We start from the raw sequence: 246,459 nt of genomic DNA, 5'->3' as shown, positions 1-246,459 counted from the left end.
CCTCACACACCCAAAGACTTTCACTTATTTAAATGGGAGCTTAAAAAGATATAGCCAACATCGACCACATTTAAATGATATGTAAATAGTTCTACTTAAATTGTAAATGTCTTGTAAATAATGCAGATTAAATTCACACGCTTAAAACACTAATGGAAACAGTACTGGCATGGATGCAGCAGGAAAGCCATCGAATAGCTATTACAGTAGAGAACACAATAGATTCACAGATAGTTAAACAAAGGCAGTGTTCACATTTAAATAAACAATGTTTTTAAATGACATTATGTGACCACTGTGTAGTAACGTAATGAACTGTGAGGTGTAAATACAACTCACAAGGGAAGCTTTCCGAGGCACAAGCAGAGGAAGTGGAGGATGAGCTGCTCCTCCACATGTGAAGCTACCATAGACTGTATAATTTAAAGAATGCTACTAATATCTGAACTATGACCTGTCTGAGTCACATGACCAAAGCATCCAATTAAAACACCCGCAGGAAGTAAACGAGAGAACAATGATTTTGAATGAGTTGTTCAAATTTAGGGTGAACGTATAAAGTAACTCCGGTCTTTTTAAAAACCTGTTTATAGGTTATTTATCTGCCTGGTCTTTAGATGGGATTCAAAAGTTCTTATTTTTTTATTTGATTGAACAACACTTTCCAAGACGTCACAAAAAGGCACATCACACTGATGTTAACATGAACCTGAAATCAAACTGAGAGAATGAGGAACAGAAAATAATAAAATATGGCCCATCAGGAAATAAGGTTCATGGAAATTTGTGAAATTGTAGAGTTAGGGTTGGGGTCAATTGAGAAAACCAATAAATACTGGAATGATCCAATTATGATTCACAAACAAATTCAACACCTTTGCTTCCCCGCCGGTTTCTCCCAATGGTAGAGCCGATCACATGTGGGGCATGCCTCTCTCCATTAAACCTTGAAGCAAAGAAGTTTTGTCCATGAAGTCTAAATGTAAGACTTTATATCTGAGCTTTGAGTTTTGTTTACAGTGACAAATCATTCTGTTTCTTATTATTTTCAGCTCATGTTTATTGGGATTAGTGCGGTTACACTGCCATGCTAATTTAATTCAAACTCTATTAAAATGAATGGAAACCAACAGTTTTCTGTGGTAGCAAATATACCAAAAAGCCCTAAAATATATTAAAAGTATTAGAACAATTGTAAAGTGCACGTCACAGTTTTAGTCTTGGTTATGTTTAATACACTTTCAAGGGCAACAGCAGGAATAGCCTAGCACTGGCGATCCATTTAAAAATTAGGGCGTTGAGGAAAAAGGAGCCGAGACAGAGGAGAAACGCTCTCACTGTGCAGCTGTTTTTGGGTTGAAACTCGGGACCTTCCTTCTGTGCGGCGACAGTAATCACAACTGAGCCAGTGGGCCGCCCCAGGAGACTCTTCAGCGGCCTAATATCCCAGCACCGTCCTCATAATATGTAAAGATAAGCAGTTATGTTAATGTGGTTATTAATTAAGTACAATCAGTGCACTCATTTGCAGATAATCCTGTGTCAACATACAGTACTTGTCTTCACCTAGTGCAAGGGATGTGGTAATATGAACTCAGGCATGAACTCTGAATCGTGAAGGTAAATTAGATTTTCTCATTAATATGATAATATTTGCAGCAAAAAACAGGCTCAGTCTTATCAGATCACACACTTCAGTTTCTAATGTTGTTGCTGTTCTTGTGTTTTCCAAAGAATTTGATCCACACAGGCATGTAACCTAAATAATATTTACATAAGGAGTCGACTAAAGACACATCATCTGGTCAAACAGCTAAATATGTGAACCCATATGCTATCATGATGCGATGAGGACTATAAGAACAGTGCATATGGACAAAGTTAATCAATAAAAGTTCTCCGGGGAATGTGTTCTACACCAACAGACACTAAAGCAGCTCAACCGTGAAATGTTATAGTGGTGTAATGAAGGAGTCCGAAGGCATCATAAGGCTTAAGAGACAGCTGGACAGGTTTTGGGGAGAATGCTTTGCTATAGTTCTGTCTATAAGGTAAAAACCCTCCCAGATGGTAACAGTGCGAAGCTTTTATAATGTCCTTTAGGTATTTTAGGGTTTTTACTGATTTTATAATGTTGTCTTTGGGACTACAGAATGGTGCAGTGATGTCCTTTAAGTGTCGGTCTTTTTCTTATTAAAAAAAAAAAGCTTTGGACGTTCACGATTTGGGTGTTTACTGACATTTTGTGTCATAGAGCAAGATGTACAAATGTTCTTATCACAGACCTTATGTCAGGGGTATAACCACTGACTTTGAGACCAGACGTAATAAAATACTGAGTCATTTCTGGGTTTTAGGGCTCATTCCTGCAACACTGTCCTTTATTTTATGATCATTCTGGCTTCTCTGACTCCCCTATTTCTCCAAGCACAGGCACCTGGTAATGCAGGTCCTTTCTTTGTGCTCAGTCTTCAACCACAGCTGTGTCTTAGATCGGAACATCAAACAACCTCTTCTCCTGACTATAACAGGACATCTTGACCCTACCAGGGACAGCACTTTCCAGCATCTTTATGATGTTGATTATGCTCTTAGGAGGGTTAAGTGTCAGGGACAGACAGAGTTGATTTGGGCAGAGGCTGTGTCTCTATGGTGTCTCAGCAAATGTCTTTGTCAATTCTCCAGCGGTAACTTCCAATACATCTTCAGTGTCTGACATCAATTGGAAAGTCTCCAGTGTACTCTTTGTGTTTCCAGTTGGTTGCTCCTAAAATGTCACCGCATAGGGGTGGTTAACAGATCATGTATTTAGTACACACGTTATGCAGGGGATTTTTCTGTTAAACAGGACCTTCCAGTTTCCTAACCAGTGCTGTGAGAGCTTAAAAACAACAGGACAAAGATCATAGGAGGTGAATGGGTTTAGAGATAAAGCAAACGCGACAGCAATTGTTGTTCAAGTCTTTCTCTTTTAGATGTGAGAGTCTTACAAACATTCAGATTTAATGCTGCTTTCCAGCCTGCAGCCAAAAAGGGGAGCAACAACTCTTTAGTGTGAAGGACAACAATCATCTTCAAGACATCAATGGAATAAGAAAATGTCTCTCAGCTTCCTGACAGTGCAGAAGGACAACATTTAGACATGGTCTTTAAAGAGAATGATAGGAAAACAGTGTGACCTGGTCAGGTGTCCGCAGACTTTCATCATACAACACAGCACTGGATTATTTCACTGATAGCACACCTCGATCCAGAAGGGCTACACTATTCAGGCGTATGTGTAATACTGGCTCTGTTCTTAAAAGACTCATTGAAGCTCTAGTTTTTCTGAAAATGGACTTGAGGCTTTTGGTATGCAGAGATGCTTTCTGAAGGCTTTGCTTTTAAATTGATCTGCATGTGGTGATAGTGGTCTGAGGTCAACAGCTGAATGTGGTTTTCTTTTTCGCAGATTTTTTGATTATTCAAAGTAACTGTTTTACATTTTGGAGATATGCTCTTTTGCTTTCTTCTCAGAGATAGATGTTAAAATGGATGCGACTATATGTGCTTGCTGCATTTGAAAGGCCAACAGACGGTGGTATTTAAGAGGATATATTCTGCTTATTTTCAGGTTTATATTTGGATTTTGTGCCTCTACTGGACATGTCTCCATGCTTTAATGTTCAAAAAGCTCTTTATTTTTCTCATTCTGCCTGTGCTGTAGCACCTCTTTTCACCCTCAGTCTGAAACCAGAGCCCAGTCTGCTCTGATTGGTTAGCTGGCCGACTCTGTTGTGATTGGTCAGCTAACCAATCAGAGCAGAGTGGGCTAAGAGATGTCCCGGCCCTTTGTTCAATGTGTTTGAGCTCTAGCCAATAGTTAATGTTACATAATGATGTCACTATGTTACATGAAGTAAGCAAAGGATGAAGGTGTTTCAGGCGGGGGGGGGGGGGAGAGGGAACTTTGGGATTTTAGCCTTTGCAGACCATTTACATACACAAAAACCTCTAAAACACACTACAGGAAAGGGAGAACCCCAAAGAGCATAATAGGGCCTCTTTAAACTTGTGTTATGGTTAATGAATAAGCAAGCGATACAAGATGTGGATTTGACTGATTATTCACGGTTGCATTATCCAATACTCAATTTTCATTTTAGTAAAATGACAAAACTCAGACAGAAAGAGTTCAATAACGTTGTGTGGCCTCAAAACTGTCTGCAGAATTGACAACCAGCATGAGTCCCTGTAAAGCCGTTATCTCTCAGAAAAATATAGAAGAGTGATACGCCATTATTTCCAATCATTATTTCCCCCGTTGTTTTGTTGTAGATGTTGATTGTAATGTGCTCTGACATGTTGAAAAGAAAATAAACCTCCTTACATTTATGACGATTGCATGTGAGGAAAGAGGAGAGGTCCTCTTGATGTGAACCTGGAACGGGAGCCTGTAGGTTTTGAGCTGTTATTATTATTATTATGTATTTAGTTCTATAAGCAGACTGTACAATCTCACAGAAAAAGAACATCTTAAAACAGATAATAAATGAGAGATATGGTTTAATCAACTGCACCTTTTATTGTTCTCCTCCAAAGGATGTGCACAGCCATGGTTCTGATGCCCCATTATTTAGAAATGACATTGTTCAATTCCTTTTTTACAATTGCATTACAAAGAAAGAATGTAGATGTGACAACGAAAAAACAAAGAGAACGAGAATGCATTATTACAATTTTGTGAAAAGTCATTATTTTGCTACTTTCTGCAGGTCCAGATTTACTTTAACCTCAGATGTACAAAAAGGTCCGTAGTTATTGTTCTACCAGTCTGGCTCCACACAGTCCCTCTTTTCCATTAGGTTTTTCACATCTCTGTCAACAGAATGTGTTCATCTCCTCTCTTCTTTTCATTATCCAAGCGTCTGCGAGGTCTCTCTGACCGAGTTACAGAGCATTTTATCTCATTACACCAGTGAATGAAGCCTCAGCGCTGGAAGAACTATCATGGCGGCCATGTAATGTCCAAATCGTCAATCTATGGCTTTTTTTATGGGGTGATTTCAGGCTGATGAGCTCAATTTGATACTGTTTATTGTCAAGCATTGACACACCGATCCTCCATTTTTAGTGTGTCTTCATATAATAAACTCAGTCGCTTCTGTCTCAATATTTCCCTTGTGGATTGTGTGTGAGTTTCTGCATGTGTTACAACTATTCTTTTAGGGCCCAGTTATAAGTTACAACAGTGATGGGGTTAAAGGTTAAAGGGTAACACTTAGCATTGTGAGAATGATGGTAGGTCAATATAATCTCAACATGTGTGTGTCATGGAGTTAGTTTCACATCTGTCATTGACATTTGATCCCACCTCCACTAATTGTCAAAATGAATGAATGGCATTAACCAAACAGCACCTTGTTTTGGGAAACAATTTGGTGTTTGGTGTTTTTTCGTTGTTGATTTCTTTCTTATTTCTTTGATGCACATCTTTGGACATCTTCCAATTCTCTGACACAAAGAAGCATGACTTTCAGTTCAACTTCCAGAGAGATTGGTTCATTTCACATTGGTGTTTACTTGATCGTTTTTAGATTTGTTTACAGTACTGTTTTAAATTTCAAGATTCAAAGGTGTATTGTCATAACAGATACACAACTACGGTGTAATTATGTAATATATAAACAAACTTATATGGCAGGTTTCTTAACAGTGCAATTACGAGACGTAAAAAAATATATAAAAAACATCAAGATTTTAGATTTAGATTTATTGTCCCCAGGGGGAAATTCATTTTCACAGCACTGTACACAGTATACATACAAAAACAACAAACCATAACACAAAAAACAACAGATGGTGACACACATGACAACCACACTTAGCGAGGTCTGCTATTGAAGGCAGAAATGACTGCTGCAACCAAGCTTTTCGCAGTGAGCCCAACAATGCAAATAAAATAGAGCAAGCTCAGGTGTTAAATTGTCGTTTGGCCTGTGGGAAGAAACTGTCTCTGGTGGTTTTTGTCCTGATGCTGCGGTATACCGCCTGCCACACGGCATCAGACTGTACATTAAAGCAATAGTCAAACACTTGCAGAGAATAAAGTGAGAATATCCAAGAAATACAACAACTTTCCAATTTGTTTCCCTCTGCGACCGAAACATATGTGAATGCTCACAATCACTGAAAGCATCTCTTCTGCAGTTTGCAAACATTTGAAAAAGTGAACATCCACAGATTTCCTCTGTACGGACAGTAGTAACCTCGGCATGTAAACCCTACAGGGCTAAATATCCATTATGACGATGCTGCAGCTCAAGCCTTCAAGGCTGTAAAACACCTAGTTCAACACTTTTTATGAAATGGGTGTTCCTGAGAAATGCAGATTTTGTTTGTGGACACAAAATGATGTGAACATTGTGTTCATCTACCATGGAAGGATGATGTGACGATGTAAAATCATAAATCTGACTTTGTGATAATTGTACGTTTATCAGCTGAGGGCCAATTCCAATTTTATTGACCATACAGGCTATGGCTGCAATAACATGGGTCATTGAATCTGTGCTGTACTGGATAGTTTTCAGTGATGTCAGCATGAGGCTGGCTGCAGCGTGAGGAAGGCTTTGGCAAATGATCCAGGATCCTTTGATATCTCTCTATGGGGAGCAGCAGAGTGACTATTAAAGTCTTGAGAAGATTTAAAGAGGGAAGCTGATGGTGAGCAGATGAGTTGAATAAAGTACATTGAGTGCTTTCATGGGAAGACTTCGTAGTGTTTTTAATACCGAAAGACTCACATTTCACCCTCTGACCCTGCTTTGCCTAAGAGTTTCCTGTGACAAGCCTCACTGCCTCCTCCCGTGTTTGTTCTGTATCCATTTCTTTTCCCCGATGGCCCCGTGGCCCATGTTGCACCTGCCCTGCTATATCCCATGATGTCTGAGCTCTGACTGTTCCTGTTGGCTCCGTCTCCTCCGTTTAATTTGCATCCTGCTCAAACTGTCCTGCAGCTCCGGTTATTAAATCTTTAGACTCTAATTCTGTCAGTTTCATTCTACGGTTTACCTTCACACACTTAAACTTTTCAATTAGTTTGGATTTGTTTATCTCCCCTGCCAATACAAAGCCACACTAGGATGGCTTTAACTTCTGATTCTGCTGTTTGGCGCTTTTTAATGTCCCTTAACTCTTGCTGGGCTTCTGCAAACAGTGGCGATCAAAATCCATCGAGGCTTTCTATCGGTTAATTGTTGTAATTTATATACTTAGTGAGCATGCAGTAAATTTAACATTTGGTTGTATTCATTGATTTTGATTTTACAATTAGTTCCTCTGTGCTGAGTGTGCTCTACCAAACACACACATAAATATTTTACTGTGGAATTATTGAAGCTTTCTTGTTTATTTAAAGTAGATTTTCTTCTCAAAATCTGAGCTTAGTGGACAATCCTTTGTTTGTCTTTGAGGTCAGCAGGTCCTTTTATGTTCCTCCACTTGTTCAGCATTATATTTGTATGAATTACAGACTTTAAAGACTACAAACTCATCGCAAATGTGAAAAAAGCTGTCAATCTATCTAACCTGATATCTTAGGTGGCTTTCAGAAACCATATCTCTGATTTTAATAAGGGTTGAAGGGTTTTTATGTTCTGCAGTGACTAGGACAGCTATAATTAAGGGAAGTGGCCTTCATTTCATATCGTTTACTTTGATATTTAAAAATAAAGCATTTCATTTAGCTGACACTAATTTTAAGCATCTCTATCCCGATGGCCATGCATTCAGGAGCAATTTGCGGTTCCCTATTTTGCACAAGGACACTTTGATAAAGCACACTCCAACTGATGGATGTTAATTCAACCTCCGAACCACAGTTAGAAGCCAGGTTGTTTTACCTATGATCTAATTGAGGCACTGCTGGGATTTAAACCCTGCGTTGCCTGTTTACAGCACATGTTCTTCAACCAACTAATATCCAATACTTTTTAAAGAGAGCTGCATGAACTAAACAATGAACTATCAGTCTAATTAAAGGCTCTCAAATGCAGATACTTGCTAAATATTAAAACAGCACAATCCTGCACACTATAATGTCAAACACTAATTTACAACCTACATAAAACATATTAAAATACTTGAAAATCAGATAAAGACAACATACTTTAACAAGAGCGCGCATACTTTGAGTGAGTTGCTAAGGGAATGTGGGACGCTTTGCACATAAACACATTTCAGATTACTTAACTTGTAGTAATTATTTTTCCTGTTTGTTAAATTGTGTTTAAGAGCAGTTTTTATTGATTATTATCTATGACTTTGTATTCTCTACTTCTCGACTTAAAGAAGTCAAATTGTTCTGCGACATGTTCTCTTAAAGTCGAGGGAGTCATCACATTTTATGACAAACAGCTTCTGCAGCTCATATAGTAGCTTCATTTACGTTAGGTACATTTGCAAGAGTGCTGCAGATAAGTTGGTCCAAGACTCAGAAAAGTATTGAATATTGATCGTCTGCACCGACCACATGAACATGTTCAGATGCAGACATGAAAGATAAGAGTATAAGAAAGCCCAGGATATAACGCAGGCAGGGGGAGGAATGAGCCTCGGCCAAAACACAGCTGCTGGCTGAATAACTAAAGCCAGCTAGAGAAGAAACACAGTGATGAGAGGAAGCAATTCCCACAGACTAACACACACAAAGAGTGAAAAACAGTCACATGGGAGAAAGTGTGATTGCTGAAGACAATTTAACTTTTTTTGCAAAGTGAAAAGCAAAACCTACTGTATAGGCAACTGTGTGTGAAGAGGAGGAGAGAGGAGAAAGGAGAGTTAGAAAACTAATGCGTGCCGTTTTTTTCCAACAAAGGAGATCTGCAATTTTGCCGATTTTGTAATAGGCAAAAAGCAGGAAGGAAATGGATTTCAGAGTGTGTCTGTCGGGGGGGGGGGGGATGAAATGTTTCCTTGAGAGATCGCATAGTGAGAGACACGAGACAACAGATGGAGAGAAGAGGCCCAGGGAGGCTGGCAGCAGTGATCCTCCAGAGACAGAAGGTGCTGGGGGGGTGGAGCCCTGCGTCCACTGAATAATTATCATAACCTTATTAATAAGAAAAGCAATAACGTGCTTTAAAATTAGCCCTCAGACAATGTGTTGATGTGTATTGTCTGTTAAGCTAGAGGTGGTGATTTGGATTTCATCTTCCAAAAGTAATGGTTATTCTTCCCCTAAGATTGTATATGTATTTGGTGCTGGGTAACGGTGTGTCATTATGCCTCATCATCCACCAATTTGCACACTCCACAACAAGCATAATGTGTCCGCTTCAAGTGAGGGGAGATAGAAAGAGCGAGGGACGAGGAGGAGGAGGAGGAGGAGGAGGAGGACGAGGAGAGGGAGGGGAATAAAGATGAAGCGTTTGATGTATGTCTTGCGAACAAGAATGGCCTTAATGATAAAACACTACCAATGAATTAGCCTGCCAGTGAACAGTGCTGGCCTGTCAGCGTACAAGGCGATGAGTGAGAGCTTTGCACTGTTAAACCTCCGGGATGCAGAGAGTGGAATCCACAGTGGAGGCCTGGAAATATGAAATACAGCCATATTGTAATTAAGTGCTGATATTAGAGCAGGACCCACTCTGTTTAGCCAGTAAGAAGTCTTCTCCAGATTCACAAAACTTCATTACAGTAAATTGTTTTCAACATGTGACCAGAATCACAGCCTCGTTTACAATTCACCTTATGCAACTTGTGGGTTTTATTTTCTGTTCAACATGTAAGTGAGTGACTTAACCTCATGAAAATACTCTAGATTATTCCTGATGTGTTCTTTATGGGGACAACGTTTACTCTGCCGCATTGTGGGGATCAAACTGCTGTCAGAGCGTAATGGTTAAAGGCGAAGTGGATCCATTTACACATCAATCTGTTTACAAGTCCTAAGAGAGAACTACTGCATGTGTAAAAAGTGGTATAAAGTATCTTATTGCTCCACAGGGAGCTGCCGGGAGTCTGATAAATTGCCTCAAGTGAAATCATTTGACTCAGCATAATTGGAGACTACAATTTTAAGTGGAAAAATATCCACCTGTTGGTATTAGCCCATCAGGTGGCTGTTATCGGTTGATTCACACTATAATGCTTCACACGGTCCACCTGCCAGCATGCAAGAAAGGGCTTGAACATCTTGTGAAAGTGTTTGCATTTCTTTAGGTCTCACGCTCAGTAATGAAGAAGTACATTATTTAGCTTACACAGGCTATGTCATAAAGAAATCTGCACGTGTGGAGGTAGACCGTAGCTACCAGACCTTTTCCAGACCTCACCTCAGGGGCAGGAGTGTGGGTAGCAGTGCTCAGTCTGCAGGGACTTGGCCGGAGAACCGTCCGGAGGGTATAAAGTCCAGAGCCCAAGTATGGAGAGTGGCTTGTATCGGAATCAGAATGTCTTTATTCTCATCATACTTAGGTTCAACAAAATTCCATAGGCTTCTCTCAATGCAGAAAAGAAAAAAGCACATATAAATAAAAGCAGAGATAAAAGCAGAAGCAGCAACGTCAATGTACTGTGAGAGGTGTAAGATAACCTACTGGGTTCAGGACATACACCGAGCTTTCATTGAACAAGGCACCGGACCCCCTCACTGCTTCCCGGGCGGTGTACACTGTAAACAACACATACGATGCGTTGAATGCAGAGACTACATTTCCCCTTGTGTGCAGTGCTGTGGACATTCACATGTGTGTGACGATTAAAGAAACATGTATATAAATACCCCATTTCCATATTCCATATGTAATGCAGGCTTTAACAATGAAGAAGAATGGATGGTATACAAAAAGACAATACCTCTGGTGGAGTCTAACAATGTTAAGAGATGTAATGAATTGTTTGCATGTAAGGCAAGTAGGAACTGCTTTTTAGGTTAGCATAATCATTCAGGAAATGAATAAAAGTAAATGTCATCTCCTGAAGGTTTGGCTGGAATTAAATATTTAGTTGTGTACGATTAACAGTTTTCATTTATATTCTAAACTACTCCAATTTTCATATTCCTTTCACTAGCAAAGTCCAATCATCATGCGCAATTCTGAACATTGCTTGGAGCCGTAATGTCATAAACAGTTAAAATCAGAAGCTGATGATGAAATGGAGCTTCAGCCAGTGATCATGTAGGCCAAACAGGATCCAAAACTAAAACGATTATTATTCTGGACCTCTGTCGTCATATCTGCAAGTTCTAAAAACAAGTTGTCCTTTCAGCCAACAGCCCCTTTCATCACAATCCTGATCTGTTGTGAAGTCTGTACTCTTATTTGTTTGAAGGTTTCACTGCCTTTTAGGCACTTGTTGCCTAAGAAACTCCACAATTATTAAGTAAGTTAAGTTTTTACCATCAGCACTTTCAAATACATTTATAAATCAATGAAACCATCTCAGTGTGTCCCTTTTTATTTTGGCCTGTTGAGGCAGCTCATGGGGTTAGTGCTCGGATCAAGGCAGTTCGTTCCACCTACTGAAAACATGTGGGAGTGTCATTGGGGAGAGAACCTTGGGATTTTAATCTTTGCAGACCCTTTACATGCACAGAAATCTATATAACACAATACAGGAAAGGGAACAATCAAAAGATTAGAAGGGCCCTTTGGTTGGTCTGCCACTTCGGAATGTCTCCACAACAACAATCGCAGCGCTGTCACTGAGTTCAGCCTCACGGAGCCTATAGCCCAATCTTTAAAAGCAGACGCTTCTGTCTCTGTTGTATTTCACCTTGAGGTTGAAATCCACCTTGAATTTAAAGTGCTCTTATTTAAACGACACAAACACTCAGACACATTAATGGAAATGCAAACAAAGTAGGTATGTTATGAGTTATAAATGCCACGCAGAGTGTCTCTGATGATGTCATTGCACTTACCTATGTAGGGCTGACATGACAAGCCTTTGTTCTTCCAATGATATGGTCACATACAAATACACAATATTATACACTGGTGTAACCGAGAGGCTTTCACTGTCATGAAGTTAGTTTTAGGTTGGGCATGGAACAGGTTCCCTCAGTTCTTCTTAGTGTCAGACAGAAAACAAACATACTCAATTCTAATAGAAAGAGGTGTGTCCCTCTTCTCCGTGTAGTAATACAGTACAATGCTGCATTGATTTTGAGTCACTGTGAATATTTAATGATGAAGAGATTCATTTAAATGAGAAGGAGCGCTCAAATACAATAACAAAGAGGTGTGTCTTTTTAGTCCGGTGTAGTAATCAGATCTGGCATTGATAGAGAGACAATATGGAACATCAATTATCATACTCATGTTATTTGATATAAGATGTGTCGTATTTATCCAGTATATTAATACTATCTTTTATAGATTGAGGGTCACTGGTTAATATGGCATTAATGCTATTGAAAAAAACCAGGCAGTAAAAAAGGTGTGCTGCATACGACACATTTATTATGATTTGTTTCACTGACATTGGCATGTTTAATTTATTGATAGTCCCTGGGATTAAGAGCAGGTGTCTGACAAATATCCAACCTAAAACTAACTTCACTACGCTGTGATTTACCAACAAACCCTTGAGATAATCTTACAAGAGAGAAACATTTTGAAGCCTGAACATAATGTAATGTAATTCCATACGTTGTTTGGGATTTTTTCTTTGGAGTAAAAGTCGTCTCAGGGAAGATGTCAGCTGATTCCCAACTGGCATTTCAGCCCTTTGAGGTCCAGTGGTCAGACCTAAAAAGCCTACAGTCTGCTCGGGTGAGGTTTACACAAAAGCACTTCCTCTCCATTGAAACACGCACAATGGCGGGGGTTTTTTGCTTTGCGGGTAAATTATGCAACTTAATGGATTCATCTCTGCTGAAATAGATAGGCTGGAGTGAACACAGCGAAAAGGTCTGGGAATGTGGAGCATTACTGGGGGATGAAGGGATATAAGAATGGTAGTGGAGAGAAGGGAAGATGGGATATCTCAGAGGTAAAGATACTGCCAAGGGCTTTAAAGCTGTAAATCCTCCTTTCTTCAAGAAATGTGGGTTTTTCCTCCCTCTTACTCTAATTCCTCTCCACCCAGCCGGTCATAAATACAGACAAATACTCACATAAATGCACAAACGCACTCCAACAGAACTTTCCATGACGTCCAGATGTCTATATGGCGTAGCCTGAAGTATTAGAAGGTAGTAACTGTTATTTCATGTTGAAGAACACAGTGGGGAATTCACACTTTAAAGGATGGACAATATATTTTGAATTACCTGTGGACTAAAGCATCACCACGTTATAGAGCTCCTAATGTATTAATTAACGGGACTAAGCTCATTTTCATATCCTCCAACTTGATTAAATGTGTCACAGTGTGTTGTGCATGAACACCCATGTCTCTTCTCACACACACTTCTTTATCTCAAATTTTAGCTCACTGGATGCTCACACTTTGACTGCTGAAACAACCGCAGGCTGTCAAGATCTCAGTGTGAGGAGTTGTATTTTCTCATCTTCAACTTGGATATTTCCGCTTGCTAATGAAGACTTTTCTGTTACCTGCCTATCAGTTTTTACTGACTTTGAATTTTGACATATGTAAATATGTTGGTACTGAATGTAGGAGCAAGTAGTCAGGAGAACCTTGCACAAACTTTGGGTTTACAAGGAAAGGAAGATGCCGTTGCTAAATCAGGAAACATGCCTTTAATAGGAAACGTGTGCCCTGTATATCTTACATTAAGTTCAGAGAACTCTTACTTTTTCTGCACATATGGGATGATGTCTTTTATATGAAAATCACAACATGATGTCTGGTTTGAGCCGCAGCAAATCGCTTATTTCCTTGTCTCGACAGTAGAGACAGCCAAACAAATGTTGGCAGAAATCAATACTTAGTTAAAGGGGCCATTGTATGATTTTGGGGGTTTTTGTGGATGTAAATGGCCTCCCAAAGCTAAAATCCCAGGGTTCCTTTAAGGGGGAGTGACCATAATATGTCTTTAATTATTAAAATCCAATGGCAGATTCACTAAAGCTATAAAACTGCTTAATCTGCAAGTAGATGACATGACATCGTGACTGTGTAGTTTGGTTCATGTGTATATAAGAACCTTTCTCATGAAAAGGATACAACAATACTTTAAAAATGTATTGTCAGTGTTAGGGGCTATGAGATTTAATAGTGTAGTAGCAAAATATAAACCTTTATCGTTCTTTGAAGGTTGAACATAGCAAGCAAGTGACAGCAAAAGTGTGATTTAAATCAAATGTGTTGCTGGATAACGATTTCAGAATATGCTTGAGAGACTTAAGGACATGTTTTGTAATCTTTACGGGAAATGTGGAAAACAAAAATTAAGTTCAGGACACTCAAACATCTGGGGTCGTGAAATTGAAACGCCCGCAGAGCAAAGGTTGAAGAAAGTCGATGTCCGTGCACGTGTGATGACAGAGACAAGCTACAGAAAAGAAGTGAGCGAAGAGTGAGGGCTCCATCTATTTTCTGTTTATTAAATTATACCGGCGTTAAATCAGGACACATAAGATGGTAGGTGAGAGAATATAGAGGGAGTTGGAGAGGAGTGTGTACAGATTAAGAGTGGTATTAATTCTGACCCGTAATCTTTCTGCCTCTGTAATTGAGGTCGCACACCAGGGGAGGCTGAGTTTGGAGAGAGACTGGCTTTCTGCTTTTTTAAGCCCTGAGGGGGGAGCAAACAGACACAGAAATGAAGTGAGGGGATGCACTCCTCCCCAGACCTCCTGATTGTAGAGTTTATGTTTAGAGACAAACTGAAGGACGACCTGACTTAATTCTAAGACAAGGCTGAAAAGAAATTGGGAAGATTGAATTCAGCAGTGTTTTCCAAATAATCTACAGAAAGATCAATAGAAAATCTGCTCTTCTGTGTTGGAGCAGACCATAAATCAACAGATGGAATATAACATTCAAATATACATAAAATATCAGCTAAGCTTTTGGAGTAAAACCCAAACACATTTCTGGACTGAAAGCAAGTTGTTGTGAGATCCAGAGGATGCAACAAACTTCTCTCGAAACCCATTAGTGTGTGTCACCTACTATAATAAAGTCTTCAAAAACACATCTCCGGACTCATGAGCTGTCTAACTCCCCTGCAGCAACACCAAACCCAGCTTAATGTGCTCATCTGTCCCAAAGCATTGATCCTCCTCACTGCTCTTAGTTACTCAGCCTGAAACTTCACTCCTCTATTCGCTCCGTTCTTCTGCGCGTGTCTGAGATCAATATTGTAATAACTGGAGAGGAGAAAGCCTCATCATAATCAATAAGATCAACGTATAGCCGGGCAGAGGTAGACAGAGAGAAATCATTCTGCCCAACAGCGGAGCTGAATGAAGCCTCATTCATTACACTATTGAATAATCCATCGGCTTCGTCACAGAAGAGCAGAATAAGCTCCAGAGTGAGCTCACGAGGCGATCACAGCAGGAGGAAGACCTACAGAGAGCTTTATATTTCCTTTGATTGCACAGAAGATTCACAGAGGTTTCAGAACAGCCATTAATAGGAGCCTGGAGCAAGTCAAGTCCCAGCACTGTCAGTGCAAAGTCCTAAAGCGGGCCCTATAATGCTTTATAAGGTTGACCCTTTCCTGTGGTGTGATACGTTTTGGTCTACAAACACTGAAATCCCAAAGTAGCCTCCAGAGGAAGTTCCTTTCTTGCCTCTACTCTACTTTATTTATTTCTATAACATAAGGACATCACTATGTAAAACATGCGCTTCTATTGGCTAGCCCTTCAACTCATTGTACGTGATAGGCTAAGGGGTGGGACATCTCTAAGCAATTGACCAATCGCAACAGAGCCAGAGCAAGCTAACAAATCAGAGCAGACTGGGCTCTGGTTTCAGACCGAGGGTGAACAGAGGTGCTGCAGCACAGGCAGGATGAGAAAAATAAAGAGCTTTTTGAACATTAAAGTATGGAGACATGTCCCAGTAGAGGCACTAAATACAAATATGAGCCTGAAAATGTGATTAAGGGCTGCTTCAAGTCAAGTCACAAGTTCAAACCGTTTGTCAGATGGCCATGCATGTTGGAAATTAAAAGCAGTCACAAATGTTAATGAACATTATCGAAAACATGTTACACTGCATTACAAGTTTGGGGATTTAGTTTCCAAATAGTTTTTCATTCTGTACGAGTTTATCCACTGACATCAGTTCAACACACACTGGTAGGAAAATGTATTCACCTTTGTAGCTGCTCACTCCAAAAACTGAAATCCTGTTCTAGTTTCTGGGGACAAGTAGGACAGTACTGATGATGGGATGGTATTCAAGTGACTCTGGGAACAATCTGTGCTTAATCTTCATTTCCCATCAAGTTTGATCCCTACTTGGGTCGAAATTATTCCAGCAACTACTCATGCTGAACTCCAACCGCCACTGAAATCATTACACCCTGAACACAGATGCCATGGTGGGAGGAGAAGCGTCCGACATAAGATGCAAAGTCATCAGCCCAGATCCACATGTGTCTGACAGACGGAGAGAAACACTTCTTAAGAATTGCTCTTGCTGGGTCTGAAGGACCTGTCAGTTGACTTCGGTGCGCTTTAGACTCGGGGCTAATAAGGATGTGCTGCTGGGAATTTGTGTGCATGACAGCTAAGCAGAAGGAGAGGCTTTGATTAGCTCTCGGGCCCATGCAAAAGGAGTCATTGCACAGAGAGGGAGACTTAAACCTGAACTGAAAAAGGTTCAAATACTGCAGAGGTTCAAGACGACTTAAGGAAATCAAAGCATACATAAGGCGCCTTCTTCTCTGACGTGACGCAGCATGTCTTAGGGTAGGCAAACAATCTCAAGCTCATGTAAAAACAACAGAACAATTTTAGGTTACTATGAATCATTCTGAGATCATGCAGACATTACTCACTGCTAACATGTCCCTGACATCTGCAGCAAACACAATCATGTCAAACAATGCATTGGACATTTGTGGCACAACATGTGAAAAAACAAACCATTTTTTTTGCATAGGGTCAGCTTGTTGTTCTGTAAACAAGCTTTGAGCACATCTCCGCTTACAAACAACCTTAATGTTTCATAGATTGTCACAAAAAATGATTGGAGAACATCAGGAGATTACGTACCATGAGTGCCCGAGTCTAGTCCCGGGGATTTTGTTTTCAGTCTATTTAACACTAAGAGGAACTCATTAAGATGTTCAGACTCAATTTGATGGAGGGTTTTGGAAAATGATACCGTGACGACTTTATGAAATAACAAGACTGTGTTATCAAAAGTACCAGCAATCCATGCAGACCTGCACACCATTACTTATAGACAGTTCATTTACACGAACACAATATACACTACATATTGTCTAACAGCTGAAGAGGAAACGCGTGTTAGTCAAGCATTATTAATTCCAGAGCTAATGGGTAATTGTTTCTTGCAAAAGCAGTTTAGTAGGGATTGATTAGAAAGTCTGAACTTATTGAATACAGTTAATGTTACCTGTAGACACGTTTGCAATAAAGTGATGTGAACTAAATAGATGTTTAAAGGTGAATACTCTAACAATGACTATGTGTGTGCAAGTTGGAGAAAACACAGGAATCAGAGTCTCTTTGTCATCCAGCTGAACTCTTTCTTTAGCAGGATCAACTGGATTGAATCCTGGGGGAACTGGAGCTCCAATCACAGCAGAGAAGAGGAGGATGGTCTTCATCGTGTCACACTCACTAGCTGGGAGCTTAAGGAATGGCGGGGGGGGGGGGAGGGCGTTGACCCAGCCACTCCAGCTGCTTTTAGACCATATTTCATACCTACAGGCAGCAGGACATCATCTTAAAGATCTTGAAAACACTTTCTTTTGAAAACATTTCTGCTTAAGGGAGGTTTACTTTTTACGTGACAACATTCAGCTTATAATGAAGACAAAGAAAAGAAGTACAACATTAGACATCAACACCAACATTATTTATTTATTTTGTAGTTTGGTCTTGATCCGTCTAGCTTTTCGACCTTAAACTGTAGGCCTTTATGCATTTTTCTATACACAGGTCTCCATTGAAAAGGAGTTCAGAATTTCAATGAGACTACTTGTTTAATATATGAGGAAATAAACATATTAATGAAGGGCTATAATTCATACAACAACAACTTTCCCTCTCACCCATTCATGTTTATGTACATATGAGTACGTCAATGCTAACCTAGCTGCCTGAAGCTTTTCAAAACTAAAACAAGAAGTCATACACATCCCTTCAATTTTCCTCCCAGAATGATTTACATTAAATACTGCGGCAAAATGAGATGAGGCTCCAATATGAAGGTTCAGCTTTTAGATAGAGTAGGGAGGCGAGAGTGAGGGATTGTGGGAGATAATTAGGGAGGATGTGTTAAAAAGGTCATGTTTTCGATAGTTTGCACCTGGCTGATTTCTACCTCTTTTTTTTTGCCTTCTTCTTCCGCATATCTGTGTCGATTAATGTTACTAAAGGTAATTTATTTGTATTTTTCATGCTTCCATGCTAGTGTGACTTACGAGCTTCTGACAGAGTAAGTGACAAAATGACTGGCTGTGAAAGGAGTGGGAAGGCAGCGAGAGATGCTTGTGGACAGCTTCATATTACTTATTCCTCTAATGCATAATTATTCTGAAGCTGTTTACTCCCTGAACTTTAATTGGCACAGCTCATGTAGATGTGCAATGATTTACAATAAGCATCAAGAATGCAAATAAAGTAAAATGGGGACATGTTTCAAAAGCCGGTCTGTTCCCCTGACTCCCCTTCAGAGCAAGGCGCTGAAATTTCATTACTACAAAAAGCACAGCATGCAATTTTTGAGTTTTATAACTGCTTTTCTCACATAACTGTAATGCATAACTGCCTCCATTTGACATAGAAATTAAAATATTTTCAAGCAGCAGTCAATCAAAAATTCTTTCAGGTATCGAGAGACGCCCTGCTATTCCCTTAAACATTTTTGAAAACCTCAGTGTGCAACAGAGACCAAACAAGTCAGAGGAAGGAGAAAATTACAGAGAGAGCAGCTGTGATTTGGCCCAGCAATATTTTGAAGAAGATGTACAAATAATACAAGAGCAAGTGCAAAGTGCAGACAGATGGCAACATCTGAAGGAAAAGCAAAATGAGAGGAGAAAATATGAGTTCACAAAGAAAAGATGATGCAATAAAGCTCTGGTACTACGGAGAACGATGGGAGTAGAAGGTGGGGACAGATGGACAGAGGGTGAAATAAACTAGAAATCACTGGGAAAATGTTTTGAAAAATATGGCGAGCAGCCGTTTCACATTTACTAAAGATAGAGACAGCAAAAGAAGGTTGGATCGGAGAAGTAGGCGGGTGGCCATCAGTGCACAGGCCTGAAGCGATAAAACATTACGGCGGGATAATGAAGATGGTTCTGCTCGGTCACACTTCACATTAGCCCAGAGTCAGGCCGACCCCAAAGTGTCAACAAGTTAATAGACTGGGTATCGGTGACTCTTTCACACTGCCGCTCTCCACCGCAAACAACAATTATTTAGTGGGATTCTGTGGATAAATAAACACAGATACCTCTACATGGATATTAATAACTCGGCCACAGCCTGAGGTAGAGTCAAGGAGCATTAACGAGCAGCGTGCACAATTGTTTATTGCCATGAAGAGTGTGTGGCCACTGGTGTGATGACCATATTGGTGGTTAATGGTATTTCTGTGTAGGCGAAAGACAGATGAGAAGCTGTGAATCTTTAGGGTCTTTGTCGGAGCTCTATTCTCTTCTATGGAGAGCAAATTGAATCAGTAATTATGAGTTGAAAGCCACAGTATGAAGCACAAAATGATAAAGGAGGAGCATGGTGTGATCTCGTTCCCTATTTCTATGAAATTCTTTGAGTGATTGTTTAAGAATCAATACCAGTGGGGTGTCATGGAGTGGGAGAAATGCAATTTTTAGTTGATTGGAGATTCAAAAGTATTGAAATAGTCAGAAATCTGTCTGGAATTTTTGTCAGGCGGCTGCAGCGGGTGGTCCAATCTGAAAGACACTCTCAATACTGAGAAACAATTCAAAGAAATATAAAAAATATCAGGTTTTTAATTGATTTTATGCTACTATAGTCCTTTACTCCACTACATTTCCAAAGCTAATATTGTACGTATTAATGTGCTGTGACAATTTAAGTTACTTTACAGATTGAGATTATGAGCTAAAACACAATATAAATCAACTGAGGAATGAACACTGACAGAGAATTAATGGTCAACAATAAAGCAGTTTATAAATGTATTTAAAAAATTGGCTCCAGTTCAGTGAAAAGACACATTTATGCGTCACTAATCAGGATCCAGAAATTTCATTCAAGTGATTCTTAGTTGGATCATCACGCATAAAAAGTACGCTTATTTAAAGGTGCCATAGAACGGAAAACTGTATTTACCTTGGCATAGTTGAATTGAACTGACATACCGTGAACCTCAAACACCATTGTTTCCTCCTTAATGTGCAAATCATGAATATGCATATCACAGCGGTAAAACGGGCGAATTACAACAATCCCTGTGTGTGACGTCACACACGGTAGTCCAGCCCCAACATTTGCATACACCAGCTGCTGGAAACACTAACGCTAACACTTACCACTCCGTAACGTTGCTCTCCAATCTCCGACCAACCGGCTGTTCTTCAAGTTCCTCGGTTTCCTCCTCCGATAAAGGCTCAAACATGTAAGGTTGGATGCTAATAGCCTCCATGGTTCATCGCTAACAGTTTCGCGAACTTCACTTACTTCTGTGGGCTCTGAGGCAGCCATGGATTGCTCCTTGTAAACCAGCCAATCAGAGCAGAGCTCGTCATAATTATTTAAATGAGCCCCCAAATAAGGCCATTCAGCTTGTTTCATTCAAGGACCAAATCATAGGGTTATAAGTGGGCCTGTAAAACCGCATCTGGACATTTTTTTGGATCAACCAAAGTTATACACCTTCTTCGTAGACATCAGAGAACAATTTAAAATACCAGATAGAGGATAGATGAATTCTATGGCACCTTTAAGTAAGATTTTGAATGCAGGACTTTTACTTGTAACAACATATTTCCACAATTTGGTATTTCTACTTGTACTTAAGCAAATAGCTGAGCTCTTCTTCCATCACTGGATTTATACTTTGAAAACAAAAAGTGGTGGACCGGACAACAGACTTCTATAAATATCTAAAAGTTCTCACGTTTGGGAAATATGTGGCTCAAGAAAGGGGATATTTTGGTAACCTAAGCTGTCACGTCAAAGTATTCAAACCATCTTCATCAAACCATAACTGCAAGATGAATCATCTCCATTTATTTTGATTATACTGCGGTAAACAGGAGGCAGGAATAAACAAACAGAGCATCTTCAACTTTTTTTGTTTGAGCAATATTAAGTAGAATAGGGAGCTCTTTTAGACAATTTGCAACCATCTATCTCGAGCAATTAGGTGAAGATGGGATTGACGGCAGCAGGGAGCAGATGCAGAGATGTGACAGGCAGCCAGACGCTCTCCTGAGTGCTACACCCGCTGCTCTCAATGCTCCGGCTTGTAGAAAACTTTACCGATCAGCTATGATTATGTTGCTTATTAATTCAATCAGTCAGCTCCGGTTGGCTGCTTTTTTATTAGAGCAGTCTTTTACTAATTCACTCCACAAAGGCAGATGTGACTGATGGAAGCAAAGGGAAAGCAAAAGGAGCACTAGAGAGATAGAGCATGGAAAAAGAAAGAGAGATGAGACCTTTAGCAAACTCTGCAGTAATTGCCTCGAGTCATTTAAAAAAGGGTTTTTGTGGATGAAAAATTGATCCATAGATCTATTTAATCAAGAGCTGACTCAAGAGGTGTCCTTTAGAGTGTCCTTTAGAAGAGAAGACGGTAATAAAAAATGGGATACTATATTTTAGTTGTTACTTTTTGACATCCAGAGTGGTGCCACGTTAATTGACCATAGAGGGATCGGACTCTCTCGACAGGTTTCTGAGGATTCAGCGCGCTGTGTCATGAAAAGACAAACACGTCCTCTGACAATCATCAGAGACTTAGCTCAGAATTCCTTTCCTTCGGTATCAAGAGTAAGAATTAGCTGGAATCATAAGCAACAGATTCTTTGTGATCCTAAAGCTTACAAACATAATGAAATAATAATTACATCACATGCAGTTTTATGAGGAAGTTAGTGAGTTTGGTTCAAGGCTTTTAAGAAGATTAACTGTACGGGGGGGGGGGTGTATATTCTTTTACACATCAGAAAGAGGCTGTGATCACATCCCAGTTTCATCATGCTTCAGCTGCAATATCTAGATTTGTGTGAGTGTGTAAGGCACAGCTGGTGGTATTCATGCTATATTGTAAAACTGAAACGTGAATTGTCAGGAGTACAGTAAAAAGCATGTTTACTTTCCAGTGTTGACACGTACAAATGTATAGTCCCTTTCTCTCAGCCTGGCTCTGTAATATCAGATTTTTCATAAACATTTTATAGACATATTGAAGATTTAGAAATGTTAAACAGGAGAAATTGAGTTGTGTTCTCGTTAGTGATGAGAGATTTTATTTGATCATATTTATTTTGAAGCAGAAATTGAGCAATTTTTTCACAAATTAGCTCTTTATTTGAAGTGTTTGGTCAGAAAAAATGGTCTCTCTTTGTGTGTGTGTGTGTGTGTGTGTGTGTGTGTGTGTGTGTGTGTGTGTGTGTGTGTGTATGTGTGTGTGTGTGTGTGTGTGTGTGTGTGTGTGTGTGTGTGTGAGAGTGTCTGTGTCTGTGTGTGTGTGAGTGAGTGAGTGTGTGTGTCTGTGTGTGTTACAGACACACACACTCACTCACTCACACACACACAGACACAGACACTCTCACACACACACACACACACACACACACACACACACACACACACACAATTTTGTGTGTGAGAGTGTGTGTGTGTCTGTGTGCGTGTGTGCGTGCGTGCGTGCGTGTGTGTGTGTGTTTGTTTAACTAAAGCATAATGGCTCACGATGTTCTGATGCAACAGTCAGGACACACAATGCACTCACAGTTAAATAATAGATGTGTCTAAATGACTCATCCCTGCATTTGGACATTTTCTCACACACAGAAGTTTGGATCAGGAGTTCAATCAAATGCTGAGGACTCAGTTGGGGACACACTCTTCTTATTTTTCTAGTAAATCCATTTTTAATGACTTCTGGACATTGTGATGGTGTGACAGCAGGACATTCAGACATGCTGCTTCATCCTCGTGGAATAATTTACAACAGAGGCTGAAGCTCAACATTCTGGTGCTCCAAATACTCACAGACCTCAGTCAGGGCATTATTCATCTCAGCTGCATGTATGCCTATATATATTTATTTATTTGTGTTTGAATTAGTGGTATGATGTACCCAGGGTTGGGGGGTAGCAAAAATGATATGTGTAACTGTTAATTAGTTGCCTGTAAAAAAAAAAAGAATCAGTAGCCTAATCTGAGTATCACAATATAATTATAATAATGTAACCAGATTACTTTGTGTTGCTTTTGGATTACCTGGCTATCAAACGCAATGCAAATGAAATAGAAAAATTAATATTTTTAATTAAGTGTTTTATGTAAGACAACAGAACAATGTGTACAATCAGAAATGTGTCATCTTAAATTAAGAAGAAGAAGATGAACCTTTATTTATCCCCTAGAGGGAAATTCAGTTCACACACACAGTTATACAGAATACAGTTGCATCTGGGGAGGGAATAGGCTGCCAGTCTTGCGGCGCCACGGAGCTGTTAGGGGTTCTGTGCCTTGCTCAAGGGCACCTCAGCAGTGCCCAGTAGGTGAACTGGCATCTCTCCAGCTACCAGTCCACACTCTGTATTGTATGTGGTCCGATCGGGACTCGAACCGGCGACCTTTCGGTCCCAAGGCCAAGTCCCTACAACGTGAGACACTGCCCATTTTAAAGGCTATAGTAGTAGTAGTACAGTTTATGAATGCGCTTTTAGCTAAACACATGAATTCAAAACACACACAGTATTTTTTGTATAGTAAATCATAATCCCCATTTTTAAGAAATGTATCTGATCACATATTTTTTATGTAAGCGAGGGATCCCTGCTTTTTTAAAATCCCGATTTTGTAATACTGGTACCTGTAATCCATTTCTCCCAACGCCTGGATGTTCCACTGCAGAACACAATAACGGGCTATGGGTTTTGTTGCTTTCCTTTTTTCTTTTGTCTCATCTTCTTTTGAGCACACAATTTGAATGACAGCTGCTTTATAAGTAATGTTACAATTAAATGTGGTACCATCGGAGCCTGTAAGTCACTAATGTACAATAATTAAATCAGAGTGCAAAACAAAAGCTAAGTCACATGCTGTCGATTGTGCTTGATTAACAAAAACACATCGCAACCTCAGAAAGAAGATAAGAGGAGAGGAAAACTATCTTGGCTTGTAGCCTTTAAAATATGTAAAACCGCATAGTTATGAGGAATGTAGCTAGTGTTTGGATTGTCTAATATATGTACAAAATGTCACTCAAAACTTAATTTTACCTGAAATGCAAACGATCAAACTCTTTCTGAAAATAAAAAGAAAACACAAATTAGCAAGTGTTTTATTTAAATCAGCTGTCAATTCATCTGAATACTTCTTTTTCCCTTTATCACATCAGTTTTTAATTATTCTGCGCAGCTTTTAATTAATTTAGTTTGAAGTCCAATGCATGTATTTAAGAGTGAGAAACAAAGGGTTTGGCAGAAAGACAGGCAGAGAGGAAGGATCGTCTTTTTTGGTTTCCAAATTGATATAGCTTCCTTAGCTTTTAAAAGCTCAAAGTGTTCGTCATGTACGAGCATGATTAACACGGTCTGAATCGGAGGGATAAAATAGTGGCATAATGGGAACTCAGTGAAGTTCCGACTCTCTTGGAGCCTTGATGAGATCTTCAACATGCAGCTTTCTTCTGGGCCTTGATCTCAAAAAAGAGCAGTTCCCTGTCAGCAGATGCAGTGCCTCACTATCTTCACACAGAGTGATGTACTTGTCTGATGTCCTCATGTCATCAAAAGTGTCCGACGCTGCAGTAAACATAACCCAGTTTGTAGGCTTACATCAGTCCCTGAGAGGACTCACATGACATGGTCAGTGAGTCCCAGCAGGGGCAGGAGGGAAGCATCAAACTCTGCTCCAGTGCTGGGTTTTGTCCACAGGGGCTTGTCTTCTGTTTGTCATCATGGAGCTCAAAAGGCAGATTGGTGTGGTTAATGTTACCAAACAGTGCTAAGCGTGGGAACCTTGCACTGAGGAAAGGAGCACACAAAAGAAGGCAGTGGTTTCCAGCAGGATGTAAAGCTCAGCACCAACAATGGGAACTCACTGTGGACGGAGGGCGAATGGACACATGTTTCCAGTGAGGTGAACAAATCTGTTAATGTTCGCTGCAGTACTGTATGTGGAAATGTGGCACCAGCAGTGCATAACCATGGCTCAAATAACCTCACCTTTTAAGTTGTAAAGGGTATTTCTGTTCGTCTGTCACCATGAAAAATAATGTGGCCCAGAAGGGTCATTTCAAGCTCTGGTACAGATTAGTGTTTTGGATTTAAATAGTTTGAAAGAGTTCATTTTATACTTGAATAGTTGACATTTAAAAACCCCTTTGATATGAATACCCCCCACCCCCACCCATTTGTAATTGTCTTAAGCAATAAAGCAAGCTTCTTTCATATTTTACAAAAACAATGTATCAAATGACAACCTGAAAACAATGTGAAAGAAGCCTTTGATAAACGTAGTGATGAATCTTAAGGATTTAGGTTCATTTTTGTGTTGTTTTTTTAAATGACAGTGACATGTCTCCATGCTTTAATGTTCAAAAATCTCTTTATTGTTCTCATTCTGCCTGTGCTGCAATGGAGGTTTCATCCAACTATCTATCTATCTATCTATCTATCTATCTATCTATCTATCTATCTATCTATCTATCTATCTATCTATCTATCTATCTATCTATCTATCTATCTATCTATCTATCTATCTATCTATCTATCTATCTATCTATCTATCTATCTATCTATCTATCTATCTATCTATCTATCTATCTATCTATCTATCTATCTATCTATCTATCTATCTATCTATCCATCCATCCATCCATCCATCCATCCATCCATCCATCCATCCATCCATCCATCCATCCATCCATCCATCCATCCATCCATCCATCCATCCATCCATCCATCCATCCATCCATCCATCCATCCATCCATCCATCCATCCATCCATCCATCCATCCATCCATCCATCCATCCATCCATCCATCCATCCATCCATCCATCCATCCATCCATCCATCCATCCATCCATCCATCCATCCATCCATCCATCCATCCATCCATCCATCCATCCATCCATCCATCCATCCATCCATCCATCCATCCATCCATCCATCCATCCATCCATCCATCCATCCATCCATCCATCCATCCATCCATCCATCCATCCATCCATCCATCCATCCATCCATCCATCCATCCATCCATCCATCCATCCATCCATCCATCCATCCATCCATCCATCCATCCATCCATCCATCCATCCATCCATCCATCTATCTATCTATCTATCTATCTATCTATCTATCTATCTATCTATCTATCTATCTATCTATCTATCTAGGATTTTCCAGCACTTCATTGAATCTCTTTGATGTTGATGCTGAATAAAAAATGCAAACCCAAGACTCCACATTCTTTGTGGCTGCACAGTCAGTTACATCGAAATATTCAACATGTCTGGGGCATCATTTCATATACACCTTTGGGATCTCCATCCGAATGTTAAGCAGAGTCTTCTAGGTTTGAAAAATGTGTGCCTGCACAGAGTGAGTTTGTAATGACCGTCCCGCTGGGAGGTCAGTGAGCTTTCAGAGGTCAGAGTTGCTGTGGGGCGCCAGTTGCTGAAACAACAAAGGTCAAATCTTTAACCTCAGTGTTGATTTTTAAAGATCTCCGCATCCACTTAGGAGGAAAACCTTCTAAATATTGCATGTGCACTTTGTTACAGATGTTTAGGACTTCCAAATAACCTGTTTTGACATGTTGGTTGGTAAATCATATTCACATTGATCTTGGGTGCCATCATCATTAGTCTCTGCAGGAATGGCCAAGAAACATTTTGTTTTGTAATATTAATAAAACATTTGGGACCATCCAGTGAAGAATGACCTCACTTACTGAAGTAGACAATCTGGAAAAGGTGTCATTGCAATATACATTTCTTAATTACCTAAGAGCATTGTACCGTGTACTGGAGAGAACATTTAGTCCTCATATACATTTGTGATATCTTTTCTAGGTTTTATGGAGGAAAGAGAATAGATATCAGAATTCATGTATACAGTCATGAATCATAAAATATTAAATACTGTATTTACATAGACTTGGGTGCAGCAACAGCATCATGCACGTTCTGACCTAAATTAGAGCTGCTGATAATGAGGTTTGAGTGTCTTAAATGCATTTGTGGACAATGACTCTTGTACTGGACCAGGGACCCTGATAATAATTATTAGTTTCATGTTTTTCAGCTTCAAATAGGATGTAATGTCTGATTTCAATCAAGGGCGTTTGAGACTGACTTGTTATCACCAGCTGGCTACATGAGTGCGACCAGCCAAGAGTAATAGTAAAAACGGTATAGCATTACAGGAAATAATATTGGAGTAAAAGCATGGCGCTGACAGAGGTTTTCCACATGAATCAGGCAGTTACTCTTTCCCAGTGTGCTGTGAAGTTGGGTGAGGGGGTGTAACATTAGATTTATTGTGTCTGCTCCCGCTCCTCTCAGCACCTGTCCCAAAAGGCAAATTAATCCTACACCCAGAAGATATCCCTCTCCCCCTCAATAGCACATCTGTCTCAGCCATTATCCACATCCTGACATGTTTCTGGGACACATCACATACTACTTCACTACAATGTGAAGGTTTTGGATCCCTTTTGAAGGATCTGCCTCCCCTTATTCCCCCATTTCATGATGGTACAAAAAAATTCCAACTAAAGCCCTGCATAAGATCCAGTGCAGACCAGTGAGTGTGTATCTGTGAAGGCAGTGTGGTGCAGGCAGAGTGCTCAGGTGGTGGCTGCCCTGATGACACATGACTGCTGGCTGTTCTCAATCCAACTCAACAACATCAACAGCCAATCACAGGATCACGCGCTGGGCCCTGAAGATCAAAACCACAGGGACAGGGCTAGCCTGCGAGCCACTTTTTCACGCTTACTTACACAAATATGACAGATGTACAGAAATGTTTTGCTTGAAGGGGGAGTTATTACGTTGTGGTTCTTTTGCTCCGAAATATGTTTCTCGTTTGCCTCAGACCTTTGGCTGAAATTATTTGCAAGTATTTTCCTCCCCTAGCCGTACCAGTGTTGACACATGTATTCCTCCAACTAGATCTTTGGCAGAAAGCTGCAAAGAGAAACATGAGATGGGAAAAAAAAGAAAGTATCCAGGCCTGGGCTTGTATTTTTCTTGTATCAATTTGAACTCATCTGAACCGTCTCTGCATTATGTTTAAAGTTCATTTGTAAAGAAAACCTACTTATACTAAGTTAAAGAAAAATGCATCGTATGGATTTTTGCACAGGTTAAAGTCCCAAGCTGAAAGTGTACTAACACGCTAGCATACACACAGATACTCACAACAACAAAAAAAACACAATCAAGCACTTTGTTGGTATATTTTCCCTTTCAATTACATAGCTGTCTCAAAATCCAGTCTCAGCAGCTCCATCATGCACTCCAATGCCCCATACCTGCAGGATGTGTGTGTGTGTTTAGGTGAAGTAGGAGGAAAAAGACATTAGGAATTGGTTGTGTGTGCTTGACTGTGTATGTGTGAAGGATAAGAGAGAGAGAGAGAGAGAGAGAGAGAGAGAGAGAGAGAGAGAGAGAGAGAGAGAGAGAGAGAGAGAGAGAGAGAGAGAGAGAGATGAAAACAAGGAAGTGAGGAAGAGCTGAGTGAAGGATATGGACTTTATATCTGCTCCTCTTTCAACCTGCTCACTGAGCCATGTGCCCGGCCGTGTAAACTGCGGATCTACTTGATTACTTTGTCAGTCTTCTAAAGTGGCTTTTTGCTCAGTGGAGAAACTTGGAAGACATCAGACAGAGGATGTCCAACAGAGGGAAAAGGTTCATGGTCCTGAAAGGAGGAGCTGAATCCAAATTAAAGTCAATTATATTTTGCTTTCTTTTGAGTGACCCAGGACCTCTGTGTCATTTCTGTGGAGGTCGTTCTCACTCGCCTGTGTACAACAAAAACTACTCCGCATGAGACACATTTCATTTCTCACTCCTAATTCCCATTTCAGTTATTTGGATGCAATTCAAGTAATTAAGAAGACATTTTAAACATATCTCCAGAGCCACATTTCAAAGAGAGAGAACCAAGGATGCGGGTGGTCAACTTCTCTGTCAGGTTTGAATGATTTATGAGGATACTGGCAGATCATTTTAACCGAGTTTCAAGGAAAACACATTACCAAATAAGAAGAACGTTTTGCTCGGATGCCATCGTTAAGAAAACGTTTTAAAAATCTGCTATCCAGCAAGCCATTGGGGTTTCCATCCAATTTAGTCAGACAGTGCCACCCTTTGGCAAACCGAGCTACTCACATCTGCTTACTGCACATATTCTGCTCACTGAAATGTTAAAGTATATATTTAATACACGCATAAGATTTAAATGCAAAATAAATAATTGACTTGCATCTGTTAGGGAAAAGTTTATTGAATTGACAACCTGTGTTATATTTGTAAAGAACTACCCGAGCATTACATAGAGCTGGTGCACAACAGGGAGTAGGTTTTAATGATTTTAAGGAATTGGACAGTTATATACCAATGTTTTCAATTCTGTATTCAAAACTTTTTTATGTTTTGTTGGAGGACTTCTTGTTCAATAACATTCAGATCGTATACATACACCTACAGTACCAAAACTACATTTTTTAATTAACCTTCCGACAGTTTCCACTGAAGCACACCATATGCTTTCTCTTCTCTACTTGTACCAAGCTCTTGTGTCTAGGATTTCTGCTGCTTTGACTGAATATTCACTCATATAAAGATCAAACTCAAATAGTTTTCAAGTCTTTCAGGCTCAATATAATAGATGAACGATTATTGATCCTGCATCACACATTTGAATTCCTCTTGTTTTTTCTCTATTGACGATAAAGACATCAACCTCCATGAAGCCTGTTATGAAAGAACCCTTTGTGCTTTTCATTCAGGTTTGACATGAGAAACGTCTTGTCCAAACAATAAAAGTACAAGCCTTCTCACGATCAAAGCCGTTAGCAGTTGTCATGTGGCTCTTGGTGGCAGCTCAATGTGTGACACCTGTTGGTCGGCTGCTTCAAGGGCGCATGCTATGCCCACAATTTCTCTCACTTACAGCTTTTGAGCTATGTGCATCAGCTGAAAACGTTAATGGTCTTTCTATGGAATGTCAGAATGTCTTCATTATTAAGTAAGATTGAAAGCTTTTAAGTGAACCTCACTCTATTTTCATTTGATGAAGGTCAAGGTACTAAACTGTACATTTTATTCAAGCAGAAAAGTGAGAATTTAAATATCATATGTTTTAAAAAATGTTGCTAGTTCTTCTACTCAGTGTGGTACAAATACCGGAGCCAGCTAGGCTGCTGATTTATACGAACAAGAACATGATGAGCCATGTCAGCTCGGCATAAGTGAAGCATGGCAGAGCACAGAGGCCAGCTATGGGGGCTGGGCAGGCAATCAAATAAGACCCATTATTGGCAAAAGAAAGTCATAATAATGCTGTTCTTTCAAAAGTCACAACCTAGAATTAGATATTGATTTAATAAGTTAACTGATGTTTCCATGAAGGCAAATACAGATGATACTGACATAGTACAAGTTGGGGTAAGCAGAGCATAAAATAGCCTTTCTAAAGACTTAAATAAAGATTGAACTGGTGATGTATAGTGCATTGCAAGCTAACATTATCAGCAATGTTTTGGTTAATTATACACATTGATAATGTTTAAAAGGGATTGTATGATTGAACCAGAGTGGTGTTTTCTGTTCTAAGAAATGCACTTTTTTGAAACACACTGATGAAATGCTACGGCAATGCTTTAGTCTTCTTTGTAACTTTTAATGCTTAAAATGTGGTGAATTGAAAAGTCAGTAGATCAAAGTCAGATCAGGCCCCTCCTGTCCTTCAAAGAGCCTTGCAGGAAGGTTTGTGGTCTAACTATATAACAGCACAAGATCACAGAGAGAGGTCTGAAAATAGACTACAGGTTAGGATTTGTATTACTGTAAATAGTAACACAGACAGTATAGGGTTCATCTGCAAGCATTGGAAAAGGGGAAGTTGTTATGTGTCTTGTGTGAATTTTAAAAAATACATAAAGCCTAGAGGTAAGTAAGCCCCAGATTATTGAAAATCAGGGTCCAGGGTCCAAATCTTCAGACTACTTAACGCTCACAAGTTGGTTCCACAGTATAATCATTTTATTGGATATGAACATCCTACTGCGTGGCTTTAACCTCAGTTCACATGAGTTATTTTAAGCCTGATCTTTTGGGTAAAACCACAGAAAGTCAGTGATAACCCTGCTCTGAAGGAGGGTTAAGCCCTGGGCTCAGGGTGAGGTTATCCTACACAATTGAAGTTTGAGTGTGAAATTACTTGAAACTCAAGGCTAACAGAACCTTAAGCCCTGAGCTAACACATGTCGAGGCCTTAGCTAAATATAGTGTGAAAAGTCCTTATGATGTCTTCATGCAGTATATGATTACTGATGAAGAAAACAAAGCAGTACTGATAATGGGAGACACCACAAATCTCCCCTCAGGCAAAGTTTGGAAACATCGCTGGTTATGGGATAAACGTTGGGTTATTTTGTTCCCACAAAAAACACATCGCATACTATAAGAACACACCAAAAAATGTATAGTCATTGTAGAAATGAATATGTATACTATGATATGCCATGAAAATAGAGAGGTCGCAGTTTAGCATTAAAAAAAAAAACATTCTTCAAACTGTAGTTGGTCATAAAACAGTCATGCAAAAAGTAATAATAGTATAATTTGCCATAAAATAATTAAGAAGTAAAAGTATATATGCCATAAAAATGTCATTAGGAAAAGTCTTGTTTTAAAAGGGTCATAAAAAGGTCATATTACAGTCTGCGATAAAATAATCATGAAACTAGTTATAGTATAATATCTCATAAACAATGGCATAAAAAGGCAATGGTGGTTATCAAAGCCTGACACTGTGGGTCTGCTCTCAAACAAAGCATGGAAAAATCCCCCCACCACATCCATAAAAAAGGACCCACTTCCTACTTCGGCTCTCAGGCTAATGTTGGCAAGGTGACATTTGAGAACCTTGGCATGCATTTAATTTTTGAGGTGACTCCAAAGAGAGATGTTCTGTACAGTACATGCATGCCATTAATAAGCACAACATAATAAATATTATGGAAATACAACTTTTGTTGTTTCTGTGTGTCATTGCTTATTAAAATGATTGCATTACTAGTTAGGAAGAAGTCCTTTACCTAAGTCAAATAAAAATATTCCATCAAAAGAAAATTTCCTGAAATCAAAATGTCATTTAAATGAGTTTATTAGTTTTATCAAAAAAAAAGTAGTGATTGTGTGAACAATTAAATGACTTCTTATTCACACTTCTCTTATTTATCATAGAATGTGTTATTATTCTGCTTTAACACTTGTGACTAAATGTTGGTTTGACAGTAGTTATTTAATTTGCCATAAAGTTTAGACAGTTTGTATACTAATAGATCTATGCTATAGGACTACATCAGGTCATGAGAACATGTGATATGATTTCTTTGTTAAATTAAGTATACTAAACAGTGCAGTATTTCCCTCTGAGAAGTAGAAGACAAGAAGTATATAGAAACAAAATAATAAACGGAAATACTAACAGTAAGTTAAGTTTATAGGTATTCAGAAGTGTTCAGTTCAGTACGTTGCACAAAGTATTGCACTAAAGAACTACTTGCACTACCGTCAAACTGTGTTGATTGTGTCTAACATATGTATATATTACTTAGTTTTTGTTTTGTATACCCCTTTTTACACACCCTTTTTTTTCTAAGCTCTTGTCTTTTTATGTTATATGTTCTTTTATATTTGCACTGTGGAACAGCCAGAAACGGTATTTCAATTGTCTGTATAACACATGTAGAAACTTTGACAATAAAGTGGACTTGGACTTTTGACTTTTTTTTCATTTATTTTGTGAGTGTACTTTCCAGAGGTTTGCTGATATCTGGGGTTTGTCGAAAAGGTGAATATCATGGTTTTAGTGTTTACTTTATTCTGGAAACACAGAGGAAGCAGAAATGATGTCACGCTGTCCGGGCGGGACTACCGCTTTGTAACTTCCACCAATAGCGTAGTTGCTTTGTAAAATATGAAAATGGCGGCTCTCTGTAGTGAGTATGGGGACCTGGTACAGATCAAGAAACAGCTAATGTCGGTGATATCGCTTTGCAAAGAAAGAGGACTCCTCCACAGCTCCAAGTGGTGAGACTCACTGTGTTCCAATGTCCCGTTAATGCCTGTCGTTCTGCTCTGTTACCTTGGTAACTAGGCGTTAACGTCCGTTAGTCTGCTAGCTACGTTAGCTCTCCTGTTGACAAGTCTCAAGAAAAAAATAAGATAAAGCCTACATGCATTAAATATACAACTATATCAATGTTACATTTCAATTAAGAGAGTCGTAACACATTCAAAACACATGTTATTTATGTATTAACGATACATGGTGTAATTCCTTTACCATTTCTTGGCTCCATTTGTAGTTGTTGATGATTGCTATCGATCAGCAAAATAAAAGTTACTGGACAAATATGCACACATAAATAAATAAACGTTATGGTGTGTTTTCTTGCTGTAAAAATGAATGTGGTTCAAATTAAGGAATGTATTGAATGACACCATGCTTCCTCTGTTTACATTTCAGGGCTTCTGAATTGGCCTCTGCTTTGGACCGTCTTCCCAAAGATGAATTACCTCCGTCCCCTCCTTTCACTGAGGTCTGTACTCTGCCAGGACAGAGGACTTTCTGGGTTAATTTAGTTTCACAATATTACATTCAACTACATACCACTGAGTTTCCAATTTATTCAAAAATCACATTTGACTTACTTTTAAGTAATGTTGGACAGAAGCTAGCTCAGGATCTGGCCAAAAAGACAATATTTTGTTAGTAGGATCCTCCATTGTTAATTTTGGTAAAGTGACACATGGAAGAAATAAACAATATGAGATACAAAGCTGCAGCTCTTTTGTAGTTGTAATTCATTGTGTCCTGTTCTCTTGAATGGAACCGTTGTACTGCCCCCTGGTGACAATATTTTCTATAAAGTAAACATGTGTAAATAGGTTCAGAAAGGTCCCTTAGAGTTACTACTTTATGAAGTGCTTTTGCGTTGTTCATTTATCTTTTTTAGTAAAAGAGTGACATTGATAAAGATCTTTTCTGATACATTTCCTTTTTCCCCACATACAGGAAGATGCACAGGACCTGGATGCACTTACGCTGGCCAAATCCTACTTTGACCTGAAAGAGTATGACCGTGCTGCTTACTTTCTGAAAGGCTGCTGCAGCCAGAAGGCTTATTTCCTCTATATGTATTCTCGCTATCTGGTAAGATTCTGTAGATATCTGGCATGCCCACTTTCTTCGAGCCTTGATTTTATTTCATGACTTGACTGCGTTCAAGTTGCTTGTAATGATTGTGGACCATTTTAAAAGTTCCCCTTTCATCTCTTCAGTCAGGTGAGAAAAAGAAGGACGATGAGACTGTGGACAGCCTGGGTAAGGATCCGTCTGTTTGGACATTTAAAGAGAACTTAAAGTGCTTTAGTTACTCTTTACCACTGAACTTCTTTGTGTTTTAGGTCCACTGGAGAAGGGTCAGGTGCGCAATGAGGCCCTGCGAGAGCTGAGGGTTGAGCTCAGTAAGAAACACAACGCAGGAGAGTTGGACGGGTTCACCCTGTACCTGTAAGAACCTTTCATGCATACTTTCCTCATAATAAGCAGAATAACAGAGTGGATAGCTCACATACTGTATATGTGTGATTGTGGGACCACAGGTATGGGGTGGTGCTGCGAAAGCTGGACCTGCTGAAGGAGGCGGTGGAGGTGTTTGTTGAGGCTATTCACGCGCTTCCTCTTCACTGGGGAGCCTGGCTGGAGCTCAGTAACCTCGTCACCAACATTGAAATGGTAACTGCAACACATATCGTAATTAGCCTTGTGTCATTAACCTTATGAGCCCAGGTCCACAGTTACCATATGAAACCAAAGTCAATGCTCACAACACAGACTCATGACTCTTAAACTGCCTTAAAACATGTAGAAAAAAACCGTCTGTCATTTTGAATCAATGCTAATAAACTTTTAAAAAAGGACTGAATTGATTAAATCTGCATTTGTCTCTTATATTTTCTCCACAGCTGAAGTCTCTGTCTCTGCCAGACTGTTGGATTAAAGACTTCTTCCTGGCGCACATGTACACAGAGCTGCAGATGATCAAAGAAGCGCTGCAGAAATACCAGAACCTCATCGAGGCCGGCTTTTCTAAGAGCACGTACATCATCTCACAGATTGCCGTCGCTTACCACAACATCAGAGGTTTATTTCTACCTTTTTAAATAAGAGGTTAGCCTGTCAGCAGGGTGTGATGGGGACAGGGTCAGCCTGACTGTCTCTGTGTGTTTCAGATATTGACCAAGCTTTGGCTCTCTTCAATGAGCTAAGGGAGCAGGATCCTTATCGCATCGACAACATGGACACATTCTCCAACCTGCTCTATGTCAAAGTGAGTTCACCACCTGTATTGTGATGCCTTATTGATTAGCATAACAAATATTTCACAGTGAGGTGAGAGGTCTAGTATCAGCTAGTGAGAATTTTACAATAAGATTTACTGGCAGAGGCATTTTCTATATTCCCTGGATATTTTTTTCATGTTTGCAGAGTAGGATCAAAGAGCCATTAATTATTCCAAAATCTAATTTAGTTTTTTTCGTGTCGCTTCCACAGAGCATGAAGCCAGAGTTGAGCTACCTGGCTCACAACCTGGTGGAGATCGATAAGTACCGGGTGGAGACGTGCTGTGTTATCGGTAAGTGGAGAGCCAATCTGATCACCACTAACGCCTCTGTTTAGTTCTTCGGCACCATTTCTTTCAGTGATAAAACCCTTAGTTGTTGAAAATGTAAAAAGCCTCTTGAATCAATAATTATTTGGCTGGTTAAATCTTCACTCCTTCAATCCTGGTGACATTTTTTAAAAGTCCTTTTAGAATTACGGTCTGTGTATTAAGTTATACGTCTCATCCACAGGTAACTATTATAGCTTACGCTCTCAGCATGAGAAGGCAGCTCTGTACTTCCAGCGGGCCCTCAAACTGAACCCTCGATGCCTCGGGGCCTGGACCCTCATGGGCCATGAGTACATGGAAATGAAAAACACTTCGGCTGCCATCCAGGCCTACAGGTCAGACTGAAGATGTAGTAGAGCATGAAGGCACTCAATTCGACAGAGATTTCGGTATCTTTATGTGTTTCGGGTTGTTTCTGTGTTTTAACTTGTGTTTTTTTTGTCTGTCAGGCATGCCATTGAAGTGAACAAGCGGGACTACCGTGCCTGGTATGGTCTGGGTCAGACGTACGAGATCCTCAAGATGCCTTTTTACTGTTTGTACTATTATCGAAAAGCTCACCAGCTCAGGTAAGGGTTTTGACATCACGCTTTATATAGGTTTAACTAAGAATGCTAAAAGTGTAAGGAAATGCTCTGACACCAGTTGCTTGCTCTGATAGGCCCAACGACTCGCGTATGTTGGTCGCACTGGGGGAAAGCTACGAAAAACTGTCGCAGCATTCGGAAGCCAAGAAGGTACGTATGTTACAACAGTCAGAAAATCCTGAGTTGTAATGAAATCGCTAAAGCTTTCTGGCTTGTTTTTGATGTTTTTGTATTTTGTCTAGTGCTACTGGAGGGCCTACTCAGTTGGAGATGTAGAGAAAATGGCTCTACTCAAGTTGGCAAAGTAAGTGTGTAGCCTGAGGATATACAACTGAAGAATCATCCTCTGGACTAAAAACAGTAGTTTACGTCACAAAATACCGATCTGATCTACAGCACTTTTTTTTCCTCATAATGAATATATCGCCTATAAACACGAGTTAAATGGGATTTCTACATTTCCTTTTCTCAGGCTCCATGAACAGCTGAATGAGTCTGATGATGCCGCACAGTGTTACATGCTTTACATCCAAGACATTTTCTCCTGTGGGGTAAGCATTTTTAAAATATCTGAATACAGTGGTTCTCAACTGGTGGGTCGTGGACCCATTTTGAGTGGGTCGCAGATACGCAAGTGAGAAAAAAAATATCACGGGAATCACTTTTATTTTTGAAGGCTGGAATTTCTAATGCTGCTCGTGCAGTAGCTGTTTGACTGGAAATGTCAGGGGAGCAGAAACGGTTTTGAAAACTGCTGTCACGTAGTGGTCATATTCTCAATAAAACATCTTTGCTGATGCTTCTCGAGTCTTCTGGCCAATCAGAATCAAGCTTACGGCATGTTGCTGCAAGTCCCCACGGAGAATAACTTTGCGGTAGAACTAGTCTTTATACATCCATGTAATTTACCGGTTTTTTTTTTATAATAACGAAAATATGTGTAGGCTTTAATTTTGACCCACAGAACAGTGGGGGCCATCTACCGTTATCCACAATTGAAAGTAATTCACAGCTTCTCCTCTTTCCTCTTCTCTCTGTGAGGAGCAGCAGCTTCAGCTGTCAGAACAAAGCAACAAAAGATAAATGGCATTAAACATGATTAAATATGCTGGGTAATAATAGATGGATTTATGTTCTTCTCAGAGTGTACCAGAATGCGTAGTTTACATGTTAGTATTTCAAAAAATCTCGGGGGTTGGGTTTTCAACTTTTCACATTTTCAACGTGTAATGACTTTCCAGGATTGGCTCCAAGTCTTTCTTTTTATTTAAAGCAAAAATGTGCCATTTTTATTTCATAAAGTTCAATTCTGATTCTCCTAAACATGATGACCATCACCAGTTTATACTTTTTATTAAAGTATACTTTAGTTCTGCGAAGGGAGTAACAGAACTGCAGTAATAAATAAGGTTTGAACTTTAACCCCATCCAAGACCTTCAGGGATTTGTATCCATTCTAATAAAATCCTGTCATCACAGGAACAACTGGAGCATGCTGAGGTGAGCACAGCCCTGCGGTACCTGGGTCAGTACTATTTCAAGAACAAGCTCTATGACGAGGCGTCCCTCTGCGCTCAGCGCTGCTGCGACTACAATGATGTGAGTGTGCCTGCACAGAGCGAGCAGTGTTGCTGTGCTGGACTGTATGTCGTATAAACACTAACTGTGGTGCTCTGCTCGTAGGCTCGCGAAGAAGGGAAGGCTCTGCTGAGGCAGATTTCACAGGTCAGAGATCAGATCGAGACGCCATCAGCGGATCTGTTTGCTCCGCTCTCAAACAACAACACTCCCGTCAGGAGGGTGTCTCCTCTGAACCTCATCTCCTTCACACCCTGAAACCCCCCCTATATTCACTGGCTTCCAAATGGACAATTTGTATTTCCACCTGCTTTGGGGTTTTACGTTACCAAAAGACATTGTTGGAAGGATTATCTTGTTAACGCATAGATTTGTTTATGACATTAAAATATTGTTTGTACCTTTTGCGATCCTGATCATTTTGTTCAGGGTAACCAGTGCTGTGTGTCAAATGTAAAAACAAAGCTCTTAAAATAAATGCAGTGTACTTTCAACCTGGTACATACCTCAGTGGACACACAAGGGTTTTCTTTAAATAGATGTTTACACACAATGCCCTTCTATAACTCAAGGCTATTCCAACTGTAAAAAAGAAGCACAGATAAGACCCCTCATTTTAGAGAAGGGTCACCTTGAACTACTTACATACACACACACGTACGTAGAACGGATACAGCACACAAACATGTCTTGTTGTGACTTGCAGTCATGCCCATCAACAATGCTGTATATATGTAAATAGTACAAATAAAGCACACATGCTTGGACTTTTTTTTTGTAATTTTTATTTCAGTTTGTGCACTACACACTTCTGAAATAGCTCAGACTTCTCAAAAGTATTTTTATGGTAGAATCACAGAAAAATTCTCGCGGCAGAAAAACCTGAATACACACACACATGCACTATTATCATACAGACCATAACCATCAGCCACTGAGCGGTGGCACTGCTTACAATCACCTCAAACTCCTTAGTAGTGTACTGCTACTCTATTTGAAGAATAACGCATGTACATAAAGACTGTATTTGGCATAAAAACAGTGAATTAACAACACTGCAAAAAGTGAATATATACAAATACTATAAAAGGTGGAAGCAGTTAAATCTTTTTTTGCATAATATCAAAGATGACAGGCTGCAAGAATCTCAGTAGTTTCCCCTGAGGCTGCGAGGGGTGGGGGTCGGGGTGCGAGTGGGGGACTGCTGACGGGACCGCAAGATCCTAGAGTAAGGGGTGACGTTTGCGTCTTCTACAGGACGAGCGCTGTAGTTACGCGTTGGGGTGCGCGTCGGGAAAATGGACTGGAAAAAGGGACGCTTCTGTGGGGGCCGGTTCTCAGTGTCAATAGGGGCAGGGGCCCAACAGCCCCTTTTCTTGCAGGATCCTGGTGTGGTGGAGGCAGCAGAAACAGGGGTGGGCAGCTGCACCTGGGCAAGGGTCTCTGCTTTCCGCCTCAGATCAGCCTTTACAAGCATCAGGCCGTTCTGGAGGTCTAATAGGGTCTGGTCCTAAGAAGAAGACAAGACCACAGAGGGGGGGAAAGTGAGGGTGAGGGATGAGGTGGGAGGTGAAGGGAGAAAAAGTGAGCCAAAACCAAACTCTGGAACATGCTTTTGCACTAATCACCTGCTGCAGAGGTTAGAAACCTAGATTTAGTTTAAGAGCTAGCTGTGCAGCAGGATTGTTAGAGAAGAGAGCAGAGGGAGAGAAAAATAACGGTTTTTGAAATTCAGAAATACAATTAAAAACAGATCCAGCTTTAGGATGCAAATCATCACTGCTTTCTTTTAAGAGCTTCGATAATCAGCCTAAAGTGAGAAGAGATACAAAAGTGAGTACAGCCCTCACATTTTTGTAAATATTGTACTATATCTTTTCATGGGACAACACTGAAGATATGACACTTTGATACAATGTGAACTAGTCAGTTTACAGCTTGTATAACAGTGTACATTTGCTGTGCCCTCAAAATCACTCAACACAGCCATTAATATCTAAACCGCTGGCAACAAAGGTACACCCCTAAGTGAAAATGGTCAAATTGTGCCCAATTAGCCATTTTCCCTCCCCGGTGTCATGTGACTCGTTAGTGTAACGAGGTCTCAGGTGTGAAGGGGGAGTAGGTGTGTTCAATTTGGTGTTATCGCTCTCACACTCTCTCATACTGGTCACTGGAAGTTCAACATGGCACCTCATGGCAAAGAACTCTCTGAGGATCTGAAAAAAAGAACTGTTGCTCTACATAAAGATGGCCTAGGCTATAAGAAGAGAGAACACCCTGAAACTGAGCTGCAGCACGGGGGCCAAGACAATACAGCGGTCCTGGAAAGGAGCCTCTTCTAAAGATGATGCACAAGAAAGCACCCAAACAGTTTGCTGAAGACAAGCAGACTAAGGACATGGATTGCTGTCTGTCTGATGAGACCAAGTCTCGCCTACAGTCAAGCATGGTGGTGAGAGTGTCCTGGTTTGAGGCTGCATGAGTGCTGCCGGCTGTGGGGAGCTACAGTTCCTTGAGGGAACCATGAATGCCAACACGTACTGTGACATACTGAAGCAGAGCATGATCCCCTCCCTTCGGAAAATGGGCCGCAGGGCAGTATTCCGACATGATAACAACCCCAAACACACCTCCAAGATGACCTCTGCCCTGCTAAAGAAACTGAGGGTAAAGGTGATGGACTTGCCAAGCATGTCTCCAGACCTAAACCCTATTGAGCATCTGTGGGGCATCCTCAAACGGAAGGAGGAGGAGAGCAAGGTCTCTAACATCCACCAGCTCTGTGATGTCGTCATGGAGGAGTGGAAGAGGATTCCAGTGGCAACCTGTGAAGCTGTAATGAACTCTATGCCCAAGAGAGTTAAGGCAGTTCTGGAAAATAATGGTGGCCACACAAAATATTGACACTTTGGGATGTACTCATTTTGTTGCCAGCGGTTTAGACATTAAAGGCTGTGTGTTGAGTTATTTTGAGGGCACAGAAAATGTACACTGTTATACAAGCTGTACACTGACTACTTTACATTGTATCAAAGTGTCATATCTTCAGTGTTGTCCATGAAAAGATATAGTACAATATTTACAAAAATGTAAGGGCTGTCCTCACTTTACTGTACAATAACTGTCAGACTCTGCACTAACTAAAAATCTACATACAGGGAAAACATTACATTGGTTTAAGTGTTATAAAACTAAAGCCCTTTTTTCTGAATTTATTTAATTAAAACAAAACAATTTGATTAATTCCTTAAGGTTGGGAGTAACACAATTTGAAGCGTATACAGAAGGCCACACTCCATTTTAAATGATGAACATGAGAGTGAATCAAATAAAATGATTTAAATGACATCATACTAAACATATCTGTGCTTGTACCTGTTTGGCCAGAGTCTCGTCGGCAGCGGCCAGCGCCTGCCGCAGCCTCTCCCCCCCCGTGTTGCGGCAGCAGGCTCGTTCACCAGACTGCAGGTCGGTCCCGAGTCTCTGCAGATCCAGGCGCAGCTGCCGCAGGTTCTGTGAGGAAAAACAGTTTTGTCTTTGAGGGTGAAGAGACTCGCATGCAGCAAAATAAATAACGCATTTCATTTTAAAGGAGTTAACTAACCCTCTGCCCATCTTCCAGCTTGCGGTCAGCGCTGAGGGTCCCCATTGAGACGGGGACTTCCAGCTGCGTCTTCAGCTTTGTGAGCTCTGCACAGGCGGGCAGAACGAGAGAGTTGAACACCACACAGTCCCAAACACTAACAGCAGCACACCACAGGGCAGTCTTTCACTCACCTTGTGTTTTGGCGAGCAGCTCAGCGCGACACTGGTCGAGCTCAACTTGCAGCCGACCAGTTTCCGTTTCTCTGATGCGCAGAGAACGCCGAGGTAGGCCATCGCCGCCACCGATTGAGTCCAAATGAGGCAGCGGCGGGGGGTGGGCTTCACCTGCCTTGCTTTTTTCCAGAGCAGTAGACAAAGCTTCGATCTCCTGATCACGCTCCTAAATCCAATGACAGGGAAATATTTTACAGAGGAAAGCAACATGATAGACAATACATTGTGGATACTAAATGCATTCAGGGAAGATTTACAGATCATGTGTGTATTGAAACCATGCTACAGGGACAGACACTGCCTGAAGTAATGCAAACTTGAGACGGAGGATTTAGCTCTCACCTGCATCTCCTCGCTGTAGAATAGCTTCAGATGTTTTTGCAAGTTGGATATCTTGTCTTCGCATCTCTCTTCGATTAGAGTCGTTTCTGCCTCCAAGGTCTCGCTGTAGGGCAAGAAATCCCAACTTATTGTCTACCATGATTAAACTCCCATGCTTTTTAATATTTCAGCAAAATGCATTAGATCCTATTAAATTATACATTCCTCCAACACCTAATGGATATACAATATCCTACTTTATAGTACTGCTTAGATCTGCGTTTATTTCATTTTGTATGTATATTTTATACAATTGTTTTTATTGAGCTGCTGCAATGTCAATAAAGTACTTATCTATCTATCACTAATCACATGTCCTAAATACAACAGGGTTAGTATTAAAAAAGTCTCTAAAAAAAACACAGAAGGCAGACACATACCTGAAGTCATCTTGCATCCTAGAGATGACCTCCATCATCTCAGAGACCACCTGCCCTCTCACATTTGCCTCAAGAGCCTCTTTCTCTTCCCGCTGGCGCTGCACCTCCCTCTTCAGGACGTCAATGGCGTGCAGCAAGGACTTAATAAAGCACAGTCAGCTGTTAGAAACGCTGTTGTGGAGACTTTTTAAATGCTGGTTTAAAAAGGTTTCAGATGATCTCAAAGCATTCTTCTCTCTTTTTGCACTATTTTATTTATCTTATTTGCACCATGTATGTTGAGTTGTTGGAGGAGCACGCGACATAAGATTTTCATTGCCAACATATACGTTGTATATGCTGTGCATATGACCAATAAAGCCTTGAAACCTTGAAATCATCTAGGTGTTCATCTCAATATGCAAAAAGTGTTGGTTATAGAGGTTTTAGATGTCAGAAATGAGTGCGTAGGCTATTACCTCGGTATTGAACATGGTGATATCTCCATCTTCAACAACGCTATCCTCGTCCTCCATCACCGTGCTCTCGTTTCCATGTGCATCTGGCTCACGCAGTAAGGACAGGATGTAGGCCACTCTGGTCTTTGTGGACGGCCCATGCACCAGCTGAAATGATATGATGTTTTGTTTCATCTTATTGTGACATGCAAGACTAAATGGGTCTCTAAAATTCACAGTAATGTTTTTTACTTGAGTGGCTAGAGCGGAGAATTTGAGGGCCTGGAGGGTCTCGTCATAGATGGAGGCACAGGGGTTGATGTTGACCACCATACTGGAGGTTCCTCGGCCGCAGAAGAAACCCTGCAGGACCCGGGTCAGTTTACTGTCCCTGAAGGGCACCAGTTGAGCGGGTCGCGATCTGTGGATACGCAGGTACGTTTTTAAATAAAGCTCTTTCTCAAACAGCTTATTTCAAAACCTTATGATGAGAAAACTTCAATACAGTTTTTGGTTTTTTGACTTTCTTTCCGAGATAAGGTTAACCACTTACTTGATGTTCTGGTTGTGCCTCAGAGCAGCAATGCAGCGTCCCAGTGTTAGGAGGGAGGTGTTGATGTTGCTGGCCTCCTTCATCCTCTCGCCGTTTCGCTGCTCTTTACAGCGCTCTGACCCAGCCAGATCACACACAGTCAGTCTGAAACGGAGACAAAGCAAGACCGTGTTATTGCATTTCCGAAACAATAATAACAAAATCAACCAAAGCTGAAACTAAGAGGGAGCATCTAAACTTACTCGCTGATGTGCATGGACTTGGCTGAATCTGCTTCTGGGTTGACGTGCAGGACTCGGATGGAGAAGATGCTGTGGCTGCGTGATCAATGTGTTATTATGAAGCGTGTAAAAGTGTGACTCAAACACGCACGTCAAATTTAAGCAAAAATGATGCAAACGTTTGATCTGCCCCTACCTACGACTGGAGTTTTGGTTGAGGTGAGTGCTGGCGAAGCTCTGGTTACGGCGTCCAGCCTTCAGAATCCTCCAAGCTTCCTCAGCGCTGCGGACCTGGACCCAGGCGAGGTCTGATACAACAAGAAGAAGCAAACCACCATAATGCAACAGCAGAAGCAGCAGCACTGTCAACATGTTTTAAGTGCTTGTGTAGACATCTCAGAGTATCCATGAAAGCAAGCACACATACAGAGTAGCAAAGAGTTTCACGTCCTATTAACAGCGTTACCTTTCACATAGGGGTTGCCCTGCTTGTCCTCACTAAGCCGCAGAGTGACTCTTTTCCTGGGCTGCAGGGAGGGCGAGGCATCGAGTAAATCATACAGGAACTCATTGTAGATCTCGAAGAAGGACACCCAGATAGAAAACTGCACCCCCTTCTCCAGATCATCTCCTCCGCTGAGTGAAAGGCTGTCAGGCTCCAGACACACACTGTCAGTGTCTGCAGAGAGAGACAGGATTATCAATAAATGGCTTTTACAATGGCAGTTATGATTTCAATATCAATGAGAGTCAGGGTTTAAATTAGTGATGATCACCTTAACTGGATGCATGCTACAATGTAATGTTGTATGCAGTTGTAAAATAGTAAATGTGTGGATTTTTTAGGATGGTCTAATAAGCTCTGATGTGCTTTTTCCAAATGTTTCCAGTCAAAGTATATGGACTAGAATTTGCTCTGAAGCATATTTCGCCTAACCTTCAAGCTGAGTGGCGATGTTACTTGTAGAGGACAGTCCTCCAATGCCGCTGTCCCAGACTGTAGTGTTTCCACCTCGACGACAAGGCAGGTGATCATCCTGTCGCAAACAAGAGAGGGACTTCAGCTCAAGATTCAAATTCGTTATTGTCACATGCACAGATGCTACTGTGTAGATATGGCAATGAGAATCTTAAGTCCTCCAGCTCAATGTGCAACAACACATTATTACTAGCGGTGGGGTCACTCACAACAGCCAGAATAATCTGTTTTTTAAGTTAATGATCAATACCGCTAATAATAAATTAATAACATTTCTTCCACTTGCACAAAACTTCTTTGGTTGTCGGGCACAGACTAACATTTTGAAATTCTTATACTCCGTTTACCTCTTTGAGCAGAGAGTTTCTGCGGAGTTCCTCCATCCTGATCTCTCCAGAGTTCAGCTGCCTCACATCCTGATACATGATAGGCTTCATGTCCATGGCACCGTACAGACGGCCCTGCAGTTTGCTGAACAGGGACGATAAAGCCCGTGGCAGGAGGCCCGCCTCTTGACCGCTGCCTGCAACAAAGTTAGAGACTTAAATGACCAGAAAAGTGTTGAATTATACATCAGCAACATCACAATCAAACCTTGGCTTCATAAAGATGTGTTTAAGAAAGAAATCTTACCTTGAATGGTGTACGTTTTTCCAGAATTGGTGACACCATAAGTGTAGAGGAGTCGGTTTTCGCCATGAAGCACGTCTTTCACCATCTTCTTCATCGAGCACTCGTAAAACTGTTGCTGTGTGGTCTCCGGCCCCAAAATCTATAAAAGATGGGTGATAGGAAAACCTCAGTCTTTTTGTTCCGGATCCCTCTTTTGCTGGCAATGGTTGCTCAGGATGTGCACTCATTAGCCCATATGACTCACCAAAAAAATGATAGGCTTTGTGATAAACAACCTGTTTATTTGACACTTTGCACAGGTATAACCCCCCTACCTTTGAGAAATTGAACTTGTGTATGCTCTGGGTGATGCCCCTCTCTGCAGCCCTCATGTTGTGAGATTCTTTGGGAGCTTTAAGCAGCACATTCTCTTCATCTTGGACAGCCACACAACCCTAAAAGAAGAGCAAAGCATGAGCACAGGAGTAGTAAAATAAAAATAAATGTGAATATCTACCCACACAATCATACCTGTTCTTCTCCCCGTTCCCTCTCCGCCTTAGTAAGTGGCCGGATACGGAGAAAAACCTGAACCCTCTCTGCGTTAACGCCATCAGAGCCGCCTTGTCTCGCCGCGGCAGGTTTTACTGCTAGTTTCTAGAGACAAAAATCAAAAACATCTGTAATGTTTTACTGCAGACGTAGAACAATTTTAATCATTAAGGAAAGACAATTCAATACAAATGAGTGGCTTTGCAAATGTTTTCTTACACATTGGTGAAAAATGCTGTAGGTTAACTTCCTTTACTTACATTAAAACAACAAAGATATTAAACTCCTACCAACTCTCACCTGTTCTATGATGGATGGCCGGGGGTCCAGGCCGGGGGAAATGACAGATATCTCAGGTAGACGTGGCCTGGATAGTCCTCCATGCTCTGCTGCGGTAGACTCGAACACAGCCATGTCCTCGTCCTCATCGGAGGGGAATCCACACGGGGAGGACAAAGTGTGCGCCATGGTACCTGTTACAAAAGGATCAATCTTAATGAGTATGTGGTTATTCTAAGTATGAAGTAATCAAACCTGGCTGTGTACCAGAAGCTCATGTTAAAGCCACTTTTCAGTGTCCTTTTGCATATATTATTGGGATATATCAGGATACAATGTAAAGAGACAAATGACAAACTGATTTTAGAGCTCAATAACAACTTTCATAACTATTCTCACACAAATGTGAATTCCATCCAAAAATTAGCTTATAATTAGTCCATCAAAGAAGAATAAGCAGAAACTCCCTGAGAGATGAGAGAATGGGTGTGTCATGTCAAGGTGATTAAAACACAAAGAAACTGCTTCAAGCCTACTTTCCCCTTCAATAGTCCAATTTGGAGTAGTCAGACAGGAAAATTATGTCATGCTATTGCCTGTCCAGACAGGTATTGATGCAAAACAGAGACTGTATTTGTGCAAAAAGAATGACATCATTACAATCATTTCTTAACGGTTTTGACTTCACTGAGCTCCTCTGCTGTTTAACCAGGACTTCTTATAGCGAAAGCATACATTAGGCGACCATTTTTAAACTAAACAAGACGTTAAAATAATGGCAATGATAGTTTTTACAAATTATGTAAGACATGGCAACTTCTAAGTATAAAAATAAGCATTAAAACTAGGCTTTAGGCTCACTTTCCCCCAACGAAAACAATATGCTAAATATAGATAACTTCCTTATTCGGACAGTTGGTTTGAGTAAACATGTTTCAGGTGTTTGGATGACTATAAAGACAGCTCGGTTAACGTTTGTTATCACCGCTGTATCGAGTAAACTAACAGGGGTAAAACACTTTTATTAATCCCCGTGAGGAAGTTCGAGAATTCTGCAAGGCACTGTTCCCTACACTGCTCCCCGCATAATGGCAGCCCACTGCTCCTAACACTAGGATGGGTCAAATGCAGAGACCGTTGTTAGTAGCACCACGGGATTCGATTCACTTACCTCGAAAGTGCGATGAGCGCCTGGATTCCTTAAGTAGATATTCTGAGTATATCAACACAACTCAAGTACTAGGGGGAAAAGCGGAGATCCTGTGTTTGATGGGTATCAAAGTTCCTTAAAACTAACACTACAACATTGCTTCTTCCCTATCTGAGAGCACTCTGAAGCTCAGCTGAGTTATATTACCCGGCTACGTTTGGTTTTTGAACAATGCACTTCCCCCTCAGAGCGTGTCACCGATTGGCCAAAGCCAGTGACGTAAAACTCGAGGTCTGCCTTCTGATTGGCTAACAAGCATTCACTTGGTGGGCTTTGTAAACTGTACCTCCTCAAACAAACCACGCCTTTTATGGGTTCCTATCACGTGTTGAAATAAGTGTGTCATTTTATCAAAACATTTAACCATTGGCAGGTTTCTTGTAAAGTCTTCAAATTCACAGGTATAGCTTTAAGGAAAGAGAAGAAATACAAGGGAAAAAAGAAATAAAGATAAACATAATGTTTTTCATGGACTTAATTATCCCAAAGTTAAAATGTCATGTTTATTTCACAAAAAATTAAACATTTTACATGATTACAAATAAATGTACCACTGGATTAATAACACGATTAGGCTACATCAGAGTTTGGTGAAGCTGATAAACAATTAAGGAGCTCAAAAGAAGAAAAATCCTGCCTATAGTAATGTAATGTGTATTATTCATTAAAAAAACATGTAAAAAAGAACATGAGCAAAATGTGAGGTAATTGTGAGTTTTGACCAAATGAGGAAATGCAGAAAACTCAAAAATGATAATTTCTTTGACCAAATGTTGTACATTGATTGCAAAAATAATGAAACTACACAGGGGTTTACCTCTTTATCAATTGTTGTTAATCAATGTTTATACGTAAATCAGTAAACCAAAAGAAGAAGAGCTTCATGCAGAGATAATGTCAGTGCTATTTATGTATACTAGTTTGTACCTGGACCTGGATTAATACTGAGAAAAACCAAGAGGTATCGCCCTCAGTGAGGGATGAATAATCCCTGCTTAATGTCTATTAAAATTGTATTAATTTTGCGGTTTGTGGTTGATTGCATTTCTTATTGTATTAAAATTCAATCTAAATGCACCCAAAAACTTTCCTAGACATTCAAAATTACAAAAAAACAAGATAAAAACAATAGGTCAGAGGTTGTGACTGAAATGCTCCATTTTTTTAACTCTCAGAATTCATAAAACAAACACGTTATGGTCATTTATGCACACTGGCCAAGTTCTTTTTCAAAAGAAAATGTTTAGTTCGATGCTCGATGATACTCCAACTTGTGCTTATATCAGAAAATCAAAAGGTGTCCTATGGTTTAGTCATTAAAGTCTTGTCCCGGATCAAAGCGTTGGTCCATAGTGGTGTTGATGCTGTGAATACTGACGTGGTTCTGTGAGTTTTGGAGCCTTTGTTTCTGCACACTGTGCTGAACACCATAACAGAAGTAAATGATTAAACCTGTAGGGAAAAAAGTTACATCTTAGATGGTTTTGCTTTTTTAAAATGTTTTTACAGATTTTCTTTCAATAAAATGTTTAATTTAAAGCTTATATTCTTCACATACCTACTGCCATCCACACTGCATAGCGAATCCATGTGTCTGATCCAAGTTGAACCATAAGATAGACATTGACTAAGGTGCTGAAAATAGGAAGCAGCGGAACAAAAGGAACCTGTGCACATGAGAGAGAAAAATCATTACAAAATTATGCCAAAGCAATGAAAAAGTATTCCATTTTCCCCCGCGCTGCACTGGGCCCCTAATACCAAAGCCAATTCCTCATATGTGTAAACCTGCTTGGTAATAAAACCGATTCTGATTCTGTTTTCAAAATGCATGTACCAAATTGGTCCAATAGGTGTCACAGTTGTACATTGGAAGTAGGTAAGAACTATAACGCAGGTGTTGCTGGAAGGAGGGACACAAATAGTTAGTTGTAATGGTTATAGATTGATACTATAACAGTTTATTTGTCAGGTTATAATATGAGATATGTTTTGAAATGCAGATACCATATAACTATTTTAGATATACTATGTCAAACATTTTTAAAGGCTATAGTAGGATATTTTTCTAAATGAATGAACATTTTTTCCACAGACGTCACATACGATATGTTTGGTTTTGGTTACATTCTATACTAGCCATTGATTATTTTAATGGCTATTATGACATATTATTCTACGATGTTTTATGGATGTTTGTGTGCTCTTAAGGTAGAGGTAGTATACCATGAAAGCAGCTTTGGTCGAGTTCTGTGGATGCCTCCAGATGACCAGTGTGATGAAGACGAATACCAGTGCGATGATAAAGACACAAAGTAAACTCCACCACTCCAAGGCCTGCAGGGAGTCCACAGCTCTATTTATGACGAGGCTTAGGATGATAGCTAAAAAGACTGAGGAGAACATAGTAAGTCCAATGGTTACTAACAATGAAAATCATGTGTATGCTACAATAGAGGATTGTGTTAGAAAGACCACTTACTCATAAAAACAGTTAAGACTGACACATTTTCTGATGTCCGTGAAGTCGCTTGTGAAGGAGGAAATAATATCCCATTAACCGTAAAGGGTTCTGGTTTGCTGTCCTCGCTGAGGTCTGCTTGGTACCTGTACAAGTAAAGATAATATAACTAAATGCACCCAAGCCTTGAGGAAACATAACATTTATTTTATATATCCGGATATCAGAATCAGATTCTGAAATACTTTATTCATTCCAATTGGGAAATGTTTTCGTTGCCACAGCAAAACACAATACAATATGAAGCATAGCAAAAAAATAGAAATAAAAATAAGAAATATACAGATAGTAAATAGTGCAATGTAAAGGAAAATATGATATAAATGTACAATGTAAATTGTAAAGTGTAAAGTGTGCATGTTATGTCCAGTTAACAGAGAGGCTGTGGAGCAGTGAGTTGTCCAGCTAGATGGGAATTATTGTACAGTGTATTGCAGTGGACAGGACTGTTCTCCTGTACCTGTCCTTGTGACAGCGGAGCTGGAGCAGTCTGTTGGAGAAGGAGCTCTGCTGTCCTTCCAGCTGCAGGTGGATATGTTTGACTTAAACAGGGGGGTTTGGTGGGTTTTACTCTTGGTGTCCTTTTTTCTCTGGTCAATCAAAGTATTCAAACCCCTGTCTATAATAAAGTTATGTTCTATTAATGATTCCAACACACACCAGGCCGATGTCATCTTATTTAATGATACTGTATGTCGTCATTACTAGGAGGTTAAATGGAAGGAAGAAATGCACTAGGTCATTAACCATTTTCCAACTTCAACACCATTCATAAACATGAGCTCTTCAGTCATATTGCCTATTAAGAATTGAGCAATAATACCACACACATTTTCATTATTGTAAATACTTTAAATTAAGCGCTGCTGTATGGCTCGGTTAGAGCAGGAGGCCCATGTACTTTGGCTCAGTCCCTGCTGTGTTATCCCCTCTATCTCCCGCTTTCAACACTTTCACTCTCAAACAAAGGCTAAACTGGGCCAAAAAGAAAAAAGAGAAGAAACGATCTTACCTTAATATTAGGATGCATATGGCAACAAGAGTGTAGGCAAAGAGTGTTCCAATTGACATCATGTCAACCAGCGCCTTGAGGTCAAACAACAGAGCCATGATCGCTGAAAAACACAGTCGATAATAAGAAAGATACTGTCATTAAATAATATTTCAACTACAACTTTCAGGAAAGCATTCAAAATTGTCTGATGTATTTTACCTGCTACAACACCTGAGACCAGAGTCGCTATAACAGGACTTTGTCTTTCACTCATTTTACTGAGAGGGCTGAAAAGAAGTCCGTCTCTGGCCATGGCAAAGAGAACGCGGGGCATCGGGAACATTGATCCCAGTAGACTGTGGGAGAAACGATAAAATAACTAATGTAGGCCTATGTCATGACTCTGTTCGTGTTAAGTATGTACTGTAACTCTGATTCCAATGATCTTCATCTACAGGATGTACTGTACTGTTAGCAAAGGAAAACGTGAAATAATTGATCCTAGAAATTGATGATTTATGGTAATTGATAGATGTGGCAGTTAAAAAGTGCACGCTGTGTTTCATACCTTGTTGACAGAGCACAGAGAGATCCCACCGACACGACATACTTTGCAGGGCCCCAACCAATGTATGTAAAGGCCACCGGCAAGGGGCTGTTAACACTGAGCAGATAATACGGCATCATGAGAGTCAGGGCTGCAGACACACCAAAGTAAGCTAGGAAGCAGATGAGGAGTGACGCCACAATGCCGAGTGGGATCGACTTCTGAGGGTGTTTAACCTCCTCTCCTGAAAAAGAAACACATTATTATCATACCGTACAGTAGCTTATTTAGTTCTATATCATGCTATGGCACTGCATCTTCTCTTTGTCTCTATATGTGTGAATTAATTTACCTGTTGTGGCAATGCAGTCGAATCCAACAAATGCATAAAAGCATGTGGCTGCTCCTGCTAATGTCCCCTCAAAGCCAAAGGGGAAAAATCCTCCACTGCCAAATATGGCGGTGTCGTTCAGCGATGTGTAGTTTCTGTAAAGAGTAGACAGGTTGGGGCTTGGTCATGCAACAATAATCAAACAAATAATAACTTAGCAGTAGCAACCAAATACGGTTTCTTAACAATAATTTCATTAAAGGTGCCATATTCTGCTCATTTTCAGGTTCATATTAGTATTTAGTGCCTCTACTGGGACATGTCTCCATGCTTTAATGTTCAAAAGCTCTTTATTGTTCTCATACTGTCTGTGCTGCAGCACCTCTTTTCACCCTCTGTCTGAAACCAGAGCCCAGTCTGCTCTGAATGGTTAGCTGGCCGGCTCTACTGTGATTAGTCAACGCTTAGATGTGTCCCGCCCCTTAGCCTACCACATACAATGTGTCGGAGTGTTACAAAGTGGTGTCACTATGTTACAGAAGTAAACAGAGGAGTCCAATGGAGGTGTTTCAGGCAGGGGTGGAGTGTTGGAGAGATAACATACACAAAAACCTATACGACACACTACAATAAAAGGAAAACCCCCAAATAGCATAATGGGGCCTCTTTAAATACAGCAGATAACAACATCGAGAGTTGAGTTGGTGTGTTATGTTGTGGAAACGTTTTAAATAAAGATGATATGAAGACTTACTCAAATGGATTAAGCAGAGATTCTTCACCAAGTTGCCAGTTGTTGATGTCCCCCTTAATGAATCCAGTGACGATAACAAACAGCAACACCAGGACGTTCACTGCTGTAAAAACCTTATTCACAACAGCTGACTCTTTAGCGCCAAATGCAAGAATCCCTACGAGAAACACAAAAATATAAAGTTGCTCATGGCACAATTGAACCTGGAAAATTGCATTAAAAATATATCATAAAATGTGATTATCTACTGTTTTCTCCTTAATTTTCCACACATAATTCATAATCATAAATTCGTGTCACAGGGTCACAGGTCACAGGGGTTTGGATTATGAAACTTGCCTGCCAATAGCATTATGAGGCCTGCTGCAAAGAAGTCTGGGTAGGGAGCTAATCCAGGAAAATTCATCGCAGCCTGTTTGCCCAGAGTTTTGGCAAAGACATTTCCAATGAGATCATCAAAGGTCCCACTCCATGCTCTGGCAACACTCGACGTCCCTTAAAAGCAGTAAATAAATAGATTTTTAAATAAAGGATATACAGCATGGGTTCATTGACAAAATAAATGACTAAATAGGGCAACCGGTTATATAAAAACAAACATCTTATCCAACATATGTTTTAATTAAAGACTTGAGGCTTGTATAGAACTGTTAAGAGGATAGAAGTATTTACTCATGTGACTTTTCCAAGATGACTATTAAACCTTTTTGACACATAAATATATTCAGCAATATTCCTACCTATGACATAGGACAGCAACAAGTTCCAGCCGGTGATAAAAGCCCATATCTCGCCCACGGTCACGTAGCTGTAGAGGTAGGCAGAGCCAGTCTTGGGAACACGGGCTCCAAATTCAGCATAGCAAAGTCCCGCAAAGACGGAGGCCACGGCTGCTATCAGGAAGGCGATTATGATACTCGGGCCGGCCACAGTTCTGGCCACTTCTCCCGACAGCACATACACACCGGCCCCCAGTGTGCTGCCGACCCCCAGGGCCACCAGGTCGAGAGTAGTCAGGCATCGGCGGAAGTTGGACACCTCTCCTTCAGGCTCCAGAGGTTTCCTACGGGACAGGCTCTTCAGAAACAGCAGGATCTTTGAACCTGACATCCTGCGAAAGAAAAACATTTCATTGTTTGCTGAAGGTGGAAAATCTTAGAAAAAGGATGAAGCACGACTTGTCAAATATATGACAGACAGTGGTTGGAAAATACCAGTTTGAGGTTAACACACTGAATAAAATATTGTCTAGAAAATAATGTGATGATGTGCTCCCTTTAAACATTCTTAGACACAAATGAACTCTCCTCTCTTAATCTGCAACATGGGTCTCACTGCATGGCATGAATCTTGAGTCTAATAAACAAATGCTGCTATAGTTTGAATCCGTAAAACTTGCGTGAGGGACACAGGCAGAAGTAATTACATTTTTACACCGCATTATTTTGTGTTTTGGCTGTCAGATTGCGTTTACACAGGAATACTTTCATCATAGTTACATGCAAAGTCAATTGTTTTCCTAATTTAAATCATATCCAGTATATTACAGGTTTCTCATAAGAAAGACATCCTTACCTTTCCTCTGAATGCTACAGTGTGAGTGTGTTTTGATCCGTCCCGGTCCACACACTAACTGTGAGGATAAATCCACTCACTGTGAACTTGTTGCGGCTCAACATTTTTGACACATTATGTTACATTTCATACATATGTGTCATTTCTGAAAGGACAGGATCAGATTGATTTGTTTGAGGGCTTTTCTGGCATGTCAAACAATAACAGGAATTCCATAAATGGCTTTCTTTATGAAATGTGTGTGTAGATGGAGGCTTTCATGCCATATTCTGCTTACATTTTTCTTAATAAATAAACAGTATCTCAATCAGGATTAATAGTAAATATAACAACAATAATAATGTGCTTCAAATATGTTTAATTTTGGATATTCTGAGTGTCGCAAAAAAAAAGATGTATTATTAATATACACTCAGTTTTTAGATATCCTTTATTTTAATCTATTGCCGGCTGAAAACAATCAATGCTGAGTGAAAACAGTACAACTAATCCCACAGTTTTACACAGCCAAGGAATAGGACTGTACTTTTACTTTTTCACTCAGTGTTGTGGATTTTAATAGCAAAAAAAAGTCTAAAATTGTATAACCACCTCCAGATGAGTAAATGTGCTTTGCTCAACTCCACCACTGCATTCAGTAATATGAAAAGCATGCACTCGGATTCGGTTTGAACTTAATACATGTAACTTAACATTACTCTATAACTGTTGCATCACTTTATAACCAAATGTTTTTAAAGGCCACATGAGTGAGTCATACGCTACTGATTACTAACCTGAATTATAGTGAAATAACTGAACTTTTGTGCAGTTTTATCTGTATTCATTTAAAACTGAAACACATTTTTCCTACAGCAAGTTAACTCTGACTGTGAGGGATTGTCTTCTATGTTGCAGCATGCATCCCGTACTATTTCATCCTAATAGGCATTTTGTCTTAATCCTTTTCAAGCACAGTGAAAGAAATTAAACTACAAGACTAACCTATGAAACTATAAAGCAACTTCAGAATTCAGTTTTTTATTCTTTGTCGGATGTCTAATGTGCCTAACGTCATGGACACGGCGTTGGGTTGTGCCACAGATAAGTCAACATGTTGTAAAGTGAATTTTTTTTTCTCTGGCGACTTCTGCTAAGCAACAAATTGAAGACCCGTTCAGCAGAGCATAAGGAAGCAGCTAATTGTTTGAGGAACATCATGGTGCGATCCACTGCTTCTAGGGGCTCCTGGTATCATGTCTCTTCCGGTACATTTGCAATAAAGGATAAAGATAGAGAACCCTGGATGTAAAACAAGGAGATTTCACTTATAATTTGAGATTTCATACAAAGAAATCCATGAGTGGTTGTACAGACACAAAAGTCCAGTTACACTTCTTGAAAAACACATACATGAATGTGTCTCCATCTCATATTCTAGCTACCATACATAAGGAGGCCAGTTTGCATGATTGTATTCTTGAAACCCTGTACTAAAAGTGGATTATGTTGAAATCTTACCACCGTAGGTTGTGATGACTTCAGTTTAGGTGAAGTGAACTGTGAGTAGACTTCATTAGCTGAAGGAAATGGACTACCCCTCTCCCTGTTAATGATTCATCTGCAGAGAGAGGTTCATAAGCTCACCCCATTGTCCAGTGAATTCATTCAGCACCAGGGATATTTTGGGGAAAACACCGTCATATCTGTGTATACCTGCAGGTTAACAAGCATATTTAAAACCCACAGGAGTTCAGGGGGTAAGTTTAATGTTATTTTCCATCTTCAGAGTTTTAATTACTTTTTAATTGGAGTTAAAAATCTTTGAATACACTTTTCTTTTTAAAATTCCCTTCTGTTTAATATCCAACAACATTATCTTACATTCAGTTTTTTTTATCTATTTGGAAAAAGTAGGAACATTTTAATTTTGTAAGAAATTATTATTCCTTTTTTATGATTGTGTTTTTTTTAATAGCAAGGATAATGGATAACAAATACATTTGTCTCAAAGAGAGAAAAGATGTGAAGAAGGGAATAAGAGCCTCGTGAAAAATGTTTTGACGTCTGACCAAAAGAGGGTTTTTTCAGTCCTGTTTTTTCCAAGCTTGAATTTTGAGAAGAAAAAATAAATCTGACTTTTTCTTTACATTTTTAATTGAATCTGAACAGAAAATTCACTTTTGTCTGATCTAAAAAAAAGGAGCCCTAATCCTTTTCCGTGATGATGCATTACTTTGGCAGGCACACACATAGTGTACATAGTGTCCATCACACTAACAATTATAAAATCTATACAAGATCTGTACAGGTACTGTATCTGTCCCGTTTTAAGCTCAGCACGAAGCATATTCCAATGCTTGATAGACATTAATGAAGAAGCTGAATGGGCATGGAGGACATAACATATTAAAGTTTGACATCGGAAAATTCTAAAATGTATTTTGTAGGTACTTGCTGATTTATTGCAAACGGTTTCCACCAATAATGATGGCAAAAGGAAATTAAAATCGATCTGACATAGCTATGAAGTGAAAGCGGCAAACAGAGGCTCTTACAGCCGTTAGCCCCCTTCATTATCACAGCTCTGCCCCAGCATTTTTCCAGCAGTATTAGCCAGGCGCAGACGGCTTCTCTCCATGGTGACTGGGTTCACTGGCCACAGCATGAGACCGAGCGCTCGCAGGAAGGAGGGTCATTAGAGTGTGACTTCACTAATGTAAATCCACAATCTATTTTGGTTCAGATGGATATTTCCAGCAGCAGGACTGCAGTGTTACTGAGGTGTGAAATGTTAAAATGAATTTCTTCTTAAAGCTAGAGCAGAAACTCTTAACTCCCAAACATATGAAACTGCGTAGTCCTGTTAGAGTAGTATAGCCTCAGGTCACGTTGGCTATTAACACCATTTTTGACACTCTTTATGTGGGAAAGTGAGCTCAGTGCTTGACATTTATCCACACTGCTAAATCCCCATAAGGATGTACTGTATATATCTTGTTGAGGTTATCAAGAGCCAAGAGTCAAGCCTTATAATTGCCGCTTTTCCTTTATAACAACAAAGTTTTAATTAGATGCTGTTTTATTTCAGAATGTATGTATGGCATAGCTGAATTAAGCCCATTGGCTACAAAATCCTAATACATTTCCCCTCTTTTCTACAGTCAGACATCTCATCAGTGTAAACATGAAAAACGCAAAACAGCGCAGCAGGAAGATCGACAGGAGAAGATAAAACTGAGAGTGCCTTCACTCCGGGGAGTTGTAGAAGAATAATACGGCCATTAGAAAGACAAGATGAGAGTTTTCCTGTACTACCTGATCGTGTTGGGGTCCAGTTATGTGATTTCTACCTACGGGCCCCATCAGAGAGCACAGATGACTGGAGATATTTTGCTCGGAGGTCTTTTCCCCATTCACTTTGGAGTCGCATCCAAAGACCAAGACCTCGCAGCTCGGCCTGAATCCACACAGTGTGTCAGGTAACATTTTGAAACAGGTTTTTATGACTTTACTCAATGAGTGTGATAAAATCATCTAAAATCCACCTCTTTTTTTGGCTTTGACAGGTTCAATTTTCGTGGTTTCCGTTGGCTTCAGGCCATGATTTATGCGATTGATGAGATAAACAACAGCAGTGACCTCCTGCCTAACATCACCCTGGGCTACAGGATCTTTGACACATGCAACACAGTGTCAAAAGCCCTGGAAGCTACTCTTAGCTTTGTGGCCCAAAATAAGATCGACTCCCTAAATTTAGATGAATTTTGTAACTGCACTGATCACATCCCGGCCACCATAGCAGTAGTAGGAGCAGCCGGATCTGCCGTGTCTACAGCTGTTGCAAACCTACTGGGTCTTTTCTATATTCCACAGGTTAGTACCACAAAACACTTCACCTGCATCCTGAAAATGTTATCAACAATAAATTTGAACTGGATAACTAATTTAAAAGTCTCCTGGATGATGTTTTAGCAACAAATTGATAAACCTTTTTTTGAATGACATGAAATCTTCCCGTTTCAGATCAGCTATGCCTCTTCTAGTCGCCTACTGAGCAACAAGAATCAGTACAAGTCCTTCATGAGAACCATTCCTACAGACGAGTATCAGGCCACAGCCATGGCAGACATCATTGAGTACTTTGAGTGGAACTGGGTAATTGCTGTGGCTTCAGATGATGACTACGGACGCCCAGGCATCGAGAAGTTTGAGAAGGAGATGGAAGAGCGAGACATCTGCATTCACCTTAATGAACTCATTTCTCAGTACTTTGAGGATCATGAAATCCAAGCGCTGGCTGACAGGATTGAGAACTCCACCGCTAAAGTAATTGTTGTGTTTGCCAGCGGCCCAGATGTGGAGCCTCTAATCAAAGAGATGGTGAGGAGAAACATCACAGATCGCATCTGGTTAGCCAGTGAAGCGTGGGCCAGCTCCTCTCTCATCGCTAAACCAGAATATCTTGATGTTGTAGCGGGGACTATTGGTTTTGCCCTGAAGGCAGGGCATATACCTGGCTTTAGAGGGTTCTTACAACAAGTCCAACCAAAGAGAGACAGTCATAATGAATTTGTCAGGGAGTTTTGGGAAGAAACCTTCAACTGTTATCTGGAAGACAGCCCAAGGCAGCAGGAGAGTGAGAATGGCAGCACTAGTTTCAGGCCTTCGTGTACTGGTGAGGAAGATATCACGCGCGTTGAGACCCCATACCTGGACTTCACACACCTTCGTATCTCCTATAATGTGTATGTTGCAGTTTATTCCATTGCACAGGCCCTGCAGGACATACTCACCTGCACACATGGACATGGACTCTTTGCCAACAATTCCTGTGCAGATTTAAAGAAAATGGAGGCATGGCAGGTAAAATGTTGCACATTCACCGCAAAAAACAAAGCAATGACATTCCTAGTAGTTTACAATTTTTTTAAATGTGTGGTTCTGTCTCTTAGGTCCTGAAGCAGCTCAGACACTTGAACTACACCAACAGCATGGGCGAAAAGATGCACTTTGACGAGAACGCAGACTTGGCAGCAAACTACACCATTATAAACTGGCACAGGTCTGCGGAGGACGGCTCTGTGTTGTTTCAGGAGGTCGGATACTACAACATGCACATCAAGAGGGGGGCCAAACTGTTTATCGATAAGACTCAGATTTTGTGGAATGGATACAGTTCTGAGGTCAGTCTAACTGGTATTAAGAGGATCTCCCCATTACAGTCACATATTCTGTTTTCCACTGTGATTTTGGTGTATTGTCCATTACCCTACAGCTGCTGCAGGGCCAGTCTTTAACATTAAGGCTAATATTAATTTAGCCCTTGGACCAACAATGGGACTTTAGCAACAAAGTTGGTATTTTTGTCCACATGGAGGCAGTAAAACCAGCTGTAAATACAACATTGACATACCGTATTATTACTGGATAACATTGTTTGCAAATACTATTAAGTGCTACCAGTTGCATACAGTGGTTTTACCAGAGCTGTAAACAAAATCAGTGGAGGGAGTGAGGTAAAAAACAAAAACAATCCGATAAAAACATACTAAAACCTTTGTTTAGCTAACGGGAATGGCAGAATTCACTGATAAATAACTAACGGCTTTCACATTGCACATTATGTGTAAATAGTTTAAGAGTGTGTCTGTAAGTTTGAAAGTTGGGGAATATTCAAACGCCAATTTGCCCAGATCCGGATAAATCCTGTTAGTCTAAGGGTTTGAATCTTCAGGTCCTTTATTTAAATATCATAACCTGTCGGCCCTTACTTCTTGCTGTTACTTCACTTCTGACTTTGTGGCAAAACAATATAATTTCCCCCCCAAAAAATGATCACACATTGTTTATAAAACCTTACACCAATGACATTTGAACGTCCATTATATCTGTATGTTCCGCTCTCTCTCACCTTTACATCCTATAGGTGCCATTCTCTAATTGCAGTGAGGACTGTGAACCTGGTACAAGAAAGGGGATCATTGACAGTATGCCCACATGCTGCTTTGAATGCACCGAGTGCTCAGATGGAGAGTACAGTAATCATAAAGGTATTGAACTGACAAACATTCCCAATCTGTTAATGTTAAACCTTTCTAATGTTGCCGTTCTACACATATTATTTTGTCTTTATACAGATGCCAGTGTTTGCATCAAGTGTCCTTATAACTCTTGGTCCAATGGGAACCACACATTCTGCTTCCTGAAGGAAATCGAGTTTCTCTCCTGGACAGAGCCATTCGGGATAGCTTTGGCCATATGTGCAGTACTCGGAGTGGTCATGACAGCATTTGTGATGGGAGTCTTTGTCAGATTTCGCAACACCCCAATAGTGAAGGCCACAAACCGAGAACTGTCGTACGTCCTCCTCTTCTCACTTATCTGTTGCTTCTCCAGCTCCCTCATCTTCATTGGAGAGCCGCAGGATTGGACATGTCGTTTACGCCAACCTGCCTTTGGTATCAGCTTTGTTCTCTGTATCTCCTGCATCCTTGTGAAAACCAACAGAGTACTTTTGGTATTCGAAGCCAAGATCCCCACAAGTCTCCATCGTAAATGGTGGGGATTGAACCTCCAGTTCCTGTTGGTGTTCCTGTGCACATTTGTCCAAGTCATGATATGTGTGGTGTGGCTTTACAACGCCCCTCCTTCCAGCTACAGGAATCACGACATTGATGAGATCATTTTTATCACCTGCAATGAGGGATCTGTGATGGCCCTTGGGTTTCTTATTGGCTACACGTGCCTCCTGGCAGCTATATGTTTTTTCTTTGCATTCAAATCTCGGAAACTTCCAGAAAACTTTACAGAGGCCAAGTTCATCACCTTCAGCATGCTCATATTCTTTATAGTTTGGATCTCTTTTATACCTGCGTACTTTAGTACTTACGGCAAGTTTGTTTCAGCTGTGGAAGTCATTGCTATACTGGCATCCAGCTTTGGGATGCTGGCCTGCATCTTCTTCAACAAGATCTACATCATCCTCTTCAAACCCTCCAGTAACACCATCGAGGAAGTCCGATGCAGCACCGCGGCCCACGCTTTCAAAGTAGCTGCCAAAGCTACACTGAAACATAATACGGCTACAAGAAAGAAATCCGGGAGCATTGGTGGATCTTCTGCCTCGAGCCCGTCCTCATCCATCAGCCTCAAGACCAACGGCAATGAAAGCGATGCGACTTCAGGAAAGCACAAACCGAGGATGAGCTTCGGCAGTGGAACAGTTACTCTGTCACTGAGCTTCGAGGAGTCGAGGAGGAGCTCTATCATGTGATCGCATCCGTGTGGTTGTGTCAAACATCAGCTTTGTCAATCCAAATAATTGACTGTATTTTATTTTGAAATGAATCTACACTTAGACCCTCTTATGTTCCCATCTCTTTTTTTTTCCTGTCTTTTTTACATTTTTTCAGAAAGATGTCTAACTGATATACGGGACACTATCTGAATCCTGTGACTTTTATTATTTTTAACTTGACCCCGATGTACACTAAGCCTATTAATATTAAAACAAGATTTTGTACAAATAAAAATATTACATTAGATCTTTCATTTGTTTTGTTTTTCTTATTTTATCACATCTGTCTATGAACCTACCTACCTGCCAAACAACCAACCAACGGTATCAGTAAGAGCTAACAAAAATATAGGTTTGTTTAGGACGGACAACACAGAGACAACATGGATCAATATTTGACTTATGGACTCCCTGGCTATTTGTAATTGGATTAATGAGACAACAAGAAGAACAGTATGAGTCAAACTATAAACACTTGTACAGGATGTGGAACAAACGCTATGTGCATTGCATTATGGGCAATCACAAGACAACAAAAGAAAAAGAAGTATAGTTCCTCAACATTACATTCTCAAATCCATGCCACCTTATTCAGGGTTTCTTTAGGTAGTACAAAGTGTCATCACAATATCACAGGCTGAACCACAACATCACCTCTTTTGTAATAAAACATTTGGGATTTCTTTATTTCTGTTTTTTTTTTTTTAATCCCCTCCAGGCAAAGACTCATTTCTACAATTAGACCCACAAACAGTAAAACTGTGCAGCTTATATTACTTGAATTACTTTGAAACATGATTATATATTTACTATGATAAACATGATCCAATACGCTGCTTTAAATAACCCAAACTCTCTCCGAAATTTAGATCTAAATACATACACTGCCCGACCGGAAAAAAAAGGTCACAAGCCTGTGGGGGGGGCCGTGCTATGATCTGGGGTTGCTGCAGTTGGTCTGGTCTAGGTTCAGCAACGTTATGTGCCCAAAGAATGAGGTCAGCTGACTACCTGAGTATACTGAATGACCAGGTTATTCCATCAATGGATGTTTTCTTCCCTGATGGCACGGGCATGATCCAAGGGGACAATGCCAGGATCCATCGGGCTCAAACTGTGAAAGAGTGGTTCAGGGAGCATGAGACATCATTTTAACACATGGATTGGCCCCCACAGAGTCCAGACCTGAGCCCGATTGAGTATCTTTGGGATGTGCTGGAGAAGACTTTCCGTCATCAACACAAGATCTTGGCGAAAAATTAACGCAAGACAGAAATAAATATTGTGACATTGCAGAAGCTTGTGGAAACGATGCCACAGAGAATGCGTGCCGGGATCAAAGCTAAAGGCGGTCCAACGAATATTAGAGTGACCTTTTTAGGTTTAGAAATACTAAACGTGCTGAAGGAGGTCTACTTTTTTGGTGCTTCTAACACATCACTGACAACTGCAAACAGAGCTGGCCATCTCACATGTTAATGTCAATATCGCAATAGGCCTACACTGCAAAGGTATGTCCTTACAGCATGGAGGAGGTATAGAGAGGAGGGAGGAGAAGGAACTGATTTTACTGATCCAACCTGTCTCATTATCAAGAATGAGGAAACTAAACTGTAACTATTTCCTACTTATAAAGACTCACAGACTTTTGAATAATAACAAGACAATAAAATAGTTTACATATTTATTATAACAAAAAGGAAAGGGGCATTCTGTATGTGCTTAGTATATCTGAAAGATAATAGTTATTATATTTTAAACACAGGCAAAAATCACTATATGCAAGTGAGGGAGAACGCCGTCTTAACCTCAGTCCAACATTCAAACCACAAAATACAAAAGCACTCAAATAAAGCAAAAGGTAATTATGAGTGAAATGAAAAGCAGAAATGTACAAAAGAAATCCGAGAAAATATACTTCTAATCAAATCAACTCAAGAAATACCGATATGATACAAAACAACGGTCATTCGTGTTAAGATGTCTGTATCCCAAAAATAAAAAAGCCTTTAAGGAGTGCTAAGAAGACCTGCCACATATGGGAGGATGACATGCTTGCTGAGACATTGAGTATCATGACTGACCTGAAGCGGGCTGAGGAGCAGCTGCACAGCCTCCTCTGTCGGCAGGAGGACAAGACCTTTATCCTCAGAGCCGGTGTAGCCCAGCAGAGAGACCAGCATGTTGTCTGTCTGATCTGCAGGGTGTGATGAGACAGATATTAGACACAATGACCAGGCACACTCGTACAACTCCACATGTAAAATATTACACAACTAAATTTCAACCCCTTCACCCCTTTAGTTAATAATTATCAATGTTTTTTCCCTTTAAATAAGGAAGTGCTGTCATAATGTATTTTGTGAAGTTCAAAAGAGAAACCCATACTTTAGTCCAACATATGGTAATTAATTAATATAATCTGGATCCAGATAAATGTGGCCCAAATAGCATTGCAGATTGAGTAATAAACATTCTAGTAAAGTAACTATACAAATATATAACATTTAAGATGCTAATTTTTTTATAATGAACCCAAAACTGTACATAAAATAGTTGAATATAATATAATAACATTAATTTCCTGAAAATTGTTGAAGAATATTGCATTAAAAAAATGATTGGGGCAATCACTATTGTTTTGAAAACACCACAACGGAAGTAATTACACAAAACATGAAATGCGTTAAATGTAATCAAGTATCCCAAAACACAGCAAACACTTCCTGTTTGTTTATGTGGCCTTCAAAATAAAAGCACTCCAGGGTCTGCTGTGACGCTGTGTCTTTGCAAACCTTTATCACTTGATATATTTTTTAAACAACATATGTTTTAATGGAAATAAATACCTTTACATGATTTTTTTCCTCATCTTATAGACTATATGTCCTAATGTATCTTCCTCTGTTAAGCGCTTAAGCTTTTACTTCGAAAGCCACCCAACGGAAGTACAGTTTATCTACGCTGCCATGACACACGGTTTGACGTCTCCCGGGATGATAACCATAACGTCAGCTTGAGCCTGAGAGGTAAGATGCTCTAACCACTACTACACTACTACTAACTTCTGATTTATAATATTCTGTCAATAAAAACAGCAGCTTACTTTGTTGCGTTTCACTGAAATATTGCCATACTGTGTGCGACTGTTAGCTCAATGCTAGTGTTGAACTTTTACAGCACTTCACAGTAACTCTACACTGTTACACCCCTTCGCATTTGTCAGCTAGCTATGCTAACTCTGAACACAGAGCTCATCTGGGCACAGCTGCAGCTCCTGTTCTCTGGACGCATTTGAGCTTTTAATGTTATTAAAACACGGACTGTAATCAGGAGAAAGGGGGGCTGTCAGTGATGTAAAAGGTAACGCTAGTGTCTTGCAGTTTTACATGATATATGAGCAGTTAAAGATAATGTTGTGTTTTTCTCAGAGCTAGCCGACGTTAGCTTGTTACTGTCCAGCCCCCAAATCAGGGTCAAACACACAATATACTGAATATCACAGCTTTGCTCTTTAGTACGATTTTTTCTACAGCCCATAATTCAGAATGGAGACTCACATTATACTTGTTTTTGTGTACATGGTCACTGTTCTGTTGTATAAACTGGAGGGCGTTACCTTGAAATCATCTTGTTTAACTTTGTTATTTGTTTTAGTGTAAAATCAATTTTTGGAAATTTAGAAGATGTTGTACAACGGTAAAATCAATGTTAGCTTTTATAGTGCCACGTGAGAGGACACACTTTTGCAGGAAATTATTAATTCAAATCAATGATCCATCAAGCAGTGAATGAAAAATAGCAGGTTAATAAATCATTAAAATAATAGTTAGATATTTGATAGATTATTTGGGACAGGTGAGAAGAAAAATGTGGCTCTGTAATGTGAAACTAAACTTTATCAAGGAGAACAATAGGGCAGGTGTTAAGTTACAGGAAGTTAGAATAGGTAGAAATGTGTCATAGTGTGATTTCCTAACACATTTCCTCTCTTTATCCTTCTACAGTTGTCAGGTTTTTGGCCTCACACCCTGAAAGTGGAGTTGCAGGGATCAGCGATGGATCTTCATCAATAAGTTTTGCTTTCTCCTCAGTGATCATAAACTTGATTCACTGTATAGTTCTGAACCATGTTTCATTGCCATGGGATGACTGGATAGTGAAACTAGATCTAACAGCATCTACAGTTGCCACTTTTGCTGTCTTCCCATCAGATCAGTCACACAGCTATGGGCTTCTGTTTGCCTGTGTGCAAGGTTTTTAGGAGGGGGAAATATTTGTTTCTTTTCCTCATCTCGCTCTCCGTGCTGGCATGGATTGCAAATCTGTCCGGTGAAACCATGAAAGAAGCTCCGGTTTCATTTGCCACGCCACAAGCTCTTGTCAAAGGAGAGAGTCTGAGGGAGAAACTGAACGCTTTGACAGCAACCCCCGATCGCTTGATTACTCCAGCAGCAAAAGAACAATGCCCTGAGGAGTCACCGCTGCTACGTAAGTGCATGTTTAAAAGGCGGCGGCTTACTTTGTATTATTTATCGAGCTTGCTTTCTCATTAGTAATCTTAATCTACCTGTCAGTGGTGTCTGCTTGATGAGTAGAATGATTTGTTCTGTATACATTTTTTAAGGACTCCATCTTTACCCAACAGGACAGTAGAAAACTGTGACTACAGTGTTTAACCTGCCTTTTCTTGAATGTCGTGTATAAACATACAATTTTCCTCCCCCATTTTCTCTTAGCTCTATTGTATAGAAACACGTGTGAATTGCATTTGCTTCATTTTCTGTCCTGTTTTGGTTCAAAAAAGGGAGGCATTAAAAGCAGTCACGTGTAGAATGATCGGATTTCTGTTTGCTAACTTCCACAGAGGAGCTGTGAAGCTGTCCTTTGAATCCTCTCTGAAACTAAAGGATGTGGAGAGCGACAACAAAGCAGTTATTGAAGGCGAGTTCGAGCCCTCAGACTGTACAGCCAGGCAGAGCGTAGCGATCCTCATCCCTCATCGCGGCAGAGAGAAACACCTCCTCTACCTGCTGCACCACCTGCACCCCTTTCTACAGAGGCAGCAGCTACACTACGCCATTTATATCATCCAGCAGGTATACACACTCCACAGACCAACATGTCACACAGTTCCTTTATAAAACCATTATTTATTAAGGTATACTTGAAGAATTGTAGTATAAATACAGTATAAGCAGTAGTATTTTTCCAATTATAACTGTTTATTACATTATATTAATTTATTTTTCAATGATAGGAAATGTATTTACATTTATACGTTTTGGCCCCACAAAAAAACCACCTGATCAGTGGTGGCCCTCGTGAGTCTTCTGTGAGGAAGGAATCAGAATGCAGGAAACAGCCGCAAAATGTAAACCAATTTGTTGTGCAAACTTTGCATACCACATCACCACTAACAACAAAAGCACTGTTTGCAAATGTAAACATATCCCCCTTCTCTGAAACTGCAGAGTGCACATTTAAATACTTCTTTTATGATTGACCTTCAACCCTGAGGTTCAGAATAAGTGAAACTAAACAACCTCACGTAATGCTACTGCTACTACGCTTGGCACTGTACCCCAGCGTGCATTTCAGAGCACCCTTCACCACTTTTTCAACAGTACTGCAGTATATGAAACATTAATATCATGTGCTATAAAGTTCACGGTATTCGGTATGAAACAGAATACTGCCCAGCACTACCTGTAACCAGTTTACTTTAAGTCCCAATTAGGCGACAGCACCAATAATAGATCTACCTCAGAGACAAATATGAGGTATAACTTTGATGTTTGACTAGATTTTATAATATGTATTGAAATGAGGAAACGCCATGAGGTAAACATCAAACAAAAAGGCACGTTCAATGTTTTTCTCTAAATAATTGAAATCCATTTCTAGCACACAGCAGTGGTTTGGGAGACATCAAACTTGCAGACTTCATGAAAGCAACATCTCAAGTTCTGTGATGCACGAAAGCACGGCTGTGGAAAACAAAGAATAAACATTCCACCTGCCAAAGGCAAATCATCTGCAGACACATGATGTTCTTAGTACTTCCAGAAGGAAGTATCACTTTCAGTAACTAAAGGGCAGAAGGTTATAAAATGTGTTACAGACATGCAAACAACAATGTGCCAGCAGTTATCTAGTCTAGGCACTATTATATAAGAGTTTACAACCCCATATATGTTAATTACAGAACCCTTTCATAGTTAAATGGATGAAAGTATATGTTTTGGTCATGTGGTTCACTGCTTAGGCATTTTATGGTGGTTACTTAATCAAATCCCTTCAAATTTACTTGCCAGGCAGTCTATGTTTTAATCTGAATGTAGTGACACCAATACGAGAGTAAAAGTTATCCATTAACTGACCTACAACTAGTATTAAATAATGGCTATGGCTGTTCTGTACATGACCCTCCCAACTATTGAATCATTATAATTCCAACTATGTAATAATATTCAACGTTCAGCTAAAGATGGTTTATAAAGGACAGCAGTAGATTGTGATTTATTTTCGTTTTCTTCTGTGTTTGAAAGGCTGGAGATGCAACTTTTAATCGTGCCAAGTTACTCAATGTCGGGTATTTGGAGGCGCTGAAGGACTACAGTTGGGACTGCTTCATCTTCCATGACGTGGACCTGGTCCCTGAAAACGATCACAATTTATACTTCTGTGACAAGCAGCCCAAACACTTGGTGGTGGGCCGGAACGCCACAGGATACAAGTCAGTGCACCAGTAGGAGTAAATGACTGTAATTCACGAGTCGGCGCAGTTGAACACAATATTAGCGGATGGCAGCGTCCTCAGCCTGACCTAATCTTAAAATATTCTTCCACTCCTAGGCTGCGTTACAAAGGCTACTTCGGAGGAGTCACAGCGATGAACAGAGACCAGTTTTTCCAAGTGAATGGATTCTCAAACAATTACTGGGGCTGGGGCGGAGAAGATGATGACCTTCGCGTCAGGTGAGACAGAAACAACAGTTTTTAGTTTAGTTTTCCAACATTGATTTACCGACACTGTCCTCTGCTGCAGGGTGGAGCTGCAGAAAATGAAGATTGTGCGTCCGCCCGCTGATATAGCTCGCTACACCATGGTGTTTCACAAACGGGACAGCGGCAACCAAATAAACAAAGACAGGTAAGGCAATGCAGATAGTGTGTTTTACTTCCTGTAAGCCTTTTTTGGGTTTAATGAAATGTTTGTATCTGATGTTATTTTCATTCGACTTCCTAGAATGAGATTGTTAGGACGCACGCCGCTGGTCTGGAGAAAGGACGGACTCAACAGCTGCTCATATAAGACAATGTCGTTGGAGAGGCTCCCTCTTTATGTGAATGTTACTGTGGACATTGGTAAGCCGCTGAGCTGAGATTTCAAACAGTAAGCCCTGCTGTGACCAAAAATATATTCAATTATATATTTTATGCAGTACGTTTAGGCTGCTCAGTGCAGAAAGGCTACTATGTGTGTGCAAAACTCACAAAATACACATTGTTTGGATTAGTTTACATCATAAAATGAAGTTTAGCTAGGGGTTTTTTGCACATTTTTGTATTTCATCTTTAAAATATTGTTACCTGCATGCTAAAAAACAATAGGCAGCGGCCAAGTCATCGCTGCCCTCTAGCTGCCAAACCGCCATTAATATTTTTTGTAACTGAAACACATTTACTGTGTATTTGATGTGCTTCCTTCTGTTTCTGTATTGCCTTTTTCTGAAGCCCCTACAGAGACAGGAGTGTCAATAATTTTGCCAAATTACACCATGTCTCAGGACTATGGGAGGCACAGACTGATTCACCTTTAAGCTCTATTTGGCTGCTTTTTTTTTACACGCTGATGAACGAAAATAACCTCTAAGTTAGGTCTTTGTTTTTGTAAATGCATTTTCGGGGTCCAACCGATGGGACAATTTGATAATATTAATAAAAGCCTAGAAATCCTTAAAGATTGCTAAATATCTGAGGTTTTCCTGATCTAATGTTTGCTGTTAATATGACGGCTCTGTATCATACCAGTGAGAAATAAATGACTTAGGGTATATAAGGAAAACTCATCTCTTTCATCACCTTTTGGGCTGCAAAGGGAAAACTCCAGTACCACTAAATAGGAATAAAAACAGTCAGAGGGTTGATAAAAACAAGTCATATTCAATTAAAATATATTATTTGGGAAATGACTAATGCATATTGATCAAGCTTATAATTAGTCAATTGAATTATGAAGGCTGCCTAGAATAAAATGACATTCCTCTTAATATTTTCGGCCGTACAATAATGAAAGGCTTGGGATGCTTCGTGCCAACTGGGTTCATTTCCAGGACCTAATAACTCCAACCTCTCTTTTGATGATCAAAAATGTTCTATTGAAAAGCATTTTATTGAGCCCTAACATTCAGATGGGATTCATTTTACTGCACATTCTTAAAAGATATGTATTCAGTAAGGCCTTACATGCTTGACTTGTATGCAGAAATGAAATGGTGGTTGATTCTTATTTATGGCCTTTACATATTAAAAGGATAAGTCTTTTTATCAATACTTGTTATGTGAAAAAACCTAGAAAACTGCATACTTTTCATCTCATATCAAATACTTCAAATGATTTTGTTGAATGATATTCTGACGGTAGTGTAGCTGCTTTTATGAACCTACTATAACATGTGTGCTCTTTATTTGTCCGACCAGCAAAACCTACGTCCTTTAAGACAGCAATATGACTATAGGGACAAGTGGTTAGTGTACTGGAGACACTCCTATTTACAGTGGTATGCAAAAGTTTGGGCACCCCTCTGAGATTTCATGACAATTTGCTTTTCCTTTATAATAGAAGATCACAGCAACAACATTTGTTTTCCTACAAAGATGTAGACGTTTTAGTGTTTTCCAGACCAAAATTCTTAGGGTAGCATTACATAGTTTTATTATAATAAAATAAAATGCAAAAAATGGGATGTGCAAAAGTTTGGGCACCCTTATAAATAGCATTCATTTCAACACCTGTACGGATTTATAGCTGACAGGTTGCTGCACAAAATTGCTTTGATTAGCTCATTAGACCTTCAATTACAAAGACAGGTGGAACCAATCATGAAAAAGGCTATTTAACATAGGTAATAGCTGGCTGTGCCTGGCCTAGGTTCTTTCTTAGGGAGTGGCAAGATGGGGACCTCAAAACAACTCTCCACTGACCTGAAAGCTAAGATAATCCAACATTATAAATTAGGAGAAGGGTACAAAAAATTATCTGACAGGTTTAAACTGTCTGTCTCCACAGTCAGAAACGTAGTTGTGAAATGGAAGGCCACAGGAACAGTCCGTGTGAAGGAAAGATGTGGTAGGCCGACAAAAATAGGGGAAAGGCACAGGCGAAGGATGGTGAAAATGGTCACAGAGAAGCCACAGACCACCTCCAGAGAACTACAACAACATCTGGCTGCTGATGGTGTAGTTGTTCACCGTTCCACAATCCAGCTTACTTTGCACCAGGAAGAGCTCATTGGAAGGGTGATGTGCAAAAAGCCTTTCCTGAGTGTTAATCACAAGAAGAGTCGCATGAGGTATGCAAAAGCACATCTGGACAAGCCAGAAGCATTTTGGAACAAAATACTGTGGTCAGATGAGACCAAGATTGAGTTATTTGGTCATAACATGAACAGGTATGCATGGCGAAAAAAACACACTGCATTCAATGAAAAGAACTTGTTGCCCACTGTAAAATTTGGTGGAGGATCTATCATGTTATGGGGCTGTGTGGCTAGCACAGGTACTGGAAAACTTGTTAAAGTTGAGGGCCACATGAATTCCTTACAGTACCAGGAGATTCTTGACAAGAATGTTCTAGAGTCAGTCACAAAGTTGAAGCTACGCCGGGGTTGGATTTTTCAGCAGGACAATGATCCTAAGCACCGATCAAAATCCACCAAGGAATTCATGCAGAAGCACAGGTACAATGTTCTGGAATGGCCATCCCAGTCCCCAGACCTTAACATCATTGAAAATGTATGGATTTATTTGAAGAAGGCTGTCCATGCACGGAGGCCAAGAAACCTGACTGAACTGGAGACGTTTTGTGTGGAAGAATGGGCCAAAATACCACCTGCCAGGCTTAAGGGACTTGTCTGTGGCTACAGGAGGCGTCTACAGGCCGTTATTGCAGCAAAAGGAGGCAATACTAAATATTAATGGAATTATTTCTTAGGGGTGCCCAAATTTATGCACATACCTATTTTTGTTTGAATGCACATAAACATGTTTCTGTTTGACCAATAAAAGTTATTTCACTACTGAGATGTTTCTGTTACCATAAGGTATAACATATGTTAAAATGAAGTTGCTGCTTCAAAAGCTCAGCAAGTGACAAACTGATGCAGTGGTTTTCCTAAGGGGTGCCCAAACTTTTGCATACCACTGTATCTTTCCGAACCGTTCACTTTAAATCTTAATTTCACATTCCTGGTAAACTGAACATCTTTTCGTGAGTCGACGTTAAGTGGAAGCCATCTTGAGTGCTTACTAGATGACGGTCTGTGACTCGTCGCGTTTCAAACATGAATGAATGTTTGACGTTTCTTTTTTTGAATGAAGGTTAAAACCTCTACATGGAAAACTATTGTTAAACTCAATAGGATTTTGTAAAGTGATTACAAACATTGTGGTTGGTATTGTAGCATCAAACCTTTTACTAACTTTATTTACATTTTTATATGAAAAGGGATGTCATATTAACTCTTGAAGAATGTCTTTTGGTTTTGGTTGTATGTTGGTTTGGGATGTCTGTGTTGTTGGGAGAGAGAAAGGGATTATGCATTCCACTTTTAATAGGAGTATCTTCTTTTCTCTTTAATAAATAGTATTTTTCTTATGAATCGTCTTGGAGTTTTTTGTGTTTAAAGGCAACAAGCTACAATTGTGGTTTATATCCATGTATGTATTCCCTCCTATCGATGATTATAGGAAACAACCAATCCCCTATGAAACCCCTTTTTAAGCTCCCACGTAGTACACTGTATTACTGAGGTTCTGTGTGATGGCAGTGCGTGTAACAGCCTGCAGTACATGGGCCCGACCAGTGGAGGTCCTTGAGAGCAACATTGGAAAAACAGTGAGTTCTGTTGCCTTGTTAAATACAGAAGGATTACATTACTGTGAGGAAATGTGTGCTGCTGTCAATGCCCAAAACTGTCATGGATACAAAATAACAAACTGGTTTTGTTCTGTTGAAATGAGGGAAGCTGTCCCACTAATGGGACACGTGTCAGCTCAAGTAAGTTAGTTTAGAACAAATAAATAACCTGTTTTTTTCACTCCAGATGAAACGGATTTTAACTCAACAAGACAACAAGACCACTTTACATACATGTTGAATCACTAGGATTTATTGTAAATGCACGTGCGTATATACAGCCAGTTTCAGAAGATTAGGTACTGGCAGTGGTGGCGAAGTCCATAGGGACTTGACCTGGGAACTACGAGGTCACCGGTCCCAGCCCCGGATAGATTAAGTGCTACCGAAGTGTCCCTGAGCAAGGCGCCGTTCCCTACACTGCTCTCCACGCTAGTACATATGGCAGCCCACTGCTCCCAACACTAGGATGGGTCTGTTGCAGGATGTACATCTCCCTTCTATGGGACCATTAAGGGGTAAATTCTTCTTTCTCTTCTTGAACGCTTCATTGTTAGCTGACGTCAAGTGAATCAGCTGCACACATTCCCTTTAAATCAACTTATTCCTTCCATGAATTAGACAAAGGCGTCCATTACAATAATTTGCCACACCATCTGCACAGCTGAGGGGAAGGTAGAACCCCCTTTTACAATTGAGTTTTCTCCACGTTTCCTTGCATAATAGTGCAGTTGTATTCAGGCTGGCCAATGGAGGCTTGAACATGTGTCAAATCCTTCCTTCAAATTAGACACTTACAAGTTTTTGGGGAAGTCATGAACACAACACCAGAACAGCAGCGTTGTAGTTTATGAGTATACGATTAACAGGTTTTTGTGCAACCAAGTTAAGATGAAACAGAATGAACTTCCGTACGGAAAATAGTTTGCACCTGGTGCGATGGAGAGCGTAGAGCAAGAGCATACATCAATTCATACTGGTTTATGTTTTCTTTAATCGGAAATACTTTATTTATCCCAAATTGGGAAATGTTTTCGTTACCGCAGCAAAATACAATACAATATGAAGCATAGCAAAAAAAATTGAAATAAAAATAAGAAATATACAGATAGTAAATAGTGCAATGTGATGGAATATTAAATGAAATATAATATAAATGTATAGTGTGAAGTCATAAAATGTTAACTTTAATGAATTCTGATCCATCTGGAAGTAGCATAGCTCATGTTAACTTGCAGTATATTGGTAAGACAGCCCTACTCAGTCACAACATCTTTAACATGTTCACCTTTAAAAAGAACATTTTATATTAGAAATATTTTCCCTCATTGCATAACTTCCATCTACCAATCTAAGACATTGCATCCCTCAGAGTAAGAAGGACACATACTAAAAGTAAGGACAAGAATAACCCCTTCACTTCAGATACAACGACATGTCTTCTCAGCATGGACCTCTTTTTCTCTTTTTTTTTTAACCAGTGGAAAGAAAGAGCGGGATGTCTGGGGCTTTGTGTGGACAGGATAACGTCATCTCCTCTTCCTATGGTGCAGAAAGAAAGCTTTGTCTTGTCGACAGCCTGGCCTGGTCATGTAGTTCACATGTGACATTCACAAAACACTTTTAGCACAACAATATCTACTCTCCAAGCGAGAACACTGGGATCTCCTCTACAAACTAGCCCATTCAGATATGTTTAAATGCCAGTGGAGTCTATCATGAGTGCTGTATTGTTCCTGATTGGACAAATAGTACCAGAGTAAAATAATTCACAAGTGGGATGTTCATTTGCAACACCAAGGAGAGCTGGAATACATGCAAAGATAGTGCCTTTGTTCTTTGAGTAAATAGACAATCCAGACTTTATCTTTATGTCATCGGTTGAGTTCACATGTTTGTATATTGCATTGAAAATAAGGTAATTAGTGGCGCATTTAGCAGCTAATAAGCTAGATAACACCCTCAGGTGTTGGTGGAGACCAAAAGCAGAGCTAAAAGGACAAAATGACTGCAGCTAACAAGTCATTTCTGTATCAGTTAATACAGTAACAGTTGGTCTAAAAAAGTGTTCATCCCCTTTTCTCAAAGTCCAAGGTGTGTCTTTACTTATCTTGTTTTGCTAGTTCAGAACAGAGAAAGTAAGAAAACTCTATTTTTGAGAGAGAAAATATTATCAAAATAGTGAGCAATGAGTCATCTAATCGTTGCAGCTCTAAAGTAGAGGAGCGCACGGTTATGAGGCAAGTTTTTTTGTGACTACAGTAAGAGTGCATGTCAGCAGCTGAGAAGCCAATCGAGTTAAGTGTAAAATCTTAGTGGGTCAGTGGATTCCTCTGTTGTCTGTGTATCAAAAGTCATGGTTACGTTATCACCAAACAACGTTTTTAGCAGACATGTATTGCTGGTTTGACATGTTGATGTTCGACGCTGGAATAGATGTTTACCTGCGGTGAGTGGGGGTTTGACAGTGGTCCAACAGGGGTTAACATGGAATATAAATGTTCTGCAATGAGTGACTAGATTGTTGTTTTTAAAAAAAATGTTAAATCACCCCAGGGAAAGTTCAGGATTTTGCAGCTGTACAATTTCAGACCTCAATTTATGTAATTTGGGTTTCAGGAGGTGTAATTTTCCCATGTGAAAGTCTACAAATATGAACATTATATCATCACCACCGGGGGATTTTTCATAATGTAGGGAGCGTGGAGATGTAATTGGATTACATTTAATCAAGACAGGAAGACGCCTTTAGTACTACATACAAACAAGCTTTGTCTCACACCGGTGTTTACCTTTAATCCATACATTGATTACGTCTTCGAGATTAGGTTGCATTCCAGTTTGAAAAACATGAAACGCATAGCAGCTAGTAACGAGAACCATGTGTGTCATCCATCTCCTCACCCCCCACTCCGAGTCTCTCCCCCCCCCCCCATTTCCCATCTGTGCCCTTCAGGCCCTCGCTGGAGTCGCCTCCCACTTCCCTCTTCCTTCAGAACCCGTCTGTTTTTGTTTTCGAGCCCAGGCTCTTTGCACAGGAAATTGTATACATTGGGAGCATTCAGGAAGGCCGAGAGCAGCTTTCCCGTTAGCTCCAAGTTTGGCCACATGACAACAAAAAAAAAAATGGATAAAAGAAGTCAGTAATTCCTAAACCAGGAGAGAAACAGAAGTCAGCTGTTCTCCTCCCTTCACCTCACTTCCCTCCCCTTTACATGGTCTCAACATTTTTAAAATCCCTGCCACGAGTCCATCTCTAAACTTATAATATTTGAAAACACCTCAAGTGGAAATCAGATTATAACTCAAAAGTAATGTTCCTGAGGGCCTCTGCCTCTCTTCATGTGCTTCCTCAGATACAGAGAAGCCAGTGAAAAGGGGAGCCTGTGTGGAATGAAGGAAAAGAGGAGGAGATAAAAAAGCAGCAGAGAGAGACTGGCTGGGGGTGAAAAAACAACAGGAAACCAACCGATTCTAATGCTGTTTCTGCAAATCCTTCACAGATAAAGCAGCGGACTGCCACGTCCCAGCCAAGCTACTCTCACACCATGCCATTTCTTTGATCATCACTCACAAGTTATGCCAAACTAAAAAGAGCTTAAAGTTCAAAAATGTGACGTCACTTCTGCTCTCAGCCTCCAACCGTGCGGTTAGTCAGAATGTGAGCGGATGCAGCGTTTTGAGAGCCGATTGCTGAGATTTGTGGCAGCTTCTTTGACCTAAGAACTCAACCTCTCTCTTTATGGGGTCATATGGATCGATCGCTGTTCCTCCAAGGATCTGTTTGTTTTAAACTTCGGGACGACTAACTGGAGCCACATGAAGAATAAAGGGACTAAGCAGAAGTCCAAAAAGAAAGGAAATGAAAATGTGTTCGGCTGTGACCTGATAGAACATCTCCAGAACTCCGGGCAGGATGGTAAACTTTTTTTATATTGCTTTCTTTGACATCCAACACTCCTTTTAAAATGACTAGCATCAAACTACACACTATATATATAATGTATGTCACATTTATATCAAATAAGGAGGTTTATTAGTAGTTTCCTACATAAGTAAACCTATAATAACGTTATCCATATACATCTTTAAGACGGAAAACATTCAGAAAGTGTCTGTATACAACAAATACTGGCTTTGTTCAAAGACTACATAAATGAAAAGCAGGTAAACATGTGTTTTACATTTGCTGTAGTAAGGCCATTCATTAACACATTGGCTGTATTAAAGGGTCATTTGTGAATTTGGGTGTGGCTCGGACATTTTTGGGCATCAATTTCCTACGGTGGCTTTAGTTCCTATGGATAGTTTTGTGTTTTTAAAGACCGGGCGGTCCTGCTGCCGATGGATGGGAGAAAATTCAAAGTCGAGAAAAAAACAGAAGAGAAGATAAATGTACAAAAACACTCAAATGTTGCCACGTTTGTTTGAGAGGATTCTTGAATTCCTCTTATTTATTCTGATCGTATGTGGATGAAACTGTTCTGTGGTTTTAATCTTGGGCACACATTGAGTTGTCGGAAAGGTGAAGTGTCCCACGTGCAGGTATGTGAAGAGGACAACTTTAAGGAAGACCTGTTACAGTGGACGCTCTGTGAGGCAGAGCATTCGGTGCAGGAAGTGAGGGAGGAGGTTTGGTTCATGGATGTGGAGCAGACGTATTGTGTTTTTAGATTGTGAGTGCTTTGTGACTGATATGAATACTACTGGGAGTTCAGACAAAGTAACAGAGACAATGTAGACACTCCAAACACTTTTAACACTACATGTATACACAGACACTTTAAATCAGGATACAGTGACTATCAAGGTAATATGATGCCTACATGTTCCCCACATATAGATCTACTTTTTCAAATAGATCCAAATCCCAGCTGCTCAGAAAGTCCTCCTGAATCTGAATTCTTTACTCCTCCTCACAACAACAAAGGAGTTGCATGCTGATACACTGTACTCATGATATCTTGTTATTTGTGAGAGAAATCTTTTAAAGAGAGGATATCTTTTAGGAGATGTGTTATCTGATATAATCACAAGCGAAGGGTATACAACTCTCACCTCCTGTCGCACAATCATATACAGCCCCGGAAAAAATTAAGAGACCACTTCAGCATTATCATTTTCTCTTGTTTTATTATTTCAATGTTTGTCTGTGTTGGAATTCAACAGACACTGGAATGGCTGCCATACATGAAGGGATTGAGATTCAAGAAAAATGTGGAGTGGTCTCTTAATTTTTTCTGGAACTGTATATGTGAGGTTGTTTCATAACATTTAATTCATGTTCCTTTTTGTAAAACTGCATTTTCAGAAAGGCAACTCTAAATCAGCAGTTACCCAAAGGCTATATATAGACACATGAGTCATCTGGAGCAGGAAATATACAACCGTAATCTTTTCACGACAATCTTTCAGACAGGGTTTGATAATCTGCACCCTGAATCTTTGAAGGTGTTTCAGTCAACAAGCAATGTTTTCCTATACTACTTTTATAAACCCTGACCAAAACAAACACTGCAGAGCTGCTGAGGCTTTTTGGAAAGTCAACCACTGAGCAGCAGCTGTAGTTTCATCGTCCAAAATAACATTTAATGCTACCATGCGAACAAACACGCTGAATCAAATGGTACCTTGACATTTTCTTTGTCACACATTTCGTTTCATGTGTCATAAAGTGTCTAAAAAAATCTGTATGTTGTTTTAGTCCACTCAAAGCAGAGACGGAGAGGCTCTAAATGAAGGCTCCACAGTTATATTTGACCACAGGCATGTCCCTGAAAGTCCAATTAAGTCAAATAGATGAGAATGTAAATGGCAGATTCCTGGTGTCTGCCATGATTACTGTGAGATGAACCATTGCCAAAATGCTTATTCTATTTTATGGAGGATGAATTTTGTTAGCCAGATCTGTTAAAAGCCAAAAGATGTGGAAGTAAAAGTTAAAATGTTAGAGGTTTAGAAATGCGAGGCCGCATATGGAACTTAAAATACCTTTTTGTGTCTCTAAATGACAGATTTGTCAGAAATACCGTTGATTTTTCACATGTGAACATCAAGCAGTGCGTTTTTTAAACCTCGACTGGCATTTCATTACTCAATACCACCTAATATTACACACTGTTTAGATGTCAGTTTTTGTATGAAAAGCAATTGGACAAAGTAGAAAGTTATTCAAAAAAAGACTTTAAAAATAACCTAATTGTGTTTCCTCTCACCTGTACCAATCAGTTCCCTCACTCAACGAATAACTTTAGCTTAAGTACGTGTTTTTGCATTAACCAATGAATCAAAAATGATTCCAAATATGCACAACATCAAGTTGCATTATTGCATTTTTTTTTGCAACCGTTTGTTATTTTCAGTATGAACTTAAGGGAAGTTATGGTCAGCATAAAGCAGAGCATGTGATTTGGCTGTAAAACCACAGTTAGCTCACAGTTCCCATTAAATTTGTTAAAGCGCAGGTAAAAACACTTGTGTACAGAGAGTGATGTTCTGTTGTTTGGAAAGCTGTGTAGGTCATTGGTAACGTTTCAAAAGCCGTTTTCTATTAGAGGAAATGTCGTAAGTAATACCAGCTACAAGGACTGGGTGTGTCAACCTTCCTCTGAAACAAACAAACCATTTTTAACTTCCTGTCTAAGTCCACCTACAATCAGCGGCCCTCAGGAATAGAAAACAGACATAGTGGAACAAACCCTATACCATGAAGTCAGCCTTGTGTGCATTGTTCCCGCTGACACGTTGCATTCACAGCTCCTTCTCCTGCTTCTATGCTTTAATGGGACCATCAAGCCCAGTATTAAAAGTACATGACTCACACAATTTCTCCATTTTAGTTCCTCAGGTTCTGAAGAAATGTGCAGAGTTCATCGAGGAACATGGGATTGTGGACGGGATCTACAGACTGTCAGGGGTCACCTCGAATATCCAGCGCCTCAGGTACACCTCACCTTATAGAAAATATGTAACATCAGCAGATAGGGATTAGAATTTCATTATAAAGCAGGATATTTTAAAGCATTTCATTCTATATAATTACCAATCTATACATTCTGTTTGCTTCAGTAAAAAATACTTCTAAGATAAATTAAATATTATCTTAAACATGTCCATAAAATAAGTGTTAGTCCAGCTATTTTCTTTATCCATGCAGGCTGAATGAACACTTAATAATATCCTTTATTTACTACATATTGATTTCTCAGAGCTTGTTTTCTTCTTCTAAAGTCGACTGGATGCACTTCAATCCAACAAGCCACGTACTGTAACAAAAGTTAGCAGGGGTGGTAACAATCAAAGCATTCAGCTAACTGTGTGCGTGTGTATGTGTATGTGTGTGTAGGCAGGAATTCTGTTGCGAGGCGTGCCCTGACCTTACAGAGGAAGTGTACCTCCAGGACATCCACTGTGTGGGTTCCTTATGTAAGCTGTTCTTCAGGGAGCTACCCAATCCTCTGCTCACATACGAGCTATACAGCAAATTCACTGTAAGTACATTCAATTCACACGTGTGTGTGTGTGTGTGTGTGTGTGTGTGTGTGTGTGTGTGTGTGTGTGTGTGTGTGTGTGTGTGTGTGTGTGTGTGTGTGTGTGTTAGACAAACAGTAATTAGCAGCAGATCGAAAGGCAACCCCAACATCCTATGCCCATTTTTTCCACAAAGTCCTGCAGTATATTTGAGTTACTGCTATAAAGATCTTATTTATTATCATTTTCCATGAGTGTGAGCTCATCCGTTGCTCTTGTTTTCATCTCTTCCCTGGAGAAAACAGTACTTGTAGCAGATGTCTTCTGAACTGTAAGCAAATTACATATTGTATTACTTAATTAAACAACATTGATTATCTTTGTAATTAAATCCTCTAAGCTATTAAAAGGAGCAGTTATGCTGCCCATAATCATAAAAACATGCCCCTGCACATATGACTAAAAAGATTACAAACATTGCTTTTGCAATCAAGAAAGGGCATTGCTTCTAAAGCATAATGAGACCAGGTCAGGATTGAAATATCAAACTGTCACCAAAATTGCAGGGAAACAACTTCTACATTTAGAACTGAAGCGAACTGGCTGAAGTGCGGATTTGAAAAAGACTTTATAGAGGGGAGCAGGAGAGGAGGAATAGCAAGCTGTAAGGCCTGGTTCATGCTTTCTGTGTAGCTTTCTGTGTACCTTGACGGGCTATTAGCATAACTTGGCATTCATACATCTTGTGCTGTGCTGGCCTGAAGACTCCAGGAGAGTTTCGGGAAAAGTCAAATAAAAACATTCCCAAACCCAATTTTCCTTGGAAAGCAAGGAATGCTTAACAACATGAGCATTGAGCAGAATCTGTTAAATTAAGTGATGTGATTAATCTTTATGCAGCCGTTAGACAGAGGACGTTTTAACAACTTCTTATGTTGACGACCTCATGCAGGACTGACTTAATGAAGCGGACATGTTGTACTGTTTATACGCCTCGACCATAGATTGGTTTGCCTGCATTTTTGTGGGCTGGGATGTAAGATACCTCACAGTTCTTCAGTATCTTTCTGTCTGTTCTACATGCAGAAAACAGTCCTGGTTCAGGGGGACCATGAGAGACTTTTACACATTCAGGGGGTCATCAAAGAACTGCCGACCCCTCACTTCAGGTGAACATCTTTAAACTATCATCCATAAAGACTATTTTACAGCTGGCTTTCCTGTCTGCCAGGTTTTACCTGTGATGCTGTAATAAATGTGTTTGTGATCCCTCCTCAGGACTCTGGAATACCTTACCAAACACCTGGCCCACATTGCCACCTTAAGCACAAAGACAAACATGCACACTCGTAACCTGGCGCTGGTGTGGGCTCCAAATCTATTGAGGTGAGCTTAGCTAGCTATTCATACTTACAGCTCTCATGGATGATGTGTGGGGGTTTTCTTTTAGAAGATATGCATTCATAAAACATTCTTGTTCTTATCTCTTATTTTGTCAGGTCTAAAGACATTGAGGCGTCCGGTAGTAATGGAGACATGGCCTTCCAGGAGGTGCGGATACAACAGTCAGTGGTTGAGTTTATTCTAAACCACAGAGAGGAGATCTTCAATGGTTCGGCGCAAATAAAACCCAAAGAAGGTATCACATTCAACAAATACAAATTCATTTCTGGGATATTTCTTGGGATATGGAATTTCCTGATCATCGACTTGTTTTACTTCTCCAGGACCGAGTTTGAAGTGTGAGGAGAAGTACGCTACCCTCCCAATCAGCGGCCAGTGTGGGCCGATGAAGCTGATGAGCCTGGAAGAAGCCCAGGCCCGCTCTTTAGGTCCAAACCACCCGGTGCACAGAGAACGCCAGCGAGAAAACAGCCTGCCTGACACCAGCACGGCCACGCTCTACCACACCGTCATAGACATATCAGACAGCAAGTATGACAGATTTAAGTTCAGTGTACAATTGCTGCTTGTATGTATTACGGTCAGAACCATCTGGGGAATATCTTAACAATCTCTTTGTCTTCAAGGAGAAAGTTTTCTGGGAAATCAAAGAAATGGAAGTCCATCTTTAACTTGGGGCGGTCTGTGGACTCGAAGGGTAAACTGAGCCGGAATGGCAGCGTGTTCATAAGAGCACAAGGGACAGGTAAAGTCTCCAAAAGGAACAGATTTACAGCCTCTATAACGACATGTTAAGTCAGAGTGTGATCATATTGTTCTCCCCGACAGAAAAGGCAGCTCTTCGTCCATCCAGGAGCATGGAGTCCTTATGCTCCTTACCAACAGGTGGGGCTAAAACTAGGCTTTATATAAACACAGAGCAAAATGTATGTTGTGTAGTGACATGTAATATTATTTTTTACCACGCAGATGATGACAGGACAGGAAACAGCAGCCCAGCGGGTGGATCTGGAAGTCTTTTTGGTCAAGATGTGAAATCCAGAACGCTGGGATCTGACTTGCTGTATGACCTGAGCGAACATGACCAGAGTTGGGAGTATAAAGGGACCAAAGCCGACGAGGCAACAGGCGGCTGGAGCTCAAAAATTAACCAACAGGGGTCAACTGGTGCCTCTGCTCCCCCCCAAAAAACACTGCCAGAGCAACTGAAGGTTTACAAAGGGGATGAAGTCAGTGGCTACAAGCCCACCTCGCCGAAAAGCAGGCGGATGTTGTACTCGGGCTCCTCCCAAAGCAGCTCCTCTCGGCCCTCCTTCCCAGGAAGCTTCTTCCCGCTGGAGTCTTCGCCAAGGCATCAGCGCAGGGCCGTCAACATATCTGAGCCTTTTGCTGTGTCTGTACCTCTGCGGGTGTCAGCCGTTATCAGCTCCAACAGCACGCCGTGCAGGGGCCACGCCAAGGACAAAGCAGCTACTCTGAAACCCTTCAGGGAGAGCTCCGAGCAGAGCAGCAACAGTGGAAAGAGCAACACGTTCCCCCTACTGGATCCAAGAAAGCAGGAAGGAACCGAGCGGAAAAAGAAAGAGGAACCGATACACAGAGTCCCGCCAAAGCGTGAGGACACCTTCCATTATCACATTTCATAAAGGCGTGTTGTGCGACATACTGAAATCAAACTCTACATGTGTAAAACAATGTTGTGTTCTTTGAAAAATGCAGATGCAGGCAAAGACGTGGTTAAGGAAGGTCAAAGAGGGATGAATACTTCTGAACTGGAACCAGCCTCCCCTGCAAATGCAAGGGACGGCAAAGACACAGCGCCATCTCCTGGGAAAGAGGCGCACAACCAGCAGACAGCCATGCAACTGGTAGGCCCTAAGTCCCGTAGGAAGTTGTGCTTAACTTCAGCAGAATTGCAGACAACTTTTTGCTTTTTAGGGCTAAAGTTTTCAGTGGATTTAAATAAAGTACCTTTAGGTTTAACAGGATTAATAGGGTCATAGGCCTACTTTGACTCAAACTGGATATTATGTGTATTTGGTTTAGATATGAATCATGGAATCATCAATAACTGAATTAGTTGTAAACCTTTAATCAACAACCATTTTTTTAACAACTTTCAGTCAGTTTTAGTAATTTTATAACAGAAAGGAAAGAACCAATTCTCTGATTCAAGCTTATGTAATATTAATGTCCTGGTTTCTTAACTCCGAAAAATCAAGATATTTAAAAAGGCAGTGTTTTTCGGCTTTGGGAAACACTAAATTACATTTTTTTTAAACAATTGTCTGATATAAATAAAACAGCTAGCTGATAAAAACCTGGATGAAACAATAATTAGTGCCAGCCCTAGAATCGTTGTTTTAATCCTTTCTGGTTTTGGTTTGTCTCTCAGGATAAAGGATCTTCTACTGGGAAACAGCCGTGGACTGACCTCCAACAGGAACTGAAGATAACTGAACCTGAGATCGACCTGCTGGATGAGACTTTTAACCCCGTTTTCGGCTCCAAGGGCAGGTTTGAGGGCACAAGGTTAACAATGGACGTTAAGTCAAAGCGAAGCCGCAGCTCTCCGTCTCTGTCTTTGTTATTCAGGGAGCAGTCTTCAAATACCTCTTTGAGTGACCGTGTAATCGCCACTGGAGACTCTGCACAGAAACAGCCCTCAGGGTCAGACATTTCACTTCACAAAAACACCGAAATCACCCCTCCTGCTGACAGCTTGGATGAGAAAAAGAAGAAGCTGCATCTGAAAATCACACCCTTACACAAAGATGAAACCAATCAGGGTCAACTTACTTTAAAGGAAACGGATAAAGTTGTGAATCCTCTGACGATAGAGGATACTCCAGAGGTTGTAGGCATCTTAGGAGCAGATGATGCCAACAAGAAATCAGAGGAAAGTGAAGTTCCTCAAGGAGACAAAAACATCCCCTGTGATGGAGCAATGAAGAATGTGATTCCAGAAGTTATCCAAAGGCTGTCGGTGTGTTTGGAGGAGAAACGTAACACATTGGAGCTGCCAAACCTCGGCGAAAGAAGTGGGAGAAACTCAGAGGAGCTGGACTTGGTGGAGCCTTGGGAGGATTTTAGCTCCAACGAGTTATGGGTTACCAGTCCTCTCCACTCACCGGACGTGGAGGAGTTTCTTAACCGACTATCGCCCTTCAGCTCTCTGGGGGAAACTCACATTTCATCGGCTTCAGTTGATAATATCAAACAGTCTCTCATTAAAAGCACAGAGCACCCCTCAGGAAGCACTCCTCTGACTACCAGTAGCAAACCAGAGACTAAATGGACGTGTTTGCCACCGGGGGTCAGTGTGAACGGCAGTAACATAGCACAACCTCACACAGGAAAAGCAAAACAGAAGAACACAGTGTCATCTCAGAGGTTTTACAGACAGATGTCTTATGAGGCGGAGAAGAGAGAAGAAAACAGCTACTCTAAACACCGACCATATTCACTAAATTTGGACCTCGGAAATCGATGCATCAGAGACATTTCTAATCAGCAGAACCGTGATTCAACAGAGTTCTCCTCGTGTCAGAAAGGACTGCTGACCTCCTCTGAATCTGTAGCCAGCAGGTTGCCCTCAGACCTGGAGTTGTTTCTGAGTGATCGCCAGGCGCCTCTACGCAGAAATTCAGCCCCGGTGAGCGTGTCATCGGTGCGAACAGCCTTCATGATCAAAACATGCCAGGCCAAAGCCGTGCCCGTCGTCCCTCCAAAGGTGCAGTACAGTCAGATACCTCCCTCCAGACACGAGAAGGACTTTGACGAAGCTAAGGAAAAAGAAAAGGAACATCCTAAGACGATGGCAGAGAAAAGCAATGCTCCGGTGATGTCCGATCTCAAGGAGGAGCTGGAGAATAAAGAGCCTGAACCCAAACACCAAAAACTCCCACTTGTTGCTGAGTCTGTGAAGACCACATCTACTCCAGAGCTGCCAGTCATCAGGAGGAGACACCCGCCCAGTTTGGAAGTGTTTGTGGACTGTCCCAGACCTAACAGAGGGAACATCTTACAGAGACCGTCCTTTAGGAACAGGCAGAGACCTCAGAGCCTCATCCTGCTCAGCCCTCCTTTTCCCATCATGGACTATCCTCCCTCAGGAGACGACAGCAGGCTCCTTTCTTCCATCAAGAGCCTGGATGAAACGTCCGCGGTGAATGTCTTTACTAAAGAGATGGCGGAGGGGGTCGCCCTTCAAAACAAAATGACTATTCCAAAAAGTGGACAGAGACTGGAAACGTCAACCAGCTGCTTCTACCAGCCGCAGAGGAGGTCCATGATATTTGACAGCAGGAGCCACAGACAGATTGAGTGACTGGAGGTGAAGGCACTGACTGTGAGACTGGCTGTGTGTAAATACATAAAGTATATAGGAGGACACTCAGGAGGATGATACGGTTACCTATTGTTAATCTAGGCATTTTGTTTGCTATGAATCAGGCGTTGCTTGGGGGCTTTGTGAAAAATCTGATTCTGAAGCATTTGAGTGAATGAAGCCGTGATGTGTGTGAAAGCTTGACTGGATCTAGGGATGCAATTATTTGTTTGAAATCTACTACTACTATGCATATTAGTCAATGAATCGCCGGGTCTGAAAAAATATCAGACAATGCCAAAAAAAGGGAAGTTTCCTAGTGCCCACGGTATTCAGATTATAGATAAACTCATAAGACTTAAGGTTGCTAGCCATTTCAAATGTTACTTTTTAGGCTCCCCCCCCCCGATGCTACACCCTTCCACAGAGTTCCTAGAATAGCTTGAACTTAATCCTGCTGATGAAAACATAACCTCCCTATTGGCGAGGGCAACAAACACAACCTATGTGTGTCTATGATATATGTCTAAACTGAATTCATCCTCAGACATTGAGGGCTCTGAATACAGGAAGTGTGCAGAAAAAGGTTAACAGCTATTTAGATGAAGATGTGTTTATTTATTCCTTTATAAACATACACACGATATAAAGTAAACTTGATATCTTTATACTGTATGTATTGACTCCGCAGTAAGCTGAGGTCAATGTGATTTACAAAAAAACCCCATATATTTAAAAGGACTTCTCTAAATATATATCGCAAACTGAATTTAGATATTTACCCACGGAAGAGTTTTAATTCATGTGTATCTTTATTTTCTGTAATTGCTTTGTGGACATTTTTGTCGTTGTTGGTTTTTGACAACAATGACAAGCAGCATTGTAGTAAAGACTTTGTGATGATGCTGCTGTGCTGACATTAAACTGGATTTTACTTTGTGCACGCTGACTGTATTTCATGTGTTTGAGTCAAAGTCAGACGACGGTTTCTCCAGTTTCATGCCTCTTTTCTTTGAATTCAAAAAACACGGGATTTGTTGTTTTTTAGTTTCGGGGCCCATGACCATAACATAGTTTGAATGTTAAAGGAGGCTACAGTGTATTGTCTAAAGATGTGGATGTAAATGAGGACACAGTGTTATTATATTTTAGTTTGGATGGACTGGATGAATGATTACAGCGTTTTATAATTATTCTTTTTTTTAAAGTTGAAGAAATGAGCAGTTGTTGTTATTTTTCTTTGTAACTTTTGTACACTTGTTGATACTGAAAATGATGGACTGAAGCGTCTGTATTCATAGGAAAAACAACTGAACTGAGAATTGTGAGGGTTTGCCGTAATTATCTGATGACGGCCTTTGAAGTGATGTACATATAGGACACTTAATGAATTTTGTTACAACCAAAAGTTATGAGAATAAAATGTTCTGAAATCACATGAGTCAGTGGTTCTGCTAAAACATGGATTACATTTAAAACACACACAGTGTCAAAGAGCTACAATTCTAACAAACCCTTATATCCAAAAAAGATGTTATATTGATTACACTTGAGGTCTCCACTTTCCACTCCACCGTTTGTTTGGACTACTCTGGGTATTTGTTACCTTAGGGGATCATTTGCAAACTAATATTATACCAACTTCTTCCCTGAAGGATCTGGCAATCCAACGTAAATATGAAAGTCCTACTCCGACATGGTATGACCAAGAGCCATTTTTTTGTTTGTTCTTATGGAGGACAGTTTAAAATTCCCACTGTATGCTTACGTGAAATTGTTATTTTGAAAAATAATACAACTATTTGGGGTGAATATTTCCATACTAGTGTTGTTGTTAATCACCCTGTTGCCACCAGAGGGCGCTCCTGCTCCACACTGCACATCAGAGCGAGCCACTAAACTGCAGATAAACAGGCAGCGAGAGTCCTCGTGCTTTAGGTACATTAGGTGCTCCAAGTACTGCAATTATACTGTGATCAATAAGAGAGTTACCCGGTCTGTATCTACACATAGAAACACTGTCGCTTTGTGAACCATGCCTAAATATGTTCGGCGTGTGCGCGTGAGCTGTGCGCGCGTATTAGTGGGTGTGTGTGCAGCTTCTCTTCACCACGGAGAGAAGCTGCACTTGCCTCTGTCGTACTTATTCAAAATGACTCTCACTTAAAGTTGCCTGATTTCCGTAATGCCAAACTATAATAAAGTCTATCATTGCTACACTACAGTGTTGAACTGCATAAATCACATGTCTGCTGTTTGCCTAATCCATATATAAATTAAAATACAGTTAAACAACGCACCATATCACATGCATTAGGACTCACGAGTCACGGTGCACTACATTCATTTTTAGGGAGGCCTTACAAATGTATCACTAATACCGATGTGAAGCCATGGTACACTTATATACTTTATGAGATAGTCCTTTTGGAAATGACCGCGTACATTTCTATATTTGAAATGCATTGAATTGTTTAGTTTGGTTACCTCAGTGACGCTGAGGGCCTCTTGTTCCCAGTTGTCTCGGCTGAGTCTGATGTGCACGTTCACATGTGGCCTGAAAGAGGGGGACAGTATGGTTAAACAATGAGGGTAAAAAGAGTCCACTGAAATTGTATCCAAATGTCACATCAAATATTTGGACCAAAGTCCCATTCCGAAGCATTCACTTTGGAGCAGTGGTGGCGCTTGCAGAGGTCACTTCCATGTCTCCGCAGTTCATTATTTCTCGACCTTTGACACTGCTTGTGTATGGACCGAGAATTAAAAAGGCGTTTTCTCAAGCACACTGAAAAAAAGGCAAGCAGAGCGCGCGTTGAATATTCAATGAGAGGGGGGGGAAAGTGAGGAGAAGTGGAGCTGCGTGCCAGTCCTTCATCTTACATTACTGATTAGCTGTTAAACAGATTATATACAGCTGAACGGGTTCAAATGTTGCAGCAGAAAACAACCGGAGTTCAAGACAGTGCCGAGCGGTTTCCTTCCCCCTCCACTTCAGCAGCCTGTACACACTTTGTCCCCACTAACAGCTACATAATGAAACATGTTGCTCTTACATTTGGCCCACTTAAACTGCAATCTTATAACAAAACAAACAACAACAAAAACACATCGAGAAAATCAAACTGTTTCCAGTCCATCGATGCTGGTCGAGTAGTTTGGATGAAGCTGTACCAAAATACCTGTTTGTACAACAGACTATGACCAGAATTCATATTTAGCTACATTCACGATGTAATTGCAAAAGTAAAACAGTTAACATAGTAAATTCATTCACACAAAAACTCACTTTTCTATGTTCATATCCATAATTGATATTCTTTACTGGCGAAAAACAGCGGTACGCAAAATAAAATACAGGTAGCCTACGTAGCCAAACCCCTTAAAGTAGTATGTAGATACAAGTGCATTAAACGTATAAATGCTCGTTTAAAAAGCATCCTCTTGAGAAAAAGCCTCCCCTCTTCCAACAATACTCTGCATGTACAAGCGAGGTTTGAAGCGTGGAGCAGCAGGTGTTTGTCCTTTAAAAGTGAGTAAACAAGCACTTTAAAAAAGTACAAAAGTGTTAAAAAGTTAATAAACTATGTGTTAAAGTTTGTATGTTAACATGTTGGGTTTACTAAACACATTTACTAAGCTGGATAAGTTTAAAGTAGTTGAATGTGCAGTGCCATAGCAAGCCACGCGGGTCCAAAAGAGCTCTCATTGAGAAGCCACGTGTCCGTTTCCAAAGCCTCTCCAACTTAACCACCTCCTTTGTACGACTAACCCACATCGGCAGCGTCCCTCCACATAAAGGGATTTGCAATTTCAAGATATTTCAGCTTAAATGTTTTTGACAGTTCCCTCGCTTTTACCTCGGCTTGGTTATTTTAACTGTGCCAAATGGGTCACCTTGGGTTGCTGTCTGCGCGCAAAGGGCTTTTGCGCGCATTCAGTCTGAATTTTTTCCAACTTTCCTTGACGGGGAAACCAGCTGCTGGTCGTGAAAAGACGGCTTATTAATTGTCCTTTGTCATGCAGAATTGCTTGATTTCTAAAGAAACGTACAAAGGCTCTTTTTCAGGATTCAAGTATTTTGTTTCGTGCGTATTTTCAAACCATCGAATCAGCTGCAGCGCCGCGCCGTCTACCAGACTCTCAGGTACTGACTGCCTGCTCCCTTTGTCCCCTTTTAATGCTGTTGTAAATCGTGCAGACTGATTTGTTACAAGCTGTTCTTTTAATCTGATAGATAAGAGACATGTCAAAGAAAAGCCGTAAATAAAAAATTAGCCAGAATAAAGACAAGGGCGAGTCTGCTAGATGGGCGCCTGTTGACTCAAGCGGCTCTCCAGCGTCAGGGGAGCCCTCTCCTCAGCTCCGTCAAGGTTACGTCCACAATTCCCTTTTCTTCTTTTTAAAAAGACACCGTAGTCCTTTTTGCTTCAATGAATTGATCGGCACAAAATTAAGAATAAATAAATTGAGCATTTGGAGCACCGAGCGTATAAGCTCCCCCAGGGCGCATACCCCCGGGCTATTGAATGGATAAAGGGCGCTTTGCAGAGGACGTTGTGAGCAAAATGGGGCTCTATGATGCAATTAACAAAATAGTCTAATCCCATATCTTAACAAATGCAAATATTGGAGTTTTGTTAAAATGGTTAAGTGAACAATTAAATGAAAGTTTACATGTGAAACTTCAGATCCCAAAAAGGCACACTGATGCAGATAATGTGCTGTACGCAATTTAAGAGTTTTTACTCCCGTTGGAAAAGTATATACGTTTCCAAGGAAGCAAATATAATTTAAACCCTATTCAACCAAATAAATATCATTTTGAGGACCCAAGCTTCAGTCAGAGAGCAGCTGTGGCGGTGCGTAAAATAGGCGAACAAAACTGGAACTGTACGCTAAACTCCTGCTTTGGTCTTTTTTTTTTTTGGAGATGTTTTATGGATCAGGAGACATACTTTTAACTTAAATAAAAATATATCCACATACATCCTTCATGTACATTCAACACCAGAACAGTCAACAAAGACGTTTTGCTTAAAAGTGTGAATTTATTTTTTAAGGATGCTGCGTATTATTCGACTTGGCACTGTTTGTTTTACTTTGTGGATTGAATGTTTTTCCATAAAATACACATTTTATGGAAAATAATAAAGACTTTTTATTCAAATGTAATATCGGCTGAGTTGAAGAGTTTTGTATCATGTTTCAAACACACCTGGAGCTCATAAAACCAACAATAAACATGAGCTCACTGGTGCGTTAACAATACGAACAATATGGGTCATGGACACCAAACTGTGTCTTTTCCTCATTTATTTTCATGTTAGATCAATATCTTAAGTTATGCACACTCCTGATGCACCATTATATACCCACAGTGATTATTAGCTCAGTCACACGAGACGGATCATTTCAGCCTGGATGAAACTTGAAAAGAGCTCCGAAGGGCCAAGCAGTGATATGGGTTGAGTGTCCCCCAGGGAAAGCTCATAAAGGGACCTCATAACAACGTCTTTATCACCCCGGAGTGATAAGGATTATTGAGCATCTGATTTAATCTTCCAGAGTGGCTATGAGATTATGTGGCCTCCTTTAGATACACAAATACACTTAGTTTGTCTGTGTGCAGTGCACGCTGAGAATTTTAGGAATAAAATGCCTCTGTCCTTCCCCATTGCTTTTGGTTCTTTGAGTCAAAATGATGGACCTCGTCAATATATATATTATTTTTCTTTCTCTCATAACCCAAACACTCCTGCACAAATCAAATGTTTCTTCTTGTAAGAGAATATGGATATATGTATTTAAAATCGCAAAGCAAAAGAGCTTTACGCCTGAAATAAACCAGTGCACATGCAGCTTCATATCGCAGCCATGAGAATGGAAATGTGCGGAGATGTAATCCATGTTACCTTTATGACCAAATACTATCACACAGTATTGTCTTTTCACACCATCTTTTTTTTAAAATACATAATTTGGACTATATTGTCCAAACTGCACATAATAAAAGCGAGTTTAGATGCGCAACTGTGCGCACACAGTGCTGCGCAAAGACCAACATGTAACCAACACCACAGTATATTATTTCACTCAGAAATATTTTTATTTAAGTATCAACATTTTTAAATAAATAAATATTTTTCAATTACACTGAAGATATATTTTCAGAGTGATCTCAGCGATGTGACATTGAGGGAATTGCTCTCCAGCTTTTGAAGTCACAGTTCCATCCACACAGAATGAATCTAACCAGTAGTCATCATGTATACAAAATACTGTCTCCCCCAAATTACTAATAAACAATGTTGCTATTGTTTTTTGGGTTTGTTTTTACAAATATGCCTACCATACTCATAGGAGTGGCAACAACAAATTGACTGTTTTCAGAAAAAAACTACATACAAACGTACAACAAGTATACAACTATACAATAATTCAGGGCAATTCCCTAATTAAATATTCTCTTTCTATGTACAGACGACTGAACACAAGTGCAACAGTCTTTTTTTGGCTGTATTCAAAATCATGAGGACCAAAATCTTTCATGGCTAGGCAGATGGAGAGTTCAGGGGGAGACGGACAGGTCCACGTCCTCCTTCTCGGACGAGGAGGGAGATATGGGCATGTCATCGTCCTCTTCCTCCGAGCATCTCGCGGTGGACAGGGACGAGCATTTGCAGTTATGTGATCCAGTCCTTTGGCCGCTGCCCTTTCCCTCCTTTTTGTGCTTGACTCTGCGGTTCTGGAACCAGATTTTCACCTGTTTCTCGGACAAGTTCAGGTATGTGGCGATCTCGATGCGCCTCAGTCTGGAGAGGTACATGTTGGAGGTGAATTCTCGCTCCAGCTCCAAAAGTTGTGTGCTGGTGAAGGCTGTGCGCATGCGCTTGCTGCTCTGAAGTTTGCTGTTGCTGTTTTCTGTAAAAAATAAAAAATACATATTGTCAGGCACATGCGAAATGATGAAAACAAGTTAAATGTTGCTTTGTTTACTAAAACAATCCGTAAAGGTGTCTGTACTCACCGATAGAGATGCAGTGAAACTGTCGCGGGTCTGGGACCGAGTACGCAGCTTGGTAAATCCCGGGTCCGTGGCTGAGGTTGACGCTGTTGGATGAGTGATGCCTCGACAGGGCTGAGTGACAGTACTGTGAGCTGAAGGGAGAAAAAGACGCCTTGAGGAGCGGCAGGCTCGGTGGGGACGGGTGGAGCTGGGACGCGGTCATGCACAGCGGACAGAAGCACAGCAGCCCGGCCTTCCGGGAGTGGCAGGAGCCCGTCAGCCCGTGCGGGTGGTGCGGAGAGTGCAAAGCGTACGGGAATAAAGGTGGGTTGTTCTCGTTCCCCTTGTCGTTGGCCTCCCTTAAAATCAAGGAATCCACGAGAAAAGACCTCGGCATGTTTGCAAACGTGTTGCTCTGCAGTGTGGGAGAAGTTGAAGCGCGGTTGTGTCAGGGTGCTCTCCTCGGGACGGTGGACAGCGAAGTGGTGCTGAAGGCGCAGCGCAGCTCCTTAAATACCCGGCGTGGACTCGGTTCGGCCATGTGACGGTTACGCTGTAAGCGGCCAAGAGCTCTCAATAGGGTTTTGTGCCTTTCTCTCGGCATTCCCACTGCACGCTTCCCCATTATTTCACTTGTTAACTAAATGAACTGCATAATGTAGTCTATTCTTGTCAGCCCCACCCACGCCGCAAGAGGCGGCACTGCCCATTCTCCCTTTTATCATCACTCTCATTTTATCATTGAGCAGAGCTTAAATTTGCGAGAGAAAACGTTCCTGTCACATTCGGAAAGCCAGAATATGTATTCAAGTTTTGTCTTAGACATTAAGCAACCTCTTGGGTATGTATTCTGATGAGTTATCTGTATAGCCAGGGAAAGAGGGGACACTTTCAGAAATATTTACAACTGTTAATGTACCTTGATGGCACTTTTAGAACCGTATAGGTAAATTACAGAATAATTTCCCTTCGTTTATATACCATTAAATGTTTATTATGTCTGTATTTGGTAAGATTAAGAGGAAGTATTCATTATGAGCTGCATGTGATTGTGTATTAAATGTTCAATTAAATGTACAATTTTGTTCCTGAATAAACGCCAGCACTTCTTATTAGTATCTGTATTATTATATATTGTGTGTGTGTGTGTGTGTGTGTGTGTGTGTGAGTGTGTGTGTGTGTGTGTGTGTGTGTGTGTGTGTGTGTGTGTGTGTGTGTGTGTGTGTGTGTGTGTGTGTGTGTGTGTGTGTGTGTGTGTGTGTGTGGTTTCATATTTGTGTGACATGTCTTCTGCACTTGTGTGGCAACTTTACGGACAGTGTTGAGTGCAAACATAAATGCAACAGCTGCATGTAAAGTTTATGCATATCCATTTAAGGTTAATGTGTCATTTCTGGGCACAAAAAAGGGACAAGTCATTGCCTGAAGGCAGTGCTGTTAAAGAGCAGTGATTAATTCCTTTGCTCGGGCCCCTGCCGAGTCGGGGGAAAGAATATGTAAAAATAACCAGGTTTTCACTCTGCGGCCCTTATTGAATGTCATTGTGGAGGGTTTTCAATGAGAGAGAAAGAGAGTCGAATTAAAGTGTGTGACAGCGGCGGATAGACGCAACAAAGGCGACTCTGTCATAGAGGAGCCCAATGCTCCGCGCGTGAAGCCCCCGCCTCGCGCTCTGATTGAATTAAGTAATAGGAAAACATTTTCTTTCACTTTAAGGCTCTCTGAACAACACCTTCAAAGCGACTGGACCCGTAATGTGTGAGTAAATAGTGGAATGTGATTTCTTTTACTCTGAGTTTCCTTCTTTTCTTAAACATAAACAGTGTTTTATCATCGAAAAATTGAGGGTAAAAAATAATAAACGCCGGTCCAAACGCCTCGAGAAATGGGAAATGATGATGTCAGTGCTAATTTATTTATTGCATACCTACAAGTTTAACCTGCTTTATTGTTGTAACTTTCTGTTCAGCAGGAGTCAGCCTATTTAATTATTTGGATATTGTCGTTTGTTTGGGTTTATTTGTCGTCTGTTTTAGGCATATTTCCCATCAATTTTCATGTCTAGCGAATTAGCTCTTCAGGTCCAAAGCATACCCACATGAGGGTGTGATGCTATCTGTTTTCCCCTCATTAAAGAGGCCTAATGTGCTTAGCTTCACACCGCTAATCTCCCATAAAGGCTAGACCTGTAATTAGGCAGCGCCATTAAAGTAGGTACAAATTAGGAGCAGTTAAACCCTTTGCCGAGACAAAATATCTGCCCGAATGACTGCTGTATCTGCGAGAGTCATTTCCATTTTTCTATTAGTCTATCCTTTCATTTTTTGCCATGAATTAGCCATTAACTGTTCTGTCAATCTTGTCGCACTATGTGAAACATGTCAATACAAATCTACTGCTTTTATTCCGATTCTTAATGAGGAATTACGTTAATGACGTCATCAAACTGTTTTCATCATACGTTAAAACCGGTATTATTGTCACAAACAGTGTGCCGGATTAGGTGCAAAATTAAAAAGGCAAAAATGCGTATTGTTTGCAGCCCTGGGCCAAAACACTGCACATGTAACAAGAAGGACTTTAAAATGTGCTTTTTACAGCGGCAGATAGGCTGCATGTTGGTGGCAGCTTGATGTATTGCTTAACATAAAGATGTTATCAAAGGCCCTAATTTTCAAATTATGTACAGCAGTCACCCTGTGGATAGGAATAGAGGTTTCATGGGTCGTCACGCAGGGAGGCTCATCCTAATTTGCAATCCCAACTGGAGACTGACAAATAGTTTTGACCTCCCTCTGGAGGCGCGGGCCAGAAGTGCAAAGAATCTCATTCTCCATAATCACTTGTTACTGAGAGAAATAATCGAGGCAAATAGCCCACTCACATTATTTCAACTCCATTACATTTTTTTTTGTCCCAAGCTGAAAAAAATATACATTCATAGCCACTTGTGGTGAGATTTATGCATCATCACATTCATATCTGTGTTTTTCCACACAAACCAATGAGCTCCATGTTCAGTAACTAGCATACAGCTGTGGGTTGGCAAAGCTTCTTAGCGTTCATGTTTGATAGGGGGGAAAGCCCTGAAATAGTAAATTATTTATAAGATATTAAGTTGGAACAATTGCCATCACTCAAGTTCATCCCTGATGGTAACACTGACCAGGGCCTGCTGTGCCGTTGGAGAAAAACATTTTCAGGGGCTTTTATGCAATTATACCCAAAGATCTCGTGCCTGCTGACATAAAGAGAGCAGTCTGTTTATGGAGATGTAGTCAATATCTCCTTTTCTTTTTGGTATGAATAATTCATAGTTTAAGACACTATACCCCCTCACTTAATATGTACACACACTTAAACACCCACACATCTCTAATACAAATGATGGTTTTAGCTGACAGTGTAACAGGATTTAAGGTCCCAGTGGGGTTTGGCCCAGCCGTGGATGGGCGCTGTGACTGTCAACGTGACACAGAGGGCCGGCTGCCCCTCCTAATCTCCCCCTGAGGCAACATCACAGACCGCGGATCCTGCAGCACCTCTATGGACGCACAAAGGCCTGATTATCATTCATATGCTCAGCAGAAACACCAGTCCAATAGATAACAGATGACACATAAGTACCAGCTGAATGGTGCAATATGTTGAGGCTGCATGAGTCTATAGGGACTAATGAATCCTTAAGAGAGAGGGAGTCTGACAAAGAGCCGCAGTGAGTTGAGGTGCCACAATGTGACAGATATAAGGCTCCACAGGTGAAAATTAACCAGAGAGGATTAAATGCTAAACAGTTTTGGTTGCAGTTGTAAATATAAGGATTAACAGCCACGATCTGAACTCTCTTAGGCTTTTTATCATGCTGAGCACAGAGTGATCATATCTGGAAAGTGGAGGCATTTCAGTGATTATTTTGGGATGAGAAGTTAAGTGAAAATTTCGAGATGATAATTGATAAAGTACTGCTTAACTCAGCATAGCCTCACAATTAAGGAGATCAAATGGCATTTTTACTTCAACTAAAGTTACAAGAAACATTCTGCAAATTAGCATTAAATGGCTAGTTAAATTGTTGGTCAGGTGTTCAGTTTCTCAACACATTTCTTTATGCGTTTTATTTCAAAATGTGTTTTTTATCGGCACCATTTTTTCCCTCTCGTTATACTTAAAATGCAGCACTCTATATGCAAGCCTGGAGTATGATTTATTACTGGGCAAAGCGCCATGATTTTAGCTGTATTAACTTTTCTCAATTTCAGTGCCACAAAACAGATCAATAAAATCCATGAAGAAGGTACAACATATTTATTTAATTTGTGCCCCTGTGAATATGGTTCAGCATTTATAATAAATCAGACTTTTATTTAAAAGTTAACTTCTGACAGGTGTTTTTCAGGAGAGAGACAAGGATCAGAACGGTTCAAGATCATGAAGCATTTCATTGTGAATGTGTTAGTTTTGGGTTTGTGAAAAATGAGTGTTTGTTAGGAGGTTTAAAGAAGTGAAAACTACAAAAACAAAGGAAGAGGTTTCTGCTTCTGGCAGGTCTCTGATGAAAAGCTACTGGATCAATTCATTGCATTAGTTTTTCTGACAGAAACCTCTTGATTTGTTGTGACTGACTTTAGAAGAAATGTGTTGAAGTTTGTGTTAAAGACCTGATTATTTTAATATCAAGTCAAAGATGCCTTTTATCCATTTTCCTTAGACCAAATCATCCTCATGTCAGGAGGGGCGGACTGAACAAAATAATCTGAGACAAGCAAAAGGACAAAAACAGAGCAAACTATGATGACATCAGCCCCTGAAAGTGGGGATCATGTAGGAGGTTTGATGGTCAAAGTAAATTCATTACAGTGAATGGGTCGGGCTAAAATGCTTCAGCGTAAGACGAGAGATTTTTGTCTCTCCAGGATCCTCTACTAGTGCCGGTCATATGCTGTATTTTTAATGACTTTAATGAATGTTTTTTTTTAAATAACAATATGTAGTAATACTGTGTCAACATGCCTTTCTTACACAGATGACATTAATATATAATGTTTACAGAAGTAATGATTAGCTACTTTTGTATGATGCTTGTATGTTGTAGTTCTTTTGGTCTGTGATTTATTGTTGTTCATTTTTTGTGCTTTCTGAGGGTTTGAACCGTGGCTGATGTGATATAATATCAAAGGGACAAAACTGAGCTCACATTATTGACCCAAGTACTATCACTGTCATCAAGAGCTATAATACAATAACTTAAAATACCACAAGATACATGCATTATATTTAGCTGCTAAGTTTGTTTGTTTATTAATAAACACGTATATGCTTCAGGGTCATTTTAATTTGGTGCACCAGTGCAAAACCATGAGGCATCGCTGCACAGTAAAACATCTCTGCGTGTGTGAAAAAGACAAATGACACATCTTACGTCATGCTGACACAAGTCTGTGTGTCTGATTTATTGGGGTGCTTCGTGAAAATCTCCTAGCAACCTCCGTCATGGCGGTCCAATAAAGAGTCCAATAAATACTGTTGAAGGATGACATGTGTGGTTATGAAGTCACTTCTGCAATCACAATAATGTAAATATATGCATCACAGTAACCCACTGATTATCTTACCTAAATGTTGGTGTTTTGAATTAAATAAAATGTTAAAAAGTACCTAAGGTGAATTGCCACTTTTTCATGCAAATGGAACTCCATGACTGTAGGAGTCGGAGAGCTCAGAGAGAATGTACAAAGCCTATGTTCATAAATCAATCAATCAATCAATCCAACATTCCTAATTAGATAAACTGATTCATTTTATTAAATGACTTTAGGATTAACCATTGATTTGACTGAAATGCTTTTTGCTGTACATACGTTCGGTTCATTTGGAGGTTGTTCCTTTTTGATTTTATCCTATGATCTGAATGCTGAATTCATGCCAAAGTCTGAGCCTCTGTGTTGTGTTCGAGTCCAGGTCAAGTGCTGCTGCTAGCTGCGTCCTCAGCGCCTCGGCTGCCTCTGCACGACTGTGTCTCTGTCTGCCTGAAGGACTGAACATAGTTAATGAATAACTAACATCAAGGGAAACGTGAATATCTGTGAAAGAGCTATTGTTGATAGAGGTTCAATCAGTGGAGTTTAAACTCAGAGGGCATGGCTAGATCTGAAAAAACAAATAAACTCAACCTTCCCTTTGGGGTTCAGTCGGAGCGGTTTCTGTTTTCTTCAACATAAATTGTCGACCAGGAAGCAAATGTGGCAGAACAGTACTCTTGCAAGAGCTGTCTTTTAAGATAATAGTTTACTATCATTTGGGAAGACTCTAGCTTCCTGTTATTTAATGTGCTTATATGTTTCTGTGTAAATATCTAACGCTAGCTGCATCAAATATAAATACATCGTATATCAAAGTATAACATTTAATACCATAGGCGCCACTGGTAATGCACTCCTTGGATTTAGAGCGTCTTGCACTTCAGTGTTGAAGCTTTTACCACTTGATGTCTAACTTTTTTTAGTCCGGGCTCTCAATCCGAGTCTCCTCGCCACACCTCCAACAAAGGAGGTCACCACCAATAGTCAGTAAACATGTTTATGAGCTGATATATGATACCTGTCTCCAATTTCCAGTGGCTGTTGGTAAACTTAAAAGCAAATCTTCAGAAATCCTGGGTTTGGAAAAGGCAAATTACCTTTATGAAGATGCAGATGAAATGGACTGAGACACACTCTTTTTGTCTTCCTTTAGGCACTGTCTTTGGTGTAGCATCCACTACTTCCTGCACACAAAATCTCACAGGAGCATAAAGCAGGTTTGTGTAACTGAGCCAAAAAAGAAAAAGTTAAACTCTTAAATTGAAACACCATCAAGGACAAAGTACAAAACAATAATAAAAGTATGTACTACAAATAGAAATGTACTACTACTTACGAAACGGAGTCTTCATTTCTCATTATTATCACTCCCTTTAAAGCATTTGTAATTCATGAATAGGGAACTGCTCTATTTAAGGAAAGCAGAGAGCAGTTTCAAATCATTCTAAGTTTATATTTCAGCAGGAAAACACATGCTGTGGACCGTGGCTTTTCTGTCTGACAAGAATTAATGGGAAAAAGATGCAAACCTGACACTGTGGCCTGTCTAATGAGCCCATTTAAATTTGAATGTGATGATTTTATGGGAACTAAAATGGTGAAGTATGTCTTCCATGAACTTTTTCCACCTCTGGAAAAATAGTACAAAGCAATACCGTCTGCCTTCCAATGTCTCTGGTACTAATGCACAAAGCATTTGTTAACAACTGAAATCTCCAACTGTGTCTCCTGACACTCAATCCTCACACTTTCCTCATGAATGAAAAATAATTAGAAATCAGGTTTTGCTCAAAAATGTAGTCAGAGAAACTCCACAGAGCCATCAGGTCTAAATATCTTTGGATGATTTCCAATTTTCTTTTGATGTGAATCCATTTGTTCTGCTATAGATATGTCTCCAACTTCTCCTTTGACCCTATTCATATAAAAGCCTTGAAATGCTCCTCAAAGGGGTTTGTTACCCTGCGGAGGTCAGTAGGCGATTACGTATGGCTGACTCACATTTTTCCAAATCAGCAGACTTTTGGCCTAGAAATAACAGGTCAAACCAATGAATTTAATGAACTCTCCCAGACACAATGAATGCCTCTTGCCATTTGAACCCCAATAAAGGGATATGGGCAGGTCAGCCAGCCCTTTCAAGGGGTTTGTACACAAATGTGACAGAATGCAGTCGCTTCAGTGTCTGCGCTGACAAGTTGTTCAAAGTGCTGGGGATGTCAGTGATAGTGCCTTCATCCACACAGCCCCCTTTGTTCCCCATTTTGGGTCTGTTGCTCTTTCATCAACAGTCCCACACGTACAAAAGCGAAAGAATGCAAAGCGTCTTTTGCAATGTTCTGTTTGCCTCATTTCTCTCCGCCGAATGTTTTGCTGAGGGCCAACAAGCAGGAGACTTTATTGTAGGCAAAACAAAGCCGAATTACGGTGCAGAACAACTTCTGATGGTGACTCGCTACTCCTCCCTCCTTTTAACCGCCTTACTTTTCTGATCCTCCCCCTTTTCCCTCCCCTCATTCCCTTTCTCCTGCATTCAATGTCACTTCTTTCTCTCTGAATCTTCGTTTTCGATGCTTCGATGTCTCCAGCAGGTTTAATTTGAAAACTAAACGACAAGGGAACAGCCAAATGTTGAAGGGAAATAGCAGTTCAACTTCCAAAACGTCGGCATCGAGCTCGTTTCATGAAGCAGCTGCCGAGTTGTTTTGTGATTGGTTGAGAAAAAAAACATCTTTTAGCATACGGTATCTGTGTGTTCACTTAATTGAATCAATTGGAGGCCCATGGGAAACCACCGAGGGGGGTAAGGGTTAGGGAGGAGGGAGGTCAGAGAGTTAGAGCAAGAGGGAAGGAGGGGGGATAGACACTCCAACAACTACTCATGTAGCCATTACTTACTAATTTCAGCTCTGCAGTTCATTATTAGCTCCTCTCAGTGTGATTCTCTAAACAACAGGATGAGGATGAGCTTTAAGGGAAAACTTTTAAAGGAAGCGGACTGAAAGACCGCGATTCCTTTAAGTTTATGGCTTTCTCATTAATGACCTCCTGCGGTTTGGCCCATTTCCTCTCCATTCATGTCACATTAGCTTCCTTTCAGAGGTCACTTTGTTTTGGGATTGCTTTCATTTTTTAAGGACACAAATGTTTAAATGTCAACAAAAACTTTCCCAACATTCTCGCATTTTGAAACTAAACAGTCCACTTTTCAGCCACAGATGAAGAGAAATCTGAGGATCGTTTTTATTTTGTTTCTGAAGTTTTTCTTTTTAGATGTGGAACAAGGATATGTTTTCCAAATATCAAACGGTACCCAGTCTTCAAATATCTGTTCCCTGGGTGAGTGCAACACTTTCAGGGCAATGAATGAGACATTTCAGAACATTTGCATAAGTAAGAACCGACCCCCTGTATGATTTTCATAACCCAATATCCCCTTTTCTTCTCAATTCTCTATTGCAGGCATTGTGATTTTGAGTCAGCTTTGTTTGATTTTTTCCCCACACTTTGCAGTTGTTTCATTTACTTCTCCCCCCCTCCTCCATCCTAATGACCTTTGCGACAGCTTTTGAGTCCGTCTCACTTTGACCAAACGGGGAATATATGGCTCAGCCTTAACTTTCTCTCAAGAGTTATGACGTAACGTTGTGAGAAAAAAAGGTCTGGACTAATTCAAAGTCTATATGTGACCATATGAGTTGGTGTGATGACGGGTCACTGCCCATCTCACAGGGTCCCCCAGTTTTCTGCAGATGCGCTCTATTCAGGAGGCGACACGCGGCGGGACGCTGCTGGGAGGTAGTTACTTTTTCTCCCATTACCATAGAAACTAACACACTGGCTTTCAGCTGGACTAGGCCAGGGGTCTACTGACACCAACTTTCAGTCCTGACAAAACCCTAAATGGATCGCAGCGCTGTGAATAATACCCATTTGTACCCAGTTCAATGACAGAATGAGCTGCCAGCAAAATGCAATGACATAAAGCAACAAAAAAAAGAACGAGGCCTCCTTTTTGGGGAACTTTTTACTATAGACACAATAATAATAGGACAAACACTAATATGGAGTGAGGCAGTCGAATAAAAGCTGTTTACATAATATAAACATGAAAGTAACATCAAGTTGTTGTCAGTTCAAGCTGTTTCTATTGCTGTGTTTAGTGCCAGAAATGCCAGAAAATGTTTAAACTTACTGTTGGACATTTTGGGGAAAATGCCTTTTTGCTTTTGAGTCGAGAGAGGGGGGAAACAGCTAGCCTGGATCTGTCCAAAGGTGACAGGGTAAAGTCCCTGAAAACCAGATAAGGGGTTGTTTGTCTCATTGTAAATATAAATATATATAGATCTATAAACATTGAAAAGCACCAGCATTCACCACTTACTTGGCAACGCTGCAGCAGCTGTTTACAGTCTCTGTGCAGAGGCTCCCATTGCAGGAGTGGACTGAACCTTCTTTCTTTCTACCGCTCACCACGGGGGGCTCCACTGTTTGCAAAATGTCTGATTGTATAGAAGTCTATGAGAGAATCACACGACAATCCCTAGATTCAAGTCTTCTTGTGGGCTACCTTGTGATTGACAAGTCGATACCCTGATGACCTGTCAATCAGTATAGGGGCGTGTTACTCCCCAGCTACTCCCTCTTATTCAGATATGGTCACTTCTGGCTGCGGAAAAAATGACATGGTGATGACTAAAAAGCGTAACTCAAGGCTTCGAAACGGTGTTCTACAAACCAAGGTTGACATCACGGTGGCTTTATCTTTTAGACTAAGATAAGATAATATACCGTCCCATCATCTTGTCAATGGAAATAAATATTGTAGTTTTTTGCTGGTTGGAGCCCTTGTTTACATCCTCTTATCTATGGGTTCTTGTGCAATGTGTTTCTCCATAACGTTTTATTTTTCACAGCTTGTTAATGTATTTTTATAGAATATGGGAAATAATTAGGCAAAACATAAAAACACACATTCATCTTTAACTACAGAAGCTTAAATGTTAGGAACCTAATACCAGCAACAGGTTATAAAACGTATATGAATGTTCATTTGTCTAAATCAATGTTTGTATAGCTGCTCCCCACAGCTGCACAACTCAGAAGTGTAATTGTCTCGCCCATCCTTAATGTATGATGTATATATTACATGGTATATGCATTGTGGTAGGTACGAGGTCAGAGTTCACCATTGATCCTCTCACCCCTGGCAGGTGCAGCTCACAGGAGTGAGAGGAGGCGGCCCCTCATCTCTCCCACCTCTTCACGCTGCTCAGCGAGAGAAAGGGAGGAGTGTAAATGAGTGCACTCCAGAAAGCTATCACCTGCTCCCTCCACCCTAAAATCCCCACTAACTCTGGCAGACAGAGATACCCTGCCACCCCGGCTCAAATTTCTCAAACTCCAGTTAATGAGGGAGAGGGTCAGAGAGAGGGAGGGAAAGGGAGAGAATTAAGAAACTAACTATCAGACCATGCCGTGATTTTGTTTTTTCGCCTGTTTTGTTGTTTTGAGTATGAACGCATTCATTGGCAGCAAAATGTACATTTGTCATGCCTATAGAGGCAAATGAATTGGACTGGAAGGGGTATTGAGTTTGTGCGCAGAGAGAGCCCAAGGGTGAGGTTGTGTATTGATGGGTGCCCCTCCCAGCTTCTCCCAGATACCCCCTCTATTGTGACTTTGAGTGAATGTATCCTCTTGCTAAGGGCACTGGAATGTGTCTTCTCAACTCATGTGATGGATGGGGCCTTGTTTTGCACTCCTCCGCCCCTCCCTCTGAATCCCTCTTTCTCTCCCCCAGCCTTTGACTCTTTCATCACATCCTTTTATTCGGCACCAATAAAAGTCAGCGATTCTTCATCAGCCGTTGTGCAGATCTGAGGGCCGCTGTTATTTTTCATCAGGAGTGTGTCACACATCACCATTCAGTCCCTCCGTCACACAAATTCAGACACTGGCACAGAGGCAGAAGCAGGTGGAGATACACCATCAATGAATTATTCAAATGAGACACTGGGCATATCCTTTAAATTTAATTTAAATACTTGGTTAATGTTGTTTGGTGGACCTCAATTTATGCACAAGGGTGATATACCGTCTGAACAAGCTGTGATAGTAGGAGAAAAAAAACATACACTCATTACTCAAAATGAAAAAAGTAAATAACAAAAATAATAATAATGAAAAATAAAATTCCTATCTATTCCATCATTTGGGGTTTGATGGAGTTAATCCTCAAATCTTTATTCTCATGAAGGGCCTGAAATAAGCAACTAAAATGAATAGCCAATTGTGGCCCACTGTACGGGGGGGGGGGGAGAGGTTCACACTAACCATGACTCACAACACAACCACTTCAATTCTGCCCAGAAATATTTGTTGCGTCTCTCTTTCTCCAGCCCTCAAATTGAGGCAACACAAAATAAACGTTCTGCTTGAGCTGGCACAGAATCATTGACTTGAAATCAATCATTTGATTAAGATAATATCATCGACACATAAAGGGCTGAAAAACATGATAATGCCCGCTTATTTTCAGACCTACTCTTCACACCGCTCCAGTTTCCACATGTCCAAATGCACTGGTTTAATCTTCAGCTGATTTCTCTTGTTAAACTCCCCCCCCCCCCCCCTTCTCCAATCACACAAGTCAAATTCCAGATAGGTCAGCAAAAATATACCTACAAAATGTGATGCCCTGTACCTGTTGGGTCCCTTTCAGAGAGTTATCTTATAATATATCTTATTCATTCAATATTGTTTACTATTTTATTCTAATACTGATACTATTCTTTTGGATAACTGGATATTTATTCATTACCATTCACTTCTTCTTTGCAAGGAACCTTTTCCCGATGCAATTATACTTCCTCTGAAGCATAACATCCCAAGATACCTCACACTCAGACATCATTTCCTATCGTTGGACTTATGGAAAGAGTCTCTATTTAAAAAGTGTTATTCAACAGAGTGTTACATAACAGAAGTCAGGCCTCGCAAATGAATCATCAGCTCAGTCATCATGTCAAACAACGATCCTCTGGCACTCGACGACAGTTTATACAATCTAAAAAGACTCATACACACCTAAATACAGGCCGAGTATCACTCAGAATATTAACACATTTCACTCTCAGATGACGGCGTGTGGATGCACAGAAATGCCCATACTGATAGCAGTAGAACCCCGCTGTGGTTATTGTAGAATCATATATATCAGCTTTAGATTCAGGTCTGATACTTTGATCATGAGTATGCATTTCACTTCTTCAAAAATATCTTTAAAAAACACTTGTGATGTGCGCACCTTTTTATATTTATTATCAATGTCATGAGTAGGAAGTGATTTTATAAACACATACAATCAGGCAGAGCAGAAAGAACAGTAAGTCCTGATAACTAAAGGACTCACTCTGTCATTTGAACGACAATGTGATTGAATAATGGGTAAAAAGATTAAAATGATTAATGATTTAAATATGTCTGAAGACAGAACTGCAATAAATAGTTGAGGAATAATGTTGTTGAGTAAATAATTAGCTGATGGAAAAAAAAAAAATCACTAACTATTTTCATAATGGATTAATAACAGAGTTACATGTTTCATGCAAAATCGGCAGAAATTTCAGGTTTCAAATATAGAAATTTCCTGCTAATTTATATATTATACGATTTCTCAGGGTTTTTGACAGACCAAATAAGGACATTTAATTGGGATGGACTTTTTTCTCACTAGGCATTTTAAAACAAACGGTTTAACGAAAAGATATTTGGCAGATTGATCCATCATTTAAAATAATCTTGAGTTGCAGCCCTATGACACACACAGTTCAATAACAAAATAAACACTTCAAGTATTTGAGGAAAATAATTTCAAATATCACTTTATTTTAATTATGTATTTATTATTATTATTATTATTATTTGAAAATCCCATTTTCATATTTAGGTGTCTGCTTTTTCCACAATTGGCCATAGATGTATTAAATATTGTTTGTCAAATTCAAATAACAAATAAATGCTAACTATTTGCCATATTTTCTGGCAGCAACTACTTTGCACTGAGTAAATGAAAGAGCAATTCTTCGAATATCTCACCTTCATTAGCATCTCATTGTATATTTGAACAGCGCCCTCTGTAGGCCGTACAGGGGAATCTTCCCAACACTGAAGCAGAGCTGAGCAGTGTCATCAATACATTCATACCATTTACATATCATTCCCTCACTATTTATCAGCCTTTTTAGAGATTTAGTTGTAGACAGATGTTTAATTATGTCCAGAAATGTAAAATCAGTAGGCAAAGGTAATAATATAATCAAGCAACTTATTCTTTAGATAAACAATTGATATGCGATCCTTTGAAAACATTCCTGTCAACAGCCATCAACTCACTGCTCCATAGTTTCTCTTACTTTAACTGGACTTGTAACTTCTCACAGTATGTTCCACATTTATATCTAATTTAATATGCCATTGCTGCTCACTAAATGTAAATAATATCCCACTTTTATATTGTGTGACCACGGTCAGCCTTTATATTTCCACTCTTTTAGTTCTGGTCTTATCTTCTATTTTGAGATCTTTATATTGTATCATTGTTCTCTTTTTATTTCTAATGATGTGCGATACTTGTTTTACATGCTGCTGCAACGAAAACATTTCCCAACTTGTGATCAATAAAGAATATCTTGTCTTATCATAAATTGCGAGTTTGAAAATTCTTGAAAAATATTTTTTACATCAGAACCCCTAAAATGAAAATGCTTATTTCAAAGAAATTCTTCCACGTATGAGATTATTCCTCATCATTTAAATGTGCTACTGTGCATTATTTTATTTAAATACTCTAAATACTAAAGCTGCTACATGTTGCTTTATGTCCTGGCATCAATAGCAGCTCAATTACAGTTCAGCATTTTAACTTGTGACTGCTTTAATGGGTCCACATCTTTTCTTTTATTAGGTGTTGAAAGCACGCTGCAGCATTAAATTATATCCGCACAATGGACTGGTATTAGTTTTTATTGTGCTGTCATCCCCCTCCTGCTCCCACTTCACAACACTTTGCTGACGGCTGGCTGGCGATGGAGGAAAGGATTGAGAAATTGCTCATCTTGCCGTCTCCGCCTCAGGCGCAGAGGACGCTAACTGTGTGTGTATACTTGGGTTTGTTTTGTCACAGTGTGGTGGGAGGATCACAGGGAGCCGTCAACAGAGGCAGATTTAGTATCGCCTCCCAGCAGCTGCCTCTGTTGCCTCCAGCTATAACTGTCCCTCTCCTCAAAGTTTCAACACTTTTTTTGCTATTTTATTCACATTTTTGCAGTATCTTCTTCGTCAAAACATGATTTTTAACCTTTAAGGATTTGAATTCACCACATCACCTTTTAATGTTAAATGTAAATAGCTATTTTAATTAGTTTATTCCTTAAACAGCTTTTGAATTGTTCTTCACTGTAATTATTGTGAAGATTTCTTAATGTACGCTATTCTTTTTACAATGTGTCTTACCGAAAAATAAACATTTCGAATTAAACATTTTATAATATTTAACATAATTGAAGGATATTTTACATTACTTTGGGGATAACTAATCCTTGATCTGCAATTTTATACTTTAAGTGACATTTTTCAGTTCAAATATGAAGAAAGAAACTTTAATCCTGAAACATTTATTTGTATTTTGTTGTAAATATTTGTTGTATTTAATCTAATTCTCTTTTGTGTACTGAATGTCTTAACTTCCATTTAATCTCCGCAAGGCTGAGCGTTTTGAACATTTCATTGTATAGTGTGAAATATTTATTTGAACGATATATATTTTCATGCCTCAAAATTAAACATTGAATGATTGAAAACACAGTATTAAAATGACCCTGAAATAATTTGAATTGGGGCTGGTGTATCACATTTCAACTACAAATAATTCCCAATGACAATTTGATTTCAATATCTGTAGAAAATGCAAAGAAAATGATAACAATAATGCCATCATACAAATTCATCTGTTATATTTGGATTTTCTTGTGTCTTTTTTGGCAAACAAATTACATTTGAAGGTGAGTTTATGGAGAAGGGGAGAGGTGGTAACCGTAATGGTAGAAATGAGCTGGATTAATTTGGACATTTTATTATATATTTGACATTTTTTCTAAATCAGTTATCTTAAATATCAGTATATTGGAACACCACTAAGTTGGATGCAATTAGCTGGAATTATAAAGGATTATCAATATGGAAAGTAATTGTTTTCACTTCTCATGTTAACACAGAAAGGCCACTGCGCACATAATCAAATGTGGAAATTACAAATCTGTGATGACTACCATAAACGTTTTCAACAGATCATTTAAGATGGTATTATTTAACGCATTACATCGTCTGAATTATTGTTTGAATGTAACCTTTTCATAACCATCTGCATTGATATATCGTGTTGAACTGAAGGATGTCTGACGGCCGGCATTTCTTACAGATGTTATAAATGATGTGCATGTCTTTATGCGTGTGTGCATTTGTGTGTGTGTGTGTATGAAGCAAAAGTCTAAATGTGCATGTTTTTAATCAGCCCTGGTATAACCTCTTGACGCACAGAAAAATGGCAGAGGCATTAAAAACATAAAAGGGAAAAGGGCAGTAATGAATTTAGAGGAAAATGGACATTAATGGTATTAGCATTACTCATGTTCCATATAACAAATTATTGGAAATTTGACAAGCACACCAAATTATCTCCTCATGCCTGACGGGAGTATGGTGAAGTCCTCTCTAGCTGCTGAGGAAAGACAATTTCTGCTCATTTTACTATTTTTAACAATAGAACCAACCCATTAAGACAAATTAATGTCATTATGAAGTCTCTATGAAAATGACAAATACCACCGTTTCGAGCAGCTTTAGAGGCTATTGACAATAATGAAATTCGCTGTACAGGTACTGAAAAGAAACACTCCAAGTAATTATTTTCTAGTAGCTTGTTTGTCTGCCATCCGTTCATTTGCTTTCAGCTCAATTATCTGACTCTGTGAGCATGTGGGGGCGCATAGTGCTCTGCGGCCCACAGAGCGAGGGCCCTAATTGGGCAATTACTGTTCTGTTTCGGGGCTTTTAGCTCCAGTGGAGAGTGGAGGGAGACCGTGGTGTGTAAAACCATGAGGACCTTACATGCACAAAACCACACATATACACTGTTTAAACAAAAACAAAACCCTGCGTCCTCTATACAACACAAAGCTATACGGTGCAGCTTTAGTGCAGCTCGTGCAACAAACACTAAAAACATGAAAAGTGACAGGAGTGACAGGAGCGACCGGAGCTACAGGGCAAAACACGGCTTTCAGCGACACATAATGCAGGAGCAACGCTGAATTATGTGCAACTTTCCAAACCAGATTATGTCATGTACATATGCATTCCTCCAGGTTTCCCTTTGAACAACATCTCACCACCTGATATAAATAGCCGAGAGTGCTTACTGTGTAACCCTGCTGAGCTTTTTTTTGGGGGGGGGGGGCTGAGGTAGAAGGGTTGCTGTTGCTCTATAGGAGGGTCAACAGTGGGTACCACTTAAAAGTGTTGTGCATCATCAGAAATCTGGAAACAGCAAGACTCATTTCAGAGGTAGAAAGCAGCAGCTGTGCTTTAGATATATGCACTGGGTTCAACTAAAGGAAGTTAGTAATTCTTCAGAAATTAAACTGATGAAATGTTAGAAAGTTTTATGATATCTAACCCGCACAACTCTATGTGCCTGGCAGAAAACAAAAAGGGTGACAACTACATAACAAGACGATGAGGGGTCAGGATATGCTTTAATGAGGCTAACGGTGGTGGCTGAGCAAACAGGTTTCATTTAGTATACCGCCCAATCAGTGGAGAGATCTTAGGCCTACTCATTGGAAGTGAGATATTTGCTTCAAGATTGCTTTTACTCTTCCACTAACTTTGGTTTTTCTTCCCACCGTTTCCAATCAGAGATGTTACACAGGACTAAGAATGGGAACCTTCCTTCAACAAACCAAAACAGGAGGAAATGAGCACATAAAACTGCAGACACAGCCGCACTAATTGTTTTAACGGACTTACAAAAGCCATTATATGTGCTTGTTTTAATGTTTATATGGAAACAATGATGTTAGATTACAGTTACTTCCGCTATTACAGTACGCAGCTAACAGAGACATGATTAAGACTGAATGATGACGCAAATCAAGATAATCCTAATTCATTCTGCAGGTTTGATAATGATATCATTTCTCTAAGGTTAAAAATAATCACATAGAAACGTCGTCAGTGGCTCATGGGCTGTTTTGGAAGGGGGAATAAAAAGGATTTTGACTCCATTACTAATCCAGTATATGCAGTTTGTGTCACCTGGCCTTATGGTAATGTTTGTGACACTGTCGCTGCTGCATCCGGAGTAATGTGCAAAAACAAAGGCGAATTATAGACTTTAAACCTGCGAGATAAAAGTTAGCACCCCAGCCCCCTTCCCTCCCCAGCTCCCCCTCCTCCCCCTCACTAATTTTCATATTATCCCTGTGCTGTGCGCTCTCCCCCTCACTTTAACATTCTGTCACGCGCTCCCTGGATCATGTAGCTTGTGTTAATTAAACCCTCTTTCAGATCATTTTCTTGCTCAAGTGGCCTCAGTGCAGCACCCATTAGGCAGAAAGCTCTGTTATCTGAATTTCCAAATGTAGCTCAACATTTATTAAAGTGAAATTCATCCAGTAATTGCCCGCCTCGGTATGCCCCATGTCTCCCTCTTACCTCCAGGGCCACCTGCTCAGAGACACCTCCAACTATTTACCAGCCTGACGCAGGGTAATTAGACCTCTCTGACCCCGTCCACTAAGAGCCCGGTAATTGCGTTAATAAAAAAATTAACAGCAGCAGCATGAGGATCATTCTGTAAAAATACCCGGTAATGAAGCATTAGCCTTGATTTTATTTGGATTAAAAACAGCTATAGGTATTTAAAGGTTACAGTGTCTGCTAAAACAATATCAGAGGAGAAAGTTATTTATTTTCCTTTTTTATTAAATCTCTGTAAAACTAAGGGTCAGATGAGGCGGGATTTTAGCAAACATTTTGAAGATTTTCACTGCCTTTGCAATTATGTTGATATTTCATCTGAAGGCCGTTTTTTTATACTTTTTAACCCAGCAATGTTGTGTGGAAAGTCTGCCACTTAGACAATTACATCCCTAGTGAAGGAAGTTATTTTGAAGGATTTGAAGTACCTTTTTTCTAAATTAAGGACCAAATGATGCGGGAATGAATAATTGTAAATGTGTTTTTCTCTAGTTATATGGACTCGTTTAATAAAGTAAGAGCAGTGAAAAATAAGAAGTTTGATCAGCACTACATACGCTTTCCTTACTCTCTACATAGAATATGGCAAGAGATACATTAATCACCTATATAGTGACATCCTATGGGCAAATAGTGCAACTGCAGTTATAAGGGGAGGGTAGTGCCGTCAGTCTGTCAAACCCTGAGGCGAATAAATCATCACTGATGCACAGCTTCCATCAGCAAAGACTTACGACTGAATCTTTCAAATCTGCAATATTGAGTTAACAAAAAACAACCTGACCTGTGGCTTTTCAAAAAATATGAAATCTAACAAACTGCAGACCAAGTTTTCTGTAATTGACATGCTTGGTTTTAACATATTGTGGTAGGAATCTTCTTTTTGAATGCGGACTCACCAAGTTAAGCTCAGTCTGGACACGACTAAGCTTCATGTCCTCTGGTTAAATCCTGTTGGCAGCATGACCATCAGGGTCTCCGAGGGGTTCAGCTGGGATCCGACCAACTTTAACTTACATGTCAAGTTTAAAAACTGCAGCTAAACACCTATCGCTGATTATTTTATACCCAGATAAAGTGATGCTTTTATAAACATATACATTTTTTTTACATAATGACATTTCATTTAGCATCTGTCCTGAAGATCTCCCCAGAGTGCCTGTTGTTTCTAACATCAGACTGCAGTGCTCCATCACCAAGGCTCCACAAAGGGCTGCCTCTTCTCAGCCAAACAACACAGCTACCAGAGAGTATATTTACTTTACTCCATGGATATCAGTTTCCAGAGCCAGGAGACAAGGCTTTTAAACGGTAAACAACCATTCTGACGCCCATTATTTGCTATCTTGTAAATCACAAGCACAGATATCCATTAAAAACATTTAAAATAGTAACTCAGAGTTTTCATGTGGATTTTAAATGTATTGGTTAATGAAGCACTAAATAATTCAAGTGCTTTCAAGGTGAAGTCAGCTGAAAGTGATTTTTAATTATTGTTTAATTTCATTTCTTGTTCTAGTACGCTGCCATTTCTCTGTTTTGATCATTTTCTCTCAAATTGATTTGCTTTTCATATTTGAACTGCTTACTAGACTTGAAATCCTCTAATTTTAAAGCTTCATTTTGTTACAAAACCACATTTTTCATATCAAATTCTTTGTGAGATAGTAAAGCACATTTAATTCAACCACAAGAAATTGAAATATGCCAGCTTTAACAATTTAAATGTATTCATTATTTATGAATGAAGCAATGGGAACATCTCCTTGTTGTAAACCCAATAATGAAATCCCACACAGGGCCAAGAGCAGCTGAAGTTACAGACCAGATTAATGTGAGCTCAATGACAATTAGTTTCTCATTTTGTTCTGTTGTTAATGTATCTCCTTTTTTTACGTGGATCTTTGTGCAGGAACAACGCTGTTCAGTCTCTTTGGTTAAGCGGTTGAATAGAGAGCTGTGCCGTGGCCTCACTCATTACCCAGCGGCCCTGTTAGTATTTACAGCATCATGGCGGGTTGACCTCACAGTATTCATAGCTTCACACCTCACATCCATTCACTGTTAGAAAATAAAAACAGGCTGCAATGGCCCCCGATAAAGAAGCGATTCCTCTGAAAAGATACAGAAGGTTTTGTGGCTTAACTAAACTTTTTTGTTGGTTTGTTGCAACAATACGGGAAGCAGCATCCAAACACTAATTGGGAAATGAGGAACGTCGCTTTTCCCGTCTTGAATGCTCTTTCGGGCATCTTTTTATTTCTGACCAGTCGACCGTGCACATCCACCTGCGGCTCTGAATGATGGACGTTTCCCTCTGTCAGATTCTTCCTATTAGAATTCAGATGGGTTTCTGAACATGTGCACACAGGCAGCACGGCCGGGCCACTGTGGTGCTCGATTGTTATGTTAGCGGTCTACAAAAACTCACAGTGAACGCTCTTTGTTACTTACTTCATTACTTTGCAAATTGAGTCAATTTGGCACTACAAATGCAGAATTATGCCGTATTTAAGTGTAATCAATGAATGCTATAATTAATGTACCCTCTTCCTAAATAAACAAATACATTTGGAAATCAACAAACAAATAGATCATCTAAAATGACTCAATTCAGCCACCTACATGAATCATAATGGAAATATTTCCGCTGTCGAATGTACGGAGATATGAAACCCAACCACTTTACAAGCTCCAACCCACATTTTAAACAAACTACGGAGTAAAACTATGAGGGGCAACGCAGCGAGAGGACACCTGTGCAGGGAGCAGGTGATGGCGCTTCATTTAGAACAGTTGTTTAAGACACTCCACTTCTCTGCAGGACGCTGGGGTTAAAGCCAGAGGAGAAAGCAAAGATTAGACTACCTTTGTGCCAAACAGCCTTAAACAAATAACTCTTTTGCTGTTCATTTGACTGTGAAATCTTTGGAATCGCTGTTTCTAAAGACCAATGAGGGAAGTCATCACTTAACACGCCTCATGGAAAGTTTACTGACACTTGCAGTTAGGTAAAGGTGGCATAATTGCAGCCTGGTGCTTTACAATCAATTATTAATAACAGATACAGTTATTAAATGTTTGTTTATCAAGACATCTAAGATAAGCTAACAACAATAGCCTCTTCATTCAAACCTCTAAAGGAGCTTTTCTCTTTGAAGGCCAGGCAAAGAGAAACAATTCTGTCAGACCCCAAGCCCCAGCAAAGGCCTACAAAGGGCCATTTCTGAAAGGGCCAGAAGTTCTGAGAAATAATAGAAAAGCAAATGTTGAGAAATGAGAGCTTAGAAGACTAGAATTTTTGATAGAATCTGTAGAGATAGTATTAATAGAATTCCCAGGAGAGCGCAGGAAAACAAAGGGCAGCAGAGAGGGGTATCGGCTGAGGTCAAATAGTGTCAACCTGAGTTACGTACAGATGAGCGCACTGAGGGTGACCTGTGTACCAAGTGTAAGCCTGCACCGGCCTGTTTAAAAAGCCTGCTTTCATTCAGTCCCTTGATGTCATTATATCTCCAGTGGGCCATGTGCTTTTAGTTGACAGCCTCCCGGTTTGACGACATTATTTTCCATCGGTGAAAGCGTCCCCAAAGCGGCTGCATTTGTGAAACGGTGCATTTGTGATCCGGCGACAAATTAGGCTATTCATAAATGTGGAACAATGACAAAGAATTCCAGTGTTTGGACTATAACTTTCAAAGGCCTGTTTGAGTGAAAGGGGGCAGACAGGAATGATAGTTTAGTTTATCATTACAAGTTGTGTGTGATTCAAAGCGAACCTTGTGTGGACAGGTTTATGGGATTGAATTTCCTGGATGATTTAGAATAAGTTGCTCAAAAAGATTTTGATGTTTAATATAACATTGGTGTTTAATCAAGACAGTCAATAGCTGTTAACCTCAAATAATAAAGGCAATGAGGTGTGCTCATGGTCTCTACATGAACACGCTTCAAATGCCAGATACCAAGTATTTGAAGCATGGCTTTCAGACAGGGCTTCCACCAATGAGAATTAAACTGTTGACATAAGACTCTAAATAACAAAAATGCCAAACACTCTGTGTGTGCTGCTGTCATGTATTGCTACCTATAGTACTTCATACGGTACATACATGCTTTTAAAATGCATAAAAACAACATAAATACAAATGCGCTAATCCAACTCAGAAATAACTCTAAAATCTACTTAAAAATTAAACAAAAAGTGTTCAATGTGGCAGGTAACTTTATTTTGGTCATGTTGCAGGTCATTAAACTATTAAAATGAGTATTAATAAATCACTTGATCTGACACTGAACGTCTGTCCTCCTATAATTTCAGTGGCATTTTGACATCTTAATTTTCTCTTCATCAAGAGATAGAGATGGTTTGAAAGGCAAGGTCTTTAAAACTTATACCAAAAACTCTGACTTTGTGGTGCCACTTTAACCCGGTCAGACACAGACAGTAATTGTCACAGTACATGGCACCATGTCCAGAGCATCAGGAAAGAATTGACTGGATGGCAATGTTCATATACACACTTTTTAACCACATTTTAAACTTTCACTGACAACCCCACATTCGCTGATTAAGGCAGCATATTTGGTCTGTATATTGAAGGTTTTCGTCTGCTTTAAACCTTAACAAATAAGCTAATTGCTAAAATAGCAGTGGATTACATAAACTGACAGCTTGTCTTAAATGCCAAAGACTCAAGAAAGAGCTGTGGTTGCATAAAGGCACCTACACTAGTAAGGTTTGACATTTTTTTGATTCCTAAAAAGCCTTAAAACAGACAGTTAACTAACTCTATTAGTACATCCCCATCACTTAAAGTAAATGGAGACCCTTGGTACTGCTGCAGTGTTTAAAAAGATGTCCAGCTGATAATGATGCCCAATTCATTTAGTTAGATATCCCCCTTGTGGTTAGAAGGTAGTACTACACCAATAACAGTTTTTATGAGGCTGAATGATTTATTTTATAACACTCGATATAGATATATAACTAAGAAGCTAACAGCATAACAAACCAATTAATAAAAGTAATTTTGCAACATTGATCTATTTTGCTTGTCTACCCACCAAAGAAATTGACTTTAAAGTAGTGTTCTCTCAGTGAGATGCACAAACATGTGTTTCATTATTGTGAACAACAGATGGAAAGAAATGCTAAAGAACAACATGCACAAAGAGGGTGGCTCCTGCTAACCAGTTTACAAGTAATACTGAAGGTATACGTTACAGGATGAGCGAGTGAAACTTACTCAAAACAAGGTTTGCACAGGATGAACTGAAAGGAAAGAGTCTTCAGTACATTAAGCTTTTAATAGGAGTTTGATATGCCTTGGTGCTGCTTTGACTGAGGTAATACACAACTGAATAATTAGTTTACTTCCGTCTTTGGCTGCAAGACGCCTCTGGGGGTTGCATTACATTTGTTAACAGTCCTTAGAGACAAGATTAGGGAAACATATTGGCTCAGGGGCTCAGGAAATCCAGAATTCACATTGGAGTCTTGTGTCTTTTCTGACTGTGTGATTACAGGGGAAGTCTACCTGCCTGAACTCATCTAGAATGGGCATCAAATGAAGCTCGTTCTCTCCTCTTTATATCTCTATTAGAATTGAAGTGCTTGAAACTCAGAGGGGCCTCGCGTGGCTGCACTTTATCGCCTCGTCTACTTTGCAGAGATACTGTGCTTTCTTCCTGCCACCCAGCACACACGATGAGATTCCTCTGCACACACAGTCACACAGGCTTTTAGACACTCATTAGCCCCTGCTAATACAATAAGTGTCACCTTCCATTACATGGTGCCGAGTTGGATATCAGGATTGGAAACCCACCAAATCTCCACACAAGGGGCGCTACCCCCTCATGCACGGTATTGTCTTTCCCCCACAATGTTGAATTGTTTTCTCTTAGCTCTTTCATGCCTAAAATATAAATATGAACACTCAATATATGCACAAGCTTTGAGCTTTGCATTGACATATAAATAACCTTACAGACGAGCCGCAGATTACTGCATTGTCTGGATCTCCGTGTTAACTTTGGGTTTTGTTTCAGAGCAGGCAGCTGGTTAAGGATCCACCACACCCCTCCTCTTCAAGCCCGTTGTCTCGCCTATGAACAGCACATGCACAGTTGTAAAAAATCTTAATTAAGACTCCTAATTCTTTGTGCCGTCGCCTGACCAAGGCTGTGCGCTCACGTGAAGCGCGGCTGAACACAGCATGCGGGTAGGTGTTGGACGACAGGGAATGTCTTTTTTCCGTCTCAGAACAGGGTTCAAGTTACATTTGCATGTGATCTTTGAAAAAACAAATCAGGGTTTAAGTCAGTTAAGCTAAATTGTATCTGTTGTACACATACGCAGCAATTGTAGCACTGTTGATATCATCTAAACACAGCCTTTACATTCAAAGAGCCATTTTCTTAAAGAAAATATGACATTTGAATGCAGTTAATTATTTGAATAAATGATTAAACAAAATAGGTTTCATTTCTTTAAACAACAATCTTGATCTTTCACTTCTAGAGGCTAGCAGAGTGAGATCAACAGTTTTCACGCACATGTTAATGAACGTTCCTCATTATTCCAAGAAGCTACAGTACGCTGCACATCAGCACACATATAACAATGTGAAATGACAAGGGTGTGCCACTGTAAAGGTGATTTCAGCTCGGGGTTTTGTATGTAGCCCTTTGCTTTGCAGGCTTCTCCCTGTGAGCGGTGGCAAAGGGCATGTGGTCCTCTGCGTGCGGCAGATGCCCCGACCAAGATGTGTCGAAAATGAGCGTGACACGTGTTAAACAGGCGAAGCCCCTCAACACTGACATTTGACAAGATGATGGGTGTAGGCAATCATTATTGTCTCCACTTAAGCAAGCAGTAAATATTCAGTGGTGGTGACTGTGAAAGCCACAATACAGATCAGCCTGAACAGATTTTCATTAATGATGGAGGAGCTGTGAATAGATGTGATCAGGTTTAAACACAGCGAGCTGGTTCAGTGGGATCTGGGGAAGAGGAAATAACCTTAATAAGTTTCAGACAAAATGAATGTTGAAGTTGGTAATGGTTTCAAAAACTGTTTATTTTATTTATCTGAGTTTATGTATTCAGCAACTTTTACTCATCTGCACACCATCACCGACCTTCGACCTCGGTTCTTCCTGCTTTACAAAAGGTGCCAACGATGGCGAGTTAGGCATGGGGAGGAACATGCCAGGGAGGTGCCCCCCTCCTCCCCTCCCCCTCTACCCACCCTCCAGAACCATTTGGACCACAGGGAATGGGTTAATCACATTAGAGGCCCAGAAGAGAGATGGGAAGTAGACAGTACCGTGACAGCCGGGGTAGCACTGGCACGACTAATCCCGTTAGGCCGAGGAAAAAGGGGGACGCCATCGCGCCTACAAGGCTGGGAAAGAAAAAAACATTTTCCCAGGAATGAGTTCACCTGTATGGTAACACAGAGAAGTTGGCCTGTTGATGCCTATTAGAAGAAACAATCGCACTTGGCACATACAAATGTTTTTTTCATGCTGGGCACCACGTTCTTGTCAGCGCGAGAAAAAAAGAACCGGCAGCAGACAGTGGCAATGCTTTGAGATCCTCTTTCATGCCACGGTGAAGCAGGTCCCTTTCAACCCAGTGCTATCAGTCTCTCAAACAGTGAGAAGATGGGGAGGGGTGCTGTAAGAAGGATAGAGCTTACTTCATCTGCCATTGTAAGCGCACCCGAGTTCAACCTTAATGTAAACCTTTGCAGGCAGGATATGAATAGGATGCTCTCTATAAAAAATATATCCTGCTGGTTAATCCGGCAGATGGCCACAGCAGTGGACACTACAAGCGCGGCTAGCCACTGCAGGGGTAATGGGAGACGTCCGATCAGCAGCCACTCCTCAGCCTGGGAGATGTGGAATCAAGATTCTTAACTCCCCTTAGCAACGCTGGGAAACAGAGCCGTCAGTTTGGATCCATCAAGTTTCTACTTAATCTCGCCCACCACTTCTTTCTCTCCATTTTCTCTTTTTTTGTATCTTCCCCTTTTGTTGTGGGGATTAAGCCAAGTGGTAAAACAGTGATTTAATGATCTTTCCATGGCTATGTGCACCACTTAAACCATGAGACAAACAAGCTGAGGCATTCTAAGAGTCACCCCCTCTAAAGACGGCTGCTCAGGAACTGTGAGGCTTTTGATACGGCATTAAGCTCCGGCTGATTATTTTTCCCACTGGCGTGTGATGTGCTGCGCTCTGCTATGGGAAAATGTAAGGTTTTGTGCTTTGTAAAGGCCCATTGTAAACAAGAAGGAGAAGAAAAACAGTTGGATAATTACTTGATAGCTTTATAATGACAAGGTATGGTGAATTTGAATGATTTGTTAATGCAGAAGAGAATAGCTGTACTGATAAGTTATTTATCACAATACAAAATAGTTTGAAAATAAGATGCATATAACTTGCATTTAAACAGAAAAGGGTATAAGGTGCAATCATTTGCCTGACACATGTTTGTTATACTCACACATGTTGTTTAGTTGAAAGCTCCCACAAAAGCTAGTAAGTAGACCTTGAGTTGGTTGGCGAGAATACATTTCGAACCTTAAGTTTAAGAGCACACAGTGCTGTCAAACATCACAACATGAGAAAACTCATTGGATGAAGACTATGCTAAATGTTTAAAAGCCATTATTCTCACCTAAAGTGAGTTGTAGAGGCGCTTAGGAGTGTGTGAGTGGATGATTTGGTTCTAAATGATCCATTACCTTGGATTCCCGTTAGTCCGAGGAAAAGAAGGTGGACTCAACAAGTGGTGAGACTTCCCTTTCTCTTATTCACTCACATAGCTGATCAGCAGCAGGATCTGTTCAATAAAGACAAATATTCATTCAATCAAATTCCTCAAATCACATATTCCCACAGACAAGAATACAATGCACACATTACAAAGCTGGTAAGCTGTTGTAAACATGTACTACATATAAATGCTATTGGGTTTCTTATAACTGTCTTTAAGGACCAATTAGGAATCAATAATCAAACACACATTTATTTTAAATCCACAAATAAACGGCTCATTCACTTGTGCTTCCAACGTTAACCAACAGATGGCACCAAGTGAAGGTGAAGAGTTTGTGTGACGAGTTTGACCCCAATGACAGCTAAATAGACAAGTTAGAAACAAGTCAAATGCAACAGCACTATTCCAATTCCACTAAACTTTACGTTTTAGTTGAGTTTAAATGTGTATGCACAAAAGCAGGTGAAGCTGAGGTGACTTGACTTGGACGTGCTCCACCCTTCATGTCCCATAATGCCACTTACACCATGATCTTCCATTAGATGAGAGGAAATCATCTGGGTTACTTCTTCAAACTTTGGGGGGTAATTAAAAATGTATATACCCTTTTGATAAAATGTAGGTACATGAGCAGCACTGTGATTGAACCTCATCAGATTGAAAACTTGAAACGGCAAAGAGGGAAATTTCCACACAGAGGAAGCGATTAAATGTTTCAAGACTCTAGCAGCCAAAGGTTACACCGATAAAGTTAACCTGATAACTTCTTTACCTGTTGGTGCTGATTAATCAGATTATCCCAGTTTGCTTCAAAATGTAGCTTTACAATACGTTTCATCCAAAGATTATTCACAAGTTAATTAAAAAACATAAACATGAATTTCCTTTAATACAGTTAGACAGCGTGGACTACCATTATTACTTTAACACAAACATTTTGACACGGTTGCAATTGTTTCACTTGCTAAAAGCCAATGTACTTGAGAATTCTTGTTTATTTGAGTTTGTTTCTTCACATTTTAATGCACTTATTGGAAGTCGCTTTGGATAAAAGCGTTGGCTAAATGAAATGTAATGTAATAAAAAGCCCAGTGTGTGTAGGTGTGTGTGTGTGGTGTTCACTCACTGGGTAATAACTGACAAGGCATTGGCCGTGATCAATATGGAGTAGGACCAGAAAGCCGTAATAGGAGGACAAATATCAGAGGAGAGGCAGTGTGGGTGTCTGTGTGTAATGGATGATGGAGGTGTTAGTGTTTGGACCGCTGTGCAGTAAGTGGGTAAGCTGGTTGTTGGCTGCATTGTGTGAAACCAGCAGGGTCAATGATGGCGATAATGGGGAAGGGTAAGCACAGTATTGGGGTTAATACTTCTGAGCTGGCCAAGAGATTACAGCAACGTCTAAAATATGGGGGAGACCCCTCAGGGCAATGCTTTGCTCCCCGGCTAAACAGCACATGGACGTCATGTATCAAATCAATAAAAAAATATAGAATGTTTTTGTTTACATCCCTGGGGACACCATGGATGTTCTACTGTAATACAACAATCCATTTTGTTATCAACGTTTTATAAGAAAAGCTATTTAACTAAAACAAAGACTGTATTTTTTGTAAAATTAAGGAACAGCACATGAGAAAAACAGGGTCTGCTGTATCCTTGCCTCCTATAAGGTGTTTCTGCTGCACTATTTTTTAACGCTCTTAATGTCTTTCATGTTTGTAAAGCACTTTGAATTGCCTTGTGTTGAAAGGTGCTATATAAATAAACTTGCCTTGCCTTACTTTTTAACTTATGTTTTAAAAGTACTGCAGATTACATCATTGCTGCATTTAACAAAGTCTGCCTGAAACAATTCTCATGTAACAATGAGTATTAGAATCATAGTGTGCTGAGATTTAAGCCCCTATATCTGGGTTACACTAGTCCTTCCTGCAATCCAGATGATGCCATCTGTGATAAAAGAGCAGTGTGTGTGTGTGTGTGTGTGTGTGTGTGTGTGTGTGTGTGTGTGTGTGTGTGTGTGTGTGTGTGTGTGTGTGTGTAGCTTTCCAATCAAATGCTGAGTGTCTCTTTTCTCTTATAATCCAGGTCGGCCCTACCACAACATTAATGCACCGGGACTGGGTAGGACACATACTGCTGTTCATGCGGATGGATGGTTTGAAATAAAAATTGTAGAGAAGGGGGAACAGTTGAAGAAGACTAAAATAAAAACATTTTGGACAAAATGCAAAACATGAGGAATATTTATCAAAGTATAGGCTGCAGGAGTAGATGTGGACTTCTTTTGGACCGCAGAAATACGTTTGTTGAAGAAGAAGAAGAAGAAGAAGAAGAAGAAGAAGAAGAAGAAGAAGAAGAAGACGACATACTTTATTAATCCCTTACAGGGAAATTGCTTTCTCTACTCTGTTGTGTTGACACACATTAAACACACAGAGGATATACATGCACAAACACAGAGGAAATACATGCACACACAACCACATGCAGAGGAGAGGTGGCAGAGCAGAGAGGCAGCCAGGTACCCGGCGCCAAGGGAGCAGATAGAGGTTAGGTGCCTTGCTCAAGGGCACCTCGGCAGTGGCCTAGGAGCCGAGGTGCCCTTGAGCAAGGCTCACTCCATATAAGTGAATAAATAAATGAGTCTGTATCAAAGGAATCACTCAGGTAAAAGGCCGAACATTCACTGTTAACTGCATTCTCAGAAAATGAGTATTTGATGTTGTCTGTACAATATCAAATAAATAATTCCATGATAAAATCAAGAGAAACAGGCTCATCATTGATAGAACATGTGTTCATAGCTTACATTGTCGTTGTAACTATTAATAATGGAAAACCGACATATTCTTATGCAATTCATAGAAGGCAGCTAATGAGTAATAGTCCATTAAAAGGACTTATAGATGCGGAAGTAAAACCCTGGATGTCCCAGGGCTGACATGATAGCTGTGATTGGATGACAGGAGTAAAGCTGCTGGCCAAATCCCCTCATGGCTCAAGCTGTGATTTGAACCTAAGAGATTTGTTTTCAGAGTGAACTCCGCCTTGCAGAGATGACTACTATCAATGTCCAGCGCACGACTGAAGCAAGCCAGCACATAGTTAGTTTGTTTTGGATAAAACAGCTCGGACCAGACCTTCATTGCTGCTCCCCGGCGTGCTGACGTCAGAACAAACGTACGTTGAACCAACAATGCTAGCCCAACGGCAACTTTATGGTTTGTTTTTTAACTATCTTCTTGTGCCACCGACATGTTGTTAGATATCCCATGTTTGTTGTACGTGTATTGAAAAAGTTACCTGCTGTGTGAAGTTTAACGTTTAGTCAAGAAGAACAAACATTTTTGTGATTGTCTGCCGCTTCCAATCGCCTCCAAAACAGCGATGAACGTCGTAGTGCTAGCATAGTAGCAAGGTGCGCTTTTATAGGACGCGGGGGATTATGGGTAATTGACGCAAACCATAAATAGGCTGTTTTAATATGTAATACTTTAATTACAAAACAAAACCTGTTTTACATTACTCAAAAAACATCGCTTTGGGGGTCTTTATAGTTTCAATTTGTTTTGTCTATTTTTCTCAGTCTGCCATTCGCTACATTTCGGGAAAACAATCCTTGCTGGCTTTAATTCATAGACATTTTGACATTGCTTTAGTAAACACTGTTGACAGTCAAAGAATGTTGACTTGCACTGCTTTTTTTGGATACTGAGAAATTGACCCCAAATGTATGAATTTATATCATTATTTATATTTGTTAAAAATGGCTTAAATGTGGACTACAGTTTTCATGCTTTCCATGGATCCAAACTCACTGTCAGGGAAGCAGCTCTTCTCCCCTGGGAAATTAAACATTCAGGGGTTCTCTCTGACTTGTTTGCTATGTTGCACAGAATATTAAAATATATGGTAATTATGGTTAGTTGATGTTCTTATTGTTTTTTGAGTGTGCTGGCTAACCACTATCGGTGATTATTGGTAATCATTCAGTCCCTTGTTTTAAGTCTATTCGATAAAGGAGTGTAAAGTGACTAGCACATTTACCTGAAAAACCGCTCCATTTGTTGTCATCCCAATTCTTTTATAACAACGAACTTGCTGAATAAAACAGCTGTTACTTAGCATGTTTAATCCATTTTAAGAGAGTCCAATAACATATAATAGGTGTTCTACTTTGATAGGTGGTGATAATTGTGACATTCAACAGCAATTGGCCCTGTCAACACACTCACCAATCTTTTAAACAAATATAATCTTAACATAAAAGACTAATCGTCTGCTGACTTAAATGTTAAATGACATTTAGAAAACCGTGCAGTGAAGTTGCAGCGAAAGAGAAAGAAAGTGCATGGATTAAGACACCATGTTTGCTAAACATAGATATATTTTTATGAATAGGGATCAATATGTTCATAGTTGCAGTGCAGGTTGTACGGTGGTATACAATATGCTGTCTTCTGTCCCCCAGCAGGTGCTGAGGTCGAGATGTGAGACAGGGTCATGCCTTTGGTCAAGAGAAACATTCAGCCTCGACACCTGTGCCACGGTGCAGTGCCTGATGGGATTGGCAACGAGTTGGAATGTGTAACCAACAATACGCTGTCCACCATCATCCGCCAGCTCAGTAGTCTGAGTAAGATCACTGATACTATATTTATTTATGTTTGAATCAAAATATGTTTGGATGCTTGTTTAATGTGCTTTATGACCAGTTCCAAATTTTAAGCATAAACACTCCCAACAGCATAAAGAAAGCAAATAAAAATTCCAAGTATGAATTGGTTGTGTTTTTAACATAAGAGTGTCAACAGTGTATATAGCAGGATGTATGATTACGTAAAAGAGAAGCATGACGCACTGTTTTAGGCATTAAGATATGTGACAACGATTAACATGGTGATTCAGCCTCTAGGGAGATAGGCATATGACACCCATGATCATTTCTGACGATGGCCTCAGCTAATCTGAACAGAGTATTGTATACTGCCAGTATTTCTCCATATTGTGACTGTGAAAAACCCTCTCTTGTACATAAGCAAGTGAATGACACTGTTTGTGGAGCAAGTTGTACCATATGCTGTATGTGATGACTACTTCCATTCTTGCCAATGTTCTCCTGGACATCTGTTGTGCTTGAGTCTGCGTATGTGGTTGTTTTGGGTGCTTATGTGTGTGCTTGTGTGTGTGTCGTGGATTTAGTGAAGTTACAAAGGCTTAGTGTTTACCGTAAAGCTTTGTATCACAGGCCGATAAGATTGAAAGTAAGTGGGCGGAGACACAGGGTGAGGTAGTCTAATGATAGCTCCTACATTAAGAGGATCTGAGCTGCCTGACGTGTGCCATTAATTCTTTCATGTGCAGGCCGGGGCCAAACAGTTAATGTTAATCTTTAATCCAGATATATTTAGATTCAGAAATGTATCTTTGATAAATTGTATGTGTCATGTTTGCATTTTTTATCTCGGGTCTGAAACACCTTTGCATTTTCTTACTTCCTACTCTGGTTGCAGGTACACAAGCAGAAAATGTTTTTGGGGAGCTTTTCAGCGAAGCCAACACTTTCTATGTGCGCGCCAACTCTCTCCAGGACCGCATCGACCGCTTGGCCGTCAAGGTAACACAGCTGGACTCCAGTGTGGAGGAAGGTTAGTTCACTGGAAATGATCTGTTGTTTGAATACCTTCTTTTTCTTTTACTCTCACATGCTTTCTATTTAACTTGAAACCTCTGTGTTGCTGCTGTGTAGTCTCTCTTCAGGACATTAACATGAGGAAGGCATTTAAAAGCTCGACTGTGCAGGACCAGCAGGCTCTGTCTAAAGACAGCATTCCCAACTCAGTGGCTGAGATGCACAACAGCAGTGACAGTCCTCCACCCCTCAGCACCCTCACTGCCTACAGGTAATGCGTGCATTGTAAAAACTGACATCTAAAATGGTTACATTTCTAGTCCTCTCACTTCATTTATGAAATTGTGATTAAATACAGAGAGGATTCCATTGATGCGATGAAATACTACTCAGACCCGTCGTACTTTTTTGACCTGTGGAAGGAGAAAATGCTTCAGGACACAGAGGACAAGAGGAAAGAAAGGCGGAGGCAAAGGGTGAGAGCATGCTCTACCAACTGCTTTAATTGTTATACTTTTCTTTGTAAGATGAGTTCTCATTATCCTTTTGTATCCACCTTTCCAGGAACAGAAGCGATGTGTGGAGAGCAGCACCCTTCAGCGCGAAGTGAAGAAAGTGCGAAAGGTTCGAAACAGAAAGCAACAGTGGAACATGATGGCCTTCGATAAAGAGCTTCGTCCAGATCATCGCCACCCGCAGACTCTCCGCCGGGGGGCGTCATCTGAGGGCTCGCTCTCTCCAGATGGCAGGTTAGTGCTTCTTTCCTCACGGACTGTATATGGATGCAACAAAGGAAATCTTTAGATGAAATCAACATTTAAAATGTTACAAACTGCACAGCTTTGGTGCATTTGCAGTTGTATATTCCCAGAGAATAAAACTGGATAATACTGAAAGAATTCAATAAATGAAATACCACGAGGATTGTCTGGACCACTTCAAATATCATCCCTCTGTCCCTCCCAATCTTTATTTTCACATTTCTTAAAAATGTACCTGTAAAAAGACTATGTTGTATGCAAAACATTTAATGCTGGAAATTGTAGTGAGGGATTGGGAGGAATATAATCTAAACTTTGCTTTATTTGTGGTTGATCCTATTTTCAATATCTTTGTTATGTAAGGCTTCAATTTCGATATTATAACCACAAATCCACCATCTGGATATGTGAAGGCAACTGTTTTTTTTCATTGTTTTTCCAGGCCTGACCTCCTAGACTACCCCGTCCCTCCAGTGCCTGCCCACCATGCTTGTAACCGTGCCAAGTCACGTGATTATGTGCCCGGGAACGCACACCCCTCACCACCTGTGGAGCATGAATACCACAGCATTGATGTCGACTACAACAGAGTAACCTACACCACAGCAGAGCCTCATGCTGCAGATCGAATGAACGGTTCAATGCGTTCACCTGCAGATTACAAGTAGGTTTTTTGTTGCATAATCAGAGAAAGAAAATGAAATCTAAATCTAAATAAATATATCTCCTTATTTCAACTGCAACATAATCCTCTTTTATCTGCAGCTCCCCTCCTCCTCCTCCAGGCCCACCCATCCCATCAGCCCAGACAGCCTTTGGTTTTCCTCTGGGTGCTCTACCACCAACGCCACATAATGGAGTTTTGCACGTTGGCCCTGGCTATGCGCTCCCACCAGTACCTCTTCCAGGGCCACACATGTTTCCTCCTCCCCCAGGACCTCCACCCCCACCTCTCCCTCCCCCAGCTGCACTCTTATACCTAGCAGGACACAGTGATGGCAATAGAGCTGAGGCTAAACCTGTGAGAGATGCAAGAAGTGACTTGCTGTCCGCCATCCGCATGGGTGAGTTAGGACTCAAATACAAGTCAAGAAAATGAAAAATCCTCGTCTTAAGCATGTACAAAATTTCATTTGAATATACTGTGTGTGCTTTTATTAGGCATCCAGCTGAAGCAAGTTCAAGAGCAGCAGGAGCAGCAGAACAAGCAGGAACCGGCAGGGAACGACGTGGCCACCATCTTGTCCCGCCGCATTGCGGTGGAGTACACTGACTCTGAAGACGACTCTGAGCTGGATGAAAACGAGTGGTCAGACTGACCTAACCCAAGGTGTAGCACCTGGATGAAGCTTTGCTTTATTGGATCTTCAGAGCAAATAAAGCAAAACTGTGAATCACTTTCTTTGGCTCCACCTAGTGGACTCCACACACCAACCCCACTGCTGCCACCTCATTTTGTATTAATAATGTCCTGCCACATTAAATTTCATGAAGAAATTGCATTAGCAAGTTTTTCTACAATTCACAAATGGAAAAAATGATGAATTGAATGATAACTGAAGGTTCAGTTTTCTACCACTGATTAAATTTGAGCCCTTTTGTTTTCTCACTTTTTTCAATCTCAAGTGTGCGTTCTAATAAATGTCTTCTGATTAACTGACATCTTGAACACACAAACCCATTGATGAAATGTGCAGTAGACCTTAAAACTGACGTCCCAGTAGAAGGCCCTTTTCTCCTTTTGACGTGATGCAGTAAAAAAAAAGCACAGGCATGAATAATGAAACAATTGGCTGTAATCCATCGTGCTGCTTCAGTTTCGGGATCCTGGTACTGTGCTGGCTGGCTCACTGTTACACTGTCATGCTTTACTTGGAAACTTGAGTAGAGCAGAACTGTCACTGGAGGTTTAGGTAACATCTCTTATTGTAGCAGGACAAAGTGTTGAATTTCAATATTTATTTTCATCATTTTATGGAATTACACATCCCTGATATAGTGTTGGACTGTGTGTACCCCTGCCTGTATTATGTGAATATTTGATGATTAATTCCATCCAATGTTTTGTATTTGCTACCTCATTTTGTGACCCATGATATTTATAGTAGGGTCTCATGACCACTCAGAATACAGTATTGTTTTTCCATTAAATTATGTGTTGTGATGTGTTTTTGAAAATGTTGACATATCATTAAAAAACAATATGAACTGAACTGAACTATAATCCCACAGTAGCTATATTTATAGTACAATAACAGGTTACATAATAACAAACTCAAATGGCATTTAATTTGTGTTTTATCCCAGTCATAGCTGATTCCCCATAGGAGAGGCCACTCAATGTTTGACCTATTAATCACTTTACAGTTCATGATAGTAGGTGCACATTAATTGACTTGTGAAGTAGTGAAAGGGTTCGTATGTCTTTATCGAACAAGGACCATGCATGAAAATACATTAATCTAACTTCCATCTGCGTCTGGCATCATTGTTACCCAGGTGTGTAAAAGCTCTAGCCAAAAAACGAATTGTAGTAAGACACATTGGTCATAGCTTGATTCATGTATGATAAAAATACATTGAAAGAATCCTAGTTTGTTGGAGGTGAATGTTTCATTTAGATCCAGCAGAGGTCGGTGTGGTTATATAAGGAACTTATCGTTGACTAGGAAACTGTTGAGCATCGGACGCCATCTTGGCTCCACTCCGATAGCCAATCATAGGAAACGAGCGGAGCCACAATGGAGATGTTTTCTTCCCGTGACAGTCCGGTGCCTCGCAGGTGATTAACAGAGTGAAGCTCCTCCTCAGGCTGCTACGTTGGAGACTAACCTGGAGAACTGCATATTTAGACAAGGTAAAGACATTTATAGTAGCGATATAATACGAGATTATAAATGTTCAAACTGTTGTTATTTCATTCCAGTGTTGCACCAAATACTGCTCAAAAAAACATTTATTAAGCTTGACCTGTCTGTGATGATGATGAAGAAGCTAATGTGTGCTAGCTAGTAACCTGACTTAAGTCATGTCACCTTACATACGCACACACACAAAGCAGCTTTACTTTCAGCGTTCAGTGTGTGTAGTACTAGAAACCAACGTTATGCTGCTATCAGGCTAGCTAACATGACCTCAGCGATTCGCCGGAGAACCCAACTGTACCTTTTATTCAACCCTGGATGAATGGGAAACACATCTAATGCGCTAAAGCCTCAGATTAGCTTGTGACTTAGACTTGGTCATTCATTTCAGCACTGTGCTGGCTGAAATGTGTTATGGTGCTCATTTACATTTCCATATCGTCGTGATGTGTATCTAGGATGAGGTACTGCAGGCTGTATGTGTTTTAAATGATGTTTTTAATAGGCCTGCTGAGTGTATTTAATGTAAATTAACAGCATCTGTGTCTCATATCAATTCCTCTTTTTTGCAGGATATAATTTATCAAGATGGATACCTCAAAACTTGCTAAGATCCAGGATGAGGAGCGAGAGAGCCTGTTTGGATTTGTTCATGGGGTTTCTGGACCAGGTCTGATTCATTGCTCCTCTCCTTTAATGACTGTATTTCATTGGTTAGCATTTATTATGTCAAAAGCAACTTATTGAAAGTAATTTCTTGTAGCTACTAGAACAGATAAGATGGTGTGTATCCAATATGGGCTGTATGGATATAAGCATCTATAAACTTCTGAGGAGAAGGAATATTTAAACGCAACACAAGCATCATTTCCTCCTCTGAAATTGAAGTAAAAGAAAATGTTCTTTATTCATTTTCGTGGCGTTTAATTTTAAAATGATGAACATGTTCAATGGGCAGGATCTGTCAAGAATGTCACTTAAGAGGATTTCCTTTTTTTCTGAAATGCATGTGTACATTTATATGTTTCGTTGTCAACATTTGTTTTCTGTATTTCTACAACAGTGGTGACAGCGACAGCAATGGCAGGAGCAGCCATGTACGAGCTGGTTCGTGTAGGTCACAGTGAGCTGGTGGGAGAAATCATCCGTTTAGAGGGAGACATGGCAACCATCCAGGTCTACGAGGAGACTTGTATCCTTTCTGCTGCCATTTCTCTATAGTTAGACATCCAACAAACCAAATCATTATCTTAAGTTACAAAAGACACATTTTAGAGCTACTTCACTTATTGATAATGCGATGCTGAATATAAAGACAAGACCTAGCGTGTCAAAGCAATGCTGTTCGATTGTCTTTTCTTAACTTGATGCCACAGCTGGCGTGTCTGTCGGTGACCCTGTGCTTCGTACAGGAAAGCCCCTCTCAGTAGAACTGGGGCCGGGCATCATGGGCTCCATCTTTGACGGTATCCAGCGTCCGCTGAAAGACATCAACGACATGACTCAAAGTATCTACATCCCAAGAGGAGTCAATATCGGTGCTCTTAACAGAGACCTCAAATGGGAATTTACCCCCGGACAGAGTCTTCGGGTAAGATCAAATCCAGTCTGAGTGTGGTGTGAATGTCTGTCCTTTGCAAGCATTCTGACTAATTCCCTTTTATCTCCTTTGCAGGCCGGCAGTCACGTGACAGGCGGCGATATCTACGGCATGGTGTTTGAGAACTCCTTGATAAAACACAAGCTGATGCTTCCACCCCGCAACAGAGGCACTGTCACCTACCTAGCCCCACCGGGAAACTACGACATTTCTGTGAGTGTTTGTCTGGAAGCAAAACTCTATCGTTGCGGATAAAGTTATTCCCAAGGCTGATTTTCTGATCTTTTTAAATTCAGGATGTGGTCCTGGAGCTGGAATTTGAAGGCATAAAGGAGAAGTTCACCATGATGCAGGTGTGGCCCGTACGACAAATCCGCCCAGTCACAGAGAAGCTACCTGCTAATCATCCGCTGCTGACCGGGCAGAGGGTTCTGGACGCACTTTTCCCGTGAGTGGTGCATACTTCAGGATCTGCTTTCACGTGTGTGTGTGTAGCCTCTTATTTTATGCTGTAATAAATGTGTGTTTGTGCTGTCTAGTTGTGTGCAGGGTGGAACCACTGCTATCCCAGGAGCCTTTGGATGTGGAAAGACTGTGATCTCACAGTCATTGTCTAAGTACTCCAACAGTGACGTCATTGTGTACGTTGGCTGCGGAGAGCGTGGAAATGAGATGTCTGAAGTGCTGCGCGATTTCCCAGAGGTAGGGGGAAGAACAAAAGACTTTTTGGAATTGTTATATGTTGATTTTCTGCTTTACTGATCTACTTTTACCTCCTTTTTTGGGGGGCTTTTAAAAGAACAAACATGTAAAGAGAAAAAATATAACATTTTTAAAACAAACCTATATTTTATTTTGTAAACACTGCTCTTGTCCAACAGCTTACTATGGAGGTCGATGGCAAGACTGAGAGCATCATGAAGAGAACAGCACTGGTTGCTAATACATCCAACATGCCTGTGGCTGCCAGAGAGGCCTCCATTTACACAGGTACCAAGCATTCACTTCATTATGAAAAGGATCCTTTTTTATATCAAATGATACTTTATAATAATTCAAAAGGAAAGAACTAAGAAAGAAATTGAGTAAATGCCCTGAAATCTCATCAAAAATTCAGTAAATGCCTTTTAATTCTTTCCTCCTTTTAATTGCTTTGCTAAACTGTAATATATTTACTTCTGCAGGGATCACACTGTCCGAATACTTCAGAGATATGGGTTATCATGTGAGCATGATGGCCGACTCCACGTCCCGATGGGCCGAAGCTCTGAGAGAAATCTCTGGAAGATTAGCTGAAATGCCTGCTGGTAAGTTCTTGATAGATGTGATTAATTTATAATGATTTGCGAGGACCCCGTGAGAAAGTGTGTGTGCGTTGTTGTCTGTAGACAGCGGGTATCCTGCTTACCTGGGCGCCAGGCTCGCCTCCTTCTATGAGCGCGCCGGACGTGTGAAGTGCCTGGGAAATCCAGAGAGGGAAGGCAGCGTTAGCATCGTAGGAGCGTGAGTGGATGAACCTTTTTATTTGGAGCAGTCTTTGGTGTTTCAACCTCCTTTAGTTTTTATTTTGGGTGATTTTCAAAGATTTGTTTTTTAAAGCTCTTTGACATCTACAGTTTGTGATTAGCTTTTTTTTTCTTCCCTTTTTGGTAACGGAACAAACCTCAACATCACTTTTTAACTCAGTGACTTCTGTGCTTTCCTCTTAGTGTGTCCCCCCCTGGTGGAGATTTCTCTGACCCTGTCACTTCAGCCACATTGGGCATTGTTCAGGTGAGTAAGGACTTTTGGCTCTTCCAATATGACCTTGCACCGTTCTAAGTTTTTATGTTAATCTTCTTCTTTTTTTGTAGGTGTTCTGGGGATTGGACAAGAAGCTGGCTCAGAGGAAACACTTCCCCTCTGTGAACTGGCTGATTAGCTACAGCAAGTACACACGCGCTCTTGATGAACATTACGACAAACATTTCCCAGAGTTTGTTCCTCTCCGTACAAAAGCCAAGGAGATCCTTCAGGAGGAAGAAGACTTGGCTGAAATCGTGCAGCTTGTGGGCAAGGTGAGTCCAACTAAGATTTTGTTACATGGTTCCCCTTTTGAATACATTTCTATGCATTTTTTTTCCAAATGCATGTATTTTACAACTAGTGTATTGCTGCTTCTGGTGTGGGAAATCTGTGTTTGTGGGGCTTCTGTTAGTTAATCATTTCACTTGAAAGCATGCTCACCTGGTTAATCAACAACTCTGAAAAGAAACGTACTGATCTTTACGGGTTTGTTTTGTTCACAGGCTTCTCTTGCCGAGACCGATAAGATCACTCTAGAAGTTGCAAAGCTCATTAAGGACGACTTCCTGCAGCAGAACGGTTACACCCCCTACGACAGGTACAACAACAAAAAATCTCACCAACCAAAAACGCATGTTTCACCATCAGGAGGCTTGAAATGGCTCTGCTAAATTGGAGCCACTGACAGAAAAACCAAATTTCCCCACGATAAAATAAAGCGTTTTTTGTTCTGAAACCAGGAACACATTTGTAGAAAAACATCGCCATCGCTACAGCATCTACACCGCTTGTGTTTTTTCAGACATGAGTGGATTTCAGAAACATAAACTGTGATGTTCACACATTATTCTGTCCCGTCACACAGGTTCTGCCCTTTCTATAAAACTGTGGGCATCCTCTCCAACATGATTGCTTTCTACGACATGGCCCGGCACGCCGTTGAGACCACAGCACAGAGCGACAACAAAATCACCTGGGCCATGATCCGGGAGCACATGGGAGAGATCCTGTACAAAATCAGCTCCATGAAGTTCAAGGTACACAATTGTTCCTCACGTTGTGTTGGAGATAAATGTGTGTAGCGTTGAGTCAAGGTAGATAACTTATTCTCTGTTGGATTGTTTAGGACCCTGTTAAGGACGGCGAAGCGAAGATCAAAGCGGAATTCGCTCAGCTTTTAGAGGACATGCAGAACGCCTTCAGGACCCTGGAGGAATGAGTTTCCTACCTCTCAGTACATCTCCCAAATATCCAGACCCCAGTGCAGTGAATCATAGTGCAGATTGAATGGCCCGTGTTCTTAATGTCTGCCACAGTCATGTGAACTCTTTTAATCCTCTGTGTTTACATCCCCTCATACATTCCTGCACACATTTTCATTTCATTTAGTTGATTTTGGACTCATCTTTTCTCAAGAACACGATACTGGAAAATGCAATCTGCTCTGCCGATGTCGCAACACTTTCAGCCCATTGGATAGCACTTATAGATCCCTACATCGTCATGTTGTGGTGAAAATCAGTGGGCCCCAGTATAATGCTGTACTTGCACTCAACCAATTGCTGCGTCAATGGCAGGAAAGGGAGTCTATTTTTCTCCAGATGTGACAGTGAGCAAAACAGATTATTAATCAAATGGGAAGAGCGCATGGGTAAAGGGACAGATGCTCTGCGTAACTGTTTATCAGAGGGTACAAATTGTTTGACCTCTTAAGTGTGATAGTGATGTTGTGGAAAATATACTTGATATTATGTGAAAAATGTGAATGAATGAATCTGTTAGAGTTGTCTTGTAAAATATGTCTCTATTATATTTGTGGGTTGTTGCTGTCTCCTGAAATAAATGTTAAAAAATGACTATTGTTGCCGTACGTTTTTATTAATAATGAGCATGGGGAGTTTGTTGACAAAGTTGATGTCACTGCCTAATCAAAATCTCTTTCAGAATGACTTCGTTTCTCCAGAAAAGTGAAAACTTTGTACTACAGAGAAAACTCCTCTCCTCTGAATGATTCGAGGTAAAATGAAAATACATTTGATTACAAATTGTAGTAATCATAAGGTTATTTAAACACACTTTTAGCTTTGAAACAGCTTAACCCGAGTCAGAGTACCGTGCTCCAACTCATAAACACACAGATGTTCACTGAAAGACTTTCACCTCTAGGTGGTGCACACGATGTGTGATACTGCAGGGTGACAGTTGGGAAAAGGCTTGTTTTGTTTGAATAACAATTTAACCCTTAAAATTGTCCGTGTAGCTTTGAAGGAAGCAAAAATACAGGTACTGTATTACAGTATAAGTCACAGTTTAAGATGTCCAGTTCAAAACAGTTTTGTTATGCCTGGACTTTGAGTAATCATTACATTTTAAAGCAAAGCCCCAATCATCTATTAACAAACTGTGCTAACTTGACTCTTTCAAAAAAATTAAAACTTGCTACTAAGAATCTTAACCTTTTAATGGGCAAACACAAAATGAGACGTTTCATTTTTTTTTTTTACATGGCCTTTTCTTTCCCAACTTACACTGTCATTATACCCGTATTACATGCATCTAACACCAATATTACAGCCAATTATGCTGTTATTACACCCGATCTTGACATCCATATTGCATGAGAGGCCAGTTTCATAAAAAAATGACCGCAAATAAAACAATATGCCCTTGTCCTCTCCACTGACTTGTAATTTGTTGATCGATGCAAGCATCTGTTTTAGTTTGCTGATGTGAAATCTTGAGCATGTACTCTTGGTTCAGCCTGACTCGCAGCATTAATTCCTCCAAAATGGATTAGAGCCGTTATCTCGGGTTCCGGCCTCCATCAAGTCTAATGGAAGCTCAACCCACAGGAGCAAGAGCAGCATCTTTTCCCTGCATTGATTCATCCGTCCAGACTCACCCTGCTGCAGACATTAAGAAACTTCAATGCTCCGCGGATATACCAGCCTTTAGCTCACAATGCGTCTGCCTCTCTTGATCTCAATCTTCAGTTTTTAATGACTGACATTTGTGCAGTGTGTACAGTGCTGGAGGAAGTATTCAGATCACTTACTTCAGTATTACCTTACTGTAAAATACAAGAAAGTGCTCTACATTAAAAATTGGAAGTAGAGGTATGCCATTATCATGAGGAAAATGTACTTAAAGTTTGTTAAGTAAACGTGTACTAGGCAGAGCAATACAAAAAACAACAAAACAACAAAATATTAGAAAATAAATTAAAAAAACTTAAAAACAAAATAATTACCAAGTCTGTTTTTCTGTCAATCGATTAAGTGAAGTATGAAAAGTACAATCTGTTTACTCATGGACTGAAGTAAAGTGTAAGTGTCCCAGACGTGTACTTAAATAAATGTAATTAGTGACATTTCAACATGTCTTGTTCTGTAAGGACCACATTAAAGGACCTGAAAGTGACAAATAATATTAAATTACTTTTTATAACGACTATCATGTCTCTAATATAAGAAAACAGATGCCTCTCACATACAACTTGAACTTCTTGGTATTTACAACCTTTGATCCTCCAGGTGCCGATGTGCTTTCTAAGTTTTCAAAGCTGTCACTTCTATCAGATCATCAGGAGGGCAACAGTAAAGAAAACCTCCCTGCAGAGATCACTTAACACATTGTCACCAGTGCTGCAAGTATATAAACACAGTATTTATCTGGTTTACACACACACACACACACACACACACACACACACACACACACACACACACACACACACACACACACACACACACACACACACGCTTACACACACATGCTTACAGAGTTTTCTGTATGTGAGCGGTGAGTTCAGGTTGCTTGTGGGAGGAAATATGATCCCAGAGGGTGGGGCTGCCCTGTGGATCATCCCTCACTCTCTCATCTATGAGTGCCTGTCATGTTTCTCATTCACACACTCGTCCAGCTCAGTGTGGATTGTCAACATAGCCTGTGGAGAGGAGCACGAAAAGACCCCTGGCCTTTATCTACCAGTTGAGGTAGCACTTATATTTATCAAGTATTCCAATTTCAAATGGTCACTAGAAGAAGCCGTTTGAGCAGAGGAAGTAAGCTATGCAAGAGAACGACTTGTGAACTATTTGAGGACATGCGAGGAGGATAGCTTTGGGAAAAGTGAGCTGGCAGATGCTACATCATTTCAAACCAGTTGCCAGGAGTTGCCTCCTGTTGGGACACTTCCACCGTGGGAATCTGAGAAATGAAAACCATCTCAGTGCACTGACACAGTGTCGCAGCAGCACTGCCACGTGCAGGAACATTCCAATTTCCTTTTTCAACACAAATGAGTGATGAGAAAGTAGGCTGCTGTTTTCTTTTTATCCCCCTCAGTCATTTACAGAAGAAGCTTGGTGACAAGAGGTCATCTTCTTAATTCGTTTTCTCTTTGTCCTTTGCTAAATATTGGCATAACTTGTACCTGGAGACAGTAAATCTGAAGTACGTTGTGGATTTTGTACTTTTTTGGTTGCAGAGACATAAGGTAAGTTAAGAGAGAAAAGGTTTTTGCTGGCTTTGTGAAGGTGGATGATCTTACTAATACAACTAAAACATTTGCATTCTTGTTAATTAATAGTCATTATTACTAAAAAAGTCATACAAAAACTATGATAAGATAATCAAATAATAACTAACATCGACAAATCTCAAGTACATCTCTGAGTGTCTGACTGACGTTTGCTGGCCCAGATACTTTGTCCCTGTGGACACAGTGGCCTTGTTTCAACAAATTGCATTAGAAGCTCCTGGGGACTGAGAATCCTCAGATCTGTTCTGAAATGATTATTTTTTTACAACAGATCTTATAGTAAGTTAAAGGCACAGGTTAAGTACAGTATGCCTTGTAGTGTGTGTTTGCGTGTGTATGTGCTCCATGTGTATTTCCAAATATGAACTGCCCACATAATAAACAGAAATCACCACTTTTTTTTGTTGCTTCTGAGCATTGTTATTGGCTGTGGCAGATAATACCTTTTTATAAGCAAGTATAACTTTTGACATTTCCCTGACATAAGTGTGCTGTGGCTGTGCAGTTCATTGCTTTTGGGTATAGAGTTTTACATTGATGGCCTTTTGTGTTGAAATGACAGTTTGTAAACTTCAGTCATCTTTAGCAAGCCATTATGCAATGGGAGAAGTTAAAGCCTCCAGAGCCAGATGATCCTATGTGTTGCTGTGAGTGTGATTTGGACCAGTACGGATGTTGCTGTGACTGTGAAGATCTGGATGAAGCCTTTACCAGGTATGAAGGTCTTGAGTAAAAGAATGAGTAATAGGCTACTGAGTAAAACTGAACTAAGGAAATAAACCTGAATACTTCAATGTTATTTACATAGAAGTATCATATTATTCATTATCACTTATTTAAAAGATGTTCTATGTAAGAATTTCTTTTTTATGAATGATAACCGGGAAAGAATAATACCGCCTTATACAGCGGCTGGTTAGCTAGCTTAGCGCAATGACTGGAGACAGAAGAGAAACAGCTAGCCTGGCTTCTGAAATAGTTTGGCAGATAAATCTCCTCTGAACAGCAAACTATGTTATTTACTGTTTGTTTGTTTGTTACACTGATAAAACAACTTAAATATAAGGTGTTAACAAAGGCGGGTTTTGTTACCTTCAGCTAGAGCAAGGCTAGCTGTTTCCAGTCTTTGTGCTAAGCTAACCTTTTCCTAGCTGCACAAATAAAGAATGTGAAGTTACTGCAAACAATTGACTTTAAAAAGTAATACATATACAACTCACAGACAGTGAAAGAAATGTGTATGTATTATGTATTCCTTGGAAATCTTACATTTAAAAAGACACAGTTCCGTACTTCATAAAAATCTACTCTGCAAAAGTAACATCACTGTTTTTTTTTAAAGTTTATAGAGTAATGTATGAATCACAAGCACCGAAACCACATTACGTTTGACAAATTAAAAGTAATCGTTATTAGCCATATTAATAACCTTCATGTTGTATTTGTGACTGGTTGACCCCTGTTGTCTGTAGGTGGCTGAAAGACAGACCATCGAAAGGGGGGTCATGTCAGTCTCCTGTACTTGGGGCTATTATAGACAGAATGGAGATCTCCCTGATCCCAGCCCTGCTGCTGCTCCCTCTCGTGCTGCGGGTTGCAGCGCTGCACTACCTGCTGGGTATCACCATCCTGACCGCTCTGCCTGGCATGGTGCTGTGGTACTACTACGCCACGCACAGAAAGAAGAAACGCACCCTCTTCTTCCTCACCCTTTCTCTCTACTCCCTGTTCTACATGTATTACCTCTTCATCACAGAGATTTTACCTCGTGGGGACGTCAGCCAGCTGCAGATGTGTACTGTCACCACGGGGGTGATTCTCACTCTTGTCTCTCTTATACAAACCAAGAGAGGCCCGGGGTTTGTGACCCCGTCCCTACATGTATCTCACAGCCACAGTCAGGAGGCTGACAAGGACTCCTCACATCTTAATGGATGTATCCAATCAGCAGCTGCAACAGGGACAGAAAATGCCCTAACAACAAAATGGAGAAGCTGTCCTGTGTGCAAAATAATGCGACCCCCACGAGCCGGACACTGTCGAACCTGTGGATCCTGTGTCCAGCGTCTGGACCACCACTGTGTCTGGTGGGTTGGATACAACATATGTATTTATATATATTGCCCATGATCGTTCTAAGTCAGTCATACTTGTATTTAACAATTCAATAATAGATGGATCATGAGAATCTCTTGCTTACCTTCACTGAACTGAATTAGGAAAGGGTTAAAAAGGTTGTTTCTAAATCCCAGTTTAACCCCTGAATACCGTTGTCTTTTTGAGTATCTGCTGGTCAGAGTCATCTGGGGTCTGTGGAACAATTATAACCTTACAGCCATGTTCACAATTAGATATCAAGAACGAGTGACATTTCCAAAAATACCCATGGATTCAAAACATAATCAAATGTGTTCCCGGGTGTAAATAGCACTGTCTACTTTGAATAACTGAGTGCATGTATCTGACATGCTATATACACCCAGGGTGCAAATAGCATTGTTGACTTTAATCAGACCAGTGGCCAGCTTTAACTCAGGATTGTCATCTACCAAGTGGTCCGATCTCTGTCCCGTGCAGTCAACATGCGGAAGTGTCATTGGGCACCATATTTAACCTCAAATTGCTACCAATGTCCTGTCCAACAGTGTGTGTGACAGTGTGTGAATGTTGAGCAGGTGGCAACTGGTATGGCGACCTTTGCCTCTTCATGAATGTGTGAGGATGTGTGAATGCTGACTTGTATATGTAAATCATTTTGAGTGGTCTGGAAGTGAACTGGAAAAGCAGTATATAAATGCAATCCGTTTACCATCGACTTTTACCATAAGATTACACATGATCAGCCAATTCAGTAGCACTTAAGTGTCACCGCAGTTCTTAAACTGTTTATGGCTCTTAAAAGCATAACCTTGCCTGGGTTTTGCATTTACAAATAAGCAGACACATTCATGAAACAGCAATTATGTAAATTATATAGAAATGAATCAGCCATGAAATGAAATAACAAAAACGTATTATTCCCATTATTTGATTCGAATGTATCTTGTTGGGTCCAAAGCATTGACACAAAACTCAACATTTAAAAAAATCCAAAGCAGTGTGTGGTGCCCAGATGAACTAGCAGATATACCAGGGCTCCAAGCAACAACGAAGACACACTATTTTAAAGCAACCAGGAGGACGAGGTCATCACTCAATTAAACTGAACGGATGCCTTACCCCCAAAATAACCATCAATTATTGACCCTGTGTTACCCAGCAGGATACTAATCAGAGCGAGTTGTGTGTAAAGTAGTAACGCTTCACTATAAATGCTTGTGATTGCCCTTGAAATAAACTGAAAACTCTAAATGGAATCACTGTGTTGTGTGTCTGTGCTGAGGTTTTTTAGGATTAACAGCTGTGTTGGACAGGCAAACCATCGCAGTTTCCTGCTGAGCCTCTCTGTGTTCGTGGTCACCTCTCTGTATGGGATCAGTCTGGTGCTCAGCAGCCTCTGTCCTCGCCAATACCTGATGACGGCGCTCCTCTACTGCCCCGGGGTCTACACCCAGTCCAGGTACAACACTCTTTATGTGCAGTTTATCAGAACTAAATATGGGAGTAGATGTGAAGTATGATGGATGAATATGTTCTGAGTATTAGTTATTGCATTAATAATGTTGGCATGGACAATCATTATGTAGAACATTTTATTTGTACCAGTCCTTTTATGAGTTCTTGCGTGAAGTCCTTGATGATTTTCTTTAGAAAATTGTTGAATTACAACAGTTTATAAAAGAAAAACACATTTTAAACTTTTAACTGAATTGTGGTAATTGACTAATATATTAATTGGTGTTCATTTTTACTCAGATAGACTTTTGGCAACGTGTACACATTGCACTTTTCCCTCTTTCTGTGCCTTAGAGGGTGTCATATTTATTATAAATGGAGATATATGAACACTGAATGTCAGATCCACTTATACCACGTTCTTAACTTAATCAGTTGTAAAAATCAGTTTACTTTTGAATACACTTCTTCCATATGTGTGTTAAGCTTCATTGACTCTTTACTTTGTCTCTACAGTTCGGCACTTTGCTTCACCTGTGCTTGGTACAGCAGCATTGTCACAGGTGGGTTGTTTTACATGTGGCTGGTGCAAGTTGTGAATATCAGCCTGAATGTGACAGAGCGGGAGGCTCAGCTGGCTCTGAGGAACAACACAGGCCAGCGGCGCCTCTGGGGGCTCGTCATCTCCACGGGACAGTACTCGCGCGGCTTCTGTCAGAACTGGGCCGAGTTCCTCACTATGGTGGAAGCCTCGGTCTCTCCTCGCTCCAGCCTCACTGACCTGGTCTAGTCTCACATTAACTCTGTTGTACCGTCATGATGACAACAGACTGGTCACTGATATCATGTGTGAAGCTTAGCATGAATCAGCCGATGTTTTATAGTGCTTATTGCATTCCCGCCTTTTCACAGAATACATTATGGTATGGGGCAGGATTACAGTTATCACCCTGAAAGATTCTTGTCCATTACTTACATTAAGACGATACTTTATTTTTATAATAGGATTCGGAAATTAGAAATGATAAGGGCTAATGATTGTATATCAACAAACTCCTCTGGTAAAACATTCATAAAGTTCAAAGAGCCTGAAATCTAAGCCTGTTGCAAATAGGCTTCGGTCTGCAGGTAGAATGTAAATATGGTTTATGCTGTCCGACTGAATTGGAAAATATTGTTGACCATGTCCATTTAAAACAATTGAACAGAACATTTGTCATAATAAAAATACTCTGTGGGGTTCACATAAACAGGCATGCTTCCAGATCTGTTCCACCTTTTCGATGACCCCCTTTGGAGATTTGTCTGAGTGACAGTCACATTTTATACAGTACATCTCACTTTTGTTAAACCTCACTTTTAAATATCCATGCATAAACAACAAGAGGCAGAAAGTGGCACAGAGAAATACGTCCCCTGTGAGTCTGCGGTGGGTGTGCAGTGTTAACTTCCTGCAGACTCCACAGTCATCTTTACTGTTATGACTGATGCAATCTGAATTAACTCAATATTCTCCTCTGCAGTGCTCTGCGTTATTGATTTCTGCGGGGTTGTAGTCCATTGCTGTCTAATAGTGCCAGTAGTGCTTCTTCTGTGGTGTCCTTATGTTCAGACATGCAGGGATTGTTTTTGTAAATAGTCAATTACAGATATTGTGTATTTATATTACGCTGAATGTCACAATCCATGACTCATGTGTGTACGTGAGTCCAATCTTAATAAATTGCTCTGAGCAGTGTATGTTTCCTCTTGTGATTTATACACTCCAGTGTTTTTCAGTCCATACACTTCCCATTCTTTCCCATTATCAGTTCTCATAATGCATGGGTGGAGCAAACAAGCTGTTTAATTCAATATCCACCGTTTAAATGAACTCAACTTTATTTATACAGAATTTGATACAGACAAAAGTGCTTTACATGGCAAGATTAAAGCAACACAGACCAAACATAAATAATATAATAGTACAATAAAAAAAAGAAATGTAAAAAAACAACGAATAAAACTTAAGAAACAAGGGCTATACTATTACTCAAAACACACACCAGATTAAGAAAAAGACTGAAAGTATACATTTTCTTTACTATACTTTACTAATATTCATAGAGCTTGACATACTAATCGAAAGGATGAAGAACACTATCGTCTGCTTCAGTGTGGTTTCAGGAGCTTCTGTCCTCTGGCGCCATCCTCAGGCCAGTCCATTCCTCTCCTCCCTCCACTGGTGACTTCAGGTGTGTCCTAAATCAGAATCAGAATCCCTTTATCGGTCCCACAGAGGGGACATTTGAATTTGCTACAGCAGCAACAGAGCCAAAGACAGCTTTACAAAAGAAAATATGCAATGAAAAAATATGAAGATAAAGAAAAACACACCATTTACAAAATACACATCCTGCAGTGAGATATGGCAGCCAGGTAAATATTGCACAGTTATTAATAATGGCATATTTCTGTTTATATATTGCACATAAATTGTTATTGCACAACTAGTCAGTTTTATAGGATCAAAAACACATGCACATCTGTTGAAATGAGGTAATTAATCTAATTAACAGGAGTTTTGAATATGTTATATTAGCACCCTATGGCCAGTTGTGAAGTTACTGAGTGCATTTACATTTGTGCCATTTCAAGGCTTTTGTTTTTTTACACGAGTACCGTATATAAATATAAATAATGACAGTACATATTGTATAAGTACATTCAATATAGAGTTTTCTTTAACCTTTTATATGTGTTTTTTGTCATGTACAGAGATGATGACCAGCCTGGCGTTGGAGAGGACGTGGGAGAGTAAACCAGTCAAATAACAAACTGATTTTTGTACATGATGTATGTATATCTGTATTATCAGAATGATATCCCGTGTATTTTTTTCAAGCTTTTGAATGTTTTGCTGGTGCCCTTTGTATCACGGTTGACAGAACTTTGAGGAATGAGGGGAAAAACTATGGTATACCTGCTGTTTGTTCATAACATCTATAGTATATAGGTCCAATCAATCAAACATTTACATTATCAGAGGGACATCCCCTGTATATATTTCCAGCTTTCAAAATGTTTCTGTTGTTCATGTTTGTGTTACCCTTAGTAAAAATAATGACATCTTTTTTTAACGTTTTCTTTTTTTGTAATTTAGGGTCCAAAATGTTCCTATAGTATGTCCAAATAAAAATATAAACCATCAGGTTCTAAAGGTGCGGTTGTCATAAAAGAAAGAGACATGCTAAACATTTCTTAATGGGGTTTGGACAATCAAAAGTATGGGATAACGGCCAAATTAGCTCCGGACTCCAACGGGTTAAGAAGACATGTAACTCCACAAATTGACTCTTGACAAGGAACACTTCCAGATGACTCCCTCATGAAGCTGTCCCAACGGACTTTGCCACTGCACTGTTTTCTCTCGTTGAATGTACAGTGTGTATAATGTCAGTGATTTTGCAGGTCTGCTCTGGAGCTCCTTGAGACAGATGTGTTCAGGGACGCTTAGAGACTGTGTTTGCTCTGGGCAAAGATCTGTTAGTAAAACATTCAATCCTATCTTCTCTCTGATGATTTACAGTTTCACAGAAGCTGAAGCAAATGAAAACTTTAGGATATTGACAGAAAGTTAGATAAAGAGGAGAAATACTTTGGTTCACATTACAATGCTAATGCTGCTTTTGAATAATTCAGGCGGTAAATGCCAACTAGTGGGAGACATTGCAAATCTGCATGATGCTTAAACAATCAATAAATACATTGTCTGAATGTCAATGAACTGTGTACTCCTGCATTGGTGTTTACTGGTAAATGAACATGGCTTTAAAACATGTATTAAATTCTGCTCTGCCACAGCATTTCTTTTCATATTTGTTTTCTTGGGGCAAAATAACCTGTTTAAACTGGCAAGGTATGTGAGTGTGAGGAATCCCCGCCCTGGTGCATGTATCGGCCTGACTTTTGCGACTCATTACACTAATTCATCTCCTCCTCATCACACATGGATTCATATTTATCCGTGAAGAAAAGATCCTGCAGAAAGCTGAGGTCACACACAAGAATAAGTTAGAAGGAATTACATTGAACAAGTATAACATATTTGCATTAAATATACTTATACGAATGATCAAAGGTAAAACTACTCATTAAGAATTATAATAACAAGTATTCTGTTCTGAATTAAACTTGATGCACTAAGGTGCTGTGGGGTCCAGTTTGGGCTACTGCTTATTTGTTGATTACATTTTGTATCAATCTGATAGGTATAGGTAATAAAGTTTTGAGATAAATGCATGAATGAGAATAAGATTATATGATTACCTAATATGGCAGCAGCGATTTCAGTGCATGCATGCTTGTGTAAGTAGGTAAATGTTGGAAAAGCCCTTAAAGATGTGAGGAGAATAGAAAGGCGCAGTAGAACCAGGGGTAGAAAGTAACTAAGTACATTTACTCAAGGAAAGTACTTAAGCGCAATATTGAGATACTTGTTTGTTTTCCAATCATTTCCCATTTAACTTTATCAGAGAAAGTGAGACTCTTTTTATATTCCATTTAACTTCCATTCTTCCACTTGATAGCCTCGGTGAATAACTACTCCAATGGCTCCAGAACAGCTATTGAGTGATATTTGAAACTAAATGTGAAAGAAGTTCTCATTTACTGAGAGGGAGCAGCCAGCTGTACAAACAACCAGTCACTGTTTTCCTTTATGTCAGTAAGTTAAGGACAAAGGAGGATGTTTTTTCAGTCTTTAAACCCATTACAGAGAGAGACTTTCAACTCATCACATGTCGATGATGAATGATTAGGAGCCCAATCTGTTCCTCTCTTTTGTGTTGTCTCTTTCTTTTACCATCGCAACTGCTGACAGAGAATTTGACTCGGTGCCACAGAAAGCACTGGAGGTCAGCCACTGCTTTGTTTACCATTTTGGTTACAGTGTTTTTACTCTCACAGAGGAGGCTGCAAAGTGACATTGCATTATGGAATACTTTATAAATCTCATAATGCGGCACACGGGATACGAACCTCGATACACTTCTTCTAATTCTGATAGTTTCTGCTGATAAGATTCTGCCCAGGATGAAAACTCCTTGTGGCTGTGAAACTGTTTTGTAAGCTTCACGTGTTTGAACCCATCCCAGCTCCAGGGTGTGTGTGTGTGTGTGCGTGTGTGTGTTTACGTGTGTGTGTGCTGCCTATATAAATGGTCGCCAGCAGCACTTCAACAACAGATCTTCAGCCACACTCTCTTCTCACTTCTTCACCGTCGTTGCTCCTCAGTAGCCATGACTTTCCTGCTGACCGTGCTGGGAGCCGTGCTCTGCTCCTTCACCGTTTCTGCTGAGGTCGTCCCCCAGGCAGACTTCGACATACAGGGGGTGAGATGGATTATATGGTATATTTAAAGCAATCATTTTACGCTTAGTCACCACATGATTTATGATGCCTGTTTGCATTTTTGTTAAATTCCTTTACTTAATCGACTTATCTGATTTTGCTGGCTCGTGCAACTTGCCGATTAACACATTTAAATTGGTTAAAAAAAAAGCCAGCAAGAAAAGCAGTATTTAACCTTTGACTGATTTTGTGAAGTACTGTATACCTCTTGGATATTTTCTAAAATGCATACAAACAGCTGTGTACCTTAATGTTGAGTATTTTCAATACTGTGACTTTTAGGAAGCTCTTTTTGTTACCTAAGAACCAGTACTAGTACTACAGTGTAAGTCCTGGATTCAGTAAAAAAAAAACACAAAGGCATTAACAGAAATTAAGTACCACATGTAAAAGTATTCATCATGCAGAATGACCCATTTTTGAATGATAGATTTTTTTTAAATACTCAATTGTATTTGTGAGAATTATTGTGTCACACATGTTGATGTTGCAGCAGGTAAAGTAGGAGGGGGTTTTGTATTCATTGAACTGCTGTAGCGTGTTATTTTCACCTATGGACCATACAATCTGTCTTAACCTAAAGTAAAAGTTCATGTTAAATCATTTTCTGACTGTATCTTGTGTAATTAATATGAATCTGTAAAAAACCTTAGGTTATTTGATGGAAGTAATGGAGTATAAAGTACAAGATTAAGTAGAAGTAGTGTACTCGAGTACTATTTAAAGTAAATAGTTACCTTAAACGACTGCATTTAGAGAAATTCACGTGAGGTTTTTAAAACTGCTATCACTTTTTTGTAAAAGAATAGACAAAAAATATGAACTGTTCCACACAAACACATTTGAACATGATTTACAACAACTAAACACTCTATTGTTTGCCGTGTGTGTGTATGCAGGTGGCAGGGAAGTGGTACCTGATTGGATTTGCCACAAATGCCCAGTGGTTTGTCAACCGCAAAGCCGGCATGAAGATGGGCACCGCCATGTTGACCCCGACTGCTGATGGGGACCTGGAGATGTCCTACGCCAGTCTGAGGTAGATGAGTGAGGAGAGAAAATGCAGCCGTGTCCCAAGAGACAAAACTAAACACGGAGAAGCAGCGTTTAGTAACTACGCCACATACTGTATGTGTGGAATCAAGACCGAAGCTTCTCTTTCTTCTTCTTTTATTCATATAAAAGTAGAAGAACTGTATCTTTTACTCTTGTATTTTTTTGTTACCTTTCTTACTATACTTAGACTTGTCTTTAGCACTTTTCCCACATAAGGTGGCAGACAATACGAGATAAAGAAATTCACTGCAGGTCAAATGTTAACACAGGTAATACGGGAAAGGAAAGGTCATGTGTTGTTGTTTTCTTGGCAGCTCTGATGGCTCCTGTTGGAGAATGTACAACCTGGCAAAGAAGACCAACGTGCCCGGGAAGTTCACATACACAAGTGACCGTGAGTGCACCAATACACACACACCTCAACACAAAGAGGCCGGCAACACATCACAATAAAACCACCTGACCTCTTGCCCTCCTCCCCTCGCCAGGCTGGGGCAGTGAGAACGACATGTCGATGGTGGATGTGAAGTATGACGAGTACGCCCTGATTCACACCGTGAAGACCAAAGGGAGTGATCCCACCGTTGTCACCAAACTATATGGTAAAGCTGCCATGATTCAACAACCTGTAATCTTAAATACGGTCATGTACTAACTTCCTGTGGTGCGTTAGGCCGCGGGGTGGAGCTCAGCGCTGACCTGCTGGAGAAGTTCAGGCAGTTCTCCTTGGGGACTGGGGTCCTCCCGGAAAATGTCGCTTTCCTTCCCAGAAATGGTACGTTTCATATAACTGGAGAGGTTTCCGGTAAACAATACCAACAACCTGTGATTAAGGCGCTTACTTTGTTTCTCTTCACCCTTCTCTAGCGGAGTGCCCAGCTGCTTAACTTCCTGCTGTCAACAAGCTGTCTGAAGACTTCATGAATATTCTATCGCCGTTTAACGCCAGTACTCATTTCATTTTGTTTACACTGCTCTTTCAGAGGTTGAGTTAAGAAAGTAATGCCACTAAACATATAAAGCCTGGTTTCAATATAATACACTTTGCTTTTATTCAGCAGTTGTACTCTTTACAGACGTACTTCAGACATGTTTGAGACATTAAATGTTCTGTTCTGAATGAGCCTGATGATTCATTTGTACACTTAAACTCAATTATTCCTTCAAAAAAAAAAATCCAGAATCTGCACCGACAAAGGCAAGAAAGAAGACGACAGAATATGCAGGATTCCAACTTCTAACAGTTATCGGCTTTGCATATTTTTAACCCGTGTGTAAATGTTTTGATCCTCAGATTTGCGGAAACGTTCAGCCTTTAGCAGAGGACTTTAAAAGACGGCCGTCTATATGTAGAACATAATCCTGCAATGTCCAATCCATCAGTAGTGGGCCTTTGAGAATGTGTGACAATAGAAGACAAAATGGGTAAAATACTTTGCTTTTATTACTTTTTTAACAAATACGTTGAAGTACATCCATAACAACACAGTTCAGATTTCCTTGTTATCAAGTGTTTACATCTACACGCTTTGTACAGATTTGTATACAAAACAATAATTTACGTCCCATAGAAGTCTAGTTACATTTAACTATACAACAACTTGTAAATGAAATAAATATAAAAACAGGAATAATCACAGGTGATAACAAAAGGGTAAAAAGCCATAGTACAAGTACACCACCAGCACCTGTCTTCTGAAGTTGCATCTAAAAAGATATACCTTTTCCCTTTCTGCTGGCAAAAATACATCTGTGAGGGCAAAAACCAAAGATTCAGTTCATAGTTTTAAGAACAGCAGCACCCGATACACTGTATGATTCCCAATAGGCCAGACAGTGGGACGCTGATGTGAACCTTTCAGTGAAAAGGCTGTGATTTAATAGATGAATTGACATGATTGACTTTAAAAAAATTAGAAACCATCCGCCTGAAAAGCTAATCATCAGAACTAAGGGTCATCACAACAGAAATCAGTGGGATTTCACTCTCTAGGTAGCATTATTGGACTCAAAACACTGAAGTCAGGGCGTCGTTTTTAATGCTTCGGGCACTTAAAACTGAAATATCACCAGCACATGATAAGCAAGTGAGGGGGGGGGGGGGGGGATTGGTTGCATTGTGATTGAGGTGCATATGTGGATTTTAATCACTATCATGACACATCCATGATTCTGTGTACAAAGCTAAGAATGATCACACAACCAGCCAAACAAAAACGGGGTCGTAGAACCAGGAAGCACAGCAGACGCTTTGCATTTCATTCATTCTTCCGCTCGCTCTCACTTTGGACTGTCACAATAATTACATATCGACTTATCAAAAGATGTATGCACATGTCCAAGACACTACACCTGTTGTTTTTTAACATAAGATCATCATCAACATTATATCCAGAATTAAAGGCGCCTTTTCCTTACTATTTTAAGAATTCATTTAGCTATCAGAGCCGGAGAGTCCACTCTTGGTTGTGTGGTTCAATTAATTAAGATAGCTCAATATTTTATCAAACTGATATTTCAAAGACTAAACATCCTGTTTATGTGCATTACAATATATTACAATTATAAGTGGCATAAAATGGTTTTAAAAATCACAATATTGTTGATTACAATAATTTCCGGGACAATTTATGGCTCAGTAAAAGTAGTTATCGTGACAGGCCCGCTCACGCACGATTCATATCACACACAACTGGACAGAATTCATCATGATGTTAACCAGGAAGTGCTACTGGGAGAAATGACGCTAACTATACTGCTGTGTTTAGTACATTATGACAAAATGATGCAAACGTTTTGCAAATCGCAGTTTTGAGACATATTGAGACCATAGTGATGGACAACTGATTGCTGCCTGCAAAAGAAATAAAAACCTGTGTATCTACAAAGAGACATCTGCACAATCTGCCATGCACACCCTCACCAGCAAAGGGACATGCAGTAAAAAGTGCAAGTCTACAGAGGGCTTCTGTTACTAACTTGGGACAGAGCATTATGTTATGTACATGTGTATACATATCTGAACAAACATTAGGCTGACGATTAAAAAAAGGGCAAAACAACAGAACGGACTAAGTGCAGCACACACACACGCCACATTGTTTCAGCGTGGCGTGTGCGGGGCTGAGGGTGCAGAGTTTGGGGGTGTGGTGGTTGCTTCAACATTGTTCTTTGTTGTGGCACAGTTTTTGGCTCGGTCAGAGTCACTCCTGCACCACGTCTTTGTGGTGGCGCATGATATGCTGGTTCTTCTCCGAGGGTCGTCGGAAACCTTTCGAACAGATCTCGCAGCGGTGCGGATAGTCTTTTGTGTGAATGGAGATCACGTGTCTCTTGAACCCCGAAGCGTCCCCGGTGCTGTAGTCGCAGTACTGGCACTGGTAGATTCTCCTTTCTTTTTGTCCTTTGCCAATGACTACAGTCACACTGCTGGCTAAGCTAGCTGCGCTGACTCGGCCCGCCTGGCTAGTGGGGCTGGACGCGCTAGCTGAAGACTTTTTAGGTGACACAACAGGAGTGTGTGTCTCTGTCCTCTTAGACTCACTCTTTTCAGGAGAGGCTTGTTGCTCCTTCGTGTGCACGGACAAGATATGGCGACTGAGAACAAAAGGGTCTGCGATTTTGAAGTTGCAGTGGCGGCACTGATGAAGCTTCTTGGTCCGGTGCGACACCGAGTGCTTCTTCAGTTCAGACGGGCGGTGGAAGCCTTTACCACAGATGGCACATTTGTGTGGATAGTCCTTGGTGTGAACGGATATGATATGGCGTTTCAGGTCACTGGAGTTGGAACTTTTGTGATCACAGTGGGCACAATGGTGGGTCTTATTCTCTTCGTGCGTTAGTCCGTGCTGCATTAACTCCTCCTCCTCGGCAAAGGTCTGGAAACAGCGCTCACATTTGTATGGCATCTCTTTGCTATGCTTAGTCTTGATGTGCGTCTTGAGATTGGAGGAATCGGCCGACTTGTAGTCGCAGTACAGGCAGGAGTAGGGCTTCTCGCCCGTGTGCGTGCGCATGTGTTTCTTCAGCTCCGACGGGTGGCGAAAGCCTTTTCCACATTCCACACAGATGTGGGGAAAGCTCTTACTGTGGACGGCCAACAGGTGCCGGTTGAGCAGCCCCTGCTCGGCCGTTTCATAGTCACAGAACTTGCATTTATGCATCTTGTTTGGCGTTGTGGGGGTCTGGCTCTTGGGCTCTCGGTGGTGGTGCTGCAGTCTGTGAGAGAACAGCGCCGCCTGCTGGTGGAACTCCTTGCCGCACATTTCACACTCGAAAGGGGCCTTGCTGCTCAGAGCGTGCACCTCCATGTGGTTGTGGAGGCTGGCTTTCTTGTTGGTGGTGAAGTCACAGTCTGTACACTGGTACTTTTTCCTCGTCAGAACATCCTGGTGGTGATTCTTGGTGTGGCGTTTGAGGAAACCCCGTGACTTGAACTTTTTACCGCAGAGCATGCAGGGGTAAACTGTGAGAGGCTGACCGTACGGGCCGATGATGATGGCTGGAGAGAAACAGGACGAGAGGGAAAGAGAGTTGACACCAATCCTTTCAAGTGATAAAAAATAACATTTATTTATAAGCCGATATAAACCATTTATTCTTAACCAAATCAAGGCTGCATGAAAGTAGTGCTGATAGTTATTGGTAAAATATATCAAGGTAGAATCAACTTATCACTAATGGAAATAATGATGTCACAGCCTTCTTGTATCATTTCGGCTCACAAATATTAAAAAACAATCCATGAACTCCGTGTTTCTCTTACCTGTCTGTACCTGGCGGGGCTCCGACCGTCTCCTGCTTTTGTTGCGTTGTCTGTTGATTTCATCCACCCCGTCAGACTCATCGATGTGCAGCAGAGCACTGGCGGCGCCGTTTCTGTTTTCACAACTCTCGCTATCCTCGGCCCCTGTGAGACCGACAGAATGTCTTAAACACGGAAACAAACAACGCTGGCATCTGTAAAGCTTTGACACTCAGTGGCGGGGTCGATGCACAGGATTCAAGCGTTGTTTTAAAAGCAATGGATCTGACGGACTCACCGTGGTTTCCTTGATTGTGATGAGAATCCCCGACAGACATGTAGACCATCTTCTCTCGGAGGCCTGAAGACTCTGTTAACGCCACACTCTCCGTGTCTCCGTCGCTGATGTCAACCGATTCTCCTGGAGAATTTAAATAAACCATTTAAAATCCACGGGAGACTGAGCCACAGCCTTTTTCAAGATGAAGATTCCAGTTTTCAAGTCAAAAACAATAACATTGGCTAATAACTTCTACAACAGATCAAGTTCTTTGATGAAACAATGTAAATAAATAATTGATCTTATTAGAGCTGAGACTTGGGTGTTACAGCAACTGTGAGCCTGATGAAGCATACTCTTTTATTTGAAAATATCTCCAGCAAATTTGAAATATTTTTAGGGACAAAACCAACATCTTGTTTTATATTTAGCGGCCATCACTTTCTTACAGGTTTAAAATGTAACTCACCCATGTCATCCTCCCCTGAATCAGCCTTGAAGATGTACACCTTGATCACTTCCTGTCCATCCTCATCCTTCTCCACTTCCTGGTCCTCCACAGCTCCCTCCACTGTGACCTCCGTTCCATCCTCAGACACCATTTTGCCAGCTTCATCCACTAGCGAGGAGATCACATTTTATTAGAGACATGATGCAAGGGTCTTGAGAGTAATTTATGCAACTTCAATGCTGAATACCTCCTCACTATTCATGTTAAGTGAAGATGACGTTTGGAAATATTTTCTATGAAAGACAATACACATCTATTTTTACACCATCTCTTCTGAATACTTAATATTATCTAGTCAGTCCTAACAACAAGTTACAACAATTACATCCAAAACAGAAGTAGTTCCGGTTTCTCAATACTACAGAAATACAAATGGAGTCCAACATTTCTCTCATCTCGTCTTACTGCGGGTCTACTAACACACTAACAATTCAGATTGAATTTTAACACTTAGTGGTAATGACCACCGAGTCTGTTTCATACAGAGTGTGTACCACTTTGGATTGTTAGACGAGCAGAATGTACAGTGGGGCAGTAACTGCTGCAATTATTCCTGTAATTATTGCACAGTGAACGTATAGTGGCTGCTTGTGTTAAGTATGTGTCTATGACCTAGTGAGACTTACATTTTAAAAAATGTGAAGTCTAAAATATTTCACTAAGTCTGTAGCTGCACCGTGTCAGAAGTTTAAACACAAGTGTCACAATTTGGGTACCTAGAAAGGTGCTGTATAAATTCAAACTATTATTATTATTATTTACTTTAAAAAATCAGCAGCACTCTTTTGGCAAGTCTAATTTTGGAACATTCACATTATATTTATGATAATGGTTCAGTGAGTTGGAGCGAAATTCCATCCCAGTGCAAAACATGTATAAACTTACAGGATATCATGAGATAATCCCCACAGCCATCTTGGTCGTCGTCCTGCTGCTCAGGGTCCAGCCCATCGTCATGGATATCTCCCATGGCAACACCTTCCTCATCGCCGTCAAGAGCCATCACGCAGGTTTCCACTGCTACGTCTTCATCTTCGTCGCAGTGCACATACTCAGACACCACATCCTCAACAGCGTCCTGGATGACGAGCTCGTCTGGGGCGAACCGGTGTACGGCCATGCCTTCGCCCTCGCCTTCGGACACCAACACTGTCTCTTGAAGCTCCACAACAAACTCCTGCCCGCCGGCACCACCCTCATCTGGAAGAAACCGGATTACCCACATATCAATATTATTGTTTGTGGATTTTTTAAAAAATGGTAACCTTAATGTTGTAACTGGTTTACTACAGATGCCACACAATTCAAGACATTCACATGTATTTCAATTTATCCGACTAATAAAGAAATCCTATTCTTTGAAACACAAGAATTGACACGTACCAAAAACAAACATTGTGTAATTAACATATTATAAAAAAGACATAAATGGCCTAATTACCCGATCCGTGTAATATTATTTTAGGCTCTTCAGAATGTATTGATAGCCTGGTGACATCCTCATCCATTGTCCTCGCACTGCATTTGTTAGTGTAGCGCTGAAAGCAAAAGATAGGAAGTCTGTTTAGATCTTTGTGAACTAAACTGTTGGAATCCAAGCTAAACAGAATCAAAATCAGGTGTTCGTGGTAATCAATGCGATTTGAATTAACCAGGAAACAAAGATTCACAAAGGACATTTTAATGTGAAGAGAATCAAGTCATTTATTTAATAGTTGTGGCATGGGAAAGCCACAATGAGCTTGTTGAAGAAACAACTTAATGTGTGTGTGGCCGACATGTTGATAATTTGAGTCACATGATTAAAGAAACTACTGGCCTTGAGTTACACAACTACTGCAGCCTGAGCAACGCCTAACAGCCGAAACATATTCATCTTTAAAGGTTGTTGTTCAGTTGTTTTGCAGGAAAACATTGCACAGACTGTTGTCACCTTGATAACGTAAACTTTGGACACATGTTAAATGCTCTATGACAATGACAGTTTCAAAACTCACTACACATGTGGTAGAGACAGAAATGTGTCCAACTCTGTATACACATATATTAAAAAATATACTTAATATATTTACAATTTGTACTTCACAGTACTCTTTCATCATATCAACACTAGTATAGAAACCTAAAGCGACTGTCATAAAAACACATTACCTATTATGCAGTTGTGTCATGGTTAAAAGCAACTAACTACTGTTTATTATTACACTGTGATGTGTTATGTGCTGCTGCAATGAACAGGTCCCTTTATAAAGTATTTGATTTGTTAAAGTAACCTGATGCAAAAAGTAATTCTTTCACTGCAAATAAATCTGACCTCACAGGTGAATTGAGTATATATAAGCCAAGGGAAGCATTTAAAACAACACTGAGAATACAGTTGTGCAGTGTTGGCTTATGTCTGCCGCGAAGGACATCAAGTGGTATAATTACAATGACTGCATCACTACATCAGCAAACACAACTAAACAAATTGTTCAGCCAAAAATGGCAATAGCGTTTCCCTCATCCCGGAGAAGAAGGTGAGATAATATCACCCCGTTACGCACAGGGGGGGTGCAGAAATGTAAACAGTAGTGTGAACGATGCAGCCGGGGTGCCATTTAATTTCCATTGAATGTACCATCCCCCACCCCCAGGTGGAAAATGATGACAACGGTGTGTGTGTGGAAATGTGGCGCACAACACAGGGCATCGGTGTGCTGAAAAGATGCCGCCAACACATAAAAACCAGGGTGGTCTCACTAACTTAGCCTGCGTTACACATTCACGCCAGACTAGACACAGTGTAAAGCAAGACGAGCTGATTAACGGTAATGTCCTCAACTGACCACTGGAGCACCGTTAGCACTGATTTCACACGCAAAGCCCCGATTTTTAATGCAAAAACACATTTAAGCACAGAAAGGTTACAACCCCATGCATGTAGTAGGAAGTCCTAAATAAATGAGGAATATTTGACTAGGTTTGCACTATAGAGAATCTGCAGTAGAAAGCTAGCGGGAGGAGCGCTAAACACATTCGTTTTCTACAACCGATTTTCATCACACTAGCATCCGCCATTTTGTTAGCTTGGTGTCTGGACGGATGCTAATTTAACACTTGGTGAAAATACACATCGGGGATTAGAAAATGCTAATTGGATTATATTGATAACTATAACGCTCATTCACTCTAGTATTCCATCCCAGATAACGTAAGCAATCGACAACTGTCGACCACAAAAAACATTTTTGAGCGGGCATGCTAGCTAACAGGATAGGCCGGAATTACCAATTACGGCCTCTATGGGGCCCGGACCTGAGAAGAAAAGGCCCAACCCTTTGCGGCCTCTCGATGACAATGAAGAAATAAATTATAATACTACATGCATGCAAAAACAAAGACACACGGACACGCACAAATGCAAACATAGCTCTGCAAAAGGGTGGCCCGGAGCAAAAAATGACCTGCGTACCAGATGTATGCTGCAGGGATGGCCTCCGTCCGCACCTCGGCTTCCCAGGCCGCCTGGTTCCCCCAGACTCGGGCAGGATTCAGTCGGGAATTTTGTGTTATTTGGGCGGGCCGGAGAGGAGCGGAGAAGGAGGGGTTATGGGTTGTTTCTGGAGCTCGGCTGAAAGCAAAGCAGGACGTCTGGAGCCAGATCTTGTCATGCTACAGCCCCATGCTCCTCCAGCTCCGAGGCCGCCGTCAGCACGACACGTCACAGCCCGAGAGCAGCAGGAAAATGCGGAAGGGTTGTGGTGGAAATCACACCGGCAGGCACCAAACAGGCCATAATCTGAGCAACGCTGTTGAAACGGGTTATGTCAAGACGTGCAATGCAGTGTTAATTTTAATTAGTTTGAGCCCCGAGGTTGATGTAGCTAGTAATGGGCTGAGGACTGCTTCGTTTCCCCCAACAGTAGACGAATATGCAGCGTAGAAGTGTATAATAAAAAGTGATTATACTCTGACCTCCAAACCGAGAGCATCCAACATTTAAACAAACAGATGCCATGTGCCCAATGAAACGCCCTGTCCCAGTTTCAGTGCATTAACTTACTTCACAATGTCATCAGCCTCCTGGTCAAATAACTTTTATTAAAAAGTCCAATCAATCGTAAGTTAATATTTGATGTGATCCTAGTAAAATATTTTTATGGTAATAGAAAATAAAAATACAATATTCCACATGTCATCAACAACACTGGTAGAAAACATTTACTACTGCTTAAGTACACATGTGATATATTGGAACTCTACATGAGTAGTTTTACAATATTATGTTTTAAATTAGATTTATATCTGTGTGTAAAATGATAATTTTGTTTCACCTAATTAAAGGCTCTCCAAACTTGACCACTCATTCTGAGCTACTGGCACATAATATTGTCTTGGAACAGGATATTTGTAATTTTACAACAAAAAGTTAATTCCTAGTTAGACTAAACTAAAATCAGTAAGTGAAAATACTACATTTCTAGTACTTCCTGGGTATGTTTTTATTCAGAAGTTATTTTAAAATGTATGGATTTGTTGTAATGGCGTTACAGAATATGAATGTAAAAAGACAAAAACACCCTCTTCAAATCACTACTCTAGTGTTCCTGATCTGGGGAAACGGGCCAGACAAAGTGTTGCAACATGAAACCGAGGTGCTGATTCTTTCAATTAAAAAAAGGAACCAAAATTCTGTTACACAAAATCAAGTTTATTTAATGTTTTTCAAAACACAAATAAATGTGAGTATAGCTATTCCCCTCTCATCAGTATTCATTCAGCAGTGGTCTTGCTACATTTCAGATGACCTTACAGTGTAAAATGTATTAAGAATGACTAAAAAACAGGATCATTGCTTTCACCAACAGTCAGCACAAATCATTAAACAGTACATAAGCTCTTATGGGGCAGTCATTTTCAGCAGATCATCCTTTTCAATCTCAAAAAGACGCCAGCCCTCCTCAGAAGAGAGATCAGCTGCTCCTCTTCGCTTGTAGAACTCGATAGACTTGGTGTTGTTTTCTGCTACAATGAAGTGCATGCCGCTACAGCGAGTCTTCACTGCTGTCTAAAGGGGGAGAAAAAAACAAAACATGAAACACAAAGTCATAAAGTATTGAACACAGTTGAATAAAGTTGCAATTGTTTGACGTACCTCACTCAAGACCTTCAGGATTTTTGAACCAATGCCTAGACCTGTTGAAAGAGAACATGATTGTTTTTAAAGTTCCCCTCAAGAATGTTGCTGTAACTCATTAACCTTTACTACCATTATCTAACAGCTTTTGTTGAGAACCTCACCACGAAATTCTTGCATGACGTAAAAGTCTTCCAAGTAGAGCAGCTTTCCAATCCAAGGGTCATATGTGAAGTAGTACATAGCAAATCCAATCACATCGTACCCTGGAAGAAAACACAATATAAGTTAGAGTTAAAACTCACAGGGTTGAAGTATTTCCAAATAAGACTATATAAATGTAAAGAGTCTTGTGTTAGATATGTTTTTACCTTCTGTGCCCTGCAATTTTGGGACTTCAGCAACCAAACAGTGGTAGAATGGGTGATCTCCGAAGCCGTCTTCAAGGAGATCTACAAGAGAGACATTTATTTCATGATAATGTATGAAGAAGATTGAAATCATTTTTGGAAAAAACCTGGTGAATACAGGCACATGATGTTCAAGTGGGTTAAAGAACCTTTCTCGGTCAGCACGACCTTCTCTTCCATTTCCTCAAATTTGGCCAGTTCCTTAAAAGCAAAGAAAAAACATGAATTAAGCTTTCAAACTTGAAACACAATTGATTAACAGAGATTACAGTAATCCATCACATGTCACAATTGTCCTATTTTTAGAATATTGGACTTTAACAGTTCCCTTACCTTTATGAGTCGCATGATATCGTGCACGTCACTGGGTTCAGCTTTCCGTAATATATAACTGGCCGTTTTCTCCATTTTCCTTTTTTCCGTTTTCTTACTAATCCTCTGAATGTGAATAGAAGCAAAATTTGTTTCGTCATACGCTACTCAGGAGTACATCCCCCAGCAAAGAATAAAGAAACCGTATACAGAACTACATTGGCTGTGTCACAAAAGTGGTACAGCAGCTTCACCGAGTTCCCTTTTATATGTTACTGGAGGAAGTGACACAATAATCCATATAGGGACACCCTTTTAAATCCGGTTTCCTTTTTTTCTGCTTGCTTACTCCTTATCATTGTAGTTCATTTGAATACTGTTTAAAAGGTAAATATTAACCAGACCTGGAAAAAAACAAGGCCAGGCGCTTAATGGCTTTAGAGTAAAGTTTAACCCATGTGAGACAGAGCGTGATATCTGTACATTTAATGATACATTTTCCTTCTGCAGGTCACAATTGCATCTTTTTAAACCATCAAACAAATATTTGCATTGCTCAAATCAAAACCTTTTTTGATCTATTTATGCAATCTGTCAACAGAGTTGTACGTTCAATAAAACAATCATCCAAGACAAAAGAGGGGACAGACGAAGCTGCGATTATCTTGACGTACTGCATCGAAGCGTGGTATGTCAGATGCACCAGGAGCTCTGCACAGGGTCATCAAGACAGCCCGAAACATCATTGGGTCACATATTGCTGCAGCACAGGAAATCGACCGGATGTCCGGGCAAGGCCAAGGAACATCCACCACATCACAAATTGATGACCTTTTAGGAGATCGTACAGGACTATAAATGCATGCAAGAGACGGAGAATCGAGCCACTATTACCTGATTACAACTGGTAGAGAATGCAGCATCCAGACTCCTGTGCCAATGTTTAAAAAATAAAACATATTGCGCCTGTAATAACACACATGTGGTTTTAAAATCCCTACAATGTGTTTATTTTAGTGTTTAATGCCCTGTATGTTCTTACTATATTTCAGAACCTGTATCCTCATACAGTACAGCCACAGCTCCAGGGCTGATAACCATCCCATGATCTTTTTGAAAACCTTTTGAAGCCAGAGCCTTCTTTTGAATTCATGACTCTGGAATATACAAGGAAAAAAAATCATTCAATCCTTTTAAAAAGTGTTTTAATTTCCACTTTAACTCCTTGCTAACCCCTGCAATCATTGTGCATAAATGGCATTGTGCATTGATTTGGCACAAACATGGTTTATTTTTTAAAGCTCCCTATATATCAATTTGACTTTGACCCTAAGTATCTGGATGACAATATGAACAAACCACTTTCAGTTTTGGTTTCCACATGCATCACCTCAGCCAGAGCTGTTTACCTGTTTCGCTTTGAGTCTTCTCCCTGTGTAACCATACGAGTTATGGCTTATAGGAAGAGGTCCTAAATGACTAAGTCTGTTGTGTTAACCACACTACACAATGCACAAAAAGAAACAAAACAGACACCATACCTGGCACGGAAAGTATGCTTATCTGTCGGATGACTCTTTGTAATATAACGTATTTGCAGTGAACATCTGGAAACCATTGGGTGAATTCACATCATGACAGCTGTTTATTCCCAGTGATATCCAGGCTTCTGCGCTAGTGTAAACTGAAGGCATGAGCTATGCGAAAACTGTTCAGGAGGATCTAAAATAACAGACAGACAACATTTTATGAAAACACGTTTTTATTTGGACTTTTGCTATTTCACAGACTGGGCCGAGTGTAACGCAGATCAGTTCAGTTTATCAAAATACTTCAGCTTGCCTGAAGGGTCGGGAATGATCTGTGGGAGAGAAGTCATTCAATTACATTTTCTTTATAGTACACTTGACAATAGAAATATGCTAAACATGCTATGAACTAGTCTGCCATGTGTTTCCCAATGATTCCTCCAACCCCAAATCTGCTGTGAGGGCCCACAATATATATACAGGCAATTCTCACAGAGGCAGTCTCTTTCCTTTAACTTATTTGTGAAATATAAATGCTCTTCTTTAGTTGTTGCAGTAACTGATTGTACACAGACTCATTTAAAATACATGCTACTTTGTCTATGCATTCATCATAGAAAAACTTAGTGACAAGTGATCCAACACATTCACAGCCTCGCTGATACTCACTGTGTCACTGCCTGGCTTCCATCCTGCTGGACACACTGTAAAAACAAAAAAACAAAACAGTTAGAAAGACAATTAGCACAAGAAAATCAGCTTGAATAATCCACTTACAACCATCTATTAGTTAACAGGTAATGCTGTCTATATGAGCTTCTTGTACCTTCTCCGTGTTTGTCAGTGTACTGGAAAGCCTGGACGAGCCTCAGAGTCTCATCCACAGATCTTCCCACGGGGAGATCGTTCATGGTGATCTGCCTCAGGATGCCTTTGTCGTCGATGATGAAAAGTCCTCTGAGAGACAGAGGGACACAGAGTGAGATTTAGGATTTACTGTAATCTGTACACTCTCAAACTTTTGCAGTCGTTAGAATAATCAGCTATCTACGAGATACGAGTAATGGAGCACATTTTTCCACATGCAGAAGCATTAAATGTGATTTTTCTGCAATTAAAAAAGTGTTTCATGTCCGCTTATGTAACGATTTGTCTGTTGTTTGTTCTTAAAGCACCTCATGGAGACATAACAGGGTTTCATTAAGCCTATAAACCATTGATAAAGGCCATAAATTTTATCGTACCTCAGTGTGTGTCCCTGGTCCTCCAGGTACACTCCATAGTCTTTAGAAATCTGGTGCGTGAGGTCAGACAGCAGAGGGATTTTCATTGGCCCAAGTCCACCTTCCTTTCTGGCCGTATTTATCCTGTTAATTACAAAAAGTGTTAAAATATTGAAAAAGGAACATTCCAGGTGTCAAACAAGCTATTATCAAACCAAAAATAAACAACTAATGGGGGTAAAACAACAAAATTAAGCACTTCTCCCCTTAATGAAAACTGAGCTGCAGAGATGAAAGTATTAGTTCTATTTTGATGAATCAATTGATTTGTTTGTTCTGTATTCTTCTCTTATTATAGGTTCCTAAATAAGAATATTTTCTGGTTTCTTTACTCATATACGAGAGTAAAGTCAACATCTTGAGTTGTTTTATCTGAAGCCATTAAAGTCTTGGAGCATATTGTGTGTATAACGGAGCAGTGATCTCACCAGGCCAGGTGGGTGAACTGGGAGTCGATGGAGCAGGCGACCACCTCGGTGTTGATGGCTTTGAACTCATGCACACGATCGCTGAATGCAATGATCTCAGTGGGGCAGACAAATGTGCTGCAGAAGAAAAAATGCCACATTTATATCATAATAAAGTCTCAGGCAACACAAATATAAAATAATGCGTGTCTGAGGTATTACTCACAAGTCCAGAGGATAGAAGAAGAAGACAAGATATTTGCCTTTGTAGTCGGACAGCTTCGCCTCCTTGAATTCGCCACCAATGACAGCTGTTCCTTCCCAGTGCGGCGCAGGTTTTGAAACTGAGGTAGAAAGCAAAACATATGGTAGGAAAACATAGATTTGAGTATACCTGTAGCTGTAATTTGAAAAGATCAATGTATGTGGATTTCAGCGAAAAATGGGCATAATTCGTGCTGATTTAACAGGAACCTAAGTTTGGCGGTCATAAGGTTGTTGATCCAAACTGAACCGTTGTTGTTGTTCTCAAAGGTACTTTGAATTGCCTTAATTTGACCTTTATTTCTGCAGTATGTTTGTATTTTGTACAACTTACATTTTGTTCTGCATCATTATACATCTCATATTGCTCAGCATTGAACCACTTTAATAGTTTACAATTATTTTCCCACGCCTAATTGTGTTCTCTGAAATGTTTTCATCATTATTTTACTCTATGTTTACAATATTCTGTTCAAATTGTATGATATAGAAATCCCTCTCCATGGAGATATCAACAAAGCATTTTGGTTGTGATAAATAGTTCAATCTTTACGACTCTGGATTTTGATTTTTCAGACCATTTTCTAATAAATTGCAAATGTTTTATACATTGAATTTTGTCTGTATTGTAGTGGGCAATTCTGCAAAGCCATGGGGTAAAGTCTGAAAACTAATGACGACACAACAAAAATGAGTCAACCCTGAATACGTGCAGAGGAATAGTTGATCTTGGCATTATGCCTCAGTTTTGATTTCAAGAGTGCATAATATATTTTGTCAGGCATGAGCACGTGAGTTTTACGGCCCCTGATAGTTTCTAAGTGTTCCAATTATTTTTGTCCAACCCACAAGTGTTCTTATGTTTGTCAGGTGTCTCAGGGGCGGAGGGAGAGGAAAGCAATCCGATGCATTTCATAGAATGACGTGTCCTACAAAAAACATCTGACTAAAGTTAGGCCTCATTTGTGAGTGACAAACACTCTTTACTGTCAACTTTCTTACACAACTATGAATTAAAGTAAATAAGAAACAGCCAATCAAATATGAGCCCAGGCTGCAAACAGTGTTACTATTGTCCTGACAGCAGATCCCCATGCTGGAGCTGCAGGAGCTGCTGTGTTTGTCAGGAAGAGAAATCCCTGCGCACCTTTCTGATGCAAATACTATAAATCACTTATGGATGAACCCATGACAGAAACTCACTTTTGGCTTTGCTGAGGTGCAGGGAATGGTCCGACACAGGCACGCGGAAAGCCTCCCCAGGATAGACGTGTCCTCCCGCGTAGTTGTGACACTGGGAGTTTTTCACTTCCTCTGCAGATGTGGTGAGGAAGAGGAGGGACAGCGGTGCACAATGCACAGAAAAGCTCCTTCTTTAAACTAATGTGTAAGAAGAACTCCATTGTGTCGACCCTTAGAGACCACTATCTGGAATGTGTTTGGTCTTTTGGCAGGATTTGAGAAGCCGTCTTCCTCCTCCACTTCTTCTTCTACATTCAGTTGCTGCAACAGCTGGCGTGCTTATTGTTGCATTACTGCCATCTCCTGGAGCTAATCAGCTCCTGGTGCTTTTAACCACATTATTTCCTCTGTCAACCTTATGCAAATACTACATAAAACTATTACCTTGCCATATTCCAACCTTCATTCCTCAGCTCCATATCTACCTTCTCGTTAACAGAATTTCCTGCAGTACATAGTCTACTTTTATGTTCTTGACATTAGAATCAGAAGTAGGATTACGAGGAATTTTCCTTGGCGCATATGGTGCATACATAAACACATTGATCAGACACATCAGCTGGTTTTACTGACCTCACTGTCCTCTTTTTGTCATTTCGCCATTATTATCTCGTCTTTTTTTCTCAGAAAGGTCTTATCTGAAATGTATTTTTTCCTTCTATTCATTGTATTTAGACTGAGTATTATACAAGCCCTTTCCTATATAAATACCTTTTTTTTAAAGATCAAGTTGCTGCATTAACAATTAGGCTAATTGTGAATGCTTCATCTACACAGCCTGGCCAAAAAAAAGGTCACACACTCTGATATTCGTTGGACCGCCTTTAGCTTTGATCACGGCACGCATTCGCTGTGGCATCGTTTCCACAAGCTTCTGCAACGTCACAACATTTATTTCTGTCTTGCATTAATTTTTCGCCAAGATCTTGTATTGATGACGGAAAGTCTTCTCCAGCACATCCCAAAGACTCTCAATCGGGTTCAGGTCTGGACTCTGTGGGGGCCAATCCATGTGTGAAAGTGATGTCTCATGCTCCCTGAACCACTCTTTCACAGTTCTGAGCTCGATGGATCCTGGCATTGTCATCTTGGAACATGCCTGTGCCATCAGGGAAGAAAACATCCATTGATGGAATAACCTGGTCCTTCAGTATATTCAGGTAGTCAGCTGACCTCATTCTTTGGGCACATAACGTTGCTGAACCTGAACCAGACCAACTGCAGCAACCCCAGATCATAGCACTGCCTTTTTTTTGGCCAGGCAGTGTATATTCAAATAAGTTCTTAATGATTACATTAGGACAATAAACAATCGTCTATGAGAAATCAAAATCTCTGATGATCCACACCTGTGGAGGGAGCAGCTCTAGCCACAACTGTATGGCAATTTCAACCATGGAAGTAAACTCGATAATGTGCCATACACAATGTCATAAATTCAGCCCCTTTGCTTTGTGAAAGGTCATCCACCCGTACACCAGCAGTGTGACAACAAACATGAAACACATTGTTTTTCAAAACAGGATACAAGCATTACCACTGCATAAGGGCTCAAAGCTGTTCACAAGCTAAAGTAAAAAACTGGTACTTGTTGATTTGAAACAATCCATTAATGCGGGTCGATCCAGAGCTCAGATGCAAATGAAAACTGAATGTAAAACAAGTGACAAGAACCATGCTGCGTTCTTGCTTTTCTTTCAAATGTAAGATGACAGTTATCCTGACTTTCCAGTACGTTTCCCTGATGCGGATTAAATTAAGGATTTCTGACTCCATGGGAACTTCCTCTACTGTGGTTGAAAGTCATGCCCTGTAACAATCATACACCAATGTTACTTTTGTAGACAAAGTATTGTGCAATCACCACAGTTCACTTCATACTATCATACACACACACACAAAGAGGAGTACACAGTTACAGTATCTTACAGTCTTTTTATTGCAGTGGTGCACATAAAAACAATGTTTCCACGGAGCATTTCCCTTCGTCTTCTTCCACCCTCAATGTAACAGTTCACTACATAAATACTCAGAATGTGGGCATCTGTTGTATTAAGACAGGTATTGAAAGTCTTCGAATTTGATTGAATTAATACTTTTTAACATTACAGAGAAAAAACAACAGATTCTTTTTATTGTGTTCAAGTTCTTTGCAAGGATAAAACCGACAGATTCAAAATGTCTGTGAATCGCTCTCCATTTGAGCCAATAATGTGCCACTGCTGATGTGTTCGTAAAGCACATAACACCTTCCGAGCACAAAAAACAAGTAGCACATGAATCCGCAAGCCTGACAATACTTCCCCCAGCACCTCTGTTTGATCTGGAAACCTACTGCAATAGATGTTACAGATTGTAGTAAGTGAGTGTAAGTATTTACACACATTTACATTAGTCATTGAATAATAGTCTTTCCAAATGGTTTGTTTGTATCATGAAAATGAAACCAGACACCTGAGTATCTTCAAAATAAACACATGAAACACACTCTGTAGAGGTGTCTCCAAACACATGTCTGCTCAGATGCAGTTAGCTACTCAGATTTGAGTGAGACACAAACATGAGACTACACATTCGATACCAACACAAGATCTGCCAGGCACGTTTGGCAAGATAAAATTAAATATTTCAAACCCTTCCCTTGGTATTATTCGCCCCCTCTTACATAAAACATATTGAAAAACTAAAAAAGGGGCCAGATTGAGGATCTTTTTTAATGATGGCAGTGTCTAACCTGCTGCCCTTTATGGTGTCTTTGTAACAAGAGGTTTTATTGAAGGAATAAAAGTCCCGAATGAGGTGACTCAAACTGAATGATCTTTATGAGATGAGCGGAGTGGTGGAAGGTCGTTGTTTTTAATTCCTTACACCTCAAAAGTCACCAGAGAGAATGATCAAACAAGCTAATTTAGTTTTGACAAAAAATTTTCAGCTCAGGGCCAGATTTGCAAAACTTTCCAATGAATGTTCAGAAACCCAATAATCCTGGGAACAGTAGCTAAAGTAAAGTCTTAAGCTTCCCTTTTAAAATCTAAATATGTAAGTTCATTCATAAGGTGGGGACTTTAAATAATCCACCAGGGTCAAGGATGGCACATTTAATTACTAAACATTAAATAAATGATCGTTATTGTGGTGGTTTTGCAAATTGGTAATATCACATTAACATTTTACAAAAGATATGAATAAATATGGGACAGAATTTCATGAGTATATGGCCTCACTGAAGTAGAGATGTTCACAAGGTTGCTTCAATCATTACAGATGTTTTGATGAATCTTCTCAGAACATCTTTGTGAATGAAAATCTATTTACTGTGTGAGGCGTTGGTTTGATTATAATGTGTACGTGTAATTGAGCGGCTGGGCAGATCATATGGTGGAGGACCTGATGATAAGAGAGAATGAAAAAACTTTAGCTAACAGACTTCAGCTTGGTCCACGGGTTCGTGCCGCGCACCTCCATGGGGGAGTCATTGTAAAAGATGTGGTTGCACAATTCTTCCAGCGGAGGCTCGGGGTCTGTTGTAGCAAACTGAGCAGCGTCTTCAATCTCCTTCCTCACCGACACGTCAATCTCCTACAGACAACACAGGAAGGACAGCGGTCATCAGACTGTTTGACTCCTCCCTCGGATTATCAGGCGCACAGAGTCTTAATGCTGGCTTCTAACTTTTAATGTTTGTATATTATTTTATTTGACCTATAATTGGATTTTTATGATATCTTGTTTTGTTTTTTATTGCGTAATATGACTTCTTCAAGTTATATAAATGGGTTTCATTTTATTAAAAAAAGAATATTGCACTAAATGACTGTCATGAAACCCAATTTGCCCGTGGAAAATTAAGTATTTTGGTTCCGACATTTAGTCAGCAGGGTGAAGGCACATTTAGTTATGACAATATAATTGATATACCATATATAGGCGACAAATTCTGATCCAAATAAAATAAGTCTTGTATTTTTGCCATTTTCTTATATACATGAAAATTAAATCTAACTCTCAAACTGTGTTTTGTAAAACAAAGAGAGTTTGAGGTCAGATTGTCTTTAAAGAATTAGTGCTGCGCTGACTTCAGCTGAGACAACGAAGTGATGAGACAGAAGCTAAAACCAGTAGCACCAGTAAGCCCTCTCTAGTGTTTAAACAATGCATGGCATCTCATATGTATTTATCCAGCTCCATGTTAATGTTATATTTAAAAGCAAAATGCAGTCACACACTTTATTATCACAGCAGCCAGTGAATAGAGTCATGGTCACCACAAAACATCCCTTTTCTTCTTGATCCTTTTCCAAGAAACATGATTGACGCTCTTGTTGAAACACGGTGGACGTTTAAAAATCAGAGGACAACTTGTTGTGTCAGCATTTCTTTCATTTTACAAGCTGAATCTTTTTTTTTTTCCTACCTTGAGCTCCTCGATGCTGGCCATGTTGTTGCTGAGCATGCGGTCCTTCAGCAGGGAGATGGGGTCACTCTTGCCACGGACCTCCTGGATCTCCTCACGTGTGCGGTAGCTGAGAGGGGAGAGATCAGGGCAGGGATGTTGTAGGGATGCACTAATACAACCTTATTTTTGTATTAAACCAAACGCCAAATCAAATTAGTTTGCGGTCATTGCAAAAAACAACACAACAATCCCGTCAATACAGATGGATGGATTTCACCGGTTTGGTCGATAGGAAAAAATGTTATTGAATATGCAATGGTGTGTTTACATTTCTCATCAGAGCTCTGAGACATCCCTCCTGTAATATTAGAGCCAGATTTTCATATGGGAATATGTGTTCAGTTCATCCCTACGCTGAGGTCTGGGTACTACGGCGGGAAGGAGGGGATATGTAGACTATTGTGGCAGAAGCAAGGGGCAGCGGCACAGTGAGGATAACATTGGTGGTGCGATGATTATTAATTAATAAATACAATTAATAGAAACAAACTATGAAAAGTGATTTAAAAATAACAAACGGTATAATAATCCGTTTTGAAAAATTGAAAAAGTACTTTTACCTGACACCGGGATCGCTCATGCTGTGTCCGTGATAGCGGTAGGTCTGAAGCTCCATAAGAATGGGACCCTGATGAAAGGTAGGATAAAAATAACTTAGATGAGAAACTAGCAAACTAATTTTCCTTGTTGTAATTCGATGTTTTTATCTCACCTTGCCAGCTCTGCAGTGATCTGCTGCAAATTTGGTTGCTTCCCGAACACAGAGAACATCCATCCCATCCACCTGGACACAAACACAAAACCCCAAATGTCCTTGAATCCAGATCTGCCGCTTTCAGGTAATGCATATAGAAATGTATACTTCATTTTGCTGTGGTAGAAATATAGAATAGAAACATTATTTTTTTAAAGTGAGTAAGAAGATTACCCTGAGTCCAGAAATGTAGTCTCCTCTCTTGTAGTAGTCTGTGCTGGCAGCAGAGCGCTCCACTGACGTGCCCATGCCATACCTGTTGTTCTCACAGATGAAGATGGCAGGCAGCTTCCAAAGGGCTGCCATGTTGTAGGCTTCAAAAATCTGACCCTGTGAAATACACGAATAATTGATGTTAATATAAGACATGATTCTTCTCATTGACTTACACCGCACTGATTTCTGTACCGTACCTGGTTGGCAGCACCGTCACCATACAGACTGACAGACACTTGGTTGTTCTCCAGATACTTGCAGGCCAGAGCCACACCAGCACCGAGAGGAACCTGAAGAGACACATACATTATTAATGTAAACAGCACTTGGTGGGACCAGTAGGTTTACGTTCAAACATACAGCATGCTAGTAGAGACACTCCGATCTTACCAGAGAAGAAACAATAATAGATTCACTGAAAAAGACTCCTGTGAAATACCTGAGCTCCGACAATTCCATTTCCTCCATAGAAGTTTTTGGTGTACATGTGCATGGAGCCTCCTTTGCCCTTTGCAATACCTCCTCTTCTGCCTGGAAATTGTAAAAACAAAAATATTTAGGGATATGAAAGTAGAGGTGAGTGGAAAACAGAAGAACTACTTGCTAAAAACCAATCGTAAAATAACAAAACTCATCATGTGACTAATAGTGTCTCAAGGAGTCAGGTTTGCAGACTCACCGGTGAGCTCAGCCATGATCTGCTTCACAGTCCCCCCTCTGGTGTAAGTGTAGCCGTGAGCGCGGTACGCAGTGATCAGATGGTCTGTCAAATTGATTCCTGCTTCAATACCAACTGCACAGGCCTCCTATAAAAAGGAAAACGCTTGATATGATGTATATATGATGGTACATGTGTGATCTTAATTAAAAAATGTGCATTAGCTTTATAATATTATTTAATATCAACGCCATTTAACATTCTTTCTTACAACAGCAGCATCGAAGTGAAGCTCTTTATTTATACTTTAAAAGATATATATAGTGCACTCCACCTGGCCATCATACAAGTGACAGAATCCTCTGATGATCTTCTGCTTATACAGCTGATCCGCTTTCAGCTCCATACGCCTTATGGTCTGCATGACGCGGTAGTACTGCAAACCCTCATCACGGGTCATAACCACCTGAGTGGCCGGGGCCTCCTCCAGCTTGTGGATGTCACATTTCTAGAGGAAAGTAAACATCAATAATAATGCACACACTGGACAATGCACACATGGATTTATGAATTAACAGAAAAGAAAAACATTGTGTTTGAAGATTACCTTTATTTCAAAGGAAGCCTCAGTTGTGAAGTCAGCATATGTTCGTGCTGACACAAGCGCTACAGCTCCCTGCCGAGGGACAACAAATATATTTCTTTAGGAATACAAATCGACTGAGGTTTGGGTTGAACATCTTCAATAATATAACAATACCATGCTTCAGTAGTAATGCCCAAACGTGTTACTGTATCCATTGAAGAACAAAAGCATGTTTTTACACGTAAAAACAAGCAAACAATAAGCAGGCAGCTGTCCTATCTTAAGGGTTATCCATGACAGAACATTTTAAAGTATTGATCTAAATCAGGAACTATATGACTCACAATAAGCAACTAACAAGTTAAATAATTTCAGGAATGGATCTATTACAAAATGATAAGGTGTTATATTTTTTAGAAAACAAATCCTCAACATGTTTAGCAGGAAAACGAATGAAAGAGAATAAAGAATAAAATACCAGAGATATAGAATAAATGAAAACATGAGGTAGACTTTGTTTTCTTCCACTTGATTGGACTGCTTAGATTTAAGCAAGTCTCTTATAACGTTACAGGTTGTCAATTGTTGGGCTCATTGTAGAAGAACCCTGTTTCCAAAATGAGAAGAAAAATATCTTAAATGACAACTGATTAAACCACTGAACTATAGTAAAGAGTATTCTGTGCAGGCTGTAGCTGAGTTAGCCAAACAAGCTATCAGTCGGCCTCACAAGGTCAGCACAGCGATGACAGTCTGGGTTTAGGTCAAATTTGGATGTTTCAGAGGGTGACTGTCGTGACGAGCATGACTAAGAACACTGAAAATACAACATTACTGTACTTACATTTCTCTGAGCGGTGGCCCTCAGCACATTAGAGATATTGGTCAGCATCTTTCCTGAGCTAAACACAGCACGGCTACGTCCTTCTGTCAGACTGTCCTTCCGGCTCCGCTCACCCTTCTTCTTCTCTGTCCTCAATACCGGCAGACACACACTCTGCTGCCACCCCTGTGAAACATGGGGGTAGTGTACAGTGTTAGAGGAAAAATGACATGTGCAGTTTGGATAATATTCAATAAATATAATGAACTGGCACTGATTTATGAATAATAATAATATGTGTGTTATTCACTCCTACGTGGTCACGTGGTACTACTACTCACTGCACTGCAATGCGTTTCCCTGATAATGACTTCAGTGGAAAAAGTTCAAAAGTATTGTCTTATGTTTTTATCATTGAAACATTTTGCAATGGAAACACTGTTGCGTAACATACATTACTAGGCTAATCTATTATGACCCTCAAAAAGGTTTATTGATCAAATATTGCAGGTCTAACACGATACTGAATTTTCCATTTCGCCAGACCAATTTCTTGATTTTTGTGTGGCAACGTTTTGCTTTATTGATCGGTCCTACCACACTGTGCTTGTTTGTCGGCCTGACCACCAACATGGTTAAAATCAAGTTAGTAAGCGGTTAATATTGGTGCAAATTCGGCCAATAGGAGAGCCTGCACTGATCCTGCGTGTTTTCATAATGCCTATCATTGCATTAAAGACGCTTCATTTGGTTTGGTCGTGGTTGAGCCGCGTGCAGAGAGGAAATCTCCCCCATCTACCGACAGGCTGTGCTGATCAGGGCGGGCTTACGCTGCGACGCACGGTGAGATCGCTGGGTAGTAAACTCGATTGTGTGCGCATCATCATCTCCTCTTCTCCATCCATCCACACAACAGTCTCTTGTCCTGGACATTTTCTCCAGGCTTCACAATGACCTTCAGGCCATCCATTTGAATGGTGTGTGATTGGTTGTGTCCACAGTGGCTGCTCTTGTTGCTGCAGTCTTGCAGGGAAAAGGATACCTGTGCTGCATTGGCTTCACTGCATTGAGTGTTTTGGGGGACAGCACGTCCATTCATTTGGCTACACTGTGCCTGTCACAGCAACTATACCATGGCGAAAACAGTCACATCTTCCAGTGCAATAACAGGTAAGCTTAACATTTGCTGGATTTGGCATCATCATGCTATCGGGCTCTGTTGTTGTGTTTGAGACGCGATTTAAAGCAGACTCATGAATGACGCAATTGACATTTCCACCGCTTCATGTGAATGATGCTCGCTGTGCAGTCTTGCACCGGTTTCAATGTTTTGTTTATTCGCTAAGGCTAAATGTAGTGCATGTTTTCGACGGGAAAATAACTTAAAGGTTTACACTTTTACACGTAAATAAACCTAAATTACAGGCCTAATGTTTTTTTTTTTTTTAATCATGAGTGAAAGTGGACCAAACGGGATTATCCTCTTGTGCGCTTCAGTGTGCAGTCATTGTTTTCATTCTGATCCCCCTAAAGAAGTAGCCTTTTTTGGTGATGGCGAGATAAAAGGGTTCAAACTGGTGGAGAAAGGACTGCTGGAGTGGTTACTGCCTATGACACAGACAGACCCCTTCACTGCTGGGAACATCAAACAATTTTGGGATGCCTTTGTGTGTTGAAGACATGGGTCATTATGTCACATTGTATTTACCCTCCAAGCTCTGAAATAAGTGGATTCGAATTGATCAGAATTGCACGAGACTTTATTTTGTTCCAGAAAATACTGTCCACTGTCTCATTGACTCACTATTTCAATGAGAAAGTGCAAGGTGACAGATCACTGGAGGCACTTTATGTGTGTTTGTTTCACTGTCATGCCCAAGGCAGCATCTTGTACACATGATGTTGTTTCTGTAGCTTGTGTTTATACGGCATGTTTCATTTTCAACGATATCTTTTTTTTATTACACAAAACATAGAAATATGGGTAGTAATATGGGAAAACCAAACCAGCTACATGACAAGGCATTGAGTATGAGCAGTATCCCTCCCAAAACTATAAAAGCTACACTAGACTCTTAGACTACAAAAGTGGCCACTGAATACATAATAATATTAGCAGGAAACATGATACATTTTACATCCATGATGAATGTAGTTGTTATGTTAAGTTGGTAAAGCATTAATGGTTAGGTGAGAGAAGCAGCTCTCCTGTCTGACATCAGTCAACATGAGAGTTTCTGCCAGCTTTCAGTACACACAATAAAAGAGAGTAATTCACTTCATCAAGTGGAGTAACTGATTCTATTGGCAGTATAGCTGACAGAGCACATATTGACTCAGTGAATTTGTGAATTCAACTTTTTTTTTAACCTCTGTTCTTACACGGCGATAAAGAGTCCAGGATCAGATTTCATTATTAATAAACTCAATGTGTAATCTTTAGAGACTCTTTCACTGATATACGACACATTTCCTTAACATCATCTTCTTCATGTTATACAAATGCTTCTGATGTTGAATATTTACTCCCATTTAGGTAGCTGATACCATCATTCTAATGATGTGATATTGATGCGAGAATAGCAGCTTTCTCAGTGCGCCATGTAATCTGTTATTTGTTTTCTGCTTCAGGTGAAAAGATGGCACCACCGTCCATCACTCTGCTCCCCGACAAGAGATCTCCAACCAATGGTCACAGCTCTCCGGCCCGAACTGGAAAAACTAGTGAGTGTTCCCATCACATGACGCGCTCTTTTTTCGAAGTGAATGAAATCAGTGACCACACAATTGTTTGGATAGTTGCACAATTACTAGAGACACATTATAGAATGTATGATAAGACTCTGCAGGCCTAGGGAATTGTGGTCCAGGGCTGCTCTGTTATCAGCAGCAACATAATCCGAAGAGGCATTCAGCATGTGTGGAGGGACTATCAAACCAAGGATGGTTTCCTCCTCTCTCCTGCGTATTGCTGCAGTTTGCCCTTGGCATGGGTCTGCTTGGCATTTTGCTATACAATGCATTTAACACAGACCCTCTGCTGGTGTTAAAGCAGCACTGCAGGTCAGTACTCAGGTGCTGATGTCATTCCTCTTTTGACAAAGCTGAGTGTGCTTTATCTCCTTGTGTTGTGGTCATCACAGCTCCATCGAGCACAGAAAAGAAGCCTCAGATAAATGGACACGCGTCCCCTTCGCACTTAACAGCTAATAACCATGCAGGTAAACAAAGTAAGTCTATGTTTGCTTCTATTCAATGGTGTGTTATCTCCCCTTCCAATTCCTCCTTTTTTTTTGTTTGCTGACATCTTTATTCATCTTTCAGTTGTGGAGGGTTATACGAAGACAGACGACAGGATGCGATTAGCCAAAGAGAGACGGGAGGAGAGGGAGAAAAGCCTGGGTAGGTGATGCCCTTTTTCAGATTTTTGTGAACTGATGAGCTCTGAAGTTCCTGCCACTGCTGGGAAAATGTGTCAGTGCACTCTCCCTGCAAAGTTCTTTGTCATGCAATTGTTCTTTCAACAGTTTAATTGGTTATTGAAGGCCTTCACTATCCAGTGGAAGTTAAGTTCACTGGAGTTCTGATCTGATGAACCATGTCATGTGAGATAGTAACGGAGTAGTCCACAGAAATAGGTCAGTTAATCATGCAGCTCCTGCAGTTGTCTCAAGATGACAAGGATTTCTATTTTTATGATAGTCTTTTATGTGGAGTCATATATACAAATATACTAAATTACATAGAAGTTCATGGTATACTGAATTTGTCTTGTGAGTGTTTAGTCACAATTAAAAAGAATATCCTTAAAGAGATATTTTGAAGAGAGATTGAAATGCAATTTTGAGTTTACTTTTATTTCTTACTTTACAAACACAGCATTGGTCTTGTCTCTTTCAGTGGCCCGGGAGCAGCTGATCAGGGAGAAGGAGCGCAGAGCTCGGCTGCAGTACGAACGCACAGTGGAGGAGCGCTGGAGGCGGCTGGAGGAGCAGCGGCAGAGAGAGGAACTCCGCAGAGCTGCAGTGGAGGAGAAGAGGAGGCATCAGCTTGAAGAGGACAGGGTCAGCTGATAAAACAAAAAATATATATAATCATGATGTGTCTAATGCACTATTTCATGTCTGTTTGCCTGTGTGCAAGATACTTTAAATGTTCCTTGACCTGGAGGTGTGTAAAACTGACAATGAAACAAATCAAGTGGTGAGGTGACAGTAGTAACATACATATTGTCTCTCCTGTGTTGCGTTCAGGAGCGCCTGGAGGCCCTGATGAAGCGCTCTCTGGAGAGAAGCCTTCAGCTGGAGCAGAGGACCAAGCGCTGGAGCAGAGGCTGCCACCCAGGAGGCTGTAAGAACAGCTTAAAGTGTTTGATGACAAGAGGCATGAATGCAAGGCATGAAGGATCTTAAACTGAGACACAGAAGAGTATTTGTAATTAAAGTTTTGCTTTTACCACAAGGAATGCATTTAGCTGTAGACAGCATTACATATAGTACTGTGTGTGTGTGTGTGTGTGTGTGTGTGTGTGTGTGTGTGTGTGTGTGTGTGTGTGTGTGTGTGTGTGTGTGTGTGTGTGTGTGTGTGTGTGTGTGTGTGTGTGTGTGTGTGTGTGTGTGTGTGTGTGTGTGTGTGTTAGCGTGCATGTGTGAGTGTAACAGAAAGGTTTTTTTTTTACCGGCCCGACCTTGGCCGACAGCCTGGCTGCCTAAATACGCATGAGAAAAAATGTGTTCCTGGTTTCCCACAGAGACAGGGTGGAGTTACGTATCAGCACTGGTGTCTTTGTAATAATGAAACACTTTATTTATAAAGCACCTTTCAAACTAAGTTACAAACGGGTCTACATAAAAACTGAACATATTTAAATGTAAATAAGTTAACTGAAGACCTTGTGGACAATTTGAATCATGAAAATGTGAAAACAACAACTCTGTGCTCAAGTGACATTTTTTGAGGAGTCACCAAAGTCGGAAAGGACCAAACGCACACATAATGGCTTCACATCACACCATAAAAAAACCTGTTTTGGTCACATGACATTACAACATCCCTGCTGGTATGCTGACTCCGATCCGGGTCTCTGCAGCTGGATGACGAATTGATAAACTGTTCATAACGCTCTGCTCTGCTCTGCTCCGCCCGCTGCCTATAGGTGACAGTGACAATGCCCCACTCCCTTTCTCTGCTGCCTCCGCCTTTTCCCATGGCATTGCCTCCCCCCTTCCTGCTGTCAGCGAATCTGGTAAAGTTAAGACCCCCTTTGCCCTCCCAAATGTATCATCCCCCCCCACCCCCCCCTATTCATGCAACCTCCCATGAACGTTTTTGTTTGTCTTTTGGTGAGTTGAAATTTCAACTTGCACCAAAGTCAAACTTGTGCTTCCTGTGATGCATGCTTCTCTGTTGTTAAGCCGTGCAAATGAGACATGATATGCAAAGTAATGTGTATGTTCTCTACGCTTTTGGTATGTTTGCTGTGTTTGTGCTTTCTGCTGCGGTTACTTTTAGCATAATTAAAGTAGGGATGGAAGGAAACTGTGGAGATAGGCTTCAGGGATACGATTCACCAGGCAGATGCAATCAGTGCAGAGGCCTTTACTGGCAATTAACCAAAGTCTTATTATGCTCCAACCTCATTTTCAGGAAGGTTTAAAGCTGGAACATTTCCATTTTCCCAATTTTCTTGAGAACTTTCATTCCTTCCTCTCTTGTACACTCTGCAGTCTGGCAGCAAGCAGATCACTATGCAGAAAAAAGAGGACTCTAACAGAATGTGTGTCTTTTCCTTCATTAATCCAGCCACATTCAGTCTAGTATTCAAATGTCTCTTCCAGTGCCATGTTTGTACAGTTCTCTTTCAAATGTCCCTTGAAGTCAACCTCTGGATTAGTTTCCCCAGATTAGTCACACGTAATTACAAACAGCTAAAGGGCATAAGATCAGAATGATGTCATCCTAAACATTTGTGCTATTATTTGTACTGTGTGTAGATAACTATGAAAGTATTTGTTTTATTTTACCCTCGCTTTCAAAAAATTAAGGCAGCTAAGTGGTTCTAAGTGGGACAGACGTTTTTGGAGATTAATTGCACATGACCTAGAAATAGAAAATAAAATAGACACAGTCATCCCACTGAGAGCACTGCAGTCTTTAGGGATTACTCTTTACAGATGGTGACAGATGGACCAGAAGTAGCAAATGATCACAAGAAGACTGCTTTATGTTGTACGTAGGGCCTCTGCTTTTGTGATTGTGGGTTTGCACAAAGTCCATGTGTGTTTTCATGTGCTTTTTTTGGTGTGGCAAATACAGAAATGTTTGGAATTTGGGATTGTTGTTTGCACCCACCGTGCTGGTATGTGTGTGCTTTCATCCCAGTGCATAGCATACAACCCCAGGATTAATTCCATTAACATACCCCGTTATGTCAGACTGTGATGTGTTCAATATCCTAACCTCAGTCGGGTAATTCTGGGAAATCAATAGCCTCTTTTTTGGCAGAATCAGAGCTGAATTTTGTCCAAAAGCAAACTGGGCATCGATCTGGACAAAGTCATGCAGGGAATAATTTCAAGTTTTCTGCCCTAACGCTGATTACCACAATTTCATTCGGAGAAGAAAATGTACCACTCAGTTAAAAAGGGAAGCCATAAAAAATAATCTGTAAGCTGGGTGCAGCACACACTGTCTGGTCAAACCCTCCCCTGGCAACTGTATAAACGTCCCTTTCTCACTTGTGATTTGCCATCATTTGATTTGATAAGCATGCTGTCTGTCATCACGCAGCACCCTGCAGCCCTCACCGGTCACCTTTCCGCGGCTCGCTGAACCCTGCAGATCACAACAGAGCTGGACTTCAAGGAGGATCTCAGTCCACCCCCAATACCCCCAAGGTCAGACCTCGTACATATTTGTAAGACTCAATCATAAATGGGTAGAATTTCCCAGATCTTATGTATTAAATCCCGCTGCTGTGTACAGAAAGAGCGTCTGCGCAGAGAGAGAAGAACTGCATCCCCGGGCTGTGGATCCCCTCTCAGAAGATCTGAATCCCCTGCATGTGTCACAAGGCACGTGGCCTCCCCTACTACCTCCAAGTAAGATTATTTGTTGGGTGTAAGGTGTGCCAACATGGCTGTAAGCTGGCACTACTACCTTGTTTGAACCACATTATATTCAAATGTCATTAAGGGGCCCTACTATGCTTCTTTGTTTTCTTTTCCTTCCTGTTGTAGGTTTTTGTGCATGTAAATAATGTGCCAAGGCTAATTGCAAAGTTCACCCCAGAGAGAGTTTATCTCCCACAATCCCCCCTGCCTGAAATGCCTCCATTAGACTGCTATGTTTTGTTCCCGTAACACAATGACATCACTATGTAACACGCTTCAATTGACAAGCACTCCAACACATTGTCGTGATAGGCTAAGGGGCGGTACATTTCTAAGCGTTTGACCAATCCAAACCGAGCCAGCCAGCTAACCAATCAGAGCAGACTGGGCTCTGGTTTCAGACAGAAGGTGAAAAGAGGTGCTGCAGCACAGGCAGTATGAGAAAAATGGAAAATGTTTAACATTCAATCATGTAAACATGTCACAGGTAGAAGCACAAAGTACAAAAATGACCTGAAATAAGCCTAAGAGGGCTTTAAACTGAAATGTTTTATCTGTGTGCAGGCTGGCCTCGAAAATGCGTGCCCAGTCCCCTTGCAATGCACATCAGTACCATTGCTCTCCTACAAGGCATCGTCCAAACCGGTCCCCTGATGATAGGAGAGCAGAAGACAAGAAGGTGGAGAAACACAATGAACAATCCTCAGCAGTGAAAAAGAATACGGACAACAACAGCACAGTTCCTTCTTCACAAGATGAGAAGAATGGGGTCAACGTTGAAATCACTAAATCCAGATCAACTAAAGGTGTATCCCCGGATATGCATCCCAAAAGTGACAATAACCACACGTCTCCCAAAGCGGAAACCTCGGAGAAGAAGACGCAGAGCAACGCTCAGGATGGAGATAAGAAAAAAGGTAGACCTAATACATGTTATTCTAGAGTATACAAGAGAATGTGTTTCGTTACAGTTTGAGGAGTACACTTTGTTGATGTAACACCCGTTTCTTCTGTGTGTTTTCAAGAATCAGCACCATGCGCCTCTACAGGGAAGGTGGCAGCTGGCACAACAAATGCAGAGGAGGCCACCAGGTTGCTGGCAGAGCGTAGGCGTCAGGCTCGAGCTCAGAAAGAACTGGATGACAAAAAGCGGGATCAAGACGAAGAAGAACGGTGAGTCCATTGATAAATCTTAAATTAAAAAGGCATTGCATTGAAGTCTTTAAATGGAGGTAATGAGTGTATGCCCCTTCCAATCAGACTAAGGCAAGAACAGCTGAAAAAGCAACTCGCACAGGAGAAGCAACAGCAGGAGGCAAAGGCTCAACAAATCAAGGAAAAGGGTAAAAAAGAGGAAGATCTTCAGAGGCTTAAAGAAGAAAAAGACAGACTAAAGAAGGAGGAGCAGGAAAAGGAGGCATTGGTGGACAAAGAGGTGAGACGTCATTATAATGTGCAAGCCAAAGGTTTTGCTCTGTAATTGTACGGGTTCTGATTGATGATTGTTTCTTTAACATGTTGAATTTGCATCTTAACAGAAAGAAAAAGTCCAAGTCGTGGCGAAGGAGGAAGCTGAGCGCCAGCTGCAAGACCGAGAACTGCAGAAGCAGCAAGAAGAGGAGGAGAGGCAACTAAGAAAAAAGGTCATTTTTAACAAACCCATTGCAAATTAAAATATTCACCATTTCAAAATGTAACGTTGATATTTGTTTTTTCAGAGAATTGAAGAGATCATGAAGAGAACTCGGAAGGCCGAAGCTGACATGAAGGTACTGTAAGAGAGCCGCCCGTTCTCGAACAGTGTAGTCCTGCTGCCTTTAAACACCTGCTGACTGTGATTTTTAAAAGTCCGACTTTCTGTTGTTATCTTCTTTATTAAATACTATTGTTGGTGACTTTGGTTTTGTGTCCTGATTACCACAAACGTTGACTTGCTCGTCTCTGTTCTGCATTGAATCAGAAGGAGGAGCAGGCGGAGACGAAACTCGTCTCCCCACCAGGTCAGTGTGTTATTCAGTCGCAATGCAGATACTTACGTTTGCTTGCTGCCCCTGCTTTACTCCATCGCTCTCTGTACTCCTTGCAGCAAAGAAATTGCAAGTAGACCATGCATGGTTTATGACGAGATTCCTTTATAAGCTTATTTTGTGCATGTGCTGCAGTAATGCCTCAATAGGGGACACATTTTTTACACATTTATCTGAACGTCTTGTTATGCGATAATAATGTTGCTTTGGCTTTGGCTTTTCTAAAGAATGAAAGCACTTGCTTTATTCCTTGGGTCATGCATTTAAAAAAATGTTGTGAAGGTTATAGCATATTTTTCTGGAATATTGAGCAGAAGAAAAGGTCTTTCCTCTTGGTGCTGAGAGGGCACTTTATACTGTAATTCAGTGCCATGGGAGTTGACTGTAAAATTAGCTGCCCTTGGCAGATTTATTCAGGGAGAGCTGTGCACAATGAGAGCTCACACTGTATTTGTGTTGATTCTCAGCTCATTGAAGTCAATGTCAATATTTAGTGTCAACTTGATCAGTTATAGTGTTGATAGTGACATCCATTTGCTGCTAGAAAGTAATCAAAGTAAGTATAGTTCGCTTTGAGTGACCAGGACAATCCAAATAAAGTGAAGCCCACTGTGCTGTTCTTCACTCTCCACAGGTGAAGTAAAGACTGTTCAAACTAATGCTCAGGTGACGAGCAGGCGGTGAAAAAGGTTGAGTTTCAGGTTAAAGAGCAGGTCTCAGTCAACATGAAGGAAAGCACCCCAGTGAAGAAAGAAGTGCCAGCAGCACAGATGGACAATCAGAAGAGTGTGCAAATGACAAACAACGCTCATCCAATGACACCATCACGCAGTGTTCCTGACAAGAAACCGGACACCAGACAAACCAGGGAAGAGCCCGGCAGCCCTACTAACAGAACGGGCAAAGCCGGTGTCCTCAAACAACAGGGAAGAGAGGTGGAAATGAATGTCAACAAGCAGCAGGGAGCACATGTTAAAGAACAGATAAATAAAGAGCAGACACAGCCGACAGCAGATGCCAAAGTCAACCGAAGTGAGGGTGGTATGATGAATGGAGCAGTTAAGAGTGAAGGAAGTGCCTTGAAGAGAAGCCATATAACTGCTGAGGTAAGCAAACAGAGGAGCGTTCTTCATGTGGTGACAGCTGCTAGAGGAGGGTCCCAGATGGAGGTGATCAGACCCTCCGTGGCGACCCTGCCGGTGGGACACCCGTCGCCACCAATCATCAGGCTAGAGCCTCTAGATGTGAAGGGGACGGGGGCTTCGGATGAGGTGCAGTCCATGGAGGTCAGGTGAGGTCCTCTTGAGTTGTTAGTAGCGCTAACCACATCACACACGGCCCCGCTGCCATTATAACATATTTAAAATTGATCTTACACACAAGACAATGTTTTGCATCACATCGCTATTTTTTATTAACCTTTTCTTGTTTCGGTGCATGTGATGACAGAGATTTGGGATGAATAAGTATGCTTTCAACTATAACACCTATGTCTATTTTGGGCATTAGTGGTGTTTGCTCTGCTCTCCTCTCTTTTCATTTAACACTACAACATAACAATGAATATTGAAAGGTAAACTCATCGTACATTCTGGTTTTTAATACATTACAAAGAAATACAATAGAGAAAAAGTGCAGTGCATAGTTCGTGCCAACCAACTGCAGTCAAGAAAAGGTCTCTGCTGTGTTTTCAACCTCAGACTTGCCCCACAAATATCATAAATCATTGTTTTGTTTTATATTCCAGCCCAGCTTCTAAGGAGGAACTGATTTCCATCACAAACTTCTCACCTGTCAATGAAATCCAGCACAGCAGTGTGAGTAACAGCCGAGCTCTGGAAGACCTGATGGATCTGACAGGCAGCGTCACCTGCTCCAAACTGAACTCCGAGGGCAACAAGGGTGACTGCAACAAGAACCTCATTGGGGGGGTTGTGAGTCCCATGTCTGACTCAAAACTCCTTGTGATGTCGCCTCCTTCTTCAAATAAACTTAGCATAAAGTAGTCTGTTAATCTTTTAAACGTGTGCCCCTGTATCACTCGGTTGATGGGATTATAGCCATAGAGATCATCATAACAGAAACTGCAGACTTTCAATATAAAGAAAACGTATATTCTATATTCTATTCACATAGCAACTGACCATTGAACGTATGTGTCAAAGATTTGGTTTATTCTGATGTTCTTAGGAGAGTATGTGTGTGATGAGTGCATGTGAAAGAGGGTCAGGGAGAGGTGTGTCTGGATGTGTGAAAAAAAGGACAAAAAAAGCCAAAATCAGGGTTTTGAATATTATAGACATTTAGTAGACACACTATTGTTTATGTATAATACGATACTCTAAGTTTCCCTGCACAGATCACTCAATGCGTCCCAGTTCAGTTCCAGTGTAAAGCCTGCTCTGCGCATTGATTGCTGCATTTGCCCTCTGAAGCCGTTAAATCTAATGTAGTGTGTTGCTGATAGTGAAGGCATGATGATTTCATTTTTATGGTTGAAATCATTCAAAAATATTCTTCCCAGGTAATGCTATTCATGCATGTGTCTGATTGATTTGGCTGGAATGTAATGCATACATCTAGTAAACTAAAAACTTCAGTGACTCTTCCTAATCAGGGCCTTAAGATTCATCATTTTTTAATTATTTGATTCCCTTTATCCTTTTTAATCCTTAATTGGGATTTTTCTAAATGCATGTGAGAGAGGAGGTTGATACCAAAGCAGTCAATTGAATGTAAATGCGCATTAAGAAAATCATGGCGTCAATCAAATGATGGCCCACATACCTATACTACGTGTTGGTTGCAGAGTGAATCGCTACATTTGGCTCTTTTGCAAATGTACAGTTTGCATTGCATTCATTAAAAAAATGTTCACAGGCAAGGCACCTCATTTTCAGACATTCCTTTCATGAAAATGATTTCTAACAATGACACCTGAGGAGCTTCAAGGCAAATAAAGATTTCAATCAATAGATATCTGGCCGTTGATGTGTAAGACTGAAGTGCACTCAGGCAGGAATAATGGTTAGCGATCCACTTGTATGTGTGTCCTGTAGCTATAAAGATGCTGTTTCAGTTTCTCTCAATCCACCAGGCTGTGTTGTGTGATCCTGTGTAGGATATATTCTGTAGACTCTCTTGAGAAATGATTTAAATGTCTTAATTGAAGTTCATTTTCTGTCTAAATGTAATTCCAATAGAGATGCCTTATTAGGAACGTATTAGTTACTGTATTTTTTTGCAAACCATTTTATGTAACCTTTTCAAACTTGAAACTTTGTTTTAAATGTTTCATTTCTGCCATATTGCACATTATTACGTAACTTATGAAGTCAAATTGAGACTTGTGTTCCAACATACATAGGCTACAGTAGAGCCAGGATCGACAGAGGCTAATCATAGTAGCCAAATATGTATGCTACGTATAGTGTTCCAAAGTTGGGGTTTGTTGTATATTTAGCATATTGGAACATTGCTGTACCACATGAACTGATTTTAAGGAAAAGCAAAGGAGTATATACAGCCATTTCATAAAGTATTCAAGAACGCTCATACCCATCCCAGTCTGCTTAAATTTGAGTTAGGTGATTACTGTAGACATTGTGCATGGTTAGCTTGGTCATAACAACGTGATCTGAAACAATAAAATGAAAAAAGAAAATGATGTGTGTTTGTCTGTTGTGTGTTTGTGTCATCAAGCAGTTCACATTGATCATACTGGCTAACAAACATGAAGTGAAATGGAGAACAAGACAGAAGAGTTCAGTGAAAGAGATTGAGACATCAATAGAAAGAAATCGGGTATTATAAAACTGACATTAACAAGGACTTGAAAAACATCGTAATTTCAGAGTTAACACCTTGGAATATTTTGAGCAGTAATAGGGACCACCATAACCATGTTAACAATAAACCTGTTTACAAGACACTGTGTATATACGGACCATTTTTGAATTTCCGACTATTTCCTCAAAATTATCACTTTTCTCCCAAAAGTTCAGATTTTTTTGCTTAAATTTATGATTTTCTTTTTCAAAATGATTACTTTTTCATTAAAAAAATCTGCCTTTTTTTCAAAATGTCTATAATCAAAGACTAATTTGCAAGACTCACTTCAGGTTGGTAGCAGGCCACCCCAACTAGCAACTCCGGTAACATCAGGACATTCCGAAAAAAATTGGGGGACAAAAAGTGTGATTTATAAAAGAATAAATGATTAGGGCCTCATTAAGAAGGAGTCAGAATAAAGAGACAATAGTGGGACATTTTTAAAACACGAAATTTGAAAAAAAAACTCAGATTTTTTAGTAAACAAGTGATTGTTTTACCAAGCAAGGTAAAAAGCAAAAACGAAAAAAGCCTCTCCGGCACTTCCGTTTACTGGTTCAAGAAGGAAAATAAATGGTCCGTAGATACAGGGATTAAGGCAGTACACACTCCGTGTCAGTAGGTGACGTTTCGGATTAGAGCACACACACATTGAATGAAGGGCGGAGCGACCAAGAACAGCAACTCAACTGTGTCGCAGACGCACGGATCGTTCATCTAATCCACGGTCTGTTTTTGGTGAGTAACCTGCTAAACTTCTTCCTTGCTCGCATTGGCAGTTAAAGGTAACGTTTGGTGAATCGTTATGTCTACGCTTAAATGTGGAAATGACTCGCAATGTGAATTGCTCTTTCGGAGAGCTTCGTCCAGCGGGGGGACGGACTAGCAAAACACCCAGGCTAAGCTAACTGGTTTAGCAACACGATACGGCTGTACGCGTTAACTCGACCTACAGCTCGTTTTGTTTCTTGATATAAAGCAGACTGAAACATTTAAGAAACGTTACTTCCCAACGGTAGTCCTTAGCTAACGGCTACAGCGAAGGTTTTTTTTTAAATATCCACAAAAATAACAAATTGACTGGGCCGTGTTTTTTCTCGACCAAACGCTAATGCCAAAAATGGAAACTCGACGTTCCCAAAGCACTCACCAAGATTTAAGGGTCGAAACTGAACACACGGCGACCATACAAACACCCCCCCTCCCAAACCTGAAGCTTCTTTCAACAAGCAGTCTTTTGTTTTAACAGTTTTTCCCCGTTATTGTGTGGAATATGAACTACTACCGGTGCACGTTTCAAACGAGTGGCCCGTTAGTAGTTTACAATTTGATTTTGCGTCTGATACGTAAGGAGTAATAAGGTGGACAAGTACTCAGATATTGTACTTAAGTAAAGAGTAGAAATGCCACGTTGTAGGAATACTCTGTTGCAGGTAAAAGTCCTGCATAGCAGATGTTAATCAAGTAAAAGTAGAAAGGTATTAGCACCAGCATATACTTAAAGTAAAATCACTAATTTGGCAGTTTTCAGAATAATATGTGTTACGTTTCGATTATAATTAGTTGCTTTAATGTGATCATGGCAGCTGGGAAAGGTGGAGGTCATTTGAATTATGTTGTAAATTGTGGGGTAGATTTAGAACAATTACATTGATGTGACAGAAAATGTACCTTTTGCATGAAACATTGTCTCTTTGAAGATTACCGCTGTGGTTTATCAGTGATGGTATTGATTAGGTTAAGTGGCTGACCGTTTATCTCTGATTAATGTTTTACATATTTCTGTGTGTTGACTTTCGTTATGTTAAACCCTAACTGTTAAAAAAAAAGCACGTTGGACCATTGCTTTAACATTGTTTGCATTTGATAGACTTGCAATGCATGCAATTTGAATACTATTAATGTTTAAATCTAAACATTACAGTATTTCATATGTACCCTTAACAAAATGACACTTTTTGCACAGTACATTTTATTGTGACACATTCTCCAACATCATTTTAATATTCAAATAGATATGGGCTCTTTACATACCATCGGATTAAGGTCACATTTACATTGTGTGAATATCCTTTTCACAAGTACACATCATTCTTTGAGATACCTTTGACTGCAGCCTCTGTTAGATGAATAGCTTGTCTATAACATGAGTAAAGTAAAGAGGGGAGGACATAGAAAGACAGTAAATACAAGTTATTTGAAATGATCTACCACATGTTCAGCTGACTATCTACCACATGTTCAGCTGACTATCTACCACATGTTCAGCTGACTGGGTGCAAGGTTCTTCTTTCAGCTTTGTATTCTGGTCAAAGATTGCTGCGTTTTTCCTTTTAAGGCTGTCAAAACTCAATACTGTTCCTTTTTTGTCTATAGATTATTTACTCACCTGCAAATATGGTTCGACCACATTTTGGACCACCGCGTCTGAAGCCAAGGTAAGCCCTTTTTGATTATGTCAAGGTGCATGAAGATACTCTGCTGTTAAATCAGTGATTGTTAAATATTTTGTCATTTTAATTTTTAGAGATTTAAGCTGGATACTTAATAATTTTATTTTGTAGGTATTATTTGTTTGTCTTTACACATGTCTTGTCTTTTCTTGTATCCTAGCAGACCATACGGAGATGGTCATGGCATTGGACCAAGTGAAGGGAATTACAACCCTAACTCCAAAAGTCGGAGAGATGTCCAGGGCTACCAGCCTAAGGCCCCTTTTCACTGGAAAGATTCCAGAGGTAGAGGACGACCCCCCGTTGTCAGAAGAGTCCCCCTGATGGGAGAGCAAAGGGAGCCACGTTTCAACAACTGGAGGTCCCAGAATCAGGATTCCTTTCAGTCATACCCTCCCAAAATGGATCAACATCACGGCCAGAGAAGGCCATCTCCATCTAGGCCAAACCGCTCCCCTCATGTCCAGCATCAGACGTCCTCTCGCAGTCCTTCACAGGGATCCCCCAGTCAAAGGGGCCCACCTTTTCACGGCCACCCCTCAGGTCACAGGTCACCCTCCCCGAGACATTTTCGCAATCACCCAGCTGACAGGAGGCCTGGCTCGGCGCCGGCCCATCAGGGATCATTCAGGGGCCACAGAAGGCAGGCAGGTTTTCAGCATCAGGAGCAGCGGAGTCGAGAACCGCGTGGGAATTTCAATCCCAGAGAAAGGCCACACGAGCACCCCGGTCATGGCATGAAGCGCTGGAACGAGCCAGGAGCTTTCTCTCATCCACACAATGGAGAGCACGGGCCCTCTGGGTCACAGAGGAACCCCAGAGAGATGCATGGGAGAGGCTCATGTCCAGAGAGGTACAGGAGTGAAGCAGCAGCAGCCCCAGCTGGGTAAAATTATTAAAGAGGAGGCTTGAAGCCAGCCCAGTCCTCACAGTCACTGGGGTCGTAATGATTACCGCTGCTCTGGCCCAAGTCATAATTATTACAGGGGTCTGTTAATTGGCAGCTGGGTGTTAATTGGTTTTCACCTGCGATTGAGAGGAGTCTGTAAATGCTCTTTGAAAATGTACTTCTCCTACCTGTTTCATTCTATCATGGCATAACGAGGGGGCTGCATTAAGATAGAAGTTAAAAGATCCACCTCCAACTTAACATGGCAATGGATCTATCATTGTAACGATTTCTCTATTGTTTGATGGATGTGCAGGTGGTCATCTGAGCAAGACTCCAGGCGGCAGCGCGGTCCGGTGGAGAGGCAGGGCAGCAGATCCCACAGTAGAGAGAGGGCACAGGAGGCCCCTCATCCGCCCCCTTTCAGATCCCCTTCATGGAAAGGAGGTCCATCACCGTCATCCTCCTACCACAGGAACCCTCAGGAGAGGCAAGTGGTTGGACCCCGCAAGAGGAGGATAGGAGACATCAGCATGCCCTCCCCAGACCCTGCACTGGAACAAGGCCATCCCAAACACCAAAGGAGAGAGAGGCCTCAGCTGCTCAGTATTCCCAGGCCCTTTGGTGGTAGACCTCTGTCTCTTAGGGATAGAAGTTTCCTAGTTAAGAGCAGACAAGTGAAAGCAGAGTCTCTCATGAGGCTCAGAATCCCCCCATCTGTGAAACCCAGGCCTCGCCTAGGCGACTCTTCCTCACAGGAAAACTTCAACTCCGTTCTTGCTATCAGAAAAAAGCGTTTCCAGTCCAATGCAGTTCCCCTGAAAACGCTGGAACAAAGGAGGGGAAAACCACAACAGACACCCCCCAGAGAAGAAAGCAATAGCAGCAAGTCTTCAAGAGACTCTGATACAGACAAAGAACAGGTGGAGTCTCGCCGGCCCTTGAACACACACAGGTACGGTATATTCCTTCTAGCACTGTTCGCAGGGGCTTGATGATGATTAAGAGGTCAAGAAAGAATGTCTCTATGTGAAGTGGGTGCCGCTGAGGAAAAAGGAGAGGATGAGCTAAATGTGCAACACTGATTCAGTTGAGGAAAAAACGGCAAAGGTTTTCAAATGCCTCCATGTCAGCGTGCTGCCTGTGTTTCAATATCTTCCTATGAAGTGGGCTGAAGAGAAAGTGCTCAGTTACGCACCGTATCGATAAAGCCAACCTGTTAAAACCCTGGCAAATGTTTAATGGCCATGATGAGGAGTGTGGGAAAGAGTTGTTGATCTCAGCTGTTGAAGGATTCATCTTCAGCATGTTGTGGAGACCCCTGATCCTTATTACACAAGAAACGCATTGACCCTGAAGCTACAACGGTATACCAGTGTATGGAAAATAAGGACATGGAAAGGACTGCACTTAACATCGACTAAACTGAATTTGCTGTGCTGAATATTTGGCAATATGTCGGCCAATCGTGGACCGCAGGGAAAGCGAGGTATCGGATGAGTTTGATGTCCAATGGTGACTAATCCCAGCAATATCTTAAACTGAAGAAAGCCAAGTAACAAGTCAAGTGGCATTTTTGGTGATGCGAGTTCCACAAACGAGCTGCTCAAAGTTGTTACAATCGCAAGAAGGAATTCGATGATGGGTGGCTGATTAGATACGTGACGGCAAATGCCAGAAAAAAGAAGAGGAATTTCTGTTGAAGAGCACAACTAGCAACCAGTAAAGCTAAATGTAAAAGTGCATCATTTTTACTGATTAGATCACACTTGTGCAAACATTTACACACCTGACCGTTTTTATGCACATGAAATTACCCAGAATGAAGTGAAGACTAAACAATCTTCTTTTTATCGATGAAGGCAATTACCATATTAAGGATGCCTACCTACCTGTGCAAAGTAGATTCATTCCCAAATGGCTAATTTGGATCCTAAGCGATTCTGCATCACCTGACAGGTCATCGGAACGAAGAGAAGCCAAATTACCGCGTCAGACAGTCCAGATGAAGTACGGGATTCTTAGCTTCTCTGCAGTCATGAGGACACATCGGATATTCATGAAGCATTAGCCATGTCATAGCTGAAGAAATAGCTTGATGCCTAAGGGAGGTTTACGTCATCTTTCGTAGAAGACTAACCAACGACCATAAAGCAACTATTTTGTCACCTATTAATATCTGCCATACCCTGCAGCGAAACAGGCCTCGTATACCATTACAAAAGGCCAGGAAAGAAGCAGAAGACAAAAGAAGACTCCACATCAAGCTCTAGAAACGACGGGAGAAATGGAAAATCAATTCAGACCTAAGTTTGAGTTTGATTAAACATGATGAAGAGTGGCCAGCTTGATCCTTCCTGAGGATGGAAGCAAGACCAGTTGGGTACCAGCTTGATATAATCTTAATTTATATGCATCTGGACCCACAGGTCAGCATGTGCTGTGCTCAGCTCCTGCGCTAATCTGACAGGTGACCTCACGAATAACCAGAGGTGAAATCATAAGCTGCTTTACAAGACAACTGCAGCCGAAGTCCACTGCCCAGAAAGCCACTAATCCCAACCAGCATCTGAAGATATTGTTCATTCAAAAGATGTTCAATATCAATTCTCGTCATTTCCCCAACTTAAACTGACATAAAGAAGACCGTGCAAGCATCTCGACTGTATTACACCGCACAAACAGATTGTCCACTTAATGTAATGCTTGGCTTATTCTAAATCACACCCGACGTCCCGATTGCTTGAAACAGTTGAAGATTTATTAGGAATTGAAGTCTCACTTTGTCGGCACTGCAAGACATTTTGCTTTGACACCCCGGGCAGACAAATGCTGGATCATCTCTTAAAATCACGGCCCAGCTCTGGAGAAGAAGAAGCTGCTAAGCTGACGTTATCACCAGTCCGGATGTAGTCAGTCAGTCATTTCAGAAAAACAGATGTCTCCCGAGACTAAAACCCTTTGGATGACGATGGTTCAAGACAACTACAGGAACTAGAAAAGACCTGATGACAAAAAAGAAGTTCAGTCCGACTGTGTAAACCAGGCATTGTCCTGCCGTGCTTCTGAGGGAGGGATGATAGAAGATATTGTGATGTAGACCGATATCTAAAAGTTGTCTCCCAAGATTTGCCCGCTCTAACGATCACTGAGTAGACGAAGAGAGCTCAGATTGATTCAGGGTACAAAAATAAAGGAGCATGGACATTCCATGGTTTTTGTAAGTACCCATGTGATGAGTGGCTGTATGATCATTTTTCTGCCTGCAAAACAGTGCTGTCCATTTGTGGTTTAAAAAGCATTACTGCTGAGAATGGACAGGGTGATTTTAGTTTAAACTTGACATTTGTCTGATAACTTGAATGAAGTGATGCTAATATTTCCAGGCCACATTTTTTAATATTACTTACTACCAAAAGCCTCACATGATGACACATTGACACAGTCTCCACCGATCTGTCCACAGATCTTCTCCCATAGAGAAACGTGACCTTGTTGTTCTGTCCCACTGGGACTCCTCCTCTAAGGACGGCTCGCCAGCGAAGGATCGCAGCCCAAAGAAAGGTAATTGGTCTTTTGTGTATGATTTGTAGGGACGATAACTATTATACATTTTGATTTAATATCAAATTTAGCTTTGTAGGGTTGGGGGGGGAAAACAGATTAATATAATTTCCAACATTTTCTATTTCTGAACCAAACACAAACAACCAAATGTAGATTATTTTACTTTTGAAAATAGGCTCAATATACTGATCAACCTAAAAGAAATGTAACATCAATTATACATTATTTAATTGTGTGTAGGGTCAAAACAAGTGCAGATTTAGCATGTTAAATGTACTTTTTGTTACCTTTTCTTTTGTATCTTGAATGGTTTTACATATAAATCTCCATCTTTACTTTGCTTTCGCGTCAGCACCAAATTAGCAGAACATTTAGGCCCCTGTTTTCTCGTATAACTCTAAAGCTTCAGCGACTAGTATCTCGGTTTAATCTTATCTTTCTTTTTTTTTTTAGAGCGCAGTCCAGATCAAGATACCTCACCGAACAGCCGAGCTTCAAAGTCGAATGATTCCAGATCATCACCTGAAGAGCGAAGACGAGGCTTTGTGGATAAGAGACCGTTCAGGTACATTGCAGACCATTTCTGTGTTCAAACGTGGTCCTAAATTCAACAGGAAATGCGAAAGCTTTGCAGACGAGGTCCTGTGTCTGACGTTACTTTATACTCTGCAGGCCATTTAATATGATGCAGGACGGCCACAGATCCGGGAGGCCCTTCAGGAGACCAGGACCCGGACCAGGACCCATGCAGGCGAGTCAACGACTTGCAGTAAATGTGGTCACACTCAAATATAAATACATTAAATGGAGTGCTGTGCCACAACTTTGAGATGTTTCATCTTTAAAGTGTTTTGCAAGCTCAAAAATGACTAGGGTTGAAGCTTTATCGTGTACTCTAATTTTATTCAGCCTATGGAAGCAGAAAAATTAACACTCGGTTATTGGTGAATATATTTTGGAGGACGTGTATTAGCATCAATGATTGAAGCTGTGCAATTTCAGTTAAAATTGTTGGTTGTGATTATCCACTGAAGTATGACAGCTGCTTTGTTTTGGCAGATATAAGAATTGCAGTTTTGTGACTGTTGGAAAATGTTGTGGTTTAAAATAAAAATGGTTATTAACGTACTGTATTAACTCAGCCTTTTAAATGTGTTTCATAGAGACCACGGTTCACTGGCGGTCGAGGGAGGGCGGGCCCTGATATGTCTGGAAATTTTAGAAGACCGCTCATGGTACGTACACCCACTTCAGTCACCACTAGAGTCTCCTACGAAACGTTAATGCCATCATCGACTCCTCTGTTTCACCCTCATAACTAACGTTGGAATGTCTTGTGTTTTTTTTTAAGGAGAGCTTAGTGACTCGTCCCTTCCCAAATCAGAGGCCAGTGTTCAGAAAAAGTTACAGCATCATGTCTAAATACCGCACCATGCGGCAGCGAGCGCCATACAACAGGGGGCCCAGCCAACAGCGCTGGTGACGACCTTTGGTGAGTTTTCATTACGCGTGAGGCTCTGGGGCGGCTGCGCGGTGTAAACCTGTCAATCTTCCCGCCAAAGTAGACTTGTTTTTGTTAAGTTCTTTGTATCCACCAGCTGTGTTTTCATTTCTTGCTGTAAAGAATTCCTGATTTATTGGGGAAAAAACGCGCTATAATTGACTAAACATGGCCTAGAACAAGGCAGGTCAATATGAAGACATTCACAATGTTTTGGACCAAATACCTCTCTGTATTGAGACCCTAATGTAAGCCTGAACATCAATGTTTTCTTTAAGTATTCACACAATAAGAATATGTATAAATATTCATCAGGAATGTGAATTTATTGATTAAGGCTTTCCTTTTTTATAATCACAATCAGAAACTCTTTCTGTCCCGCAGCAGGAAAATTACAGCCTTACGATTGCAAAGATACTGTGCAGATTAAAGGAAAAACAGAGTAGACTGAAACAGAAAGGCAAGCCCACGTTATTTAGAAAAATATAAACGAGCAAAACACAAACAAGTACGCTATGGTAAAAAAGATAAAGAAGCAGTGTTTCGAAACCAAAACAGATTGTATATAAATAGTAAAGTCAGACATGTTTAAACGCACGTAAGTAAACATTGCACACCGGCGTTTGTATTTCAGGTCTATTTATATTTACAGACGCGTTCTTGCACAACAGTGGTGTGTGTTAGTTTGATTTGTGTGATGGTCTACCAGGGGCCGTGGTGCTCTTTTAAGTCTGACTGGCGCAGGAAGGAAGGCCCTTATTTGGTCATGGCAAAGAATTGAGAAGCTACAAGTCAGGTTAAATCTGTAATGCTGCCTTTCATTACAAAAAAGACACTTGGGATATTCAAAATCCAAGACAATATTTAGTGTCGTATCACATTATCGAGAACAAGAGATATGATATTAACTTTTCTTTTCTGTTTTTGATCTCAGCACAGGTCCCCAAGTCTTCAGTCATGAAAAGGTGAAACATCTGGAGGTCTTCTCCGCTGGTTGGGCCGCACAAACCTTCCCCACTACAATCCCAACCTGCCTGTATATTGTGAAAGATGTTACCTACAGATGATCTCTGGTTTGTAAGGGTTTCAGTTGCATCTTTAAGGTACTCTAGGGTGTTTGTAACATATGCCATTATATTAAACAGTCCTGCTTTTTCTAGACGTGTATAATTATTTGAGAGTCGCTGCTTGTGATCGTGGCAGTTATCAGTTTATTGGAATAGTTTTTTGTTTTTGTTTACCAGCTGCAGCATTTGATTTTAAGTTTATGAAGTCCCAAAAATGTTTACTTGATAATGCCACCTCCACTGAAATGTCCTGTTTAAATAATCACGAGTGTTTGGATTAAGGAACCGCAGCCCACCAAGTGACATTTAGCTACTACATGTAAAGCTTGTTTAACCACATGTTCAGCTAAATGTTTGACATTTGAAATAAAGTCAAATTTACCAATCTCTATTTAGGGTTGCTTTTTGAATGCCTCCCATATGTTTGTCAGGTTGTCTGTGCATCTTCTTCTCGTGACTCCTATATGTCATCAACAGCGGAGTTGCTTAAAATGTTGCCCAAATGCAAAGGATCAACTGATTACATTTTGGTGGTCGAAGGCCAAGGTCACTGTGACCTCGCATATGATGTTCTTTCACCATAACAAGAATTAACTTGCTAATGATGGCAACTTAATCTAAAGGGGATTAAATGACAAAGTGAGGACATTTTGGACAGACATTGATGTAACTTGACAGTTGGTGGAGGCATACCACCACAAGACAGTAGTTCATTGTATTTTCGGACAAAGACACTTCCTGTCATCAATGCTGCTTTTAATAATCTATAAACTTATCTATAGGTTTCTTAACCTCTATTTTATCAGGGAAATTGGTAATAGGAGAGTTCATAAAAGTCCATTTTTTTTATCACTTAAGAGGACTGATTTTGAGAGTCTGTGTTTACACGGTTTGAATGGTTATTGGTGTAAAGTATAATTAATATAAAGTCACTTCAGTATAGTTAGCGGACTGAAATAAGCTGACTTTAATCCTCTTTGTGGGTCAAGCTCCAAAATGATGGGTCAAAAATGTCCCGCAATGCAATTGTTTATATCATTAGCTCCCTTTGCCTTCTAAAACTCCAGAGCCTCACATAGCTTACAACTGTTTTCACAGACTGACACTCCTCGTGATAAGCAAACAGAAGATGTGTAAAATCAGTGGTGTCTGCTTGAGCATTGTTTGGAAATAACAACACTTCCTGTGGCGCTCAATCAACACAAACAGTCCTCCTGCCCAGTGTAAACAGTGCACATTGTATAACTGCGCACCAGTTTGTCCCTTTACACACACCCCTCGCCCTTCGCTCTGCCCTGGTGATATTTATGAGCAAAGTGCAGCTAAACTTAGCCGTCTGACAGCAGCCCTCCTCATCACAACAGACTGTGCACAGCACTGGGTTACAATGGACAGTGTCGCGTTACCACAGATGCTGCTGTATCTCAACACTGTCGCCGGCCAAACAAGGTGAGTGCGTGCCCCAGATCCTTGGCTGTAACAGTAATCTGGTAATTTGTTTACTTTAACTAATAAATGTACAGTATAACCTGTCACTGTGCTCCTCTCTGTACGTTGCTTCCAGCATGTGTTGCTCCCTGCTGTGGCATGAGAGAGACAGCTGCCACCAGTGTACCACCCATATTTAGTTTCCCTTACTGAGATAAAACCTCAGTAATGATTAAACTGAAGTTTCTTTTATGAATTGATTACATTTTAACAAATGGAATGACTATTCTTCTATTGAATTTCAATTTCTTAGCATGACATGAGACTGCATTGAGTTTCTGTGATTGTTTTCTCCACTGACTTGCTCCAATCTGTCATTTGTAGATGTAGACTTAAAGACTCTTGCACTTGTATTCCTCTCTGTCACGATGGGCAACTATAGCTCTGCCCTCATTCCTGGTAAGACTTGCAACTCCTATTGTTACAACCATCTGTTGCGACATGCTTTGAAACACTACCATGCTTGAGTGTTAATGCGGGCTTTGAATGACAAAGATTGAACATACATTCTCCATATTACACTCTAACATTTATTTTCCGTTTCTCTCAAAGACACTGAAGAGTTTGACTCTGTGGTGTCGATGGCAGAGAGGCTGAATGAGCAGGTAGCTACTGCTGCAGATATCAGCTTACAGTCAGAGCTCAGACTCTAGGAAGTAAACAATTTGAATCATATTGTTGTTGTTTTATACAGTTAGCATAACTTGGCTTACTGTTTGAAAGTGTGTTGTCTGCTGTGTCTTTGTCCCATCTGTCCTTGGGATAAATTTAACTTTTCTGAGCTGCCTCACACACTATCAGTCACGCACCGCAGGGAAAGATATCTTAAAGAGGCCCTGTTTTTCTTTCTTGTAGTGTGCTATGTAGGTTTTTGTGCATGGAAATGGTCTGCAAAGGCTAAAGTTCCCTCCAGAGGAAGTTTCTCTCCCACACACACTTTGTTTACTTCTGTTACATAATGACATCACAAAATTAGATGTACTCCTTGTAATGAATTAGTGCTATATATATTTTGAAATGTACTTGGATTGAACTTAATATAACTTTTTGTTCACACTGACATTGTGTGAACTACTCTTGAAATGTCCTTTATGTTTTTACTCAAACTATTAACTTACAGGTAGCACTCATGATGGAAGAGGAAGAACAACTAAAGCAGAGCGCAGGAATGGATTCTTTATCACTTCAAGAAAACTCTCAGGAAATGAGCCAAAATGGGCCTGTAAGTGTAAAAGAAAACATAGGCACTTTATTTATATGACAGATTTCTTTCGTGTAGCAAGTGAATGATGATGGGTTATTCTCTCCAGGCAGCAGCAGCACCCAAAAGTGTCTCTACCCAGTCCTTGACCTCCCTCTTACCAAAGGCTCTCTCTGCTGTTCTTTATCCGACGGGGCGTAACTCCGACCCCCAGACGAGCAGAAGTCCACCGAGCCTGGAACAAGTGCAGAGCGACCTGAGAGAGCTGAGAAACCAGTTTGAGCTGATGAAGAGCCAGCACAAGTAAAGCTTTTCTAAACATTACCGGATCTTTTATTTACCTGCCCAGTTTCTCCCGGGCGGGTTGAGACCACCACTTGCATCCCTGCCTCACTGCCTGTGTTTGTTTTGTGCTGCTCTAATCGGACAATATCTTGTGTTCCAGCAAGGAAATTAAACTGCTGATGAGCGAGCTCGATGAGGAGAAGAGGATTCGCTTGACTTTGCAGGTGCAGCAGCAAAAAAATGTATAGATGTAGTACACAATGAAGCTGCATGAATGTGTCATGGATTGATTTTGTTTTCTCTTGTTTCAGATGGAGATGCAACGTATGAAGAAGCACATGTCTAAATGAGCGGAGAACTTCCATCATCAAAGACGAGTCATAAAGGTCACGTTGTACGCAACTCTGATAAATGATATTTTTCTAAGTTTGATAAACTCTTTGCTCTTTTTTTTTATCTACTTCTCTCGGGTGGTAATTTTATTGAACTTTTTCGTTGAACTGGCCTGAAGGACTTAATGTTTTTACTGAGTCAATGCCTAAAGTTCACAGTTGGAGCACACTGGAAGTGATTTGTTATCATCACTCTGGAAATGAGAAGTGCACGGCCCTGGCATACAACCAGTCTGTTTTATTTCGTTCTTTAAAGGGACTCATTGATGACTATTGACTAGAGTGCGTTCAGGTTGAAAAATGTGTCTCTTATTGGCCAGGAAATGTTGGAGATCATCAGTGTTCAAGTGCCAGTAGTACATTAAATATAACTTATACAATGTGATGGAGACACACACAAAGCTTCTGTTATATATTAGTGCATATAATTAAAAAATAAATAGCTTTTGACTGAAGTTAATTGAGCAAGCTGTTTTCATTGATTAGTGTTGTGTGTTTGTTAATTCATTAAACATGTGGCCCAATGTTTACTGGACATTTTATTAAAAGTGAATCTAAACACAAATAAATATATAGTTACAAGTGAAGTCATTCATAAAAATAAGATATAATCTGGAACTTTGGCTTTTTACAGTAAGAAAATCACGAAACCATGGTTTTGTTTTATGACAATTATTGTTCACACTTAGTGACTTAGAAATGTGTTATTGTGCAGAGTAATAATATTGGTCTGTCTCTCTGTCTTACTAAAAATGAAGGTAATAACTGATGTGATCTAAAGAACCACCCTGGGAACCAATAGCAGACAAGAACAAATTAAAATGATTCTTTAAAACTACTTTGTTGTGTTCACAAAGTTCCATGGTTTATATAAAACTATCATTTTCAGATCAATTTAAATTGTTTCTTAAAAAAAAACACATAAACATTAAATCACAAATCAGGTTACAATACCAAAGGATCACATCACAGCCAGGTGAGTACTTGTATCTATGCCGTCCCCTTCCATTCCCCTGTACAATCCTTCAGAGACTGATGAGTCGACTGAATCTCTTCCCGGATGAGCATAGATTGATATTTTTTTACATGATGTCTCAGAAGTTGGAGTCTTCACAGGGAATTGGCCTGAAGGTGAACTCTTTGTTTACCTCGAGAAGAACATCATATCGACAGAGAGGCCTGTGAGGTGAAAACGTTTCAAATTCAATGTCAAATAGATACGTTACACATTGGTAACAGTTAGTATGCATGTTGCATACCTCTCTTGCGTTCCAGGTGAGTGAGACGGATTCGGAGAACCCGCAGCTTATATTTGGGCTTCAACACGTTCCCATTGGAGAATTTAAGAGACATTTTCTGCACCGACTGAAGGTCTTTGTCAAACTGGGCAAACAACTTGGTCTCCGTGAACTTCTTGAACTGGGTGGCTCTGCTAATATGTGAACAAAAATTAGAGAGGTTACTATTCCTGAGATGTTTAGGGAATATTTGTTGCAGAAGTTAAGATGCATGAAGTTAGGACTTACTGGTCAATGGTTGCCACAGCTTCTTTACCGTTACCGTGGAGTTTGGCAGTGATGTATCCCCAGCGGGAGTCCTGGTTCCATATCATCACCTCCAACCTGTAGCTTGTCACTAGGAGATTCAAGTTTGTGTTAAAAATGAATCAGTTCAGTATTTCGACATTCAATGATACATCCTCTTAGATTGTCTACTCTAATCAATAATGCCATATGGTCAGAGTAAATTCGAAACTGATTTTGAATTTGAGATTGTGATTTCTATAAAGCACAAGCATATGTGTTGAACCTCAATCAAATTATCCTCAGCATGTACAAGCACATTGTTGAAGTCAAGAAGAACTGGCTTACAGAGAATGGCGGATCATTAACGGTGAAATTCTAATTATGGAAAAACTCACATACAGAATAAACGTTATGGTAGATAATCAGGCAAAAAGGAATATTCTCTGAACTGATGGAAATATGCTGCTGCATTTCCAGCGTGAAGAAAAGATGGATGACCGTGTGAACACTTATCTTGTAGTGCATAAAGGATAGATTCACAAATAATCAAGTTCGCAGACAAATAGTTAGAAGACTGGACATTCCTAATACATGTCAATATGGAAGTTACTTTATTAAATTGCCACATTGAGGTTTTTGGGTCCTGCTATATGTTTCTTTCTCTATTACGATTGTGATTGTGAGTGATTTGTTACTTACTGCAGTACGGACAGACTTTATTTGTGCTGAAGTAGGTTTTTGTTTGGCCCAGACTCAGCAGGACGTCTCTCCACTGTGTGACATCATAACCTGCATTTGAGTGAAACCGCTGCGTCAGCTCAGATCAAACAGCATCCAATTACTTTATTATTTAGAGATAATTAAAGCACCAACCAAAGACGGGACATCCTGCGGCACCAAAGCGCTCACAGTTCAAGCATTTTCCATCCAGAAAGTCTTTGTAGGAGGAGCAGGGGAAGGCCCGGCTGGTACACGTCCGATCCAAAGAATTAAGGAAGAGTTTCACTGATCTCTGGTGGTCGCATTTAAAATAGGATGATCCTGTACAGAAAGTCAGAATTGTAACTATGGGTGATGTTAAATCAACATTATTTCACTCTTATATAGTTGTGTTTTTTTTAAGCCCTTACCAGAGAAGATGGTCTTTGGGCAGCCGGGTTGATCTGTTCCCCCGTTAGCGTAGAAGTCAATGTGACCCAGAGGTTCCCTGAAGCCCAGGGCTGTAGACGATGTGACAAGGAAATGAATAACTTGCATGACAAACAATAGAGTGAATATAATATATAGTATTTCAGTTTAACTGACCGTCTATGTCTGTGTGAAGGACATCCACAAACTGTGCGTCAGTGGGGTCCAGTCGGCCCTCTGGAGGATTGCCGGTGAACTGAGGCCCGGCTGGATCCAGAGCTGCAGACAGTAGAGCGTCAAGTTTATTCTCAAACCAAGATCAGCTGACTGGGGCTAGAAAACAGCTTAGTAATGATTTAGATGTCTTGGTTTAACAGCTTTTATCTAAATCTTCACTACTGCCTCAGCTGTGTTGAATCTTTCTAACAAATGCTGACCCATCACATCCAACAGTGTTTCTCTTTTCCAGACATCTTTAATTGTAACACAGCAGTATGTCCATACCACCACGTCCTGTTTCTGTTTTCATATGCCTGAACTCCAGATGTCCAGTCAGGCCAGTTTTTGCACACCCCCTTCTCCTTTAAAGCAGTACTGACCTGGACATCTGTGCTCCAGCAGAAGACAGGTGCTCAAATGTTACTAGATACATACCTTGGCCGCATAACAAACTGATGGAGGCAATATGAGTTTTAACATTCAACTTGAAAAATAAATGTCAACACCCAGATCACACTCCATCCCTCACTTATATCATAGGGGTGTTTGAAACTTGAATCTGTAATCTCTTACCTGTAATTCTTCCAATAGACCCATTCAGGTTAGCACCTATGAAGCCTGAGATATGAGCACCAAGGCTGACTCCGATCAAGTAGATGGAGCTCAGAGAGGCCCCGTGTTCCTGAAAAAGATCCACCATTAGTTTTGTTACTCACAACACAGCAGAGATGGCCACAGATTATGTCGGATGCATCTCATACCTCCATAATTTGAATAAAAGCAGTGAGGTTGTTGGCTGCCAGGTGTGTGTTCTCCACTGCCTTAAAATAATTGACATTAGCAGCTCCGTAGTTCCAGTCCACCACTATGACGTTCATGTCTTCCTTGGCAAGCAGCAACTCTGTGAAATTCTTAAACCACACCGGTGGAGATCCTGTGGGCCGGTACCCGTGAATGATGAAGGTGGTTGTTCTGGACAAGTTGAACTGGGGATGTGAGGAGAGGTCGGTGTGGGACACGAGTGTACCACAGGTGACATTTTCCCTGGTGTACAGCAACAACCTGATTTTGAGGTTGGTTCCGATGAAAGCGTGACTGAAATCCAGATCTGTAAATTCTTCACATCTCTCAGCTGGGAGTGATAGCGAAGGATAAAAAAGACAGAGCACAGGAATGATTATTTATGTAGGCGAGGATGACGAAAGGGAAAAAACGAGGCATGGTCATTTCTAAGAAATCTTCTTATATTTAGAAAACGGATCACCCAAAGTTGCAGGCATCATCAGACACACAGCCTGCTACCTCACTCAGTGTGGGAGTATAATGCTTCATTAGGTTGTTTTTTAACACAGCTTCGCCCACCAGCCACACGTCATTCACGTCAACAAGTTAGACTGGGAAAGCAAACCATTTGGCAATGCTGAGATGTATGAGTGAAACTATACTGCTAATACACTTTGCCAGGGATTGTGGATCCATTTAACAAAAATAAAAGCAAAGCGCTCGACCATTTTATAACATCCCAACTGAAAAAGACTATGGTGGGTATTTCCCCATTAATCTACACAAACTACATGATAACTATTGAGCTAAACAAGAATTAAGGCACAAAACAACATGTCTACAAACAGACTTCACCCTTGATTATGTGAACTGGCACTGACGTTTAGATTGAGTTGATATCTTGCTTGCTGCTGGATCACTGACAGTATATTGACTTCAACTAAGATGTAAAAGTAACTTTGTGTTTGGTAAACATCATCAGTCCGTCTCAGTAAACGTTACACAGTAGATGTGGTTTCTCTACACACACAGATCGCCGTGATGCATGGCTGCATACACCAGCTGACACTCCCCTATGTGTGTAGACCAAAATGCATGTGTTGGTTTTCCTTCAGTTCCTCAAATGTTTACTTTGCTTCAACTCAAATACAAAAATGACCCTGCATGTGTGTGTGTGCATTTGATACAGTTACAGTGTTTGCTTATTGGCTTACCTTGGCATATTCGAACAGCTATCAGTAGGAGCAGCGTGAGCAGATAGTGCCACAGGAACATGCTTCACACCAGCAGATATTGTGTAGACTGTAGTCATCAGGGTCAGACCATCACATGAAAACACACCAGTCAGGCATTATTTGACCCACAATATAATCACCAGCAAATCACATGGACACACACACACACACACACACACACACACACACACACACACACACACACACACACACACACACACACACACACACACACACACACACACACACACACACACACACACACACACACACACACACACACACACACACACACACACACACACACAGCACACACACAAGAAGAGCCTTCTGATGTTTCTCTTAAACTTGGTGTTTTCCTCCACATGCTGTAGTTTTGCTCTAGAGGCAAATCCAGCTGGACTGAAGCGAAGACAAGAGGTATTTGTGCTTATCTACTTTCTTTCTAATGTTGTGGATTTGTAGGAAAAACGTCTTAAAGACCATTTTTGCGTAATTAAGTTCATTTGCAGGCTGATTATCTGTTTCTAGCCCCACCCACTATGATCAATCTCAACCAATGCCACTGAGTTTGACAGCAAAACTGAAACATGCACAAATCTGTCTGTGACTAAACTCTTCTGCCTCAATTGACACCTCATGTGTACTGAGTGTTAAGTGTCTTCCTTCAATTCAACAAATTTAAAACAGACATTGAAAAAAGAACATGTCGTTCTTATCAGTCTTACCTTGGCCGTAGTATAATATTTCCTGGTCCAGTGTGTCAAACATTACAAGTTATTCTCTGTTTGAGCCACATATTTGGGCAGTGTTCACTCCAGGAAGTGAGAGGTGGAACAGCAATACTCCCGCCCTCTCTCACGATGATAGCCACACCCCTTGCCTCAGGTCATTGTGCTCAGAGGTGAAACATTCCTTTACAGTCACTCCTGGTTCCTGAGAGCGCCAACCGGTTCTGATACTGTGTTTTGTATCACTGCTTTGATTTTGATTTGAATTTGAATCTTTGAGTCTCCAGTATCATTCAAATACAAAACAAGTAAAGGGAAAGAGAAACTTGTGGTTATTCCCAACAAGCTGTTATCCCCTAAATGAACATCCAGTCATGTTTTATGAGTCGAAACCAAACCGCACTGACATTTGCGAGAAGTTGCACAACAAATCCTACTTCATAATTTAACCTCAGGATTTTCCCACAATACACTGAAGGCCTACGATCTTTGGGATACTGTTCACAGTGTAAGGTGCCAGTTTAACCTGCCAAAGTTATGTTCCATCCTATTAATTCAGGTTTAACCTGCCGTAAGTCTGTAGAAGATGTCTTTATAAGCTTTTACCCTTCTACCAATGCCAAACATACAGTATCATAAAGTATGTTTTATAATACTTGGATTATTTTAAATATTGTAAACAAATGAATCGGACAAAATGTAGTGTCACTTGTTCCCTGGATTCCAGTTTCTGTGGAAGTTGACACAATCTTGATCTAATATTTTTATTTATAACATGTATAATTGTTTTATGACCAGTGGTGGAAAGAAACAAAAAACATTTACTCAAGTACCATACTTCAGTTTTAGTTTGGCACACTTGTACTTCACTTGAGTATGTCCATTTTATGCTACTTCTAACTTCTACTCTACTACATTTTGAAAGCAAATATAGTATGTTAATATTTAATATTGTGAGAGGAGTAATTGTGCGTATTGAGTACTTTTACTTTTGATAATTTAAGTACATTTAGCTGATGATTATTCTGTACTTAAGTAACATTTTGCATTCAGGATTCGTACTTCTAATGGAGTATTTTAAGACCATAGTATTTCCACTTTTACTCAAGTAAGGGAGTACTTCTTCCACCTCTGTCTATGACTAGTAGGAATGGCTGCACTCACAGCAGAAATGATATAACACCCAGCTGTGTTTCCACTCTGGGCCACTTGTAACAACTTTGTGAAATGCGAGAACACATTTTCCCTCTGTGTTTGGTTCCAAAGGCTGCCAGTGTAGAAGCTCTGGGCTCATACTCACTTTTATAGTAGGTTTCATCCTGCTACACAACATGTGACAATATTAGCAGCCTCTGATCTCTACACGTCACAGTCGGGTACGAAATGTGAGAGTATATTTATAACTTAGCATTGCATACATCATCCTGTTGCAACGATCTTTCCTGTGAGTACATGCAGTTAGAGAGAGTCCTCAGTAGCATTGATGAGTGGGTGCAGTCTGCCTTTGTGAATGGTTTTATCGGAGTGGCTTGAACTTTGCTCACTACAGTTTCCCGTCATCAGGGTCAGGCAGGCCGATGGGATGTATACTGAGTTAAAAGCACACGACTGCTTAGACTATCCCCCTGTGTACAGTTGGTAGGCCAGCTGAGAGCGGCAAGGGGGTGTTGTGAGAAGATCCGAAGCAGAACGTCCAGGATGGCAGGGAGGAGACGAGGCCGGGGCAACACTGGCCAGCAACACCAGGCCCCAAAGAACCAGAGAGCAGGCCCTCGCGGGGTAAGACCTGTTCTGTCATTTAATGGTTATTCCCACACTTTAGATAACAATAAGGGAATTCTTAGGATCCTAATTGTCTTACGGTTTTAAGGTATTACTTAGAGTGGACACTGGAAATGCGAGATACATACAGTTAAATGTTCTAGTTATATTTGTTTTGTGTTGTTAAATCAAAGGCTTTGTCAATATTACAGTAGTAAATGTTTCCCATATGTCTGTTTGACTTGTGACAGGAAGAGCAGAGTAAACTGAAAATAGAGTGGAGTGATTATGTTTGGTCATAGAGCAGCGACGTGATTGTTCTCAAGTGATATTAAGTAAACACTTGTCTGATATGATGAAAGCAGTTTTAAGTCCTCCTTTTCCTTAAAAAAGTGCATTATTATTCGTTTAAATGATCTTGATGCTGTATATGTGGCCTGTGACAGAATTGTGAGCCACATATAATATAATTTAAGTACAAAAGTCACACATTACATCTCAAATGTGTGCCTCTTTTGTGGAAACCTGCATGTTTGTTTACTTCTTAAAACCTGTAGGTTTCATTGCTATATGGACTGAGAATCAACATTTATAAGAAGCATGGAGGGCTAAAATAAATTGTCTTCACAAAGATCATTTCAAGATAAAGCCAAGAGGGTGAACATTACAGCCGTATAGATTAACACAGCACAGAATCACCAGACATTTGAGTGGAAGCAGAGGTCAAAGTAGATCTTACAACACATCAGATAAAGATACTACACACAACCCAAAGTCCATGACATATGGAGATGCTCGTTACTGACAGAATTACTGTTTTGAAGATAATTATCAAAGCTATCTGGTGTTGATAACAAATGTTTCTTTGTAGTACTCATTTTTTCTTACCAGATCCAGGGGGAGCTACTTTCAAATGTAAATACTAATGTTTTATGTAGATTAATCAAACTGTTATATTCTAAGTTCTGTCTTAGCACAGTTGCTGTATTTTGTCTTCCTGCACCTTCATGTTTTATAACACCAGGTTCCCACGCTCAAAATAGGTGCAGGTGAACAGGATACTTTACAAATACCGTGTGGCATGATTGCAAAATAATAATAATAATAATAATACATTTTATTTGAAGGCGCCTTTCTCTGCACTCAAGGACACCGTACACATGATACAAAGACAATAAAAGGAATCAACAATGCAAGTAAAAAATAAAAACAATAGACAAATTGGAATTGACAGAGGAATTGATATCAAGTGGAATAAGCAGTTTTGAACTGATGTGTTTTGAGCTGTGTTTTGAAATGGGGGAATGAATCCATGTTTCTGAGTTGGGGTGGTAATGAGTTCCAGAGACGCAATTGTGTATAAAACTTCATGTTTTTCAGTTTGTTCTCTTCTTGTCAGGATTAGTGGTTGAGAAAACAAATAATCTGAATTGGAAATTGAAAGCTCCATCAAAGTCCAAACATGTTCTTCCCTCTGCTCTCCCTGTTTTCAGTCTCAGCGGCAGCCAGCTGCTTATGCCAAATCCACAGGTTGTGATTCAGAGATCCCCCATGATAAGCTGACCATCACCCAAGCACGGAGGGGGACACCAGGTCTAACTTCTCTTTACTGTTTGCTCCCATTTGTAAATGATGTCTTGAAACTAAGAACGTCTCCAGATTGTGTCAACCAGCTCGTAGATAAGAGACACGTAGGATAATTATTCGGATTCTGCTTCTGGGGTTCTTCCTTTCCTTTAGTGTGTTATATGTTTGTGTGCATGTAAATGGTCTGCAAAAGCAAAAATCCCAGAGTTCCCTCCGGAAACCCCTCCATTGGACTCCTTTGTTTACTTCCGAAACATAGTGACATCACTGTGAACCACTCATGCTTCTATTGGCTATCGCTCAAACACATTGTACGTGATAGGCTAAGGGATGGGACATTACTAGGCTGTTTTCCAATCCCAACAGAGCCGGCCAGCTAACCAATCAGAGCAGACTGGGCTCTGGTTGCAGCACAGGCAGTATGAGAAAAATAAAGAGCCCTTTGAACATTGAAGCATGGAGACATGTCACAGTAGGGGACAAAATAAAAACATGAAACCTGAAAAGGAGCAGAATAGGGCCCAGATAATCATGATGGTATCAGCTGATATCAGTTGTAAATAGTTACAGTATTTATTTCTTTACTGCTAGTTATTTGGCTGATTGTAGGGTTGGTATTATCATGATCTCTCTCCCCAGGAATGTGTCACGCCAACGTCTAACGGTTGATCAGATATTGGCATCAGCCTAGTCTACTTCAGGCAATCTCTTTGAATAATATAGAAAGAGGAATTGATGGTCTATGAAGGATGTTTTGGTATTAAAAGACATGTTTTCATATGTATCATCTTGTAGCTAATCGTCCTGTGCGAGTCTACGCTGATGGGATTTTTGATCTTTTCCATTCGGGGCATGCTCGAGCTCTGATGCAGGCCAAAAATGTGTTTCCAAACACATACCTGATAGTAGGAGGTAAAGTATGAGTCTCACTCCCTTTGATGCAGGGGACATTTAAACAGTGTGTAAATGAATGGGCATTTAATAACTGGACATGGATTATAATCAGGCTTGGAGAAACGGATTACATGTAACAGGATTACCTAATCAGGATTACAACGAAAGGTGACTGTATTCCCATAGTTAAATAAACTAACGAGGTTACTGTTACCATTAAAACAATTGGGATTTAATAGCAAGATTACAATGTTGGTAAACACTAAAAAACTGCCGATTGTGTTTGTTGTAAAATAATCTGATTTTATTTCTTCTCTGTAAACTATACACTTCTATATACTTTAAGTGTGAATCTATACGCCTACTGCCTGAATCTGCTTTATGGTTTTCACTTTCTTTGGTTCATTTGAGATCATTTTAATTCAGTTGGTGAACCTATATCTTTATAAAGTTGTGTGGGTGAGCTTAACTCTATATATTAAACTAAACCCGAGCATTTTCTATCAGCTCAGATTTGATTTCTGCTTTTTTAAATCGTCTTACATACATGTTATTGTTGAGTATGTAGTGTGTGTAATCGGTATAGCATACAATTTCAAAGTAACCCTCCAAAACCTTGATTACAATAATGATAAAAATGTCATTTGAAGGACCACAGTCTTTTATTAATTGGACGAAATGTTACGGTTCATCATTCCTGATAAATCCTGACTACCTGGTTAAAGCCTACTGAGTTCCTTTGTGTCCTTAGTCTGCAGTGATGAACTCACCCACAAGTTAAAGGGCTACACGGTGATGACAGAGGATGAACGCTACGACGCCCTGACACACTGCCGCTACGTAGACGAGGTGGTGCGGGACGCTCCCTGGACGCTTAACACAGAGTTCCTCCAAAGACATAAGGTCAAAGGTTACGCAGTCACTGGACACACAGCTTCTCACTATGTCATACAGTGACAACACCAACAGATATCTGGTGCTAAATCAGTCTGAACGCTTTAATGTTACACTCACAGATTGACTTTGTGGCCCATGATGATCTTCCTTACACTTCTGCTGGATCAGAGGATGTTTATAAACACATTAAGGAAGCAGGTAACCATATAGCTTATAATATATATGATTTGAGTTCTGTTATCATTTTAATGACTTACATTCATTCATGTTTTAATGTCAGGGATGTTCGTGGCCACTCAGAGGACAGAAGGAATCTCCACATCTGATCTGATCACTCGTATCGTCAAAGACTACGACATTTATGTTCGACGCAACCTGCAAAGAGGCTACACAGCCCGGGAACTCAATGTTGGATTCATTAATGTAAGTTAAATTGTATTTATTTCAAGTTACAAAACTGAACATTAAAGCTTTCGGTTATGAAGATGAAGATTCAACTTTATTGTCATTGCACAGAGTACAAGTACTAGGACAACGAAATGCGGTCTCTGCATTTGACCCATCCTAGTGTTAGGAGCAGTGGGCTGCCATTATGTACGGCGCCCGGGGAGCAGTGTAGGTAACCAGTGTCTTGCTCAGGGACACCACGGTGGCACTAGGTCTTTCGGGGACTTGAACTGGTGACCTTCCAGTTCCCAGGCCAACGCCCTATGGACTTCGCCACCACCACCGCCCCTTATCATAAATGTACCGACAGTCACTCGCTTTGTGTTTCGCTGACAGGAAAAGAAATACCGACTCCAGGAACAGGTGGACAAGATGAAAGAGACGGTCCGCACGGTGGAGGAAAAGTCCAAAGCACTTTGTCTACAGGGTGGAAGAGAAGAGCCATGACCTCATCCACAAGTGGGAAGAGAAGTCGAGAGAATTTATCAGCAACTTCCTGGAGCTTTTCGGACCTGATGGAGCCTGGGCATGTTCACTTTTACATCAATATTCACTTTCAATTAAGTTTGTTTTCAATTGGCGCTGATGCTTTTTTAAATAGAAATATATTCACAGTTAAAAATATTAAACTTCCTGTCTCTGTCCATGTCTAGCATGCGATTCAGGAGCGCAGTGGCCGGATGCTCCAGGCCCTCTCACCCTACTCCTCACCCCGTGGCTCCCCAAGCAGCAGTCCCACCAGAAGACGCTCAGTTTCTCCTGATTCCTCCTCTGCCTCCCCCTCCCAATCTCCCTCCTCTCTCTCCCCTCCTTCCTCCCCCTCCTCAGCTTAAAAGCCTTTCTTGAAGATTCCTCCTCATGAAAAACAATCTCATAAATGCTGGATTTATAAAAGTCTATTGGTCCATGATCTGGTACATAATATGTCGGAGAATATTTATTATATATTAACAATCAAATGGAACTAATGCTGGTTTATTCAAGTCCATGTACATAAAAGTGGTTACACTGCTCTGATATTATTTGTCTTATGTCATTTGTTACTGTTCAATATAATGCATATCCAACAAGTCCTTATACCTTAATGAAAAGGCGGTTTTAAACATGTAGTGACTTATAAATTGATACTGAAACACAGCTATCTGGCTAGATTAAGGTTGTATAATCAAATCACTCAAAACCTACCAATCTATATACCTTTTCACACATAGCCATGCCAGCACACATACTGGGGTTTAGCAACTAAAAACTACCATGTTGGGAGATATTGAGGCAACATGCATTCTGCCCCCATGTGGTCAAAAAAAATCATTCAGTGCAGCTTTAAACCAAACTCTTTTTGGCTACTTTAAAACATTACATAAAATATAATGTTTTTTTTTTATGAATTGACTTTTTCTCACTCTTTAACCTTTGTTTTAAATTCTAACATTCAAACATTTTATTAAAGCCTATGATTTATGAAAAATACATAAACGCAAAACTAGCAAGAGATCCACTCGTGCAGTTTCATCAGTAGCGTTGAAAGCTACTCCGAACAGATCTTCACTTGTGTTGTCTCTTTAATAACAGTAATAATAGCATTTATAAGTTACATTTTATGAGTCACACATTTCTTTACATAGACTACAAAACAAGGAAGACTAACAGAATATCTTGTTTATATTTAATTAAAAAAGGTAGTTAAGTCTAAGCAGTCTGATGATGAAATCAATGCATCAACAAAGGGTTAAAATGAGATTCACGCTGCGTGCAGTACGCTTGGGAACTACAAACACATCTGCGCATGTGCAGCTCGATTATTTAAAGGAGGATATGACGTCATCCCAAGCTAATGTCCTACACGGATTAAAGATGGCGCCGTCTCATGCACTGAGGTGCTGCAAACGGGCTCTGAACTGGATACCTGTTCTGTTTATTAACCTGGTTGTCGGCTGGTCTTATTACGCCTATGTTGTGGAGCTCTGTGTCTGTAAGTACACTCACTATTATAAAGTATTAACTAAAAGTGGGGGCGGATATCTGCTTGTGTTGACAGTTTCTAAGTGTTGCCAACTTTGATAAGCTCGAGATTTAAAGTTACCCCGGGCTGCATACGTTACTGTAAACATGCGTTTTATCCTAAGGACAATACTACACGACATGCGTGTGTGTCAGATTGTTTAACCATTGAAATACATACATTCATTACAAAATAAAGCATTATTTAATAGGGGCACTTTTCTCAGGAAAGGAAAGTCTGTGTGAATCGTTTCCAGTCATAATGAATAACAGCTTCATTATGATAGTTAAATGCACTTTCAATGCGGGTTTACTGCAGTAAAAAAGGCCAGGGATAAAACTTTGCTGTATGTGTTAAAATGTATATTTATCTATAAATGAATGGTCATCTATAAGCTCCTTTTTAAAATTATTAAAAAACGTGTATGGTTCAAAAATATGTGCCCAAGTGTATTTCCTATTTTCTTATCTTAGCACAACTTGTCTGTTTTCAAATGACAATGATGAACAATACATTTGTTTTAAATGTTGTTTGACCAATAATAATCAGACCTTGTGAGCCAGCTGTAAAATAATAATAAGGGATGGCTAACTTAACCACATGATGTTTATAGGTCATGCTTGCTGTGGTTATTATATCGTAATGGAGCTAAGTAGATGCGTCCAAAAACAGAGACAAATTACATCTATAATTATAGGACTAGCATCATTTAAAAATCAGAGCATTTCCTAAAAAACTAATCTGCAAATGTGATAATCCAAGCCTAAATGGGCAGGTCTGTAATAAATCAAGCTTTCTTTTCAATAGATGTATATAAATCAGTAATGCCGGCCATGACATCCACTGCCCTTGCTCTCACAGTAGGTTTTTTTTCATAGTTTATTTCAGCCTGGAACTGATGATACCATTATTAGCAAGCAGGCGTACTGTAGTTCTCTCCATAGCTCAGCAGCAGTGGTGCTCAGGACAGGGACATCCCCCTAAAACAAAGCTCTCTGTTGTGTGAGGGTCACTGCTGGCCGTGCCAGGCTGCTGCCACATGGTGTGAGAAATGGGTGTGTGGTGGTGGGGGATGTTTATTCTTAGGACTATCATGACGCCTCACTAATATATATATTTTTCTTGTCTTTTTATGTAGATACAATCCTCAATAATGCAGAACGGAGTAAGTGCTACCCACCATTATTCCTCTCATGTTAATCATTCAAAGAAGAAATTGTTGAAGTACAAAGCTAACTTTTTAAAATTTCTCTTCACAGTCAGCTATTTGGTCATCTTTCACATTTTCTTCGCCATGTTTATATGGTCCTACTGGAAAACTATCTGGTCCAAACCAGCAAGCCCCTCAAAAGCGGTAAGCCAAGAAAAAAGTAGTGAAAAATAAGTTTTCCAAAGTGTATTTTAGAAGGTTTTATTTGGTAAATATACACGTATAGCAAACAGTCCATGAGTGTCCTATACCCGTTTACATCACATCATTTGTAATGGTTGTCTCTGACTCCAGTCTTTCTCCACCTGTTAGTTTGGTTTGCCCAGAGCAGAGAAGGAGCTGTTTGAGAGGGAGGAGCGAGCCGAGACGCAGCAAGAGATTCTGAAGAAAGTGGCGAAGAATTTACCCGTGTATACCCGCACAGCAGGAGGAGGTGAGGCTTTCACATCAACAGCAAAACTAACCGTGGTTGTATTTTAACACCCAGTGAACTTAAGAAACCGTCTTAACCGTCATAGAATAGAATCGGAGGATGAAACCCTCTTTATTAGTCACATACATGCACACAGCAGAGCACACACAGTGAAATTGGTCCTCTGCATTTAACCCATCCTAGTACTAGGAGCAGAGGGCAGTGCCGGGGAGCAATGGGGAGGTGTCCGGTGATTTGCTCAAGGGCACCACAGCAGGGCCTAGGAGGTGAACTTTTTCATTAAGTTTGTTCGGGGACTTGAACCAGCGACCCTACGATTCCCAGTCCAAGCCCCTACTGACTGAGCCACTTCTGGACATGCTTCTTCCCCATTGGGATAAGAGTGCACCACTGATTATATCTCTATCAAATACATTTGACTGGTAACGCCTTCAGTATCGGGCTCATGTGTTTACCATACTGCATGTATCAACGTGCTTATTTGGAATCAGGTGCACCTCGTTATCTCAATAGACCACACCTGGCTCTTCTACTAATCGACAATCATCAGTGGTTTTAAAATTTCAATATCTTTTGTTACACATCTGCTGTGTCACATGTTTTGTGCTGTCTTTCATTTTTGAGTCGAGCACTAATTCTGCTTTTTTTTCCCCCACTGCAAAGCCGTCCGTTACTGCGACCACTGCCAGGTGATCAAACCTGACCGCTGCCATCACTGCTCAACCTGTGAGATGTGAGTGTTTATTTAACTTACACGCTTTATAATTGAGGTTCATTATTATTATCTACAACAGTTTTCCTGGAAGGAGCATGCATGTATGTGTTTAACTGATTCTTACTTAGATTTTATGTTGTCAAATATCAAATGTTAGGCTGCAAGAAGACATGATTGCAGCTGAGATTTTTAAACCAAAATGTATTTCTTTGCAGGTTTTAAAACAAATTTCTCCAGGGCTTTGATATACAACTAAACATGTATTGAACTAAATGAGCTCTATGCTTTCCTGACATGTAAAGGTGCTTCAGAGTACCTGCATCAGCAACACTTCTTAGATGTTGACATGTTCTAGAAACCACTAATAGGATGTCGTCTTTATTTTCCCTGTTCAAGGTGTGTGCTGAAAATGGACCATCACTGCCCCTGGTATGCTTTTGTTCATTTAAATATGCATTTAAGCTAGTTTTTATTCCATCATAATAAGTGATTAGCATCTTTTTCTTTCTCATGTTTCTGTTGTGTTTGCTTCCAGGGTGAATAACTGTGTGGGATTCTCAAACTACAAATACTTTGTGTTGTTCTTGGCCTACGCCGCACTCTACTGTGTGGTAATTTGTGCTACAGTCATCCAGTATTTCCTCAAATTCTGGACAGTAAGTACAGAAACTTCCTCAGCATATTTTACTGTTGTGTTTTCAGTCCATTAAAGGTGTTTGTAGTATCTTGTAGCTTATTTTACTCATAATACTCCAAAAAACATTCTTAGAAATGGTGCCAAAAATATCTTAAAAGTTAAAACTCTTTGACATTATCAAAAATATAATCAGCTGCCGTGAAGCTCTGATGAGGCAGGGGATGATTGCATTGTAAGATATCGACCAATTTGTCTGCAGAGTGTGTCTGAGTGGTGTGTGTCATGTGATCACTTATCAGGAGATCCTCTTCAAAATATTGCTTTGCACGAAACAATGGCTCCTGTCACATCGTCCTACAGTGAAGGAGTAGATTGTGTTCTAACAAAGCAAAGAAATACTAAGATACTGTTCTGCGCAAAGGTCAGATGTTGTAGTGACCAGAGAGAGAAAAAAGCAAATCAAACAATTCATTTTCCATTTCATGGCAATCAGCTGTTTGGGTAAAAATCCCCTAACCGTAACACGGACAATATTATTTAAGATTGACACTTTTGTTATTTTCTTCCCCCTCTGAAGAAACAGCTGCCGGACACACATGCCAAATTCCACATCTTGTTTCTGTTCTTCGTGGCGGCCCTGTTCTTCATCAGCGTCCTGTCACTACTCAGCTACCATCTGTGGCTTGTGGGGAAGAACAGGACGACTATAGGTAGTTATACATATATTTGAAATGTAGTTCAACTTCTGAGTATATACTTTTAAAATTCACTGACTCAAAATATTCTTTCCACTATTTTCAGAGGCTTTCAGGGCCCCCGTGTTCACTAACGGTCCAGACAAAAACGGGTTTTCTCTCGGCTTCAAGCGAAATGCAGCTGAGGTATTTGGAGACCAAGGGAAGTACTGGATGTTTCCCGTTTCGTCAGGGTAAGTCGACTCTCACCTTTTAGAAATCACTATAAAACCAAGGCAGCCCTACGGTATGTCTACACTGTGGCCAAAAAACTCCCATTTATTTATTCATTTGGGCGGCAGTAGGTGACTTGGCTTGGCAACTGAAGAGTTACCGGTTCAAGTCCCGATCGAACCAAAAACACGGAGTGTGAACTGGTAACTGAAGAGATGTCAGAAAATGAAATGCAAGGCAACGAAACCACAGACCTAACCAGTTCAGGTCCTATGCATGTGTTTATTTGTAATGTGTGTGTATACAATAACTGAAATTCACCCTGAATCCATCCAATGCTTCCATGTTTACTCATGCTCTTTTAATCTCTGTTTCATCAGACTGGGAGATGGACATTCCTTTGTTACCAGATTGGTACACATAGATCCTGAAAGAGCGAACGGTATCCTTCAGCAAAATGGAAAAAGGTTGGTAACGTTTTTTTTTTTTTAAAGGGGCCCTATTATTTGTTTTTGTGACATCACTGTGTAATATTCGCTTCTATTGGCTATCGCTCCAACACATTGTATGTAACAGGGTAAGAGGCAGGACATCTCTAAGTGGTTGACCAATCACAACAGAGCCAGCCAGCTAACCAATCAGAGCAGACTGGGCTCTGGTTTCAGACAGAGGGTGAAAAGAGGTGCACAGGCAGTATGAGAAAAACAAAGAGCTTTCTGAACATTAAAGCATGGAGACATGTCCCAGTAGAAGCACAAAACACGATATGAAGCTGAACATTTGCATAATAGGGCTCCTTTCTTATTGTATCCGTTTCCTCTCAGTTTTGTTTGCTGTGTTTAATCTCTAATGGGACTTTAATTACAGCTCTGCCGATGGGAAGCCCGACCCTTGTGTCCATGGTAACAATATACAACACACAGCAGACAGCAGCAAAGGGAATATAGGTTTGTTGATGATTCCCTCATCACATTTTTCCTTTTGGTCATTGCTGTTTATATGTTTCTGATGTTACTTGTTCAAAAGTCAAGCCTTTACCAGTGCCTGCAACCTCTCTTGTGTCCTCTTTTCAGAGGGAGGACAGACAGACTCTGTGAAAGTGGAGAATGAGCAATAGCAGGTATGTGAATGTGACGTGAATGCTGTACAGTTTTGCTGGTTTGTCATCCTGTATTGATTTCCACTTTGTTGCTCGCAGGTACATTACATCAGCAAACCATGATGCCTTAAACCAGGAGCATCAGCACCTGTACAGGAGCCGTCCTCCACTTTCATTGTGACAGTGCAAACCTCAAGCCACTTTGTTTTGTACGTACATTTATTTGACCATCTTTCATCCAGCGTGTTTTGAGCCAGCACCACAAGAACACTGATATCATGTCAACAGGGACCTCGTAGACCGGAGCAGATGTGATTGGTCTTTGATACGAGCCAAAGACTTTCAAATAAGGTTTTGTTATTATTGCGCCTGAAGAAAATATTGGACTGCTTTTTTCCATCTTGAGCCAATTGATTGTCCGTCTACATGTACAGGCATTAATCCCGTAATACATTCCTACTAGAGAATCATTGTTTGTCAGTATTAATCAAGCATTAATTACTAAACAAGAGCAGAGGGGGCCACTAATGCAAGATGAACATAAACCCTAGAAAATGGGGAGACATTGCAATTAGTTATTCCAGTAGTGTGTTACAGTTTACGTCATCAAACTATTTTAAAAGTCTCTCTTTTTACACTTTAACCATATTATATGTCATTATACTATGGTCAGCAGACAAGCTTAAATGTGTGGAAGAAATCCAATGGTTTAAACAACAACAACAAAATGTCATTGCACTATAAATATTTGTTATTTATTTGTTGACAAGCTTTTTATAAATGAATTGTTTTTGAATGTCTATTTATTTTTATTGTAATGAATTGTTTTATTTTGTATTTATTTTTAAATGGGCATTTTCCTTTTCCTCAGATGTTTTCATGATCAATCCTTTGCTACGGTATGTGTTTGTTTTAAGTTAATCACTTTAAATGCCAATGATTTAAATATGTCTCCTTTGTGGTTTTTCACAGGTAATAGTTTTTTTTAAAAATATTTATTTGTACGTTTATAAGTAAGAGCACAAAATGTAACCACTGTAAAACTGTACGAGGATAAAGTCAGAAAGGTCCGTGACCTTGACCTGCTGTGTCCTTGAGTCTGAGCCAGGATAGATAAGACAGTGTATAATGAACGAGTTAATTAGCGTCATCATGAATGCTCCTCTCTGTGCTCCTGGCAGCTGTTTTATTGTATTACATTCAAGTGGAAATGATGAGGTGTGCCTGAATGATCAGAAAATATGAATGTGTATATGTTACTTCCTGGGTGCATGTACTCACAGAATCTAACTAACTGCACTGACTGACCTTTGAACTTCGCTTAATGCACCATCAAGCCGCAAAACCTACAGCAGTAAGGCCTGTGAGGAACGGTTCAGGCACGGCGACCTTCAATGATCTGTAACAATAAACATAATGTCAGAAACTCAAAGGTGTCATTCTTCATTTTAAACTCTGGTTCAGGGGGATTTGTAAGACACTTAGAGGAGTTAAACAGTCTGACCTGACTGTGAAACAGCTGTGCAGAAGACAGGGATCCAGACAAACCTCTTTAGATGTTTTTTTAGAAACTGCTTTAACTAAAGAGTAATGCAAGCTCTTAATGCAATAGGAGAAAGTAGTCCCAACCCTATCTGTGTTGAGATAAAGCTGGATATATTTGCTCCTGATAAAAACAAGAAATGAGCCATTCTGCATACTGGGCACTTTCACTTTTGATACGTAAAGTTCATTTAATTGAGAATACTTCTGTACTTTAATTAATAGTTTAAATTCAAGATTTGTACTTGTAATAGTATAGTGATTTTACTTTCACTCAAGTAAAGGACCAGAGTGATTTTACCACCACTGAATGATATTAAACAGTAGCTTGTGATCCAATGCAAACCATTGGACTTGCCTAATATATATGATCACATGTTTACGTGTGGAATTGTATTTACATTTGTGGCTTGGCTTTAGGGATGTCAATCCTGGCTCCACCACTTTGGTCCAGACCAAAAATCTCCAAGTCTCTCAACAACTATTGGATGAATTTCCTTGATTATTTGCACAGACGTTCATTCTCCCTAGAAGACAAATTATCATTTTGGTGATCCCTAGCATCAATGAACATGTCTGTTTATGACCACATCCCTGCAAAGCTTCAGGCCTTTTCCTCTCAGCTGAATTTATCCTAATGCTTATTATCAGATGCTAGCATCCATGGATGTCAAATATGACCAGGGGCTTAACCCTTAAACCCCTCCACCCTCTTATTTTTGGCACCATTGCTCCTACCACAGCTTCATTTTGACCTCATTTGTAAAGCATTGTGATGACAGATCAGGCCAGGGGCATAAAGCAAGGTCCATAAAAATGGGTAGCTATTCACTGTCTCAATTCAAATAAATGGTAAGTGGTCAGGGCTGACATATTCAGGCTCATGGAGGGTGTTTCCTGGATGTTGAACTGTTTCATTTTATTCCTCCAGTACAGGACTATGATAAGTGGCGGCTAGCCAGGAAAAGGTGAATGACACTCAGGTCGGTCACCTCCCCATGACAGCGCTAAAGATTAAGCTGTCAGTGTGTCAGTGTTACTATAGAAAAGTAAATCCTTTTGAGCCTTTTGTAACGTCTTCAATTCCTTATTAAGCTTTTACATTTTTCGTTTTTATCAATTTATTTATTCATTAACTGTTAAATGTCCCACTTTATTTAAAAACTGACATCTATTTATCTTTTGCTAAAGAGGTGCTAAATGCTCTGATATACGCACTCTATCCTCAACATTTTCTCAGAGTGAATGGTATTTATGTGTAATAGATGAACCTTTCAAAAACGTTTAATGTTAATTGTATTTGACCCCCTAAAATGCATGATTTTTGAATTTATTTGAAGAAATAATCAGACATAAATCAAGAATCCCATAGTGAATATTTCTAGAGGTAACTTTGCAACTTAATGTGACAATTTAATTACAAACAAATGTCAACGACTAATTCATTTGGTGACAAACAACACCCTGTCAAAGTTCATCTCTCCTCACACTAATTGTCTCTCACCCTTTTAAATTACCTTTTTCTTTATTACATTGACAACGTAAAGTCTGTGAATGAATAATCAATGATTACCTCCTGAGGTTTTCTCATAAACTTGTCAAGTGTCATTCGCCTTTTACTCCATAGAAGTCTCCTCAAGGATAAAGTACACTTGCTGTTGAACCTCCCACTTGAAAACACTGGCAGACACTGCAATGCAAAGGAAGCAGATTATCAAAGTAGACTACTGAAGAGACTTCCTCAAGGAGAGAAGGCGAAGCTCCATTTTTAAACTCTTACTGAATTTCTCAAGAAGAGTATCAGCCATGGAAGAAGCTCTCAACATCACCATTGATCCAGCCTGTTTACAAGATCCCCCTCTGGCTATTGATGTGATAAAGCGTAAGTGACCTATATTGCCGTATCCTGCTTGCTGATAATGTTTCCTTATCAACCTAAACTGAGCTAATGACGATAACAACTCGTGTGTGTAGCTGTGTGGCTTAGAGTCTTGAATTAACCATATCCTTTAATGTCCCCTTGTTTTATTTGCCTTTTGCTCCAAAAACATGACACGTATTTATTTGAACCCAAGTTTTGTGCTCATTATTTCACATAAATAACATTGGGATGCATTGATAATAACCAGGTTTCTTTTCTGTTTCAAAATCAGAGCTAGATGTGTTCGATTTTAGCCTGTACATCATGCTCACCTTCATGGCCTGCATCTCCCTGCTGATGTACCTGGAGCAGTGCGCCTATCTTTATAAAAAACTGCCCTACCCCAAGAAGACCACCCTCATGTGGATCAGTGGTGCTGCACCAGTAAGCATCTTTTAAATACTGTGCTATTTCTGATACCAATAGGTGAAAAAAAATCCTTATCAACCACATGAAATCCTTAAGTGTGCCCATGAATGAATTTCTCTTTTTCAGGTCATTTCCACAATGTCCTGTTTTGGGATGTGGATTCCAAAGGCAGTCATGATCACAGATATGACCTCTAACTGGTACGTTTTCACTCACCTAAATTAGTACCCAGGGGGAAGTATTGAAAAATGATCAGCTGTCTGTTATCGGATCGCTGTGACCGGCATAGTTCTAACTTTCTGAATCAGATATCCTTTTTTGACTTATCAGCTTCCAGGTTATAACAGAAATCCATATCTTTCTTTGCTATGTTTTAATCTATAAATCTTTATTTAAATCAAAACTTTTCTGCCTTAAACACTGCCAGGCAAACATGCACCCCTGGTTTGAATAAGCTAAATAACGTGGGAGGATATTAGAACCACGTGTTGGATCATTACACACACCCACAAAGCCCATGCCACATCCCCAACATGCACATGCTCAACGTCAATAAAACGCAGGAACGTTTTATAGGCTTTTGCCACCCTCAGTGATAGCCTGCATTTTATGTGTTTTCGGATTTACGAGATTTACGAACAGCATGTACAGTACAGCATAGTTAACAACTGGGTCCAAATCCATTTACAGTGGCTGTTTCTTATTTGTCAGGAATATGTTCTCTTCCAATGAATCAATTAAAACAATTGGCATATGGCTTTGAAAACACTTTTTATAAACCCTCATTAATCACTTGTCTTTATCTGTGTAGCTATTTTGCAGTTGTGGTGTACAAGGTCTTGGTACTGATGATCGAGGAGTTGGGCGGCACCAAGGATTTCCTGCAGAGATTTTCCACTGAGACCTTTCGGGTCAGCACAGGCCCGTGCTGCTGCTGCTGCGTGTGTTTACCCCGCGTGCACATGTCACGGTATTTATACCCGCCTACACAAATACTACTACTGCCTTTACCAGTTGAAGCCTGTGGTCTTTTACTGCTCATTGAGATTTTTAGGAATGCTTGTGAACATTTCTAATGTGTATGCTTCTTTTTCTGGGATCATTCAGGCGATTGTTATTCTTCCTGAAGTTGGGAGCTCTTCAGTATGCAATCCTGAAGACGGTGCTCTCTATCCTCTCCGTAGTCTTGTGGACAAACGGCAGCTTTGATCTCTCTGATGTAAGGGTTTGATAAGTGTACTGGATATAAATGAACATGACATGAACAATTCATTAACTTTTACTTCTTTTTCAGTTAGAGATCACTGGTACAGCCATCTGGATTAACCCATTCATCGGCATTCTCACTATCATCTCCCTTTGGCCGGTTGCCATCATCTTCATGAACATTAACAGCCATCTACGCAGCCTCAACATGGTACCCAAGTATGCCATCTACCAGGTGAGTCCATACAACCAACACTTAAAGTACACTATTCTCAATTGTCTTACAATGGCAGATAAATGAGTGAGTGAAAGCCATCTTCAGTATATGCATCCCTATAAGCAAAGCAAAACAGAAAATGAAAGGGTGTTATCTTCCTTTAGCAAAACTCTAGCAAGATGGTTGAGGGTAGACCCAAAAGATCATGATAGGTCTTGGCTCGATGGTAACCCTCGGTTGATAGAAACCCCTCTTATATTTTTAATCGGTTATTTTTGCAACAGTGTTTTTCTTTTGAATACCAGTGAACCTCGAAAAAAGGCCTCAACAAATCCTGTTGTGTGGAACGTGTTGAGTCCTGCCTATATTTATAAAGATATTACAACTACAACACTCTGGTTCAGTAGCCTACTCATATACTATTGAGTTATACGAGTAAGCCTGTGAGTATTTCCCATTTCCGTGTTGTTTCTTTGGCAGCTGCCGGTGTGTAAAGGCCTTTAAGTTCAGCCATTGATCTCAAACGCCGTGGGGCATCTCGTGATAGATTTCGCAGTTTTGCAAATCGAGGGTAAACATCTAGACAAGTCCAGATTACACTGACAGAACAACAAAGCTGAAATGGGAATTAGGGTCTCAGTTATACAAATAAAAACAAAAGCAGCACAAATGAATGTTGCATAGAGTTTCACACCAACCTCCTTGGCTTTAGTTGTGTTTGTTTCGAGCCATAATGCTTTTGCTAGAAAGTATTTACATATGATGCACTGTAACTGATTTGCTGTTTTGTTTTTTCTCATCAGCTCATACTCGTACTGAGTCAGCTGCAGACATCAATCATTAACATCCTGGCATTGAATGGCACCATCGCCTGCGCCCCTCCCTTCTCTTCTCAAGCTCGCGGCTCCAGTAAGAAACCTCTCTGAATGTCAGCTGCTCATGTCGGAAGTGTGACAATCTGTCTGAAACCCTGTTTTTGTCTCTTTCTCTCTCTCTCCCTCTCTTTCTCTGTTGTGCAGTGCTTAGTCAGCAGATGATGATCATGGAGATGTTCATCCTTACTCTGATCAATCAGAGACTGTACCGTCGTACATATGACGCACTCCCCTCACATGACAACAACCACAATGCTAAAGTTGCCCTGAAGACTGCCCTCGTGGAGCACGACGTCTAAAAAAGGAGACTGATGAAAGAGTGGAAGAAAACACTGCTCTAAATGATGTGTCAGAGATAATCAAATATCCAAATCTTTGGTGTTATAAAGGTTTTTATTTGGATATAACTTCTTTACCTCATTCCATGATACGACACCAATTAAAAAAGAACAAAGTTAGCTGTTGGAAGTTTAGTTTTTTCAAAGTTTTATGTATGTATAGTAAAAGAAACAGAGTGGACGAAAGGTTAGAGACGTAGGTTTGTTAATATTTGTGTACGGGAGAACATCATTTTTTTTGTCTAGTAAAAGAGAGACTATAGCCATCTAATAATGGTGACTGTGGTCAATGTGTGGATGCCGAAATGAGTCCTGAATATCTGATGCTTTGTGTTTTTTTGTACTAAAATGTATAGGAAATACAGATGGATATGTTTTTGTCATTATAGTGAGATTGAATGTTTTGTACTGAGGATCTATTTGATAAAAAGCATCTATCTCCTCCTCTGTTCCCAGTGTGTAAAGTGTTTGTCTTCACATAATCTGGGAAAAACAGCCAGCTTTCGTTAAAGATTGCTGACCCACTAAGACTCTTTTGAGACTGGGAACGCAGACGGATGAGACAGCAGCTCTATTTTCAGACTCAGTGTACACCTAACATCCGTCTACAGCCAAACTGTGTTGTTTCATAAGCAACCACAAGAGGCCATGCTCGTCCCAGCCAAAAACCTGACTCACATGGTTCATATTTATTATTTCTTCAAGTTCAGCCAGAACAAATTGGTTTAGTCAGTTACTCATTTTTTGGAGGAACAATTCAAGTCATTTACAAATGTTTGTACCAAACCCAACATCCAATAAACGTACAAAAAATATCAAACAAACCAGATTCCCATGTCTTTTTAGGTCTCTGCTTAATTAAGACTTATTCCTTTTTTAATCCATTTATGTTCTTTGTTGCCTTCTTGCAAATCTTACCAACATTTTTTGTCGAATCGATCAACTAAAAAAGTGTTGGAAATAATGACTGTTTTTCATAAATCTCTTCTGAACTTTTACTAAATGCTGTTATCTAAAAAAACATTCAAGAACACTTTTAAACATAATTGGCAAAACTAAACAAGAAGAAAGAGTACTACAATATAAAATGTAGTTAAATCAAATATGTTTCCCTTCTCCTTGAGAAATGTTGTTTCCCTAACTCTTGTCATTCACTTACATTTCATTGGTGACTCTCAGAGGTCTGATTGTCTTCAGGACCGCAGTTCACTCTGTTAAGGTTGTTTAAAGGTCATCCAACCCCCCCAAACAAGATTGATAACTTTTATTTATTTAATGAATTAGATTAATTAGTATTTTCTACGATCAAAACAAAAGTATCCCTTCACGGGAGGCATTGCATTTGTTTTTGTGTCATATTTGTTGTCTAAATCGAAGTAATATGCAGCATTAGGGAAGATTCAAAGAGGAAAATATTGTCAAAATGCTCATCATTTCCCAAACTTAAATCGGATGAATGGTTGCCCTTAGTATGTATATTTTTTAATTGAACTAAAAAACTGCATTTCTTTTTATAAATGTGTGTTTTCTTACATTTTGGAAATTCTTAAACCAACTTGAGTGTCTTACTGTAAGTTGCTGCGACACACCAGATATGAATGAGACCAGTTTTCAAAATAAAAGCGAAACTGTTCCAATAAAAGACAAGTAGGCTGCACATGAAGGTACGTTGCATTAGTCTGAATGAGATGTTCACATAAAGCCAGATAATTTCTAATTCAAAATGTGGCCCTATTAATGGAGCATTTGTCTTTGGTGTTATGTAAACAGAGTCATCAGACGGAGAGGAAGGGGAAGCTGCGTTCAGGGTGGGTTGATGACAGCCCCTGGCCCTGCATTGCTGACGAAAGCTGCTTAGCTCCTCAGTTGCTATGGCAACAAGGGAGAGCAGCCAGACAAAAAACTAGGCAAAGGGGAGGGGCTTTCAAGGGAGAAATAGAGGAGAAAGGGCTGGATGGGAGAGATAGACAGAGGGAGGGATACAGACAACCGATATAGAAACACATTGAGAGCCACGGAGGTAAAGCCAGGCTACAGACGCAGAAAGATATAAGGTCTGGACATCAATGCTCTCTCCACTGGCTGGGGAATAATAACTGCAGGAAGTGACTGGAGGATATGGAGAACGGGGGAAACAGAGAGAAGATGGATGTACAAACGGAGAACATGGACCCCCCACCTTGTGAATCCCAGGCGAGTGGAAAAATCAGAAAAGGATTCAAGCTGTTTGGTAAACGCAAGCCAGGGAACATCTTTTCTATTCGAAGCAAAGGGGATGGAAACAACAAGTCACCTGTTAACAAGAGCAAAACCATAGATGGAGTATCAGAGAACGCTGCAGCAGATTCAGAGCAGGAGCTGGATAAGGAAAGGGGACAGGAGGTGAGTCAAGGAGAGAGGGAGCAGTCAGATGAGGAGCAGCTTGAGGAATATGGCGTTATGGCTGCTGCTCCACCTCGCGCCTCCATTTCTTCAACTAGCTCAGTCAAGTCCCTCAGCTTCCTGTCGTTGCTGAGGGGTGGCCGGAGAGGAGTAGGGGACCGTAGAGTCCAAACTGTATCTCAGCCTATGGGGAGGCAACGGCGGGGGCTGAAGGGTCTCTTTAACAATGTTAAGTTCCGGGCAAAAGATAAAGAGGAAAAGGAGGAAGCGCCTCCGAGCCCACTTCTCATGTTGTCCCGCGCCAGCAGTGTGGAAATCATCAAAGAGGACATGACCCTAACCCCAAAATGCCAGCCGCGCTCTCTGGAGAGCCCAAAGACTGAGAGCTGTGAGGCGAGCAAGATTTTAACAACACAGGACAGTGCAGCCACGTCCCCATCAGAGACCACAACTCCTCAGGCGACAGCAAGAAATGTGAGTAGAGCTAACGAGCATGTGCCAACTTTACCCACTTCTGAACCGCCCTTGGTACCTGGCGATAACAGCCTCAGCTGCCTGCTTGCAGACATCTCCTCTCTCCTGACCTTTGACTCAATATCCGGGGGTGGAGACATCATGGCCGATGTGGAGGCAGAGTGGGGAAGAGCCAGCAGTCCAATCACTGCTGCTGGGACTGATGCCACACCGTCATACACATCTATCTTCACCAAACCCACCATGTCACGTCCACTGACCTCCGTTAGCACTGCTGCTACGGCAAAACCACCTCCCGTAGCCGTCCCCACAATAGCCTCCACCCAAGGGACAAAGACAGCTGCGACCTCTTCTCCCGTTTCCAGGCCGAGCTCCATCATCACGACGTTGACAAAAGCGTCCACTTTGACAAGTAACTCAATCAAATTAAGCTCGGACTTTACTCCATCCTCTGTCCCTTATGCTAGCATTAAAATTACATCAACTCCTACTTCAATCTCAACAAAATCCTCCACTCCCCCTGTAACATTTACAAGCTTTAAGGCTCCTACAATATCTCCTTCAACGACAAATAAATCCACACTGAGCGCCAACTCTAATACTATAACAGCTCCTCCGAACACCCCGGTCACCGTAGCCAAGGCTCCCTCAACCAGTCCAAATCTTACGTGTACGGCTAGCAAATTAGCATCAGAGATTACATCACTTCCTCAAACTACTGCTTCAGTAAGTAAACCTTTGACTGTAGCTACTTCAACCCCTGCATCAGCTAAACTTCCCCCACTAACCCAAAGCCCTCCCACCCCTGTTGTTTTTACACAACCTCCACCTGCTAAATTGGATACAGCTAGTAGTTTGAACCTGCAAACTTCCACTTCCTACAAACCATCCCTCAGTTCAGCTGCAGGACAACCTAAAGCCCCAGTGATAATCTCCCCAGTTTGTGCTGCTTCTACCAAACCCGAACTGGTTATGCCCCCCAAGGTGACCATGGTTCCCACATCAGCTACAACCCCAGGCTTGGTCTATGCACCCATTTCCAAGCCTACTCTCAACTGTAGTCCACTGGATTTAAATAAGGCCCCTCCTTCCCTTGCAAAAGTTCCAGATATCCTCCCTTCCTCTAAACAGACTGCTGTTACTAAAACCCAGCCCACCCCTGTGTCTGTCCTAGCTCCATCATCAACTTCTTTAGATAAGATTCCTCCCATGACTAAACCTCCTTATGCACCAGTCTCTTTAGATAAGATGGCCCCTGCTCCCCCATCCATCCCAACCCCTGCTCCTCATGCTGTTTTTACAGCCTCTCCAGCACCTCCTCCTCCAGTTCAAATCCCAGCCTCTCAACCTAAAGCCCCTCCTGCTCAAATCCCAAATTCTGCACCTAAAGATTCACCTACTCCTGCTCCAATGCAAGTTTCTCAATCTAAATACCCTCCTGCCCCTGCTGATACCCCACTTTCTGTAGCAGAACCCCTCCTGCCCCTGTTCAGATCCCAGTTTCTGTATCTAAACCCCCTCCTGCCCCTGTTCAGATCCCAGTTTCTGTATCTAAACCCCCTCCTGGCCCTGTTCAGATCCCAGTTTCTGTATCTAAACCCCCTCCTGCCCCTGTTCAGATCCCAGTTTCTGTATCTAAACCCCCTCCTGCCCCTGCTCAGATCCCAGTTTCTGTATCGAAACCCCCTCCTGCCCCTGCTCAGATTCCAGTTTCTGTATCTAAACCCCCTCCTGCCCCTGTTCAGATCCCAGTTTCTGTATCTAAACCCCCTCCTGCCCCTGTTCAGATCCCAGTTTCTGTATCTAAACCCCCTCCTGCCCCTGTTCAGATCCCAGTTTCTGTATCTAAACCCCCTCCTGCCCCTGTTCAGATCCCAGTTTCTGTATCCAAACCCCCTCCTGCCCCTGCTGAGATCCCAGTTTCTGTATCTACTGAGCTTTCTGCCCCTGTACAAATCCCAGTTTCTGTATCTAAACCCCAACCTGCTCAGATCCCAGTTTCTCAACCTAAACCCCCTCCTGCACAGATCCCAGTTCCTCAACCTAAACCCCCTCTTGCACAGATCCCAGTTTCTCAACCCAAACCACCTCCTGCACCAACCCCTGCCCCTAGCCCTGTCACTTCTCCTCCTTCGACCCCTGCATCTTGGCCGGGTGAGGCCTCAGCTTCTGCTAGGATGCGAGGAAGTGGACAGGCATCAGTCGATGGCGAACTGACTAGTCCAAGTAGCACAGGTGCTCAGACTATGCCGTCCAAAACAGAGGAACTCCAGGGCCCGCCCAGAGAAAGGAGGATACCTCAACCAAAGGCCTCAGGACTGAGCAAAATACCTATAGTTGGAGGGGGCAGAGCAGGCAAGCTACCTGTCCGGGACAGTCCACACATTGATGATGAAGCAAGTAGGGACCCACCTACTCCTGTTCTCGAAGAAGAGAGGCCTCATTTCAACTCACATGGGAGCAAAGATAAGATCTGTAATGTAGAGGCAAATGTGCCCACCTCAAGATACACCCAGGAGGAGAGTCAGCAGCTTCCCCAGCCGAAGGTCCTCACCAGTTTACCGCGTGACTCGAAGATCCCTGTGAAACATGGCGCTCAGCCTCACGCTGCCTCACAAATCCCTCAAGCTAAAGAACCCTCTCGTACCAAGATTCCCGTATCCAAGGTTCCTGTCCGCAGGGCCGGTAATAAACCTGCAGCTGCATGTGGAAGCACCCAGATAAGAAAATAAAACAATGGACCGCATCAATCAACGATACAGATTATGGGTTTGACTGAGACTTCTCTCCTCAATCTAACGACACAACCACCCTTTTTTTTCATAATTTCAGACTGTGATTCTTGGCTTCGCTGCAACAGTAACAGAGTCAAAAGGCTGACAGCACTCAAGCACAAAATATCTCCACAAGGAGCCGAAGCAACAATCCTGGCTCTTTGGTGCTGAGCCAACTGGACACGCACTCAGGAAAGGTTCAGGGTCACACCTGGACACACAGCAGCATCGTTGGCTAAGGATAAGCAAGATGATAAAGGACTTCTGGGAACATAGACACACACACACACAACATGGGCGAGTGCCTTTTTATAAGGGTGCTTTCCGACGCAGAATTAATCTTTTCTACAGTGCTTTTAACTTTTGTTACTCCCACTTTTTGTAGAAACCGTCAAATCTTTGTCTTTCTTTCCAGCAAATCTCTTTGATAATAACCAGTCCCTTTATTTTTTATTTATGTCAGAAGAAGAACAGCAAGAGCTCTATAAAGTAATGCAACGACCAAATTTACATTCCACACCAATCTCTGGATGTATGTAGCAGAAAAAAAATGTGCCATTAATCTTTGCACATGATGTTGAAATGTGTGTTGCCTGCTCGTATGTAACATGATCAGATCTCACTGTGACCTATGGGATGGACTGGTTTTGAGGGAGAATTGGATATAAACCTCCTTCCAGTGAGGTGGACAGTAGACAGCAGCCGTTCTGAATGGCTCTGTGGACGTTAGAGCGAAACAGAGAGGATGCTGAGATGAGATCTCACTGGCACTGGTCCTTATCCCTATCCCACTTATACTCGGATGAGATCAATATCTCTGTGTATAGTCTCATCTATGTTGTTCTGTTTCCTATTTAATCAATAAAACATTATGAGTACTTCGCAAGATGAGATCTGTTTAAGTTGTGGATTTTATCCTGCATGTTTAATATTGTGGTTTGCAGAAATGTGGAACATATGAAATGATTTTAAGTAGGATTAGGAATCTTGTGATCATTTTATGTGGAAGGAAGTGAAGAAGAGTAGGATCATAGTAAAGAGATATGACACACATTTGATATGTTCACGGATGGCTCACCATCTTACTACAGCCTGGGCTCATAGAAACATCATTACAGCATCATCTACACTGAAAGCTCACTGACCGGAAAAGCGAGCACATGAATGTCAGTAGAGCCCGGCCAATCAGCTGCAAGGGAAAACGCTTAACATGCATACCTTGTTATCAGGAAAAGGGTTCGGGAATGTGTCATTGCTATTCTTAGTGTGAAATGCACCCAATGAATGTGCTGCATAATGCCTGAGTGGATAATTTGATTTGGTAATTTAGTACCAGTCAGTTAGTCATTGAATAGTTGAACTAACGCTGATGGTTATTTGAACAGAAAAGGCTGTCATAAAGATTTAAAAAAGGACCGTCTTTAATGTTGCACAGAGGCAAGACCATATAGGCAAAACATGTTGTGAAGCTGCCATTGGTGAGAGTAAAACATCAGGTTAAAGATGGGAAGCTGATTTGAGTCATGGGTTAATATTTAGTCTGGTGTTAGGATTAAGGCGTAAAGGAGAAAGGGTGAATTTCTTACAAAAAAGTGTGGAGGTGACACAAAAAGGCCTCTGTGTACTTCAGCAAGCCAGAGGCTGCAAGCTGAGAAGAGAGGACCATCCTTTGCCCTAGAAAAACACGAGGATTTCACCACATCAGGTGCTGATACTGACTACAGATGGTAAACCTTCTCCCTGAGAAAAGAACACTTTCCCCCTGAGGCTCTGACACAACACAGGTTTGCCTTTTTTCTAACACCTGCGATTTGGATTTGAAAGAAATGGTTTTAAACAGCACGTGGATTTATAATGACGCCTGTTATGAGGGCTCACATTGTGACACAGCGCGACAATTAACAGCACGCTCTCCATTACACAAGAACTGCTTGTATGAATATGCTCTGTAAAGGAATCTGAAACGAGCATATTCACTGAATGCTGCCTTTTGTCAACATCCGTTCACATGATTCCCCAGTATTAACTCTCACATGCTTGGACGTGATAGTGACAACAACCTTGAGGTAGATTCAACGATGTTGGAATTATCTTTAAAACAATATAGCACCCCCCCCCCCCCCCCCCCTGCCCCAAATATGTAACACAAATTACAACACCCACAATGCACTGAGGCCACCATGGGTTTCTACGGTCTGCATGTGTTTGTGTCTTCCGCCTCTGGAGAGACGACGTGCCTCTTTGGAACCTAATTTAGCATGCTTCATTCTGCGTTTCCACGGCAACCCCACTAGGTCAGCCAATGAAAGGGTGCGGGTGTCGGGGAGGAGGAGTTTAAAACATGAGTGCCTTAATGAGCACACTCACAGCACACATGCCAATAAGACCCGTTTTTACACCACATAGAATTTTGACTTATAATAGTGAATTATAACAATTAAGAGCATCGCGTTAATATTTCACTGTCACATTTTACACCGTTTAATTTACTCACAACTTTACTGGTTTCATTGACTTGAGCTGAACCAGACACACAGAGAACTTTGAAATAAATTAATAGAAAATCTTTCTTTTTTTAAAGTTTCTAAGACAATTTAGAATTGATTGAGATATGCTGGAAGCTAATGAATTAGTCATGGTTGTATTTCCTGTTATCGCAGCTATTATGAAACAAATACAAAGTACCTATAAAAGGTTTAAGGGTCTGGTTGAGCTTCACTTCAGGGGCATTGTGCACTGCAGATCTATAAAATAAGGCCATCGATTCCCATGATGATACGATGCATAACAGCGGAAACATAATACTATGGCACTCAATATCCATGGGAAAATGCATCGTCTTGTTATGTTGGAATTTAAAAAGCTTATTTTCCATGCTCCAAAATACAAATCATTTTAGCAAAGCAAGAGCCAATTTATCCCCGAATGTTGAACATGGTTTTAAACAAAACAAAAACATTATTATGTTCATATTCATATCCATGTCATTTCATAATCAAAAGTATTTCATCTTGTTCATATTGAAATTCAAAAAACGGCACCATAGGTTTGACTAAAATGACCATTGTTCATACAACAATTATCAAATAGTATATTTATTAGAAACATATATAAATGCAATAAACTGTCTTGTTTCAAAGGATCATACATTGGATTACAGATAGCAGAGGAGACATTACAGATACTACTCTTCGCTGAGAAGCGATCAGAAAAGGCAACAACATATCTGCTTCATCTTCAGCTTCATCTGCACTCTGCCGTCTGAACACCAACAGCTGTTCACGTGTTATTAAAAGCTCTATCAAAAGGAGTCAGACTGTTGCAAATTGTCAAAGAATATAAAGATCAAACATATGGCTTTTTATAAAACACTCAAAACATCATTTATGAAATAATTATTAGGACATTAATGTGTGTGTTCAAGATCCTGAACATGATGACTTCTAGCTTGATATGCGTGTGCTTATAGATGCACGTATTTGAAAAGCATTCAGGAATATGGATGAGTATTAAGTATGGCCCTGCCAGCCAGGACATTACCTCATTTAAGTGCATTAATAACTCTGCACTGAGGACCTCTGCTGGTGAAAATACAGAATGATATTCTTCAGAATAACATGGGTGACGCAGTACAAACGGCATCACTGCTAAACAACATGGCTTCACCATATCAGGCCTGCAGCCTCTACTATAGAGGGAGCTAGCTGCACCATGACAGGCAACAAACACAGTGCCAATGTGATCTATGCATATCTTGTACTACTTAATTCATTACAAAAAAAGTGCCTGTAATTATCACTCTTTTATGAGTATGCAAATATGAGTCATAAACCCAAATTAGGACTCATTGGAATGAAAGGGAAGCAAGGAATATTGATGGTGGACATTCAGCCCTGCTTTAAATAAGCAGACAAGACCATCTTATGCTTGGAGTCTGGCAGCAGCAATACCATGCTTGAGTTAAAAAAATATGATTGCATTGAATATTATGAACAATATAGTATTAACAAATCTGAGTTGAAATAAAAATGTGCATTTTTGCAAACACTAATACAGGCGGGAAAGGTTGTTAAGAACCTGGCGTCCAACTAGAAGTAGAAAGGAAGAAAGCAAAGAAACAAAATATGGTCCTACAATTTAAACTCTGTTTTTAACATGCCTTTTGGCCTTCGCAGACAAACATCCGTTATAGACAACAGCCTCAGAATGTCCCGCAGTTAAGAAGTGAAGAAGATGTTGTGTTTAGCTGCTTCCCTGATCAAATTTGGACTGAAAAGGTAATGAAAGAGTAACTATGAGGGTATGAGACAAGCAGAGAGTTTGCTTGAGGAATGATAAAGTCAGAAAATATGATTAGGAAAATGGTGCAAGATTAAGTGACACTTTGGCCTCTCATGCTACATCAAACAACAACAAAATGTCTAAATAGCTTAATTATGAAACCTGTATATCAATTATAAAGTGTGTTATTAAGCATAGGCTGTAGGTTACAATTAATACAAGTGTAAACAGAAGTTTTTTTGACCTGATGAACATCAATCTCAGCGCTGCACAACCCCCTTTTGCATGCTGACACACCGTTTACCGAGGAAGTGTAGTGCTGTGAACATTTGTTGGGATCAGTTACACCATGAAATGCATGTGTCCTTCAGCACCCGTAACCATGACATCCATCCAGATACGCATGGCCTCAGGTGACGGGGCCACCATATAGTACACCCGATCATGGGTCTTCAGACAGAACGTCAGCGAAGGGTTGGGGCTCTTGAGTGTGGAAGTGAATGTGATGTTGAGAAAAAAGTGAAAGAAGAATAAGAGGGTAGAGGGGCGAGGTGACGCATGTGTGGGAAAAGGAAACACAAATGGAGGGAGAGAAGCAGAGGATAAACAGATGTCAACATTGTTGAAATAAAACGAGGCATGTGTAGAATAAGCCACATGCTGAAAATCACAGATGTGTACACACTTACTTTGTGTGCATTCTTCAAATGGTCATAGTACACCTCCTCTATGGCTTGAAAGTAAATGACTCCTTTTATCTTGGTCTCATGTTTGTCTGCAAGCGGAGGAATATAAACAGAACGGAGAACAGTGATCAAAGCTCGGCCTCAGCTTAAAGAGTATCCTTGCAAAGCTTAGGAGTGACATCACCGTTGCAGTTTCACATCTTAAGCGTTGAACATAGAAATTAAAGGACCTCAATCATGCACATCTTCAGGTTCATATTTCTATTTTGTGTCTCTACTTTGACATGTCTCCATGCTTTAATGTTCAAAAAGCTCTTTATTTTCCTCATACTGCCTTTGCTGCACCTCTTTTCACCCTCTGTCTGAAACCAGAGCCCAGTCTGCTCTGATTGGCTAGCTGGCTGGCTCTGTTGTGATTGGTCAACCGCTTAGAGATGTCCCACCCCTTAGCCTATCATGTAAAATGTGGAGCGCTAGTCAATAGAAATGCGGGAGGACTCCAAGGAGTCCAATGGAGGCGTTTCAGGAAGAGAAACTCATCCATTGTGGGAGAGAAACTCCCTCTGGAGGGAACTTTGGGATATTAGCCTTTGAGACCACTTAAATGCACACAATTCTTTATGAAACACTACAGAGAAGGGAACCTCAAAATGTATAATAAGGCCTCTTTAAAATGAGGCTTACTCACCTGAATAGTATGTGAGAGTCCTGCGATTCTGGTCGAAAACAAACCAGCGTTTCTTCCAGGTCTTGATCTTGCCACCCATTTTAACCAAGAAGCCTCGGCAGGTTTTATCAGTGATTGCCAGATGGAAGCAGGCATCTGGGTTGTGTCCAGCTGCCTCAATGTGGCCGTGAAGATCAAAGTCGTCTTTCCTTACAGGGAGGTAGCGGGTCAACCGCCGAGACTATGGGAAAAGCATTTAAATCAAAGTTTGTTCACAGTGAAAAACAACAGATTAGAAAACTCTTCCTGTCAGTTATTGTGTTTACCTGTGACCTTTGTTTCTCCCTGAGCTTCACCTCTCTCTCGACCAGCTTCTGCCTCCTGCTCGTCTCCTCCTGCAGACGTTTCTCCAGCTCCTCTCTTCTTCTTCGCTCTTCCTCCAGAGCGTGCCTGCGCATCTCCATCTCACGCTCCTGCACACGCCACATGGTGTAAATGACATCCATGAAGACACAGGCACATCCAAATACACAGGAAGTGTTGGTCATGAATGCACATTACCCGATGCTCAAGGAGCCTAAGCTTTTCAGCCTGGGCTTCCCGGAGTAAACGCTCCATCTCCTCCAGCTTTGCCATGTTGGACGTACTGGCACTTATGGAGGAAAGTACAAATAATTACAACCACATTTATCTGATGAAGGGGGGATATACTACTGTTTGTGAAGTGATAAATACACTGCATCAAAAAAGAATGTATTTATTTATTTCAGTGTAAAAAAAAAGGTTAAAAATGGATTTTATGATAAGAAACTTGTAAGCCCCATCCCCCTTAAACACAACACAGTAGATAACAAAAACAATACAAGGGCAGTTATTACATTTGCTGATGTTTATGTAACTGTTTCTGAGAAAGCGTAGGGAGAGCTGGATGTTATATGTTGGCAAATTGAGCTTCAAAGCCTCTTCAAAACCAAAAGCGTGTCCCCTTTCTAAGAGCATCTCTCCTGATTATCTGGCTTTAGCTCCAACTCATTTTCTAGAATACAACTCTCTTCTTATATTTCCACATATTCGTAACCTGTTATTTGTCATGGCACTTTTTCTTTTTCTCTGACCTGGAGATGTTGTCGGGGGAGCAGGCGGAGAAGCTGGTCTCCATGCTGTCGGAGCTGTCCACACTGACGGTATCTGAGGTCTGGCTGGTGTCCTGGTAGGAGAAAGAGTCCAAGAACATGCCGGGCTCTGAGATCAACCTGCTGCAGTAATCACTTCTTCTCTGCCGGTCTTCGTTCATGTGGTTGTTGTCTGCTGACGGAAGAAAATTGCACAGTAAGAACATGGAAATACCCTTCAGCATGCCTGATGTAATGTGAAAGTACTGAATCACATCGAAAGGGCTGCAGTTTGTTCACTACTTGGCATTGAATCGTGTAATCACTATTTTCAAAAACAAGCCAGTAACTGGGCCAACGTACACTGATTAAAATAAACCGAAAAAGATAAAGTTAGGAGGAGAAATGTGGAATTGAAATAGGACATTATCTTCCCAGAAGAGTACTTTACTTTGGCTTTGTTTTTTAAATAACATTTCTATTGATTAACATTGCTATGACAACAAACCTTACTAGCACTTGATCTTGACACACTATACTATACCTTCTTTTAATTGCATTTTCAAAGACATTTCTACTTTATTGTGCCAAGTAGTTTGTCAAATGTTATGCCATGCTGTCAATCAAGTTTCTCCACAGCTATCACACATATCCACTGCCCTTAAGATACTTTGGTTTTGAACAAACGTATATCTTTGCCGTATTTGTGTTAAGACAGACATTAAGACTTTGATATTAGATTTTGGACTAAATGTGGCTCCCGTTGTGCCGTGCCCCAGATTAATGCATCAGTTCCACATCTCCTGTCCTACATGTATAACGCCTGAGGTTCAAAGCTGGTCATTCAGTTTAGATGTGAGGCAGACGAGACGCGGCGGGCCGGTCCTCTGACTCACTCTTGGGCAGGCGGCGAGTGCTCAGGTCCCGGGGGGAGAAGCTGAAGACCGGTGGGATGACGCTGCCACAGCTGGAGCTTTGGGACAGAGGCAAGTGGGCCTGAAGAGGAAACAGCAGCACACATGCTGTTCAGGATCAGCCACGACAGCCATCACACAACTACCAAGTATTTTAAAGATGCAAACAGACAGAAACTGTGAATTTCTGTTGGGTGGATCGTTTTCTAGGGACAGTTTCTTTATACAAAAAGCGAAAGGCATTGAAATCCCTTTTCTGGTTTAAGACTAATATTTCTGTGACCTTTAATAATTACTTTTGAAAAATTAGGAAATGACCTTAGGAGGAAGCGTGCGTCCGAGGGATCTGCCGTAAGCGGTGAGGAGCTGCTGGCTCCTCTTATGAGGTAGGCTGTCACTCGGGTGGGAAGAGTTTTCTTTGTTACTTCTTCTTCTTTCCTTCAGGGAGTGCTACAGAGGAATCACAAAGAACAAGACGGGATGAAAATAACATAGACTATGTGACAGAGCACAGAGGAGCACTCTGCTGGTGGACATATGAAGTACTATTGAAGCTGTAACTTGCCTCTTTGTTGGCGGCAGAGTTGTTAGTGAAGGCCTGACCCTCCGACAGCTCTGCATACTTTCCTTCCAACGAGGCCAGTTTCTCTCTCTCCTGCAGACAGGATAAGACCTTAAAGTAAATGTAATCAATGCATGTACTATGTCAGCATGCACAAAAATGGTCTTGCCTTTTGAAGCATGATGATCAAATTGTTTTTCTCTCTCTGGAAATTCTCTCTTTCTTGCTGAGCCTGCAAGGTGATCTGTGAGGACTGTTTCTTCAGCGTCATGATTCTTTCCTGTGACAACAAAAAGCACAGTTTCACCATGGCATACTATCCTGCAACTTAGAAACAGCACAGTAAGATTGCTTTAAATTAGCAGATGGCTTTTGTTATGAAGCAGCAGCACAGAGAGCAAAAGCAAATCCTCTTTTAGATGGGAAATACATTTTTCTTACACTTTAATCTAGTATCCTCTTCCTGATTCTGCCCCCTCTCCATATAATTACCCTCGGTTGGAAAATCAATGAAGTCTTTGTCTTTAGTGCTATATGAATGATATTTCATGCTTACCATTGGTGTTTCTTGTAATTAGTTCATGCTTTTTTGCAGCTTTATTTTCATGCACAACCTGTAGTAAGATCAATCACAACAAACCACAACGTAGTAATTGAACAAAGCCCTCAAAAAAGAACAATTTCAATGGTTACCATAAAACTTGATGTCCTGAACAGATGGAAGTCAGATTAAACACTGAATAAATGCACTTTATCTAATATAATTCAGACTTAAAGTAGCTAAAACCCTTCAGATGCTTCTGTATATGTGACTGCTTTATGGACACTTATCTGTTATCATCAGAAGAAATCCTACTATAGATATTTTAGTCTTAAAGTCATACATTTAAAAGTGATGCGGTGCCAGCCCTGCCTGCAGGCTAAACATGCAATGCACGCTCCATGCACACTCACAGAACCTCCGTCGCCGTACCTTGCGTGTTACAGTTAGACGCTGATGCTCGGCGATCTCACGCAGCAGCTCCTGGCTGTGACTTTCTTTTTCCTCGTCCTGATTTATTTCTCTCTCCAGCTTCTGAAACTCCAAATCCTCCAAACTTTTAATCTGCTCTGCACAACCCTGATAAAAACCACAGAAGCACACACGTATAAAAAGCTAAAGCTTACAGAACTAGATGAGATAACGTGTTGGATCAAACTATAAGGTGTTTTTTTAATACATAATTAAATGCAAAAATATGTCAGAATTGTCCTATTTTTGACAATGTAATAAGTGTTACATCTTCTTGCGAATGATTACAGGTTTCAGGTTATTTTTCATTTGCACCCAATCTAAGTCAGATGTGCTAACAACCTCTTTTACACATGGTGTCTATTTGGGCCCCTAACCAAATGTGGGTACCAGGGACACCAAGGCAAATAGCTAAGTTCTGAATGTGAGACTTGAGGTAAAGGAAGGGATCTAGGATTACAAAGAACAAGGTCAACAATCTAGTTTTGAAGGAAAAGAAGAATACAGGTACTCACTGCTAACATACACTGAGCTAATTCTCCAAAAATGTTGTCCGGTTGAGTTAGTTCAGGTGGTCTGTCAAGTGGAGTACTACATGAATGCCGCTTCACAGAAAATCTGTATCTATATGCCTTTACGTTTTAGCCTTTTGTTCTGTTGCACACATGGACCGTTTTAGTAGAGTGTCTTTTGATGAACTTTTGAGCTGCTTTTCAGATCCCATTTGTGAGGAAGCCTCTTGATCTGTCTGTAATCATTTCCTCTTGGAAATGTAATGTGTTTGTTTGGTTTTAAATGAAATGTAACTGGAGCCATGTTAGAGGAAACTGCGGTCAGGATCCCTGAGAGTTTGTTTAGTGTCTATGAACCCGTGTCAACACATTACTGTATATCTGCCAAAAAGGTATCATGGCTTGATCATTTGATATGTTTGTACCTGTGCTTTGTCAGTGTGGTTAGAGTTCTCAGTACAAGAAATCTTTTTCTTAAGAAGATGGTCCAGGACCTCTTTATCCCTCTGCAGCTGGGCCATCTCAGACTCCTGTTCCCCCTCCAGCAGAGCACACTCCACCTCCATCTGCAGGAACAAGGGGGAAAAAAGCTGTCTTAGAATAATTGTGAATTAAAAAAGCTAATCAGACAGAATTATACAAACAAAATGCATGATTATTGCATCTTCTTTACTGGGATGAGCTTGTGAAATAACCGCTAAATGCTTTTCAATAATTCATTAGTTTATCTTTAACTTGAAAAGAAGCGGCCCAGGTGTCTACCTCTCGGACAGACTCCTCCATCTGGTTCTCCAGGTCTTTGATCTTCTGCTCCAGCTCCTCTATGTTGTTCAGAACTTGGATCCTCTCTTCCTCTATTTGCGATACTTCCTGCTTCAGCTGCACGCTCTCCAGGGCCTGCAGTGACATCAGGAACGCATAAAGACTTGGCTGTAGAGGAGGCTTCACATTGTTGTTGTATTTAAAAAAAATGCACAAAAACATGAAGTTAGTTGGAATAAGCTTCTCTGGGTGAACTGAATGAAAAGACTTTTTGTAACATGGGAAACACATTTTCCACACCATATGTTGCTAAACTAATTTGCATCAGTTTTTCTGAATAAGACACGGCAGCTGCTGTTTTATCTCATCCGAAGCTGGATTGCTGACAGCAGGGGCAGGATTGTTTTCTACTTGGTGTAATGGAAATCTCTATCAGTGCACTCCACTGCCAGTCACGCCAGAGCACTCCCGCATATTTCATCGTCTACCAACATCCCACAAGCATCCATTCATACCCATACGTGGGTACATTTAAGAGATCCTGTTTTTTCAGGTATTCTTTCTTTAAGGAGTCAGGAGGATTGTTTTAGTGGTCACAGCCTCATGTGGCCAACAGCTCAAAGATTTATAGCTTCCCTGGGGGGTTGTGAGCGCTCTCTCTTTCTGCAGACCCTGCTCTGAGGAATGCACATGGTGGAGGAGAGAGGGATTTGGGGTTTGTAAACCTCTGTCACAATTGACACATTGCAGAAAAGATTGACTCTACTCGGAAATCTAATTTCTATTAACCTGTTGGACATTTTCCCGTAAAAAAGTAGTGGTTTAATACCTGTGTAGATGTGTTCACTACAATCTCATTTTCACAAGGTCTTCTATCCATTTGGATTCAGTTTAAGAGTTCAAAACATCTGGAAAAATGCATGTGTTTCCACGCATATACACTAGGATTATTCCACACACACGCACACGCACACACACATACACACAGTTGACATGCACGCGCGCACACACACACGCACACACACACACACACACACACACACACACACACACACACACACACACACACACACACACACACACACACACACACACACACACACACACACACACACACACACACACACACACACACACACACACACACACACACACACACACACACACACACACACACACTAAATCCTTGGGATAAAGTCATTTCCTGTTCCCCCCCAGTTCGAATGGCTGAGTGTTGAAACAAAACTAGGACTTCTTCATTAAAACCAGACACACCATTAGGCTGTTACTGCTGCAGAGTGGAAACGCTTTTACAGAGACAGTAACTCAGCGGCACTAGGACTGAGACAGTGGAGGAGGGGGCTTCCCTGGAGACTAAACACACAGTATTTCATAAATTAAATACATTTATTTGTATAAATGTTTGTCTTTTTAGCTGTATATGTAAAAAGACTTCCTACTTTAAAACATAAATAGTTGATAAGAGATGAGATGAGGTCAAATTGTACTCACATCAAAGCTACGCGGGCTTGTATAACTGTGATTTCAATGTTTATGCGTCTAAGCAGCCCACATAAACAGGAAATGTGCAAACTGCAGACTGCACACACTTACTGTACTAAAATTCAGACTAAAAGCCAAAAGATTTCGAGGAATTTAAGTCACCGAAAGAAGTTTATGTGCTGGAAGAGACACACTAAATTCAAGAACCAAAATAACCTAGTGGTTGTTTTTCAAAGATTTGGGTAAAATGTCCTCACTAATAAATACATTGTCAAGCTTTGATGTCCTAAACATAATCGCATCGACGTTCCCTCCACAGCTCACATAATCAGCACTAGATTTTGTAATAACGGAAACGATTACCCTGATACTAGCAAAGGTAAACAAACAAAGATCAACAAGCTATCAGCAATCGGAATAAACTGCATTCCTGGGGAAGGGTGTGTACCGTTGGTTATCACTACAACTTGGTCCTCCCTTCTAATTGAGAGAGGGTGAAGACAAGATGGGAGGAAAACAAATAGGGTTGTGTATATTTAGAGCAGATGTTCCTTTTTGTATCAACAGCATTCAGTCCAGGTGATGCAGCCTTATCAGACACTGTACTGTGTGTCCTTAACAGTCCTTTTTCAAAGCTGGCATTGTGACTTAGTTGGAAAAGCACAGGTGTTGCTAATAACGATGGCTCGCTCAATTTAGGTATCCCACTCACCCATGACAGTGTGACAGTGAGACAGCATCTCCAATAACGCTGAGACCAAGGCAGCAAATTGGAATCAGATGAGGGCATTTATTTCCTAAACCTGTGCCCTACTGTAAAAAAAAAAAGCTCATGGATACTAGCCAATTATCTAAGGGAAGTTCACATAAAAAAATCACACCAGCAATAAAAACACACACTACCTGTAAGCAATACAATACAACGCCTCTTTCCAAATATCAATAATATCCCATAATACTAACAATGTATATGATGCCTCTTGCAGTGAGAAACTCTGAGCTTCTGTAGATTTTCTGCCTCTTTATTTTGCTTGACTTTACAACATTTCATCAGTCATTTTCAACCAATGAACTGCACGTCCAAAGCGACTATTACATTGGGCTTTCTTCAAGACGCCAGAGAAAAGACACCAAATCAATGCTGAAGTTGCTCCCAATCTCAAAGATAAGTGATACCAGTGATAAGTGTGTATTTGTTGGGTTGATTAGCTTATCATGGTGTTAGCTGTGTCTGCAGGCCACTTTTAATTATTAGCATAATTGTATTCAAAGTGCAAATACCAACAGATGAAATCAGCTTATTTGAAATGAAATCATACAGACCACCTTAAAGGAAATTCCCTTTTCTGTTAAAAGGACACTTGGGAGTTATTTCAGTTTAGAAATAATTTAACTTAAAAGCAAACTGGGTTTCAGGTATTTTCCCTTTTTCCATCTGTTGTAAAGTTTTGATTTTTGATTTTGATAATAACACCAGGTTTGTTCTCTACAACACAATGGCCTATTTCTAATAAATTCTTTCTGGTAACAAAACATTTTGAGAATTTTTGAGATGATTTACTGGGATTTGATTTAATTCCTTATAATTTATACATATTCAATCTAACCGTTCTGACACGATATATTCAAGAGGATCTCTCAGGAGTATACATTTGGATTTATAAACTGACCTTGGCTCTGTGGTGGGTGGAGGGTGAGGGGGCGCTGCTGTTCAGGCTGACAGCAGGCGAGTGGGACCGGGCGTCTCTGTAGACCCTCTGCTGACGCTGGCTGACCTGCTGCTCCTCAACCAGTTGGAAGTCTCTGGCTTTGGCTCCAAAGCCGCTCTCTGCAGCAGGGCTGCTGGGAGAGTCGGAAAACACTGACTCATCGTCTGACACCTGCAGCTTCTCCAACTCCTTATTGATCTTCTGCAGGTCAGAAACAGCTGATCCCGCCGGCTCTCTCTCCACATGGCCAAACCCGGTGCACAGGTTCAAGATGGTCTCTAGACGCTGGCACTCCTGTAGGCAAGGGATCCATACTTCATTATCTCACAGCGTTTTAGTTATTTGACTTTTACCTGAGACTTTAGAAAAATGGTCTTAAGAAGTGTATGAAGAAGGTTCAAACTGAAACTCACCAATCTCTGGACTTTCTGCTCCCTGAGTCGTTCGTCCCTCTGGTGCAGGTGATAGTCTCTCAGCTCCTCTTTGCCATTCAAAGAGCTGATGCTGCCCACCCTTTGTCCAGGACTCAGTCCCCCCTTCCCAAAAGACAACCTCCTCTCTCCAAACTCCAGATCTAAACCTGTCCCGTCCAAATCTACACCCAAAGAGCTCAAGGACGCCAGGCTGGCTCTCCTGGGAGTGCTGGGCATGCTGGCTGGTACTGTCACATCTGGCGGCTGCTCCAGGGAGGAGAGACTGCGCCGCTGTCCCGCTGAACCTCTGTGGGAACCCGATGAGTGTCGTGTTGGCAGGGACAGCGCAGGGGGGTCAGCTGCGTTGTGTAGCCGTGGCAGAGACCGACTGTGCGTGCCCAGGCTGGTTAGGGAGCCGGTGGAGTATTTCCTCTGCCGGGAGTCTCCTCCAGCTTTGCCCTGAGAGTAGATCCTGCGACCCATGCGAGGGCTGGATGGCACGCTGGCTGCTCCACTTTTGACCCTGGGAGATCGAGGTGGGGGCTGCCCATAGGAGGAGAGCAGAGAGTTTCCATCGGCTGCGTTAGAGAGCAGCAGGCTGTCTTGAGACTGGTGGCGGGAGTGGGAATGTCGGAGCAAGCCGTTGGAGCATAGCTGGCGCTCACCTTGGCGAGGCGATGGAGGCACGCTGCTGCTGGTCATGTAGGAAAAAGTCCTGGAGGCAGAGGGCGGCCGGTCGGTGTTGCTGAGGATTGACAGCGGCCGGGTGGACTGGGATCCAACAGGTGAAGGCACGCTGAGGTACTTGCGGCTGCACTCGGCTGCCCTCAGGCTGGCCTCCAGAGCACTCTTCCTGCGCTGCAGCGTCTCCATCAGATCCTGCAGCTCTGCTTTAGAGCGAGAGCCCCTCAGCAGCGTCCCACCCACCGAGCCACTGCCGCTGTGCTCCATCTTCACACAGTCTGTAGAGAAGAGAGAGTCGACAGGGCATGACATCCTGTCCCTTTTTGGGCTGTGTAATAGTCAGGTTTAATGTAACCATTTAATCACCAGCTCAGCTAAGAGAAGTGCTATCACTCATGTGCATGTGCTGAGTAAAGGGGGGGGGGGGGATAGAGAAGAATGTACGCTCATACAGTTCTGAGCCCAATACAAACACTGGCTCAATCAGTGGTTAAGCTTCTTCTAAAAATGGAAGAATGATATGGGACCAAGACTAGCAAGAATGCAGCATAGTCTCGACTGCATGAGAAATCACTTCCAGCCCAGTAAGAATATCTGAGCAAGCAGTCTGAGGACGATATCCTGAGTCATGGTTGTCTGGATGCCGAGTTATTGTTGTGATATTAAAGAATACCTACCTCCTGTACTCCTTTGTCACAACCACTCATAGCCTTTCGCTTTAAAAGGGACATTATAAAGATGGTTTCTGCACATGCATTTAAGGATCTGGAGAGCCAACCTGTACAGTAAGACCACCCAGTCAGTGTTGTGGGCTGCGTAGGAAAACAGGGGATTCAACAAGCCAATCAAACCCTGGCTCCCCCTCCTATGTCACATTAAACATTACAACATACCACCAGACATGTGAGTATTTCCATCCACAGCCTAAGAACTAACTTTGCAAATGTGTGCCACATTTTCCGTGCAAACTAATAACAATAGACTGGGATTTTGCGTGAGAGGGGCTTAAAGAGCACTTCAATTGAGTGTTTCAGACGGAGGTTAAATACGATAAAGCAAGGTGACATGTTCTAATAGAAACTTAAACTACCAGTTTGAACCTGAACATTTGGATAAAATGTCCACTTTTCGATCATAGAGGAATAAAGCTAGTATCTTTCTCCCTTTATAAAACATTACATAAGCTTTCAACATAAACATTCTCGTCATTTTTCAGTATTTTCATTATTGAAAATAAAGGCTTGAAGCTTTCAAATATGACTGAAAACCAAGGCGTTTCTAAACATGGACTTATGCCAAAAAACTGTTCCAAGTGAAGTAGAGTTTTCCAGATAACGCAATCAACCTCCTGCTCCATGAAGCACTTAAAATAATCCAGACTTTCATTTTGATTTCTATAATGAGATACAATGAAATATTTGAAAATTAGACAATGTGTAACTAGTAACTGTAAATTAAAAAGGTAAAACAATTGGATGTTGTCTCACCTGAGCTGTAGCCCAGAGTGGCGACAGCACTCCTCTGAGGCAGCATGCTGTTCATCACACTGACCTCCTTTCTCTGATTCAGGCCGAGGAGGAAGGATTCAGCCGGACCCTACGTGCTTTGTTCCCTGAAAGAAAGAAAAGAGGGGTCAATATGAACATCCCATACTGCAGGGGTGTCCCAACTTTTTTCACAGAGGGTCAAACACAGAAAAATAAACGAAGGTCTGGACCCCTTACTAGAGGTGAAGTAAATTGCCTCATAAGTTAGGTTATAAGTTAGCAAAATCAACCAAGTGTAGGTAAGTTATGTTTGATACTTGAATATGCTTTAGGAAAAAAACAGCCTACACCACAGCTCTCCGTAGGGCTCGCTCAGAGTGCTTATAATAAGGGGGAATATGAAGGGTATATTTCAAGCTTGTTATGTAAATCAGTTATTGGGTTTTTTTATCAACCTAGAAATTTGTTAGAAAATGTTTTCAACGTTAATTGACTGAATTTATTTGAAAAGTGGGCTCATGAACTCATGAAAACGGTGTTATATACGTTTACATATCGTCTTGTGCTTGACTTAAATTTAAGTACAACATAAGACAAGCACAATTTCAGTTGTGGTCCATATGACATTATCCTTTTGAATTAGCTGAGGGTCAATTTAAAATAGCCTGCGGCCGCATTTGGCCCCCGGGCCGTAGTTTGGACACCCCTGCCAAAACGTGTAAAAAACAAACAAACAACTATGTATGAAACTAATTTAGCCTAATCTTGGATTCCAAATCAATTCTGTAGGTATCAATTCAATCAAAGTAAAACTTTGCTTTTTAATACACCACCACTACTCTTGCAACTTCAACCAGCAGCATCTTTCAGCTACACAATATTTAAAAAGCATCACAGGAAGTTGAGTCCATGCCTTGCGGTCCCAAAACTATCCTCTGACAAGTCAGCAACAATACCTCGATTCAAGCAGATATTTCCGATGTGCATATTTAAACAGAAATGGAGAAAAAAAAAAACCGTCCCAAAGACTAAGTAGGAAAACAGATCCAGAGGAAAGTTTTCTGTCTGGCTCGGCGTCTCCAATAAAAACCAAGTCTGAAAAGCAGCAATCTGCACCTAAATCTTTTGGTTTAACCCCCCGCTCATGACCAGTCCTTTAATTTTTTCCCTCAGAGGTATTGAGACAGCTGCCAGAGTTAGGCAGGGTCAATCTGCACGTCGTATCTTCAACTATTGGTTTCTTTTGACAATTTCAGAACGTTAAATATATTTCTCCTTAAGATGTGTTGTGAAATATGATGAGTGAATTACTATTGGGTCATAAACACAAAAAAACAGATTGACTGATCAGCACTAATATTCTCAGCAAGAAAAAGGCACACTTTAAAAAGAACGATAGAAGAAATCCTTGACTACACACTCAAGTCATTACTCTTGAAATTTCGATTGAGTAAATACATTTTTGGTTCCAGTGAAACAACAGAGGGATTTAAAAAAAAAAGCCAGACATTACTGCTTCCTGAATCCAGAAAGAGAGAGATGGCTGATCCAAGATTTGCTGCTCCTGCTGTCTGGAGAACTGGGCCTCCAGGAAGTAAGGTATCCTTTTACACAGTCACACAATCAATCAGCATGAGTTCATTCCCCAGACCTCAAGAAAAAGGGGGGGGGTGGGGGGAGTGAACCCCCAGCCTCACGTCAGGAGCAAAAGCTTTTACTGCATCACCCAGACAACAGGCCAGCAGGGAAATGCAGATCATAAACACAAAGAGATGTAAACAGTTCGAGGAATGGCTTGGAGAAGATGTGTGGTAACACTGAGGAGATACATACTTTCACATTGCCTAAGCCTCAAACTGCTGTTGCCTTATAAGCTTGCCTAGAAAACACAAAACAGTTATATGATAAAGGAGGGAAATCTCAGAGATATGCAAACTGAATACGCTTCAAATTCAATTAGGCTAACAATTAACAACCAGAGACTGGTTTGAAGACTGACTGATACACACTGTTGGCTGTCATCCACTATTTTTTGAAATTAGTTGTGTCATTTCCCAGCAACAGCAGAATGAAACAAACACCTCAAAGCCTCAACACTGTTAGCTGACAATCCATTACCTAGACTTTGTGCAGCATCTGTCCTGTGCAACAGCTAGCCTGACTTACACATTCTTCAGTCTTTTTATGCACATGTTCACAGCTCTGCATTTGGCAACAACTGTGCATGCAGTATGTGATAAACAACGTATTAGGTGTGAAGTAGAGAAAAAGCAGCCATGTGATTCTCCGGGAGCATCACTGTTTGTATCGACCAGGACATTAGGCAGCTGAGTGGATCGACTAACCTTTGCTTTCTGTCCCCCTCACATAGTTGGGCCTCATGTGTTTCCGCGGCTGTTGCTGCTGAAGCTGAAGTCCTCTCTCCTGAAACGAGAGACTAAAGTCTTCCCACGACAAAGGATCAGACAGCAGACCCCTTCCCCTCGCTTCCCCTCCCACTTCAACTTTTAGCTCAGACTCTCCTCCCCAGGAGAGTGAAAAGGGAGGAGTGGGTGTGTGTGGCGTGCATCAGGCGCTTCTGCTGCCCCTCCCTGGTTAGATAGAAAATTACTCATGAGTAGAGAGCACATATTATGCTCATTTTCCGCTTCATCTCTGATGACTCTCCATGCTTTAATGTTCAAAAAGCTCTTTATTGTTCTCATACTGCCTGTGCTGCAGCACCTATTTCCCCCCTCTGTCTGAAACCAGAGAACCAGTCTGCTCTGATTGGTTAGCTGGCCGGCTCTGTTGTGGCTGATGAACCCTTTAGAG

The 246,459-nt window shown here is 40.6% G+C and overlaps 23 protein-coding genes and 2 long non-coding RNA genes across 40 annotated transcripts; 14 read left to right on the top strand and 11 right to left on the bottom strand.

Annotated features, from left to right (window-relative positions):
• The first annotated feature begins 33,486 nt into the window (after nucleotides 1-33,486).
• cdc23 (CDC23 (cell division cycle 23, yeast, homolog)) lies at nucleotides 33,487-39,217 on the top strand. Its single transcript, XM_063895434.1, has 16 exons — nucleotides 33,487-33,631; nucleotides 34,071-34,143; nucleotides 34,620-34,757; nucleotides 34,886-34,928; nucleotides 35,012-35,117; nucleotides 35,210-35,342; nucleotides 35,573-35,750; nucleotides 35,840-35,937; nucleotides 36,162-36,243; nucleotides 36,464-36,617; nucleotides 36,732-36,851; nucleotides 36,944-37,019; nucleotides 37,112-37,173; nucleotides 37,342-37,420; nucleotides 38,349-38,468; nucleotides 38,553-39,217. Exons 1-16 carry the CDS (start codon nucleotides 33,519-33,521, stop codon nucleotides 38,703-38,705), a joined length of 1,728 nt encoding a protein of 575 aa, XP_063751504.1. The 5' UTR covers nucleotides 33,487-33,518; the 3' UTR covers nucleotides 38,706-39,217.
• Nucleotides 39,218-39,221: 4 nt separating this feature from the next.
• kif20a (kinesin family member 20A) lies at nucleotides 39,222-48,012 on the bottom strand. The gene is made up of 19 exons (XM_063895432.1): nucleotides 47,835-48,012; nucleotides 46,685-46,857; nucleotides 46,364-46,489; nucleotides 46,168-46,287; nucleotides 45,854-45,992; nucleotides 45,568-45,743; nucleotides 45,179-45,278; nucleotides 44,708-44,920; nucleotides 44,438-44,549; nucleotides 44,263-44,337; nucleotides 44,021-44,164; nucleotides 43,720-43,888; nucleotides 43,489-43,635; nucleotides 43,031-43,170; nucleotides 42,612-42,714; nucleotides 42,228-42,435; nucleotides 42,055-42,140; nucleotides 41,826-41,963; nucleotides 39,222-39,957 (listed from the first exon to the last, which is right to left on the bottom strand). The coding sequence occupies exons 2-19, from the start codon at nucleotides 46,850-46,852 to the stop codon at nucleotides 39,595-39,597; spliced, it is 2,727 nt and encodes a 908-aa protein (XP_063751502.1). The 5' UTR covers nucleotides 46,853-46,857; nucleotides 47,835-48,012; the 3' UTR covers nucleotides 39,222-39,594.
• A 482-nt stretch (nucleotides 48,013-48,494) lies between these two features.
• zgc:175280 (cationic amino acid transporter 2 family protein) lies at nucleotides 48,495-64,057 on the bottom strand. The gene is made up of 13 exons (XM_063895433.1): nucleotides 63,970-64,057; nucleotides 62,722-62,728; nucleotides 53,761-54,131; nucleotides 53,360-53,515; nucleotides 53,021-53,177; nucleotides 52,288-52,421; nucleotides 51,957-52,179; nucleotides 51,608-51,744; nucleotides 51,407-51,509; nucleotides 50,356-50,480; nucleotides 50,100-50,266; nucleotides 49,432-49,540; nucleotides 48,495-49,325 (listed from the first exon to the last, which is right to left on the bottom strand). Exons 1-13 carry the CDS (start codon nucleotides 64,055-64,057, stop codon nucleotides 49,183-49,185), a joined length of 1,920 nt encoding a protein of 639 aa, XP_063751503.1. The 3' UTR covers nucleotides 48,495-49,182.
• On the top strand, nucleotides 57,872-62,119 carry casr (calcium-sensing receptor). Its single transcript, XM_063895431.1, has 6 exons — nucleotides 57,872-58,056; nucleotides 58,144-58,450; nucleotides 58,601-59,440; nucleotides 59,530-59,760; nucleotides 60,504-60,627; nucleotides 60,715-62,119. Exons 1-6 carry the CDS (start codon nucleotides 57,872-57,874, stop codon nucleotides 61,848-61,850), a joined length of 2,823 nt encoding a protein of 940 aa, XP_063751501.1. The 3' UTR covers nucleotides 61,851-62,119.
• Nucleotides 64,058-64,822: 765 nt separating the features above from the next.
• Nucleotides 64,823-72,760, top strand: b4galt4 (UDP-Gal:betaGlcNAc beta 1,4- galactosyltransferase, polypeptide 4). Its single transcript, XM_063894968.1, has 7 exons — nucleotides 64,823-64,903; nucleotides 65,882-66,369; nucleotides 66,742-66,973; nucleotides 68,426-68,613; nucleotides 68,733-68,855; nucleotides 68,926-69,030; nucleotides 69,127-72,760. The coding sequence occupies exons 2-7, from the start codon at nucleotides 66,104-66,106 to the stop codon at nucleotides 69,260-69,262; spliced, it is 1,050 nt and encodes a 349-aa protein (XP_063751038.1). The 5' UTR covers nucleotides 64,823-64,903; nucleotides 65,882-66,103; the 3' UTR covers nucleotides 69,263-72,760.
• A 3,737-nt stretch (nucleotides 72,761-76,497) lies between these two features.
• arhgap31 (Rho GTPase activating protein 31) lies at nucleotides 76,498-87,657 on the top strand. Of its 2 annotated transcripts, XM_063894966.1 has the most exons (12): nucleotides 76,498-76,936; nucleotides 79,857-79,959; nucleotides 80,363-80,507; nucleotides 81,574-81,656; nucleotides 81,766-81,873; nucleotides 81,987-82,126; nucleotides 82,215-82,422; nucleotides 82,518-82,636; nucleotides 82,720-82,776; nucleotides 82,861-83,505; nucleotides 83,611-83,759; nucleotides 84,287-87,657. In XM_063894966.1, the coding sequence occupies exons 1-12, from the start codon at nucleotides 76,837-76,839 to the stop codon at nucleotides 86,219-86,221; spliced, it is 3,792 nt and encodes a 1,263-aa protein (XP_063751036.1). In that variant the 5' UTR covers nucleotides 76,498-76,836; the 3' UTR covers nucleotides 86,222-87,657. The 2 variants fall into 2 exon arrangements, with proteins under 2 accessions (XP_063751036.1, XP_063751037.1); XM_063894967.1 differs by lacking the exons at nucleotides 76,498-76,936; nucleotides 79,857-79,959; nucleotides 80,363-80,507 and adding an exon at nucleotides 80,780-80,818.
• A 4,778-nt stretch (nucleotides 87,658-92,435) lies between these two features.
• gsx1 (GS homeobox 1) lies at nucleotides 92,436-93,688 on the bottom strand. Its single transcript, XM_063895963.1, has 2 exons — nucleotides 93,252-93,688; nucleotides 92,436-93,145 (listed from the first exon to the last, which is right to left on the bottom strand). Exons 1-2 carry the CDS (start codon nucleotides 93,625-93,627, stop codon nucleotides 92,793-92,795), a joined length of 729 nt encoding a protein of 242 aa, XP_063752033.1. The 5' UTR covers nucleotides 93,628-93,688; the 3' UTR covers nucleotides 92,436-92,792.
• A 4,924-nt stretch (nucleotides 93,689-98,612) lies between these two features.
• Nucleotides 98,613-100,007, bottom strand: LOC134872338 (uncharacterized). The gene is made up of 3 exons (XR_010166792.1): nucleotides 99,907-100,007; nucleotides 99,089-99,264; nucleotides 98,613-98,750 (listed from the first exon to the last, which is right to left on the bottom strand). It is a non-coding gene; the product is annotated as an uncharacterized LOC134872338 (long non-coding RNA).
• Nucleotides 100,008-118,908: 18,901 nt separating this feature from the next.
• On the bottom strand, nucleotides 118,909-123,825 carry LOC134872337 (uncharacterized). Its single transcript, XR_010166791.1, has 4 exons — nucleotides 123,741-123,825; nucleotides 120,397-120,494; nucleotides 120,156-120,232; nucleotides 118,909-119,043 (listed from the first exon to the last, which is right to left on the bottom strand). It is a non-coding gene; the product is annotated as an uncharacterized LOC134872337 (long non-coding RNA).
• On the top strand, nucleotides 123,479-129,283 carry LOC134872336 (actin-binding protein WASF3-like). Of its 4 annotated transcripts, none has more exons than XM_063895600.1 (9): nucleotides 123,479-123,617; nucleotides 124,909-125,073; nucleotides 125,951-126,085; nucleotides 126,187-126,340; nucleotides 126,428-126,545; nucleotides 126,634-126,818; nucleotides 127,273-127,494; nucleotides 127,596-127,894; nucleotides 127,992-129,283. In XM_063895600.1, exons 2-9 carry the CDS (start codon nucleotides 124,941-124,943, stop codon nucleotides 128,147-128,149), a joined length of 1,404 nt encoding a protein of 467 aa, XP_063751670.1. In that variant the 5' UTR covers nucleotides 123,479-123,617; nucleotides 124,909-124,940; the 3' UTR covers nucleotides 128,150-129,283. The 4 variants fall into 4 exon arrangements, with proteins under 4 accessions (XP_063751670.1, XP_063751672.1, XP_063751671.1 ...); XM_063895602.1 differs by having other exon boundaries at nucleotides 123,479-123,658; XM_063895601.1 differs by having other exon boundaries at nucleotides 123,488-123,617; nucleotides 124,912-125,073.
• Nucleotides 129,284-129,532: 249 nt separating this feature from the next.
• LOC134872648 (V-type proton ATPase catalytic subunit A) lies at nucleotides 129,533-134,935 on the top strand. Its single transcript, XM_063896032.1, has 15 exons — nucleotides 129,533-129,687; nucleotides 130,267-130,364; nucleotides 130,758-130,886; nucleotides 131,071-131,285; nucleotides 131,370-131,507; nucleotides 131,591-131,742; nucleotides 131,834-131,996; nucleotides 132,176-132,284; nucleotides 132,479-132,601; nucleotides 132,683-132,797; nucleotides 133,004-133,067; nucleotides 133,148-133,351; nucleotides 133,583-133,677; nucleotides 133,945-134,116; nucleotides 134,206-134,935. Exons 2-15 carry the CDS (start codon nucleotides 130,283-130,285, stop codon nucleotides 134,296-134,298), a joined length of 1,854 nt encoding a protein of 617 aa, XP_063752102.1. The 5' UTR covers nucleotides 129,533-129,687; nucleotides 130,267-130,282; the 3' UTR covers nucleotides 134,299-134,935.
• Nucleotides 134,936-138,202: 3,267 nt separating this feature from the next.
• Nucleotides 138,203-148,744, top strand: LOC134871804 (palmitoyltransferase ZDHHC23-A-like). The gene is made up of 9 exons (XM_063894719.1): nucleotides 138,203-138,336; nucleotides 139,095-139,709; nucleotides 141,014-141,181; nucleotides 141,694-141,931; nucleotides 147,468-147,607; nucleotides 147,939-148,018; nucleotides 148,113-148,226; nucleotides 148,298-148,399; nucleotides 148,492-148,744. The coding sequence occupies exons 1-9, from the start codon at nucleotides 138,218-138,220 to the stop codon at nucleotides 148,509-148,511; spliced, it is 1,596 nt and encodes a 531-aa protein (XP_063750789.1). The 5' UTR covers nucleotides 138,203-138,217; the 3' UTR covers nucleotides 148,512-148,744.
• Nucleotides 148,745-149,050: 306 nt separating this feature from the next.
• LOC134871802 (zinc finger X-chromosomal protein) lies at nucleotides 149,051-157,068 on the bottom strand. Its single transcript, XM_063894717.1, has 7 exons — nucleotides 156,614-157,068; nucleotides 154,601-154,697; nucleotides 154,045-154,359; nucleotides 153,118-153,267; nucleotides 152,667-152,789; nucleotides 152,390-152,533; nucleotides 149,051-152,125 (listed from the first exon to the last, which is right to left on the bottom strand). Exons 2-7 carry the CDS (start codon nucleotides 154,665-154,667, stop codon nucleotides 150,828-150,830), a joined length of 2,097 nt encoding a protein of 698 aa, XP_063750787.1. The 5' UTR covers nucleotides 154,668-154,697; nucleotides 156,614-157,068; the 3' UTR covers nucleotides 149,051-150,827.
• Nucleotides 157,069-157,831: 763 nt separating this feature from the next.
• On the bottom strand, nucleotides 157,832-159,276 carry LOC134871803 (diamine acetyltransferase 1-like). The gene is made up of 6 exons (XM_063894718.1): nucleotides 159,022-159,276; nucleotides 158,838-158,889; nucleotides 158,650-158,730; nucleotides 158,443-158,544; nucleotides 158,297-158,337; nucleotides 157,832-158,209 (listed from the first exon to the last, which is right to left on the bottom strand). The coding sequence occupies exons 1-6, from the start codon at nucleotides 159,094-159,096 to the stop codon at nucleotides 158,042-158,044; spliced, it is 519 nt and encodes a 172-aa protein (XP_063750788.1). The 5' UTR covers nucleotides 159,097-159,276; the 3' UTR covers nucleotides 157,832-158,041.
• A 1,468-nt stretch (nucleotides 159,277-160,744) lies between these two features.
• prdx4 (peroxiredoxin 4) lies at nucleotides 160,745-163,996 on the bottom strand. Its single transcript, XM_063896104.1, is given in 8 exon segments — nucleotides 160,745-160,861; nucleotides 161,199-161,233; nucleotides 161,356-161,486; nucleotides 161,774-161,896; nucleotides 162,241-162,357; nucleotides 162,446-162,563; nucleotides 163,687-163,829; nucleotides 163,831-163,996. Coding segments are annotated over 8 exon segments (774 nt in total). The 5' UTR covers nucleotides 163,887-163,996; the 3' UTR covers nucleotides 160,745-160,810.
• A 1,644-nt stretch (nucleotides 163,997-165,640) lies between these two features.
• pdha1a (pyruvate dehydrogenase E1 subunit alpha 1a) lies at nucleotides 165,641-171,442 on the bottom strand. The gene is made up of 11 exons (XM_063895142.1): nucleotides 171,240-171,442; nucleotides 170,417-170,485; nucleotides 170,144-170,317; nucleotides 169,831-169,957; nucleotides 169,591-169,682; nucleotides 169,349-169,441; nucleotides 169,110-169,265; nucleotides 168,894-168,965; nucleotides 168,742-168,809; nucleotides 168,140-168,248; nucleotides 165,641-167,304 (listed from the first exon to the last, which is right to left on the bottom strand). The coding sequence occupies exons 1-11, from the start codon at nucleotides 171,285-171,287 to the stop codon at nucleotides 167,140-167,142; spliced, it is 1,173 nt and encodes a 390-aa protein (XP_063751212.1). The 5' UTR covers nucleotides 171,288-171,442; the 3' UTR covers nucleotides 165,641-167,139.
• A 586-nt stretch (nucleotides 171,443-172,028) lies between these two features.
• Nucleotides 172,029-183,975, top strand: map7d2a (MAP7 domain containing 2a). The gene is given in 18 exon segments (XM_063894540.1): nucleotides 172,029-172,388; nucleotides 173,850-173,942; nucleotides 174,362-174,439; nucleotides 174,543-174,620; nucleotides 175,119-175,282; nucleotides 175,472-175,568; nucleotides 176,374-176,463; nucleotides 178,008-178,114; nucleotides 178,203-178,318; nucleotides 178,895-179,247; nucleotides 179,356-179,503; nucleotides 179,591-179,765; nucleotides 179,869-179,973; nucleotides 180,049-180,099; nucleotides 180,291-180,330; nucleotides 180,992-181,024; nucleotides 181,027-181,648; nucleotides 182,105-183,975. Coding segments are annotated over 18 exon segments (2,646 nt in total). The 5' UTR covers nucleotides 172,029-172,351; the 3' UTR covers nucleotides 182,364-183,975.
• Nucleotides 183,976-184,796: 821 nt separating this feature from the next.
• si:ch211-114c12.2 (uncharacterized protein LOC336578 homolog) lies at nucleotides 184,797-194,056 on the top strand. Of its 3 annotated transcripts, none has more exons than XM_063894548.1 (10): nucleotides 184,797-184,926; nucleotides 186,565-186,626; nucleotides 186,805-187,494; nucleotides 187,847-188,485; nucleotides 190,997-191,094; nucleotides 191,551-191,662; nucleotides 191,770-191,848; nucleotides 192,261-192,332; nucleotides 192,449-192,589; nucleotides 193,533-194,056. In XM_063894548.1, the coding sequence occupies exons 2-9, from the start codon at nucleotides 186,586-186,588 to the stop codon at nucleotides 192,578-192,580; spliced, it is 1,863 nt and encodes a 620-aa protein (XP_063750618.1). In that variant the 5' UTR covers nucleotides 184,797-184,926; nucleotides 186,565-186,585; the 3' UTR covers nucleotides 192,581-192,589; nucleotides 193,533-194,056. The 3 variants fall into 3 exon arrangements, with proteins under 3 accessions (XP_063750618.1, XP_063750617.1, XP_063750616.1); XM_063894547.1 differs by having other exon boundaries at nucleotides 186,802-187,494; nucleotides 193,538-194,056; XM_063894546.1 differs by having other exon boundaries at nucleotides 186,802-187,494.
• Nucleotides 194,057-194,703: 647 nt separating this feature from the next.
• Nucleotides 194,704-197,559, top strand: si:dkey-71d15.2 (SH3 domain-containing kinase-binding protein 1). 5 transcript variants are annotated; one of them, XM_063894555.1, is made up of 7 exons: nucleotides 194,704-195,114; nucleotides 195,478-195,552; nucleotides 195,706-195,758; nucleotides 196,274-196,375; nucleotides 196,569-196,657; nucleotides 196,800-196,863; nucleotides 196,951-197,559. In XM_063894555.1, the coding sequence occupies exons 2-7, from the start codon at nucleotides 195,522-195,524 to the stop codon at nucleotides 196,987-196,989; spliced, it is 378 nt and encodes a 125-aa protein (XP_063750625.1). In that variant the 5' UTR covers nucleotides 194,704-195,114; nucleotides 195,478-195,521; the 3' UTR covers nucleotides 196,990-197,559. The 5 variants fall into 5 exon arrangements, with proteins under 5 accessions (XP_063750625.1, XP_063750622.1, XP_063750623.1 ...); XM_063894551.1 differs by having other exon boundaries at nucleotides 194,994-195,114; nucleotides 196,464-196,657; XM_063894552.1 differs by lacking the exon at nucleotides 195,478-195,552 and having other exon boundaries at nucleotides 194,931-195,114; nucleotides 196,464-196,657.
• A 690-nt stretch (nucleotides 197,560-198,249) lies between these two features.
• LOC134871718 (lipase member H-like) lies at nucleotides 198,250-202,798 on the bottom strand. Of its 2 annotated transcripts, none has more exons than XM_063894550.1 (10): nucleotides 202,651-202,798; nucleotides 201,902-201,989; nucleotides 200,666-201,036; nucleotides 200,478-200,586; nucleotides 199,863-199,964; nucleotides 199,688-199,777; nucleotides 199,431-199,598; nucleotides 199,257-199,346; nucleotides 198,558-198,666; nucleotides 198,250-198,460 (listed from the first exon to the last, which is right to left on the bottom strand). In XM_063894550.1, exons 2-10 carry the CDS (start codon nucleotides 201,960-201,962, stop codon nucleotides 198,271-198,273), a joined length of 1,290 nt encoding a protein of 429 aa, XP_063750620.1. In that variant the 5' UTR covers nucleotides 201,963-201,989; nucleotides 202,651-202,798; the 3' UTR covers nucleotides 198,250-198,270. The 2 variants fall into 2 exon arrangements, with proteins under 2 accessions (XP_063750620.1, XP_063750619.1); XM_063894549.1 differs by having other exon boundaries at nucleotides 198,256-198,463; nucleotides 202,651-202,793.
• Nucleotides 202,799-204,078: 1,280 nt separating this feature from the next.
• LOC134871621 (choline-phosphate cytidylyltransferase B-like) lies at nucleotides 204,079-209,246 on the top strand. Its single transcript, XM_063894409.1, is given in 9 exon segments — nucleotides 204,079-204,432; nucleotides 205,908-206,007; nucleotides 206,797-206,913; nucleotides 207,647-207,798; nucleotides 207,912-207,990; nucleotides 208,073-208,215; nucleotides 208,576-208,647; nucleotides 208,649-208,765; nucleotides 208,893-209,246. Coding segments are annotated over 9 exon segments (1,041 nt in total). The 5' UTR covers nucleotides 204,079-204,351; the 3' UTR covers nucleotides 209,073-209,246.
• An 837-nt stretch (nucleotides 209,247-210,083) lies between these two features.
• LOC134872586 (palmitoyltransferase ZDHHC20-B-like) lies at nucleotides 210,084-216,675 on the top strand. Of its 2 annotated transcripts, XM_063895962.1 has the most exons (13): nucleotides 210,084-210,211; nucleotides 211,380-211,406; nucleotides 211,501-211,595; nucleotides 211,764-211,884; nucleotides 212,548-212,617; nucleotides 212,996-213,028; nucleotides 213,135-213,255; nucleotides 213,814-213,946; nucleotides 214,038-214,164; nucleotides 214,525-214,611; nucleotides 215,012-215,091; nucleotides 215,218-215,264; nucleotides 215,343-216,675. In XM_063895962.1, exons 1-12 carry the CDS (start codon nucleotides 210,094-210,096, stop codon nucleotides 215,259-215,261), a joined length of 1,056 nt encoding a protein of 351 aa, XP_063752032.1. In that variant the 5' UTR covers nucleotides 210,084-210,093; the 3' UTR covers nucleotides 215,262-215,264; nucleotides 215,343-216,675. The 2 variants fall into 2 exon arrangements, 1 of the variants encoding a protein (XP_063752032.1); XR_010166825.1 differs by lacking the exons at nucleotides 215,218-215,264; nucleotides 215,343-216,675 and adding an exon at nucleotides 214,273-214,411 and having other exon boundaries at nucleotides 215,012-215,046.
• A 1,743-nt stretch (nucleotides 216,676-218,418) lies between these two features.
• LOC134871656 (organic solute transporter subunit alpha-like) lies at nucleotides 218,419-222,535 on the top strand. Its single transcript, XM_063894456.1, has 8 exons — nucleotides 218,419-218,667; nucleotides 218,939-219,090; nucleotides 219,202-219,275; nucleotides 219,887-220,045; nucleotides 220,183-220,294; nucleotides 220,370-220,516; nucleotides 221,302-221,407; nucleotides 221,518-222,535. Exons 1-8 carry the CDS (start codon nucleotides 218,592-218,594, stop codon nucleotides 221,670-221,672), a joined length of 981 nt encoding a protein of 326 aa, XP_063750526.1. The 5' UTR covers nucleotides 218,419-218,591; the 3' UTR covers nucleotides 221,673-222,535.
• A 1,125-nt stretch (nucleotides 222,536-223,660) lies between these two features.
• Nucleotides 223,661-226,784, top strand: si:ch211-244c8.4 (mucin-5AC). Its single transcript, XM_063895290.1, has one exon. The coding sequence runs from the start codon at nucleotides 223,830-223,832 to the stop codon at nucleotides 226,782-226,784; it is 2,955 nt and encodes a 984-aa protein (XP_063751360.1). The 5' UTR covers nucleotides 223,661-223,829.
• Nucleotides 226,785-230,420: 3,636 nt separating this feature from the next.
• On the bottom strand, nucleotides 230,421-246,144 carry phldb2a (pleckstrin homology-like domain, family B, member 2a). 4 transcript variants are annotated; one of them, XM_063896124.1, is made up of 17 exons: nucleotides 245,991-246,144; nucleotides 243,646-243,770; nucleotides 241,475-242,436; nucleotides 241,023-241,355; nucleotides 237,850-238,029; nucleotides 237,513-237,653; nucleotides 236,537-236,683; nucleotides 235,733-235,843; nucleotides 235,567-235,656; nucleotides 235,320-235,451; nucleotides 234,984-235,083; nucleotides 234,091-234,283; nucleotides 233,537-233,627; nucleotides 233,302-233,448; nucleotides 232,997-233,216; nucleotides 232,312-232,397; nucleotides 230,421-232,105 (listed from the first exon to the last, which is right to left on the bottom strand). In XM_063896124.1, the coding sequence occupies exons 2-17, from the start codon at nucleotides 243,698-243,700 to the stop codon at nucleotides 231,965-231,967; spliced, it is 3,129 nt and encodes a 1,042-aa protein (XP_063752194.1). In that variant the 5' UTR covers nucleotides 243,701-243,770; nucleotides 245,991-246,144; the 3' UTR covers nucleotides 230,421-231,964. The 4 variants fall into 4 exon arrangements, with proteins under 4 accessions (XP_063752194.1, XP_063752195.1, XP_063752197.1 ...); XM_063896125.1 differs by having other exon boundaries at nucleotides 234,091-234,280; XM_063896127.1 differs by having other exon boundaries at nucleotides 236,537-236,638.
• Nucleotides 246,145-246,459: the final 315 nt, after the last annotated feature.

This window comes from Eleginops maclovinus, chromosome 11 (assembly GCF_036324505.1).
Source record: "Eleginops maclovinus isolate JMC-PN-2008 ecotype Puerto Natales chromosome 11, JC_Emac_rtc_rv5, whole genome shotgun sequence".
Taxonomy (NCBI): Eukaryota; Metazoa; Chordata; class Actinopteri; order Perciformes; family Eleginopidae; genus Eleginops; species Eleginops maclovinus.
This window is presented reverse-complemented; position numbering and strand designations above follow the sequence as displayed.

Bases quoted from the DNA above. Each gene is read 5' to 3' on its own strand.
- cdc23 (XM_063895434.1), top strand. From the start codon at position 33,519: ATGAAAATGGCGGCTCTCTGTAGTGAGTATGGGGACCTGGTACAGATC. The intron at 35,118-35,209 runs GTAAGAACCTTT...GTGGGACCACAG, and splicing joins GACGGGTTCACCCTGTACCT to GTATGGGGTGGTGCTGCGAA. The intron at 36,618-36,731 runs GTCAGACTGAAG...TTTGTCTGTCAG, and splicing joins GCTGCCATCCAGGCCTACAG to GCATGCCATTGAAGTGAACA.
- kif20a (XM_063895432.1), bottom strand. From the start codon at position 46,852: ATGGCGCACACTTTGTCCTCCCCGTGTGGATTCCCCTCCGATGAGGAC. The intron at 41,964-42,054 runs GTTAGTTAACTC...TTTTCCTCACAG, and splicing joins AGCTGGAAGATGGGCAGAGG to AACCTGCGGCAGCTGCGCCT. The intron at 39,958-41,825 runs GTACAAGCACAG...TCTTCTTCTTAG, and splicing joins ACGAGACTCTGGCCAAACAG to GACCAGACCCTATTAGACCT.
- casr (XM_063895431.1), top strand. From the start codon at position 57,872: ATGAGAGTTTTCCTGTACTACCTGATCGTGTTGGGGTCCAGTTATGTG. The intron at 58,057-58,143 runs GTAACATTTTGA...TGGCTTTGACAG, and splicing joins GAATCCACACAGTGTGTCAG to GTTCAATTTTCGTGGTTTCC. The intron at 60,628-60,714 runs GTATTGAACTGA...GTCTTTATACAG, and splicing joins AGAGTACAGTAATCATAAAG to ATGCCAGTGTTTGCATCAAG.
- zgc:175280 (XM_063895433.1), bottom strand. From the start codon at position 64,057: ATGCTGGTCTCTCTGCTGGGCTACACCGGCTCTGAGGATAAAGGTCTT. The intron at 51,510-51,607 runs GTAAAATACATC...TGTGTTTTTCAG, and splicing joins GGTCTCAGGTGTTGTAGCAG to CGATCATGGCTCTGTTGTTT. The intron at 49,326-49,431 runs GTATGTGAAGAA...TTTTCCCTACAG, and splicing joins TGCAGTGTGGATGGCAGTAG to GTTTAATCATTTACTTCTGT.
- b4galt4 (XM_063894968.1), top strand. From the start codon at position 66,104: ATGGGCTTCTGTTTGCCTGTGTGCAAGGTTTTTAGGAGGGGGAAATAT. The intron at 66,370-66,741 runs GTGCATGTTTAA...TAACTTCCACAG, and splicing joins GAGTCACCGCTGCTACGTAA to AGGAGCTGTGAAGCTGTCCT. The intron at 68,614-68,732 runs GTCAGTGCACCA...TTCCACTCCTAG, and splicing joins CGGAACGCCACAGGATACAA to GCTGCGTTACAAAGGCTACT.
- arhgap31 (XM_063894966.1), top strand. From the start codon at position 76,837: ATGAAGAATAAAGGGACTAAGCAGAAGTCCAAAAAGAAAGGAAATGAA. The intron at 76,937-79,856 runs GTAAACTTTTTT...TCTCCATTTTAG, and splicing joins CCAGAACTCCGGGCAGGATG to TTCCTCAGGTTCTGAAGAAA. The intron at 81,657-81,765 runs GTGAACATCTTT...ATCCCTCCTCAG, and splicing joins CTGCCGACCCCTCACTTCAG to GACTCTGGAATACCTTACCA.
- gsx1 (XM_063895963.1), bottom strand. From the start codon at position 93,627: ATGCCGAGGTCTTTTCTCGTGGATTCCTTGATTTTAAGGGAGGCCAAC. The intron at 93,146-93,251 runs GTGAGTACAGAC...TATTTTTTACAG, and splicing joins GTTTCACTGCATCTCTATCG to AAAACAGCAACAGCAAACTT.
- LOC134872336 (XM_063895600.1), top strand. From the start codon at position 124,941: ATGCCTTTGGTCAAGAGAAACATTCAGCCTCGACACCTGTGCCACGGT. The intron at 126,086-126,186 runs GTTAGTTCACTG...GCTGCTGTGTAG, and splicing joins GGACTCCAGTGTGGAGGAAG to TCTCTCTTCAGGACATTAAC. The intron at 126,819-127,272 runs GTTAGTGCTTCT...TTGTTTTTCCAG, and splicing joins TCGCTCTCTCCAGATGGCAG to GCCTGACCTCCTAGACTACC.
- LOC134872648 (XM_063896032.1), top strand. From the start codon at position 130,283: ATGGATACCTCAAAACTTGCTAAGATCCAGGATGAGGAGCGAGAGAGC. The intron at 131,997-132,175 runs GTAGGGGGAAGA...CTTGTCCAACAG, and splicing joins TGCTGCGCGATTTCCCAGAG to CTTACTATGGAGGTCGATGG. The intron at 132,798-133,003 runs GTGAGTGGATGA...CTTTCCTCTTAG, and splicing joins AGCGTTAGCATCGTAGGAGC to TGTGTCCCCCCCTGGTGGAG.
- LOC134871804 (XM_063894719.1), top strand. From the start codon at position 138,218: ATGCAATGGGAGAAGTTAAAGCCTCCAGAGCCAGATGATCCTATGTGT. The intron at 139,710-141,013 runs GTGGGTTGGATA...GAGGTTTTTTAG, and splicing joins CTGGACCACCACTGTGTCTG to GATTAACAGCTGTGTTGGAC. The intron at 148,019-148,112 runs GTGAGTGCACCA...TCCCCTCGCCAG, and splicing joins GTTCACATACACAAGTGACC to GCTGGGGCAGTGAGAACGAC.
- LOC134871802 (XM_063894717.1), bottom strand. From the start codon at position 154,667: ATGGATGAGGATGTCACCAGGCTATCAATACATTCTGAAGAGCCTAAA. The intron at 154,360-154,600 runs GTAATTAGGCCA...GGTTTCTTCCAG, and splicing joins AATAATATTACACGGATCGG to ATGAGGGTGGTGCCGGCGGG. The intron at 152,126-152,389 runs GTAAGAGAAACA...GTTTCTCTCCAG, and splicing joins GCCCCGCCAGGTACAGACAG to CCATCATCATCGGCCCGTAC.
- LOC134871803 (XM_063894718.1), bottom strand. From the start codon at position 159,096: ATGGAGAAAACGGCCAGTTATATATTACGGAAAGCTGAACCCAGTGAC. The intron at 158,890-159,021 runs GTAAGGGAACTG...TTTGCTTTTAAG, and splicing joins ATATCATGCGACTCATAAAG to GAACTGGCCAAATTTGAGGA. The intron at 158,731-158,837 runs GTTCTTTAACCC...TCTCTCTTGTAG, and splicing joins GGTCGTGCTGACCGAGAAAG to ATCTCCTTGAAGACGGCTTC.
- pdha1a (XM_063895142.1), bottom strand. From the start codon at position 171,287: ATGCTGACCAATATCTCTAATGTGCTGAGGGCCACCGCTCAGAGAAAT. The intron at 169,958-170,143 runs GTGGAGTGCACT...TCCTTTTTATAG, and splicing joins GTCACTTGTATGATGGCCAG to GAGGCCTGTGCAGTTGGTAT. The intron at 168,810-168,893 runs GTGAGATAAAAA...ACCTTTCATCAG, and splicing joins ATCACTGCAGAGCTGGCAAG to GGTCCCATTCTTATGGAGCT.
- si:ch211-114c12.2 (XM_063894547.1), top strand. From the start codon at position 186,586: ATGGTTCGACCACATTTTGGACCACCGCGTCTGAAGCCAAG. The intron at 186,627-186,801 runs GTAAGCCCTTTT...CTTGTATCCTAG, and splicing joins CCACCGCGTCTGAAGCCAAG to CAGACCATACGGAGATGGTC. The intron at 191,849-192,260 runs GCGAGTCAACGA...TGTGTTTCATAG, and splicing joins CCGGACCAGGACCCATGCAG to AGACCACGGTTCACTGGCGG.
- si:dkey-71d15.2 (XM_063894551.1), top strand. From the start codon at position 195,522: ATGGGCAACTATAGCTCTGCCCTCATTCCTG. The intron at 195,759-196,273 runs GTAGCTACTGCT...ATTAACTTACAG, and splicing joins CAGAGAGGCTGAATGAGCAG to GTAGCACTCATGATGGAAGA. The intron at 196,864-196,950 runs GTGCAGCAGCAA...CTCTTGTTTCAG, and splicing joins GGATTCGCTTGACTTTGCAG to ATGGAGATGCAACGTATGAA.
- LOC134871718 (XM_063894549.1), bottom strand. From the start codon at position 201,962: ATGTTCCTGTGGCACTATCTGCTCACGCTGCTCCTACTGATAGCTGTT. The intron at 199,965-200,477 runs GTAAGAGATTAC...TACTGTCTGCAG, and splicing joins GTCTATTGGAAGAATTACAG to CTCTGGATCCAGCCGGGCCT. The intron at 198,667-199,256 runs GTAAGTAACAAA...TGAATCTCCTAG, and splicing joins TAAAGTCTGTCCGTACTGCA to TGACAAGCTACAGGTTGGAG.
- LOC134872586 (XM_063895962.1), top strand. From the start codon at position 210,094: ATGGCGCCGTCTCATGCACTGAGGTGCTGCAAACGGGCTCTGAACTGG. The intron at 213,029-213,134 runs GTATGCTTTTGT...GTTTGCTTCCAG, and splicing joins ATGGACCATCACTGCCCCTG to GGTGAATAACTGTGTGGGAT. The intron at 214,165-214,524 runs GTAAGTCGACTC...CTGTTTCATCAG, and splicing joins ATGTTTCCCGTTTCGTCAGG to ACTGGGAGATGGACATTCCT.
- LOC134871656 (XM_063894456.1), top strand. From the start codon at position 218,592: ATGGAAGAAGCTCTCAACATCACCATTGATCCAGCCTGTTTACAAGAT. The intron at 219,091-219,201 runs GTAAGCATCTTT...TCTCTTTTTCAG, and splicing joins GGATCAGTGGTGCTGCACCA to GTCATTTCCACAATGTCCTG. The intron at 219,276-219,886 runs GTACGTTTTCAC...TTATCTGTGTAG, and splicing joins ACAGATATGACCTCTAACTG to CTATTTTGCAGTTGTGGTGT.
- si:ch211-244c8.4 (XM_063895290.1), top strand. From the start codon at position 223,830: ATGGAGAACGGGGGAAACAGAGAGAAGATGGATGTACAAACGGAGAAC.
- phldb2a (XM_063896124.1), bottom strand. From the start codon at position 243,700: ATGAACAGCATGCTGCCTCAGAGGAGTGCTGTCGCCACTCTGGGCTAC. The intron at 242,437-243,645 runs GTGAGACAACAT...TCTTCTCTACAG, and splicing joins CACTCTGGGCTACAGCTCAG to ACTGTGTGAAGATGGAGCAC. The intron at 233,217-233,301 runs GTAAACACAATA...CTTTTCCCATAG, and splicing joins GGGAGAAACAAAGGTCACAG to TCTCGGCGGTTGACCCGCTA.